At 42.6% G+C, this 288,358-nt stretch overlaps 5 protein-coding genes across 25 annotated transcripts; 2 read left to right on the top strand and 3 right to left on the bottom strand.

The window, feature by feature from the left end:
* Positions 1-167,954: 167,954 nt before the first annotated feature.
* LOC138603469 (lysine-specific demethylase 6A-like) lies at positions 167,955-204,575 on the bottom strand. 4 transcript variants are annotated; one of them, XM_069675263.1, is made up of 30 exons: positions 204,087-204,575; positions 203,886-203,949; positions 194,717-194,825; positions 193,146-193,195; positions 192,639-192,697; positions 189,892-190,012; positions 188,600-188,654; positions 187,818-187,852; positions 187,065-187,158; positions 186,729-186,855; positions 185,010-185,108; positions 184,551-184,770; positions 182,617-182,754; positions 178,802-178,933; positions 178,640-178,711; positions 178,448-178,555; positions 177,262-177,636; positions 175,851-176,770; positions 175,196-175,325; positions 175,003-175,108; positions 174,711-174,916; positions 174,543-174,604; positions 174,171-174,245; positions 173,904-174,052; positions 173,667-173,781; positions 173,393-173,580; positions 171,747-171,888; positions 171,516-171,642; positions 170,765-170,935; positions 167,955-169,195 (listed from the first exon to the last, which is right to left on the bottom strand). In XM_069675263.1, the coding sequence occupies exons 1-30, from the start codon at positions 204,263-204,265 to the stop codon at positions 169,166-169,168; spliced, it is 4,458 nt and encodes a 1,485-aa protein (XP_069531364.1). In that variant the 5' UTR covers positions 204,266-204,575; the 3' UTR covers positions 167,955-169,165. The 4 variants fall into 4 exon arrangements, with proteins under 4 accessions (XP_069531364.1, XP_069531363.1, XP_069531365.1 ...); XM_069675262.1 differs by having other exon boundaries at positions 178,640-178,933; XM_069675264.1 differs by lacking the exon at positions 182,617-182,754 and having other exon boundaries at positions 178,640-178,933.
* Positions 204,576-205,267: 692 nt separating this feature from the next.
* On the top strand, positions 205,268-212,205 carry LOC138603460 (FUN14 domain-containing protein 1). 3 transcript variants are annotated; one of them, XM_069675249.1, is made up of 5 exons: positions 205,268-205,442; positions 206,037-206,202; positions 206,332-206,407; positions 208,953-209,087; positions 210,890-212,205. In XM_069675249.1, exons 1-5 carry the CDS (start codon positions 205,418-205,420, stop codon positions 210,965-210,967), a joined length of 480 nt encoding a protein of 159 aa, XP_069531350.1. In that variant the 5' UTR covers positions 205,268-205,417; the 3' UTR covers positions 210,968-212,205. The 3 variants fall into 3 exon arrangements, with proteins under 3 accessions (XP_069531350.1, XP_069531349.1, XP_069531351.1); XM_069675248.1 differs by having other exon boundaries at positions 205,272-205,442; positions 206,034-206,202; XM_069675250.1 differs by having other exon boundaries at positions 205,287-205,442; positions 206,034-206,202; positions 208,953-209,081.
* A 4,735-nt stretch (positions 212,206-216,940) lies between these two features.
* Positions 216,941-220,988, bottom strand: cenpl (centromere protein L). Its single transcript, XM_069675635.1, has 5 exons — positions 220,969-220,988; positions 219,940-220,114; positions 219,588-219,842; positions 217,361-217,933; positions 216,941-217,278 (listed from the first exon to the last, which is right to left on the bottom strand). The coding sequence occupies exons 1-5, from the start codon at positions 220,986-220,988 to the stop codon at positions 217,204-217,206; spliced, it is 1,098 nt and encodes a 365-aa protein (XP_069531736.1). The 3' UTR covers positions 216,941-217,203.
* Positions 220,989-224,245: 3,257 nt separating this feature from the next.
* Positions 224,246-283,822, top strand: LOC138603295 (peripheral plasma membrane protein CASK-like). Of its 16 annotated transcripts, none has more exons than XM_069674981.1 (28): positions 224,246-225,029; positions 239,000-239,112; positions 246,258-246,363; positions 248,160-248,237; positions 248,355-248,427; positions 256,961-257,063; positions 258,791-258,966; positions 259,492-259,614; positions 259,850-259,933; positions 260,472-260,571; positions 262,479-262,496; positions 265,396-265,517; positions 265,681-265,758; positions 267,082-267,162; positions 273,060-273,248; positions 273,848-273,926; positions 274,195-274,280; positions 274,371-274,439; positions 274,916-274,984; positions 275,092-275,127; positions 275,672-275,710; positions 276,168-276,364; positions 276,573-276,688; positions 277,729-277,809; positions 279,907-279,987; positions 280,094-280,296; positions 281,204-281,287; positions 281,958-283,822. In XM_069674981.1, the coding sequence occupies exons 1-28, from the start codon at positions 224,965-224,967 to the stop codon at positions 282,132-282,134; spliced, it is 2,826 nt and encodes a 941-aa protein (XP_069531082.1). In that variant the 5' UTR covers positions 224,246-224,964; the 3' UTR covers positions 282,135-283,822. The 16 variants fall into 16 exon arrangements, with proteins under 16 accessions (XP_069531082.1, XP_069531079.1, XP_069531078.1 ...); XM_069674978.1 differs by having other exon boundaries at positions 280,094-280,308; XM_069674977.1 differs by having other exon boundaries at positions 265,393-265,517; positions 280,094-280,308.
* On the bottom strand, positions 250,991-254,131 carry LOC138603297 (probable G-protein coupled receptor 34). The gene is made up of 2 exons (XM_069674992.1): positions 253,771-254,131; positions 250,991-253,206 (listed from the first exon to the last, which is right to left on the bottom strand). Exon 2 carries the CDS (start codon positions 253,197-253,199, stop codon positions 251,931-251,933), a length of 1,269 nt encoding a protein of 422 aa, XP_069531093.1. The 5' UTR covers positions 253,200-253,206; positions 253,771-254,131; the 3' UTR covers positions 250,991-251,930.
* Positions 283,823-288,358: the final 4,536 nt, after the last annotated feature.

Here is a 288,358-nt window from a genome sequence, read left to right as displayed (position 1 = left end):
CGTCTCCGCACACACGTACACACACTGGCGTTACGTAAGCGGTTGGGTCATTGATAGTTGGAGAGGGGCTAAGGCAGCGTTAGCCTTATGTAACATGTAAGTGCAGAGAAGAACCACTTCTTAACAGTGTCTCTAACACCTCATATTTCTCACTTTGAAGTCTCACTGCGCTGTAAACACAAGTCGAATATGAGGAGAGTTACACAGAAGTACACATGGGAGACGAATATTAGCTTTTGAACATTTTATTGTGAAAATCCAGGATTTCTCACCGTTAATAAAGTGTGATTTAACCTGAGACTAATAAATCTTAAATACGTATCCATTCAAAATATTTTTAATATTATTTTTAAGAGCATATAATTTCCTTTGGAGCTTTCACAAAACAAAATGCCAACTTTTTTAACACATTCAAGTGGTTATAAGGGAGCGTCAGAGCATTTTGCTGAAGCAGCTGGAACATCGGACGGAACTGTCAAAGCTTTTGGGGGGTTTAGTTTGAGAGTTTTTGGCCAGGAGCATTGTTCATGGAGGTCAGCACTCTGATTTGGGGATGGACTTATTAAACTGTCCACATAATCGTCATGTACAGAGCTGAACTCTTAGCTGCCAGCTTAGAAAGCCAGTGAAAAAAAGACTAACTGTGGCTTAAACCAATGTTGCCGTATTAAAATATTTCCAATAACCCAAAGAGAAGTCTCCCTTAGTTATTCAGCATCCTTTTGTTAAAAAACCCGCCCATAAGGCATCCTCAAATGGAATAACATAAGAACTCTAAGGCCAAAATGGATGTGAAGTCTTTAAAGGATAACTTTGTTTCAGCTAGTTCTCTAGTTTTTAAAACACTCTCACAGTTACATTTTTGGTTGCAGCATGCAGCTGTTTTCCGTTAAAAAGCCCACGTTAGCTCCTGCCCGGCACCAAACAGCTAACAGGCGCAGCTAGCAGCTAGCTAGTGAACATAGGGAGCAATTAGCAGCTCCAAATTAATGCTAATGCTCCATATACAGTTATGAATGCAGCCCCTAAAAGGCAAAAGTGTTTTAGTAAGTTAGCTAGCTAGATGGGCTTGAGTGGTAAGCAGATGGCACCTTTCGCAAGTCTTGTTGCTTGCATAAGCCCCTTTCCCACTGGTCAAAAACCCCACTAAAACCCGCTAACACCCAGCTTAGTGGGAAAGTTTACAATTAGCGGGTCAAATGACTCTGCAGTTGGTAATTAACGCCTTAGCTCCAATCGGCATTGATGGGAACACAGAACCCACAAAACATGCTAATCTCTGCCCCCTTTCCGGTTCGATGCTATGCTCCGTCTGTAACTTCTGCGACTCCTTGTCATCTCAGCTTCAAATTCCGCCCGTCTCCATCCGAGCAGCGCTCGAACATAGTTTCAAATTTGTCTGCGCCGAGTTTGATATATAGACCGTAACATCTTCACTGTTTACTAACCCTGTCTCCAGCGCATTTGCGACGTCAGGCGGTGGCGCAGCAGAAAAGAAACTGAAAGCAGTATACTCCACTGGCAATGGGAAAAGAGACAATCGACATTTATTAGTGGGTCTTCCGGGGTCTGAAAAACATACGTCAATGGGGTCATTTTGGTGGGAAAAGGGGTAATAGTGTCAAGCTGCTAGCAGCTCCAAATGACACACCGTATAGAGCTATGAATGCTAATGAGCTGTTTCTGCTGCCCACAAAAGGCTTAAGAGAGATTCAGGGACAATTCAGGGTTGTCAGTCTTTTCTCACGTGACTTTATTTTCTCTCTCCCATCTCTGTTTTCACATGCGTTTCCCAATGCTTGAGTTGCTTTCGACAATACCTTTGCTCCACCTGCAGGAAATTGAATAAATTTGATGAGAATAACCAGGAAATACCAGGATTTTGAATCGTGGTATCCACCTCTAATGAACATAGTGTAGATGTTGAACTCGGGGTACAAACCCACTCACACACGGATGCTTTGCACAGCTGGATAAGTATTCTTAAAGCCTGGCTTTCGTTTTTCCCTGCAAACGTCTCTCTCTGGACTTTTTCCTCTTACACTCGGCCTCAAACCCACACACACACACATCGGATTTCACCATCACCACCTTTGGCAGACCCGCGTGGTCAGCAGTGGACATACGACTCCACTGGGTGTCCCAGTGCACCTGTAATATCAAACACTCCTGAATGCTCCCAGTCAGACGCTGAGTGAGATATCAATCCCATTCCTCCTTCCTCCACGGCCAGTTTCAGGACTTTAAATCATTTCCTGGATGAAATGAGTGCTCCAGGATCAGCTGCACCTGTAGACTAATGTATGTGTGACATAGACTGACCACACAAAACTGCAGCACCCATAGACGATCTGCTGTAGCTGCAGTTATGCATGAGAATCAGTGCTGTTGCAAAGATTAACGGAAGAGGTTTTATTTCATATATATGGCCCGTTAAGATCCCAATAAAAATACAGTAAATGCAGATGGCATGGTTTTTGGAGTTTGTGTGTATGTGCACATGTGTTTGCACATGTATATAACATGTATTATTGTGCTCCAGGTTTGCATTCTCACCACAGAGGGGCCCTCAAACAGGCGCAGACGCGTTACATAACAACTCATAATTCAAACAATCACTTCTGCTAATGAATATCACTTTATGGCGCGGATAAAAGTGTGCGCCTACATGTGTATGTGTGTGTGTGACTGGAGCTGGTAATGTCCGCTGGCGCCACTGTCAACATGTGCTTTGTAAGCAAGTGTTGAATTTGGATACAGGCATTGTTACTTTCAGCAGGGATTTGATTATGATGTGGCATACATATGAATGAGGAGAGAAAGTGCGTAAAAGGCCAGTTAAAGCTTTATATAATTCTTCCATATGCTTCTTATTAAAGCCTTGTTTGAATATTTGGTGGTGTTGAGTCACAGCTGACTTCGCGGCGTGTTTTTAATGACGTGTTCCTGGCTCATGTATCAATTAATACAGATCTGAGGCTGTCACAGTCTAGCTTCAATTATAACAAACTGTATTGATTGATTGGATTGGATATTGGTACATATGTGAGTAAGAGTAGCACCATGTTATTAAAGATAATTTACTCGATAAGAAATGCATTCGAGTCTATATTTTAGTCCTGCTTATGTTTTAGCTAATTAGCTAGCTAGCTAGGGCTGATTGCGTCACAGCTGCGCATCGAAGGCTGCCCCATTTCAAAGGCTCCTTCAGATGCGGCCGCAAATGTGTCCTACTTTTTCCAGGCCACGAAGGATCCCATGAGTGCATCCTTTGCAGCCCAACGTATCACAATAGTTACTGCGCGCCAATTCAGACGAGACGGCGGACCCCTAAATGGCGGAGGAATACACTTTAAATGTAAAAGTTTTCAAATAGCTAGTGATACAAATGTGAAAAAACAAAGTATCTTTAAAGTATGATATGATAATATAAGTTATGTGACATTAGCTATGTTAGCTAGTTAGCCTGCTAGCTACCTGTTGCTTGGTGACAGGAGTCGCTTTTGGTAACACAAGGTTAACGGTGGGATCAGCTGGTGACGAAAACAGGAAATCCTCCATAGACCAGACCGTCTCATTTCAGTTTGGCCTTAGCGTCTACGCAGGCTAAGAATGACTCATCCTCCGTTGACCTCGTCCTTCGAAGGATGCAGCCCCCGAATGAGACAAAACTATAGTGTCAAGCTTCTAATAGCAGAAATAACACACTGTGTTCTGCCAGCTCAGCACCACACATTTAGCAACTAGCTTGTGAAGATAGTTGAGAAATTAGAAGTTAGGCAGCCACATGCTTCCCTATTAGAATTGGTGGAGGCCAAAAACAGAGCCACAAGAAGCTGCCGACAAACAGGACTTGAACATATTGGTGATCATTTCTGCTTTGTGTTTCACGGTATTGTCATGCAATAGTTTGTACGATATCTTATGAAAAGTTGTGCACAATTTTTTGTGGGAAAAAAACAAAATTGGATACCAATGGATGCCTGTGAAGGAGCCTTCTCCAGCTGGGGTCGGCTCCTCTGCAGCGCCATGCTGAGTTCAAATACTTTAGCATCTTTTCCAGCATGAAAACACTACACTCTGTAAAAACTACTTACACTTAGCATTAGAATATCACTCAGTGAGCCTTCTCTTGGAAAATAGTCATGTGTGGTTATTGTCTGAGTGTTTTTACTGGCTGCTAATCGAGGAAATAAATAGCCTTCTTGATTTAATTAAATGGTGTCTTCTGTGTCAGGACAAATTAGTTTGATGTTGGTTCAACAGAACGAGCAAAGTAATGTGTTTACTGGTTAGTTAATTATGTGACATAAAAATGCTTAGTTTGTATTTTATGTATTGATTACAAGACTGAAGTTTCTGCGTTTCAAATGATTTACTGCGAAAAGGGATGAGGCGGAAAATCAACTGTCCGAAAGCATACAGAGATCATGAAACACCAGGAACACGAACAATAGAAGAAGATTGCTGGAAAGCTTGAAGCAGGCGACAAATAAAAACAAGGAGGAAGAAACACACAGACTAAACACATTGGGCAGGTGGAGCTAGTTAGGCACAGGTGAAACCAATCAGGACGGCGGGAAAACACAAGGGCAGGAAGTAACGTGTAAGAAGAGTTGAGTACAAAAATAAAAGAGGAAACAATGGTTACATAATGAAACACGTGGCCAACGAGGCAGGACGAGACATGACACCAGATGTAATCACTCAATTTATTACGGAGTCAATAAAGGCTTCTAAGAAATCATTGTTGTTTGCCTCAGAGTGCCTTCAGGCCTCTGGCTTGAAATGCTTTGCAAAAAGGTTTAGCCGTTAGCATACACATGTGGCGTTAGCTAGGAAGCCTTTAGCTTTGATGCCGTTTTTTTTTCTCACAGCCATGAAGGCAATGCTCAGTGATGGCTATGAGTGTTAGTGAGTGCTATAGCCTATTAAAGAGCAGTTGTGTTACGGTTCTTTTGATTTGTTCGACAAATTAATTACACATTTTTACCGAGAAATATCCTAGCATTAGCATGTCCAATTCCAACCCTATATCGGCAAAAACTTAGATGAAAAATTTTGATTTGTTGCTACTTTTAAAATGCGTACATTAGACCCTGTATTACACAGTTAGAAGACTCCAGTGGATTTGTGTTTTTCCAGTCCTCCTTGCTGTGCCTGAACAATGTTTTCTTTACTCTTCTAATTGACACAGACAACCCCACAAAAGTGCTGACAGCAAAGAGACATTGTGTTGTATTAAACTACAAAGCCTTTATTACTCCTATATTGAAAAGCCAAAGAGCTGAAAGAGCCAAAGAGCTCAAAATGAAGCGCTCCCTGAGCAGTTTTTCGACACAGCTCATCCACTGAAATATCATTTCAGCATCCCATATGGCGGACCACTTCAAAGCCCTTCTTTTGAAGTCTGCCCTGACATGACTGGAGGCTCAAGAGGCCTAAGGAGGCCGTGACTGTTGCATAAAGGAGAAGAACACACAGCATGTACGGTATAGACTTGGTGCATAAATCTTATAAATAAGGGCAGTGCATGACCCGAGAAACACTCCCGTCCTAATGTAATAACAGCGTTGCAAAAACAGCCTGATGGGTGAGCAGAGGGAGGGAAAAGGAAAGGTAACGGTCGTATTTTGGTGCAACTTTTATGCAAGTTAAATGTTTTACTTTGCATGCTTTTCCTCCAACAAGGAGATGAAAACCTTCTCCTTATGCCTGAGTATCTGGACCTGTCAGAATCAGTGAATATCTTCCGTTGTTTGACAATTTGACCTTGAATGCAGCGCCAAAACAGAGCCACACACCGTGATATAGAGTTGCAGAGGTGCTGCTGTTTTCTCTTCCTCGAGGTAACAAAGGATCCCAAGACGCTCCTGGAATGACAGTACCACCATTGTTCTATAAGTCTATTATTAACACTTCCAGCTCTGTCTATTTTACTCCTCATAATACGACTGGACAATGGGATATTGTCATACAACCTACTGCCAGAGGAAATACATGTACTGAAGGTTTCTTGCCATAGCTGCGCAACAAAAACACAGCTATTTGGTAGTGTAACAAGACAGTAGTCATACAGATTTGTGGTGTTTACTCGCCGCAGGGTTTTTGATGGTAGCATTTTTTCTCAACGATCAGAGAGAGACTCTGCAGAAATGTTGGAGGCAGGTTGGGCTGGTAAGGATCCTCTTTCACATGGGGTTGACGTAAAATAGTGTCTTCATAACTGTAAGACACGTACTTACATAAATACATACATAGGCTACAAAACACACAATTAACACAATCAAAGCAAGCACAAACAGGAAAAACTACACAACTCACAAAACAATTGAATTGATATATATCTTTCAACCTTGCCCAGTGTTCTTTTAACACATTTTTTATATAATGTTGCCTGCTACACCCGCTGATGACGTGCTGGACATGGGGTCTGATGGGAAGCTGTACCCTGACATGACAAATACCAGGTTTCCTTCTCTGGATGACGGCACTGATACAAAGCATCCAGACATTATCCCAGAAGATGCATTTCCTTCCAGCGTCAAGGAAAGTGATAAAGAGGACACGAACCAGTTGCCCAAGGAGGTTCCATCACCTTCAAGCCATCCACCAGTTGACGCCGTGTTGGACACTGGGCACACTGAGGAGAAGAACGTAGATTTAAGCAATGTTGGAATTCCGTCTTTGGACGAGGACAGAGGTAAAGAGGACACAAACCAGTTGCCCCAGGAGGTTCCATCGTCTTCACGTGTACCTCCTGCTGAGGCTCTGTCTGATTGGAAAGACACAAGAGAAGAAGTACCCAGATAAGAAGAACAGTCAGTCACCTATGGATGATGACATTATGCACATTGATTCTCCGTCTATGGATGATGAGGACATTTCAGATCCTGCGTTTTTGCTGCCTCAGCCTGCGAGTTATTGTTCTGCTGTGGCTGTGTTTCATCGAAAAGACACCCAGGACAAGAACTATCCTGATAAGATGGACATTGATTCTCCTTCCATGGATGGTGACACTATGAACATACATTTCCCTTCTATGATTAATTGAGAGATTTCAGATCCTCTGCCTTTGTTCCCCCCGAAGTACCCTAGTTTTTCTTTGGTTTTGACTCGGACGGTGATTCAACAGGTGTTTGCATTGCCTCAGCCTTACCCTTCAACTGCAGGGCCTCAGCGTAATTCAAGAAACACCAGGAAAAAGAAGCGCCCTTATATGAGAGAGAGTGGGTTTCCTTCCTGGAATGTTAACAACAACCATTCCAGGTCGGTTCCATCACCTCGGCCTCATCCCCCTGCTGCAGGAGCTTTTGGAGACACCAACAACAAGAGGAAGTTCCAATGTATGAGTGACGTTGGATCTCCTTCCTCAGATGGCCGCAAAAATTCCAACAAGCGGTCCAGGATGGTTGGCTTTCCCCGATGTCATCCTCCTGCTCCAGGGGCTCGACATCATTTAAGAGATGCCCGCGAGATGTCCAAATATATGAAGAACTTTGGGTCTCCTTCCCAGGATAACAAGGGCCGCAAAAATTGCAATAAGCGGCCCCGGGTGGTTCGCTTTGCACAGCGCCATCCTCCTACTCCGGGGGCTGTACCTAATTTTGGAGACACTGACAGGAAAAGGAAGTCCCTCCATATGAGTAAAAACGGGTCCCCTTCCTTCGATTATGACAATGGCCCGAAAAATTCATCCAAGCGGCCACGGATGGTCTGTTTGCGACAGCATCACCCACCTGCTTCAGGGGCTCCTCATCACTTTGGAAACAACCACCAGCAGAGGAAGAACACAGGGCGTCCTTACATCCCTAATGGATATCGCCGAAAAAGAACAGACCAGCGGCCGCGCGTGGTCAGACTGCCAGGGCATTATCCTCCTGCTCCACCTCTTCGTAACTTTGGAAACACCCACAAGCAGTCCCGAAATCTAAGAAATGTTGGGTCTCGTTCTGTGGTACGCTTTGCACAGCGCCATCCTCCTACTCAGGGGGCTGTATCTAATTCTGGAGACATGGACAGGAAAAGGAAGTCCCTATATATGAGGAACAACGGGTCCCCTTCCTTCGATTATAACAATGGCCCGAAAAATTCATCCAAGCGGCCACGGGTGGGCTCTTTGCCACAGCATCACCCACCTGCTTCAGGGGCTCCTCATCATTTTGGAAACAACCACCAGCAGAGGAAGAATACAGGGCGTCCTTACATCCGTAATGGATATCGCCGAAAAAGAACAGACCAGTGGCCGCGCATGGTCAGACTGCCAGGGCCTTATCCTCCTGCTTCAGGGGCTCCTCATCACTTTGGAAACAACCACCAGCAGAGGAAGAACACAGGGCGTCCTTACATCCCTAATGGATATCGCCGAAAAAGAACAGACCAGTGGTCGCGCGTGGTCAGACTGCCAGGGCATTATCCTCCTGCTCCACCTCTTCGTAACTTTGGAAACGCCCACCAGCAGAGGAAGAACACAGAGCGTCCTTACATCCCTAATGGATATGGCCGAAAAAGAACAGACCAGCGGCAGCGTGTGGTCAGACTGCCAGGGCATTATCCTTCTGCTCCACCTCTTCGTAACTTTGGAAACACCCACCAGCAGTCCCAAAATCTAAGAAATGTTGGGTCTCGCTACGTGGGGAATGACCGATGCGTGAAGCCCAAAAGAAGACGTGCCAGAAAGCAGAAGAAAACTGCTTTATCTGTTCCTGCTTTACCAAGTGTTTAACAAACCTGGTCTAATTAGACCCCCTCCCCTATAATAATAATAATAATAACAACTATTGTTATTATTATTCATGTATTTCTTTCTTTATTGATTTCTTTCTTTCTTTCTTTCTTTATTGATTTCTTTCATTCACATTCTGGACTTAATCTGCTGCTCTGGTGTCACCCCCCTTGACCTTACAGCTGATGAACTCCCCGTAACAGACCACTTTCTCCTCTCATTTACAGCGAAACTCACTCTCTCCATCTCCAAGATACCACGTCTCATTTCATTCCGGAATATAAAGAACATTTACCCCGTCACTCTCACTGCAAGTATCCACTCCTCCTGCCTCCCTGACATTCCCAATCTATCCACCCCTGACAATCTGGTTTCTCATTACAACGCTGGACTTCATAATATTCTCAACTCTCTTGCTCAGCTTAAAACCAGATCTGTTTCCTTTTCCTTCTCCACCCCTTGGTTCACCCCCGATCTTCGTCTCATGAAAGCCGAAGGTCGGCGACTCGAACGACTACACAGAAAAACTGGTCTCACTATTCACAAAGAAATGTACAATAACCACATATTACGTTACAAGGACTCCATTGCCAGCACTAAAACCCACTACTACTCCAGTATAATCACCGCAAATGATGGAAACTCCAAGTCACTGTTCTCCCTGCTTAACAATATCACCCAACCCCAGGACTCTCTCCCCCCTCACTTGTACACAACCACCTTCTGCAACTCCCTTATGTCCTTTTTCAATTCAAAAATCAAGAATATCCACCAGCACCCTCGTTCAAACCCTCACCTCAGCATCTCAGCCGACTTTCACCCATCCACACACCCATTCACCTTCTTCCAGGTCCCCACTCTCTCAGAAATCTCAGAACTCGTCCAGAAATCCAAGCCATCCACCTGTCAACTGGACCCCCTCCCTACACAACTTGTTAAAACCTGCCTCCCCTCTCTGGTCCCCCTCATTTCTGCCATCATCCACTCCTCTCTCACCACTGGAACTGTCCCTACATCCTTCAAAACTGCTGCCATTACCCCAATTCTGAAAAAACATGGCGCCGACCCCTCCAACTTCAACAACTTCCGTCCTATCTCCATTCTACCCTTCATCTCCAAAATCCTCGAAAAAACAGTTGCCTCCCAACTCCATTCTCACCTATCCCACAATAACCTGTATGAACAGTTCCAGTCCGGTTTCCGCCCACTCCCCCACACTCCATTAGACTGGTTCACATCTTACCTCTCTGGCCGCACTCAGTTCATTCAACTCAAGTCCTTTAAATCCACTCTTTCTCCTTCCTTCCTTTCTTAATAAAAAAAAAAAAAAATTATTTGATTTGATTGTATCTGATTTAAAAACACTTATGCTTGTTTTATGTGTATTTATGTGTCAAACTAAAACTAAAAGATGTCAAACAGATAAGTTGAGGTATAGGTCAGTACAGATTAAAACTGCAGCCTTCACTTTTGGTTGATTAAACATAGGTATCAACAGGTCGAGGTAAAAAACTTTTCATTCATCCATCCATTATCTCCCGCTTATCCGGGGCCGGGTCGCGGTGGCAGCCTACTCAACAAGGTGACCCAAGTAGTATATTGTATTTCCTGGTGCTGTCTTGTGTTACCCTTTACTTTATACCTGTATTTATAGTTTTGATCGGTTCTGAATTTGTGTCTCTGAATGATGCGCGTGTACTTCATATATGATCCATATGTGTGTTTATTTGTAACTGAGCATTAATGGATTTTACTTGGTCGTTACCTCAAGGACAACTGCAAAAAACTACACAATGAACGGTAAACTGGATGTTGAACCGTCAGGTAACTGCTGCTTTTTTTGTCGATTCATTTGCAATGCTGAGAATTAAGTAAAAATATTTTTGTGATTTGATGAAGCACAGAAGTTAAAACCTCTTGAAACAGCCTTTAGAGATGATTTAAATGTGGATTTATTCAACCGTTTTCTTTTTGGGCCTTAATGTTTGCACTCATGTAGGCATTGTGTTATATTGCTGGTATTAATGATATTGTATGTATTCCTTGCACTTTATGCTACTTGATTTTGCATTGTCGTGTATTTATGAACAACATACAGTGTACAGATGTGTTGTGTAAAATCACTCGGGCTATTACAAAACATTTAGTCACATTTTTAAGTGAAACATCAGCTCATATTCCTCAGAAATGGTTTTGTTATTGTTTGAATTTGAATTTTAAACAAAGTTCTGTGCATTCTGGAACTTTGGGCTTTGATCTGTTTGGGCTTTGATCTGTTTTGGCTTTGATCTGTTTGGGCTTTGAAATGTCATAGGATCAACTTAAAAGCTTATAAACTAGAGCTGTGTCAGTTCACCTGAGTCTATTCTCGAGCGCACACGTCACTTCACTCAGAGCAGTCAATTGTTTCAAGAAACTGCAAGAATAGTTCTAAAAACTGAAATTTAATAGCAATTGTCAAACTGAATCCAGCAAGGATCTTTGGTCTGACAAAAGCCAGAAAATTTAGCAGTTTTAAAAAAAAAAAGAAGCAGCCATGACAACTCCTGCATCAAGCATGTATCGCCACTTGCCTGCTGAGTATGACCTGCCAGATGAGGTCTGGCCTCCAAATTCGCCACCTCCGCCGTTTGAATTACAGCGCCCACATTTATCCAATGTAGGGTTTCCGTCAGTGGACGATGAACTGGCCTTTCTTATGTCCCAGTTAAACATCAGGGATTCTGAGGTTCGACGACATGAACCTGCAGATTTGCCTTGCCCGTTTCCTGCTGTGAACGTTTTTTTTTATGAAACGGCAGACACGACTGCACCAAGGATGTATCGCTACTTCCCTGCTGAGGAGGTTCCACTGCCAGAAGACAGCGACCTTGATGACCTGCCAGATGACCTGCCAGATGAGGTCTGGCCTCCAAATCCGCCACCTCCGCCGATTGAAGAACTGCGCCTGCATACATGTTATGTATGGTTTCCATCAGTGGATGATGAAGAGGCCTTTTTCATGTCCCGGCATGTAAACATCAGGGCTTCTGAGGTTCGACGTCTTGAACCTGCAGATTTGCCTTGCCTGTTTCCTGCTGTGAAAGAAGAAGTGCCTGGTCTGATGCCCCTCAGTCTGCTAGCAGAGATTCCTCTGCCTCCAAGTCCTACACCCGCTGATGACGTGCTGGACATGGGGTCTGATGAGAAGCTGTACCCTGACATGACAAATACCAGGTTTCCTTCTCTGGATGACAGCACTGATACAAAGCATCCAGACATTATCCCAGAAGATGCATTTCCTTCCAACCTCCAAGAGGACACAAACAAGCTGCCCAAGGAGGTTCCATCACCCTCAAGCCATCCACCAGTTGACGCCGTGTTGGACACTGGGCACACTGATGAGAAGAATGCAGATTTAAGCAATGTTGGAATTCTGTCTTTGGATGACGACAGCGGTAAAGAGGACACAAACCAGCTGCCCAAGGAGGTTCCATCACCCTCAAGCCATCCACCAGTTGACGCCGTGTTGGACACTGGGCACACTGATGAGAAGAATGCAGATTCAAGCAATGTTGGAATTCTGTCTTTGGATGACGACAGCGGTAAAGAGGACACAAACCAGTTGCCCAAGGAGGTTCCATCACCCTCAAGCCATCCACCAGTTGATGCCGTGTTGGACACTGGGCACACTGATGAGAAGAATGCAGATTTAAGCAATGTTGGAATTCTGTCTTTGGATGACGACAGCGGTAAAGAGGACACAAACCAGCTGCCCAAGGAGGTTCCATCACCCTCAAGCCATCCACCAGTTGACGCCGTGTTGGACACTGGGCACACTGATGAGAAGAATGCAGATTCAAGCAATGTTGGAATTCTGTCTTTGGATGACGACAGCGGTAAAGAGGACACAAACCAGTTGCCCAAGGAGGTTCCATCACCCTCAAGCCATCCACCAGTTGATGCCGTGTTGGACACTGGGCACACTGATGAGAAGAATGCAGATTTAAGCAATGTTGGAATTCTGTCTTTGGATGACGACAGCGGTAAAGAGGACACAAACCAGTTGCCCAAGGAGGTTCCATCGTCTTCACGTGAACCTCCTGCTGAGGCTCTGTCCGATAGGAAAGACACTCAGCACAGGAAGTGCACTTGTAAGAAAAAGAACATTCAGTCTCCTATGGATGATGACATTATGGACATTAATTCTCCGACTATGGCTGATTACATTAGGTACACTGATTCTCTGTCTATGAATGATGAGGACATTTCAGATCCTCCGTTGTTGCTGCCTCAGCCTGCGAGTAATTGTTCTGCTGTGGCTCTGTTTCATCGGATGGATGATGACACTATGGACATACAATCCCCTTATATGAATAATGGGGACATTTCACATCCTCCTCCTTTGTTCCCCCCGCAGTACCCTAGTTTTTCTTTGGTTTTGACTCGGACGGTGATTCAACAGGTGTTTGCATTGCCTCAGCCTTACCCTTCAACTGCAGGGCCTCAGCGTAATTCAAGAAACACCAGGAAAAAGAAGCGCCCTTCCTGGAATGTTAACAACAACCATTCCAGGTCGGTTCCATCACCTTGGCCTCATCCCCCTGCTGTAGGAGCTTTAGGAGGCACCAACAACAAGAGGAAGTTCCAATGTATGAGTGACGTTGGATCTCCTTTCTCAGATGGCCGCAAAAATTGCAACAAGCGGTCCCGGGTGGCTTGCCTTGCACAGCGCCATCCTCCTACTCCGGGGGCTGTACCTAATTCTGGAAACACGGACAGGAAAAGGAAGTCCCTACATAGGAGTAAAAACGGGTCCCCTTCCTTCGATTATGACAATGGCCCGAAAAATTCATACAAGCGGCGACGGGTGACCACGGGTCACCCACCTGCTTCAGGGGCTCCTCATCACTTTGGAAACACCCACCAGCAGAGGAAGAACACAGGGCGTCCTTACATCTCTAATGGATATCGCCGAAAAAGAATAGACCAGCGGCCGCACGTGGTCAGACTGCCAGGGCATTATCCTCCTGCTCCACCTCTTCGTAACTTTGGAAACACCCACCAGCAGAGGAAGAACACAGGGCGTCCTTACATCCCTAATGGATATCGCCGAAAAAGAACAGACCAGCGGCCGCGCGTGGTCAGACTGCCAGGGCATTATCCTCCTGCTCCACCTCTTCGTAACTTTGGAAACACCCACCAGCAGAGGAAGAACACAGGGCGTCCTTACATCCCTAATGGATATCGCCAAAAAAGAACAGACCAGCAGCCGCGCGTGGTCAGACTGCCAGGGCATTATCCTCCTGCTCCACCTCTTCGTAACTTTGGAAACACCCACCAGCAGAGGAAGAACACAGGGCGTCCTTACATCCCTAATGGATATCACCAAAAAAGAACAGACCAGCAGCCGCGCGTGGTCAGACTGCCAGGGCATTATCCTCCTGCTCCACCTCTTCGTAACTTTGGAAACCCCCACCAGCAGTCCCAAAATATAAGAAATGTTGGGTCTCGTTCCGTGGGGAATGACCGGCGGCACCATGTCATTCAACCCTCTCAAAGTCGTCGTCCTGCTTTTCCTAGACGCCAACGCGTGAAGCCTAAAAGAAGACGTGCCAGAAAGCAGAAAAAAACTGCTTTATCTGTTCCTGCTTTACCAAGTGTTTAACAAACCTGGTCTAATTAGACCCCCTCCCCTAATAATAATAATAATAATAACAACTATTGTTATTATTATTATTCATGTTTTATTTCTTTATTGATTTCTTTCTTTCTTTCTTTCTTTCTTTATTGATTTCTTTCATTCACATTCTGGACTTAATCTGCTGCTCTGGTGTCACCCCCCTTGACCTTACAGCTGATGAACTCCCCGTAGCAGAACACTTTCTCCTCTCATTTACAGCGAAACTCACTCTCTCCATCTCCAAGATGCCACGTCTCATTTAATTCCGGAATATAAAGAACATTAACCCCGTCACTCTCACTTCAAGTACCCACTCCTCCTGCCTCCCTGACATTCCCAATCTATCCACCCCTGACAATCTGGTTTCTCATACGCTGGACTTCATAATATTCTCAACTCTCTTGCTCCGCTTAAAACCAGATCTGTTTCCTTTTCCGTCTCCACCCCTTGGTTCACCCCCGATCTTCGCCTCATGAAAGCCGAAGGTCGGCGACTCGAACGACTACACAGAAAAACTGGTCTCACTATTCACAAAGAAATGTACAATAACCACATATTACGTTACAAGGACTCCATTGCCAGCACTAAAACCCACTACTACTACTACTACAGTATAATCACCGCAAAGTCACTGTTCTCCCTGCTTAACAATATCACCCAACCCCAGGACTCTCTCCCCCCTCACTTGTACACAACCACCTTCTGCAACTCCCTTATGTCCTTTTTCAATTCAAAAATCAAGAATATCCACCAGCACCCTCGTTCAAACCCTCACCTCAGCATCTCAGCCGACTTTCACCCATCCACACACCCATTCACCTTCTTCCAGGTCCCCACTCTCTCAGAAATCTCAGAACTCGTCCAGAAATCCAAGCCATCCACCTGTCAACTGGACCCCCTCCCTACACAACTTGTTAAAACCTGCCTCCCCTCTCTGGTCCCCCTCATTTCTGCCATCATCCACTCCTCTCTCACCACTGGAACTGTCCCTACATCCTTCAAAACTGCTGCCATTACCCCAATTCTGAAAAAACATGGCGCTGACCCCTCCAACTTCAACAACTTCCGTCCTATCTCCATTCTACCCTTCATCTCCAAAATCCTCGAAAAAACAGTTGCCTCCCAACTCCATTCTCACCTATCCCACAATAACCTGTATGAACAGTTCCAGTCCGGTTTCCGCCCACTCCATAGCACTGAAACAGCACTTATCAAAATCACCAATGACCTCCTTATGGCAGCTGATTCTGGACTCCTCACCATCCTCATCCTCCTCGACCTTAGTGCAGCCTTCGATACCATCTGTCACACCACCCTCCTCAACAGGCTATCTTCCGTTGGCATCACCCACACTCCATTAGACTGGTTCACATCTTATCTCTCTGGCCGCACTCAGTTCATTCAACTCAAGTCCTTTAAATCCACTCCTTCTCCTTCCTTTCTTTCTTAATAAAAAAAAAAAAATTATTTGATTTGATTGTATCTGATTTAAAAACACTTATGCTTGTTTTATGTGTATTTATGTGTCAAACTAAAACTTAAAGATGTCAAACAGATAAATTGAGGTATAGGTCAGTACAGATTAAAACTGCAGCCTTCACTTTTGGTCGATTAAACATAGGTATCAACAGCTCAGGGTAAAAAACTTTTCATTCATCCATCAATTATCTCCCGCTTATCCGGGGCTGGGTCGCGGTGGCAGCCTACTCAACAAGGTGACCCAAGTAGTATATTGTATTGTATTGTAAAAATGGTGTCAAACTTTAAGAATTGGTGCCAAGTGTAAGAGAAAAAAGAACAATAAGAAAATAAGTTTCTTATACATATAAAGTTATGTAAAAAACAAACAAACAAAACACCTGTTGAAATGTAAAAAATAAACTTGAAATGCTGACAAGGATGTTGAAAAATCCAGATTAAAGTCTGAAGGGGGGTCTCACTCCGTGGTTATACTTTTTCTACAGTTAAACTACAGATTATGATTTTTAATCTAATTTTAGGCCTATTTTTGTGATTTGATGAAGCACAGAAGTTAAAACCTCTTGAAACAGCCTTTAGAGATGATTTAAATGTGGATTTATTCAACCGTTTTTTGTTTGGGCCTTAATGTTTGCACTCATGTAGGCATTGTGTTATATTGCTGGTATTAATGATATTGTATGTATTCCTTGCACTTTATGCTACTTGATTTTGCATTGTTGTGTATTTATGAACAACATACAGTGTACAGATGTGTTGTGTAAAATCACTCGGGCTATTACAAAACATTTAGTCACATTTTTAAGTGAAACATCAGCTCATATTCCTCAGAAATGGTTTTGTTATTGTTTGAATAATGTCATAGGATCAACTGAAAAACGTATAAACTAGAGCTGTGTCAGTTCACCTGAGTCTATTCTCGAGCGCACACGTCACTTCACTCAGAGCAGTCAATTGTTTCAAGAAACTGCAAGAATAGTTCTAAAAACTGAAATTTAATAGCAATTGTCAAACCGAATCCAGCAAGGATCTTTGGTCTGACAAAAGCCAGAAAATTTAGCAGTTTTAAAAAAAAAAAGAAGCAGCCATGACAACTCCTGCATCAAGCATGTATCGCCACTTGCCTGCTGAGTATGACCTGCCAGATGAGGTCTGGCCTCCAAATTCGCCACCTCCGCCGTTTGAATTACAGCGCCCACATTTATCCAATGTAGGGTTTCCGTCAGTGGACGATGAACTGGCCTTTCTTATGTCCCAGTTAAACAACAGGGATTCTGAGGTTCCACGACATGAACCTGCAGATTTGCCTTGCCAGTTTCCTGCTGTGAACGTTTTTTTTTATGAAACGGCAGACACGACTGCACCAAGGATGTATCGCTACTTCCCTGCTGAGGAGGTTCCACTGCCAGAAGACAGCGACCTTGATGACCTGCCAGATGACCTGCCAGATGAGGTCTGGCCTCCAAATCCGCCACCTCCGCCGATTGAAGAACTGCGCCTGCATACATGTTATGTATGGTTTCCATCAGTGGATGATGAAGAGGCCTTTTTCATGTCCCGGCATGTAAACATCAGGGCTTCTGAGGTTCGACGTCATGAACCTGCAGATTTGCCTTGCCTGTTTCCTGCTGTGAAAGAAGAAGTGCCTGGTCTGATGCCCCTCAGTCTGCTAGCAGAGATTCCTCTGCCTCCAAGTCCTACACCCGCTGATGACGTGCTGGACATGGGGTCTGATGAGAAGCTGTACCCTGACATGACAAATACCAGGTTTCCTTCTCTGGATGACAGCACTGATACAAAGCATCCAGACATTATCCCAGAAGATGCATTTCCTTCCAACCTCCAAGAGGACACAAACCAGTTGCCCAAGGAGGTTCCATCACCTTCAAGCCATCCACCAGTTGATGCCGTGTTGGACACTGGGCACACTGAGGAGAAGAATGCAGATTTAAGCAATGTTGGAATTCTGTCTCTGGATGAGGAAAGCGGTAAAGAGGACACAAACCAGTTGCCCCAGGAGGTTCCATCTTCTTCACGTGAACCTCCTGCTGAGGCTCTGTCTGATAGGAAAGACACTCAGCACAGGAAGTGCACTTGTAAGAAGAAGAACATTCAGTCTCCTATGGATGATGACATTATGGACATTAATTCTCCGACTATGGCTGATTACACTATGTACGTTGATTCTCTGTCTATGAATGATGAGGACATTTCAGATCCTCCGTTGTTGCTGCCTCAGCCTGCGAGTAATTGTTCTGCTGTGGCTCTGTTTCATCGGATGGATGGTGAAGCTATGGACATACATTCCCCTTATATGAATAATGGGGACATTTCACATCCTCCGCCTTTGTTCCCCCCGCAGTACCCTAGTTTTTCTTTGGTTTTGACTCGGACGGTGATTCAACAGGTGTTTGCATTGCCTCAGCCTTACCCTTCAACTGCAGGGCCTCAGCGTAATTCAAGAAACACCAGGAAAAAGAAGCGCCCTTATATGAGAGAGAGTGGGTTTCCTTCCTGGAATGTTAACAACAACCATTCCAGGTCGGTTCCATCACCTCGGCCTCATCCCCCTGCTGCAGGAGCTTTTGGAGACACCAACAACAAGAGGAAGTTCCAATGTATGAGTGACGTTGGATCTCCTTCCTCAGATGGCCGCAAAAATTCCAACAAGCGGTCCAGGATGGTTGGCTTTCCCCGATGTCATCCTCCTGCTCCAGGGGCTCGACATCATTTAAGAGATGCCCGCGAGATGTCCAAATATATGAAGAACTTTGGGTCTCCTTCCCAGGATAACAAGGGCCGCAAAAATTGCAATAAGCGGCCCCGGGTGGTTCGCTTTGCACAGCGCCATCCTCCTACTCCGGGGGCTGTACCTAATTTTGGAGACACGGACAGGAAAAGGAAGTCCCTACATATGAGTAAAAACGGGTCCCCTTCCTTCGATTATGACAATGGCCCGAAAAATTCATCCAAGCGGCCACGGATGGTCTGTTTGCGACAGCATCACCCACCTGCTTCAGGGGCTCCTCATCACTTTGGAAACAACCACCAGCAGAGGAAGAACACAGGGCGTCCTTACATCCCTAATGGATATCGCCGAAAAAGAACAGACCAGTGGTCGTGCGTGGTCAGACTGCCAGGGCCTTATCCTCCTGCTTCAGGGGCTCCTCATCACTTTGGAAACAACCACCAGCAGAGGAAGAACACAGGGCGTCCTTACATCCCTAATGGATATCGCCGAAAAAGAACAGACCAGTGGTCGTGCGTGGTCAGACTGCCAGGGCATTATCCTCCTGCTCCACCTCTTCGTAACTTTGGAAACACCCACCAGCAGAGGAAGAACACAGAGCGTCCTTACATCCCTAATGGATATGGCCGAAAAAGAACAGACCAGCGGCAGCGCGTGGTCAGACTGCCAGGGCATTATCCTTCTGCTCCACCTCTTCGTAACTTTGGAAACACCCACCAGCAGTCCCAAAATCTAAGAAATGTTGGGTCTCGCTACGTGGGGAATGACCGATGCGTGAAGCCCAAAAGAAGACGTGCCAGAAAGCAGAAGAAAACTGCTTTATCTGTTCCTGCTTTACCAAGTGTTTAACAAACCTGGTCTAATTAGACCCCCTCCCCTAATAATTGCTTGTTATGCTTGTTAAAACCTGCCTCCCCTCTCTGGTCCCCCTCATTTCTGCCATCATCCACTCCTCTCTCACCACTGGAACTGTCCCTACATCCTTCAAAACTGCTGCCATTACCCCAATTCTGAAAAAACCTGGCGCCGACCCCTCCAACTTCAACAACTTCCGTACTATCTCCATCCTACCCTTCATCTCCAAAATCCTCCCAACTCCATTCTCACCTATTTATGTCTTATATATTGTTGTTGTTGTTGCCCATCCAGCCGAGGCAGACGGCTGTTCACCATGACTGGTTCTGTTCGAGGTTTCTGCCTTTTGAAAGGAAGTTTTTCCTCGCCGCTGCTCATGGTGGATTCATGTTGGGTTTCTTTCTTAATAAAAAAAAATATATATATTTGATTTGATTGTATCTGATTTCAAAACACTTATGCTTGTTTTAAATGTATTTATGTGTTTATAAATAAAAAGAAAAATGTCATTCTGAAAAAACTTCTTAAAAGCAAAAGGTGCAACACTGTCACATACAGGAACCCAAACTTGAACTTCCTGCTTAACAAAACAAATCAAGGTGACACTCGCCTGCATAATAAGTTGTATTCATAAATAAACCCCCAGTTTAGTACTACCAATGCTGAAACAACTTCTTAATTTTACCTCCAATTATTTGACCTTCAAATGTGATCACCTCTGGATCATTCAAGAAAACGATGGTGTGAGGAAACACGTCTTCTTCAAACCTTATGAGCTAACAGAGATGGAGGAGGAGCCTTTCAAAGCTTTTGCCAGGTGCTATAATCGCACAGGAGCAATTGATTGAACAGTAGGTGCTTAAAATAAGGAGCAAGAGCAGAATGCATCACATTGTTTAAGTGCTTAAAATGCATAAAAGCATGGTAAAGGTACAAAATATACAAACAAATATGTGCAAAAGAGAATACAGTAGACAAAAAGAAAAAGTTAAATAATGCACATTTACCTGCAAGAAAAGAGTATTCACAAAATGTGCATTGCCTTGACATGAGATCGACTGTAATTAAGATATTAAAGTAGTGTTGCTGTGTTTTTTTCAGCTTACTCAGCATGTCTCCAGGCTTTCCATACCTGAGTCTCCAACACACATCAGACACAGTTACACACAGCTGCAAGCCTCTTCACCTCATCATGTCATAAAGTCAGACCACTCTTGCATGCATGTGTGTTTATACATTATATTTGTGGGTGTGCGTGTGAGTGTGGTTAGCGGCAGGTTCAGGCTCAGGCAGTGCACATATTCGTGTGTGCAGACATTTGACAGGCAGCTAACATGATGAGACGCACGATGTGCAGACAGTTGTTGCTCCAGGCAGCTGAAAACAGAAGTAAGCACTGTATACTATAGGAGCTAATAATGTGTCTATGGAGGATTTCTGGTGAGTCTATAGTGTTCAGGGTCATGGGGGCTGGAGTCTATCCCAGCTGTCATTGGGCGAGAGGCTGGCTAAAACAGTTTGGGCTGGCCGCTAGTCAGTAGCTGTGTCTCAATTCAGGGGCAGCATCCTTCAAAGGATGCGGTCTCATTCGAAGCCTGTGTAGACGCTAAGGCCAAACTGAAACACGACGGTCTGGTCTACAGAGGATTTCTCGTTTGCATCATAAGCTGTTCCTGCTCTTAATCTTGTGCCACCAAACACTGCTCCTGTCGCCTAGCAACAGGCTGCTAGCGGGCTATCATTACTAACATCACGTAACTTAACCTATTATTTTGAAGATAATTTGTTTCAAGGCCCCTTTCGGGTTTTTAACATTTGTATCACAGCTATTCGGCCACATCAGAAGGAGACTTCAAAATGGGACAGCCTTCAATGCACCGCTGTGTCGCAACCGGCCTTCATGTGCTACAAGACATATCAGGGACAACATCAGCAGTCATCTCCATGGTCTGTTTTTAAATTGCAGTGTACCAAGGACAGGCTGAACAACACGTTTTCAGATTTGCAGGTTTGTGATGTCACAAAACTAAGGAGCCAATCCTGTTGATGCATATCATTATGTGTAACCTATGGCAACCACTTCCGCGATGCACGAGCCAGCTCACTACTGACTACTAACGTTAACGTTACTACTACTGATAACTACATTTCAAGCTAGCTAAGTTTCAACAAGTTGCCACTAAACGATGGCAGAGACGTGTTTTGTTTTCAGCTGTAATTTTACCAAAGGAGAAATGTAGTACATATGGGCGTGGCCTATGCAGATTGGGGAATTTTTAATGAGGGAGAAGGAGGAGACACCTCAGGAGGATCTTAACAAGGTAATTAAACATATTTAGCAGAAAAAAACACATCAGACACAATTTATTATTTCAAGCAGAGCATGCCTTAAAAGGTGAGTGGAGCTGCTCTTTAAATGCGTCTTCAAGAGGATGCAGCCCTTGAACTGGGGCAAAAATTAATGAACCTAACGAGCATGTCTGTGGACTTTGGGAGGAAGCTGGTGTACCCAAACCAAAGCATGCAGGAGGAGAACGCTCGACACAGAACCTGTGTTCTAACCAGGAACCTTTTAGAACTGTAAAGATTTTAACCTCCATTGTTTTTCTCTTATTCAATATGGAGCCAGTAATAAAGAGATTTCCTTATATGGCACACTCCTACACATACTCTTACTCATATTACCTGCTTTTATGATGTGTGTTTGCATCTTTGTGTGCAGGCATGCATCCATTCATATGTACATGTAATCTGTTCATCTGCAGAGCGGCCTCTTCACCTGCTCTCAGGCTCCTCTGTTAGTTTAAGATCCGTTATCTTTATGAGAACCTGCTCGCACACACGCACCGACGGCTTGCCCTTCCATGAACGCACACGCAGCTTTCACTTAAGGTAGAATACATTGGACAAAAGCAGGAAGATGATAGGCTCAAGGAGGAATCAGGGATAAAGAGGGGACGTAAGGACAAAAAAAGGAGGGCGGGGCTTCCATCAGGGCTCCAGAGCTGAGCAGGTTGAATGAGCAGCAGAGCAATAGATGGGCCTGATGGATCGGCTCAAATGTTCCCCGATGGGGATACAGATATGGATATACGTCTAGACTCACACACCCAAAGGTTGATGGGAAAGTTTTCACTGTGCTTAAGGAGGCATGATGTAAGAGGGCCTCAAGTTATACCTGCACAAATACTCTATACACGGGCTCCTCTTACACCACATGGTCTTTCTTTAAGGGTTCTTGTCCCTGATCGGAGGTCAGCTCCAAAACAGCCAAGCAGACTGAAACTCACATGGTCACTAGACCTGTTTTTTGAAATCTTTTGCTGAATGAGTTAACATAATTGTGCCGAGGTTGGAGAGGAAGGTTCATTTACAAGACGACCGCAAAGATGTCTGCAGACTGGAGAGATGAAGAGATTCTGGAGATTCTGGCTGTGACTGCCGACGCCGAATATGTCCACCGGTTGCGGGGAGCACAGTGCACTCATGTCCTGCCTCATGAGAGCGCCCCGTCCGACAGGGAGAATCTCCTGCTGTGAGGGACATGCGTGTGTAAGGGCAACTTAGGAAATTCAGGTGCAGACTGTCTTGAACTTTTCTGGAAATTGTCAGAAGTACATATGTGAAAAAGGGCTCAAGGCGCAGTTTTCTTTGGTCTTTCTAGGAGACCAGTTGATATTTCGGGGAAGAATTCTAGGCGGCCTAGCCGTGGTTCTTCGGCCTTTAGATGAATGGTAAATGGGGTGCACTTATAAAGCGCTGTTGTAGCCCTCAGATCACTCCAAGTGCTTTTACTCTGCATGTCACATTCACCCTTTCACACACACATTCACACACTGAAGCTAGAGGCTGCTATGCAAAGTGCCAATCAGCCAATCAGGATCTAACCAACACATTCACACACTAATGACTATTCCTTTCGGGTTCAGTGTCTTGCCCAATAAGTCTTAAGACATGTAGACTGCAGGAGCCGGGCACTGACGACCCACTGAGCCACAGCAGCCCCAGATGGAGGCCCAAAACAATACTGCTAATGCTGCTAATGGTGACAGCTGCTACCAAAGACAACACGCTGAGATCTCCATGATTGCTTCTTCAAATGAGGGAAAAGGCAAAACATAACTTGCGTTATGCCAACACAACATTTAACTTGGGATATAGAGCATGAAGAGGTCACACTGGGTCAACCATCTGCTGCCGTAGCTTGTAGCTCAATGCAACCTCTTATTTGGCTTTTCTTTTTTCAGTCATTTGCAAACAAATATGCTAAAGGCTGCAAGCAAAAAACATACAAGTTTTCCATCGACATCTCTTCATGGAGACAATTTTCAAATCATCGCGCCCGATGCAAGTTGTTGCTCCCAGTCCCCGCAGTCCATTTGATCTAGCTGTTATCAGGCTAATAACATGCTAACACTTGATACACAAATGTGTATGGGATGCTATCACACTTTCCTTTTGACAAAGCTGTCGAGACATTCACAAGACTTCCTCCTCAGCAGCAGAGCGAGGTCGACCACAGCGGCTTCTCTGCGGCCGACAGGAAGACGATAAGACGAGCGGTCGCTGTGGTGTAGATACGAGAGTTCAGGAAGCAGAGGAATATGAAGATAAAAATGGGCGAGTCATCTGTTTTTTTTATGTGATTTACACAAAGGTCACAGTTAATCTACTGTCAACATCTATGTCATGGTTTTGTTAGCATAGTGTGGATATGTTCTAATCTCTGTGCAGTCAACGGGCTAAAATAGGAAGGGATTACACACTTCAAATTTGGAATGAGAGAGTGATAGCATCATGCTGCAGCTTGGTGGGTGGGCTGTGTATCTGTTATCTGTCAGCTAAATAAGGAGTTCAAAAGTGTTGGAGTTTGTGTACAAGCTCGGGGTTTAATGTGGCAGAATTGCAGGACATATTTGTCAGTTTATTGAGCTAAATTAGGAGTTTCAATGGCGGCCGAATAAGACAGGATTCACTCAAAAGTGAGAACAAAAACAAACGTGGAGGAACTTAGAAGTCCAAGTCTAACCAAAACACACATGTACCTTGTGGCCTTGCCGTGTTGGAGCCCTCAGGTGGGCTCAGTCTGCAGCAGAACAGCTTCTTGTGTCGGTCTGAAGCAGATATTCATGGAAAGTTCAATGACTGAAGTGTTATTGTTAATTACGTCTCCTCTCGCCGTTCCTCCTCTGCTCTGCTACTCGGGATCAGAACGCTGAAGGAGCCCCATTTGTCAGCAGAGCTGTCAATCATGACACCCCCTTTTTACAGCATCAAATACTTAGTTAAAAGTAAACTTCTCACTTGGACATAAATCAGCACGATAAGAACTAACTATAATGACAGAAACCTTGTTTGAGAAAAATGTATTTTGATTTTATAGTTTGACTCATGTCCCATCTGTTAACATGGAGGAGGCGGGCTTTATGACCTATACTGCAGCCAGTCAGCAGGGGGCGATAGAGAGGGTTTGGCTTCACTTTCAGGGAGCTGTCATGTCGGCCATCTTTTTTATACAAGCTGTATCCCAATCAGGGGCTGCAGCCTTCGAAGGAGGCAGTCTACGGAGGCACCGTCATTTGGAGCCTGTGCAGACTGAATGTAGTGTATTCCTCAGCTGAGTAAGAGTCCGCCATCTGGTTTGAATGTGTGTGTGCAATGCATCTTGGGATACGTTGGGCCGTGAAAGATCCTTAGCAGCATCCAAAGGAGCCTTCGAAATACGACAGCCTTCGACACGACAACGGGGACACAAATTATGTTTGTGCAATGATATGGAAGAGGAGACTCAAATCAAGACGATAAATCTGTGGTTGAAACGCAGCAAAAAAGCACTGAAAACAAGTTAAAGGAAGTGAAAAACTACAAAATAGAGCCAGAAAATTCTGTCAGTATCAGGAAAAATAGTGTTAGATCCACAGTTTCATGTGAACATAATGTACAAGAGTGATGAAAACAGTACCCTTAAGGCAGTGAGACATCCTGCAAGTGAAAGCAGGAACGACAATATATCATTATTGAATTATTTTTAATGTTCTATTTGCAGTTTCAGCCTTCTGCCTCTGTCAAAACAGCTTCTGGCTAATAAAACAATAATAAAAACCAGTTACATAACCTTTATTTTGGTGATACTAAAGACTTCCTCTGCAGCACCCTAAACCCTCTTCTGAGCAGAAGGAGGAAAAACAGTCGTTACTCGGAAGTAGGATCTTCCGAGGAGCTCTTAAATGCAGCGTAAACCCGACATTTACTACAAATACGCACTGATTTACACGCTGCAGGTGGGGGGAACGTCGTCTGTAAGCCAGTAACAGTTGCATGTAGCCACCATGTCTATATAAGGCGAAGCTGTGCAGAGCTTCTGCCGTGCTGGCAGGTTAATTGCATGTTATGTTGAAGTTTAAAGTGCTTTACGCGGTTGCTTTCTCAGAAATGGAATTCAGACATCTTTTAAGATGTATTTTTACAAGTTTGAACAATAATACTGGTTTTATGCTTTAGAGTGGAGGTACGGTTCTAATTAGGCCCTAATCCAGACTCAGGAAGCAGGTCCTGGTGAAAGCTTTTTACATTGAAGCCTCTTTTTAAAGCCCTGCTGCCCTGCGTTTGAGTATAGGTACACGATGAACCATTGTTGTTTCAGCTTTAACACATTGCAAAGCATCGCATGATTTATGGTCGCACGGCCTTCAAGCGCTGACGCACACACTCTATAAATATATATTCAACCTCTCAATGCCTTGCGTTGAAATTTAACAATGTCAAATGCATGGTGAAATTCCCCCTATATATTACTATAGGGCGATTCTGCTGTGTTTCGTGCGCTGAAGGACCAAATGTGATCCAGGTTTTGGTCATGTGTAGCTGTTAGATTTGGCGAGAGTTTGCTGGTTCAAACTGGGCCAATTTGGGCCGAGAACTGGGCCAGGTTCGGTCCATTTTAGGCTCGTCGATGGGATGCAAGTCATCCATCACTAGTCTGGCATGAGACTGACAACCAAGGGAGCCAGATTTAGTCAACTGTTGGACAGAGCTGTTTAAAATACCTGCAGAGGCCTATTTCTGGGCCCTGCGTATGACGACTGACTATCTGACACTTTTGTAACCGCATCGGTTGCGTAAAGTTTGATACAAATGAGCACATTGCGATCATTAAAATGTCAGACAACATTACAGAGAGGGAGGAATGTATTTCATCACCTTTAAAGCTTCACAAAGAGGAGAAACAACAACGACATGGCAGCTGTGTTTTCGCCAAAACCATTAAATTACCTTGAAAGTGCTCATCTGACAACTCAAGGTTCTCTTAGGGGCTTTCATCAGTGGATGGAGTTTGTTCAAGAGTTATGAAATTGTAGAAACAACCAATTAAGTAGATGCTGCATCCATATTGTCATCTCCATGGTAACTGAGCATCCAGAGATGAAGACCATGTATTACTCTTTAAAAAGATAGTAAGGAGACCTTGAGTTGGGATTGTTTGGTCAAGAAAGTTGACTTCTTTTAGAGAGTTAAACGGTGTCTTTTGTTGTTCTAAACTGAAATGCAGAATTCACAAATGACAGAGGCTGCAAAATCAGTTTGTGAACTGAGTTCTGCAATTGGTAGGGTACGAAGGGAACCCAGTGGGTAAAACTTAAAAAAGTTGTTAAAATATATTCCTATATTGTCAAGTAAATTTATTTATAAAGCACATTTAAAAACAGCAGCAGCTGACCAAAGTGCTGTACAATGCATACAAGAAACAATACATTTTCCAAAAGCAGGAACTTTCCCCAGGAACTAGGATCTTTTGAGGAACTCTGCATTTCGACAGCATGAACCAGGGTCTACACTTAGCCTGTTCAGGACGTGGGGACTCTAATGCTAGCATATACACGTATGTTTTGAGGTGAGCTTTAAAGGACTCAGCACAGGGGGCAGACCTGGCCGAGGAAGGAAGGCTATTCCACAGTATTCCACATTAGCGGGGGACCACCAGGAGACCTGTGTCAGAGGATCTGAGGGGCCTGGAGGTTTTGGGGCTCAGGAGGTCAGTTGTATGGGAGGGGGCCAGTTCGTTCAGTCAATCCTGAAGCGGATTGGAAGCCAGTGAAGAGAGGCTAGAATGGGACTAATGTGCTCCCTCTTCCTGGAACCAGCCAGCAGTCTGGCTGCAGCATTTTGGACCAGTTGCAGGCGGGACAGGGACGACTGGCTGATGCCAGTATACAGGCAGTTACAATCAGTCACAACAATCGGGTCAGGAAGAGATGAAAGTGTGGATTACTTGTTCTAAGTCACTGGGTGTTCACTTTACAAATGTAAAAGCTTAGCTGAAAATAATTCCAAGGTTTTTAGCTTGGGGTAATATTCATATGTACTCTGCACAGGTTTAAAATGAAGTTAATGTGGCCAGTATATACTAATAATCCTGTCTTGCATTGAACTAATACAACTGTGCATTATGTTATGTTGGCCATACCAATTTGCATTTTGCGGTACACAATTTAAGGCTATATCGGTTGCTTTAATTTTTGTATTATCAAGCCTTATTAGCAAATAGGAAATTAGATTTTGCAGAAAAACCCTGTGACCTAACCTTTGACCCCTACATTCTCAATTCCAATAGTAAGAGTCACTGATCGGAAAGCAACATAGAGACTTCTCTTCAGGTGGATTTGTGCTTCAGGAATGGAGAACCCATCTTAAACCTGGACTGTGGGCGATACTCTTTCTGCACTCCGACCTCAGGCTCAAGGGCGATTCTGTAAGCGTTAGCATAGTGAGTAACTTCAGCTACATTGTTGGGGATTAATAATTCTGCCACCTCCGGTTAGTTATGATTTGAATTTGTGTTTATACATGTCTCAATTGTGCCAGTGAAAATGAAGCTTCTTTGTAACCTGTGTCTTAAATCCCAGGCCGGGTTGCAGGACATATATCAATCTGAGGGATCTGACAGGGAAATAATTACACGTAACGTGTTGGTGCCAGTTCTGAGCTTTGCAGGTGCGGTTTTGCAAAACTGGACGTGTGCAGGACTCTGGCATGGCTCACGTTGGTTTATATAAACCTCTGTCATACTTTGCCTCAGCTTGTTCCTCTGCACCCCACCTCGCAGTAGGCACAGCGAAAACCGCTCATCATCTGATCGTTAATTTGTTCCCTTCTGTTCGCCTCAACCACAACAAACGCTCTTTGACGTGCATTAACCCTTAACTGACCTTTTCATGTGAAAAACGCTGATAAATGCTGCTTCCTATTCATGCTGTCGTCCATTAGCTGTTAGTTTTGGATTTCAGGCTCATTTCACACACAAGTTGTGAAATGAGCCACCACATGTGCGGCTATGCTCGCTGCCAAAAAGGCTCCATCCATCACCAATACACCCATCCATCCGTCCATGCATGAATGTGTGTGAAAACAATGCACAATGGAGCCTGTGTGTGAGTGTCAGGCCACGCCCCCTCTCTGCTCAAGTGGCACAAGGAGACAGGTACCTAATGCCCCTATTGTTTCCCCCCTCAGACAGCCACACACATATATAGACATGCATGCACACCTTAAAGGATGTGTGCGTCCTGAGGTATTTCCTCTATCTAAGCTGCGAGGTGACGAGCTGTCAGAGCCCGGTGATTTAAGCGATGATTATACAGGCAGGTAGAGAGGAAAGGAGGGATGTGCACGTTTTCTTCTTCTGCACCGGAGTCTTGTGTGGTCCAACACACACCCATGAAACGGTGTCACAATGAGGCTATTGTCTCTCATGGACAAGCCTGAGACTGAAGGAATGAATGAGTAAAAGATGGTGAGAAATATATTAAGAAAGAAAATAGAGGTGGGTTTAAGAGCGGACAGTATATTTACCGGCCTTGCAAGAGTTCTGACTGAGTTTACATTTGGCTTTTAGACGTAGCTAATATACATGATGACATTCTGTAATTAAGGATTATACTGTACAACATGTTGTTTAAGCCATTAAGTCTGTTTGGTTTACAGACGTGTTCCAACTGCGAGTAGAAAAATGTATTTTACGCGCCAACGTTTGATGCAAACAGCGAGCATGGGTTTTCATTTCTTGCTTTCATTCCTTTCAAACACCCACGAGTAACGATTACATAAAAGCCAAACTATCTGAGCAGACGCTCCTAACAAAGACGCTGCAGTGTGCGCTTTGGTTCCACCAATTTATAGCTCTGCGGCATCAGAACTGCACCTATAATCACGCTTCAGAGCACCCGCTTTCAGGGGAATCTTTGATATAAAAAAGGCTTTGGAATCAATGTAATTTGGCGCCAGTGCAAAACCACCAACAAAGAACAAACATGGGTGTATAGCTCGCTTATACATTCAGATGTAAGCATTCAGAGGTGTGTAATTAAGCTACCCCAAACATTCATGTCATTCAATGAAGGTGTAATACTTCTTAATGACTGTCTTGATGCATCGCTCAAGGGTCTACAAGCCAAAACAGTGCAACCAGAGCAGAGGCCCGTTGTATAGGAGGAGATTATATCTTGGTATATGATTTAATTACAGAAGGTAAAGGCAGGAAATCCCCCCAAACCATGACTGTAAGTGTTCATCTTTCAGTAAGAAGTCATAGAAATTAGATTGGGTTCTGTTGGCGTATTCTCACACATATCATCGCTCGTGAATGGCTACCAGACACCATCAACTCTTCGGCCTTTGTGTTTTAGAAGCTTTCAGGCTGTAGTAATTGTTTATGAAAACAGACAGTACAAATAGATTATTGGAATAATGAGTATGCATTTGCCACTGGGTGTGAGGTTACTTTCCAAATACACAGAATTCGAAAGGTCTTACTTTCCTCTAAACATATCGTGCAAACAGTTAAAAGTGAAAAGATTTACTTTCAGGTGTTCAGATATTGAGATTTAGGCCTCCAGCCCAGTTCATCTGAGGTTAACAGAATCACTGATGCTCAAAACAATATTTAAAAACATCCACAGAGCAGTTTCAATTTACAAAAGTAGAGATCTATTCTGACCCTGAGGATTGAAGCACCATAACTGAAATCCCCCATCATACCGGTGTAGAAACGTAAGATGCAGAGAGATTCAGAAGCTTTCCAGAAGATCCAAATTAAAGGTTAAAACAGTAGTGAGCTTTAGAGTGGAAGTGGTGGCATGTGGACCGAGCTAAGCAAGCTTTTTCCAGTCTTTATTCCAGTGAATGTGAGCGTGAAAGGTTGTGTGACTGTGGGTCTGTGATTGACTGGTGATCAGTCCTGGTGTAACCCCGCCTCTCGCTCAATGACAGCTGGGAAAAGCTCTAGCCCCCCACGACGAACAGGATAAGCGGTATAGGTAATAGATGGATGGAACTACTGCTGTAAGCAACTTTAAAGGAGCAGTCAACCCCTGGAAAAAGCAACTGTCAGTCAAAGCTGGTGTTCTCTGTAATCGATAGAAGCAATAATATTTGAAATTGCCGCCATAGCTGTGGAGAAAGTCGTCAAACAGCTTGTGGCTTTGCCCATTCTACCTACAACACCCAGCATGCATTGTGCTCCTCCCTCTTACAGGAATGGCTAAGCAAGAGCAAATATTGTGAAATACTACCGGCTCAGAGCAGTACAGAATCTGAAATACGACGAGAATGACGAGAGTATACCGGTGGATCGTCTTAAAAATCTTCAGGTCTGCCATCCACATTTGAAACCTGACGATTTTAAACGAGACATGACATCAGAGGCGGGCGTCCAAGATTAAGGAAGTGTAGTTTAGCGAGCTCCCTAGCGTTTTACTTAGTCTGATGTAGGTTTTCCAGGGCCCATTGGAGAAGCGGATAGCGTCCTCCAAAGGCACAAAATTGAATTTTTCCCACCATAATGGCATTAGCTCCCCATAATAGCATGATAGGACTGAGGTTGAAAATTGAAATGCTTTTTCAACGTGCTATTTCAATACATTCTGTTATACTAGCCCTAAGCTTTTATTTTGAAAAGTCACTGTGTTTGGACATAAGAGAAGAGAAGCCAAACACGGAGGTTCTTCTTGAACATTTGTTCACTATCATATCTTAATATTTATATATATATATAAGTTTTCCATAATTCTAACATTTTAAGCACATATTTTTTCAAACAGCAGAAATGTTTTTGAATGCAAATGTGTATTTAAAATGGTTTATAGCAGACAGTCTGCTCTCACAGCTCTGATCAGAGCAGTCGAGTGCTGCACAAACTGCAAAACAGCTCTGTCACACCTGAGAGTGAAAGCACACACACACACACACACACACACACACTTACGCAAAAAAACAGACACAAATACAGACAGAGACATAAATACACAGAGTCTCACACGCTCATGGGGGGGCGCACAAAAGCAATAAAAAGAGTCAGACCGAAATATATTCATAAACATAGACAGAGATTGACAGAGACGTGCTGAGGCCTCAAGGTATGTTAGTTTTTCTGCCATATTGCTGCTCCAAATGTGTTACCTGAAAATAAAGACAAAAACATCACACCTGAAAGAGCGCTTTTAATGTGGCTGTAACCGTCTCGTCGAGTTATTTCATTGTGTCAACCTGAAGCTGGGTACGAGACCAGCGAGGAAATGTTGAGAAGGTTAGCTAAGAAGCCTGTGCAGCCGACAGACAGGCCAGTTTCAACACGCACCACTCACAGCCATACATCAGGCTTAAGTTAACCTGAAGTGAAGGAGAGAGTGAGTTTTGTGCGTTATACGTCTGTGTGCATGCAAGTAGGACACACACACACCCGCAGTCAGACCTGACCTACTTCACTATGTTTTCAGTCGGTTTGGAAGAAGAATTTAAATGTCAGTCAACATGTTACTTGAACCGCTTGATGATTATTTTAGTGGACTTGCTGTTAGTGACTCCAGTCAGCTGTCAGCGACTCATTACAGGCCTGATTTGTGATGCAATTTGTTCACTGTAATTTAGCAATTTATAACAAGCTAAAAGCAAAGTGTTTAACGCTCGATGCAGGCAATTTACAACGTTCTGGGAAATATAGGAGAATACAGTCAACACTGTTTGATTCAATGCAAACTTTCCTGGCTGCTTTCTGGGGCCTGACTGCGTTCACACTTCACGTTCGGCATGCCAGGGTTCACTTGGAAGGAAAGCACCGGCTCCCAGACAAGTTGGACTGATGTGAAGTGAGAAGAAGAAAAATGCATGACCAAATATGTAGATTTAAACCTCCAGGATAGGGCAGCCGGCAAATTTTAACATGTTAAAGAGTGATGGGGAGTACAACTAACAAACAATGTAGATTCCCAAGAAAAGAGGGTCTTAAAAAAACTCCCGTTGCATTTTGGGAAGTGTTGGATCCAGTATTTTTGACTCATACGAGGCAAATAAGGCACTAAGGCCCTGCTGCATCAAATGTGAATATTTTGGGCAATGCCTCCACCAGCCTCAGCTGTACTTTGTCTTTAATCCTAAATAGCAACTGTTAGCATGCTAACATGCTAAACTGTACCTGCTGAGAATGCTCAGAGCACTCCTGAGGACCTGCTGCAGCAGCATCTCCAATTCTGACTTCGATATAGTGGAGGTGTGGGGAGGAAGGGCTGCTTCTGTCGAGTTGTGTTAAGAAGAACACCACAGGTCCTTCCTCTCTGATGCTGTCAGACTATACAATCAACACTGCTCCCACTACAAGACCACAGACACCACTCATGTGTAATATCACTACTGCGCAGCATGAACCAGCTGCTGTGACTGTTCGTTTGACGCGTCGTCTTTTTCCCCCCGCCGCTGCGCGTCAGTGAATCGTAGAAAGCCACTGACTGCTCTGTATATACATGCAGACAACCAAGGAACCCATGCTAAACCATGTGAGCTCATTCTCTTGGCCTCACTGCCACCCCTATTTATGGCCGGGAATCGCAACTACCATTGGCTAACTTTGAGACTCATCTTTGCTGTAGTCGCTGCCGGTGTAGATTGCAAAACAGGCGCTGCGGTGACGTGCACGTTCGTCCAACGCTAGTGCCAATGTAGATTCCCACTATTGTAAGACATACATGGCCTTATGGCTGCGGAGGTAGATAACCCGAAACAATTTTAGTTGCAGGATAATTAAAGCCGGGATTATATATCCGTCTGACCTGGGAATGCCCCAGAATCCTCCAGGAGGAACTGGAAAATGTTGCTGGGGAAAGGGACGCTTGGGTCACCTTGCTGAGCCTGCTGCCACCGCGACCCGGCCCAGATAAGCTGAAGATAATGGAAGAATGGATGGAGAAATCAAGCCTATCCTTTATTAGAGGGAAAAGCACATCCATCCAAAACTATCACGGCACACATTAGATTTAATCTCGTAGGAAACGACAAACTGAAACAGGAAAATTTGCAAGGTTTAAAAAGAATACATTGCAACTACTTGAAATATATCTTGAAATGCACAGAATATCACAAACTGATGCTACATTTTACAAAAGTATCATGTCAGGTTTTGCCTTTTACTCACTGAACACCTCAGGTTGTGATGTCACCACTGTGAGAGTGTGAATCTTCAAAAGGACCAACAAAGATGTACAGAGAAGAAGAGCGAGTCTGACGTTCTTCTGCTGACCTGAAGTCACAAACCCAGCAAAGCGTTGACCTCTGACACCGGCCACGCTCACACACACACGAGCATCTATACACACACTGAAGACCCTGGTAACTGTTGCTGTTTGGCCCTCACACAGAGCCCACTCCCACCTTTGCTCCAGCTAAGTTGCACAGTGAATGTACCAAGACATAAGTGGAAATATATTGATTGAAAAAAATATCTTTTGTGTCATCATTTTTACACTAAACTGATGCCTGACAAGCAATTCTCTCTTTGAGCAAGGGTGCATACCATGCATGCATGTGTATGTGTGTGTTTTTGTGTGTGTGTGTGTGTTGCTGCAGGTTGATGAAATCGCACTAATCCTCGTGGCCGATAAAGCCCTGTTGGTGGCAGTCCGGGAGGCCTCCAGGCGCTCGCCACCCGGCCCAGCCAGGACCAGGACCAGGCAGGGAGCAGGAGCTGTAAGCTGCTTTCTCTGTGTCAGCCGCCACATGCCGCACCAAGACACAGCATGTGCTGGTGCTCGCGGGCAGCAGAGGACATATACGCACACAGGGGGAAAACAAACAGTCATGCATGGAGTGAATGCAAGGAAATAAAAAGATTATCCGACTTTGTATTCTTTGCAAATACACTGCATGATTCTTCCACACTGTCACTGTAGTTTTCCTACTCAGAATAAGTTTCTGAACCCTCATGAACCACCTTAAATACAGGACCCTCCTCTTGGCGCCGGTGCCTGTATGGAGAGGATTTTCCCATGGTGCAACGCTGACACCAGCAGGCAAAAATGAAGAACTGCATGCAGAAATCTCTTAAGGTGGACCGGTCATGATAGTTGACTCAGGCGAAGAAAAGGCTGGAGAAAAAGTAATGTTGCAACTGTAGCTGAAGTTCGTCCTCTCTTAGCATGAAATGAATAAAAACTGGTTTTATTTGCTCTTAAAGAGTTTAATCTTAAACAGTGGACTATTAAAGGAAGTAAATGTGCTGTTCACTTTTTGACCAAGAGAGGGAAAATGTCCTGGAGGTGGTCAGGACAGGTCAAACACTCAGTTACAGTCGCCTCGAGTCTTCTCTTACATACACATTCACACACATCGCCCTGTTTTGATAACTTAAGAGGACTTTACATCAACTTGCATTAATTTCCTGGAGACTTACTCCAACTTGAACCACTACTTTCCTAACCCTCACCTGAACCTAAATATGACCTAAACCCCAAAATGTAATGATTTGCATTCGTCCCCATAAGGGCAGGGAGTCCCCGCAATGTGACTGCATGACACAATCGATGTCCCCACAATGAGTCATAAACACACACAAATGTATGCCGCATGAGATGGATGCTGTTTGACATATCTTCCTTTGCAAACGCAGAGCACGAGTGAATCAGCACTCCAGAGTGTCCCAAGCACACAGCACCCACACAGGATGACTCGTGGGGAGCTGTTGGGTCAGCCGCTCTGTGATTGGCTGGTCAGATGACACATTATGGGTGTTTTGTTTGCATGAAAAGGTCAAGTTTGGGAACGAAATTGAAGCTTTTTTAAAGTGGATATGCAAAGTAAGAATAACAGGTGAGGGTTAATTCACGGATTCTTATGTTTGACTGTAAGACTTTGCAAAAAGAAGTGAAACAAATAAATACAGGATAGGGTAACGATACAAAGACAAGAAAAATAGGAACTGCAAAGAGGAAGAGCTACGAGTAATTCTTCCTACAAAGTTGTCCAATCTTACAGTTAACAGCCTGTTGCTGCAGAGACAGAACCATATAAGGCAAAGTGTACAAGGCGATCATGACATGAACAAAACAGAAAACACATATTTGGCTTTAGTGTTGCAAACTAAAAATACACCCACACTGAGCATACCGTCAACTCGTTTTTCCAGCTTACAGTAAACCATGATGTCTCTTCTACAGGGATGAAAGACTTTAAAGATCAAGCACATCTAAATAATAACGCGAGGGACCTGTGGAGGTAAAGAGAGGAGATTAGATAAAGTGGAAAAGATTAAAGACACAATAGCCAGATGAGAGAGACGTGAGATAACGGGAGCAGGGAGACAAACCGCAGGACCACCGCTTTGACAGGAGAGGGGACCTGCAGGGGAGTTTGGGGCTCATATACACACACAGATAATCTGATTTCAAGGCAATGAAACACACACATACACACACACACGCACACGCACACACACAGTGCATATATCACTAGAAAAGAATAAACTGATTTTATACAAACAGTTTTGGTTCATAATATCCTGTCTGAAATGTCCCTTTTCCAATTTCCATTGAACAATAATAACTAGTGCAATGGAATTTATGACAAACTGCATTACAGAAGACAGAGGGACACATACATTCATTGTTCAGGATTAAAATCAAGGTTAGCCTAAGTTTAGAATTAGCCTTAAAATAAGTGTACCTATGTACCTTTTGTAATAAGAAATACCACAATTTTCCTTTTACAAATTAAAAGTTGAATTCACAAGCTTTGTTACTTATACACTCTCCCTAATATCAATACACAGAAGTTTGGTGCTACAGACTTACTCTGGTGAGAATATTAGCTAAATACGGCTAATGTTAGCTCATTTTTAGCTAAAATCAATACACAGACATTTGGTGCTACAGACTTACTCAGGTGAGAAAATAAGCTAAATATGGCTAATGTTAGCTCGTTTTTAGCTGATATCAATACACAGATATTTGGTGCTACAGACTTACCCTGATGAGAAAAGTAGCTAAATAAGGCTAAAGTTAGCTCATATATATCTATTATCAATACACAAACATTTGGCACTACAGACTTACTCCAGTGGAAAAAAAAAGCTAAATAAGGCTAATGTTAGCTCATTTTTAGCTAATATCAATACACAGACATTTGGCATGACAGACTTCCTCTGGGGAGAAAATTAGCTAAATAAAGCTAATGTTAACTGATCTTTATCTATTAGCAATACACAGACATTTGGGACGACAGACTTACTCAGGTGAAAAAATAAGTTATATAAGGCTAATTTTAGCTTATTTCTAGCTAATATTAATACACAGACATTTGCTGCCTATCCAGATGTAAGAAATTAACTTGATAAGTACAATGGTATCATTACTGACAGAAGAGTTTAAACTTAAGTTCTAAAAAACTAGGTTTATCCTTAAGGGTTAGAATGGGGCTTAAGTTATGTCAAGGTCTGTACAAGTACATTAACAGAGATCTGTGTCTGTGAGAAAGGCAGTATGTGTTGCTTTTTACTGCTCTATTCTCTGTCTTTATCCACATTTAAAGGATAATTGCACGGCAGGGAATTGTTGTCTTTTGTTTCTCTTTTCTTCGGTTTAAGTGGGATAAAACCAAAACAACATAATTCAGCTACTCCTTCATCTGAGTCCACCACAATGCATTGCCATTGTCCTCTTTCATATTTGACACAGATTAGTGTACTCTGGCTATGAAAAAAAGCAGCCTTTTTTTCCTTCAGGGAGACATGGCTTTAATGAAAACAGATTGCAAGAGTGGAAATATGAAGCGTGTGCCAAGATTTAAGATCTCAGGCAAAAACTTGAACGAAAACTGATTGCACTGTAATTGTGATTACAGCGACTAACTGGGAAAGGCTTGGAAATATCATTGTGTTCTTTATCTCAAATATGAGTCATTATGAGGATTAAAACAACAAGCAGGATGAATTTGATTTAAAACTGATCTTGGGAAAATTTTGTTCCTATTATTTCAAGCTGTTATCACTTGGAGAGCACAGCCGATTCCTGTTTCTGCAGCTTTATGACGGTGCTTCGTCTCAGCACAACGTCACGCCTCCCCCTTTTATCGGAAAACACGATTTATTCTCCAATCATCCGCTGGACGGGGCTTGGGAAATCCAAAAACCAACGTCAAATCAGCAGCTTGCTAACGTCACAACAAATGTCAGCTGTCGAATGTCTGTTGGACTGAAAGGCCGAAGCAGCCGCCAAGTTAAAGCTAAAACAAACAAGGATGAGAACGACCATGTTTTGAGAAGAAGGAATAGACCACAAGTAGAAGCCCCTGACCTCTTTTTGTTTGGGTTTGGATGCAGTCCAGACTTTGTCCAGGCCTAGTAGTAGCTGACTATTATTATTATTCGTCATAGTGTCCTTTGGGAGATTGGACTGGGTCAAAACAAGGGTGAAGATTTAACAGTAACTCGGATTGCTCATACTTTCTCAATGTGAGACAGCTGCGTGGCACAATTTTGCATTTCCATTCAAACTTTTCATGGGAATTGAGTGAGTTTTCATATAATTATTACTTGTGACAAAGCAAAAGACCACAGCACATCTTTTAAAATAAAAGTCCCAGTCACTGGAGTTGAGAAGGTAATCACCATAACAACAGTCAGACCAGCCCAGTAACCAACAGTTGTTGTTATATACTTGATGCATACAGTCCCAATGATCAGTGCCAATACTGACCAAAAAAAGGATTTTTATCTAGCAGGATTTCTGGACCATTTTTCTAAATTATTGATTAGTTGTGCTAATGTATGAACAGCAAATGTTGTATTAAGAGAGAGTCTTTAAGAAGTCTCCTTGGGAAGGCAGTTAGGGGAAATAGACTGGGTCCAAACAAGGGTGAAGATTTAACAGGAACTCTGATTGCTCATACTTTCTCGATTTGAGACAGCTGCATGGCTTAGGCATTCATATTAAAACTTTTCATGGCAATTGAGTGAGTTTTCATGTAAGTATTACTTGTGACAAAGCAAAAGACAGTCCCAATGTTTAGTGCCAATTCTGACAAAAGACCAAAGAATGGTTGTGGAGGTCTAGCCAATTTTAACTCCCCAAGTCTTCAAATTCGGCAACTTGGTCGAAAATATGACTCTAGCTTCAATTTTGCTTCTTTTGTTGTTGTTTTTTCAATCTAGTTGCATTTCTTGACCATTTCTCTAGTGATTTGTTGTGCTCTTGAAAATAGTAGCTGTACTTTGAAGACATAACTAATTGTATCGTACATTAGCACTTATGTGAATCCAAACCAGGACCTTTTTCTTAACCTTACTAAACTTTTTTGGCACCCAAACATAACCAAGCCCTATTGATGCTTAAACCTAACCACAATGTGTCCACTTCACAATGGTTAAACCTGTATCTCCATATTTTGAAGCACAGGCTGTAGATCAAGCTGGCGTATTAGTTTGGAGTGAGAACGCGTTGCAATGTCCCGCTGGTCAATGGGTTTGTCATTAATCTCAGTTTCCACCGTAAACTTGGAAAATTGTTCATTCTTCGTGTAACATTTCCTGCAAAGCAATCAGTTTGGCCTTCAAACACATGGACACCATGTCGGCGCTCACCCTTCTGTGTCTCCCTCGCCTACTCCATCCTCACTGATCACCAGCCTCCAGATGAGGGGGATTTGTTTGCCACGGGGGTAAACAACCAGAGCCTGGGTGGCTCCTGGACTCCGTTTCCCCTTCCCTCCACGTCTTGATGGATCTTTTGAGGATGAAGCCACATGAAGCCACATACTTCTTAACCCTTGTTTCAAGACGCAGGCTAAACTGACCATTGTTGTTTGCAACATCAGCCTGGAGCCATTTAGAAAGAAGAATTCAGATGTTCCCAGCTGTTGTACGCTTCCAAAAAAAACCTCAGAGGTCAGAGGACTGGCTTGAATCCCCAAGGGAACTATTTCTCCTTGTTTGATTTATACCACAACATAAAACAGCATGTTACTGAATATATCATTTCCATTGTTTTCCTGTTTTTAGTTGCTTACAAAGGCTTGAACTTGATGTACACTCTTCTTGTACACTTCTAGGCAATCATGGACACATGAGGGTGTTTAAATGAGATCGCAGCAGAGCTGTTTTTGTTGGATGGACTCTTCTTTATCTACTAACTTGCTCTTTGTGTCGCCTTTTTCAATGGCCCCATCCATCTACTTACGTGTCCATCTTCCGCGGTTCTTTGCCCTCATGTTTGTTCCCCTACTCAACTTTAGATTTATCTTTGACCCAGATTTTTCCCTTCTTTCTCAACCATCAAACTATACTTTTTGTGCAACCTTTTCTTGATTTCTTAGCATTGTTTGTCTTAACCCATTTCTAAATGGTTCATCAACTTTCCCCGCATAGCCAGAACGTCTCTTGGTGACCACCCAGGTCACTGTCCCATCAACAAAAGCAGCTGAGGGGAAGTCCTGCCCAAAGTGACTCTTGTCTTGGTTGTGTTAATATAGTCTGAGGTTTAATTCATATATTTTTAAAAGACGGATGTAGAAACAGAAAGCCGTTAAAGGAAGTAAATGACGTTGGGTGAAATCTTCCCCCTCTTCAGTTGTTGGTTAGCATCAAACATCAAAATAAGGAAGTGAAACATGAAGATGGCTTGCAGAAGGAACTACTAAGAAGCAACAAGAAAGTAAAAAAGAGAGCATTCAGTGTGTATGTATCCGTCATCTTCTCCAAATTCATTCGTGTGCACGTAGCCGCTCATTGTGTGCCTGACTGTGTGCTGAGTGTGTTCTCTCATCGTGTCCTCTCCCCTGTGTCCATTATGGTGATAAGGCCTCCACTGAAGTGCTGCCAGCCCACAGATAAAGAGCCACAGAGAAACGTTCTGTGAACATGCCGCTCCTGTAGACCCCCACCACCCCGCTAGTGCCAGGCTTCCATCATCATCCCCCTCCCCCCCAGAGAACCTCCGTGTCCCTCCGGTCTACATTTCTGGTATCCTCACTTCTCATCTACTCCCTCTGTTTTCTTTTAGTCTGCTTGTGCTGCTCATGCCAGGCTCTTTCTTTGAAGCTGAAAAAGACACACTTACACCTCTGCGAGATTATTTCACAGCAGTCAAAGATCGCAGAAACATGTCAGTATTTGTTAGCATCATTCCAGTCCCAAAAGACTGAAATGTAACTATTGTGTTTGTGATGGATTGGGTATGAAATGTGACTGCTCAAAGATCCAACTGTTAATCACAAGACATGGTATTTTCCAGCAACAGAAAAATGTCTTGAGGTTTGTGCTTCGTTATAAGAAACCAAGCTGCAAACTTCAGGGCTAACAGATAAAGCTAATGCGGACTGCACTTCCATGATTGACCACTTGAGGCTCGCTCCAATAGTGAGTCAATCACCACAGACCCTATTATTAAAATGCTCACTCGACCGCAGAAATAAACATGGTTACAACCAAAAACAAAAAACAGTCAGCAACTACCACAAATAGAATCTCACTCTGTTGGAAACAGTGTTGCTAACTATCTAGCTAATGAGTAAGCCTTGGGCGTAGAGTGTTTGCCAACCCCTCACACCTCTACAGCTGCACCCTCTTGTCCAAATATGGTCACTTCCGGCTCCCAAAAATCCAAGATGGCAGCAGCGAAGAAGCCAAACTTCAGCCTTTTATGAACAAATAGGTCAAAACAAAGTGGCTACGTTTACTTCATATAAACAGTCTATGTCAGGTTCCCAAAAAAAGCTCGGTATGTGGGAACCATTGGCAGCAGCCATTAGTTAGCTTGCAGGGAAGTTGAATATGTTCCTGTTATTCTCTCCTACACTCAGTTTGGAAGACAGTATTCATACTTTCTACTGTCAAAGCAGACTCTAAGCACCATGAACACAGTGGTTACTTTTAGATAAGATAAGGTTCTGCTTCAATAAGTTTAAGGTTGTGAACAGTAGAAGAGAGATATGGAAACAATAACCATGCCCTATTTGTAGAAAATGGGATAGGCATTTCTTCTGATTGCAGGATTGTGAAATTCTTCTCTCCTCCCTATTCTTCTTCTCTCCAAACAAAGTTAAACTCTGTGTTACACCCTTGTCAGAGCACCAATTAGTCCTCTTTCGGCTTCTTACTTTCTACAGAGATGTGACCATGCATGGGTAAACCCTCACAGACACTTCACACATCACGAGTTCTGCTGACTCGTCTGCACACTCACTCAGAGCTCCGGTCCATGTTCATACAGACTGAATCTACACTACATAACGCACACTGTGATACACACATGGTGATTAAAGCAGTCAATCAAGCAATGAACATTAGTGCCCCTACACATACTTTTATAATCCATCTGAATCAGATGTGTGTGGGAGAGACGGTAGGTGCTTTGAAGTCCTGCCGGGTGGGTTGGAGCCGCACTTTGAGGGCGCAGCAGGGAGTCTGGCTCACCATGCCGGTTTCCTCAAAGGACCCCCGAGAACCAGCATGCCCTGCGGTGCCGTTTGTGATGCCTGCCAACTATGGCATATTAAACCATTTAAAGTTATAAGAACTGGAGTGAATGTCACATACACAGCAGGGGAATCTAGTTTTTTCTGCCCCTCTGTGACATGCAAAGTTTGTTTGAAAGCTTTCACCTTCAGGGAACCTCTGTACGAGTTCTTATGCTCCTCTGCATAAGAAGTCATGCATTACTGTTACAGAAGTGGCTTCCGCACCTGATAGTTCATTTTATGTCCCACCTCTTTAAATTTCTGTTTATTTTACCAAAAAAAGTTAGTAGTAACCAACAGTGTTGGGGTAACACGTTACAAAGTAATCCTTAGAGTACCCTGATTACGAGTTGCTTTTACTTTTAGTTATTAAGTTAATTTTTCATAAAAATGAATCGATAACTGGAAAATAAATCGCCATATTTCTCTTTGAAGCTTTGTTTCTGTTTCTCTCCTCCTTCTTGGCAGGTAGCTGCGTACCAGCAGGAGGTAGACACAGCTGTGTCATTGCGCAAGCGTAGCTAGCTAACTCAGCTAGCGAGATGTCAGAGAGGACAACGTTTACTTTGTGGCAATATTCACATTATTCTGAATGTTTGAGTGAAAGGAACGAGAACAACATGACGATGAAAAGTAAGCTGTGTCTGGAGGATAAGTGCTCGTCAGCTGTGAAGAGCTCGACTTCAAATGTGAAGTAGCATCTGCAGCTAAACACAGCTCTGCTACACTGGCGGGACTAAGAGCCCATGTTGTATTGTTGTCATTGAAACAGCTGTGCCTAATACTGTATGCCTCTGCCCAGTTCACTGTCAGATTGTTAGCATCAGAAAGAGCTGTAAAGGTTATATTGCATCAGTCTTTCCTGTTATCAGGCTGCAGAGTTACAGATTATGGGCCTTAAACGAGGCAATGCAATGACGGTAGAGTCGATACATTCAAAGAAAGACGTACAGCAGGCTACCCGCTGCCGTGACAATATAACACACGTGTAACGAGTCGCAAAGAGGGTTTAATTTCTGGTAACGCAAAAGTAATCCTAACATGTTTCATTTCTCAGTAGGCAACGCAGTAACGTAACAAGTTCCGTTTAAAAGTAACGTTAACCAACACTGCTAAGTAACTTTGATCATTTATCTAATCTGATTCACATCAATCGTCGTCCAGCTGTTTGTGAAATACTCAAAACTAAAAATTGTATTCAGTCGTGCATTTTTCAGTTGAAAGTATACAGTATTTTGTACATGCAACACCAAAGCCATTTCTTGTCAGTCATCTGCATAATGTGACGGTGGCATGAATTGTGTGCCCTGTAGCCTTCATGGCTTTCTGCCAGAAAGCACTCTCAATTTCCAGCTAACCCAATAGTTTCCAATCATTACCTAACCAAAGATGGTAGCAGTTTGGTTATGTAAAGGCACCAATATGACCTGCCCAAGGAAATTTCTAATATACTTTCAATTGGATAACCTTTTCAGAATTTGTGCTGACTGATACCAAAAAAACGGGAAATTCAAGTCATGCACAACATACGAATTAATGTTCCTGACCATTTCTTTAATTGCCCTGAGACTGCTTTGGAAATAAACACAGAAAACTCCCTCGGTGTTTTATGGTCAAAAGCTGCACTCGTAGTGTGCTATTCCTTTTTCCCAACAAAAACAAGCTTATTTATGACTGAATGGCAGCCATTATGCCTCAAGAGAGGATTTAATTTTAATATGTCTCATGATTACAGTAAAGCCAGAGACACAGTGCATTACAGGACAATATGTCTGCAGGCAATATTTCTCTTACTGTACTTTTATGGCTACTTAGAACTGTGAAAACAAGCAGAAGTTGTCAAAGTATAAACAAAAAACTTTTTGTTGCAGAAGCACATGAGGAGTTTCATTCCAATGACCTTTGACCCTGTTTATATACATTACAACAGCTGGCAGGAATCAGCAGGGAATATTTTGGCTATCTTTAGAGCTTTATAGCATAGTGAAATTTTATGTTATCATCCGCACCTTGGGATTGTGAGAAAAGAGCATTGGGGGCGATCCTTTTCATTCTGAGTGGATGCAGATTTTCACGTGTCAAGCATATGTTCTTTGTTGACATGGGAAAAATATAAGAAAGGCAAACCCGAGGACGAGTTGTGACCCAGTTAGCGCTCTGCCAGCACAAAGGCTTTATGGTTCGCTCTGCTTTTATTTGTGTGGGATCCTCCAGACCAACGGAGACAGGAGCAGACAGAGAGAAGATTCATAAGGCCGGCTGGAGGAAGAAATGTGGATCACCATGTTCTGTTTGTCAACACAGTTTTCCCTCCAGCTGCGGTGGTACCACGGTTGTACTTTTCCACAGTTTTGCCCCATAGCAGGGCAAATATCTGGTTTGTGAATTGACGCAATCTGATATTTTATTGTGCATCAATTTCTCCATAAAGAAAGGGTACTACTAATTTGCTTTGTCATATTTATTTGTTTTGGAGTAAATGTTCTGGTTTCCAACATGGGATTCAATTAATGTGGAGCAGAGGGATCACAAACCAGAAACATTACATGAGAATGCTACTGAAGTTTAAGGCCTGTGAGTGAGAAGCTCCGAACAGAAGGCAACCGGCTTATGTTGGGCGGCCTATAGAGGTCTGTGGCCCGAGTTTTTGTAGCGTGTCCTTGACCATTGGTAGTTTGGCCCTTGTCTTGGAATTTTTGGTGCTTTTACACTACATGTCACATTCACCCATTCACACACTGATCACAAAGGCCTAAGTTCCAATCTTTAATCTGTATCTATGCCCATTCATACCTGATGGCTTTGCCTTTGGGAGCAATTTGGGGTTCAGTGTCCTTGCCCAAGGATACTTTGACATGTGACTGTAGCAGTCAGGGATTGAACCACCAACCTCCCGATTGAAAGAAGACCATCTCTACCACTGAGCCACAGCCGCTAAACATGTTGGACATTCTGCAGAGTATCAGTATGAGAAATCACTTCTGCTAAGCACCTAAGTGCTTAAGAGATACTGAAAGCAGAGTAGGAGAGCCAGCAGATAACTAGTCATTTCTTCTTCAACAAGTAAAACACCAAGGGTTGATAACACCAGGGCAATTTGCAACCTGTTATCAATCATATTCCCCAAAGAAGTAGCTTTGTTACAAATGGTTTACAATGATAGTGGTGCAAATGTCCAAACTAGACGTGGATGAACATAAGTTTGCCAGAAGGTCTTTTTACTTTAACATTTACTTGAATTATCAATTTTAATTTTAATAAATAGGTTATGGAGAGTAATTTGGAAGCTGGGAATGGGACCATACCTCAAACCACATGTATTTAGAAGGGAACCATTTGCACTGGCAATGCAGTGTCTTCATAACTAACCTACTTGTCTTTGGCAGAAACCAAGGGAGACACAGGGAGAGCATGCAAGCTCCTGACTGAAAGGCCTAAGCAGAACCGGACCCAGGACCTCCACCATCACGTCAAGTTCTGTAATCAGTGGACCCAAATGCAGACCAAGAGGCAGACAGCAGCTAGATTTGGAAGGGTCGGCATTACAAAGATAGTTAAGAGAGGCAAACAAATCCAATGAGGAGGAGGCAGAAATCTAATCTACGTCTGAACAAGAGGTCTAAACCGGCCAGTATTAAAAGTCTGAGCTGTCGAAACAGTAACCAATCGCCAACAAGGAGCCCTCAAAGGCGACAAAGTAATCTGGCTGAGAACGAATGAGTAGTAAACTGGTAGATAAAGTGAAAGCTAATTAGGGAACGACGTGCAGTTGGGGAGATGGTCGGGGAAGCTCAGCTAAAAGGTCTGAAGTCATCTGGTGGATAAGATTGATTTGTTTTTGTACAGACTGTCAGTCATTTTTGACTTCAACATAAAGTATGTTCTGGAATTTGCCGAGTGTAACGAATTGATGGAGTTAAGAGTCTGTTGGTGGTTTTTTTCCTTGTTAAACTCACGTCGGTTAAGAAAAGTGGAGGGTAACATGGAGACTTTGACTTTCAAAAAGCGGTTTGTCATTTTTGTGGTCTGCTGCTCTCACACCCGTTTATTTGTTTCTTGTTTGAGCTCTTTCTGGAAACCACAAAGTCCTGCTGCGTCCAAGACTACTAAATGCAGTGCCTATACTCTCAGCCTTCAGGGTGAAGCTGAAAGACAACTACTGGGGAAGATATTGGCAGACTTAAATCAATATCCTTTAAAAATAGCATGAGTTGATGCCTTGTTTGACACAGTTTAAAAGCAAAGTTTTTCCATGTACCCTGGGTGGAAAGACTTGAATGGAAATATCCTCAGATTTCTTCCAGTTAATCAAATTAGACAAATACAAATAACCTCCTTTTATTTAGAGTAACTAAGTACAGTAAAGCCACCGTGATTGCAGGAAATTGCCTTTTTTGAAGGGAGGCATGTTTTTCCATGACCACTGAGCGTCTTCTCTCCAAACGCTGGATTGCATGGAGCCCTGCGCTCAGAGCAGATCCAAAAGCAGAAATATCCATGTAAATTACATCTGATACTCATGTGCTCTGTGGCCGTGAAAGGAGCAGAGCTTGGATGCCCGTCGTAATAAGTCCTTGAAAAGGCCTGGGTCAAGTCACTTTAGTGCTGGTTCTGAGTGGAGCTCAGGAGTGGGGGAATTTGCTATAATTGGATCATTCAAATAGAGTCAAGTAGTTACTTCTAATCTCTGCTGTCTTGCCTGCCTTGTCTTTAACATCCTTTATCATTCCACATTTAGAAGAAGAAGAAGAAGACATACTTTATTAATCCCAGAGAGGAACATCAATGTCTTCACTCTGTTATTACAAACATGCTACACAAACAAAGTCCTGAAATACGCATATGCACAAACAGGACTCTATGGACATGCATTAATGGAAAGATGTCAGAGAGAGGGGGCTGCACGTGGACATGCGCCCCGAGCAGTTGGGGGGATTCCATGCCTTGCTCAAGGGCACCTTGACAATACCCAGGAAAGGAACTTGCACCTCTCCAGCTTCCAGCCCCAATTCCATGGTTGGTCCTTACAGAGACTTCAACCAACCACCCTCGGGTTCCAAAGCCAAGTCCCTACACACTGAGCTACCGTCTACCCCATTTACATAAAAAACAATAAACTACAGGTTTACGTTTTTTGGAAATACCAGCATGTGGAGTTGAGGTGTGGCCTGTAAAGGAGGGTTTGCAGCCTACTGCCAGGCAGTAAAGGGTGTGGTTGAAATGAACTTATGCTTCATGGATTTGGTCAGTCATATCTAAAGTGTGCATACAAATAAGACCAGCGTACTCGTTCAGTTTCTCCTCAAAGGCAAACAGCTGATCTTTAATCATCATCTTTATGAACATATTTGCACACGGATGCAACAATCAGATTGAAGACCTCAACTCCAACTCTTTCCTCACGTCTAAAGTCGCTACTCGGGAGTCAAACAAAATCACTAATCCAGATGTCCACTGGCCACACCAGAAGCACCATTGCATATATTGGCCGCTTCCCCAAGAGGCTTAATCATCATTTGACTGTAGCTGAAGGGTTCTAGCATTGGCCCAAATTGGACTTTAGGAATGTGTGGGGAAGAAGGGTTCTGACGCTGTAAGACAATCCAATAATGGTTAATCTGAAGCATGCTGACACCTTGATTCTACCATCATGCAATGCATTCACTGGGAAGTGGATATGAACTGCATGAGGGAGCCAGCGAGTAGACAAGTGGTGTGATGTGAGAACACTGTTGAACACCAAACAGACCGCAGCATCATGGATTATCTGCAGAGGTCTGCACCTTTTACTAATTATAACATTTTCTGTCAGTTTCAGACAAAGTTTCCCTCAGTCATCCGCTCAAGGCGTTTGTCTTGAAGAAGGTGAGAATGTGTCCATGCATAAATGGAATCCATCAGATCTTTTCCAAGTGTGTTTGTGGTGATGAAAGAGGACGAATCTCCAAGCTGAAGACTAAAAAGAAGGGAGTCTGAAGCAGTTTAACCTAGTTTGGTGCATATGGCAACTATCTGCCGTAATTACCAGGGATTTCCATTGCTTCTTCGCAGTTTAATCATCTCTCGCCAATTTATTGTGGGCCATCTGGAAATGATACGCTCTCAATTAACTCTCCTCTTCCCCGTTCAAGGTTTTAAGACTTTGTTCCACTTTGAAGTTGCTTCCAGGCCTACAGCAGACCGAGGCTTTACTTCAGCTTCACCTGGGTGGAGATGCTAGAACTGTCGCAGAGGTAGGAGCTGCTGCTACGCCCAAACATCACTTATCTGATTGATAAATTGTTCCTTCTCTTATTCTCAGTTATATTTTCTTGATTGACCTGGAAGTCGAAAATAGGGAATGATTGAGTCATTCTTTGATTCAATTTGAAGAGGGGCATCTTTCACTCATTGGGCCTTGGACTGGCTTGGCTTGGGGTCGTTGTCCACCCTGGACCCTGGAGTGATCTCTTCAACTACATTTCCACACCAACACCTTTCGAGGCCCTTTACAGGGTATAAATCTTTACATCACAACCCTGCCAGCATGTGTATACTGCCAGGTGTGAAAGCCTTTGTTAGATGCCAAAGTGTCTCAGTTTTACACTCTGGAAATAAGGGCACATGGCCACAGCCAATATGCCTTTAGTGTAAACAAAGGTGAGAAATGAGCGCTCTCCAATCTGCCACTCTTGAACACAAAATTTGGCGCAAACAGCAAAATGCTCATAAAAATTAATTAACTTCATGAGGATGGAAAAAGTGATGGATGTTTCGCTTCGTTGCATTTAAGTCCGCTGATCCTCGCCAAGGCTATAATTTGCATCCTCGCAGTCGTGTTTATTTAGGAGCAGATGTTTTCTTGAAATTCCGGGCGATGCAAAGCAACGCTTCAAATCAATCGAAACTGTTTTTCCTTCTAAATAAAGCAGAGAATGCATATGATGACTTTGTTATTGTCTGTGCGCCCACATGTACACGTTTGAAACACATGTGTGGGATGCTTTGGAGCAGGGAAAATCAGACTTTTGGGTATGAAGTCACATGGCAAGTAGCTAGCTAGGTGATGGCAGAGGGCCAGTTTTCCACCTTATGATGAGAACCATGTATCTGGTGCAACACGTGCAGAGGAGGAAGGTATGGTGTCAGTGAATACCAGCGCTGCTGCATCATCCCACCTCAGCTGTCCCTGATCCTCCTGCCTTTCTTCTTTTTTCCTCTATTATCTCTTCTCATCTCGATCACCTTCTTTTTTCCTCCCCGCGCGCACACACACCGTGCATCATCCTCTGCATGTGTGTGTCCATATGTGGAGCTGAAAGCAGGTCAGGGGGAATCTGGGTAGGCTTTGTTTTCGCATGGAGGTGAGCATGTCACAACAGGATTGAATACTTCCGTGGTCCTTGACACTCCATAAAGCCCCGTTTCCCTCAGCTCGCTGTTTAGATAAGGGGCCTCCCGCCCTCCTTTCCAAGGGCCCCCAAGCACTTACAGCTGAGATACAGGCTGGAGTGATTATTTGGACGGGGAGACTGTGCACGTGCTGAGCCCTCCCCTCCCCATTCCCATCTCCCCCCCAAGTTTTATGCATGCAAACTCACCAGCTCAGCAGTGTGAATCCCCAGTCCTCCCATTGCAACCCCAGGGCCCTTTTATCTTTCTGTTTTGATGCAAAAAAAAATAACTTACTGTTTATTTACTGCAGGTTTTACTGCAGCCTAAAGCACTAATGAAGCTGTTTGGTATCCTGCTGTAATCCGGGGGGATTAACCGTATAAGTTATATGTGCAAAAAGTGCTTACTTCTCACCTTTTCCATGTTCTTTATATGACTCATAACTGTTTAAATCACTCAAGTGAGAAAGTATCAGCTTCAACATGTGGCTCGCAGTAACCGAGACGAAACGAAATAACCCTAAAAAAAAAAATCAGCAGCGTTACTCCAAGACCAAACAAAAGACTGCTGTAAAAAAAAGCAGCCTTTTATTTCACACTTTATTAAATCGAAAAAGAACATTTGGTTTCAAAACATTCGTCGTATTGAAAACATACACATCTGTCTCATTCTGGCACCGACTCCTGAGACCGCATGTGCAACACATTTAGACTGATACACAGCTTTTGTTGTTTCTGCTTCTCATTGAAGAGTTCAACATGACAACAGATGGCTTCAGAATTTACTGGATCTGTGAATAAAACTTTTTGAACAATGTGTTTGAGCTTGTCAACCCGAACAGCCACAGTTTGTTATCAGTTTGTATCAACTGGAGTCGCTGGGAAAGGGGATGTCATCAAGTAATCAATTTGTGTTTAATGGTTTTTAATACACTTAGTAGGCTTGTATAAGCTCACAAAATCCCTTAGAGATGTTTTTAAAGCATAATCCAAAAGATTTTACCCATTGCTTTTGAGTTTTAGCTCATGATCAAGAAGTGGACATGGAATTCCTTGGATTTCCCATACTAGTGAAATTCTTGTAAAAGCAGCAGACATGTATTTTATAGACCCTATTTTAACATAATTTGGGGTCTAAGTTACTTAAATGTACACACATTTTTGGAATTGTCCCAGTAGATTGCTTCTGCGAGCGGCCATAAATAAGGCTGTAGGGGCTACATTGTTACCCTTTGGGGCAATTGCGCCCATTGGAGTGTCACCGCAACCCTCTTTTTTCTTTCAAGCGACAGGCTCAAACACTAATGCAAAGTGTCTAACACACTTTTACAAAAAGGACCATCTATGTAGGGATCCTGTCCGTAAAGGTAAGATCCCTTCATTAAAGCAGAAACAGCTTGTTCCCTTTGAAGCTACCAGACTCCATTAACAAAACCAGTATTTTTAAGAACAGCTGGTCTATGGGTTAGTATTGTGTTAATGCATGACTTTGGTGTTTAAATGGTTAGATTGGATAAAACACAATATTCCTTGAACACACAATAACAAAAAAACTGACCAATCTTGGCAGGGTTAAGCTGGAGATAAACTTTTTAACCTTGTGTTCGTGTACACAACTTGTTGCGTCATGAACGTAATTGTTCACAGACTTGTTTCTGCACTAGAGGGCACACCAGAGAGCTCAGGCCGTATGCGACAACTGTTTGTGCAAGATGTAAACAACAGACTTGGGGCAATAGGAGGTTACTGTTATGTTAATTCCAAAAGAAAAAGCGACAGAGTTTGCATTCAGTTGACAGAAAACACCATCGGCACCGTCCACCGTCTCTCCAACATGTTCCTCCGTGCACGGACGTAACGGTCCATTGTTTCCATTTAGTTTTGCAGGTTTCCACATCAACTTCTGAAACAGAACTTATCCGTTTCCAGCTGTTTGACAGGCATGTTTGTCTCTGTGATGTGGTAATGACATATTGTACAGATAATTGCGGACTTGGTCTATCAGCTCGTCTTCAGAACTTTCTGTTGTCCCTGCTGCTGTGTCGACCCTGTCACATCCCCTCCGCCTCTACACTGCCCCTACTGTTCACATGCATACTGCATCTCATGCACAGCAGACGCTACAGATGCAGGGAACGCAGGGCTTCATGTGCAAGCAAATGCGTAGTTAAAAGTATTTTACGTAACACGGGATATATGACTTATTGTCAATGGAGTCTGGTGGCTGTGAGCCCAGTGATGTTGCGGCTGTTTCTTCTTATAAATAAGCTTCTTACTTATTAACAAAAAGGTATTTGAATTAGTTGTTTGTTTCTTTGAAGATTATATTGCAGTCCTTACAGCCCATTTCAGAGCTGTCCTCTGAAGTGATCCACTGGAGCAATTTTAAAACTCTTGGTCCCATTTGGCACCGAAAACGTGGAAAAATAGAGCCAACGTGTAGAAATGCCAGAATAACCCTTTAAGCTGTAGCTTATTTCCACTGCAAACGCCGTTCTTCCTCTGTGTCCGTTTAGCATTTGCATTAAGTAGATAAAAGAAGTCTGAGATTTATGCGTGTTGGCACATTACCACTCAAACTGACGATCTATTGTGGGGGGGGTAGAAGAAAAGATCGAGTGCCACACCACAAATAGTAAACAGTTGCTGAGAAACTCCTCTTCCAGCACATCTTGATTGTGCCATACTTTCACTCGCAGACGGAGAATCCTGATACCCACTCTGATGAAAACCATGGTAAAATGAGGAATGGCTCCTGCAGCCATGACTCAATGTGTTTGTCCTACTTTTGAGGTGCTGACCTCCAGGCACCTCCATAATTTATCTAACACAGTCAGAAAGAATTCAGTTTTTGTGATACTCTATTGATCACCAAGGGGGTAATTTATCTTTATAACTGGCCCCATTCCTCTAATGGAGAGGTCAGGGTCAGCCGCACTTAATTATTGGAAGCTGAAATTGATTTAGCATCTTGCTCTGGGACTCTTTGGACTATGGAGGCTGAAACTGGGACATCAAACCAACTTTTACTGCTATAAACATACAGTAAATTAAATAAACATGCGCTTGAAACCCCCTCATAAACTTGTGTTTTGATTCTTTGTCAGATTTTTTATGAATATCTAAATAAGGCGACTTTTTCAAGAGTGACCCTGAAAGCAACTGGGTGTCATTAAGCAGACATGGAGAACAGAGTATGTCCACCTGAGCTGCCGTGGAAAGCCAACACGTTCCACAGATTCCAGAAAGAGAAAGAAAAAAAAGATCATTTGTGGATAATTGCAACCACATTTCCAAAGACACACTCCAGCTCTTGGATGACCAATGCGATCAGACAAAGAAAGAGTGATGGGTCAGACAAAGTTAAAGCAACTCCGCTCTCTCATTAATTTTAAGTAGCTTGTGCTTTAATCTTACCGAGTTTTATTTTATGACTCCCTGTGGAGCAATGGCCCATTTTCCTCTGACTCCCTCTGATCCAACAGTCCCTTTGTCTTCCACTCTTATCTTTCTGTCATATGTTAGGTGGTTGAAGAAATGCTGCAGAACAGGCTGGAGAGGCTTATTCTTCTCGTCATCTGGCTTCAATGAAAGGAATTGCTTTGCAAGCTGGACTACTAGTTTGACATATCAGGAGTCCAACTGGTCTGAAACATGTTTATTGATGAGATAAAAAAGCAAGTCAATGAAATTATCCGGCTCTTAAATCACAATGTCAAGACTGCTTTCACACTGAAGTCCTTAAGGGATAATCACGATTTAGCAGCAGTAAACACTGTTCCTGAATAACAATGAAGTTGCAAAATTGATGAATGAATTGCCAAGAAGTTGTCTGATGGATCAGAGCTAACATTTTAAAACACCAAATTCACACATCAACACAAAATAACTGCGCAGTCAAGGCCGGGGTGCACCAGCAACTCCCTTGTTCTGCTGTGTTAAATCACTGTTTTTGTCAATGGATTCTGGTGACTTCGAAGAAAGCAATGTAACGGCGGTTTCTGGATAAAATATAAAGGTTTCACACCAATGATAAGGTCTTTCTCTGTTGGAATCTATTCTGTAATGTTGTCAGACACATTGAATAACAATCAAACCCTGTCAGTTGCAAAAACAACAGTTTTAGTGGACATAGTATGATTGGGCGCATTTGCCCCAAAGGATTACATTGCAACTACAATGGCCGCCAGCCAAGGCAATCTACTGGAGGAATTCCAAACTTTACCTATTAATTTGTCAGACCCTTTGTCTGTGAAGGCTTCAGTTACAAATGATAAGGTCTTTCTCTGTTGAAATCCTTTCTGTAATGTCAGACACTTCTAATAACAATTGGACCCTGTTGAAAACAGTTTTAGAGGAGATACTTTGATTGGGCGCATTTGGCCCAAAGGATTACATTGCAGCCATTACAATGGCTGCCAGCTAAGACAATTTACTGGAGCAATCCCAAACTTTTAATTAGTCAGACCCTAAGTCTGGTTCTCATCCAGGTCATGGTATTTGGAAGCTTAATCCAAAAAGCAACTGAACTAGGTTGAAGTTCTCAAAGACATTTCACCATCCGAAAGTCTTCTCTACTTCAGAACTGAAGAAGCCTTTCGAATGAGAGGTGAAATGTGTTCAAGAACTTAAACCGTGTCCAGTTGCTTTTTGGATTAAGCTTCGTATTTAGACCCTAAATTGTGTAAAAAAAAACGGGCCCAGGTTTAAAAAAACACTTTAAAGTTGTAATTACCTATTCTGCATTAAAACCACCACTATCTGACTGAACATGAAATGACAGGCAATTTACCCGAAATTTGACCCGATTCTAAAAATAGATGGGAACATCCAATTTAGGGTCAATTAGGCTGACTGACACACCATATTTACTGGTGTGTAAGCTAATATGTGAACAAAGAGACAGACAAATTCAGGCCAGTTCAACATTTTCCATGTGCATGCATGCCTAAGTGGTCCGCATGCATGCAAACATATACAGTCTGAATACATAGGAGATGATGTATACATGTGCAAATATACACAAAGTCATCCATTACAAACACATACACGTGAGCGCACAAACAGGATCCATGTGCTTCTGCAACTGTTGTCAGGTTTTCAGTGGCTTCAGTCGTCACACACTCAAACACAGAGCCTCCGAGGTCCTTGAGTAAATACCTCACAAAACCCGACTAGTCCCACACAGTCCATGTGGATGCAATTGTTGGGTATTTAGAGCGGAAAGTCTCCACAGGGCTACTGGAGAGAAGTTGAAATTAAAACAGAGTGCAAATTAGCAGTCCCAAGTCCCACGTGCCTACTGTTTGACAGCGGATAGTAAACAGAGACGCTCTTTGTTGTGTGCCCAGATTGATCGGTGCTTATTGTGTGTCAGCTCGAATGTGGAGTGACATGCGGGAAGACAAATTTGTCCTCTTGCGGGGCTTCAAAGTGCACATCTATTCATGCCATCTCAGTGCAGTGAAGCATAAATGTGGTTATATTCGGAAGATCAAACCCATCGCCGGGACAAAGGGAGGGAAAAAAGAAAAAGGCTGTGGCACGTTGTTGTGTCTAGGACGCCTTGCCTTGATGATGAGCTGCGCTCCCATGCCCCTGAACTCTGGAGGACCCCGCTTTGACCCTCCTTTGATCCCTCTTTGATCCTGCTTTGCGCAGGCAGTTACCTGTCTGGGCCCTTTGACCTTTTTCACACAAACAGCTGTTTAGCTGTCAAAGCCCAGTCAATTTCTGCCAATTCACCTAATCTACACCAGGCCTCACCCTTGATCCAAAAGCATACAGGACCGTCTGAGAAAATATGGAGGCAGCTTTCCTGCTTTGTCCCACTTAAAAGAACCCAAGAAAGGCATCCATCCGTTGGCCCCATACCTCAACCCTCATCCAGGGGGTCTGGTTAACCCCCACCCCAACTTTGGTCACGTGCTGCCTTGTCCTTCATTCACGCTTGTCTCCCCACTCTAATCTGTCCTCATGGTGGCGTCGAAGATTTTGTTTGCTCCCAAATCAGGCCCGAATCTGGGTCCCTGGATGGAGCTTGCCACCTCTCTCTCTCTCTTCTCTTTTCTCTTTCCATCCAACCTTCCCAAAAGAATTCTTTTTGTTATTTTCCAAACAAACAGATTCCGGTAGAGTCGTTAAAGCCCGAGTAAATATTTTCCACTCTATAAAAAGGAATTGGGTTTGGATTTACTGTTCGAAAAGAAGTGTTTGAGGCAGGGGAAATACAGAGAGTAAATTGGGTCAAATTGCAAGACACACAGAGGGCAATTATTTTTTCCTTTGGCCTCCCGCAACCCCGCTACCTCAAAAAAGGCATTTCAGCTTTGCCGACCTTAAACTATATTCTGCTTAACGAAAACCCGTAAATCCGTAGACCCTTTTTGTGCTGTCTTCTTTTACAGCAGAACAACAAGTGGGACTGAAAAATGATGCCAACACAGAGAGGCCAAAAACTGTAGTTCCTCAAATGGCCACTTGAGGCTGGCTCCAAAAGCGAGTCAATCCCCATAGAGCCTCATGTTAAAAAGCCCAACTTTTTTAAGGTAATATTTAGACATCAAGTTGCAATAGTTGTTTTGTTTTTGCACAGTCATTGATATATGCTTTTGCTCTTGTATATTGGTCTTATATGTTATACAGTAAAATAATTCCATGGCCCTTATATGAGGACATCATTTATTTCTGTTTAAAGATAATACCTAGTTTTTATACTTCAGTTGCTCCAGGAAGCTGCGATCACGCTCATTGAAAATTAGAATCAGAAATACTTTATTTATCCCCGGGGGGGAATTCGGGCGTTACAGTTGCTCTGATGCAGAGACAAGCATAAAGAAATATAAGAAACAAGTAGGAAATATGAGAAGAAAGAAAGATAAAATATAAAAATGCTGAGAAATGGGCTCTATGGTGATGTGAATATGAATGTTAGAATTACATATAATTGCCAGAATAAGAGTAAATACCGTGAAATCGTTAAGTACAGCAACAAAACATTGTTAAATAACAGTATAAATGCAGTATGTCAGATTATTGCACAGATGAGTCCTTGCACAGAATATTGCATTATGGATTATGGCACGTTCCCTGCTCCCAGACCATCGGCTAACATTACCTTCAAGTTCTAATTATGTTTGAAAGAAAACGTTTTAATCTAATATTAAAGAACGTTTTAAGGACTATTATCATTTCAAATAAAGTTCTTGTAACGTTAAAACTCAAACTAAGACAAAAAGTTTTAACGTCTACATTCTGAAGATATTTTCAGGATGTTATTAAGGCCTGGGACATCAGAGCGCCTTTTATAAAACATTTGCTCAAAGTTACATAAACACAAAGGCAGAAAATGCTGAGGATCTTTTCAGGATGTTAGTACGGCCTGAACTATCAGAACGTGATTTATAAAACGTTCCTGAAATGTGATTTGAACATTCTCACTGCAACTTTCTAAAGATGTTTTCAGAGAACATTCTCCTGCTATTAAAAGGAACATTCTGGGAACCAAATAAAAACTTCCCGCTCAAAACATTACCAGAACATCGCCTGTAACATTATCAGAACGTTCTTAGAACAAAAAAATTCTAGCTGTTAGCTCCAGTTTATGTACAGAGTTGAATGCACTGTTGAGAATACGTGGGATTATGTATCCATGTTTACGCTAGCACTGTTAGCATCCACTTAGCTACTTCCTGGTGCCTTGTGTTGAGCCTATTGACCAATCAGATGCTGTGTTTCTGACTTTCCACCAACCAGAGGCTCCGTTACTGATCAGTGCCAAGTGTTTGCACAATGATTTTATACCAGCATGTTCCATTTGTAGACATTTTATTTGAAGTCCTGACACGGAATCAATCTGAAGTGATGTCAGAAGACAAACGATTCCCTCCGTCAGTGTTTGTCCCAGTCACTCGTAGTGGGGATAAAAAGGCTCAAAACACGGGGACTGTGGCTGCCGCAAAATCAGGCATTTTAGGCCACAGAAAAAGCCTGCTAAATCCTGGAGGGACTGATACTTATCAGGTCCCAAATTGCTAAGTGAAAGTAAGAATATGAAACAAATGTCAGGAGGTTTTGAGAGGATGCTCTCTCACTAACGAGCGCCTCCTTCTCATTTGATGTTTGGCTGGAGACAGAGCTACCTGCCATGAATGACCTGGCTGCACAGAGCAGTCCTTGTTCCTGTAAGTCTGTGCATCAGCTTTTTTTCCCCCCTCCTCCTTTAAACTCATATTCCTGTCAGGGGCCTCCCATATGTGCTGTGCAATGTGTGCTTTGTCAAGGAGGAAAGAGGGACTGAAAGAAAAAGAAGAGATAGACCTTTACTGTCCCGGCCTTCCTTCGAGCTGAGTCTGCACATTTTTCCTGCCTTTGGATTGTAATGGAAAGTTCTTAAGGGGCTGAATTGGTGGAAAAAACTCCACAAATTCGACACAGCTAATAATTGAAGGAATGCAGCCGCTGCATTGTTTTTGACACTGATTTTTAAGCAAAGAGTGGCTACTGTTTCTTTAGCGATTAGTGACCCTTTTGCTGTCAGGTTTTGTGTTGTCTTAAAGTGATTAATCCAAACTACTTGATAATCTTATTCTCATGTTTTCAGGGATCAGAGCGTATCGCTTTCTTCCCTATCTTCCACTGTGTATTATACCTGCTGCCTTTGTGTTTAAATCGTGACTTTAGAGGATTGTCTGTTGGAGCAGTGGAGGGATTTCTCTGCCAACCTCCACATTCAGTCCAAAAGCTCTGCATTCCTCGGGCTCCAATCGTCCGGCTTCCAAAAAACGTGAGCAGAAGAAGCTCTTACAATTGATTATTCTTTGGTTTGGAGAGCGATTTCCTTTCCCGGCATCCTTCTCGTGTCAAGATGTTGGCTCTCAGGATTACACTGCTGAGGTGCCCGGCAGCCAAAGGCCCGAGTCGATTTGTCTGTCAGTCAGGATAATAATAACTGCAGAGCTAATATTGCTCCATATATGGAGCGATTCAAGGCTGTGCTGTACATCCTCACAGATCTCTGGAGATGTTGGGACATTGAGGATGATTTCAGGAAGCTCTCGGCTTTCTAACTATCTGACACTTACTCGTTGAGGTTTCAAATGAGGCCTCACTTAGTGCTAATTCAAAAACAGCAAAAAATATCTGATCCAAACTGGATTCATAAAGCTCTGTGTCAACACAGGGAGCAGTCTAAGAACTGGACAGTTTCCAGTTCCAACAACACCGCTGATTATTGATCTTTGTCTAACCTCTGACCTCGGCGTTAGAGAAAATTAAAGGCTCCAGGCAGCACTCAGGACAAGTGGACGAGTCTCCAAAGGATTAGGTAATAATAATAATATCAGCATTAAGGTGCACAGATTCCAGTCATCAGAAAGGAGACACTCGAAACTGAACAATCACACTTTATTTGAGCAGTCCAACAGGATAAAAGAGGATTTACTCCATGGCCACAGAAAATATTTCTGTCTGATTTGCTGGAACCTATCCTGAGCAGTCAACAGCTTAAATCCATGAACAGGCAACTATATTAACTGCACTGAACTACAGTACAGCTACAATGCTTAAAACAGGACCAAGGTACACAAATACCAGAATTCCCCTTTGACATGTTTTGGAGTGGCTGTAGTGGCTGCAATGTAACCTTATGGGGCAATGTTCACTATTATTCTTACTATATGCTATATATACTTACTATATAATTAGATTTCTTTGTATTTTTTTCCTTTTGTCGCAGTAACTGTATCTTCCACCAGACTCCATTGACAAAAACAGCAATTTCACCATACAGAACCTGGGAGTCGTTGGTCTACCGCTGCCTTGATTGGTTAGTTTGTTTGTGTTATTGTTTGACTTCTGTCTCCTAAAGTGGTTAGTTATAATCCAACACAGTATTTTTGTAGCTAAAAACAACTCAAGAAAATAGCCAAGGCAAGGCAGAGGTAGACAAGCAACTCTGTCAGTGTTGACGTAAAATTGCTGCTTTTGTGAATGGAGTCTGGTGGCTTTGAGGAGAGCGATGTAAAGGCTGTTACTGGTTTAAAAAAAACTATTGTGTCACATCAAACAATGTTTACTATTATTTTTACTACATACAATGTAGTTTATGCTTACTACATAAGTAGATTTTATTATTATTATTTCGTCGCAGTAACAGTAGTTTCCTTGCACTCTTCAAAGCCACCAGACTACATTGACAAAAACAACAATTTTACCATGCAGAACCTGGGAGTTGTTGGTCTCCGCTGCCTTGATTGGTTGGTTTGTTTGTGTTATTGTGTGATTATTGTCTTCTAAAGAGGGTAGTTGTGATGCAACACAGTATTTGTGTGGCTAACAACAACACAAGAAAACAACCAACTGAGGCAGAGATAGACAAGCAAATGTTGATGTAAAATTGCTGCTTTTGTGAATGGAGTCTGGTGTCTTTGAAGTGAGCAATGTAATTGTGTAACTTTTGTCTTTTAAAGTTATGATCCAACTGAATTTTTGTAGCTAACAACACAAGAAAAATAACCAATTGACTTTTGAGGTGAAATTGCTGCTTTTGTGAATGGAGAGAATTGGGGAGAGCGATGTAAAGGCTGTTACTGGTCGGAAAAAAAACGTGTTCACAAATTGGATCCCATTAATAACATTGTTAAATACAACAACAAGCACTTTTAGGTGACGTACTTTGTTTTAGCACATTTACCCTAAACATTAAGGTTGCAGCCATCACAGCCTGTTTCATGGCTGCGGGCTGAAACCATCCACTGGAGCTATTCCAAACATTTAAGGAACTTACTAGTCATTAGAATCCAAAAATATGTGAAAACAAGGCCCAGGTTTTAAAATGCCAGAATTCACGTTGCAACGCACTGGAGTTATGTAAACCTGACATAACTCTGCTTTAACCACCAGCCAGCTTGAAAAACTGGTTGACAAGTGAAGCGCAGCCTCCCTGCTTATATTTGGCCAGCGGCTGTGGTTTACGTCCAATAATGCACTCTATTACAAAAAATAATAAGCAGGTTGGAGGAAAGTGATGTTTAGACATCCAGAATATTGAACCAGTGTGGTATGGTAAATCTCATGGCTGGTTTTAGGATGAAAAACGTGGTAGGGGTTCAACAGGGGTCGGTGTCAGGGTTACATAAGTTGTCATGAGAAGACAGGCGACACTTTGTTGGAAACAAAGCATGTGCCTGCTGATGAACACAAATAATCTTTGGATTTTGGGCCATAAGTGTCCTGATCATAATTTCATCTGTAAATTTAAACATGGCTTTTATTTTGAAAACTAATGCTGTTATTTTAAATCTGTAGCGGACACTAAACTGGTCTCCAAAACTCCTGCTCGTTGGCCCATATGACTCCAGTTATCTCCCATTCTTGGTTCTTGAAAGGAGAACTTTTGTTGCACATTCTTGAACATGACGGGTTTATTTCAACCGGCGCTCTAAGAAAAATACACAGAAGGAAGTGTGTTTGGGACTAAATGCTCTCTCGCTAAGAAAACGCTGGTCAGGTTCTCGGTTTGTGGTTTGAACACACACACCTTCGCACAGGCCTGGGTGTGCGTCTGCACGTGATGGCACGGTAGTTTTTGCAAGGCTGAATCTTGAAATAACTCACCAACCTGAGACAAGAATGCTTTTAGACTCACAATTTAAGCTCCACTCAGCAGCAAACACTGCTTAGATTATTGTTGCAACATTAGTATTTATTTTCTACCAACAGTAAAATTACGGTGCCAAATCTAATTTAATAATTCCCGTAATGACTCTGACCTCTTCAGAGGTGGATTTCTCCCATAAATATGTCTTTTTTTACGAAACTTAAAGGCCAAAGATTCTCAGTGGGACTATATGCGAAGTCAAAAATACAGAAATAAGGTTTAAATCACCATAAAAACACAGTAGAAAGCTAAAATGCTGGAAAGCTAACCATGAAGAGATAACACACTCTGCCAACAGAGGAGAGCATACAGACAAAATCCACAGGGGATGATTGGTGATCAGAGAATAAAATATTCGCCGGGTCTATTTTTCACGGAGGCCACTTCAAGCGCGCGTCAAGCTGAACAGAGCAGATCGTTCCAAACAGGAAGTCACACACGAAAACAGCATACAGCATCCGGTCATTTCAAAATAAAACACCATGTACAGACCGGTACAGACTCCCATTTTTTCCATTTTCATAACAACACACTGAAATCTTGACATAAGAACACTTTTAATTGAGTAGTGTACTCAGCCATGGTAGAAGCACCAAAATCACTGAGTGATCTCCAAATGAGCAGATAATCAACCTCAGAGGTGCAAACTGAACTGCTGTTTGTGTGTTGCTCTGTTTAACGCTGATGTTATCGCGTGATTTCACAATTCTCGCGCGATCTTGTGATCCAGCTGCTTTGGCCAGCGCTCCGCTGCGCTGCAGATCAGACACCCTTCCTGTGGGCGAGGGCTCGCTCCGGACACGGATCCTGGCGGATCCAGGTGGAATGCTCTGTATTGCTGTCTCAGAACAGGCGTAGACCTTTTGTTTCCTGTAACCCTAGATGTATTCTGAGATTATACATAAAGTAGTGCCATGATGTTGGATGCCAGCTTGGATAAATAGAACTACAGATCCCACTGATCACACAAAAACAGTTTTCATGAAATTAGATTTGAAAACAAAATCATGATATTTGTCTTGCGCACAGTATCGCAATATATTGTATCATACATCGAGTATCATGATGCATATCGTACTGCAAGATTCTCACCAACACACCTCTGATAATGACACAAAACTGAAGGCTGATCTGTAACACTGACTAAACTTACTTTCACCATTTTTCAAAGCTGGACATGTTGCAAGCCTCCTGACTCATCGGGGCTTTGACACCATTATGACGGCATTAATCATTCAATTCAAACAAACTTGTTCTGGCAGATCAAGTTGCTCAACTGAAAATGATTTGCGGTGCATGTGGTCACCAGCACGCTGAGGCAGTTTCTCAGCACGTCCACCTCCGGAAAGTGTGAAACAATGACTGGAAGAGTGGTACTGCCCCGACTTATTGCCCGGGGAGTTGAATCAGAGCTTGCGGCTAGACATTAGTCAGCCCTCATTGCTTCCTCTTTTGTTTCCTGATGAGCCGTTGCGTCGTTAACAAGCACCATCAGAAAAAGCCGCTTTCCTGTTCCTCCCTGCGGCCTCCGTCCTCTGCCAAGCCTTTTCCATGGAAACGGAAGTGGGCGGCGCGCAGGTGTGATGGCGTCACCGGTGATGTCAGAGGGGAAGTTGTGGTCAGGTTGCATGGCACTCCAGGGAGGTATTCCCCTTTCCCTGGTGATCCAGATTCTGGTTAAAGCCAAGTTGAGAGATGATTCTGACATCTTGAGACAGAAGTGTGTCATTGGGAAAGTTGGACAACTAAAGAGGGATTTCCACCTTCTGTTGAAAGGATGCCAGATTTGGGCATTTATTGTTTGTCTCATGATTTGAAAGGGGGAATTCATTTTGAAACCAAAAAGGGGAACATTGAATAACATTGTTTTTTTCCCAGTTACAGTCAGTTGAAAGCTTCCTGTATGTTGGAGCTTAAACCAAGGAGGGAAATGCCCCCTAATCCAAACCAATGCCTTGTTTATAGCCCACTTAGAGGACAGTACTTTTTGTGGTTTTACATTGTAGATTGACATTTTAATTATAATTAATTGCATTTAATTCTTTAAAAATCAGGTTGTTTTCCTGCAGTTTTGGGAACTTTCATGTCATTTCCTCTTTGACAGTTTGGCCGTTTTGGGGAAAAAAAGCATTTTATACACGTCCATAAAGGGTTTAACTGCATTGTATCTGCAAGTTCTGTGGTTGACAATTATTTATTTTTCACATCCACAAGAACAAACTTTTTGCATCCTGATGTTTGAGTTTTGAGCATTACCTTTCCTTTTATGACAGATGCATTTTTCTTAGATATCAAAGTTTTATGCAAATAATGTATGAAAGTCCAAAAAAAATGCTTTAAAGCTGGCCCACACTAAAAGGTTTAACAACCACCAACAAGACCCGGCTCTCACAACTGGAAATCTCACTAAATCTCAAACGAGACTTTAGAGTAAACAAACATGGCTGACGACGGCCAGGAAGAAGTGGCGATGATTTGACTTTTTACTAAAAATTCAGGAAGAAAAAAACAGGGCGTGAACACGGAAGCGGTTGGATATCAGATCAGAAATATTGGACATGTTTAATATTTGAAATCAGTGCAGCCACGACGTTCTTCCGAGCAGCTTGGGGGAAGTAAAATCACTTAACATACCTCACACCACAGGAACATCTGGCAAGATCATCTTAAAGGGCCAGTTCCCTGATTTTCAACCTCAGTCCTATCATGCTATCACGGGGAGCTAATGCCATTATGGTACGCTCTGTGCCTTTGGAGGACGCTATCTGCTTCTTCAATGGGCACTGGAAAACATCATCATCTGGCAGAGGCCAGGGAGCTTGCTAAGCTACACTTCCTCTATGACGCCCGCTTCTGATGTCATGTCTCGTTCAAAATCGTCAGGTTTGAAATATAGACTGCAGACCTGAAGATTTTTTTAGACGATCCACCGGTATATTCTCGTCGTATTTTGGATTCTGTCCCGCTCTGAGCCGTTGCCTGCAGCGAAAACGGTAGTATTTCACTCCAGCGTTCCTTTCAGAGAGAGGGGCGCAATGCATGCTGGGTGATGTAGGAATGTAGAATGGGCGAAACCACAAGCTGTTTGTACAACTTTCTCCACAGCTATGGCGCCAATTTCAAATATTATTGCTTCTATCGATTACAGAGAACACCAGCTTTGACTGACAGCGGCTTTTTCCAGGGGCGCACTGCTTCTTTACGAACCATCAAAAAATCAGGACTTTGTTTACTTTTGTCCAAGATGGAATCAGGCCCAAAAATGTCTTAATTATCACGTAGTGTGTACCCCGCTTTAGCTATTCTTGAGCTTAGAGCATTACAGTCGTTTAAGTTCTAATTACATGAAGAAATCTTGAAGTGCTCTCTATAAATCTCTCTGTCTCTCGCTATATGCTCCTCTAAAGGTTAGGATGGTTAGGTGACTCCATTAGCGTTCTGACTGTCTGTGGGAAACAGTCTCATAAACAGCTGGGAGTCATAGCAGGGAGCAGGCACACAATGCAAAGTGTGTGTGTGTGAGGCTGTGATTTCATCTGCCATGACAAACCAAAGGTTTACTGCTCTGTTACACACCAACCAACATACATGCAAACTTAATAGTCCACTACTAATTCACTTTTATTCATTCGGGAAGCGGTCATGCGTGAGTGCTCCTGTAAATGTTGTCGGTGTTTTCGCTGTCAGACGCCCAGCGGCGCACAGCAGGGCCGTTTGCATCACTAAGAACAACTCGTGACGTAGATAGGGCAGCATACATGCGAAGCCGAGCCTGAGTCACAAACAAAAGAACTCTTAAAAAACAATGTGACATTTCCGAGGCGTAATAAGCACGTCATTAAAGTCATTATCTACTAGAAAAGCTGCCGGGTGCCTGGTTAACAGCTTTCATTGTTCCGTGCCACGGGGCAGGATGGGTGTGGATATTTGTGACAAACCAAGAAAGGATGGGATAGAGTTGGGACTTTCTATTCTTGTTGTCACAGAGTGGAAATTTCTGTCAAAAGTCTCAACAGTGTCCACTCACATCTCAAGATTTGTGTCAATGCCACTGTTTGGTGCTGATGCTGGAAGCAGGAAGTTGAAAAAACAGGGAGCTCAGGTTGGATAGATGTGTAGCACGACTGAAACTAGTTTGCATTCCCTCGCAGACCTGCAATAAATCCTTTTTATGAACCACACAAAACGTTTTCTTCTACATTTGAATAGATTTCTTTTTTTTACCAGAATTTTCCTTTTAATGGCTGAAGACGTGAATCTATTTTATCTGCTCTAACTACTAACCTTTGTTAAGTCTAGCCATATTTGTACATGGCTACAAGGCCGACTTAAGGCATGGGCGATATACGAAGTCGCCTAGGGCGCCATGGCAACATTTTGAATGTAGCCCTGGGTACAATGTTAAATATAAGCCCACTGCCAGAGTGACACTTTCATTCACAACCGCTTGCATTTACTGTCACTCTGCCGCTGTCTCTCTCTTGCTTGCTCGCTCACTCCAGACTTCCTGAACCCAAGTTACACTGACAGGGGAGGAGAGATGTCAGAGCAGAGCGTCCAGTTGGGAAGACACAAAAAAATGACACAAAAAAAACATTTGCAGTGTGGGCTGCCAAATCCTATATTTGCCTTGGCTCCCAAAATGTGTTTTAGGATGGTAGACAGACTTGTAAAAGAGGTTATACCAAAAGTAAGAACATAATCTGTGTAATGATTTATTACAATCCCTATATTATTGTTTCATAGTTCGGAGGTAACCTCTAGTGGTCAAAGATATTAAGCCGGGAGAAAAGGTGAAAGTCAGGGACATTAAAAAGGGATAAAGTTAGGCGTGGCAGTTGTGAGCAATTTAAAGGCAAAACAACCACACAGACTGAACTGAAGAAACCGGGTTTGAGTTCCCTGTGAAAGTGATATTTGCTAACAGTTCTAAAATACCAACTTTAACCCACAGCAAATCATTTTTCTACACTTATAGGATAACTATTTTTAAACCTGGGCCCTATTTTTGGCTGACTGCCGGGGTCAGCCCTGCACATGGGTCTGTATGTGACTGACTGACTGACTGAGTGAATGAGTGAGTGACGGTACTTTTAGAGCCAAATTTAGAGCCCTGGAAACACTTAAAAATAAAAGCATTGTGTACAAACGAGGGGAATCAGAATTCCAGATCGGGCTTTTACTTTGAAAAAGCATACAGGAAGTGTTGACCTACTTTACTCTCCGTGCCTGTGACTTTAACAACAGGAAGAGATGTTTATATTGCTGTCAGAGATCAATAGGACTCATCACAATTCATTTTCACCGTTGATTTTGACCGAGACCCGCTCGCGGTAAAGATAGTCGAGCCACCTATTCTCTACATTTTTGGCGCGTGTCCCTCCAGCAGCGTGAGGACTCTCATCTGTTTTCATGCATTTCAAATGAACATGAACAAGTCCCACAGCCGCCGCACACACGCCACGCTTCCAGTGTTGATGCGGTCAGTCACATACTAGGTTTTGACCAAGTCTTGTTTACAAATTTGGGGGTCGAAGGGACTCATAGGAACAAAAGCTTTTGGAGTCGGTCGAGTGGGTGGCCTCCACCAGCAGCAGGTTGCCCCTCTCTCTCATTTCAATTTCTCTAAGCTCTTCATCTGTATTCTTTGGCTCACATAAATAGGGACGGCCATCGAATTCAAATGCCTCATCTTCATTGTCAAAATCAGGTAAATATTCAGCTATGGCCTTTGAAATACATTCCTGCTGACAGTCCTCTATGTGAACAAATCCTCTCTCCAACTCTAACTCACGATCTCACCATCCGCGGGATTTCAGAGCGAGACTTCTCCTTGAGCAAGACTTCTGCTTTTGGTTACACAAAAAGGAACTTCCTCTTTAAAAAAAAAGGACGATCTTTGTAGGGATCATTTCCGTGATGTTGTCGGACACCTGGAGTATCAATCAGAGCCTGTCAGCGGCAAAAACAAGCACGTTTAGTGGACGTACTTTGATCAGGCGCTACTGCCCCAGGTGATTATGTTGCAGCCATTGTGCCGTATCACGGCTGCCGGCGGAGGCCGTCTACGGGAGCGATTCCAAAAGTGTTTGTTCCTATAAGTCATTTTGACACACGTTTGTAAAAATAGGGCCCAGGTTTAAAAATACCGAAGTCATCATTATCTCAATGATACAAAGAAGCCGTTTGAATCTCTGAACATTTGACGGACACCGTTGCGTGATAGAAACTTTGACTCACCTGAATGTAGTCCATGAAATATACACCTGTTTTATAAAAGGGTGTTTTCTTTCTGAAACATTTCAAAATAAAGTGCTGCTGTGACTAACACAATTTAGCACTCTGACGGTCGATGCACATTTAGTTTCCTGGAGAACAGGTGAGCTGAGGATAGAAATATTTGGGGTTAAATGTAAGTTACAGATTTATGGAGCCAAACGTTCATCAGACGGTCAAAGTGGGCAAGAGTGGTGACAGGCTGCCTTTTGGCTTGGCATCCTTGGTGATGGATTTTTTTGCCAGGGTCAACAGTAAACGCTCTCGTAGGCCATTTGAGACATGGCTGCTTCTTATGTAACGGCCTGTTTTCGAGGAAGCGGCTCCTGTTTGGCCGTGTGGCTCGAGGACAGCAGATTCCCTCGCTGATAAAGAGAAGTGCTTGGAAACAGCGTGCAGGAAAATATATTATATAATGGATTATCAATGCGGTGTGCTGTGTAGCGTTGGTGTGACAGCGGTAGCTTCAAAGGCTTGGACCATTAAATACGGACAGTGACAGGTGGCAAGAGCTTTAAATCACCGAGACTGAAACGGACATGAGGTAGTTCATCTTCTGACACGTGAAGCTGCAGCGTCCTTTTCCTGAGTGTTCGATGGCCTCGCTGCAAGCTTCACATTCCTCTCCTCCTCTCCGCTCCCAAAGTGGCCAGTGCCTCAGGCTTCACCCGCAACTCTGCTTACATAACCGGCGCTAAAGCTGTATATCTCAGCAACATATTTACCTGAAATGGCTTGACCTCTACTTGAGCCAGCAGCGGCGAAAACTGAGGTCTGCTTTTTCTTGCGAGCAGTCAGAGCCTCTCAAAGAAAAATGCACTACCTGTGCAGGCGTAGCTGTTTTCCTGATGCAGCTTTTTTTGTTTTATTAATAAAATAAATATGAATGTACCCCCGCGCTGTGCAAAGGGATGTTTATTCAGCTTTTCAGCGCAGACTCGAGCCTGCTGAGGCCTAAAAGTAACACTGGTTCAGTTAATCAGGGGCCAGCAGCTCCCACTGACAGTTACACTCAGTTTGGGTTTATTACCTTCACACATACCAGGAGGAGGGAAGGGAGCTCTGACAGTCTGCTGGGAACCATTAGAGTGAACGCAGAATGAATGTCTGCCTCATTGTTCCAGCACATTGTCACTTGGCAGCGCACGATTCATGCTTAGGCTCTTATTTTGAAAATTGAGCTTGGGGAGTCCGCTCTTTAATTCTTAAACTGTTTATAAGAAGTGGATGTAGTCAGCGTGATTTACCCACTGGGTTGTTGATGGACATTTTGAAGCCGTGTTTTGGCCGTCACCATCTTGGTTTTTGGAGCAAGACGTGACCACGTTTGGAGAGGAACGAGGTAGTGGTATCTGACTGGTGCTGTTTATTCTTTAAACTAAAAAAAGCTGAGAGAGCGTGTGCAAGATCTCATCGTCTCTTTCTGCAGGGCGAGCAGCAGGTCAGTTAAACCAATCATTTTATCTTCTCATCACCACAGCACGCCGTCTTTTCGGCACGGTAAACTCCAAAGCAAGGGCCGTCAAGACTAAATATATATATATATGAAAAACACTGCGCGAGCTGCCGGAGGACTTGCTTCTCAAAGGGTTTGGTTTCGTTAACGGTAATTATGACGATAAATGTTCATCAAGGAGCATTTTTCCATGAGGGAAGACGAGACGTTGACGAGCTAAAATTTGATCTTTGGTAATAAAAACTCTGACGACACGTATGTTTGGTTTTCATTAACGAGGCCGCACTATAATGTAAAAGCCTCAAGCACTAGTGTTGGGAATTAAGGCTCGGTTCCTTTCCGAGAGGAAAGATCATCGTTCTTTATGATACATCTCTGTATGACTACAGAGAGACAACAAACTTGGCGGAGGGTTAATGTTGCTCTTCGTCTGTGCTATGTTGCGTTGACATGATTCCGCTGCACGTGGAAAAAGCTGCCCGTGGTAATTCGGCATGAAGGGGAGTGGATTTGGGTTCCCATCGTTCGCACCAAGAGCCGTTCAAAAGAATCGGATTGTTCACTAACGTCACAACAATCAAGCACCAGCTAGGAAACAGGTATCAGGAAGGTGGATATGAACTTGCCAAATTAACACAGGCTTCCTGCTTCAGGATCTGTGCACGCTCACAGAGTTTTAGGTGCACAAAATAGCGTGATTATCGGCTGTCTGCTTCAGGCTGTTTAAATGAGAAGCGATGATGAAAAGCATAAAAACATAATCCTGTGTCATTAGACGCTGCATCCTCGTCGTTCTTATACTGTTTGGAGGATCTTCTGAAATTAAAGTGTTTACCTGAAGCAAACCAGGAGAGGGAGGCTTGAGGAGGGGGTCATACTTTCTCAAGAGAGAAAATGTTTTGACAAAAGGAAAAGAAGAGACTTTTTAATGAATAAAACTGGACGAAAATGTTCGGAGTTGTTGTCGATTAAAACTATGACGGGTAAAAATGACTAAAATGTCATTGCAAGTCACATAATTTGTCCGAGACTTGAATCAATAAATCTTCGAAAATGCATCAACGCCACAAACACGGCCTCGACGTCAAGTTTGTGACTGAATTAGCCGAGTTGGTGCCACCTAAAGTAAAGTAGCCATGTTTCTATTTTTGCACAATTTTACAGCTTAATATCATTTCAAATAGATGTGTTATATAAAACTCATGAATGGGATAATTAGCTAAAATGAGCAAAGCCTTTTGTATCAGGCTGTAAACATGTTTATGTCTGCTGTAAAGTTGGGCGTTTTAACGTTGGGTTCTACAGGGACTGACTCGCATTTGGAGCCAGCTTCAAATGGACATTTAAGCATTTCAGACTTGGTGTTTTTTGGGCCTTTTATTCCTTTATTTATAGAGAGAGGACAGTGGATATAGTGGGAAACAGGAAGAGACAAAAGGGGATGAAACACGGCAAAGGTTCGAGGGTGGGAGTCCAGCCCGGGTTCACCGCACCGAGGGCTATCGCCTCCGTATACGGGACATCGATTTATCCGCTGAGCACCCCGGAGTTCCATTTGTCGACCCCTAAGATCGCCGCTTTGTTTAATTACACTGTTTTTAAGGAATAAAACTGCTTTAGTTGCCTGAAAGACAGACCAAATTTACTAACTTGTTTTGAACTAATTTTGCAGAGCAAACATACAGCGCTGGGCAGAACTCATTCTGTCTAATGCTTCAAATTATGTGAGGCATTTGGAAAAAGGAACGTAAATGTGTCCCCAGTGGACCCAGAGTGTGCAGAGGGTATAAACCCTCACTTTGGAAAAACACTGAGGGTGCGTCATTAAAAAGGGAGAGGAAGCACAACAGAGAGGGGGGGGCTTACAAGTTATTACCGAGACAGAGACAGAGTTAACCGACTCCGTAACTCACTCGGCTCTAGTCTCTCTTCCCGTAATGGATGTCTGCTCGGGCGTGCAGTCGCTGATCCTCCTCCACACGTTAGCCGTCAAAACACAGCGAGAGCGCATGCTTCCATAATTACTGTGTAAATCATGCCAATCAATTACCCAAGTGAGGGAGGTAAAGAAAACAGTCTGAGAGTCTGATGAGGCCCTCGCTGGAAAACAAGTCTGGTGGCACACACACACACACACACACACACACACACACGTCCATGAATTTCACACTGCCGCACAAAAATACTCAAATATGGGCTCACGGCGGAGCCCACGGGCAGACTCGGGACACCATCACTCATCCTCCGGGTGTCGAAAAGGTGCACAAACGAGTAAAAGTGTCGGAGTTTTATGGCTGTATGAGCGAGGGTCGGCCCTTGAAGACGTCTCGGCCGGTTCACGCACCGTGCGAGAGCCGTAATTCCGCGTGTTTGTCAGTGTCTTCAAGAGCAAGTGTGATGTTTATGTGTGTGTGCAGTGGCTCGTGTGCACACACGTAAGCGATGACAACAGAGCTCGCATATTTCCGGATACCGGGCATTTTTTTTGTTTTGCTACCATCGCCTGCTGGAACCAGACGCTCTGCTCCGGAACGTTCCTCTTTTAGTGTGTGTAAACAGAGTTATGTAATTGTACAACTTCACATGATAAATGGGCAGAGGGAGCGATGGGAATCTCGCGGCGGTCTACGGCACAGAGCGAGGAACCCCAGTGCCAGGCAGCGTCTTCTAAATCATTTTGTGTGTGACGGAGACAAAGAGGGGATGAGAGAGCAGATCATGTCGGCCAATGAGGTCAACAAGACGTGTAAGCCACAGGTCGAGGTAGAACACGAAAGTACGGGACTGAGGACCGACGTCTCCTCGAGACGAAGCCATCAGCTCAGAGGATTTTCCACCTTTCACTCCTCCCAGACAAATCGCGCTCCAGAGGGCTTTGCGGTGTACCTTCCTTGTCTGTACATTCTGCAGACATCACACAATCTGAGGGATGCTCACTGTAGCTAACAGATAGTTGGCCTGCAGTCAGGCTGTTACACACACGTCTCCTCCCTGCTGTCCAAGACACATTAATCCTGCAACAGGAGATTATTCCAAGGAAGAGGATGAGGAGTTATGTCATGACGATGACCTCGACCTTTTAAACTGTGAAACTTTCAACAATCCATTAATTAGATGTGATACGGACGTTTGAATCTGCAGAAGAGAGGTGATGCATTAAGAAGATTTTCTGCTGCTTCCTAATAAAAGGTTTACACATGCATGCACGTTTAAGACAAAACTCCACACCTGTTGCACTTATTGTGCACGAAATTGATGGATTTGCAGGCATAAAGCACAAAACGTTTTGGTCTGCTTTACTCTCTTTTATATTACTGTAGAATAAATATATTTCAGGTCTGGACTGGTGGACAGATTAGGTGTTGAAGAAGAAGAAGGGAGAAGGAAAAGCTTTGCAACAAGCATCAATATGTATTTGCAAAACTTACTGCATGCTGCAGACAGCAAGCAGCTTACACACACATTACTTAGAAGCAAGTAGAAACAACAGGTTGCAACTCAGCTGCAATAACGTAGTGAACAGTGCCCCGTTTTCCTCCCACTCTGAAAGTGTGGAGGCCAAAAAGCTGCAGCTCAGAATCTCACTCACGCCCAGCTTTGAGCTGCTCTGAGCAGCCTCTTTTTTACTCTCTGGGATGAACTGAAGATGCTTGAACTTGATCTAACATTCAGGCCGCAGTGGGTCCGCTCATCGGACTCCAGCTTGAACCGTGTGTCCAACCGCTGTGGAACCGTGTTCATGAAAGCATGCTCCAGAGTGCTGACCCCATGTGCAACTTTACACCCATTATTCCGGTAGCCTTGAGCGAAGGCTGCAGCACTGGAATCAGCTGTTTCACCAGCGATGCTCTCATGGCGAGGGACTGCATGTTTGGTTTGGTGACTGTTTCATCCACAAGCACAGATTGCGCCTCACTCCTCTAGCCTCCGGAGCAGGAAAACTGATAAGAGTCGAGTCGACAGATTGAAGCCCTATTTGCACCAGACTGGTGTGACCCGGGGAAGTTGTCTGTGATATTAAACCTGTGTGTAGCTGCCGCATAAAGAAAAATTCCACCGCAACTTACCAACCATGTCATGTCATAGCCAAACACTCAGGTTATAGTTTAAGGAGTGCTAATCAATAAATGGTAATGGACTGTGGTTTACACTACATGTCAGCATTCACCCTTTCATAGGCACATATATACACTAATTTAGTGCTATACAAGGTTACTAATCAGCTGATCAATCGCTCAAATTCTCACACCAGAAGCAATTCAGGGTTCAGTGTCTTGCCCAAGGATACTTCAGCATGTAGACAGGAGGAGCGGGGGATCTAACCATCTACCGATCGGAGGACGATCGACTCTACCTCTAAGCAAGTTATTAAGGTTAACAGATTAATCACTTCCTGCATGCCTGCATTTGGGCTCTTTTCTGGTTGAAAATGAAGGAGACTGCACTGGAAACATTTAATAAAAGTCCGAGCCCTTGGGATGTTTATGTTGCCTTTTTTCACTGTTATGTTCCGCCTGATAATGGGGCCATCACAAGATGATAACCACTGCCAACTCGGGGTCATTTGGTCCCAGGGGCCCAAAAACCCCAATTTTGACAGATCCTTTTGGCTACATGACGTCAATGCACATATGAAGGTATTACACTAAATAGTCTACTGAGTGTGAAATTTGGCAAAGAGTAACCTGAAACTCATGGGTAAGTAACTTAAATAGATTTAGGGGCTTGCTGCCGTTGTATTTTGAAATATTACCCAAAGCATCTTCAAAAAAGACACAAAAAAAAGACTTTCAGCACATTTTGTTGAAAATAACTTTCTCACGTGTATGTAAAAAAAAACTGCCCAAGTTCATAAGCTCCAATTTGAGCCCCAGATGACCTTTGTGTCTTCTAAATGACCCCTGCTGTGACCAAAATGCTTAACTGTAACAGTTATTATGTGGCAGTCTATTAACATTACCCAGAATCTTTTCCTTGCAGTTGTCGTCTCACATTTCAGGCACTAAAAAGTGAAGTGCTGAACAGGTTGAACGTTGCCCAATACCTGCAGTGATTGTAACAGCATCCAGCTATCATTCTTGTCTCACATTTCTGGCCTTGGCTGAACTAAAGCAGAGTACAGTGGGCTGCCTTCATCAATCAGAGCAGATCTCGACTTCGCACACGATCTCCTCTCAGACTCTCTCCAAGTGAAATTTCCCCACCACACGCGACCGGGTCCGGCAGTAGTTATTTCTGAGGGCGGTCTTGTGATCCTGGAAGTGCGCGGCTGCAGCGAGCCCCCCCCGACACCCAGCCCAAGAATGCAAGGTGCAAGAGCAGCAATTTCCCCCCTTCGCCGGCTGTCTTAACACGCCACACACAGAGGCCATCATTACGGCGCGAGCACACTCCCACCGAGAGCCGGCCTGGGTCCAAGTATTGGTGGAAGGAGAGTGTGGAATGAAATGAAGAATATGCTGCAAGATATCTAGATGTAATATCTGCTGGTAAGGACCGACTGTGCACACGGTGTGGTCTTGGGTACACTACAGTATGTATCTAATCATAATTCCATATTGTTGTGTTTGTCCAGGTGCGTAGCAGCAGTCTGCAGGTCTTTAGGGGGGCCGTTGGAGGGGTTTATGGGGGGTCTCGTTTCTAAGATAACACCAAAACACAATTAACCCCCCGTGACACACGAGAAGCACTTCCTGAGCCTCAGCTATAGCAGCAGTTTCCCCTGCCAGCCATCACTAGTAAGGGCTTCTATTGTAAAAAGGTGTGTTTACTTTGGCCTGGGCTCACCTTTACACCATTAACCCCCCTGCTGCACACATGCACACAAAGTGGAGACTTAGCACTTGAAACTCAACCCTCATTGCAAATTACCTTTGTCACAGAAAAAAAAAAAAACCTCCTTTGGTAAAAGAGCCAAACGTTATTTTGCTGAGTTTCACTGGCAATTGTTGGGGCGTGCATGCCCCCCCCCCCCCCCCCACGCCCCCCGCACATTCCTGGCAAAGTGGCTCAAAAATAAACGGCGGGCCACGAAGTTTCAACGAGCTGAGATGGAGCGGGCGCGAGAGAAAACAAGCACACGCCAGCGAGAAAATGGGCGACTGGTGGAACGCAGGGCTCAGCCGTTTGTTGTTACAGATGGCCACGCTCTCTGCAGGCACGAGCTGATTTCATTGTGGGGGGTAGCAGAAGGTAAAGAGGATAAAAGAATCAGTTGTGAAGGTGAGAGGTAGAGTGAGGACTTATTGTGGTTGTATTGACCGTAGAAACTCTCGCCTGAAAGGGGCTGTGTATTCACGTGTAGTGAAATTGTAGCGTTGATGCTAACCGCTGATTCTGTGATTGTTACAGATGGAAAATGTCATCTCCTCCCAATGTGATGAATGGCTTTAAACAATCATAACACAAAGGACACAAACAAATGGGGTGCCAGGTTAGCCTAGCGGTTAGCTAGAGTCCTCGGTGTGGAGCAGTCGACGGCTAAAGAGCTAAGGAGTTGGTGGTAGGCTTGGGCGGTATCCATTTCTTTTTGGAGGGGGAAGTCGCTTTCACATGTGTAGCAAGACATGTCATAGTAATTGCATAACCATTTCATACATAACACAGGATTATATTTAATTATTATACGACATGCAGATCTACTTGCTAGCTTAATTGATCGCTGATCTTTTCTCTCTCTTACAGCTTTTATTTCTTTTATTGCTTTATTTCCTTTCTTTTATCTCTCTTAGTTATTTTATTTCTATTTACTGTTTCTACTTCTCTGCTTTGTCCCCTTGGTCTTGTGTCTGGCCATGTTGTGTGGGTTCTCCTGTTGCCTATTGGGTTTTGTGCTTCTTTTTGTGATTTACTGGTTTTATGATTTGCTTGTTTTGCTTGTTTCGCTTGGTCGTCAAACTTTTGTTTTTAAATGTGTTATATAAATTATTTTAAAAAAAGCCTAATTGGTGGGGACCAAAAATGGAGCTAAAAGGAGAAGATTGGAATTAGGAGGCAAAAAGCTTCCTTTTGCTTCTTCTCATATCTGCTCTATCAGTAAGAAGCTTATGTTTGCTAGCTAGTTTGCTATTTTGGCTTCATTAGATGATGAAAGTGTAATAGAAAGAGGTCAGCAGTTAGCAACAATAAGCTTCATAGAAGCATTAAGATTGGGGAGAGAACAGGAAACACTCTCCCGCGCAGTGAGGTTTCGTGACCAACATTTCTGTTGGCTCCACGTCCAAACAAAGTGGTTTGGATAATCTGGATAAACTGTTTGAATGAATGTCTGACCAATCGTTTTTTGGCCATGTCAGAGTTTGTTTAACGGATGTGGTTCTTCCAAAATCGCAGCATTTACTTTGGTAAATAGAGTGGAACAAAACCAATTGTAACGATGCGAGTCCTTAAATCTTTTGTTTCATCTCCAGATGGAAACATGCGATCAGTAAAGCTCCCAAAATGTTGCAAAGACGGCGTCAAACACCAACAAACTGGGTCGTTACAGCTCCTTGTTCCTCTTTGTGCTGTTTTATGACGGCGGCATCACTGTTGAAAGAAAGAAAGTGATGACCCGTACCGTCTTTGGACCATTATTAGAAGTGGTTGACTCAAGACTTTAAACACCATATTCTGCAGACCTACTAACACACAAAGCCCTCTATTTGTGGTTGAGTCTGCTGTACAATCTGTAATCAAAGATTTGTGCTGCGGAAGTCACACAAACACATGTGCACATACATGTGTATTAATGTGGAAAGTGCATCTGTATTTATGCTTGTGTTTTGCAAGAGGGGAGGTAACAGGCAAACAGCTGGCCTCGGCTTCACACCCTCCGCCGACCCAAGCTCCGAGGACGCATCCGAGCAGAAACAGCTGGAGTCGTCACCGCTCGGATACGCCGCTTTCAGCCTACAGCCACCTGGAGGGAGGCGAGAAGCGAGTGGGAGAGGAGAGCGCACGAGCCAAGCGTAGGGAGTCCAATTGAGTTAATGTCAAAAGCATTTTTAGGCAGAGAAACGTTTGGTGCCGAGCTTTCCAGGAAAACACAAAAAAACACAGAAATTCAGTTAAAAACAAGAGGAATACAAGGATGATGGCCGAGAGAAGAGAGAAAAACAAAAAGAAGAAGGCTGATAAATCCATGACCCGGCACAACATCTGCAGAGCACGAGGAAGAAACATGAGTTAAACCTAAACTGTGCGAAAACGAGAGCAGAGAATGAAGGCTTAAAAAGGATCATTCTCTGTGTCGCTAAAGCAACGAGGTCTAATCCACTGGAGGAGAAAATCAGAGAAGCTTCCAGGCTGAAGTTCATCCTCCTCTCCTCTCAGCCCTGTGGTTGCAATTTCCCCTTCTTTACTGTAACTCGAACCCCGGCAGCTCGTATGAAAACACTCTCTGTGGGCTCGGAGCGCACTTTGACGTCAAGAGGGTTTTCCCGTGAGGCCTCGGGGACCCTTCTCGACAGCGCCTGCACACGTCAGCGGAGGAACGAGCGCACGATCTCCCTCATCTGCTGGGCTAATTACTCTAATGCTCAGGATGTCTCTGTGTGCGTATCAGGATGGCAGCAGTTCAGTGATGTAGGCCTGTGTGTGGACTTCTTGAGCGTGACCTGAGAGAAAAACCTAGGCCTGAAAAGTGAAGCCAACGAGACTGTAGCACATGGATATTTTTTTAATGTATCAATGAGATGACCTCATGTTGACACCTGCCACATCATCACCTGTATGGCTGGGGCAGATTCAGGGGGATCTGCACACGCCCCTCAACCAATTCAACCAGTAACATTCTCTCTACATTTTCGAAATGTGCTATTGTGAAGACTCTCATCTGTTTTCATGCTATCCAATGGAAATGAACACGTCCCGCAGCCGTCACACACACGCCACACTTCCAGTGTTGCCCACAAAAGCGCACATTGACCTGATGCGGTCAGCCTCATACTAGGTTTTGACCTAATCCAACCATAGCTCAAAGGTTATGTAAGTAAAATCATCAAATCTTCCTGAATCAACACGCAAAACACATCGATCCAAAATGTTCTAAATGTAGAAACATTATGCTTCTCGAGCCCTGACATCACTTCCTGTCAATTTAATGACAAGATGCCAAATAAAATGTGTAAAAACTGAATGACACTGAAGCCAATAACCATTAACTGCTCGTGTTGCACTGCACACATGCAGTCAATGCTGTCCTTAAGTGCAAAGGAGAATTAGCACGTACGCTGCGGCAGCATGAAACAATTGATAAGAGACAGAGGGGTTACTGTCTCACTGTACAGCCTTTGAGAGCAGCGCTGACCCAACATCGGTCACAAGTAAGTAATACAGTACAGATGTGAGCAATTGGCCAAAATTGCAGGGTCGAGAAAAAGTTGTGGCAAGTGGTTGAATTTGTGCCAATTCGCCAAAACGCAACTTTGCAACTGATTTCAGACCAAGTACTTACATTTGGGTTATTGCCGATACCGAGTACTGTTATGAGAACAAAGTAAATCGACGGAATGATGCAACTGCAGCTGTTGCTGACAAGTAACACTCAACTTTGCTTCTCCACCAACCTGCTTAACTAACGGGAGGCTAACGTCAAGCTGTAAAGTGGTATTCGGGTGCGATACTTCTCGTAGTTTTACGAGTACTTAAGCTCCGATATCGCCTCATGTCATTACAAACGCTGCATGTCTCTTAAATTTGTACGAACTTCAGGTTCTAAAGTTTTGGATGTTGTACTACAGCTCTTCTGGTTTTAGTTTTAGATGCATTTAAACAGGGTTATGCAAGCTGTTATTAGCCGCTGGCTGGTCTGCAGCCCTCTGATGGTGTCATCACTGAACATACAACACTCATGTGTAAGACAGAAGCCTAAGCTTTATGCAAAAAGAATAAAGTTGCTATTCAAATGTTCTATATTAAATCAGGATTCTGAAACAATCTCCAGCTATCTTTTCTTACAGTTAAGATTCCTCTTCGCTTTTTAGGCCTCAGTTTCCTGCTGGTCTGTTGCCTGGACCACACAAAAGGCAATGCATGACTAGTGTCACAATTCTGCTACATTTATCCACAAAGGATAAGCAGAAAACTGCAACTGAGAGGCTGCACTCAGGACAACAGATTCTGATACATCCTGATGTAGTTTCAGAGGCTTCGCACGCATGTCGGGTGTTTTCCTCCTCCCAAACGCTCATTTTTCTCATTTAACTTTGAACTCATTGGACCCCGACCACTGAGGAGTTGCTGTTGGCGAATTCACTCCGAGTGAACCCGGTGTCAGGCTGCTGGAGATTCACTGCAGACATCCAGACGAGAAACAGGCCGGGACAAACATCTGAGGACGGAGATGAAACACTTCAGGTTCAAGTCCAGCGCCGCTCTCACCTCCTGATCCCTAATCTTGTGTTCTGGAACAGCCGAGCGGCAAAAGCCCGTAAAGGTCGCACAAGCCTTAAAGGTAACACCTGTTGGAGAGTCGGCAGAAACAACAACATCAGCAAAACAACAACAACTGCAACCCGGCCGACCCGGCCTTCTCATCTCGGCCTGCGTGAAGGAGCGCGTCGGTGGAGGGCCGGCTCCGCTCTGTAATCATGCCTCCTCCGTCCGAGCAGACAGCTGTGTAACCAGGTGAGTCGCGGAGCTTTCATCCTAATGACAACCCCTGGCTGACTGCTGTCAGCGAGGCTAAAGGAGCTTAAGGCCAACTGCGGGGAGGATTAGGAGCAGAACTGGGAACAGCAGTAGGTTTTCCATGCTGCTGCTGGCTTCGTTACGTAACAGAATCTGGGATAATTTCGCTGCTGCTCTCGGAGGCGGCTGGTGGCGATACAATCAGGTGTTTTTCGCCGACAGATGTACGACGAACCAGGTGCACGTTATGAAAACACAACATTTAGGTGACTGACGTTGAGAAACACATACTTGAATGTCAATATACGGCAGCAACATGTCCCCTGATGTGCGCGCGACACGTCCACACTCTGACATATGGATCCCTGGAGAAAGGCTAATAAACGTGTGTGTGTGTAAAAATATTCACCTCACACTGACGGAGCGCACAGGTGGAGAGCAACACGGTAAGTTTATTGCAGCCAGTGAAGTTATTATTCCTCTCAGGATGGCTAAATGTTAGCCGCTAGCTTTGGGCAGCGTACCACACAGACGAACACGGTCATGATTCTTGCTAGAAGAGACCTTTGCAACTTCTAAAGGAGCAGAGTGTTGGATTTAGTGGCATCAAGTAGTGAGGTTGCAGCATGTGATCATCCTCCCTTTCCAAGCTAGTAGGAGGAGCTAAGGTGGATGCAAAATATAATTGAGAGGGAGTTTACAGAGGGAGAAATTAAACTACAACAAAGCTAGTTTTTATAACAAAAGCTGCTTAGAAAAAACAGATTTTGGAGAGGTTTGGAAGGTTGGCAGTTTGACCCCCAGCTCGAAATATCCTTGCACACTGAACCCCTAATTGCTCCTGGAGGTGTGTGAGTGAATGTGTTTCTGAAAGGGTGAATGTGACGTGGAGTGTAAAGCCCCTTGAGTGGTCAGAAGTCTACAAAGGTGCTGTATAAGTGCAGTCCATTTTACCCTTTAAAAGACGACAAAATGTGCTGACTTTAAGGCCATTCATTAAAAAAAATACCTCACTGTTCATGGGAAGGTGCAAAGAATGCCCGCTTTAGTTTTTCTATGCGACGTCCATCACTCACCTGCCTAAAAGAGACTCTGTCCAGGAGGGGAATCACACCAAGCAGGATTACTCAGTTAGCCAGAGATAGCATGCAACTACCCACCTGAAAGTCTATTAAATTAATGATACAAATGATGCATGTCTTCACCCTGGTTAGCGTTCAGTTAGAGAAGGAATCATTCCTCACGTTTAATGGCCCAACATTTGTTGTGCTTCATCACAATCACTTGGCGATTACGAATTTAGCTCAACTACTAACAAGCAAGTTCACTTCTCCTCCACACTAACTAAACCATACATAAAGAATTTCATATTCTATTTCTGCCAATAGATTCCCTAATTTTACACACTGGTCCTTTAAGTGGTCAAGCCAGAATCCAAACTAACGATGGACTCACTGAAGGTATTTTCCTCATTCCCCCAGTCATCATGTCAGTATTAATAACATAATATGGGCACATTGCAGCCTACATACATATGGAATCACCATTCAAAAACAGCTGTATCTTCACACACTAAGAGCACTCACAGGATATCGTTACACTGCACAAACGTTATCAGATCTAAAGAAAGATCAGCTTTGCCTGCTGGGTTATTTTCTTACATTGATGCTGTGTTGCACTGTTAGCGGTTACAGCCTGCATATCTTGACATTGACATTGTCCGTGTGTCAGCTTAGTCCCCCTCCTCCACACACACACACACACACACACACAGACACTCACGCACACACAATCCTCCCTCTCCTCTATTTCTGGGAAAGAGTATAGGCCTCTTTCTTACTCAAGCCCCTCAACAACACCACCCCCATCCCTCTCTCTCTCTCTCTGAGCACTTACAGCTCTTTCATGTGACTCACTCACCGTCTGAAATGGTAATTGATGAAAGAATTTCAAGCCATTTTTGTCAGAAATTGCGATTTCCTACATTACCCAGAATGCCTTTCCCCAGCCTCGGGAGAACACGCCTGGACGTGCTTTGATCCCATAGATTTATTATAAACGCATCTACACTACGCCAAAAACATGTGACTTATTACTATGACTGCTGTTTCCCAAAATGCACTATGTCAGTCTCATGGCTGCACTGCATTCTGGGCAACAGAGGCTTCTATACGTGCTAGAGATGCTTTTTATCTCACTGATAACAACAGTATAGAACTTTGCGAGGCTAAAGGGTTTCAACAATAAAACTATAAAAGGTAAAAAAAACAAACATTAAAAAGACATGTACAAAATAAAATAAGACTTAAAAACACTAGGGATAAATATAATGTGAGTCAGACTACAATTATAAAGTGTTTATCTTGAGCTAGCCAATTTAATACCCAGAGGTTGGACAACATCTTTACTGAGAAAAATGCCTCTTATTCCCCATAACTGCAGAATATTTCTCCTGTTGGAGGTTTTATTTTGGAGCCTGAACCCGTCTGGACAGGTGCCACACAACAGCAGCAGCCTTGTCCACCTGCATGGATCCAGTAGACAAACATAAACAGCCAAAGCAAGAAAATACGCCATTTTTAAAATCTGCTCCGAGTTGCAGAAACAAAATCAAAACAGTGATTTTAGTTTTCCAGGAATCAAAAAAAGAAGTGTCACATTAATGGTGTCCGTGTCAGCCAAAACCACTCTCTGAAGTCTGCGTTTAGTTCAGTTGAGGATTTTCTACCGTCATGGATATTTTCAAATATGTGCTCAGTAATCTCGATGTTAGTTGCTAAACTCTGGCACTTTGGCATAAACAGCAGGGCCCTGCTCTCGGAGGAGACGTCTGCTGCAGGCTCAGAGTCTGTAATGTGAGAGCAGCAGCAGGCCTCCGTGCAGCTCAGGCAGGAAGGATGAAGCCACACTGCCCCCTAGAGGCAGACAGGAGTTTTGGACACTTGGGTGAAGTTTTATTATTTATATGAAGGATTTTTGTCAGGAGTCAGGAGTTGTGACTTTGCATTTTTAACCCATGCAAGGATAAATGTTTCCTCCATCTGAGCAATTATTTCCCCATGTTTCAAGTAGCTGCACTTTAATTAAGCAAAGACACGATTTCGTCAGACCTGCTGACTTTCATTAAAAGTCTTACAGTCTTGGTCATTCACAACTTCCCTGTCAAGCAGAGAAAGCCCATCAAAGCATCAAGCGGCACATTTTGATGACTGCAGTCATGTTTTACGAGCTCTGCTGCGTCAGGAGGCTCAGCTGTTTTTCACTGTGGATTTTAATGCAGTTTGTCATTACAGAGCGTGTAGATCCAGTTTTATAATTAACCCTCACAAAACAGCACAGCTTAAATAGTTTGATATCCCCGACCCCGGCTGTGAAATGTCATTAAAACCCGTCTAAATAATTCTGTCCTTGCATAATTATGTCGCAGTAAAGGATGTGGTGGTTTCCAGCATGAAGGCCGCGACAAAGCAACCGCCAGACTGAGGTTTATGATGCTTAGACTTGCTAATTAACTGACTTGCAGTTGCCTGTTCAACATCACATCACATGTGGATACAAGCTCAGTAGGGAGTCCGAGCAGTCTGGGTTCTTGTGCTGAAACAGCTCCTGCTGCAAGTTGAAGGCATTAATTCATTACCTTTGGACGTAATATAAAACATCATTATCTTTATTGAACCTGAAGCTTTATCTTTAATACTTATGGAGCAAATGTGATGCATTTAATATAAGTGTGCAGGGCATGAACATTGCATGTCTCAATGTTTAGAAGCAACTATAGGCTTAAATGATCAGTGGTTCCACCAGACCAGGGGTTTTGAATTTAAAGGTCAAGTTAAATAGTCTATGGCAGTTGATTGGAATGAGCTCCATCAATCAAAAAGAACAATAGTTGGCACACTAATTCCCAGTTTGGCCAAGAGTGGGATGAGAAGATAATATGACGTGAACCTACAACAAAAAAAACAAGGTATGAAGTGGTCATTTGTGCGCTTAAAGGGCCAGTTTGCCCATTTTCAACCTCAGTCCTATCATGCTATCATGGGGATCTAATGCCATTTGATTAGGAAAAAAATGCAAAACCTCCAGCAGACTACGTAACACGTGTCATCTGGCGGAGACCAGGGAGCTTGCTAAACTACTGGGTGTTGTAGAATGGGCGAAACCACGAGCTGTTTGTACAACCTTCTCCACAGCTATGGCGCCAATTTCAAATATTATTGCTTCTATTGATTACAGAGAACACCAGCTTTGACTGACAGTGGCTTTTTACAGGGGAAAACTGCTCCTTTAAGAGCGCATAGGGGTTAAGTTTTAACTTTGACACAGCTAGGGCAGTTATATCCCTAGGTTTTCAGTCTTTATGCTAAGCTAAGCTTACCTACTGCTACTTGTAGCTGTATATTTATAGTACAGACACGGATCTTCTCAAGTATTTGAGTCTCTAGGGGAACACAGGGAGTAACACAAGTTTGCTGGAAAAAAAAAAGAAAATGCTGTAGAAACACTTCAAAGGAGAAAGGAGGAAATAAAGCAACTAAAATAGCAAAATAGGAAGTAAAAAGACGTCAGGGTCTGAAAGGCCAAGATGATAAACAAATATCCACACCCTACTACAAACTAGGGACTTTTTTCAACTAAGAAAATTAAACACAATGAAAGCCCTAGGAGGAGTGAAAGTATGAGTCCTGGAAATGTTGCAAAATACATATAATACTGTTTTTTGACAACAAAATGTTAAATGGAGGACTTCCTGTTGGTTTTACAATATGGGTTTAAGCGGCTTTTTTTTTTAGCAAAGGTCAAAGGTTATCAAAGGTGATTTCAAAGAGACAGAATTGCTACAATAGCAACAAGCTCAACAGCAGCAGATCCGAACCTCCAAACAACAAATAGGTGGGTGGCAAAAAACAGTTCTAAGGGTTGAAAAACAGCTCCACTGATGATCCAAATCCAACACAATTAACTTCAGATGCTGTAAAGTTGCCTCCATAAAATATTAAATAACAGCAGCCTTATATTTTAACTTCAGCGTGACATTGTTCACCAGTTATCGCCACCACAATAACCACTGTTAACTACCATGAAAACTCAAAAGGCTGTTTTACACTCCTAATAAACGGTTAAACAGGACTGCTGCAGCACGCCTGCTTCCGTGCAAACGTCTAAATTGGTTCATTTAACATTTGACGCCGACAAACAATATAAAACATGCATGCATAAAATATTTTATAGGTGCTATTAGCTGCAAACGTGGAGGCTGTTACAATGATGCAATAAAGATGTTTCACTTTACTGCAAAATGATGTGCTTCGTTGTTGAAGCAGCTTTAGGCCCATTTTACACTGCAAAAAAGTAAGCCATAACTTTATATCTGATGCTAAGCTACATTGACAAAAGCTCTTTATGTTTCAAATTTGTTACTTTCATCAACTCTTTAGGGAGTTAGAATTGGATCGTTTTGCTTCACATGTATGCCAGACTCATTTTTAATCACCATCTCACGTTTGTATCGTTACCCTTTCTCGGTAGTCGATCCGTCCCTCCAAATCTCTCATTCCGTTTTTCTCACTTTCTGCTTTTCTACACCTCTTCCCATGGGGTGAGTGGGTAGGATGTGACTGTTAGAGTCATAACAAACCGGTGGAAGCGAGTCAGACTTGGGAGCCAACAGAGGAGCCCCGCTGCTTCGCCCACCTTCTGATGACTTTACAATGTGACAAAAAACACTCGTCCTTGTTCTACTGAAGAGGACGAGAGTGCCAGCATGCCGAGGAGCCCGAGCACGCGACAGAAAGACAGCAAGAAAATAAAGTGACAACAGCAATTTGGCAGGAGTTTGGAAGAGGTTGAACGCAGTGCATTTTAATGTTTCCTTGTGCATCTATAGAACTGTTGCTCCCACACACAGAGCCGCACCAAAAGGTCCAGGAAGCCTAATAGCACTTCAAACTTCCTTCCTCTGGGAAAACCCACCAGCCCCCTGATGAGCTCAGCAGGCAGTGGAAGCCTCCAGATCCACAATCTACCTATATTTCAATCTATATAATGTTTTTAGCTAATGGTTAGCTTGTTGAGCTATCTGGCAATCTGTCAGTATAACTCTGAAGACTATTTAATATCAACAAGACTTGGTGTCTTTAGTCAGCTGGATGGCTGGATGGCTTAACCACTATATGTGAAGTTGATGTAGCCACCATGACATTACCTATTGGTTTGTGGACTAATGTTTGGCATTTTGTCAGTCGCCATCTTGTCTTTTGGGGGCTGGATGGACGAGACCATATTGGATTGCAACCATTAATAATTTATAAACATTTTTATGGGGTATTGAAGTATGGTAGGAGTTGGGTTATTATTTGTTAGAGTTAAGAACAATTGTCTTTTAGCAACCCTTTAAGGCTCGCCCTGCTGGCCAATAGAGAGAATGCGGGTTTAATGCTCTACTATATTGGTTTTCACTTTTGAATCCAAGAGGCTATGTCCCCTTTTTGTATGCTGTCCATGTACTAAACACTTAGTACAGTTTAGGCTCATCGGGTTGCCATGAGTTTTGGCAGGTTTAATAATCAAAATTTAACCAACAGCTAAAACAGCTCATACTCATGGTAGAGTAAAGGGCAGCAGATAACCACAGTCATCAGGGCATGTTACCTGGAAACCACAAATCTCTGCTAGTGGCTCGAGGTTGAAAAGTCGCGGGGGATCAAGGTCAGTGGGATTCATCTTCTTGGGAACGTCAGTGTCCGTACCAGACTTTCTGGCAATCCATCCAATGTTCGTGGAGATATTTTGGGGTAGATTGTAGATCAGTCTGTAGGGACTGTTCAAGTGCCGGTACGGACCAAGCATGGAATTGGGGCTGGTAGCTGGAGAGGTGCCAGTTCCTTTCCTGGGCACTGTCGAGGTGTCCTTGAGCAAGGCACTGAATCCTCCGACTCCTCGGGGGCGCATGTCCATGTGCAGCCCCCTCCGCTGACATCTCTCCATTAATGCATGTCCATAGGGTCCTGTGTGTGTTTTGGGTTGTGTTTGTGTAGCATGTTTGTTCTTACAGAGTGAAAAAATTGATTTTCTCCTCTGGGATTAATAAAGTATGTCCTCTTCTTTTACTAACTTTATTTTATCAAAGTCACTGACAGACTAACAACTCTTTTGGAGGGCACTGTAAGAGTGCCTTTTTTCAACACAAGAAAATAAGATGTGAATGTTTTCACTGTCTGAGGCTGATCTTAGATTTATATATTGTTCTTTTTATGAACACATTTCTCTGCCCACTCACACCATATGTGGCTAGACAAAAGTTGTGGTAGAGAAAAATGAATGTTTTTCTTTTTCAACTTTTATTCTTTTGTTTGCTTTCTGCTTGTGTGTAGGCATGTGGCGGTGTGTGGCAAAAAATGCAGATGCTGCGTCTACACAGGCGGAAATTAAAGAAGCAGAAGAAGAAATATATCCGACAGCAACTCTCCGCCTCAGCCAAATATAATACCGAAAGTTTGTGATAGATTTTTGAATTTATGGCTTTCAATGAAGATATTAAAATGGGCAAAAGCACAGCTGGCGGGGAAATACACTTGAGTACTTTTAATGCTGTTAAACTCTTGAATAAATACAGTGGAATGCATAGGCGGTGCAACAGGAGCCTCTCCAATGAGAGTCTACTCACACTCGGCCCACTGCAGGGGTCCTGCTGTGGTCAAGCCAACAGAAGGAATGCAGACTGGTATCCCAAGGGCAGTGGGTTAAGAATCTCTCTGTCTGCTTCTCTTTTTTTCCCTCCACCCAAAACAGTCCAGGGTCTTGGAATGGTGTTAAAACAACAGGGCTCTCTTAAATTAGCCGAGTGCGAAAGTCGAATTCAGCGTTTCCTTCACGGTTCAACAAGAGCTTTCCTTCACTCCCTCCCCCGCTCTCTACATCAGCCCGGGGTCTTCTGCAGGCCACAGCAATGTAAACCCAATCCAAGCAGCCAGGTGATGCAGATGGAGGCCTGGCTTAGTGTGACTTGGATGACAGCTGGCCAGCTAACCCACTTTCCTTCTGACCAATTGTTTAGCTCTTGTGCTCCGTCTTTACTTAAACATTGTGACTGCTAATAAGACAAGGAATAACTTCTAAGTGTGTTTATACATTTATTACTAGTTAATACTGATTCCACTGAAACATTGGAGCTGTATCCAGTTTGGAGGTTTTCCTCATCAACATCAAACTAAACAGATGGTAGGATGTCGGACTTTATGAACTCAATGCCCGATTCCTGGAAAGACGCAAAGCATCTTGTCAACTCATCAGAGATAGAGGAAACTGCTGGACCAAGTGATCATTTCCAAATAGGTGATTCTCTGCTTGAGAGCCTCCGGCCATCTGTGCAATACCGATGAAGATTGATGTATCTGCCTAATGTGACTAGGCTAAAACCAGACTCTGATTTGACTGATTTGCTCGACATCAAGGCTCGGTCCAAAAGTGTGTCTTCGCATGGTTTCCTGCTGTGTCTGTCTTTCAGTGTTTCTCACACAGTTGGATACAGACTTGGACAGCTCCAACTTTTTTCCCAAGCCAAACTGTCTTCATGGCTTCTGCATTAGAGTCAGTCACCCACAGGCTTCTGACCTGCTGACCAAGAGCCCCGTCAGGCTCTCCATCTTCAGGATAGACTGGGGTTGTGCCCTTGACATCCATGCCAAAGAGGGCATATGTAGGGATCTGACTCCCCTCTCCCAGAGTGTCTGTAAGAGTCTCAATTCCCTTTGGGAACTTCTGCAAAATCACAATTCCCCCTATTGGCCTTACACCTACTGTGGGAATTCCCTCAACTGGGTAGTGGCCCTTTAGAATGGCACCACAAAAGGTATGGTTTGAAATCTTAACCTAGGATATTGGCACCAATTGTTAGATTATGGAAATAACAGTACAGAAAACTCTTGTTACAATGATCCAATTACTTAAAGTTAAGCATCAAAGTCAAACTTGGATATTCAAATGGAATTTACAATCTTTGCATGATTATTTGTGACATTACAGTAATATAGGCCCATGTTACTCTGCCTCTGATTGCAAAGCATACTTGGAATCACCAAGTTTGCCATCTGCATCTGAAAACGCTCCATTTGGAGGGCCCTTCAGAGGGTTAGATGACCACCACCCCTTGATCTCCACAGAGAAGGAACTCCATACCTGACGTGGCAGCTTGCAAGATGAAGGAGTAGGTCTAAATGGTTGGACCAAGTATCGGAATTGAGATTGGGCCTCTCTTTTTCCTGTTCCATCACGCTCCCTATCACGCCATCTCCACTCTGGAAGCCTCGAGAGAGACCATATGTTAACAGATACATCCAAATACCCTGAGTAATCTAAGTTTGACTCAGGTTCCTAGACGTGCACTGGATGTTAAATGCAAGCGGAATGGTGAATCAATCTCCACTACCTGACGCTGTCTCCCACTCTGACACAGAACTCTCGTATTGCCAAGGCTCATTACAGGCTAAAGGGGAAGCAGCAGATCAAGGGAGCTCCCCAGCAGGTTAATTTCCTCGACTAACCAAATCTCCTACATCAAATGTATCATCTTTCACTGCACCTAAGCTCCGGAGCTCTGAAGTCTGCGCCTGAAACTCGGAGGACCTCCAACTTTTACTTTGAAGTCTTGGAAATCAAAGTAAATGTCATTTGAGCAACACTACCTTAAAAAAGGCATTTATGGGGCAGATAAGCTTATCAAATGAGCTGCAGTTTCCTTATGAAAGATAAACTACCATAATCTTGAAAGGGCTAAAATTCTGAATGACCCCCTGTGTCATTTGTAATTCAAGCCTTTCTCAATCACTGTAGCACGTTTTGCTTGGTCATAGCACATTTCCTGCAAGCAATTTCACCCATTGTGATCGACTTCCTGACTTCCCTCCCGTAGATCTTATGTCTACTCTATAAAATTTCACTTCTCGGCTGCTGACACACGGCCATGCCCACCACGACTGGTCACGGTAATGCTGGGAATAATCAAGGTCAACTCGGCCTCCACCTGACGCCCAACATCTGCTGTGATTTTTTCACGGCCATCACCCTCCCATCTGGGTGTCCCAGAACAACAACTGCATCACAAGCTGAGGCAGGGGCTAGTCATTCCCATGTGAGAAACGGGAGGAAGTCAGGGTGTGTGTAAGGAAGGCATAACGTACAACTTCCTAGAACAGCAAGGTAACGTGTTGTTCCCACACCTCATATTCAGGGTAACGTAACCAATTTTCCTTCCTGATTATCCAGAACTGAATAATGTTACAATAGGACAAATATAGAGAACAATATAATAGGAAAAGAACTGAAATAAATAAAGCTGAAGAAGTCGGGAAACTAGAGTGAAAGTGAGCCAAATTGAACCGTAAGGGGCATCCAGCAATTCCCACTGTGGGTGTTGAAAGGCTCTCTGATCTGCAGTTTAGCTCTCAGTCCACAGAAGCAGCAGAAACCCAAAAAGAGGTCAACCCTCTGTTTGGATAAAAGCTGGCTCCAGCTGATCAATGCTCTCGGAGTGGATGGCAGCCGTCTGGAGATCAAAAGGCTTCCGCTCCAGAAAGTCTGAAATGTGTAACATCTGAGATGTTCCCTCTTCTTTTGAAACCATAAAACTTTCAGACTTTATCAGAAGTGAAAAGTTTGGCAGGTCTTTTTAGGAGCTTGGAAGCACTGAGGAAACTCTTTCAAAGGCGTGTGAAGAAGTGTTTATAAGATATACCAAATTGGAATGATTAAAGCAAAGGGCGCTCCAAATTAAAAAAGCTTATTTGAAGTGCTATGATTTGTACACACATGGCCCTGAGGAACGCTGATATTCAGAGGACAGGTAATTCAATCAGTAATCTTCAAAGTTGTACAAAATAAAGCACTTAAAGAACTAAATTCAACCCCTGAGGCATACTGTTAGTGCCTTGAACCACAACTTCTCGAGCACATAAATGTTCTGAAATCAAAAGAAGCTATTTTGTCTCCTTATTTAATTCATAAATTCGTCATGGCTTATGCATGAGGAAGATTTAATGGTTTTGTTCCCTCGAGTTGAATCAAGAATGAAATGTAATAATATCAAATTGTTGTTGACAACGAGGCAGTGGAAGAAACTGTAAAATAACCCATAACTTTTGTATGAAATGACCGCTTGAGGCTTCTCATGTTCTCAACTGCAGAGGTTTCACGGGACTAGCTGTTCTCCACACCCTCCTGTGTGGCACTGAAAACACTCCCTAACAGAATCTCTGCACAGGAACAAGGCTTATACAGCGAGATAGGCAGAAATAGCTTCCATGTGGGACTTATCTACACTATAACCCAACAAAGGAGCCATGAAACTCCCCTAGATTAAGATCTTTGTTGACAATAACAAGAACTTAGTAGGTAACAGGGCTAATGGCCCTGCCCTCAGTTTAACCCGCAGGGATTTGGCACATAACCAATAACTGAATGCTTCAAGAGTTTATTTAACAATCACTTAGTCACTCCTCGAGGAGCAACTAAAGACAACCTTGCTAGTAAACATTTGCTTTCTCTAACTGCACCTTTGCTGTGCCACTGGCTCCGAGGCAAACTCAAAGCAGCCTAGGTGTTGACAGTCCTCTACCTCATTGGTGTGTACTTCTTGGCAGCGGCCGTAAAGTAGTCCCTATGCCAGCCCCAAGCTCTCACCATCGGCCTACTGGAACTGTGCGCCCAGTCCCGTAAATGATGTCAGAGAAAGTGGCACCACCGGAAAGCAGCGACTCTGTAAGAACCGGGAAGCTGACATAGAATCGCCTGTTACTCAACGTCCCTCACCTGACTAATGCACTGATTGCTGACTGTACCAAGTGCCCAATTATATTAAGAGTAAGATAACAAGTGACGGTAAATAAGAGCTGAATCTGCGACCTCAGCATTTCACTTGGTGTAACTCCCACAGAGTGTCTCTCCAGGCAGAGCTCTCTATATTCATGATGGACTGCCAGGGAGTGAAGGGAAAGGACTCGTCCACGCACGGATCAAGTTTAGATTTGCTGGAGGAGTCTTCTCAAGTGGCACAAAATGCAAAACAGGGGAATTACTGCGCTCTTAAGTTTGGAGGGGTTCAGTTTGAGGGGTCTCCTTTGTGGCGAAACTCAATACCTAAATCTGTGACAGGAAATACAGTTATAGCTCCACCATGACAATCAATGGTGCTGTAATTATCCCAGATGCAGCCCAGGAGTCTAGCAGCCAAGGGAAATGATGATATAGGATACAGGCGCGCACACACGCTTCCTGAATACAGGCTGCACTACACACACCGCCCCCTATTCATCAAGAACATCCTTTACTTGTCTGGTCAAGGATCATAGGTTTGAGCCACGCTGATGACATGGCGGAGGAAGACGGGGGAAGAAAGATGAAGAAGAGAGAGATGGAGTAACAAACAGAGAAAAGGGGTAGAGGAAAGTTGTTCCCCACGTCAGTTAAAGGCGATGAGAGGAACAGCTGTTCAGAGCTTCCTTTTTGGCTCCGTAAATCCACACACCCCACACACACACATCTTTATTCAATTGCTCAGTCAAAAAGCCTTTCTCCCGGGTGGGGTGATGATGGAGGGTAATTACGGTGACACCCCAACGACACCCCGCAGCTTACTTAACAATCATGATCTCCTCTTGGCTTCCTGTGTTATCCACCGGTCAAACTACCACCCTGGACTCCAGCACGGTTGCCAAAGGGGTGCCCTACAATCAGATGGCTTCCTGACCCAATCGTCCGTAGCTGAGGGTGGGGGCCCTGCGCAAGGAGGATGCACTGGGTGTGTGGACAGTGGAGGCATGGGGAGAGAGGGAGGGTGGTTGTATTTTGGCATCGGATAGAGAGGCCCTTTCCCTTTTTTCCCCTGCTTCCTGTGGTTTTATGGCCTACTTACCGGTAGCAGACTTTCATCTGGCTATGACAGGGGATCTCTGGCAGATCTGTTGCAGGGGTTTGGACGGGGGGCTTCAGGGGGAAAGGGATCTCCAGCAGGGCTCCTGTGCTGGAGCGGAGGACCCGAGGGGGCTTGCAAGTACTGGGGCCATTTTCAACACCCCTGGGTGGCCCATTAAGGTGTGAGTGCAGTGTGTGCAGTACTGTAGGTCGGGTTAGCGACCTTAAAGACTGACAGCAGGAAGAGGCCGCACCTTGCTCTATAATGTCAAAATCTACCTACCTGTGCCAGTAAAACTCACTACTTAGCAGTTAATATCCACCCTATTTGATTCGAGCCAGACTTGCAGTTTCCCCCTGCTTTCACTCTTTAAGCTAAGTTAACTATGTCTCTAAGCAGGAATGCAAAAGTTAAGTTGGCATCTTGCAGCTGAGATCTTTGGTTGAACAAGCAACAACTTAGCTGTACTTATACCACACAACAGTTTTGCCAAAGTCTCCATCACTTTGTATTTGGCGTCATGAAGCTTGGTTCAGCTGACTTTTTCTTGTCCTCGTGTTCCGATAAAATCGAACCATTTTAACAGCAGAGGTTTTCAGTCATGCATATAGTGAGGTTCAACAACGACAACAGTGTCAATAACGTTACCCTGGAAGATACCCAGCCTTTACAAAAACTGGTAATCTGTGACTCAAGTGTCCTGGTCTTTTTAAAGTCTCCTAATGTATGGTGGTCATATATTAAAGTGCTTATCTCAAAGATTTCGTTCTCTCTGGCGGCACCTATGGCGATAAACGGTAATTGCGGGAGTACGCCAGATATCCCAACAGTGCTACATGTGTGACGTCCACGGTTGGCTCCGGTTATAACTCTTGATTTTCCTGGCTGACGGTCGCTTTCCTTTTCAGACTGTTTGCTTCATCTGAGCGTCGAGTTTGTTTCTTTTTCTTTGGATTTTCATTTATTGTTGAAGTTGTATCTGTAGTCATCCATCTTTTCTTTGTTTGTTCAGCCATAGTAGATTACTGTTTACTCGCAACACTTGCAGAGACCGGAAAAGCAGCCGCTTAGCTCCGCCTACCCTCTCTGGCAGACCAACCACTGCTGGCTGATGGAAAACCATCACTAAGTGGGCGCCGCTTGTGATTTTTTTCCATGAAAGACACCCAGTCTGTAATACTGCAAATGCAAAGGCTTTCATCAGTGGGCCATAGGCTCAATCACCAATGTGTTACCTCATTCGGCGATAGATAGTAACTAGATAAGAATAAAGAACATAACTGCACATTGAGCTGCTAAAGATACAGATTCCATTTGGGTTTGGTTGAGACCAAAAACTGTATCAGACACTCGACGAATGACGACTACAATCCACATCCCACCTTCTGTAAACTGTTATTGAGACCTTATAAAGTGCGAGTACGTTATACAGCACACATGGAACAACTTAAGCAATTAGCTATGTAGGTAGGAGACTATTATTAACTTACTGTACTAACTGGAGGCGTGCACAAGGTTAGAAGCACCACACACGTAGAGCAGCAACACAGAGAAGCAAACAGACTGTATTAATTAGAAATTAGCTTCATTAGATGGACTGGATTTGTTTTATCCTTATGGAGCAGCACATTAACCATTCTGTGAAGATAATGCATCGGTTACAACTACAACTTAAGTAGTAATTGGATGCAACACGGAGACTATTTTTGCACACATAGAACATGTGAAAAACCATGTTGAACCTTCAGTCATCAGGGGACGATGGGTTTCATTACTGTGCAGGGCCACCCAGGCTCCAAATTGCCAGCTTATGGTGTGTTGGATAAAATCCCATGTAGGATGTACAGTACAATGTACGGAACTGTATGTTGATGTAGTGGGTCAGCAGCTGTGTTGTGTTGTTCAAAGGGAACAGGCGGTCTTAGAGCCATTTATTCTCCAATTTTGCATCGCTACTTGGTTTAGTTCTTGGAGGTGACAGATAATTATATTCCTCCGCCTTGTGTTTTTCATTCTGCAGAGTGAATATGTAAAAGTTCAAACCTGGGAGGCTTTGTGGGAAAACCTCCCGCTCTCTGTGCAGTCCCAGAGCCTGAGGCCGAAGTCAAGCGTGACGCATTAAGCACTGTGATCTGTATCACCTGAGAGAAAGTGAGCGTGTGTGTGTGTGTGTAAGCGAGCGAGATCGAGAGAGACGTGAACTGACACAGAGAGTGGGAATGGAAGTCGGAGAAAGAGGGCAAAAGTCTGTTCCGTGCTCTGTAAATCACGCTGGGATTGTTGTCAAAACATCACTGGGTCTCCATGTGTGTCAAAGCCTTCATGTGTGTGTGTGTGTGTGGGGGGGGGGGGGGGGAGAGAGAGTGAGTACTGTAGGTGGTATCTGTGCTTGTGGGTCAGTGTGTGGGTGGGCAGAACTCTCCCAGGCAACCCCATTTTTTGTTTTCCCTTTGTCATCTTTGTATTTGGAAAGTGTGCCATTCTGCAGATGCTGGGTTACTTCAAGAGCTGTTCTGGTTTTTGACTTTGATTGGTTGCAGCGTCTGGACTGGATAAAGCCACAGTGTGTTTTTGCACTGATCCAACACAACTGTACCTTTTTATACTGTATCACAGAAGATATAAATCATAATATATTGTTGCAGGGAAAGAGGTCCAAGAAAAGCTATGTAGAGGAGTGCACATGCACTGCATGTCGTCAAAACAGATGTGTTTTTACAGTGCAGAAAGAAAAACAATCCCTCGACCGGACAATAAATATCTCTCTTCCTTGTAGAAATGCACATATGCAAGAACCTTTTCTTAACAAGCATATAAGTATATAAATTTAGAACAGTAACGGACCTAAAATTGAGCCTTGAGGAATGCCTTGGCTGTAATGGGACACAGATGATGTGGAGTTTCCAACAACAACAGAAAATGTTTTGTTTGATAAGAGCGTTGTAAGTTAAGAGCAGACCATTTGAGGCCAAGCCATGATTCGAGACGCTGAAGAAGGATGGTGTGATCGACAGTGTCAAAGGCTGCACTCAAGATGGAGCTCCTTTGTCGGCTGCAAGGAGTAAGTCATTTGTCACTTTAACTAATGCTGTCTCAGTCCTGTGCAGAGCTCTAAACCCAGACTGACAGGTAGATGGATGTATTTGCTAAATTATCAAATGGGAAAAGAAAATATTCTTTCAAAGGAATTCACATTTTGTTGCCTGAAAGTGTCAAGTGCCCATGAGCCTTTCTCAACCAGTGCATGATATCTGACCTCCAGCAATGGAGGGGTCACCTTGTATTGATGGCATGGGACTGGAATGGAGCAGCCAAAATCCAGTTGTTTTCTCACAGGTGGGATATACTTAGACATTGTCCAAGGATAGTGACATTTTGGCTAACATTTTGAACTGTAACGGACCTAAAATTGAGCCTTGAGGAACGCCTTGCCTGAAATGGGACACAGATGATGTGGAATTTGCTTAATTTACCTTAATAATGCAAAACTTTAACCCTTAATATAATTCAAAAAGGTGAGGTTATATAAAAATACATCCCCCATACAGTTGTCATGAATGAAGGAATTAGCTATAGACCAGAATTGGGCTTTGTAGTAGTCAGTAAACATGTCTATATCTAATGTAAAGTTGCGCATGTTGTCGCTTTTGGAGCCAGTCTCAAGTGGCCATTAGAGGAACTGCAGTTTTGGTACAATATATTGGGCATCATTTTGCAGCCTCTATGTCAGTCTTCAAAAACTTTGGATCATATATTTCCAATACTGTAACCAGAAGCATCTTTTTGCTAAATCCTCCCTGCTTGGTAAATGTCCATGTCTTCCATTACCTACTTTTAATCATACTCTGTTTTAATTTTTCAGCCCCCAAAACACTCGCCAAGATAACCCAGATGACATCATCTTTTTTCCGAAGCTTGTAGCCACATCTCACGGCCTTTGCCAGATGGTTCATTTTTTGGTCAAACTACATTTTCCAACATCAACAATGAATGCGTCTCAATATCTCATTAGCGCTGAGCCTTGTCCTGGTTAAATAAAGGTCTCAATAAAAGGCACTGTGAGCTACAAGTTACCTGCATAGTGTAATTTATCATTGAAAATAACATTTTATTGTGTACTTTCCCATTTGACAGGTGTTTGCCTGCAGCCATTTTGGTTTTTGGTGAGCCTCTCTCCCTCTCTACCAAGCCTTCCCCTGCCGGTACACAGTATATAAACATCCAGCCTTCATTGGGTAATTTTCCTGTCAAAGGGAGATTATGTGTCTGCTCCACAACTCCCTCTGCTCTCCGAAGAGAAGTGTGTCACCAAAAATGGATTCAAACAGAGATCCGATCACGTTTGTTTTTCTCAGCCGGGGCAAATATTTTGGGAGTGGAGAGATTAGGTTTCACTTTTTTGTTTCCATCGCTTCAAATTGTCGTATTGGAAAAAATCCACCACGTGGAAGTCTGAGCCAGGAAAGTTTTCCCCTGAGCTGCAGGCTCTGTCTGTTTTTATGGTGCGCTGAGAGGCTAATTGGCTTTGCAGACGGCCTTTCCCCACAGTGACCCACGGTGCTAACGGCCTCTGTGCTCATCCAGACAGTGACAGCTTCTCTTTAGCTAGCTGACATGGCGTAGGAAAATAAGCGGGCTCATAATTACTTAAACCCTCGGATGTGTGCGCAGCCTGATTGTATGCCTGTGGGTGACGAGGCAGGCAGGTGATGAGTCTCTACAATGAGTCACCAGGAGACTCTTATATCCTCAGCAGCTTCTGGAAAACGTCGGCTCACGTTTTGACCTGATGTGCTGGCCTATAAAGAAAGACTAGGAAAAGAGTGATGTTATGTTAAACCCATATGTCTTCCACTTGTCATTTTAGCCTGTCTTTGGCTTTCTGCACTGATAGAAATGGATTAGCGTGTTCAGGTTTCTGACAGATTTTGAGGCACATCATTTCCAAAACCTCCTACGTGCAACTGAATCACTCCTCAAGAGAGACCTTCACTGTTTTTTTTTTTATGTTCATTTGTTTTAACTGTCAGACTCCCACAGAAATGGCAGTGTACTGACACGCTACTCAACAATAATCTTATGTGGGAGGCAGAGCTTGGCCAAATTATATTCATCAGCATTTCTCAGCATTGATGCATCAAAAGGTAACTCACCACTTATGGATAAAAAACTAGAGCCCGACCGATATATCTGTTGGCCGATACTATCAGTCCGATATCGGCCTCTCTTAGATATCGGTATCGACGTAAATGTTCCTCAATGTGCACCTACAAGTATCAGAAATGGCTCCAATATATCCTAAAATAGTATCAGTATCAGCAGATCTGGAGGCAATACACTGATCCAATACCAGAACTTATCAACCCCTCCAAAATATAAAGCCCGAGCAACGTATCTGTCGGCTGACACAATCGGTCCGTTATCGGCATTTCTCAGATATTGGTCTCGACATAAATGATCTTATATTGTGGCTGCCACTTGCAACTACTGTTTTAGATTGACAGAGAAACACAATGTGCTTCTAAAGTGTAACTTGAGTCAAAGCTAGTAGATGATAGCAATTAGTATTTTTGTATTCCATTATTAAGATTATTACTTTGGCCCTTTATGCCTTTATTTATAGAGGGGACAGTGGATAGTGTTGGAAACAAGGGAAAGAGAGAGTGGGGGATGACAGGCGGTAAAGGGCCGAGGGCAGGAGCCAAACCTGGGGCTGCCGCATCAAGGACTGCAGCCTCTGACATGGGCCAACAATCTACCCGCTAAGCTGAACCTACACATAGCAACTGATATTTTCCATACATTTTTGGGCAGTATTTTTTAAATTAAACCTAAGATGAATCAAACGGGTAAAAACATCAATTACAGCAGATGCAACTGATACAGTGTATCAGCTGGGGCCATGAGCCCAGGGTTAGCTTAGCTAGGTTCTAGTTAATTGTACTAAGCCAGGTAATACAACAATGATAGTAACATCCATATAGGGTAAGCAGTATGGCCTATAGCTGTTGAATAATCACTATGTATATTTTTTTTAAATTACCGATCAAAATCTATTTTATCGGCTAACATATCGGTAATCGGTAAATCTATATCTGTATTAGTTAAAATATCAGATATCGGTCACGCTCTGAAAATAACTAACTTACCTACAATTACACTCTGGGGGGGGGGGGACACGTGAGCAGGCCCAACAAAACACTGCAGTGAGAGTGGGAAACACAGATGGCCTCTGCAAATGAGCTGTGACCTGAGGCCGCCGAGAGGTGGGAGTCCCGTGAGGCGAAAGTGGGATGTGGGCCGATGAGGGCATGGGGGAGGGAATCTGAGTCGCTTGATGACTGTGTGTGTGTGTGGATGCATCAGACTACCAGGTTTACATGGAGAACCAGCGCAGGAGAACCAGCGCAGGAGAGGGGAGAGAGAGAACTGTATATGTGTGTGCATATGTGTTAATCCTCAAAGACACCCTGTCTGCTCAGGCCCTCTTGTCTCCGGCAGCGATCGCGTAAAAGTAGGTCACGTTTTTATTGCGTTTAATTATGTTTTGCCAAAAAGGGTTTAGATTACCGAGGGGGGCTTTCGGGATGGATGGCGAGGAGTCCCCTGAGCGCTGGGCTGCGAAGTGTACATAAACAAAACACATGCAAGTGTGTATTAGCACGGACAGTAGCTTCCAGCACAAACAGAAACACTGTGATGCTCAGCTTGTACAGGACATGAACTTTAACACATCTTGTATCCCTGGGAAAACTCATGCTGAAGACTGCTTCTGAGCTATAAAGCAATAATGTGTGATATTTTTTTAACATATATTCTGATTACATGTGATATCTAATGAATCGAATCAATGAGTCCCAACAAAGTGGTTCACCAGAGTTAGGAAACTGTCCTTTGTTTGTTTCTCTGTTACGGTTGTCAGGGAAAAAGTGACAGCGAAGTCAGCAAAGGTTTCGCACACAGAAGAAAGAAACAGCCTGGATTATAAATATTTCTATTTGATACACTGCAGGGCTGTACTGACAGTAAAAGAGTGCAAAAGTGCAACAGTTTCAGTGCATGTGGGTAACTCTACAGGTGCACCTAAACAATGATCCAGGCCAGGGCTCGATTGAACACTCCTGATCAAGTTGCAAGCAGGTCGCATCATTACAAACACATTAGAATGTTATAATTCCATAGCCGTGGCCCACTTTCATACGCATACTGCAAGCAAATGTTCGCTTGTACAATCAGAATTTGACCCACTGATTCAAAAATGTTAATATAACCCAGATAGCAGATATATCTGCATTCACATTGGAGCAAAATGTCATCCATGTTACCAACACGAGGATTCATAGAAGCCATAGAATTCCAACTTAAGATCCACTACAACATTTGAAGATAGTCAACGATGCACCATTTGGAAAACAGACAAAGTAATATCAATAGAGACTCTTTCCTTGGAGGAACTCTGGGCTTACTCAACTATATTACAGTTGAGATAAGACATTGTGTTCAAGATGTCTTATAAGGAATGACAGAGTTTATAGCTGCAGCAGCCAACATCCTACCCCCAACCCTGCTGCCCTCTCTGCTTCCAAAACACAGGAAATATGGTCTTCTATAAGAAGTTGTAGACATAATATGTCACACTGGAAGCAACCAGGAAGAAACGTTCAGCTTCGATTACTCAGCAGTGACTGGCTCAGTCCAGGAGGTTCCTCATCCCCAAATCTGATATGGCAATGTGAAACAGTTCTATTCTTCAAGGATGATTTTTTTTTCCTCCAAAGGTTGAAACATGTATTTTGCATTTAACAAGGCAAAAGTTCCTTTTACAAAGCTTGTTCAAGGTGGGATTGATATGCCTAAGTAGAAGACAAAGAAGAAGAAGATGAAGAAGTGAGCAGCTAACCTACAGCAACTGGAAAGTGCCGCAAATTGGGAAGACATTTTTGGTTTGGAGCTTCTGGGATGCATACTGATGGGTCTACTTTACAGCGTTACTGTGTGATCTTTGTATGAAAAGGTTCTAAAACTCAGTCTCACTAGAGGCTCCATGTAGCTGCACTGGCACTGGATAAAAGCTAATGTCAGTAACATGCTAAAAGTGACAACGCTAACATCTTGAGGGAAGATATTCAATGGCAATCCATCTCATATTTAACACACACTATAAATCTAAAATGTCAGCCCAAATGGTGACACCAGTGGAAAAATGGGTATGATTCATCCTCTTGGGACCAATAATTTCTTTTGCAAAAACATAATGGCAAACCATCTGAACCGACCTGGTGACATACCTCCTGTGTGGCCAAAGAACGAATGATCAATGTTGGACGTGTATCCACCTGCACATACACACTTGTAGTGCAACCTTGGTGAGGCACCGTCCCTTGATATCGTTCACCCCCAAACCCCAAACCACCGCTCCAACCCGAACTCTAAAACCACACCACTAACTGTAAAATAACCCCTTTCAGAAGTCAGAACCAACCACAGTGACTTCAGCATCCATAAAATATCCAAGTACGAGTTTGTCCAGTTTCTCAAATGTACCGCAGTATGACATATTCAGAGCTTGACTCCAGCCGTTTACTATTCTAATAGACTTAATCGGACTGTACACATCAATGAAGAAGCTTTCGAACTCTAGCTTTACCAGCATTTCAGACCAAAGCCTCTATTCCCCAAACATCTCGGTTGTATATTCAGTCAACAGATGTTTCAAATAACCTTTCCTCCTTGCTCTTATTGATATGTCAGGTTTCCTGTTATCATAGTAGCAGTGTTTTTCTGATTGTGAGGGGAGGAATTGAATCATTTTGTGGCTCCATAAAACGGTGCATCAGCATCACGTTTCATCAGCAAACGTCAAACAGAGAGGACCGGAGCTCCAACAACACCTCGAACCATCTTGATCCAGAGAATTAGCTGTCCACAGTTGACGTCTGGGCCGGACAGGACGCAAATCAGCCTCAGATGTGCGTCCGTGTGTGTGAGATCAAGAGAAAAAAAGGCTGGTGGGGGTTGATTTGTCTTGTGTGTTTGCCTCGAGCATGTTTATGAGCTGCTGTTTTGTGCTGAGCTCAACTTCTCCGAGCAAAGGGATCCTCATTAACATGCTTTCAGACAAATACATCAAGATGAGTCTGTATGTGAATCCCCTGTACTCGTATGATTAATGTTGCTGTATCAACAGCAGAGTCATACAGTATCAGATAACCAGAAGCAGACAGCAGAGCAGTGCTGACGCTGCAGATCTGTTCATCATGGCAACAGTATCTGAACTGCTTTTTAAGTAGCTGGAGTTGATAGCTCTGCTGAGAATTATGATATGACATAATTGATTTAAATCAGTGGTTTTGTTCCTTTATAAATATGAGAATTTGTCTTGTTGCAGAAATCAAAACAGCTTTGCATCAGTGGTTCTGGCTCTCAACGTGATCCAAGAGTCGAAGGGAAAAAGTAAAAAGTAGGACAAAAACAAGAATAACAGAGAGTAGTTACACGGGTGTCATATTAAAGGAAAAACTTGAGTAAATGAGTGGAGAAACAAATGCAGAGGCGTCCACACGCATGGCACAGCAAGCAATTAACATCTAATTACACTCAGTCCCCATTGAGTCATAGTTTTGTGTCCAAATTCCTGGATCCTTTGCCGTGTCTGGGCCGACGGTGGTGCAGTGGTTTGTCGCCTTCCATCTATAAAGTTCCTGGTTCCAATCCTGGTTCGGACGTCGGTGGCCTTTCTTTCCAAAGACATGCTCGCTAGGTCTCAGTTGGTGTCAGCCAATCAGTTCAGGTTTAACCCCGCCTCTCGCCCAATGACACCTGGGATAGGCTCCAGCCCCCCGTGACCCTGAACAGAATAAGCGGTGTATATAATGGGTGGTTGGATGGTTGGATGTCAGTTTCTATAACCTGATGGGAGTGGTCTCTTCCAGTCCCAAACCATAGGACTTGATGGTCACTGAATTCAGCATCCAGTATTATAACCTTTCCTTTGCAAATCACCAGATCTTCAACGAACTGGGAAAAGCTTTTCACAGATGGACTGTACTTACATAGCACTTTTCTAGTCTGCGACCACTCAAAGATGCTTTTACACTACATGTCACATTCCCATTCACACACTGGTGCTAATCTCCAATCAGATGTATGCTAATTCATACCTGATGGCTATGCTACCGGGAGCAAGTTGGGGTTCAGTGTCTTGCCCAAAAACCACTTCGACACGTGACTGTAGCAGTCAGGGATTGAACCCCCAACTTTCCGATTGAGAGACGACCAACTCTACCACTGAGCCACAGCCCCCCGCCCCGATGGCTCAGTGGTGATGACAGATGGGAGACGCGTTTGGAGCAGCCTCCACCACCATCATCAAAACACCAAATGAGGGCAGTTCAGAGACGACTGGAGTCAGTCCCAGCTGTAAACCTCTGATGCATCTGTACTTACAACAAATGTCTTGTACAGGAGAGCTACTATAATGAGTCTGGGTATGGTCAATGGCATGCCGACCAATTACTACCATTTGGTTTTTCCCATTGCAGACTTGAACACATTAAAACAGGCAGCCTAAAATGCATCCGCACGTATTTGAAAGTATCAAGTTCTGGAAGCTTTGTGACGTAGCTACAGCTATAAGCTACCAATCTGGGACCTGCAACCAACAGGCAGTCACAACAGCTCTGAGCGTGCTTTGTTTTCTCTATACTGAGCCTCAACTACCATCATTTTGAGCATTCTGTTCTTAGGGTTATTGACTATGCTAAGTTAGCTAGGATTTGTTAGCTCTAGCCGGGGTGCTAACGCGGCAATTAGTTCGTAAAGTAATTGAAAAGACATACGTCCCTTGCGCCTAAACTGTCAAGTTGAAACCAATCAGAGCAGTTTAATTCAAGTGGATGTAGCAACAGAGCTAATTAGCTACAGCTTCCTAAATTTTGGACTCTCGAGCTCTCCACACTAGCAACAAAAATGCTACATTAATGTTCCCTTTCCTAATGAAAATATCTATGGTGGCATAAATAAAGTTGTTGCAAACTCAAGGGTTCCTGTTTGAAAACTGTTAGCAAGCTAGTTGCTAACAGAGAGGCTAAAAGAATGGATGGATATGTGAGCTTATTTTTGCTAGCTTAAATGCTGCTGTCTTCTTCCCTCTACAGGCTTTTAAAAACCAGCCCACTTAAAGAAAATGACTGCTTGATTGAACTGCTGCGGGGGTTGTAAGTCGACATGCTTTGTATTACGGGATTTCCAAGGCTGTGTGTACAAACAATGCAACAGTTTTCCTATATACAGTACCTGATTGCAGCCTGTGGAAGGAGCGTGCGTGTTAATCCAGCTCTAACCACACGGCTGAGCCTCTGCCAAGTGGGTCAGACTCGCTGCAGCAGACAAACACTGATGGAGCTGTATAGGTAGAAGCAGAATGTAGGGAAGGAGGTGAAGGGGAAAAAAAGAAGAAAGGGAAGGAAAGACTGGAGTGTGTGTGTTTATTCACCCCCATTCCGGTGGGAAAGTTCCCCCCGCTTTTCCTCGAAATCTGTTCATATTTTACAGAATTGGAAAAAAAAGGAGGTCACGGGCCACAACAAGGCCGCGGAACGAAAACAAATGTACACCGCTGAGGTAGGCATATTCAGGGGAGAAAGTGGAAATGTCTTCTGTATGTATGGATGTGTAGGGGGATTTACTGTGTGTCTGTGGGAGCCTGTGTGTGCACGTGCTCCCATCCTAACCGCCGCCAGACTCGTCCCAGATGTGAGTCAGTGTGAAGCAGCTGGACAGTTTCGGAGGTGGTCGGGGGGCCACGTCTGCACAAACACAGCTACGGTGCTTCGGATTCTCAGGCGCTCGTACGCACGTGAGCGGACATAAGCTGCACACATACAATACAGCGCACATGTACGAGGCCACACACCGAGCGCTTTCATTGTTTTGGGGTTTAAAGCGTTGAGTATGACTGACTTATGAGCTAAGTAGCCTCTTAAACGGATCAAATTACACAATAATCTGGCAGCCGGCTTGGAGTTCAAACAGATTTAGGTTAAAAAGAAAAGAAAAATGCAGATTAATCTTTCCAAAATGTCCTAATTTTTAAGCTCCAGTTGCGAGGGAAAATTAAAGAGGCTTGATTGAATAAAAATAAGCAATGTTTGAGTTTGACTTCACAAGCGTACAGATAAACATCAGAGATGCTTATTAGCATCTGTTAGCAATACAAGATCTAATTCTGCGCAGTTACAGCGTCTCACAGCCAACTGTGTCAGACTTGTCATTGATAACATCAGCACGAACAAACCAAACTTCAAACTAACCCTCCGTTTCACTTACCGATAATCTAATAAGACTTGTGCTGTTGCAGTGGAACCTGTTTCTCCTTATGAATCACTTGTGGTTTGTTTGATTCATCAATGATATTTGACTTGTCTGTTTATGTGGGACTTTATTCTTTTTTAACATGATACTATTCCAGGCATAATATGAAAAAAAGCGACATTAGGAGGTCGTCCAAATGCTGACAAATGGGTCTGAAGTCACTTTTGCCACACACGTCTTCTTAGAGGAATTCTCTGAAAGCCTGTGATTTCCAGTATCTTGTGCTGGCAAGAAAAGAAGTACAAATACTTTGTCACCATACGGACAGTTTTCAGGTACCTGTACTCCATTATTCTTTATTTTTTTGGAATCTTTTTCTTACTTCTATCTGTACTTTCTACCCTTTACTCGGCTTGTTACTGTCGCTTTAATGTTAAACGTGCACAAGACAATTCCTTAAAGAAAGTGAACCAGCCAATATGGCCCAAAACAGGTTCAGAGCCGGAATACATTCTCCAACCAACTGGTTTGCATATTGGAGCAAAGTTAATGCTCTTTTTCACTAAAAAATAATGTATTTTTTCTTGTAACATATAGCTGCTGTGAAGACCTTTCAGTTTGCGTTGATTTTGGCGCCCACTGCGGACAAAGTGGTATCTCTTTGCTGATTTTGTCCTGTACATGTGTAAGATGTGTTTTTCAACAAAAAATCTCCTGCTTTCTTTTCACAAACCTATCACTTGCTGGCAGAATCGCTGTATCGTGATATCATAATTGTGGATCGAGTATCACATATCGTATTGTGTATTGTATCACGTGCATATCACGTTCGTATCAGTATAGTATCGCGTCGTGTGGTGTCGTGTCGTATCGTAATGCGTATCGCATATCGCATCGCATATCGCATCGCATATCGCATCGCATATCGCATCCAGTATCATATCATTATCGTATCTTATTGCTATCATATCGCGTATCGTATCGCGTATCGTATCACATATCGTATCACGTATTGCATTGCATCGTATATTGAGTTACTCTTCATTTCCATCACTATTTAAAGGTTTGTGTTTGTGTCAAATTAACTTTTGTTTTATTGTTAACATTTCTCCTACTTCCAAATCAAATCTTCTCACTGAGGTCTTTTATGTGCAGAAAATGACGACTGTTTAAGTAAACCAAAAAAGATGTTTTTCAGACGTCGAATAATGCAAAGAAAACAAGTTCATGTTGAAACAACAGAAGGTTTTAACTCAGGACGAGTTCACAGATCAATATCTGGTGGAATAACCTGGTTTATAATCACAGCTCTCATGCGTCTCTGCACGCTCTCCTCTAGTCTGTCACAGTGCTGCTGGCTGACGTTAGGCCGCTCTTTGCTCAATGGCTTGTGAGCGTCCATCTTCCTCTTGACCACATTCAGGAGGCTGTCAGTGGGGTTCACATCTGGATTGTTGTAGCCATGACATGAAGAGAGAGATGCTGATTTAAGGAACATAAGGAGCGGTCTCTTATGTTTTTCCCGGAGCTGTGAGGTGAGAGGTTCAGTTAACTTTGTGCAGAAACAGCCTCTAAGAGGGTTACTTTTTAGAGCTCGTAATTCTTCACTCGAACTATCTGTACATCTACTTGAGCATCTCGCCACCTGTAAGGCCTGAAATAAGAGCCTGAAAAGTTTGTCACAAGTGTGTCACATCAAAAATGTAGCCTGATGTCCTAAAAAACGTAAATAATTTCAACAGGTTAATTCTGCCTTTCATCACCTGGATCAATACGAAATATACTTCCAATTGATATACATTAGTTTGACCTTTGGGCTGACCCCCTGAAATGTATGATATTAGTGTCCATGTGCACAATTCTTTGAGTTTTGAAAAATGGTTTCTCAGGCTTCAAAGTTTTATATGAGTGGGTGATGCTGTGAAAAACCACAGTGCAGACAGGCAGACACAAACACACTCACTAACACACTCTCACACACACTGTCAAACTTTTTCCTCGTCTAGACACACACACACACACACACGTGTAGAAAAGCTTTGTTGCATAGACAGACACTGACTGGATACACAACTGCACGTGCATTCACTCACACATGCACACACTCACTTAACGCTCAACCACCGTCCAGCCGCACTCGCTCACCCTCTCATCTGAGCACAGGGGAGCCTGTCAGTGTGTGAAATGAGGTGGAAAAGAGCGAAAACAAGAAGCGAAGAAGCGGTCGGGAGGAATTCATCGACATCTACTGAAAAGCTGCTCGTGCCGCAGAGCGAGCGCGTCTTGCAGGAACACGCAACAAACAGAAAGCGATCAATTTGGACTCTTTTGGTTGAACTCGTCTTCTTGCAGGCTCGGCGACTGACTCTAGCTTTCCCCTCTGGCGGTGTGTGTTGGCCTAATTGCAGCGGCTTACCATATGCTTGGAGAAAGGAGAACGATACATCATCATTGGACATATGCATACAAACACTCACATGCACGTGCAAGCATGCATACCGCGTTAGCCGAGGCCTGCGCCGCGCCAAGCTAACATAAATCTATTTCTCCTCTACGAGGTGTGCAGCAGGAGAAACTTCTCTTGCCTGTCACATCAAATCTGAACTGCTCGGTGTGTATCAGGCCTTATAGGAAACACTGGAGTACCTATGTGTGTGTGTGTGTGGCCTAGGTTTGTTTTAGCTGGTTTGCTGCCATCAGGGTGAACTTTCCCTCGCAGAATAACACAACGAGAGCCAGAGAAGTTTCAACAATCAGAAAAGTATTTGCAGGAAACTTTTTGGTCTAAATTTCTCCGATGCGGGAAACACCATGAATCTGGCGCTCGAATCAGGTCAAAACAAAGTGAAAGCATGTGGAAGTGTGTGTTTGAATGAATCAATGAAGCCATTATGCGTATGATGCTCTATTCTGGGTATTGTGTGGTCGCACAGGAGTCGCAGCCGTCCACCGCCCCGGCCCCCGGTTCCTCCTTTAGTTACACTCACACAGCGGGGATTGTTGGTTTTGGTTGGACTGACGTTGTCGCACAGCGGGGGCTCAACGCCTCGCTAGCGCTCATTTCGGGGTGGAAAGTCACCGCCGTCTTCCTCTCCAGAGGGAAGCCAAACAGAAATAGGTGAACTCTGCTGCCAGAGACCAAGACCTAGGTTTCCTCAAAAACCAACCCTACACTGAGGACACCACTGTTCTTCTGTAAGTCAAAGAGTGCATTTGAACTATGGTCATTTTGTCCCATTAACAGGAACTAACAGAACCTTCATTTGCTGGGACTTAGTGATGAAGTTGGCAGTGGAATAAATGCACAAATACACAGTACTATGAAAGGCACATGACACGTTTGAATGCAAAAAGATACGGACAATGTTCACAAGATAACAAAGTCTTTGATGGATTATATTTGGAGATATCTACTTAAACAGAAAAGATGGACCTTTAAAAACCCAAATCTGGATACACACCTGTGCATCGTACATATGTTATACTAATGTAATTCTCTAGAGAGCTTTTTTTTGCATCTTTTCTTATTTAAGTGCATCTTTGATTTGGATCTTTGACGATGTTTGGGGGAAGGTTTACAGGTCTGTAATATCCACAGGAGGCTGTACCTAAACTTGCATTTGCAACAGGCTACAACCAAAACTACGTTGTGTTAGCATCTCTTACAAATCAGTATACATGCTGTCCCTTTGCTTATTTAACTGTCATACACTAGATCTTTCTGGATAAGGTCCTGTTTTGCAGTAAAGGATATAATAACTATGGGTGGGACAAAATATCGATTCGGCTATATATCATAGTCCTGGCTCGTGCAATACAATTATCGATAGGCTGGTGCCAAATATCGATATTTTAACATACAAATAGACTATGTGGCACTCTAAACAGATTTCCCTGCGATTTTGACTTGAACAGAATCAATTGGCCAAAGAAGTTAATTGTCATGTATCATCATATGATTGTCTTGCAATATATCAGTTATGGCAGAATCGCTGTATTGTGATATTATTATAATCATGGACCGAGTATCGCTTATCGTAACACGTAATGTAACACGTATCGTAACACGTAATGTAACACGTATCGCGTACTGTAACACGTGTCGTATCACGTATCGTAACACGTAATGTAACACGTATCGCGTACTGTAACACATATCGAATCGCGTATCGTAACACGTATCGCGTACTGTAACACGTACCGTAACACGTAACGTAACACATATCGTAACACGTAACGTAACTCGTATCGTATCCACGTATCGCATTGCATATTGTATCATATATTGAGTTACCTTTCGTTTACCACCCCTAATTATCACATTTCTTTGTTCTGTCACTGCAGATGATGCCATTTTCCAGATCTGCCCCCTTAGTGATAAATGAGTCTGGTGTTCTAAGGGAAATGTTACAAAAAACTATGCAGAAAATATAAGAATCTGACAAATCAGATCTTCCTGTATCCTCTCTGTACACATTATGGATGAATGACAGATCCAATAAACTTTTATACCATTGGATCTTTCCGGATACAAGTCCCCTTTGTCCAGTGCTGGACTGCTTGAACAAAGAAAAACTAGAATTAAAGACCAATAATGGTTAACATGTGGTCAGGAAACGTTCCTCAATGGTAGTATTTACTGACCAAACCTAAACCAAAGGCTACACAGGCAACTTGTCATTGATGATTAAGTTACACCCACTAGAATAGTATATCCTTTATAATGTCTCAAAGTGTGGCAAGGCCCACCTTTCCATCTCTAACAGTAAGTCACATTCACAGCATTTGTAAATTTCACACACATTTGTAGGTCAGTTATGTGGGCAACACTGCAAAAAGAGCACAAAACCACACGAGGCGGCCGCGCGCCAAGCTTGTAGTCGAGCCACTCGGCCCTGACTGGAAATTCCCAATGTGAACTTTCCATGGAGGGTGTACAGAGAGGCATTAGTGCTACTACTACTGTGATTCATTCCATACCTCAAATGGGTCACGGTTGCTAACAATATTGGACCAAACCTCCGTTAAAAGTGCAATAAGTAGCGTTTTTTAAACAGCAGTATATCATTGTCAAATTAACTCTAATACTCTGGTTACGTTTCCATAAACAGAGAAAATTTGGAGCCTTTTTCATGCCAATGCATCAGTTGTGCAAAGTAAATCCAAATTTCCCTTAAACCCTCAGTTCTGGTGACTCTGCAGGTTTTTTCTCGGCCTAACGAGGATTTTTACCTGCTTTGGTTTCCTGCCAAAAAGTCATGTATCTTTGGAACTGCCACTAAAACAATATTATCTCATGTTGCTAACTTTCCATGTCTCCCACTCGCTCTGTACTTTTTATCATTTCTCAATAAAGTTTTCCCCCTGTCAAACAGAAACTAACATCGTGCAGAAAAAGCTAGACTCATCGTGACAAACCTCACTGACTCAAACTTTGGCCTTAATGAGGTGGTTGAATGAGACGCGAGGTTATGGCGGTACAGTGGGTGGCCAGTTTTAACGCAGCGGAGCCTGTTAAGATTAAAGATGCAAAGCATTATTAATAAAAATGTTAAATGGCCACACGGCCTTTGCTTTTCACGCCTGTAGACATTAATTACACACGAGGAGATTTAATTGGTTTTTCTTAGTGGTTTTCCAAGTTAGAAAACAGTCCATTGCATGCAGCTGCAGCTCCATTGGTCCATCTCTGAATTTGCAAATACAGTACAGAGACAGAAAGCAAGACCAATGATGTACTCTAGGAAACTGTAATTTGGCCATTGATGTACGAGGTCCCATTAATGGCGTCATTCAGTCCCAGGTTTCCAGCTTCAGGGTACCCGGGTATGCAGCCACCAAATATGCACTGTAGGGTTTCTCCTGCTTAAACTTTAAATGGTGATGGCTTCAGATTTTAAAACAGCTTTTCTTGGCTACAGTGAAGAGAAAAAAATAACTCCATGGATCAAAATTCATAATAGAGTCAAAATCAACCTTCTTGGTCTGTCAACAGTTGATCAAGCATCTCTTTTATTACGGTGGTCCGTCAGAGTGTTGTGTGCTGCAATACCACGGGTAACCACCAGGTGCAATAGGGATCAAAGGTCGAGCAGAAGCCCCTTCTCCAGGTCTTAGTAACACATTTAGGCACGAGTGGTCAATGTTAACATGCTTACACTGTCAATGTAACATACAGTTATTATTCTATCTCATCTACCCTCTACTCTACCCTTGTTCAGCTACCTCACTTCCTTGTTTCTCCTTTCCTCATCAGCGATTGGTTGTTTGCACTCCTTGCAGCTCCTCATTAGTCAGATTTAGTCACTCCTTATTTAAAGACTGCTCTCCCTTGCTCTTACGCTTTCACCCTAACGGTGTGGAAACACTGGACGCGACTAATTATCCTACAGTCGCTTCCACCCAGCCTCACTGGTCACTTGATGGGCTGAGTCTTTTCAATCAAACCAAAACCCTGTAAGGTTTATTAACTAAATAGTAGCCTATATCACTGTTTCTTTAAATGCATGTTCATGACATAATGAAGTAGAAAAGCCGCAAATTGGCCGCTTGCAAAACACAATGAATGGGGTCAAATTTTCGGCCGTGTGAGTTCGTGTTCGGTGTGTCCAGACCACTAGCTATTCCTTGTCCATATTCATTTACCCTGAGAACTTTATCCATCCATGCTTCCTTAATAAGAAAGTGAATCCACTTTAACTTGTGTTTTATTGTTCTACTTTATATTAATTGTCTTTCAGATAAAAATCCCATGTGTGTTTTGTTGCCCCTTTGTCAAACCCAATTATATTATTTTGGAGAAATAAAGCTTGTTCAAAGTACCTGAAGTCTCCTGCCTGATGCAATCGGATCCGGTGGCCATGGTGATACTCAACCTTCTCCTTAACATTGACATTTTCCTCCAATGAATCACTTTTTATGAATAGAAGAAGACGACCAATTTTTAACAGGTCCCTATGGACATGCATCAACGGAGAGATCTCAGAGTGAGGGGGGCTGCACATGGACATGCGCCCTGAGCAGTTGGGGGATTCAGTACCTTGCTCAATGGCAGCTTGACGGTGGAAGGATCTGGCAACTCTCCAGCTACCAGCCCCATTGCCATGGTTGGTCCATACCAGGACTTGAACCGGCCACCCTCTGGTTCCCAAGACAAGTCCCTAAAGAGCTACCGTCTACCCCTACCTCTCCATATAGAGCCAAATAACAGGATGCAACAATTCAATAATGAGCAAGCACTTTGCAGCAAAGAGAAACTTCCTTTTATTGGCAGAAACCTTGAGCAGACCTGGACTGTAGGTGGACAGCCAACTTCCATGACTGGTTAGGTTGAAAAAAAGTCAGCATGATGTGTTAGCTTGAGACCATGAATTTCAGATGAACCCACCGAGTTTCTAACGAACCTCCATTGCCATCCTCTTGGCAGCATAAAGCGACATACTGTGGGTGGTTGGTTTTGGTCGTTTCATTGTACCATTTGTAATTTGGCAGTCCATTGGAAGAAAACTGGAAAAGCCAGTGAGGATATTTAAAATGTAAAAGAATCTAATGGACAAGGAACAGACAGTAACAGATATAGAATAATGAAGAGCAAAAGAAACTCTTGGAGAAAGGAGAGAACAAGTCTACAACCGCAAGAACAAACGCAGCCCGGGGCTTTGTGTCTTAGATCCTTTGATGTCTCAGTTTTTGTTACTGGATTATACCTGAGTATAGTCTCCATAAAGGGCCTGAAATAAAGAAGGCCATGCATGCGATCATGAACTGCCAGACAGAAAGGAGGAGGGGTGGAGGTGGGGGGGGGGAGTAAGTCGGGTGGATTGTTCACACCAATTAAACTGCCTAAGCAGACGTGTAACTGTAGACTGTTTGCTTCGGCTTTATCTCTCCCTGCATCAAGTTTTCCTTCGAGGGGTGTAGAGAGGGAACAAGGACGAGTCGATCTGACCCAGTTCCCTACTTTAGAACGGAACATCACATCCTGACTGTTTGTGACCTCAGAGCAAACATTAGCGCTGCTCATCTACTCCCTTAAAAAAGCCTCTCAGAAGAAGAGGTGAAATGATCTTTGGCTCTGTCTGAGCTGGTTGAAAGAAATAGATCCTGTAAATGCTGCAGATGCACTCGCACGCCTCTTCTCGTTACCTGACCACAAAAACAGTTACACGCCAACAAGTCTCACTAAAGATACTCTGAGATTTATGTCTTGTTTGGACAACTTCAAAGCGTATCCCCGCCCATGTCTGCTAAAGCTATATCTGCTCCTGTAAAAGATTAAAAAGTCATCGTGTCTCGGCTGCTTAAGAATATTCCAGTAATTAGACACAGCCGAAACACGTCAAAGCGATTCATTGAGGATTCTTTAGGCCTGACAGGAACGCCGCAATGACCCAGGTGATCATGAACCAAAGAGGTAAGTGTGTGTGTGTATGCTAACTACCGCTAGCATATGATCTGGAAGCAGATAGTGTTGTTATTATTGCCAGTCTGCTGAATGTAGGCCAAGTACAGGGTTTAAGAGAGCTCACCAACCCCCCCCCCACACACTCACACACAGTCGGCATCCTAAAGACCCCTCCCCTCCCTTACTCCCTCCTCCCATGGTTCAGCTATAATGCAACCATGAGCCTAACAATCTACAGCTGTTTGAGCCTGTGAGGCCAAAACAATGAGACAGGCTCACATGACACACACACACACACACACACACACACGTGTACAGCTGCACAGACATATGTATAATAACCATTTAAAGCAAGCAGAGTACTAAGTAAGGAACGTCAGGTTATAATGGCAGTACTGTACACTTGCAGGAATGTGATTGGATGTTGTTGGTCAGGTGATAGCCAAGCCGCAGCTGCACGAACCAGGAAGGAAGGGTGAAACATGACAATCAGAGAAGAGTGATTTCAGAGCTTTGCTTAAACATTTGAACACCATTGGAAAGCAACTAGGCGGCGCTAGTGCATCGGGTATGGGGAGGCTTAATAAGGGGTTAGGGGGGCTGAAGCACATTTAAGTGTCAACACAGCAGTTCCCCCAACACATGAGGTGTTATTCCCAATGTGTATGGAAATGCATGCAAAAGTTTTACAGAGGAGGTGCTAATTCTGCAGCATCAGTGTCTAGGATCTATCATTAAACAGCAACCTGCTGATATTAAGCTGCACAACTACAACAAGGCTGTTTCGCAAACCGTGGACAGCACCATGGATTTTCAAAATAAAGCGCTCAAACATCATTCAGACAAAGCATGGAAGAAACCCAGGCTTACAAAACTAGCAGAGCAGGCAACCAATGCTAGAAGGTGAATAAATACACAGTTTGACATACAGCTATATGCACTGGCCTGCACAACCAAGCTACTTAATCATTCATATCCAGACACGGCGGTCTGCAACACAAGCGACCTTTGAAAACAGCCAAAAAATACACACAAATAATGAAAATGAAACTTACTTTTGATGTTTTCATCCAGCAGCTGCTAGCTTGAATCCAAACCTGCAAAAATGGCATAGAATACATTATTAACTTCATATGTCCAGTGCACCCAACTTACTTACTAATACTTTTGCCTCAATTTAGCATAAGCAGACAAGCAGCAAGCTAGCTTACACACCACACATCATGCCAGCAGTGTAAGCCAAAAGGGCAACCAGATATATCTTTGAAGACAACATGCATGCACCTGCACCTCAAGGTCAGAGGTCAACTTCTATGAGAGGATGCAAACATCCACACACACACACACATGCAGAGAGAGATTGACAGAGAGAAGGTGAGAGAGAGAAAAGTGAGACAGAAATGATCTCATCTGTTCTTGTTTTTTACACTTTTACTGTCAAAGAGCTGACAGGCCCCAAGATATAAAACTTCTTGCAGCTGCATCGACTGTATGACCCAAATTGGCAATGTGCACCAATGGAAAGCCGCCAAAAAAATACTCATCTCTCTCTTTGCATTGTCTACTTCAGGTGAGTCGGGGCATCTGCACAGTGAAGTTTTAGCTCTGTGTCTGAAAGGGAAAGGAAGCAGCTTCGGAGGACAAAGGTGGAACAGTAGAGCTCCATTAGGTATTGATTCCAAACCTCGCTTAACTTCCAGGCCAGTACGACTGGACTTTGGAATCAATACTTCTTTAAAATCTTTAGCTTTTATTTTCCCAAGATGCCCACTTTTATTCTGAAATTTAACTCAAATATTGCCAAATATCCTTAGTTTAAAGCATCCTTGCAAATCTCATTCACACGGCTCTGACTGCATGACTCCAGTTTTCTAACTCTTCTTCTTCTCTGCCAATAAACGTCCCAAACTCTCCAGATCCGGAGCCAGCGCTCTTTTGATTAAACATGTTTCATCTTTGCTCTGTTTACATTCAGTCTGTCGCTTTATACAAGAGGCTCGACTTTTATGATTGTGGGTTTTGCAGTCGGTCAGGGCTGAGGTTGGAGGCCTGCTCTCGCCTGTTTTCATGGCTGACTTTTACAGACGGCTCACTGGATTGTCCTGGGACTCTAACAGGCCACAAACTGACACCATGACTGGGCCGCGTGGTCGGCTCGTCACTTGGACTGGGTGATAAAGTAACTGCACAGAATTCCAAGTGTTTGTTTGAATCTGCTCTGAGGAGCAGAGGGTGGAGTTTGCCACTTTATGACAGACTGTTAAATGAGGTTTGCATACTTTTCTGGAAGTATTTTAACTTGCAAAAATACACTGAAAATGTATCAGTCGGCCTTGGATGCATGCAGACAATTTCAACATCTATGATGCAACATGCAAGCAAATCCAGGTGCTTGAAATATAACAATGATTAGAGGAAAATTATGTCCAGAAATATGCACTTATTTGCACTTACAGTTCAGGTGCTCTGGACTTGCTTAATCCATCTTGTGGAAAAGTGATCTTGCTCAAAAATGTAAAAATAATCCAGGGAACAATGCAGGACTTGTGCAATAATAAAATGCCTGCATTTCACTGTGCAATATGTGCTTAAAACACCAGTTGTGTTGCAACCAACCTAGGTCTTCATCAGAGTTGCTGTCACACCTGTGCTTTGTTACACAAACGAGCTGAGTGGGAGGATGCTTCTTCTCAAAAGTGCAACACTATTGGTCGAAAACAAGGAAGTTATACATCACAGTTAGAGGAGGGAAGGGTACAGACCTTTTTTTTATAAAGCTTTATTTATGTAATTTTGCATTTACTGAACATATACACATGGACACAAGTGTACAGACATATTGAACTTGTACAAACCATACACCCCACAGTGTGCCCGCCCATTATCCCTCCCCACCTCCCCTGGGACAGAGAGTACACTCTAAAGGAATAATATGGTTGACAAGGAAATAGATACTAATAATAAAACAAATAAACAAGAAATAAAATAATAAATGAACAATAAACAAGACAAAATCAAGATAATGTTTTTGGCCTTTAATCGATAAGACAGCTGAAGAGAGACAGGAAGTATGGGGAGGAAAGAGTGGGTATAGACGTGCACCAACAAGCTGAGGGTCAGAGTGAAACCCGGAGTGACCCCACGCCAAGGACTTTCTCTCTGTACATGGGGCGCCTGCTCTACCGACTGAGCTAAACCAGCGGCCTCTATACGGATTGTTTTTAAAAGAATCACAAGAAGCAAAATAAAGTACAGAGCGTTTTTCTACCATAATAGCATTAGCTCCCCATGATAGCATGATAGGACTGAGGTTGAAACAGATGGCTGTGGAGCAGTAAAGATAAATTGACAAGCCGAATGAAGGAGGAGAGGATGGGACTGCTGTTCTTTATAATAGCAGACGACTTGCTCTCCCTCTGAAGCATAGCCGCCTCCAGCAGCATTGGCAACAAAACATTTGGTCTGCTCTGTAAATTGGTCGCTCTTATATTAAGTATGCAATTTATACTCTCCTCGTTAATGGGCTAAAAACTGCACAACCACCGGTGTCGTCCTGAATCCCACTTAGAGACAAACAACAACAACCGGCAGCAGAATGCCTCCTCTCTCTAGAGGAATCCTTAATGTGCCTGTTTAGAGGAAGCAGCAGCCTCGTGGTCAGAAAGGTGGATTTGTTGGGTCAAAAGTGTAAATAAAGGAGTCTCCAGTGCAGACGCCCGGGACTATAACAAACCCCGGCTGCTCCAGTGGCCAACACTATGATATTATGGTTGTGGGCAGCTCCCAGGTGTAACCCTCCCCGAAGCTTCTCCCCCAGTCTGTGTGCCCTCTGGTAACCCTAAATAAATATCACATCTTCAATCCTTTCATCAGCGGTTTTGCAAACGTCTGCAAAGTTTGACGCATGAAACCACGAAACAATTAGACAAAATCCTCCGGAGCAGAACATCCCGTCTGGTCCTGAGACGCGGCAAATCGCAGTGAAATTAAATGAACTGTACCAAAACAAGGATTAGCTGCGGCTCTGTAGCGATAAAAATCAGATGATGCCCTGCCAGATTCTTTATTCCTGAGCATCAGCACTCATAAAGATGCAACTCTGACATCTGAGAAAGGCAATTAGAGGGGAGACAAGGAGCTGAGCATCCCAGTGACATCAGCGTCTATTAGCGTCAGCGCTGGAGAAAGAGTGCAGAGGAGCTTCTGAAAATCTCTCTGGCTCTCGACTACGTGGGCCTGGTGCAGATCTAAACTACTGAGGTGCATCTTGTGGCTTTAATAATTGACATTTACAGGAAAAAAGCACAAAGTATGACCTATAAAAACACATCAAAACAATCCTCAGTGCTGACTGAAGTGGCCCTGTAAGTGTTAATCGTTGTGTGAGAAAAGCAGGAGCTTAATATGATCACAAAAAGTGATACTCATAAAAGGGAAGGAAACATAGGGGAAGGGAAAGGGTTGTAAAGATGTACACTGCCCTCCAGTGGAAGAGGATAGAAGCTTCAACACACATTACATCAACACACATGCTGTTACTGTTTCTGTATGTAGCCTTTTTCTTTTATTCGCCTAGATTTCATGATCTCTGCCCCCCTCCTAATACAAAAGAAGTGACAGGAAGTTAGACTCTAGTGCTCTCAGCAACGAGAAATAAAAATGGCATTTAAAAAGTACGCAGCTCAAACTGGGAATCATGATTGGACGACTGAAAAAGCTCCCCAGTATGTGATTGTCATGATTGGGGGACTGGCTGTCAGTCAAACTCCTCGCTATGGTAACACACAACGTCAAAGCCCCCAAAGAGAAGCCTCATCAGTCAGGCTACTAACACCTCATCTTTTCTCTTTATAAAGACCGGATGCTACAGGTAAGAGTGCTGGATCTTGGGTGGGAATAAAGTGACTTGACTCGAGACTTGCTTGAGACTTGGACCAAATGATTTGAGACTTACTTGGGACTTGAACAAAGATGACTTGGTCACAACACTGCTGTTATTTGACAGAACTCACCGAAGGTTTATATTACATTCTGTTGAGCAGTTTACTGTCTATGTTTAGAGCTCTTATTTTGAAAGGCAGAAAAACAGAAGTGGTTTTTGGTTCGGCAGAATAGACGGTATAGACTGGTGTTGGCGTTGCTGAATAAAAGTCAAGTTCTCCCAACAGAGTCTCCTTGGTTTATTGTTTTGTAGTTCTAACAAGTCTAGGTGCCTCGAACACCCCCGGTTCTATTTGCATAATTAAATGGAAACGCAGACAACAATGAAGAGAAGTTCCTGGAACTAAAAGTTCCTGGTACTTGGTCGAAAAGCACCTTATGTAACCTGTGCGCCAATCCAGGAGCATCCTTCGAAAGACATATTTCAAGGCAGATTGCGTCACAGCCGCGCGTCGAAGGCTGTCCTATTTCTGAAGGCTCCTTCAGCTGCAGCCAATAAATGCGTCCTTTTTCCGGGCCACAAAGGTTCCATCGGGTGCATCCTTTGCAGCCCAACGTATCCCCTGATTCATTGCGCGTAAATTCATCTGAGATGGCAAACAAGCAGCCAAGGAACAAACTTTACATGTAAAAGTATTGTTTCAACTCAATCGAATAGCTAATAGATTGAGTTAGTAATGCTAGCTAGTTAGCCCGCTAGCTACTCTTTGCTAGGCAAAAGGAGCTGAGTTCGGTGACGCAAAGTTAAGGGCGGGAACAGCAGGTGGCGTAAACAGGAAATCTTCTGTAGACCAGACTGTCTCATCTCAGTAGTGTCTACACAGGCTACAAATGACTCATTCATTCATTACTTTTATTAAGTGGCTACAACTAAATTGAGATACATCATTTAACTTTAAACAAAGAATTTTGTATTAAATAAAATGAACCAAATTAGGCCACATTGAAGTATTAACTAAATATTATATGGCTTGATTAGATTAAGGATGTGCATGGGTGATGGATGGATGTGTGCGAGTGTTGTAGGTAACTTCTAAAGAAAGTTAAACAACATAAAAGTTGAGCGCCATCCAGAGAGTGAGACAGAGACAGCTGCAGCATGGACTGTAACATGCTATTGACAGTCTGGGCCCCCAGGTGTGGCCACTTGTCCTAACGAGCACCTGCAGAGACAGAGATCACAGATAACACCACAGGAGTCATCACACTGCTCACACTGCAGTGATGTGTCTATTACACAGGGAGAAGAGAGGGAGTGATTTCTGACAGCCATAGTGTGCATGTTAGCTAAACACTACAGCATCAATCCATCAATCAATTGATCAATTTGTATTTATATAGCACCAAATTATAACCAGAGTTCTCTCAGGACACTTTACAGATAAAGCAGACTGTACTCTTTGGTATATTATTTATAGAGACCCAACATGAATCCAGCATGAGAAAGTGCTTGGCAACAGTGGCAAGAAAAAATTACTTATAACAGGCAAAAACTTCACTGATGAACATGCCTGAGCGAAAGAGAGATGGATAAAGACAGACAAATATACTGACAGGGGGACAGACTTACAACAACAAAAACAACAACAGATAATACAGACTATAGAAATGTGTTTAATATTAGCAATAACAACTATGATAATGATAATATAAGAATGACTGATAATAATAGACTATGGTGTTAGCTAACTGCAGTAAACTATTAGCTACAGTGTTAGCTACTACTGTTGTTAGCTAGTGCAGTGTTAGCTGCAGTATTAGCTAGGTGTAGTGTTGGCAACAGTATTAGCTGCTACTGGTGTTAGCTACAGTATTAGCTAAGTGTAGTGTTGGCAACAGTATTAGCTACTACTGGTGTTAGCCAAGTGCAGTGTTCGCTGCAGTATTAGCTAAGTGTAGTGTTGGCAACAGTGTTAGCTGCTACTGGTGTTAGCTAAGTGCAGTTTTAGCTACAGTATTAGCTAAGTGTAGTGTTTGCAACAGTATTAGCTGCTACTGGTGTTAGCTAAGTGCAGTGTTCGCTGCAGTTTTAGCAAAGTGTAGTGTTGGCGAAAGTATTAGCTGCTACTGGTGTTAGCTACAGTATTAGCTAAGTGTAGTGTTGGCAACAGTATTAGCTGCTACTGGTGTTAGCTAAGTGCAGTGTTAGCTGCAGTATTAGCTAAGTGTAGTGTTGGCAACAGTATTAGCTGCTACTGGTGTTAGCTACAGTATTAGCTAAGTGTAGTGTTGGCAACAGTATTAGCTGCTACTGGTGTTAGCTAAGTACAGTGTTAGCTGCAGTATTAGCTAAGTGTAGTGTTGGCAACAGTGTTAGCTGCTACTGGTGTTAGCTAAGTGCAGTGTTAGCTACAGTATAAGCTAAGTGTAGTGCTTGCAACAGTGTTAGCTGCTACTGGTGTTAGCTAAATGCAGCCTGAAATCACTAGCATGGCTGTAAAGATTTGTTATGAATAACACTTTTTAACAATAGCAGATATATCCTGCCTCTAGAAACAGCTCTAGAAAAAGGTCGCTTTCCACTTTCAGAGGAGAAAAGAAACGTTCCCTCAGTGATCTGGGAGAAGTCGAAAATTAAATGCACTTTTTGTTTGTCCGTTGTATCATAATTTCAGATGTCACCTTTTCAGCAAATTGTCTGCAGATTGTCTTGATTTGTTTGTCTGTTTGTCTGATGAATGCAGATGGCCTCTTCGCCCAAAAAGAATTTCAGTAGCGTAGCAGGATGCCTTATGTTTGATTTAATAAAAGGTACAGTCTGTGCATAAGTAGTGTTGAAGTTGTTAAGTTCCAGGAAAAGTATTGTTTTTCATACTTTATTTGACATATTTGGAGGTGTAACTGTTCTTTTGTTCTCATTCTGTCGTTGCTCTTGTTTGTTTTGTTTGTAGTGTCTTGTAAGCTCAGTGGGCCGGGCACCTTTTTGTGCATGACAAGATGAAATAAACTAAATAACTATAGCACCAAATCACAACAAAACAAGACACTTTTTTTTCTTAATTAATCAAATTTCTGTAGTGTGATTGTTTTATATTTCTACAGTGCTTTGAAGGGTTGGTACAAGTCTAATTCAACCAATGCTCCATCCTATATGCATTCAGTCAAAGCCGGGACAACACGAGCTTGCAGGTAGGAAAAGTCATTTTATTTTCAAAAAGACAAGGTAACTCAACGTGTAGTGTTATCAGTATGCATGTCAATGTATACATAACAGAACTCCAGAAGACCAAAACCAGTCGTCATCCTGCAGACCCCATCACAGAGAGCCAAGTGCAAGTAAGAGGTGTCGGAGGTCTTTATAAAGCAGAGTGCACCGGGCCGAGGTGCAGCTCACACATTTGATGAACCTTCCAACCAGGACACACCTCCCCTGCAACACAACACACAGCACACAGACAGAGACACCAAGTGGAGTGCTTGATAAATGTACACATTTGTCTTTAATCTTCTCTGTTAATGAGGGATGAGACATTTAATTGGAATGATCTGTGATTCTGTTCCTCTTACCTTTAAGTGATTTTATTAAAGAGCAGCTTCCTGCAATTTCCCTCTCATATTTGCACTTTTGACACTAGAGGGAGGCAGAACTTGAGAGTGCGTGTGAGTGTTACATTTTATTCACAGCTCTGGTTTCAAATAATGCTTGTCAGTCTGCAGTAAGCCCAAACTAAATCATGTTTTTTGCTATTAAACTTTCTGTGGAACATTATGACAGCTGCCAAATAAGATGAGGCAGCATCTTATTATAGAATATCTGAGATTGCATGAATGCTTAAGCACACACTCGACTTTCAAACTCCTCATGAGTGTTTCCAAAAGCAGAGGAAAGCAAACACTTAATTATTTGCACATAGTGTTTGCTCGGAGTCTGAGTGCTGCAGGCTTTAAACTGCACAGTAACAACCTTGGCAGGGGAAAAACAAGCTCCTGTAATGCGCCACACTCTCCACTAGGGGGCAGAAGAGAACAGGGAACTCTTTTTAAAGCGGTCCAAAAAAGAATATATATTGCATCCTGGGGTTTTTGTGGTTAAACTTTCTGGTAACTTTCCATCACAAACTTTTAGATACAAACAGAATTATCATACTGCAGAAGACGGCAGACTGGGCGACAGATGTAAAAGTTACACTGTGCTTTCAGATTAATGTGTTGAGCAGTTTTGTGCTGCAGATTTTATAATTGGTGTGCAATGTGTGGTATGCACACACACACATACGCACACACTGGATCTCTGCATGCACAATGCAGTGCAAGTCATTCTGTGTGCCGTCACATGCAACATGTGACAGCTGGAGGAAAAAAGCTCCATTGCTCCGACTGAAGACATGATGCATTTGATTTTGCGTTCTGTTCTTCCATCTTTTAACAGAATCCAAGTATGCAAGTTTCAAATCCACACCTCGACTCTAAAGAAATCTAGGATGAAAAATAAGCTTTTGTCTCGAGCAGCTGAACTTATCGATCGTCCGGGTTAAAAGTCTTGTTGGTGTAACCCTCCTTTAAAGCAGTGATCCCCCCGGTCCTTATTTTTGTTTGTTTGCCGTGTTTGTTCTGTCTGGCACTCGGAGCTCAGCCATTTCTCGGTGTTTGCATTGCACTTCCAATGTGATCACATGTCAATCAAACAGAGTGGGCGGGACTATGATGTGTTTTACCTTGAATTTTGGGTTGAAGTTTTAACGTACGAACACTTAAATTTACCTTTAATCAAACGTGTCACTTTGGTAATAATCCGCTATTACATGTTCGAAAATGTTTCCAAACAAAGCCACTTTAAATTCAACACTGAAACACCCCACGTTCTCATTGTGACTCAGCTGATGAGTCCTCGCTTTGTGGGCAGCACAATCGCCTCTGATTGCAGCTACTGTACGGAGTCATCCACAGCTCCGCCGTTTCCAACACTCTAACTTCAGCACGTACTTACTGCTGATTCGCTTTTCATACATTACAATGTTTTAATGAGTTCGTACAGCTTGTGGACACTGTTTGCATAATTTGAAAGTAGTTAGCACACAAGCAGAGCATCTTAAACATCTCCAGACAGTATCATCCAATAGCAGAGCTCCGTTTGCGGCAGCAGCTTAGACGAGCAGAGTTGTGCTGCCATCTAGAGGTAAGACAATCTAATGTCTGTGAGTTATACAATTGTGCCACCTGCAGGTAAAGTTACAAGTGGGTCATAGATGTTTTTAAATGTGTAAAAGCTTGCAGTTACAGTTTCTCCCACCGATACCGAATGGGGGGACCTTCATACGCTCAAATACGACGAACACACGTGGAGCACATAAGGTTGTTACATGGCTGGGGTTGCAATCAAAGGGTCACAGTAGGAATGCTAGTTAATTCCTTTAAATTACTTAACTGAGTTCAGTACGTAAGTGAAGTGACCTCCCTGACACTGTTAGGTGCATTACTTAAAAGAAGTCTACGTCAACAAGCAGGAGCAAGTTGGTGTTCTCTGTAATCGATAGAAGCAATATTTGAAATTGGCGCCATAGCTGTGGAGAAAGTTGCTCGTGGTTTCGCCCATTCTACATTCCTACAACACCCAGCGTGCATTGCGCCCCTCCCTCTGAAAGGAACGGCCCAGCGAGAGACGCTGGAGTGAAATACTACTGTTTTTGCTGCAGGCAACGGCTCAGAGCGGTAGAGAATCTGAAATATGACGAGAATATTCCGGTGGTTCGTGTAAAAAATCTTCAGGTCTGCAGTCTACATTTCAAACCTGACGATTTTGAATGAGACATGACATCGCAGGCGGCATCCTAGATTGAGGAAGTGTAGTTTCGCGAGCTCCCTGGCCTCCGCCAGATGGCACGTTTTACGAAGGTTTTCAAGGGTCCACTGGAGAAGCATTTTTTTCCTACCATAATAGCATTAGCTCCCCATGATAGCATGACAGGACTGAGGTTGAAAATTGGTGAACTGGCCCTTTCACCTGGACCAATACCCATAAACAACTTTCATCCTCTTTTTACTACGTCATGTGACTGCTGCCTTTGTTCCGACAGCCTGTAGAGGTCACTGCCTAATTATAAACCTAAGTATTGGTCCTATAAAGGTGTTGCAAGCGGCAACCTGCGGTGTTGAAAAATGCTGCAAAAACTTGTGTGTCCACTTGAGGCTGGCCCCCCTTTCATCCAAATATGGTCACTTCTGGCTCCAGAAAACCAACATGGCGGTGGCCATATCCAAAAATCTAGGCTTCATTTACGCAGTTGAGAAACCAATGGGTGTCATCACGCTAGCTACGTCCATTATTTATGCAGTCTATGGCACTGACCCTACTGTTGTATTATTAGCAAGCCACAAGCTGCATCTATTTTCCTTAGGCCTACAAGCATTTTATTCCTACTGAAATTTAAGGTGACAACTATTTTCTGCAGATATAACTGTCTTTCACTTTTACAGGTAAAATCGATATCTTTTCAAACAGGGTCTGCAGGTCTCTAAACACCTGTCAGTCCTGCTTTCCTTTCCTATCATGCATTTCAGCAACAAGGAAGTGATCTGACTTATTTTGTCTTTTAACTTCCTGTCTGCACTCAAAGTGAGAATGTGTAGACTCTGCTGCTTGTGATCACTTTGCGCCTAATTTTAAGAAAACATCTGACCAGTTTTCTAAAATATCTTTGATCAGCTGGGCATCTTATTCCTTTACATCTAAAACATATTGGATGAAGCATTCTCCATACATGCATACATAAACTTTAATCCTAAATTGCACAGGGGAAAACAGAGCTTTTGCACTACACACATCAGAAGAAAAGAAGTGACAGTGACAGTTTCAGCAGTTGACAACTTCTCAAACTATCTGCCCACCCACACATCAGCTGAGTCTCCCTGGTCACTCAGCTCTGCAGGACAGGAATGGACTTTTATTGTGGAGCCTGCGGTGTGTTTTTAAGGTCACAGATAGAACTGATTGGATTTTTTTATGCCTGCAGGTGGCTTAAAGTTTGACGGTGCTCATCCTGGAGATCTTCTCTGTCCAAACTTAAACGTGAGACTCAACTTTCCCAACATGCCTCGCGAATTCGAGTTCACTCAGTTCAAGCTCACGTGATAATAGAAACTGTATTGTTTAGAAGTGTGAACATTCTTAAAGCCTCCTCTTGAACTACTGTAAGTGATTTAAAGGGAACTGACCCCGGCCCCTCATGGTACTGCTGTTATCTTGTGATAAGCCCTGATACCAACACTGTGTTTCCCCTCCTCGGCCTGTTTGGCTCTGCAAGAGGGGGGGTTAAACCCCTCTCTATTTGCTTTCGCCTCAAAGGGACTATGCGAGGAATGCCGGGAATTTAACTGATCCCCGAGTGTCCCGGTATGGCTCCCGGCGCTCCTGCCCGCTCACGTTTTGGGAACAGCCGAGCTACCTGAAACTGGACACCGGGCGACCACCCCGCCGTGGGAAACCGGGCAGAACAAAAATACATTCAGGAAAAATGTCTCGGACACATTTTAGGCCTTACTGGTGGAGATCACCGAGCATTTGCAGAGACTCAGCAGCACAAATATCACTCGGCTCACCTTGGAATTCACTTGAGACGATATATTGAATAAAGTATAACTTGGAATTTGTTTCCTGGCGTCTTCAGCTGAGAAACACAATATGCAGGCTCTAAAAGCACAGCACAATAAGCTAAAGCATGTGTGTCTCAGTCTTCTTCAGACCGACAACAAGCCATGAACAAAATTAGTTTGGGGAATGTGGACAGCCTTGCACTACTGAATGAAATAAAAGCACAGAAAAGGGCTCAGCTCAAGAGAAAAACTCAGCGGTTAGAAGTGATGGATTTTTCTTGATTAGTCTGCATAATAGCCTGAAACAAACAGTTAAAGATGTGGCAGCAATCACTGTAAATTACTGAGGTAATAGCCAAGCTAAAGCTGCTTCTAATGAGATGTTTTGTTCTCACATAGTTTTACTTTATAATGTTTAGCTTGTTAGTACAGATACAGCCTTTGAATGTATTGAATCCCACACTTTAAGCTGTCACACGCAATTCAGTGGAACTCCAAAAATGGCTCTGCTGTTAGAACGTCGAGTCTATTTGAAGTGTCTACAGGCATGCTAGTGGTTGTAAGGCTCTATCACCTTCACACAAACTGTGAGAGAAACTCCCTTTAGAAACAAGTAAAAAAAAAACGGTTGGAAGTACATTTTTTGTTTAACTACATAGTAAAAAGCAGGGGACCTAATATTGAGCCTTGTGGGACACCTTTATCAGCAATTGGTGGACTTACTTTTAAACCATAGGCCAAAAACAGCAAGATTAGATGTTTCAACCACAGATTGTATCACAAGATGGACGACATGACAGCTCCCCAAAAGAGAAGCCAAGACCTCTCTATCACCCCCTTCTGACTGGCTGCAGTATAGGCATTAAGCCCGCCTCCTCCATGTTAACAGATGGGACATGAGTCAAACTATAAAATCAAAATTTAGTCAAATACATTTTTCTCAAACATGGTTTCTGTCATTATAGTTATTTCTTATCATGCTGATTTATGTCCAAGTGAGAAGTTTAGTTTTGATACGTTTTTTGATGATATGAAAAGGGGCCGTGACCTCATGACTGACAGCTCTGGTGACAAATCCGGCTCGTGCAGCATTCTGTTCCCGAGTAGCAGAGTAGAGGAGGACTTGAACTTTCCATAGCTGTGAATATCTGCTTCAGACCAACACAAGAAGCTGTTCTGCTGTTAAATACGCCGACGTGCCGGATCTTTGCCATTTTTTTGGTAAGTGAAGTGTGTGTGTTTTGGTTAGAGGAAGGGGCGGGACATCAATATGCAGACTCTGGATGCAAGATGGCAGCACCCGCTTCCGGGGGTATTTTAGCTTCAAGAGGAGGTGGAGACATGTCGTCCATCTTTATATACAGTCAATAGCCGGTACTAAATGTGAATGCAAGCACTGGAACAAGTTTGTTTTATCAATGCTAACATGCTTAAGCTAAGCAGGCAAAATGTTTACTGTGGTCATCATCTTAGTTTATTGCACAATGTACAGATAAGTGTGATGGGAATGTAAGTAGTTTAACATGTGTGTGTTCTTAAATGTTAAATTAAGAATCTGACCTGCTTGCACTGCTACGTGAAAGTTCAGAGGAGGACTGCTGTCTAGTAAGCCCGAAGAGCAGCGAGGAGTTGGCATGCACTCATAACAAAGTCTTACAGTTATACAGTCTATGCCAAGGCTAATTCATTAGATGGCTAATTAGCATTTCTTCATAATTAAAGAGCGAAACAAACAAGCCAGGAGCACAGACTCTCAAACCTGCTAATTAGCGCTAACAAATAAAGAAAATATTGCTAGTATTTCACTCAGTGATAGAGCTGTTGTAAAGACTTTCTGGATGATCTATTAGTGTAATTAACTGCAGGCAAAACATATTATTCTGATATTTACATGACAAATTCCACGAAAGTCACCAACACAACACACATAGCCGCGTTGGTAAGATCAACTGAGCTGCTAGCTGAGGTGACATATAGCAGACAGCAAGGCAGCAGCACCAATCTGTCGCTCCTAATTATGCATAAATTTAAGCCTTAACATTTTTTAATCACGTTGGTTCTATAAAAAAGTATCCACCTTAAAGTATTCATGAATGAGGAAGTCAGCTATAGAGGCCAAACCTGTCATTTGTACCAGGCTGTGGACATGTTTATTTCTACTGTAAAGTACGGCTTCTTAAAATGGGTCTGTATGGGGATTGACTAAATTTTGGAGCCAGCCTCAAGTGGCCACTCGAGGAACTGCAGTTTGACACTCACGGTTTGGCTTAATTTTTGCATATCTATTCAGATTATATAGAGTATACATACCTTATACCCCTTTCCCATCTAAATTTAGCGCGTTGACGTGGGTTTTTTATACCCTGGAAGACCCGCTAATAAATGCCGGAGACAGGGTTAGTAAACAGTGAAGATGTTACGGTGGTTAGGTCTTTATTGTATTTATTACTCATTCAGTCTGTTTATCAAACTCGGCGCCATCAAATTTGGAACGATGTTTGAGCGCTGCTCAGATAGAGACGGCGGAATTTGTGGCTGAGATCACAAGGAGTCGCAGAAGTTACAGACGGAGCATAGCATCACGCCGGAAAGGGGGCGGAGGTTTTGTGTTCCCATCAATGCCAATCGGAGCCGAGACAATAATTACCCGGGTCTACAACAGAGTCATTTGACCCGGGTCTGAATGACGATTGTAACCTTTCCCTCTAAGCAAGAAAGTTGGGTGTTAGCAGGTGTTTTGATGAGTGGGAAAACGGTTTAAGACTGTATCAAAAGATGGACGACATGACAGCTCCCTAAAAGTGAAGCCAAACCCTCTCTATCACCCCCTGTTGACTGGCTGCAGTATAGGTCCTAAAGCCCGCCTTCTCCATGTTAACAGATGGGACATGAGTCAAACTATAAAATCAAAATACACGTCAAACATGTCATAATAGTTAGTCCTTACCATGCTGATTTACATCCAAGTGAGTTATTTAATGCTATAAAAAGGGGGTTTGACTTCATGATTGACAGCTCTGGTGACAAATCCGGCTCGTGCAGCGTTCTGTTCCCGGGTAGCAGAGTAGAGGAGGACTTGAACTTTCCATAACACAAGAAGCTGTCAACAAGAGAGATCTTTTTTCGGTGAGTTAAATGTGTGTGTCGGGTAGAGGAAGGGGCGGCACCGGCCGATCTCTACTTCACAGACTCAGCAAGATGGCCTGCGCCCGCTCTGGGGGTATTTTCGCTTCACTTTTGTACAATGAGAGGAGGTTGAGTCTGTCGTCCATCTTATATACAGTCATTTATACGTACATATAGCTATACACCGTGAGGTTTGAAATATGTACACTCACTGTACAAATACTACGACAAAAGTGGAGCTCGTATCTCTCAGTACGAGATTTGACAGATCTTTTCAATTCTGGTAATTCCAGATTTTGTTCTCAGCCTGTTCACCTCAGCTCACATCCTGCAAGCCGACATTTTTCCTGCCTCTCTGTCACAGTTTTCTCCATAATTATCACTTCCTGCTACATTCTGCGTCCTCTTTCAATACTCACTCTACATCTGTCTCATCCATCCTGTCACACGCATCAATCACGACTTTATGTGAAATCAGGTTATTACATTACCTCAGCCAAAATATAAAATATTATATTCTCCACACACGCACACACACACACACGCCTCCTCTTTGACCTCCTCGTCAGGTCACGCTCAGGGAAGGGGGGCAGTGGGGGGAATCGGTGGAAAAGAGGGGAGTTTGTAGCAGTGATGTAGCAAAGGATTGTGGGAAACCGTTGAGAGGCCAATGAGAGCCCTCCAGACGGATTGCTGCCGGGCATCGCCACCCACCTATGACTGCTCTCCAGCCGTTGCCGTGGCAACAGCAGCGCTTGATGGGAGAAGATCCTACTTTTTTTCTAAAAGAGAAAAATGTGTGTGCGCGCAAATGTGTGTGTGTTTATTTAAATCTTGAAAGCCCAGCTCCTTGCTGTTTGACCTTGATGCTGAACAAAGAGGACGCGGCGCATGTCGTGACCCCGGAGTTGGATAAAGTTAGGAGGAAAAAAAAACTCAATACGGGCCCGAGCGCTCTATTGATTCTTTTTTTTTGGCTCAGATTTTGAAAATAATCTCGGAAACGGGATGAAATTGATGGAATCGTGATTTAGAGCTCGCAGCCGTTATGTTCACGTGTGTTTGTGCACGTAGGAAAAAAGAGTGACAGAAATATCGGCAAAGTTTGAGCTAAAGAGAGGAAGGAAGGAGCGTATGTACTGACATGTTTATGTGTATTAAACAGAGGTAAAGAGCAGAGATATGCGTGGGCTCACATGTTTATTCATAGCAGTGTTGATCTCTTCACAGGTTTGGCTATCATTTGCTCTTTTCTCCCATCCTCTCTCCCTCTCTCTCTTTTTTATTATCATCATATCCTTTTATTTCTCTCTCTGGCACACCGAAATCAAAGCGACAGCAAATTATCTTCAGCTTCTCGTCTTTCGAGCTCGTTCTGACTCTGCTGTTTTCATACGCGCACGCATACAGGTGTGGGTAGCTCAGAAGGAGGCAGAGTTTTAAAGTGTGTTAGCCTACACACACACAGACACACACACAGAGACACACATGTAGATGTGAGTCGTGACTAGTGCAGGATTGACTTTGCAAAACAGCCTAATGCACTCTTAAAAAAATGGCTGCAGCCAACATTTGATAAATTTTTCATTTAGTGCTAATTAGAGATGAGAGGATGGAAGAACTGTAAACAATTAAGACGTTCAAGAAGCCGACTGACGGCCTGCTCGAGACGCCGCTCTAATTTTGATGCAATGTTATTATCGTCTTTATTAGAGAGGAAGATGAGTGAATGTCTGGGAGAAGAAAGAGCACAGAAAGCATGGTTAATAATGGGAAATTAATCTCCATGTACAGATTCTGCAGGCGCATGACCAGATTTAAGTACAGGAAGTGTTCTGGTTTATAGTACCTGTAGTCCGGGTCGTATTGACCAATCACGTCTCAGCAGGCTTTTCTGTATGCAGGAAAAACAGTCCTATAAACAGACAGCTAACAGCTAACAATCCCTTGTAGATCAAAAATTCAACTTGAGACGAATTCCCTTGACGCTGTGTCGCAAAAGCTGTGCAGCGTTTAGCTTTCCCGACTTCCTCGAACGCATCAGAAACGATCGATCCGACCTCCGTTCAACAAACGTTCTTCTCCTCTTGAGGACAGACCTGACAAAGCTTCATGTTGTTCCTAATCTGCATCATGATGTTGTTATTTCAGCAAATTTAAGAGCCGTTAATTAAAGTCGATCACAAGAAAATCTATTTCGTTTTTGGCCAGAGTGCAGCCTCTGTGTAACTTACCGTTTACCTTGAAACTGAGACTCAGCACAGACAGATGAACGGGCGCTCCTCCGGGGGATGGGATGAACCGAGAGATGACAGCGTTTATTTAGCAGACACATCTGGAGGGAGAATTTACCTTCACTTTTGATCTGAACACACGGTCGCTTCTCGAGCTGCTGACTGGACTGTAAACAATGCAGCGCACGGAGAAGGACGTCTGGACGACTATAGCCGATGGGTTCCAAGATTGATGGGAAATAAGTCAAAAGGAAAGTCAAATTAGCACTATTAGCAACATTGGTAATAGTCTCTCATTTGTTCTTACCAAAGAAAAAACAAAGACGAACAACAGAAGAAATCATCAATCAATGACTTTGGCATACAAATAAAACATTTTCCATTGCAACTACTCAACCATCTCTTTTAGCAAATTCAAGCACCCACTGAATATTTAGCAAAATGAACCATTTACCCATTAGCCTACTTTAGGAAAGTATTTCAACCATTACTTACTTACTAGCTATTTCATCCATCCAATCCCAGCTGGCATTTGGCGGGAGGTGGGGTTATACCTGGACAGGTCACCCGTCAATCAAAGGGTTTATTTCAGCCATTTATCAATTGATTTCAGCATCCAAACAGTCATCTAGTGTTGTGACGTTCGCGAACGATCTTCTTTTGAACGGCTCTTTGGTGCGAACGACGGGAACCGAGTCGTAGGTGAGAGTCGCTCTTTTCATAGTCGTGCCCAAATTTCACTGCCCATCCGAGATCCACACCCCTTTAAGCCGAATTACCACAGGCAGCTTTTTTCAACTGCAGCTCCGCTATACTCGGTCACATGCAGCGGAAACAGGTCACAGCAACATAGTGCTGACGGTGAGCAACATTATAACCCTCCGCCAAGTTTCTGTTGACATCTCTGTAGTGATACAGACCTGTATCATAAACTGTTGGCAAATCAATGACGTTAATAATTATTCTTCTGTTTCCTTTGAAACTTTAAAAGCACATAATTTTAAATATCATCATTATCCTTGTGATTATTTCGCAGATAAACCTAGTAAGCTCCGCCTCCTCCATCATTTCATCATTTATTCTTTACGTTAAGCTTAAAAAAACATTTGTAACAAATGACTGTAGCTACTCTACAATCATATAATGTCCCCTTTTGCAACTGCAGAAGTTCTTCCCTCCATGCATTTTTCCTCTTATCCTGGTCTGAGTCATGGCTGCAGCAGACTAAGCAAGGTGACCCAGGCCTCCCTCCCTCTCCCCAGCGTTTCCTGGCTCCTCCTGGGGGATTCTGAGGCATTCCCAGGCCAGGTGGGGTACACAATCCCTGCAGGGAGCTCTGGGTCTGCCCCGGGGTCTCCTCCCAGTTGGACGTGCCCGGAAAACTCCCATCAGATGCTCGAACCACTTCAACTGGCTCTTTCTGAGGTAATTTTTTTGACTAAACTAATGCAGACTTTAACGTTCACTTTGCATTAAACAACTGAAGCAAGGGTCAAGAGCGTTATGTTCGACTTTGAAATGAATGGACGCCTATGGATGGCTGAAAGATGCAACAATAGTTGCTGAAATATTTTGTCAGTGTATCTCCTGTAGATTCACTCATCTCTCCGACAGTACATCAACTTTCTGACTTCTCTGGTCGTTTACACAATAAAGCCCAACATTCAATCATTTGAACCCGCAGACTCTCTCTGTTTGCTCGCTGGTGAGCCACAGCCTCGACGCTCCCGGCATCAAACCTGATCTGAAAACAGTCGAGCAGCCTTTCTTCATCATCACCTGCCTCCCCCATCCTCCATCCTCCCCCTCCTCCTCCTGCTTTTTTCCTCCTCTTCACCACTTCCACCCACGCTCCGCTTTTGTTGACTCTTGTCCTGAGTGAGTGTGTACTTGCGCGTGTGTTTGTGTGCCACTTTATTATATTTCCGCCTATTTTACATGGACTTTGATATTTGGATAGAAAATGCTCGGCTGTGTTTTTCTGAGGTGATTTTCTGGTGTTCGGTTGCGCTTGCAGAAGGAAAACAGACAAATATGTTAATTATGATCCTTAAAGAATCCAGAAATAGCTGTAAAATTAGCATTCTAAATATATACATGTGATTTAGATGCAAATACACAAGAAGTGCATCAAAAGACAACAAAGGTGGTGGAAAGTTTTGTCCATTTCAGGTTGCTGATCGGACAAATTCGAACGTAATAAACAAGATGTTGCATTTTTGGTTGGTTTTACTTTCAAAGACGTCTAAAATCAGCCGAACATGTTGGGAAATTTGACTTGCAATCACCATAAAAAACCAGAATGAACAGATTTTTCCCACATTGTGAATTCTCTGTGCGCGCCAACAACGGCTTGCTTCTTTATTAGAATTTAATTTCTCTTTCTGCATTGCGTTGGCAGCTTTTTCTCAGCAATTGCAGCACACTCTGTGCAGGAATTAACCAACCAATTTTCTGTAAAGCACAAACACACTCTTCTCATCAGCGGGATTCACACTTGACTGTTGCCATGGCTCTACGAATCTGCCGATGTCTATCCGTCAAGGCCGGCGTGTTTGACAAAGATATTGTCTGGAACGATGATTCACTTCGCACTCAATAGCCAGGATGTGTGTGTGTGTGTGTGTGTGTGGCGCTGCTTGTATGTGTGCCAGAATGCAGACTGTTCGAATTTGTGTTTGTCCAACCTCTCGAGGGAAACAAGCATATGAAAGTTCAACACAATGTCTTTCTCGACAAGCAGGAGGTCCAATAAAAGAGGATTAATGGAGGATTTGGCCTTGAAAGTTCTGCGGTTCTTCCTGTTTGACAAGGTGGAGTGGCACTCACCACATGATTCGATATATACATTTGAACTACGTCGAATGTGCTGAAAAGTTTTCACAAGCAAACAATTTGGTTCCTCCAAAATAAGCAGATGCCGCTCGTCGTTTTTTTTCCCATCAGGAATCCGACCGACTTTGTGACGGCTTCATGACATCCCCGGTTTCATGTCGAGAATCTCATCGGCAGATATGAAATGTAGCGTTTTCTTGTCTTTGTTGTAAAGGAGGCAATGTGGCTGTTCTTTGCCAGCAGACACCCACGCGGCCCATGTGTTCTTGTGCCTTAGAAGCTCGCGCACACACACACACACACACACACACACACACACAGAGAGAAATGCTTCAATATACATGAAATTCATACTCTGCATAGTGATTAATCTGTCTCCTCAGCGGGAGGGGAGGATGTTGTAGAATACAGTAAATACTCACTGTATTAGAGCATCTATCTGTCTGTCCTTCGAAATGAGCTATTTCCCGATAAAGTGCGACACTTAAACCGACATAATTGTGTATATAAAATGGACTGGAGCGTCACAAATGAATAAAAATATTAAGTGCAATCTGATGCATGGCCGGACACAGTTCTTATGGGGTTCTGAGGGGCAAAAATTAAGAACAGGCCCCCTTGGCCACCCTCCTCCCCCTCCATTGAAAAAGTACATTTTATCGACATAGGTCTGTTTCATTATTGTAATGTAATGTTAACGACGGAATTGGCCAGAATGTAAGACGACCCTGATCATAAGACGACCACCCTTATAAGACTATTTGAAGACCAAATTTGTTTTATAAAGAACTTTATTCTAACTTTTAAATTAAATGTTTTCAATATCTTTTACTTCAAATTGTCACATTTAAATGAAATAAAATGCCTTTCAAAATTTTACGAAATCATGAACAATCGAAGCGAAGTGAGGCCTATTAGTAGAGCAGTCTTAAAACAGCTGGATGATAGCTCTGGTAACGTGCATACTTTCGTTCTGTTGTTCAGTAACACACTCACACGCTCAACCTGTCAGTCTCTTGGAAGCAGCTGCTTTGAGGACCATGGTACGCTTTTCTCTGTTAGCATCTGTTAGCTAATACCCCTTTCCTACCTAAATGTAGCATGTTGACGCATGTTTTCAAACCCGGGAAGACTTGCTTATAAATGCTGATTGTCTCTATTCCCATTGCCAGTGAAGTATACTCCTTTCGGTCTTTTTTCTGCTGCATCACCGTTACAAGCGCGCCCGCAACAGGGTGAGTAAACAGTGAAGATGTTACAGTGGTTAGGTCTTTATTGTATCTATTACTCATTCAGTCTGTGTATGAAACTCAAAACAAATTTGGAATGATGTTCGAGTGCTGCTTGGGCAGAATTTGGAGCTGAGATGACAAGGAGTCGCAGAAGTTACCGACGGGACATAGCATCGCGCTGGAAAGGGGGTGGAGATTAGCCTGTCGACACGCTTTACAGATATGTGGCACCAAAAACTCTCTTATATTCGGACACAGTATCTACATGTGAAACCGTTAAATAGTTAAAAATAGAGCAAATGCTGTAACCACCTGCTGAGAATTGGGACAATCTGGCCCATCTGCCAGCCACGACCACTTGATCCATGGAATAAAACATTTCTTATTTCTACAAGATATTACACGATAAAATAATATACTCTATTTAACAAGGAGCTTGCCAATGGAATGCATCAGGCGTTAAAATACAGCCCAGTATCCCTAGATTTGGCAGTACTTTTAAATGCCAAATCTCACCAATAACAGCCAAAGCCGTGTTCATTCCCAAAACAGGAAGTAGTTCTGACCTTTAAATTTTCACTACTTTCCACCGCCGGATCTTTCCTCTCCAGCTCACTTTTTTCATTCTTCCCAAAACTACACAACTGTCACTTTTCGTGCCCACAACCAGCTGCTATCCCATCACTAAGTATGCCTTCAAGGGCCGTCTGAAAAGTAGGCGCTGTCATGTCCTTTTGTTGAGATTTTAACATCTGCTAGCTATTACTCTGACTTCCATGAGACTATTGTGAACAGCTAGTAACGGTTTTACCTTCAAATGTGTTTGGGTAATATTTCATTTCAAGCATACCCTTAGAGGTACATTAATGTACCTGAGTTTCCATTCCGTTACAGACTTATATATATATATACTTATATATAATATATTTAAGTGACCCTTCCCTAAGCCCCTCCCTTGAACGGCCACTGTCCAATCTTACGTTAGCAACCGTAACTAGGCGCGGGAGGCCTGTCAAGCTTTCAGTAGGAGAAATGTCGAAACAGTGTGCATGTGGAATCTGCAAGCCCGACAGAAGATATATTTATATAACCTGTTCAAAAAGTATGACAGTGAATTGTATCTGTATTATTATCTTATTATCTTATTATTATTATCTTGGCACAGACGCAGCCACGATGATGGTCTGCTCTGAGACCGTATTGAGGAGTAATGAGTACGACTGATGAGGCTTCTCTCTGGGGGCTTTGATGTTGCGTGTTGCCATAGCGAGGAGTTTGACTGACAGCCAGTCATCCAATCATGACAATCACATACCAGGGAGCTTTTTGAGTCGTCCAATCGTTATTCACAGTTTGTGCTGAGTACATACTTGATAGTTAGAAACCTGACAGCATTGAATTTCATCATTTTATATTTAACAGCTAACATTCAAACTTATGAACACACGCAAGTTATCTGAGTCATCATGTCTCAAGTCAAGTCTCAAGTCATTAACTTGCAAGTCCAAGTCGAGTCTCAAGTAATATATTTTTTGTCAAGTCAAGTCTCAAGTCCACGTCTCTGGCAAATACCCTCAAAGTTTGATGAAAGCTTGACAGCCATAGCAGTAGTAACCAAGGGGGGCGGGACTTAGCGAAGGGTCAATATGTGAAAATTACATGTCGGCACCATGGAACCAATGCTAATGGAAAGTCAATGAGGACCCTTTTTCATGGTGGACACATGATTCCCAAAGTTTGTGCCGCGACCCCCTGGTGGGCCATGAAGGGACTGCAGGAGGGAACCAAGACGTCTTTATTTAACGTGTTATTTTTCAGTTTAAAAAGTAGGTATTTGCATTACAATTAATTATTTGCACTGTATTGCATCAGGCCCGCTTTCATAAAGATTGCTTTCTGGTTTGTGAAATATATTAGGAAATGTTTTATTTTAGTCTCAATTACTGATCAGAGTTCGATTAGAGGATTGGATGGACCAAGAATATTATCAGATTTCAAAGCGGGCTACGGTATTCTTGAGTTTGCTGTGGAAGGAGTAGAAGATGTAGTAAAAGGAGTGACTGGGTATGAACGGGGTGGAGGTCAAAGGCGATGGATGCCAGGACTTTGACTCATGAGACCAGTAGTCACGTATGTAACCTAAAGTTACTGACGTCATACCTTTACTGATGTGTGCACTAATTTATACCCAAACTACGATCTTTTTCAACACAAATGTAACTATGACTTCATGTTAAAAAGCCTTTGTTCCTCTCCTACCTGTACCTTTCATAACTTTGATTCTGCGGTGCCATCCGTGGATGATTCATTTCTGTGAATTCAGGCCTCTTTCTTTGTATTTGTCAGAGTAACCAGGGTCTCTCCCAGCCTACATCCTATGTGCAAACACCGTGAAAGATTTTCTTTTAAATACTGGCATTGAACGTAAAACACTTAATGCACCAAGGTTTTTATGAAGTGTACAATAAAAAATATTCTCCTCTGTTAACAGGGTTGTGGAATAAAAAAAAGCAGTGCACTGAATATATTTGCTGGACACATTTCTATAGATGAGATTCTTCCTACTTTAACATCAGGTCAAGACCTTTTGTGCTGAAGCCACACAGTATAGTTGTGATATAAACTTTGCACTCACTCTGCATCTTTATCAGCAGTTATTCCTGTGCATGTTTGCTGAGCAGTTCAGACGAAGTGCATCAGGCACAGGCTATCATCACTGCAAATCTAAATTGTTTGCTGTTTTTCAATTAAGGCACTTAAATCCAATTAAAAGCTGCATTTTCCTTCCTGTATCTCACACTCGCTCACTCGCTCACTCACTGAGGCTCACTCACCCGAGGTTGAAGGCAAACTCCAATATCCTTCAGAGCAGTCGGAACGTGTTTGTTTAATTCTGCTTTATGAAATATTTTGATTCTTTTATTTCACCTCTCGCTCGGCACACTTTTCTCTCACATCCAGGTTTGGTTTTCACACAGATGCTCGTTCTAGTTTAATGCACAATGGGACTGTAACATTTTAAAGTCCACTCCCTGTGCTGAGGAAGATTTACTGTCCTCAGATAAAGAACAATAGACAGTAAACACCGTTTGGTTTCAAAGGAAGATAATCCTGCTGCGTAAGCTTGCAACAGATTTTGATGAAACTTCAACCTAACAGAAGTCAGATAAAACACTAAAAAGAGGCGTTATTGCTTTCTGAATTACAATTTGTAAAATCATGAAAGACATTACTTTGTCGTCTTTTCTGGCTTTGCGGTCTTTCCTGTGATGCACTGTAAATTAAAAATTCGACCATGAAACATTATGAATATTTTCATTAAATAAATGTCTGTTAAGTCTCTATCTATCGCAGAATGAGGTAACACAATGGTGACTAAGCCTATGACCCACTGATGAAAGCCTTTGCATTTGCAGTATTACAGACTGGGTGTCTGTGGCGACCAGTTAGTGACGCGTTGTCCATCAGCCAGCAGTGGTTGGTCTGCCAGAGAGGGTAGGCGGAGCTAAGCGGCTGCTTTTCCGCTCTCTGCAAGTGTTGCGAGTAAACAGTAATCTACTATGGCTGAACAAACAAAGAAAAGATGGATGACTACAGATACAACTTCAAAAATAAGTGAAAATCCAAAGAAAAAGACACAAACTCGACGCTCAGATGAAGCAAACAGTCTAAAAAGGAAAGCGACCGTCAGCCAGGAAAATCAAGAGTTACAACCGGAGCCAACCGTGGACGTCTGTGAGAAAATACATCTTCGAGTTGTGAGAAGTTACATCTTTGAAGGTCAAGGCTGAGAGCAAATATTCACTGTATCTGCAAATATACACTTCATCTAGAAAGAGTGCTCTGTTGATAAATGAGAAAGGACGAAAGCATCAGTCCCACGGTGTGAAGGATTAATAAAAAGAATATGATAAGCCAGAGCACAGAAAGATATATACTCATTGCCTCGGGTTAGTTTGGGTTGCTTAGTGCTGCAGCATTAACAGGAAGAGAACCATACCCAGAAAACAACTCCTTATTATGAGTTTGAGACAACTGAGTGTAGAAGTAGGGAGGTTCTTCCCACAGCTCGTGGACCCTTCTGATTGGATGGTTCGTGTGCCAAGAGGCTAGGACTAGCCTGTGCACCAACAGGAGAGAACAAAGTTTAAACCGCCGTATCTCTCCTCCTGTTTTGGCCAATGGAATAAAGCTTAGTTCCTACTGTTAAATTTGCATATCACATAGACTATTATTGTATTAGGAATAGAGCATACTTTTTTGGGCGGTTGAGTGCAGAATAACAGCGTGCTGACTGCAGTGAGCCAAACAGAAAAGGTCCTTGTACAAGCATCATATTTTCTCAACTATTTCAACAGATGGATGTGTTTATCTTACGTGAGTGTAATGGTCCTTTCCTGAAATCTGAACGACGCAACACGTCACACATGCAACATGTGTGGGAAGTGTGCTCCCACAATTGTACTGTATCCATTTATGATGATTTATAGTTTTATACAATGATGAAGGAATAAGAGGCGTCGCCATGAAAAAAGGTGACAAAAATACCAAATTGAAGCGGAAGATTAAAAAAAATCTAGTTTGTGCTGTATGCCAAAAAATACTGGTTCATTGCAACCGCCAAAGGATCCCTAGACATCTGATCGTAAATGTTCTAAAACTGGGTCGTTCACATCAAAGCAACGCAACGCAGCTGACCGTCTCTATAGCAACGACACACTGACATACCCCACTACTTCTGCAATGATAATATAATGTTAGTATTAGGCCCAGGTTACATGAATTAGCTGGCTGGATTTCTGTTATCCTTATAAAAAGAAGTGGATGACAGTGACATGCTCACAGTGTTAGCTGTGACATTGATTAATAAACGGCGCAGACGGAGAGTTTGGAAAGAGAGGATCTGGAGCAGTCTTTGGCTACTGCAGCGCCAGAGACAGGGTGCCTACGCCGTTTCCTGATTGGCTGGCTGAAGTGAAACAGCTACATCATTCCATTCTAAGGGCCCGATTAGACAGAGCGCAATTTTTGTTGAAGCCTACGGTTAAAAAAAAGAGCAGCTCACTGTGCCTTTTTTTTCTACTGTTGTAAAAGAGAAAAATACGCCTGTGACATCGGGCGCTTTTCTGCTTTGAGTTGAAGTTTTTTAAACTGGAGGCGCTCACAATAACAAAGAAAGCCACCCCCAGCTGCTAAAACGCGCTCTGTCTCATCGGGCCCTAAAACTGCATTTGGAGATTTGACAAGTCAAATCTTTTACAACTCCAGACGCTCTGCAACCAACCAGTTCACACCGCTGCAATTTTCTCTGCAACATTCTAAAACCGTTTTGTTGCGTTGAGAATCTTTGATCTGAATGGGCTTTAGATCGCTCTTTTGCACCAGTATCCAAGAATGCTTCTCTTCCTTTTTGTGCATGTTAGCATTAGGGATTATATGTTTCTGATTTCTGCCATGCTACAATATACACAGAAAAAATCTTTCACATATAAGAAAGATTTAAGAGATATAAGAGAATCCTGTTGTTGTTTCCTGTTTCTAAGCTCCGCCCCTTCCTTCCACTGAATGTGATTTTATACAGTCTGGTGTTTACATACGCTTGAGCATTTAATGTATTCGTAACAGCTGTGTAACGTGCACAAAAGTTAGGAACACATTATGCATGTGTCCTTTTGGCACCGGCTCATTCTGCAGCATCTCTTACTTAACAAGACCTTCAAACTAACTCTGACGTGTTTTGTCACCAAAGCATCTCCAAGGAGTCGGGGAGCTTCGTTGTCAGGCACCAAACCTGACGAGGGTTGGTGCAGAAACACGTTGGTTTGTTGTAAGGTCTACGTGACCAAACTGTGAAAACACACGTTTTTGATTTGCTCTTAAAGAGAGCCTTGTGATTTGATGTCCATGTGTGTTCCTCTCCAAAGAACTCCTCAAAGTTCTATGTTTACATCACATCAGAGGCTTTATGCAAAAAGACCACAGCTATAATGAAATGGTACATCATTTCTTTTTTGATTGGCTAATGAAAATATTCAAATTATGCCTCCACAGCCGATGGAAATTCCCATTAGTTTGGGTCACTCTGGTCACCAGAATTACATGGAGGCTATTTTCCACTGACACCATGCTGTTGGACATGTGACTTATTTTTATCATTTCATTGCATAACGACTGATAAGAAACTTGAATGACAACAGAATGTGAAAATCTGGAGGGACATTGGGTCATATTACAGCTGAAAACAACATGTATGATAAGCATTTAGGTACCCTAACTGTGCGTTCACACCGAACGTGAAGCAAATATTCGCCTCGCGTTACTCACACGAGTTTGACCGCCAGATCCAAATTTGCGTTTTAATGATGCGGGAAATATTTGCCCTTTGCTTCCAGAATGGAATCTCGATGTTGATAGGCTTTCGATACACCATGTGACGTGAATTCACTGAGGAAGTTTTCAACTCACGCTCATTAGCGCCGTGTCATTCGCGCCGCCCGGCGCAAATTCACGTCTACTTGCGTCATTGCATTGACTTTGTAAGGAATCTCGCCGCAGATGCTCGCCGCAGATGCTCGCCGCAGATGCACGTCTATTCGCGTTTGGTGTCAACGCACAGTAAGGCAACAGCTAATATTAGCATCAAACACTTCCTTGCTAACACTGCTTTACATTACGTTCGCAAGGAAGTGAATTCCTAGCTAACATTACAAACTCAGGTTTTACACCTTTCCGAGTGTGTCATGTAACTATACCAAAGTATTAGTTTTCAGCCACCTCTGAGCTAACAGCAATATTAGCTAGCTAGTGGCTGAGTGCTAACGTAAGCTAACAGGTTATCAAATATGTTTTAATTTGATATGTGGGCAGATTTCCCTCCAGATTTTCCCTATCCATTGTCCTGGCAGTGATTCATGTTCATGTTAAAACAACTTACAACCTGCAACACAGCAGAACAACATAATAATTAAGCAATATCACATGAGAGGGAGCGATGCTGTACAGCACATCGTCACAGCTGTCGGGCGTAGGCACGAGGCCACATCCAGACCTCGAGTGTGATATTGCTTTTATACACCAGCGGCAGATAGGAGTCAACAGTAACAATCAACAACAGATTATTATTTCCTGCTCCACTAACTCAACTAGTTTCCACAACTTAACTGAAACTGGACTTTTGTTGCCAAGCAACCCAAACATTCTGCTGCACTCTGTAGATAGCGATGCTGCGATTTCAGATGCTGCGATCTCAGTTCGAGGGCTGCAGCCTTCGAAGGACGCGGCCTACGGAGGATGAGTCATTCGTAGCCTGCGTAGACGCTAAAGCCAAACTGAAGCGAGGCTGTCTGGTCTACGGAGGATTTCCTGTTCCTGTTTGCGTCACCAAACGAGGCTCCTGTCGCCTAGCAACAGGTAGCTATCTGGCTAACTAGCCAACATAACTAACGCCACGTAACTTAACCTATTATTTTAAAGATCAGACCGGGAGTCGAACCTGCGATCAGTAGCCACTGTTTATGGGGCGCCTGCTCTACCAACTGAGCTAAACCAGCACCAATTTAGTTATTTTTAACATTTGTATCACTAGCTATTCGATTAAGTTGAAACCACAAACTTTTACTTTAAAGTCGAGCTGAAACGGCATGTCGAAAGTATCTAGCTTCCGTATCGTGACGTATTTCCGAGTGAAACAGGACGTGAAGGCGGGACATATCATTAGAGGGATTTGATTTGATCGTTGAGAAGTGGGCGTAGACAGACGTTCTCCACAGCGCAGTAGCTAGCTAACTGACCGAGCATTCTTGGTGCTCTGCGGCTAAATGTTGCAGATTGATTGGTTGAAATAGTTTAGTGCTAGCCTACATAAGCACGCGTGAAATTTAGTTTTACCAGAAGAAAAAATTATCAGATTTTGATATAAGAATACGAAGAAATTGATTTTCTGTATTTTTAGATGCACAATATTACCGGGGATGTGATCTAAAAGGATTAAAATGACATTTTTCATTTCACCTCGACTTTAGAAGTGGATTCCCCGCCATCTCGTTTGACTTGGCGCGCAATGAATCTCGGGATACGTTGAGCCATGAAGGATGCACCCAGTGGACCCATCATGGTTCGGCAAAAGAAGGACGCATTTGTCGGCTGCATCTGAAGGAGCCTTTGCAGCTTTGACGCAATCGGCCTTCAAACACGTCTTTCGCAGGATGCAGCCCCTGGATTGGGAATTGGACTTTTAAACCCATTTATAATCAAAATATTCGGCGTCATGCTAACATTGCTAGCTTTAGCTTAACACCCAGAATTTACAATCCCACCAAATTCATACGGCCAGTGTGAAAAAGAACAGATTCTACATGAAGCAGATGAAGCTGTGATCTGTCATAGATTTCAACAGTTCAATCTAAAAAAAAAAACGCAGGTGATGGAGCAACGCTGGAGTCAGATGAAAAGATTCGAAAGCTTCTGGGAGTAATTAAAGACACATTTCTCTGCAGAGAACAAAAAAAAAATTGGACTGATCTTATTTGTTTACCTGAATGTTGGAAACCGCTTCCTCCAAGGTCACTGATCATTTATTCAGCATGACTCATTTGCCTAAAGCGCAAATTCCTTGAAAGTATGAACTCATGTTAGAATGAATGTTGCGGCCCCCGCAATCCTGCTGCTGGTTTTGAGCCCACACGCGCACACACGCAGACACACGCAGGCGTGCTCGCACACCTACACAAACACACACATGCGGCCTGTGTGTGGAAGCGAATGTTGTTCATGCATGTCTAGTAGAGTGGAGCTATGTGGAGAGGATCTTTGATCTCAGCCAGGCAGCCAACCAGCTTCTCCACTATTTGCATTTAGTCTCCTGGGTCTGCTGGCTTCTTGGCCCCTCACCAGCTTCAGATGCAGGTTACAGAGGTAGCCAGAGGGAGATTCCCACACATTCCTCGTTGTGAGAGTGTGTGTTTTGTGTGGCGGTGTGCATGCACGAGCATGTGTTGTTGCAGGCTAAGAATATAGCCGTGCTTTGTGTGTGTGTGTGTGTAAGAGAGGGAGAGAGGAGGAAGAAAGAGGCCAAGCGAGAGTACCTGGGCCAGCACCACATCAAAGTGCTGCAGAAAAAGAGAGAGAGAAAGAGGATGGAATAAGCGAGAGAATAAGATGGCAAACAGAAGAAGTGGGGAGCGAGGGAGAGGAAGAGTGTGAGGCCTCTCCAGGAGGTCACTGAGTTTCTGGATCTCCGCTCCTTTTGTCCCACAGCACATTCCATAGCAACAATCTGACCAGTGAGCCAGGGAGGCGCAAAAATGAAAAGAAATATACTCGCGGCCCACCTCAGAGGGGTATAGGAGCCATGCAGAGGAGTTATTCTGCAGCAGACACTCAATATGTTTAGCCTCTGCTTCCTGAAGGTCACGAAACAAGGCGTTGATGTTTTTTAACTCCACTACCTTTGACGTAATTTTCCCTTCATATAAACTGCTCAGGGCTCGTGGAAAAGTCTTACACATGCATACGCACGGAAACATATGTTCAGAATATAAAGGGTTAAAAATCGCCCGCTGCAGCCGTTGTGATTGACATTGATTGGATGGATTAAGTGTGTTTAAGTGTTTGGTGGTTTCTTCCTCAGGTGTTTGGGTGGAGAGCTTCTTTCAACACTTTGATTTCAGTTGCTAACAAGCAACTGTCAACCACAATTTCAATAACAGCTCGGCTTAATTAAAAGCACAATCTGCATAGCAAAGTCACCAACATGAAGGAATCTGGTCACTGAAGCTAACGCAGCACATTCTCTGTGCCTGATGATGTCATCTCTGTTAACTAGTAAAGAGAGTTAATTACCAGCATTGTTGCAGCCAAAAATGGCAGATTTTTGGGCAGCTTTTTTTAAAACATTGCCATGCAAATTACAATGTTTTGAGGCTCTTTGTCCCCCACTGTGACAACTGGTACAAACGCTCCAATAAAGCTGAAGCCGTTTGCCTTCTGACACCACTTCCCGTCGATTTCAGTGTCAGGATTCCAAATAAAGTGTGCAAAAATGGAATAACACTAAAGTCATGAAAAAAAGTAGTGAGCTTGGTGAGGTACATGACAGTTTGAAATGTTTATGGCATCTAGGCTACGACCTCATCACTCCTCACAGATTTATTTTACATGCAGAAATTGAGGAGTGATGAGATAACATCTTAAACCCTCTATTCGGAGCCTGCAGGTGGATGCTGGGGTGGTGGTGGGGCTGAAAGTAAGAGCGCAGTGCTGGTGCAGGGCAGCGACGGCAACGACAGAGCAGAGGGAGAGACAGGAAATCTTGCAGCTTAAATAAACCGCCAATTGGGAGGAAGTGTTGTCAGGTGATGTGGAAGTGGTGCATATCAATTATTGAATCAGTGCAGCTCGAGTCGTCTGCCTGAACTAGCTCGCAGGCGTCGCCCCATTATTGGCACCTTTGATTGACAGCTGTGCTGGTGGCGGTAACATGCCAAGAAGTGTAGCTTTGTACCAGGTAAGGCTTTTTTCACTTCGTACTTTTTTAATATAAGAAAAGTAATGCATTATAATTTGTACACTGTAAAAAAATAGTTGTTTGAACTAAAAAAAAGTTAATGTCCGGTCTGCCTTAAAAGTTTAAGATGACTGAATTTGAGAAGATAAGTTGGGATACATTAGTATTGTATCGAGTTATTACATAACACATTGTTTTTACAGTGTGTTTTACCCACATAATCCTGCACCAATTCAGACCCATCCACGGCAAAATGAGGCGCTCAGGCCGTGCAGCGTGCACTGCACAAGTTGCCCTGGTGGGCTGCTTGTGTGAATGCAAACAGTCTGCATAAAGTCAGCTTTTTCCTGCAACAAGTCAGGGTGAGCCGATGTGTGAACGCAGCAGGTAACATACAGGAACATTGTGATGACGTTTATATCATGCGACCGGTTTGAAACCAGAAGAGCGACACACAACAGGATGATTAAAAACATCCAAGGTTGAAGAAGAAGGGTCGTTTACAAGATGACAGCAAACTGGAGAAATGAAGAGATTCGGGAGCTTCTGGCTGTGAAGGCCGACGCCGAAATTGCCTTTTTACATCGTGTCCTGCCTCATGAGACCGCCCCGTGTGAAAGCGCAACTCTGGTAAATTTCAGGGAAAGACTATCTTGAAATTTTCTAGGAAATTGTCAGGAGTGCATGTGTGAAAACGGCTTATGTGTCAGCCCTGTGATTGACTGGCGGCCTGTCCTGGTGTAACCCCGCCCTCTCGCACAATGACAGCTGGGATAGGCTCCCTAAACAGGATAAGCAGGATAATGGATGTATGGGTTGATGGAAACATACAAAATAACATAAGAATATAACTTGACAGTGCACCCTTAATTCAAAGCTTCCTTACAGCGATCATGCACAGCCCCAGGTGACCTGGGATGCATGAGGACAGGTGTGTTCTTTTGCATGTCAAATGATTTCCTGTTGCAGCTTTAAACTTCAGACGCTTTGGAAATATTCAGCATCCTGTTGTTTTATTCTGAAAATAACTCAATGTCCAAATTAAATTGCATAACAAGGCAGCTAGTTTTGTAAATGAGATGCAGAATAAATCTGATTTGTGCTTCGGTGCAGCGGCCCTTTAAGCTGGTATTTTCAGCTATGCAAATCAGCGCTGCCTAAACACGGGATTTCTAGAAATTGCCCATTGCTCGCTGATTTCAGCGCTCTTAATGCATCTCCCTGCGCACCAAAGTCAGGGAGTTCGCTCTTGTTCCCATCGGTAATTTGAAATGTAATTACCCGTCATTTTAGAGTGCTTCAGGAGCCTGACACCTACATCTCCCTCTCTGCCTCTCTCTCTTTCTTCCCTCTCTCTCCCGGCCTGTTTTTGTATGCTGGTGGAGGATTGTATATTTTCCACCCCCACACATTTTTGAGCACTACCCCTACCATTACCTATGTAAATGACTCGGGCTGAGACAGGCGGTTTACAGAGCCACCTCTCCTACACTATGACTAAATGAGAGCTTTTACATGCACACAGGATGGCTGATCAAATCTCTGCTCAGGTTACGTTCAGGAAAATATGTTAATGTGCATTTTGTTATCTGCAAATAACCAGTTAGGCAAGAATAAGCATGTAACATACGTCATGCTCAAACAGAGGTGCATCAGTGTGTTAAAACATGTTTGAATAAAGTTACTGTTATTTATGGGTTATTAACAATGTGCATATGAGCTTATGAACAATATTATTTAGTGTTTTCTTACACACATTTGCATTAAAATACATTCGTCACATGCTAATAGAATTTATCTTCCATCATTTTTATGCAATTTGTACTTTTATTTTGAAAAACTGCAACAAAAATGTATCATTTTTAGCCTCCTGACAAAAGAATCCTTATTAAGTGTTAATAATGTGTAACAAATGAGCTATTAATGGTTAATAAAATCATTTATCTTTGCTGGGTAGACCAGTTATATGCTATTAAAGGGGCACTCCACTATTTTTAACATGAAGTTACATTAACCTGTTGCAAGGAGGGCTCAAAAAACAGGGGTATTAGTCTTCTGTTGCTCTCTGGTGACATTCTGGGGTTTAAAAAATGTATGTATGATGATGTCATAGTCAAAAAACATGTCTCTTTTAAATCCTTTAGAGCCCCCCTCCAGTGAACATCAAGTGTTTAACCTTGTAAACATCTCCATGTGGTGTTTTTCATGTGCTACAAGACATATCAGGGACAACATGAGCACACATTTTCAGATTTGAGGTTTGTGATGTCACAAAACTAAGGAGCCAATCCAGTTAATGCATATCATTATGTGTAACCTATGGCAACCACTTAGGTGATGCGCGAGCTAGCTCACTCCTGACTACTGACTACTGGCGGTAACGTTACTACTACTAATTACTGCATTTGAAGCGAGCCATATTTCAACAAGTTGCTACTAAACGCTGGCAGAGACGTGTTTTGTTTTCGCGACGAGGCGGTTGGAAATTTGCATAGTGGGCGGGGCCTATTTTGCAAAAAAAAACATTCAAGCAGAGCGTTTTATACTTCTTAAAACATGACTGGAGCTGCTCTTTAAAGGAAACAGTGCAACACTAAATCCTAAAGGGGCTTTTAAACTGGAGCTCCAAAGTTGTAAAAACGTCTCCTGGCTTGTGTTCGTCCTTTCTGATTGATATTAAAGACTTTTTAATGAAGTGTCTCACAGTTTGCTGGTTTCATTTGGTAACACTGCAAAATAAAGCATGCTGAATAATAGAATTATAATCGGTAACTATATTGATAATAATTTGTGTCATGGTTGTCATGGTTTCAGCTTCACCAATGGGAAGATTTGCTGCATTTCCATTAGATTATTATTATAAATCAATCTTCTGAAACACCTTGTGAAACTATTTCTTACTATGTTTTTAAGAAATTTTACAAACCGAACCATCTTTTGATTAATGGTGAAAATAATAATCAGATTAATCAATAACAAAAACAATCATCTGTTGCTGACCGTAGACAATAGTTCCACCTCAGCCGTTTACAGCAGAATATCCTGCTTTTACATGAATGCATGAGCAACAATTACATTATATAATATTATAATAATGAACTGCATTATGTTCTTTACTTAAAATACATTTTGCTGATTATACCTGCATTCTTTTACTTACGTAACATGCAATTAATCTATTCTGAAGAATCATGCGTTTGCATAGATAAAGGTGGTGTGTTGGTGGAAACAACTGCTCCTTTCATTGCTCACCCAGCCTGCCCACTTTTAACCGAGCCACATTTTATTATACATTATTCTCAGCCTGCCTTCTACAACCTCACAAGCTCAGCGTTCAAGATGACATTTATTAGTTTGGAGTATTTCGGAGTTTATTAATGAAGCGGGTCCATGCAGGGTGCAGCCCTGAACACGGAGCAGGTAGAGCTCAGGTCAATATCATTACACGTGTCACACAGTGTCTGCACTGTAAGAACACCTTCCAGTATTAAAGTTAGCAGAGCGAGAGCCTGACTGTGATCCTCATCGTGGAGGAAGCACAGACTGGATGTAGCTCTTGGTTCCAAAGATCCTTAAACCTGCATTATGTCTAATGGCCAGCAGGGATTGTATATAAGTCAATGACAAAATGAACCGACTTCTCAGTGGATTTATTCCCTCAGTAAACATTCTTCCACTGAGTTTTTGGTCTCCACCCCAAGTCTTCTTGAACACAGCATTATGTTCATTTTGTAAATTATGCTCCCATATAGAGTAAAACAGATATATCGGTATGTTTCGGAGCATGGCTGCCTGTGATTGATAAGTTGCAACCACAATGGTCTGTCAACCAGGAGACATAGCAAAGTGTATCCACCATAAGTGCATCAAATATGGTCACTTCTGGCTCCCAAAAAACAAGATGGCGACGTCCAACATGCCAAAAATCAGGTTACAAAACAGCACTCCTCAAACGTCATTGTGGCTACGCCCACGATATCAAGCTTTATCAGCAGCCCATCGCTTTCAAATATGACCTCTATAGCGTCAGTCCTGCAGATGCCGGGCAACACATTCAAAATAGCACTAAACGATTAAGTTAAACATTTATGGCATTGAAATTTCACAATTTATGGAGTTACGGATGTGCAAAAATAATACAAACGTGGTTAATGTTGTAGGACTGCTGCAGTCTGGAGAATTTCAGTACAAAGGTCATAGTTTGGGTTTAAACAAAATCAATCGTACCCACGTCTCTGCGTAACCGATGCACAGTATTTGCTATGTGGGAAGAACTGACTGACTAACATACGTATTTAACATAACTGCAGTGTACCAAGGACAGGCTGAACAACATGTTTTCAGATTGGCAGGTTTGAGACGTCACAAAGCTAAGGAGCCAATCCTGTTAATGGGCAGGGCGACGCTATGCATATCATTATGTGTAACCTATGGCAACCACGATGTGTGAGGCAGTTGTAACCGTCATTGTAATTTCTGCAAACTCACTACTGACTACTAACGTTTCGTCAAGCTAACTAACGGCAAGCTAACTAACGGCAAGCTAGCTAAGTTCCAACAAGTTGCCGCTAAACGCTGGCAGAGACGTGTTTTGTTTTCCCGACGGAGGGGGCGGTTGGAAATTTGCATAGTGGGTGGGGACTATGCAGATTCTGGATTTTTTGAGAGAGAAGGAGGAGATGCTTTGGGAGTTTTTTTTACAAGCTAATTAAAGGTATTTTGCAGAAAAAACATATCGGACACAATTTATTATTTCAAGCAGAGCATTTTTTGTCTTAAAACATGACTGGAGCTGCTCTTTAATCGAGAACAATCGTACCCATGTCTCAAATAACGTACCATATGTGGCATAACCAATGTACAGTATGTTCTATATGGGACGAACTGACTAACAAACGTTTTTAACGAAACTGACGTCTCAACTAAAAAGAAATCAATTTTAAAGAAGCCAAACATTGACAGAGGTAAACATTGACATGGGAATCGAACCCTTGTTTCCTGGATGGAAGTCCCATGTTCGGTTGAGCCAACGACCCAAAAGCCATCAAAAGCTCTTGCCCTTTTCTTTCTACGTCACCTGACTTCATTGGCACATTAAAACAAGCTGTGTGCACTGGTTTAGCTCAGCTGGTTGAGCACTCGCTTCAACTATGACTCACGACCCCTTGATGCTTGTCTAACCTCACTCTCTCCTCCCCATCTTCACTGTCCTTTCTAATGAAGAAAAAAAGGCAAAAAATAGCCCTTAAAAAAAAGCTAAAGAACAGCATCCAGAAATGGCACCATAGGGTTGCCTGAAGCGTCATATTATGAAGCATTGGGTCGATAACCAAGCGGCCATATTTGTGAGACATGTTGCATATGTCGACTTTAACTAACAATTAAAATCCTCTTTTTAAAACATTATGCTTAAAACGCTCCTCCAGTGAAAAAAAGGGGCAGCTGTGGCTTATAAGCAGAGTGGGTTGTCTCTCAAACGGAAGGTTGGCGGTTCGATCCCCAGCTGTCAAAGTATCCATGAGCAAGACACTGAACCCCAAATTGATCCCGAAAGTGTGTCAGTGTTTGACTGTACATGAATATTAGATCCTGATTGGTTGTTGCACTGATATGAGAACGCTGTAATTTGCTGGCGACAAACCAGCACAGAAGCCACAGGAGTGTTTTTTTCCATCCGTTGGTCTCCAGCAGTTTGAAATTGTTTCAGCTTGAAAAAAGCCGCCCACGCAGCACCGACTACCTGCGGACTGCAGCTTTTCACAACGACCTTGGTTTTTATTCACATTTGTTTACATTCAGCTGCTTTGTGTGCAGAGACAACACAAACTGTCAGTCACTTCTCTCTTCGCCTCACGGTCAGATGTTCTTATCAGCATTTCAGGTCAGATGTATCCTTATTAAACTAAATTAACACCAGTGTGATCTTTAATATTGAGCCTGTTCCATTAAATTAGAATTAATCAGCTGCTTCTGATTCTGTTAAACAAAGTGAACCACTGATAACCTGCGCAGCCTGCCATGGGTTTTAATCTGGGAAGTATCTGTTGCCGTGTAGAAATCCGGACGCAGCTGTCCTGATTATCCCGTGTGGTGAAGTTTAACTCAAACAAATGGCTCCAGAACGCCTGAAAGATAAACTGGAATAATCTAACAATCAAATATTATCATCTGTTCCCTTTTTAGCACTTTTTTTCCCCAGCGTTACATCTTTTCGTTTTCAGATTTGTGTTTGTACAAATGAAGCAGCCAGTTGCTCGTCTGTAGTGGGGACTCGAGTCACATGACTTGGACGCGATTGAAACTCATAAATCGGATGACTTTATACTTAATATGATGAGGAGAGGGACTTTGCAGCTCCTGCAGAAGCAAATCACACATTTGATTATGTGATGTTGCTTTTATTTTGAAAGGATTCAAAGACTAAAATGAAATGATATGCAGTTAAACACATTAAGAGGTAAAAACTGCATCTGTGGAACTTCTGTATTACTCATTCTACTGCATCTACTGTAAAGGACTGTGGGTCATCTGTTGTTTTTAAATGTGCAATATGAAGAAAATGACTTAACATTTGTGTCCCTAGATCACCCACACGCTAATGAAAAATAAACCACAGTATTAACATAATATTTTAGAGGCTTTACACATAAAATAATACATGTTGTTAGCTGTGTAATTACCTCCTTTGCCAGGTTGTTGCTGCCCACTTCAGGTACCTCTGATACTCCTTGTCAGGAACAGAAGCCCCTTTTACACTGCGCCGTAACGGAACTCCGCTCTTATGCTGCCTTTTCTATTTTACATTGGACCAAGCAACGCCGGTGTAAGGCTGATGTCGGCTCAGAGGCGCAACGACTTCACCCCCCCATTCTGCCTCCGTAGCAGAGGCGTAATAACCCCGCCTTGAACTGGCAGTGTAAACGGGGCTTGAGAATACTCCACAGAAGTTAGCAAGTCCACTATAAACAGTTAGCTGCTAGCTAACTTAGCTCAAACTGCTAAACACAGCTCTAGCTCAAATAACAGCTAATAATGTAGCAGGTTGGTAAGAGTATGTGATACATAGTTACGTTTCCTTGTACGGCTGCTGAGACTGTTGTCCTTGTTGCGCACATTATTCATAGTTCTGTTATGACACTTAAAAGCGCCCAGTTAAGTTAAAATGTGTGAGGTTTTATTTTCTTGTTTATGTGGTGACATGTGGCTCCTCATGGTTACCCAAAGAACAACTTCAGAAACCTTCAATTTACAATTTAAATTATATTTTATCCCAAGGAATTAGCTGGAAGGAGCTAATCTGAGATAGCAACTAAGCAACAAAGAGTACCAGGGTCTGTGTCCACTAATTAAGTTTTTTGCGCTGGCAGCCCCCACGATCTCAATTTCAGAGCGCTTCTCACCGGCGCTTACTGTTGCTAGGTTACGAAAGTTGTCTGGTGGCACTTCCACTTCCATTGGTGGTGACCGTCAAGTCTGTTTTAAATTGCTCTGTATGCTTCATATCTGCTTTTATTTTAGGACATTTTACAAAGACCATTACCACTGACAAAGTTGATATCGGAAGTCCCGCTCTTCTTGATTTTGATTGGTTGGTGATGGAAAAGTGACATTGATGAGTGAGGCGGTGCATCTGGGAGCTCAGTGACAAAAAACAGCTGACACAGAGGGTGTTTTTGTGCTGAGGACGCTGAGCGCTGAAAACACTGAACTGCATTGGTTTTGTATAGAAAACAGGCGCTGCCAGCTCAAAAAGCAGTTAGTGGACAGAGGCCCTTATGCTGCTGCAAACATTTATTTAGGAGAAAGAGTAATAAAGACAAGGTCTACAGATGTGGCTTTTAGTCCTTAACAATGTGTTTTAAAGTCAAATTAAGTGTAAAGTCATTCAATTCATGGCTTTTTCATGTTTTTAAATTGCTATAGCAACACTTGTACCAGTGCAAATGTGTTTTCTTGTGCGTGTGTATGCCTTTAAATTTTGCACATGGATGGCGGACTCGGCCGCTGATGAAGCAAACTGCTTTTAAGAGAGAGCAACTAATAAGTGCAAATTCATTTAATGGCTAAAGCAGAATAAATGGTTTTAAAACATGGGTTTAACATTGAGAAGAATTGCACCCAAACAGCTTCACAGTGCAACTGTTGAGTGATTTAATTGCCAGGACTGAACAAAACGAACACCCACGAGGACCTTCAGAGACGGATGTCACACTTCCTGTTTGAAAGAAATGTTCCCATTGAGCATAATCAGACAGAATTATACGTATATACAGGTAGAGTCAGACACTTTAACGGGACTTGATTCCCTTTGTCTTGTAGTGACACTGCAAATAAACTACAGTGGCTTTGGGATGTGACACTCAGCCTCCGCAGATCGTAATGTGGCCCAATCTGTGTGGTGGGACTATTTTCTGTGTAATTATATTAAAAAGAAGCTCGTTGTCTCTCTTAGCTTCTCCTCCATCTTTATCTGCAGAGCTCCCATCATTACCGTGTCTCCACCCGGCATCTGACACCTGTCAATCAACCTTCCCCTCCTGCTCAGTCGTGGTGTCAATCACAGCTCGTAGCCTATTTCTTCTTATATTTGCCGCTGCTGTCTGTGGAATTACACGGTTTATTTCCAACTCTGAAACCAAATAGTTCTTTTTAAAGAAAAATAAAACTAATATACGCTTAAAGATGCTGTTTCTGTTTGCGCGCTGACGCGCGGTGGAAGCGTGGCACTCAGGGGCCTCAAACCCGGTAATTTCTCTGCCGTTATTAGATTGAACCCCGTGTGATGCCTCCGTCGGATCGCCTGCATTTATTCTCATCTGATGGCTTCTCCTCCTCACACAGCAGGCAGCGTGTGATGAATTTAGATCACTATTTTTAACCGTGTTGCAGAGCAGGTTGCACGGATTGTCTTCAAATTAAAATGAGTTAATGTATCGAGCTTTATTTTGTTGTTTTACGCAACAAAAATTTGAATTTTTTATGTTCCGTGATACTGAAGGTGCAAATACAGGAGCGGTTCACTAAAGTTGCCGCATGGCCTGTAGCTGCTCATTCAGCCGCTAAGCCACCTGCTTATGCATATAATGGATATAACTACAGCTATTACGTGCCCCTCTGTGAGAGTCAAGATGAGTCACAGGTGTTCAGAGATGTTTGCTAAGGATGCTTCGCCTCTTCTTAAGAAATGCCCCCCGAAAAATTAACTTGAGGTGACACAGAAATGTGGGCTTCTGCTTCTAATGGCCCCTACTGTGTTTGTACGTGTAGGCGTGCGCACACATGCACACAATTGATGCGTAGGGGTGTGGAGTGGTCAACTGATGAGGCACTGTGGAGGCTGAGAGCTCTGGAGAGTGCTGTGTGGGTTGGGAGCCTCTTCTTCTCCTCGCAGTAAAACACACACACGCACACACACACGTACACGCGCGCGCGCACACACACATAGAAAGCTGGGGGAGGTGGAGGCAGCAGCGCTTGCTTTCACCGGCTGCCCATTGATCAGAGGAGAGGTTGGTAGACTTAAAAGATCAGTGTAGGGACTGGTGGAGAGCAGAGAGAGGGATGGAGAGGAGGATACCTGTAGGATAGAGAGGAAGAGAAAGTGAGAGAAAGATGAGGGAGAAATAAAGAGGCAGATCACGGCGTCTGGGGTTGCCCTGGGTTTTAACAGTCTGGAGGAAGCCTGCTGGTAAGCGCTTCATGTTTCTGTGTTTCTACTACGTGCTGTGTATGTGCACATACCGCTTCAGTGCCCATTTGTATGCCTGTCCTGGTCTCGTGCTGCCCATGCTTCGGTGTTTTCTGAGCCACTGCAGAGAGCGAGAGATGCCGGGCGTTTGTCTCCACAGTGCAGCAGCGGCAGCAGCAGCAGCAGCAGCACAAATCTTCCAGGGTTTTCCGTCCACTGCAGACAAAACCATTCAGTCTGTTATCTGTTCAATTAAAAACAGCAGCGCGCTCCGGGCTGCTGCTGCTGCTGCAGAATTCATTCAGACTGTGTGTGTGTGAAGCGGTTAGGGTGGGAAAATCACACACAGAATCGCACGCAGACTTTGCTTTTCAAGTTGTCGCCTGGGAGGAAAAGAGGAGTGATGCACCGTACGTGATGCTTCTGTGTGTGTTTGAGCGTGATTTGGCGTTTTCTATGAATGTCAGGCTGGTGTGGTGTTGTAGGAGGGATTGAGAGTGTTGCTTTGCATTGTTCCATCACATCCATATGTGCGAAATAAATCCCCTTATGGGACATTATAGTTTACATATTGGTTGTGCTGCAGGCAATCTTGAATGTACAAAAAACCCCACTTTTTTTTTGTATCTTCTGTGTCATGACTACATCTACAGGAATCCTCTCTTTCATTCAGGTATAAATATTGATGATAAAACAGCTACAGCTGCATGATGACCCTCACCATTCAGAACCTCATCTGAAATTTGCTCATTTTTAAATTCCTTAACGTTTAATAGAAAAAATGTCCTCAAAAACAACTTTTATTGTCTGTCTGCGTGTTTTGAAACGACGGCAGAGAAAACCTCTAATTTACAATGCTTATTTCTGATGCGTAAACACACAAACGCAACTGGAAAAAGTAACGCACACCTACAAGAACTGCAGCAATCATGCAGCTGTGAATGTGTGAAACTTGAAGATGGTGTTCTTTAATATTTAATAATGATCAGAAGAAGGGTAACATTTAAAAGTACAAAACAAACAGACAAAAATCCTGCACAAAAACACACTTTTAACTAATAGTTATATGAAAGAAAATGAGGGAAAACATTTGAAAATTAGAGTCCTGATTAATCACATTCATCCCGATTAATTCTCCCATTCCTAGCTGGGAATTTCATCACAACTCCGGACCTAAATAAGAGCCTATTACACGCAGGGATTGGATCTCTAATGAACTGACATTGATTTCACGCAACATTGCCTCTGATCTCCTCTTCATCACTTCTAACCACGCTCACTTGTGGCTTCCCACACCGCTCATCCTGCCCCCCCGGAGGTCCCCGGACCCCAGCTTGTGCACCCCTGAGCCAGCCAGCAGCTGAAGCATCCCCCTTATGATATGGAAGCAACACGCGTTGACGTGTCGCGCTGCGCTTCCGACCTCTAGTATCGGTATTCGTCTTGTGCACACACACACACTCACACGCACAGACTCTCATGGGGACATGCGGCCAGCAGACGCAGCCACGGTAAGTGGAGACACTTTTCATACGGCGCTTTATCTCCCTGGAGAGGGGATAACAACTTTCTCCAGCCTCGGTGTGTCGTTGTTATTGTTGCCCGTGTTGGAAAAGGGAAGTTTAACAGACTTTTGCTCGCTCGTCGGCACCGTTCCGCCGATCGCAGCCTCTCCGTGCAGATTGCGCAACGCGGCGTGTGATCGCGCTGAAAAACGTCAAAACAATCCGGTATTTTTGTTTTTATTCAACACTTCTATGGTTACTAATCGCTTACTTTGGCCAAAGTCCACCTCATCATCTCAGTTATGCTTAGCTTTGGCCATGCGGGGCTGATCCAGGGAGCACATTTCAGTCCTGCACTTGGTTAAAAACCGGATTTTAACGCACCGATCTGCCGTTTCTTTCTATCTAAATCCAAATTTACAGTGTCGTAGTTGTGTTTTTCTTTTTCTCAACTTAAATGTATCTCTACTTTAAGGGCAAAGTGTGCTGCTCGGTCCCGTGTGTGTGTGAGGGGGGGCAATGCGCAAAGTGTGTGGTCTCCAAGCTCTCCACCCCCGCAGAGACGCACGACTTGCGCGCACACACACACACACACTCACATAAAAACGCGCACATGTAGGCTCCGCACGCGCACACACACACAGCCCCGTCTGTCACGCTCGGGCATGGGTGTCTCTGGGTCTCAGGAATGCGCCCGGCGTTTTCTCTGTATTTTTCACATTAAGAGCAGTTTGGGAACCGCTCTCGAAGCCGCTCTCTGAACCGCTGCCACCAGCGGCAAGTCAGCGGCAATAAAACTTGCACTTCCGGTTCCGTATTTCATAATAAAAGGGGTTAGATTGGCAAAAGTGACGCAAACAAGGGAAATACTTTTCCCGTATGTCCTATACGAAAAAATACGTTTGTAATTGTGGTCTTTTTTATGCAATCAGCACGTCATTTCCTCTATATGACGTAATCATTAAATATTCTGACATTTTTGGACAAGGTGGTATGCTGGGTAATTTTTAACGTTACTCAATTATTTAAAAAGTCATATACTTTTTATTAAAGCACAAGCTAAAGTAAATCAAATCCTTATATTTTTCACTTTGACAACATAAGACAACGTAAAACAACGAATCCCCTTAATTTAAGAGCTGCAACAAGGAAGTAATCTGTATTAATTCCCAAAAAAATGCAAATAAACTGATACAACAACAGGCAATAAATATGGGTTTTGACACCAGTTACTGTTTTTATCACATTTTACAATACAATCTGTTAATAAAGCTAATAAAAGTTACGTCGCTGAGCAAAAAAAGTCTGAAATCCTGTTTTTTTTCTTTACTTATTTAACTACATATCGCTGTATTTTCAGTTGTTTGAAAAGTTACCTTAAAGTTAATTTAATTCTTTACTTTTTCAAAATAAAAATGTGCTTTTATTTTGAAAGAAATACTTTTCCGGTTTGCTCCTGCTGAACTGCGGCTAGCTTGATGCTGTAGAAGAAGGGGGGTAGCCCCAGCCTGGAGAGGAGAGAGGGGGAAATTCTTGTGTTTTTGGTATGCGATTACCCAGCGGAGAACCCATGACTGAAGGGGAGAAGGGGGAGGAGGGAGAAGGAGGAGGAGGAGGAGGACTGGGGTTGAGTTTAGGATACATTCCTCGCCTTCCTCTTTAAGTTAACCACATTATTGGAGCTGCTGACATGTTGCCTCCTCACATGACACCCATAAGCTGCCAGCTGATGCATTACGACTGGACAAAGTGGTCAGTTGACCTCAGCGCTTACGAATTTGACACACAGACACAGCGAGAAAACTACAAATCCCATAAAAAAGAACGTAGTGATACCATAGAAGAAGACACATTTCAAAGTATTACGTTATCATTTTGCTATCTTCGAATGCTGCTGACTTTACCTGTTCGTGTAAATCACTGATCAAATCAGCTAGGGACTGTATACAAATGATTTGGGTGGATGGGGAGGGGGGGTAACTCTTATGATTGGATTTTCTTTCTTAAAGCAAGACTCTCCATGTTTTACCAATCTGGGGGTCTACATCACTAATACAAACAGTTTTGGAATTTCTCCAGTAAATTGTTTCAGACCGTAGCTGTAAACGTGCTGTAATGGTTGCAACCCAACCCAACACCCGATCAAAGTGCGTCCCCTTAAAGGCTCCGATTCTTATTCTGACAACATTACAGAAAAAATTCCAACAGAGACAGACCTTTTTGTTAAGTTTAGATACTTTATATTTCACCGAGAATCAGCCGTTTCATAGCTCTCTTCGAATCAACCAGACTCCATTCAAAAAACAACTCATTTAAGCTTGCAGAACACATGATCGCTGCTCTACAGCTGCCTCGAAAAACCGTGTTTACACATCTAAAGTCATAAAGAAATGAAATTACCAATTGCCAAATTTACTGACTAACTCTAAAGATGTATGTTACTGGTTTTCACACACATTGACTTTAAAGCCTTTTTACAGAGGCACACAGCAAGATAACAAGGAAATTAAATATATATCTCTGGCACCAGGAGAAATTAAACACTTTTCCGGACTCAAAAATAGAAATACATTACTTCCCCCCGCCTCCTCCCCTTCCTAGTAATTTGTGTACCATCCCTTAAATCCTGAATCTAGTTTGTCATCTCTATCAAATTCTTTTTACTCCTCGCAGCACCTGCCTGTTAAGCCTCAGGTGATCCCACACACACCTACACACAAACACACATGCTCCCTACTTTGCCGTTAACTTCAGAAACACAGCGACATTACATCTGACACATTAAATGGTGCTTGCCACATTTGCATAAAACCAGCCGAGCTCTGCCTGTTCTTCGGCGTCTCTGTCGAAACGGTAATCGCCCACTCGCTAATGACAATTACTGTAATGGACTGATTGTTGGATTATACCACCAAAGTGGTTTTAGCGCACATCTGCATAATTGTTCTTAGCATATACGCGCCCGTGGGCTCCTGGCTGCCATTAGCTGTTGTGGAGGAGCGAGTGATTGAGGGGCCGCTCGGCGCTTGAAGAATGGCGGAAAATTGTGTGCCAACTGTGTGGGAGTTTGGAGTGTGTGTCGAGTGTGTGCGGTGTGAAAATGCACTAAGCATTGTCAGGATTGTTGTTGGATTTGATTTTTTTGTGTGGAGTGATGCAGGGGGACAGAGCAGCTGTATGAGGGGGCGGAACATGGAGGACTTACAGGGGTCATCTTAGGGGCCCTTGAGCAGGGGACTGAATCGATAACATCAGCCGAGTGGGAGCCAACAGTGGCTTGTTGCTACTGATGTGCAAAAGTGCAAATTTATGCGTGTAAAGTTGGATATTTGTGGTAAAAAGCAGCTCTGAAATGGAGGTTATACAAGTCATGGATGTCGCCTTGCAAATACGCCACAAATGTGTCAAGCTTCCGGGTTTACTCCTGTGATCCGTACACTTTAAAGTGTGATGACATCATGGAAGAATAAAACCTCCACTGATCAAAAATACATTAAAGAAAGAGTATTACTGTCCCTTGTTTGCGGTTTACAAATGGCATGGCCTTTTAGGAAAATGCTCTTTGGGCCAAAGGGTTATTTTTGGCTGCAATACCACTAGTGGCCACTTGGCAAAATTGGGAGTGAGCTCCGGTACAAGAACACATCTCATTCTTCCTGAATGACAAAAGCAAACAAAGGACCAATCAGTGATTAGACCCCAGTTCTACCAACAGTTTAATGACATGACGCAAATTCGCATCAGTTGATAAAATTAAACTTCCTCGGTGAATTCGTGTCATGTGGTGTAACAAAAGGCTATCAACATCGAGATTCCTCTGACGCCGTTGGTAACCATGGAGATAAGCCCTGCTTCCTCTCCTCCATTCCGGAAGCGAAGGGCGAAGGGCCTAACCCTATTTATGGCCAGGAATCGCAACTACCATTGGCTAACTTTGCGACTCATCTTTGCTGTAGTCGCAGCTGGAGTACATTGCAAAACAGATGCTGCTGTGATGCTTACGTGTTGCGCACATTCGCCTTTCGCTACAGCGTCAGTGTAGACTCCCAGTGAGTCTTTAAAAACAGTTAATTGGTAATAAAATGTCTTGAAAAACCATTTCCTTTTGGTTTTATCTGCCTGTAAATAATGTTTGTGATACCAAATAAAAGTGACTATTTCCCATTAAGAGCTCGCGCATGAACATTCAGTGAAACATCAACGACCAATGCTTTTCTAACTGATGCATGCGGTTGTGTCCCGTCCAAAATCGCTGCCCTAACGCCGCAAATTATAAAAACAAATTGACCTTAAAAAACTCTTTAATAAGTTTTAATAAATGCTGGAACACAATGTGAAGATTTGTCCCGCATCCAGCTTCCCTCAAAAATCAAATCAGCGCAACGAGCGTCACATGACCAACAGATGGACAGACATCCGTGGGACATGGGGGACTGTAGCAGCGTGAGCCAGATCAACAGCTGAACCCAGCTTTCCAGTTTCAGTCGCTGTTTAAACATGCAGCGAGGCTTCAGGGGGGCCGAGGAGAGCGAAGCTGTCCTCAGAAAAACGTCTTAATCATATTCAAAAGTGCAAATCGAGTCAGCACAGAGGAAGTTATTGTCTCTGCCGCTGTGTAATGACACCTGAAACCTGCGCCGAGTCCGCTGTTACTTCATCTCCTCCTCGTCCTCCTCTCATTCTGCTCATCTCCTGAAAGCAGGCCAACATCCCACACACACAAAATCACGCTGCCTCTCACTCTCTCCTTTTCTCTGAACAGCACTCTGTGCTAATTACCCCCCGTTTCCATAGCGATGGGTAGCACCTCTCTCTCTTTTTTTTTTTGTTATCTTGGATATTCTATTCGCAAACATGCCTCACATCTCATCATTGGGCTGAGGATGGATTTTAGCTTTCAGCAGTCGACATTCATCAAACAATCAAATACGTGGTTCTTAAAGGAACAGGACATCTTTAAACAATCAGTCCTATTTAACGTGAATACTATAGTTATTATGTCAACTGTTTTTGACCTAAATGTGTTTTTATTATGTCCAACAATTCCCAGAATGCCTTTGAAGAACTGGTTAGAGAATTCATGTGATAAGAGCGTTAGCAACAGCATCGACACAAACCACAAAATCCAGCTGTAAAGCTTTCTTATGTTCTTAAAGACATATTTGCTCTGCCTGCTCGTTAATATGAGTGAAAGGTTCCTTCATGAATACATTTTCTCACAAAGTGGAATAAATCATCGTTCTTTCACATGAGACATTTCTACATCAGTGTTTATGCCTTGGTTTTTCTCAGTCCTTTGAAGTGGGCGGGGCTCAGTCTGACAATTTGGATCTCACAAACACTGTTAAAGATTTTAATTTAAATAAATGTCTGTTAAGTCTCTATCTATCGCCGAATGAGGTAACACAATGGTGATTGAGCCTGTGGCCCACTGATGAAAGCCTTTGCAGTATTACAGACTGGGTGTCTGTGGCGCCCAGTTAGCGACGCGTTTTCCTTCAGCCAGCAGTGGTTGGTCTGCCAGAGAGGGTTGGCGGAGCTAAGCGGCTGCTTTTCCGCTCTCTGCAAGTGTTGCGAGTAAACAGTAATCTACTATTGCTGAACAAACAAAGAAAAGATGGATGACTACAGATACAACTTCAACAAGAAGTGAAAATCCAAAGAAAAAGAAACAAATTGGACGCTCAAATGAAGCAAACAGTCTGAAAAGGAAAGCGACCGTCAGCCAGGAAAATCGAAAAAAAGAGTTACAACCGGAGCCAACCGTGGACGTCACACATGCAGCACTGTCGGGATATCACCATAGGTGCCGCCAAGGAGAATGAAACTTCGAGATTACGACTCAGGATTTTGCAACGTCTGACTCAGAGTTTTTAACTCTTTTAAGTAGATACCAATGAAAGTTTTGCCAACTTTTATGTCAAGCTGAAATAAAGAAATATATGTTCAAACCTTTAAGATTACATCTCAGGTTAATATATGCAAAAGAAAAGAACTTTTATACCAAAATCCAACCATGTGTTTGTCCTATGAAAAAAAATATGACGTGCATATGCAAGCTTGGAGCAACCTGTTTCAACTGGTGACGTTACACAAACCCATCAATCAATCTTCAACTTGTAGAGCTAAGATTAACTCGTTAGCTAGCTAGCAACAGAGTGCCCACTTTTTAACATTTAAATCAACTTCCTCGCGATCTTATATCCGTCTTGCTCACATCGTGTCACTTATAATTTAAGCAACAGAAGCTGGATACTCTCGAAAAGCGGTTTCAGCTCGACTTTACCTTTAAATCTTTGCTTATTTAGCCATAAACGTATTATATTAAGTACGTTTTTAAGGGCTGATACTGTATTCAACTAGAACGGATGTACGAGAGACCATAAATAACTATATAACAATTAAAAGATCTGTAGGATGAATTCAGTGGGGACATTTCACCCACTTACTACACAAGGATCCATTCAGCCTGTATGAATGAGAGCTGCAGGTCTGTGCTCTGGATGTCACACATCAGGCTCCGTGTGAGTGAACCACTTTGACACAGTCACACGTTTCTAAATATAAACGTGTAACTCGACACAGAAACAGGTCAGAAAGTTAGCCGTGGCGCTAATTACAGGGGGAAGAAACAACACTGCAGCGGATTCAAGGAGAGAGTGTGTTAGCGTGTTTGAGTCCGGGACCTGAGAGAGGGATGGAGGGGCAGGAAGGAGAGCGAGAGCATGACCATCACAGCCTGCAGTTCATTACTGATTAAACACACAGGAATGTGTCTGTGTCAGGAGAAAGGGGACATTAAAGGAATACATTTGAATTTAGTGGATTGAACTTCACGTTCAATTCAGCTAATTTAGGATAGGAGACGAAACAGGAAGTAGTATAAAAAACAGCATTTCAAAAAGTCAGCTTCAAAAGAAGAAAAAAGCTATCAAATGGGGAACGTGACTTAAAAAAAGAAAGCTTTTGAAAAACATGCAAACATATCTAGTAATAGAGAACCAACAGATGTCTTTCAACCAGCGCTTGGTCACGGTCTTCGATGCAACGACTCCCACCGCCGGCCCTTTGCCGCGTGTCCTCCTCACTTTCTCCTCCCCGGTTCCCGACATCATCCACTGACCTCGCTCTCTCTGAAAAAAGGCCAAAATATTACGTAAATAAACTAGCGTGGCCATGCTGAGATATTTATATGTCTCTCATGCGAAGAAATGGTTTTAAAATATTTTTCAGTGGGAGAAAAGTTGCTCAAATTCAGCATCCAAGGCTACTAAAATTGTCTTAAAGGGCCAGTTCGCCGATTTTCAACCCCAGACCTATCATGCTATTATAGGGAGCTAATGCCATTATGGTTGGAAAAAAATGCAATTTCGCCTTTGGAGGACGCTATCCGCTTCTCTAATGGGCCCTCGTTCAAAATCATCAGGTTTGAAATGTTAAAAATTTTTTTAGACGACCCACCGGTATATTCTCCACGTATTTCAGATTCTGTAACGGTAGTATTTCACTCCAGCGTCTCTTGCTGGGCCGTTTCTTTCAGAGGGAGGGGCGCAAAGCATGCTGGGTGTTGTAGGAATGTAGAATGGGCGAAACCACAAGCTGGTTGTACAACTTTCTCCACAGCTATGGCGCCAATTTCAAATATATTTGCTTCTATCGTTTACAGAGAAAACCAGCTTTGACTGACAGCAGCTTTTTCCAGGGGAGAACTGCTCCTTTAAAATGTACTTGTATTAGAAATTTGTAGTTTATTAGTATTATTCTGATTTCCTTTAAGTCCCTTCTTCAAACATACTTTCATCTTTGAGCCTTTCCCCATTTTACTTTAGTTTTAATCTTTAAAAAAAATATTTTAAATACATTTTATGTCTTAAATTATTTGTTATTTCTAATATTTGCTTTGTGAAGCAGTTTGTAACTTGGATATTGAAAAGTGCTCTCGTTAGTGTGTTCCCCAGGTACTGTCTTTGATCAGTATGTCTATAGAAATGTGGAAGATGGAACTTCATTATTATGCTGCTAATTCCTTGTTTTAAGCATTAAGTTACTCACAGCCAGTTTAAATATAAGTAATAAGTTATCAATTATAATATGTTAAGATAATTATGAACTAAAGAAACCTACAACCATTGAAATGCCCTAATTTAAAAGGTGTCTGATGACAATATATAATCATGACAACCATCAGTTTATTTTTCTTTCATCCATAATTAATATTAATGTGTAAATTAAAAATGTAGGAACATAAAATGAAAGGGGGTTTCGCCCTCCTATATTCTTCTCAATGACCCTGGTTTTATGAATGGGCAGCAGGAAGCTCTCCCATTGGCTGAGAGTGACAGCAAATCAGGGAGGATCATTTGCAACAGAGGCGGGATTGGATGAATGGACGAGTCAGACATTTTTAGAGGTCAGGGCCTGATGTGTGTGTGTGTGTGTGCGTCTGCAGTTGTGTGTTTGCGTCTCACACACTGACCTACTTGGTTTATTGCAGGCGTCTATACATAGCTGTGGGAAACGCAGGCAGACAGTCGGGACGAGTAAAATTAGCAGTCAGGGCCACCTGTCTGCTTCTCACAAAGGCGGAAACGCCAGCGCAGGCGGGGGAAGAGATGGAGGGAACAGGAAGGAAGGAGGGGGGGGGGAAGAGGGGGGGAGGGCATCGATCACACTGCTGGTTTAACTCCTTCTCCCTTGCTCTCGCTTGGAGTTTTTCCCCCCTCTGCGACACAGGGAGACATTGTTAGGCGCTCTGGATTTGATGAGGGGGGTTGGTTTGTGGTGCGGGCCAAGCAGAGTTCACATACCTCTCTGCTGGATCGTTGCCAGATTTCACAGAGGATATAGGAAGAGGAGGAGGGTTAGAGAAGTATTCCAACTTTTACTTTAGCATGCATGATGCTTAAGTGAGACATAGCCCTTTATTTTGACTACTGCAACCTGCCTCCCCTACCCCCTCTACCTTAACTTATCACACTTTTGTCACTATCAGGTTTCCTGCCTTTGTCGTTTCAACAGGAAGTCTTCATCTTCTTAACTGATTAAGACTTCCTGTGCTAAAACAGGCATCTTGTTTCCTAGAATCACGATTTTCAGCCCACTCTGAGGCTCAAACAAAGTAAAAGTGTTTGTGGGTGGAGAGTCAAAAAGTTTAGACAGACAATGCACCGCAGCAGCTAAAGAAATGCATTTTGAGCACAAGAGAATTCAGCTCTTATTACTGCGTTCAAATATTAAAAAATAAACGTTGGGTTTTTAATTTCCCATGGTAGTAAACTCATCTTGTTTGCAATTTCACAGTCAAACTCCTACAGTATACATATTCAGTGTTTCTTACCGCAACGTCTTCCTTGTTTCAGAACTCCTCAGGAGCAGCAGATGGACCCTCCAGGAAAGGCGCTGAAAAGTCCTCCTGCGTCCATCTGTGGCAGCCCAAATGGACGCCGCGTCAGTCAAGCATGGACGCCATGTTGGTTTCAGCGCGGGAGCAGACTAGAGGGACTGTTTGACGCTGAAGATAACAGGGGAAATGGCAGTTTAGCTTCTTTTCCAAATGCACCTCAAACTTGTAAATGCTCATTTTTAATCTTAACTGTGATTATATTCTGACATATTTTCAGCTCATGACCTCTAAGACTTCTGTTAACCTTCCCTCGTTGCTCTGGTGATACAAGAAGCAACCTTTTGCGGGAAATTAAAAGAACAAAATAAGCTAGCAGCTCTGAGGCTTCAATTAGCCACAGTGTTGCTTTGAGCCAATGCTAACATCTGCATCACTGTAGCAAAGCTAACATGCTACTGTTTAGTAGCTATTTACCAGTCATTTTAGTTCCGTGAGTTAGCACTCTAAAAGCTAAAATGGAGCTAACACAAAGCATAGCTGAGACAGACAACAACTTGACCTGACAGTAGCACTAGCATTGCTAACGTACTGTTTTATGTGGTATTTAAAATGTTCAGCAGTCCAGCTAAAGCTATCTGGGAGTCATTCAACTGCAACATAGGATGCTAACACACTAAAGTGGCTAACAGCTTAGGCTCATGAGTATGTAGCTAAATAGTTAGCACATTTTTGGCTAAAAACCTCAGTATTAAACATTAAAACAGAAAATATGAATTCAAAGAACTTTGGGGAGCATAAAGAGAATAAATCTGTCTATAGTCACTGTCATATTTTTCATATGAGAGATCTTCTCCACCTAGATCACTGAACCCACAATGTTAGAGTAAAATAAAAAAATGGTTTTAGTGGGTGAGCTAGCAAACCACATTTTCACACTTGTTGCCAACAAGATGGCAGATTGGCAGAGCATTTATAGGTGAGGGTACAGGAGGGAAAATGGCCTCTGTCTGCTGTGATGTTAGCAACTTTTCCTCTTCTTCTGTCCGTTTAAATTTAAGATGGTTTCAATTTTTGTCTTTGTATTCTGTTTATTACTATATTGGTATTCTCACCTGCATCATTACACCAGGGAATCTACTGGTTTGTCATTTCCCTCTCTGCATGAAGTCATTTCCTCCACCTCCTTATTTCCTGTCTTGGTTGAAATACGACAGCTGGGGCGGCCATTTTGGCTCAAACCGGATCTGCCGAGCCGCAGGGCTCCCAGCAGTTGCTCAGTAGTCAGTGTAGATCCTGTGGGGCTGGCAGCAGCTACATCTGGCTACTGGGTCTCTGCTGGCGGCCATGATATAAGGACTGTATGATTAATTAACAGCTAATTTAAATCCCCTAATAAGCATATTCTTCTTCTGTGGTTTTTATTGTTTATTGTGCTTTTCTCGTGATCTTTCTTCCTTTAAATTGAAGGGAAATGTCTCAATAAACTGCACTAATCCAAGGCTGCATGGGTGGTTCAGGTGCGGCAGGAATTTTGAGACACTGGGCGAGTTCTGGACCTGGCATACAGTGTAGGATTCTGTGTGTGTCAGTCTACAGCTACATTGTCTGCTGGGTTTCAGGCCTGTACTCATACACTTCAACTATATTTTAAAGCGTTTCTACTGTCTTTATTATAATTTCTTTTACTTATTTCTTTTATTTTCTTCTTTTACTGTAACTGAAGATAGTAAATGAATATATGAAAGCATTGTGGTGAGTTTGAGGAACCGGAAATGCATGGATAATTTGACAACTTTGTGTTTATTGACTCATCATAAAACATTCTTCAAACAATAAAACAATTTTAAATGTCCGTTTCTGTACAATGCTTGCTAAGCAATTTTATTTATATATAGAAAATGTAAGAGGAGTCGTGTTAAAATGACAAAACTCCTTCAAATTTAATGGCAGGTACTCTGGAAAAAATAACAGCATTCCATCAACAAATATTTTCAAGCAATAAATATGTATTTATAAATAGTGTAAATTTACATCAAGATTAGAAACAACGAAACAAAAACAAAAAAAAAAATCACAAATTAAACTTTTATTCCATAAGTCTATGTGCAACCCATTCTCTTTGTGACTTGGCTAGTAAGTTTTTTTTTCCTAAATTTTTCCTTTTTTTACCTAAGAAACGAAAACGTTTTGAAAAGAACAAGACAAAGATAAAACGTAAAAGCTGTAAAAAAAAAAAAAAAAAAAGAAAGAAAGAAAGAAAGAAAGAAAGAAAATCACCTAAACTCTTCACATTACAAATTTTTTTGGAGATTTTGCTGTCGAAAGAGTCTTAAAATTACTATCTACCATAGAAAAAGACCAGTTAGGCTAGTGCTCCTTGGAAGGAAAAACAGAAGAAGAAAATTTGGGGTGGGAAATTTCTAGAAATCAAAGCCAACATTTCATCCTGTTACCAGAATAGAAAAAGAAGAAAAGGGGAAGAAGAGAGAGAGAGAAAGGTTGTCAAGTCAGTAGTCTTTTACGGGTGGTGTTGCCAGTTGTGACAGTTAACAAGTATCTACAAAACATTTTTATCACGCATTAAGAATCCCACTCCTCCCCCTCGTCCCCCCTGTTCCCAACCGTTTCTGATTAAGTCCTCCATTAAAACAGGGCGGAACCATTGTCACTAGAGGGGGCTGGGAGGGGAGGGAGAAGAGAGAAAAGAAGTCCTGTTAGCGAGGCTCGCCAGCGCCCCCCTCTGGAAGGGGCCAGGCTCCAGCACTTCTAAACAGGTTGCATAGACAGACACACTCGGCCGCCTCAGCCTCCGGCCGTCGCTATGGAGACCAGCCATGTGGTGAGAGGATGTGGGGGGGGGAGACGGCCTTGGCTTTCCTGAATATCAGAAATGGTCCGCGTATGTAGATGTTTGTTTGTTCTTTGTTTGAAAATCTTAATACAAGCTTCATGGCTCCACAGCAGAAGAAGAAGAGAGAGGTGACGCCTAATGTCAAGATGAAGATGAGTGAAGAGGAGGGGCCTAGGGAGGAAGATACATGAGAGTTATCAGATTGACACCTATGACATATAACAGTTTATATGATCACGGGTATTATGTGGCATGAAAAACAACATCCATAAAGTGTTTCTGCATGAGAATCAGTCACAATAAACACCTAGCTTTAAGCTTATATTATATTATATCAAAAGGAACCACATCCATCACCGGTAAATGCATGGACTTTATCATGCATCACCCCTGTCTCCTGTGTAAAGCATCAGCGTTTTAAAAGCAGTGTCAGGACACCTGGTGACGTCAATAAGGCTGTGCATCGCCTAGAATCAGGTGATACAATATGTATCAAAGTACAGAGGATACGATTCAGTATATTGTAGAAAAGAAAGTACGATTCTTCTAATGTAATTTGAGGAAAACACACAGATGTTTTCATAAAAAAGGGGTAAAAGAAACAGTCCTTTTTGTTCCATCTGAGCAGCGGGATCCTTATTTTTAATCACGGAACTACTTTTTTTGCAGTCTGAGAAAAGCTTTTCATTCGCCTGGATCTGTTCTCTGTAATTGCGTTTTTTTTACCCTTAAAATTTGTTGAAGTCCGACGTATTAAAATCCCCCGGTAATAATGTCCGTTGAAAAAAAAAATATCACTGATTCATTATAACTCTGTCCCCTCAGCGCGTCAGGAATGTGCTAAACCAGCCATCCGAACCTTTACTGGTCATTTTGGAATTACCGGCGAGGACGAGTCAGCAGCACCAGCTACAGCTCCTCTCATCGATGCCACAAGCGCACGAGATGCCAGCGCTCCGCGGCTATGGAGGCTTGAATTTCAACACGGCCTGCGAAGTCCTCATCAGGGATTTCAGTGAAATAGATCCCGATTAATAGCCTATATATTAGCTAATATTAGTATGTATAACAAACTGCACTCCCTCAGAGAGAGAGAGCGCATGCATATGAACTGTAGACAGGAGTCCTTGTTTACAGTGACAGACATAGTGATCGCTATCTCATGCACAACTCCTCCACACGTTGAAAGTGCAACATTACCTCCATCATATATTAATTTTTGGGGACAATTCAGTAATTCCCCTACCCAATTCTATGCCTCTGATACAGCCTGCCTAACAACTGTTTTCAAGCTAAATAAATGCAGATAATATTTGACCTTAATTTCACCCATTTGTCTGTAACATTGAAAGCATCCAGGACACGAGGATTGGCAGAGTTTTTTTAACGGAAACCCTGCTTAGCATGTAAACTTTTATTTATAAAACCAGTAGTGATTTTGAGAATAAAAACAGTATCGAAAAACATGATACAGAGATATTCAAGGGTGTCGATATCTTCTTAAAGCCCCAGTCATTAATTGCAAAGGACTAATGGTAACTTAAGGTTGCTAGGGTAACCTCGGTTCTCTGAGGTTTGGCGTGAAACTTATAACAGAGCACTGCAACATGCGACTGAACAAACATTTTAATGAAAATTTCAGATCAGACAATATCTTTTGTAAAACTGTATCTTACATAAATCTACTGGAACTTTCAAAGATTAAACGCGCCCTGACTCCACGTCCCCGTGCAGACTTACTAATGTGAACTGGTCGTAGACCTGCATCAGGTCGTCCATCCTGTGCTGCTCCAGCACCACAAAGTCGTTGAGTGTCGCGCTGCCCTTCCTGGCACAGTCCTGGCAGTGCACCACGTACTGCTTCTTGGACAGGAGCTCCCGGCGCACAAACAGCAGGTTGAACACCTCCACCTGCACGGTACATATACACGCAGACGCACACAAGCGTCAGCTCACATGGCATTTCTATTATATGGTTACTCTGAGCTTTGATTTGTGGCTCTGAGTGAGGCTGCAGAGATGATGTCAGTTAAAGACAAATCCTGCAGCCGCTCCACAGACAGTGAATAATGGAACAATTACTGAGACACAATGAGAGCAGACATTTAATTGGATATGGACACATTTCTGCTAAACAGCCCAAATAAAAGCCCCGCATTCAAATAAACCCATTAGCATCAGCACTAATTAGCTCGAACAAAAACCAAGTGAGCCTTTAATAAAATGTAAATTGCCTGACTGATCACAGGAGTTGATGCCGTCCAATTCTGCAGCATGAAACTGAAAGTTAAAGCAGATTTTTGCGGACGGATTCATCTGACTCGACTCCAGCATGCAGAGTTTAAGTATCATTCAGGATGTAATTAGTTAAGCAAATGGTGAGGACATTTTTTATCCTAGAAAAAAAAAGTGTGAGCTCTTACCCAGAAATGTGAAATTGTGTTAAATTTCACACCCCTGACGCTGAAATGTTCCCGGTGTGTTCACTGACCTCACAGATGGTGCAGTAGTGGGCCGGCTCGTCCCTGGTCCTCGGCCTCAGCACCGTCTCCTTGCCGGCTGACGCCAGAGCTTCCTTCACCCACTGGCACTGTTTCAACGTCCGCAGCAAGCAGTACCTGCGACGGGAACGCGGCGTGTCAGATAAAAATAAAATAACACAGCTGGTGCAACAGACTCCAGAGTCAGAGGAGCGCTGACAGTGAAGGATTCTGTGACTCACTTGATCATCTCGAACAGCTTGTGGTCGGACACTTTGATGTTGCGAGCCATGTTCCAGGAGAGGTGCACCATGGGAACCATGGACTTGACGCTCTGGAGCTTGTTCCACTCGTAACGCTCCACAGCCAGCTTGTACTGGTGGGCTAAAAAACAGCAAAAAAACATACTGTGTTTTAAAGGATGGATAGAAAATACACTTAGAGGAGGAAGCATGTAAACCATACGTGGCGTGCAGCCTTTATGTGTAAACAGGTGCTAATATGGAAGATATTTATTCAATCAGCATACAGACGAAGACAGGAAATTAAACCTGCAGTAATCAGCTCAGTTATCAGCTAAAAAGGTCACCAATCAGCTACAAAAGCCTGCAGACAAGACAGGAAAAGGTCAACCTATCAGCTACAACTCCTGTGAATTTTAACGTTTTCCGGTTTTGTTTTGGACAATCTGCATATTTAAGCAACATGGAGCCTCTTGTCTCCCATTAGCATTAAAAACTAAATCCTTAAAGGAGCAATTCACCCCTGATAAAAGCCTCTGTCAGTCAAAGCTGGTGTTCTCTGTAATTGATAGAAGCAACTAGGGATGCACGACATATGGCAATATTTTCCAACCCTTTCTGCTAATTTCGATACCAATATTAGGCACGTTTTTTCCACTTAATCGCAGAGAACATCAAGTCTTCCCTGTAGTGGAACTGATATCATGCCATACTGCAGACATCTTGCACTGTTCTTCTTGTTGAGGCGTTGTACAAAAGGTCACGTGTCTGATCACTCTCATTTCTGAGCGCACCTGAATGCAGCATCCCCTCCCAAAACATGGCAATGAGGGAGACATGCCCGGACTTGTTTACGGCATCTCCTACGAACACGTCAGTGATCGCAGACAGACTCTTTTTATTGTGTGTGCGTCCACGAATATGTAAGCTAGTTTTGCACTGATGTTTATGTTATACTCTGTTAGCGCCGGCTTTGGCCGCGCATGTATTGTCGGCGTGTTTGATGTTGTTAAGTCGGTAAAATGACGAGAATGTGAGCTGACTGTTAGCTAGTTAAGAGTTATGAAAGTTGTTTAACTTCTGTTCATTGGCTCGACTTTCTGTTGATGCCGATATGTCCTTTTCAAGCCATTATCTGCCGATAACATGCCGATAATATCATGCATCCCTAGAAGCAATATTTTAAATTGGCGCCACAGCTGTGGAAAAAGTTGACCAACAGCTGTGGAGAAAGTTGACCAAACAACTTGTGGTTTGCCCATTCTAGATTCCTACAACACCCAGCGTGCATTGCTCCCCTCCCTCTGAAAGGAACGGCCCAGCGAGAGACGCTGGAGTAAAATACTACTGTTTTCACTGCAGGCAACGGCTCAGAGCGGTACAGAATTTGAAATAAGACGAGAATATACCGGTGGATCTTCAGGTCTGCAGTCTACATTTCAAACCTGACGATTTTGAACGAGTCCCTGGTAGACTATGTGAAACGCATCATCTGGTGGAGGATTTCCAGGGCCCATTCCGCAGATAATGTCCTCCAAAGGCACAGAGCCAGATTGCAGTTTCTTTCTACCATAATGGCATTAGCTCCCCATGATAGCATGAGAGGACTGAGGTTGAGAATCTGGCCCTTTAAATCTTATGCATACCGGTGAGAGGTCCCACGTTCCAGGCGATGTTGTTGCACCAGCCGATGGCCTGCACCCAGTGCACGGTGCCGGTGTTGAGCCACACCAGGTCGCCTGGTCGCTGGATGAACCGATAGACGGGCACGTCGGCCTCGTACAAGTCCTCCAGGTTGGGCCACCACGAGCCCATCAGGAAGTTAATGTTGTTCCTAAAGGTAAGAAAGGGAAAGAGAGTCAGTCTTTACAATCTGTACAGCTGCAGCAGCGTCTATCCTCCTGGTCCAATCCTTCTTACTTTTCACAGAAGTTGCTCATCACTCCCCAGTATGGCTCTGGTACTGCAAACCACTCGCAGTCTCCTGGTCCAATGTTGATGTTGACCGCACAGAAGTTATTGTGCTCCTGGTGACCTGGAAGGACACACAAACCTCGTAGTTTCACAAGCCCACACACCAAACCTCATAGAACAAACTACACTTTTTGGGTGAAGTGATTACTACAGTTCGGGAGCGTGTTCGACATGTGTATTAACCTGCTATCCTGCTCCCGGGGACCTTCATGTAAAGCTGAACCGTGTTCATGCCCAGGATGGTGTGACCGACATGGCTGAGCAGGTTTCCGGCTGACACGACTCGAGCGAACGCCGGCAGTTTGCTGAGCTCCTGCAGCTGCTGCTTCCACCTGGTGGGCGAGACAAGTGGTCATTATGAGGTCTGAGTGGCGCTTTGAAGCCGAAACACTCCAAGCTGAGAGTTTCAAAACAACAAATAACGGAAGGTGAGATGAGATCTGTGCTTACTTCCTTTCGTCTGACACATCGATGTTGGTTCCGAACTTGATGTGCTTTAAGGGTCCCCTTCTTTTGCGAGCGACACTGACAACACAAACACATGAAGACAGTTTAAAATCAGTGAATTTCAGTCCACAAAAAGGGAGGATGGAGCAGAAATGATGACTTGGAGTGTCTGAGAGTTAATTATGTGGGTAGGTGGCTCACAAATGCCAAAACTGAGACTGGATATTGTCTGGCTTTTGATGTAGTTTCAAAACCATTACTCAAAACTTAAAACAATTCAGCTCAGGCAAGCTGGGCTAAATACAATCTTAGCATCTAGAGCTTTCTAACGCGGCCAAATAATCAAACTAAGGTATAACAACAATGCTAGGTTACCTCTCTGCAGACGCTGGCTCTGTGTCCGACGGCTCCTTTAGTGCCTTCTTCTCATTTTCCTCCTGAAAACAAACAGGAAAGTATTTACCAATTCATCCCTCCTTGCGTTAAATGTCAAAACTCTTTCTGAAGTTGGAAATAAGACGATGCAGTTAAAGCCTGACTGACCCGTAGCGACTCCTGGAAGGAAGCAGCCTGATACTGGGCGTATTTGGCGATGGTGGTGTGGGCGCGGGCGCTCTCGCAGCGCCACATTTTCTTGACGCCGCTCGGGTCCCAGTTCTCGTCTGCGGGCTGAGAGAGCTGCGTCCACACCTCCACAAGGTGCTCCGGGTTGGCTTCAACCAACGTCTTTGTGGAGAACAGACCCAAGTCTGCAGAGAGACACACACCAGACATGTGAATACACTCATGTCTGTTAAGTCTTTGATATAATGACGTCGTTCAACAAAGCACTCACCCAGTTTGAGAGCTCCAGCCAGTCCTCTGATGACAGTGACGGGGTTGGAGGGGTTTGTGCAGAACTGGTGCAGTGGGGGGAAGAAAGCATCCCTCTTGTTCTCGAGCTGCAGGAAACAGGAAGTTAGAAGGATATCATGAAGTAGTCATAGCAGCACCCTTCCTGCTCCTGGGTATGTCTGGGTGATACTCACATAGATGCTGGGTGTTGGGGGGTTGAGCTTGTCTTTGGGCAGGGCTGGTGAGGGTGGAGGGGGCAGCCGGGGAGGGGGGCACTTGTCGAGGAGGATGCTGCTGTTGGAGAGACCGTTCCTCCCAAGGTTCCTGCACATGCACGGTGCGGATGTTTTTAGTAGGAGCACAACAACAAGAACACACTTGCTTGACTCGCTCTGCTCCATCAGAGCTTATAAGATGTCTAAAATAATTTCAGTGTTGATTAACAACCAAATGGAGGAATCTATCCAGCTGTATAGTCGACGCTGAATGATATCTGCATGGCAACAAGACTGCCCAGTAGCCTTTGGTGTTGTTTACGGTTACATAATTATTTTCCTCTGCTGCTGCAGTTACCCTGCAAATCCACCGGGGGGAGACATCTTCAAAACAAACTGCACAGCTCGACTGATCAGTCCTATCTGCACCATTTAAAATTCTTCTAAATATGAAACATTTCTAAAACTTACACAGAATTAACCACCATAAGGAGCAAAATTTAGCTTCAGAAATCCACATTTTTAAAAAACATGCAAGGAACAATCAACCTGTACATGCATCCTTTGTGTGTTATAGAAAAGAATCCTGTGCAGCTGCAGATAAACAACAAACGCATCAGGGTTCGAGTCTGACCTGCAGGCCTTCAGCACGTCTGTCGAGCTGGGGTAGATGGATATCGAAGATGACGACGATGAAGACGAGGAGCTGTGTCCCTGCGGAGGCGTAGCTTTGAGACTGGTGACGGTGGGCGGCTCGGCCTTCAGCGGGCTTTGTGAGTCCTCAGAGATTCCTCCTTTGCCGTTACCGTTCACGGCGGGTGCAGTAGATGTGGTGGTGGTAGCCGCGGTGGTGGTGGTGGTGGTTGCAGGGCTGTGGGCGCCTGTTTGGGTGTGCTCGGAGGATTTGGGCGAGGGCGTGGCGGTGGACATGGCGGAGATGGGCGAGGATGCAGCCGAGCTGCCCTGCGCGTGGGGGGTGGAGGGCAGGACGGCCGGGTGGATGTTGTTGACTTTCTTGTGGGACTCGGGCGTGGTTGATGCTGTCGTAGATGCAGCCCCTTCTGACGGCCCCTCGCCCTCCTCTGGGTTCTTCCCCCCCGCCAGCAGGGCAGATAGTCTAGGATTGTCTGAGCTAAGGCTCGGCTTCTCGCCGCTGTCCTCCGCCTTGCCGCCGTCCTCCGAGTGCACGTGATTGGCCAGGCCGTCCGCCTGCGCCGTTTTGCCGTCAGCCGCAGGCAGCGGCGATGGCGTCTTGCCCTCGGAGCCCCCGTTGCCGAGGGAAGCCGTCGCAGTGGCGAGGGCGGCCAGGGTGTTGCTATCTTTGGTAGCGGACGCACCGGGTGCTGCTCCACCTGAGGTAGAGGAGGGGGGCAGGGAGGGAGGAGAGGGGAGGTGGTTGTGGGCCTGCTGCTGCCGTGGCGATGGGGCGTTAGTGGAATGTCCAACCTGATTGTTGGGGAGCACGGGGGCGGTGGAGTTGGGGGTCTGGGGGTGAGAGGGGGTCCCCTCAGTACTGGAGCTCGCCGCATGTGGAACAGACCCCTTCTGAAGCCCCTGAGGGAGAGAGAAGAACTGTTAGAGTTACCATGGTTACCACATTTAGTCTGCTATACACCTGATGAGGAGCCGATCGTGTAACTTTCAGTTTTCTCTCTCGCTGTGACTTTAACAATGTTTGGAGAAATGAGCCAAAGCATTTGAAAAAAGCGAACAAACATGAACCCGTTTATATTCTTACACGTGTTGCATCCATCGTTTGGCTCAGCACCACACTTTGGGGATGTGCGGGAGAAATCCTGCATACTATAATTTACTCAGTCTCATGGGAGGGATTTCACAGCCTGTTTCATGAAACCACTTGACGGCTTTTCTCAATGCTTTCTGACAGTTTTTACAACAGAGCCAAGTAGGTCAGTGGGATAAAACAGAATTATACCCATTTCTTAGCTGAGTAACCCGACGCTGCCAGAGGGAGTTTTTACAATCTTTTTAATTTCCTGTGACACAGCTCATCCCCCAACAACAAGCAGCGTGTGATGTCTGACCTGAGTGGAGTTTAGGTGCAGGGCCTGGCGCGGCGTGGCGTCCTGTGTTTGCGTGCTTGTGCAGGTGTGAGGTAGCAGTGCTGCGTCGCCGCTGCCGGCAGCTTGCAGGTAAGGCACGTCTCCGTTGGGTCCTGTGGCCGTGGGCCCCGACTGATTATTACTACTGTTACTACCCACGGGGAGGGAGTCTGAGTGTCCGTGTGGCCCGGGGCCCACGGGGCCGTTGGTCAGCGGCTGAGGCGGGCACAGGGGCCGGTGGGGTCCAAGGTGGGGTCGGGTGGGGTGGAGGCTGGGGTTGGGGGAGGGGAGGGAGTTGGTGGTGGGGCCGTTGGGAAGAGAGGGGCGCACCGGACCTCCTGAGGCGTTCTGTCTCATCTGTGAACGTAAAGATGATGCCAATTAAAAAATCATTTTTTCCTAACTTATATAATCTTTAAGCTCAGGTTGTGATTTTAGGGATAACACTATATTCAAAAATACTAATGTGTGCACTGGCAGAGCTCAAAGGGTTAAACCTGGTTAAAGAACAGGACGGGTGAGCGCCACAAAGACAGTTAGACCAAGATAAACATTCTTCCTTCTTTCCTGCACTCACATGTATTGTATTCTGTGCCAAACCACACCAGTGCAACGCCTACACACGCCACAGCACAGCATGAAAGGACACGCGTAAGTCAGGTTTTAATACAACTGAAAGATCATAAATTCGCTGTAACGAAGCGCCGCCATCATGCAGCCTTTGTCATTCTTCACTGGACCAAGCAACAGCGGCGTAAAGCCGCCCCAGTGTGTGTTTTTAAATAGCGTTCCGGCGTTGCAGAAGAAAAGGTGTGCGAGGTGTAAACAAACAGCACGTGCTTCACATACACACACACTGCGCTGTTCCGCCCTTCTGGCTCTGTAGTTTACACAGACGATGTTACGCCTCTGACGCTTCTTCCACACAAAAAGGAGCGATCATCATTGCTGATTGGGTCTACTGCAGAGTTATTTAACCCGGGTCTGAATGCTGATTGTAACCTTCCCCACTAAGTATTAGCGGGTTTTTAACCAGTGAGAAAGGGGCTTAAAATAGCCCCGAAAATTAATACTGATCTGCATTTAAAGTGATATTATTCTGAACCGTTTCATTTGTTTACCCGTGCAAGCACCTACTGATATATATGTGCAGGATAAAGGTTTTTACCTGGTGCTGGTGCTGCTGCATCATGGCGAGCTGAGCCTCCAGCTGCCCCAGCATCTGAAGCTGTGGGGGCTTCAGGCTGGCCCGGTTACTCCGCAACTGCTCCAGCACCTTAGGACGGAAAAGCAGCAAAAATCAGGGCTGAGTTCACGCAGAAACTTAACGTAAAAATATGACATTAGGCGCATTTAGTACCTGTAATTTCTGTGGGGAGAGGTACCAGCTGGGAACTGGCTGCTGTGCTGAGTTACTGGCCCATGAGTCAGCCTGCAAAACGCATATGTAAAGAGTAAAGATCTTATGCATTTTAATCTGATCGGTGTCTTTTATGACTGTAACACTGGCGTATGTATGTACCTTTCCGGGGCTGGAGGCTCTCCTCCTCTTGGCTGGGCAGGACTGGTCCTCTGGTGAGCCCAGCGGGCCCACGTGAGGGGGCAGAGACTGCCCCGAGCCCCCGCCCTCTGCGCTGTGATTGGGCTTGCAGGCCTGGAGGGGGAGGGGGGTGGCGGCAGCGCAGGCAAAAGGGAAGCAAAAGAAACGTAAGGAGGAAAAACAACAGTGAATGGGAGGACAATGAGGAAAGAAAGAGCAATAAAAAAAAGTGTAAAACGGAGGATAAAAAAGAAAAATGGAGGCATCAAGCATGATTATTAAAAAAAAAAAAAAAATGGAGAAAATAAAGGTACGGCAAGAAGAAGAGGTCAAAGGGCAAAGCAAAGCAAGGGATGGAGAATAAGGAAAAGAGAGAAAAGGAGAGCAAATACTGTGATTGTGTGCAGAAACAAACAAGCAGGACATGTAGGGCAAAACATCTCAGTGTATCTGAACGTGTCACTTCTCAGGGCAACGCCGTATTTAGAGGAACGCTGCTTCTTATCGACACCTGCAGAATCGTCTTCAGAGGTTTTCTCACAGCACAAGGCGGCGATAACTTGACCTTTAAAGCACAAAAAGGTCACGAGACGTTCCACACGCTGACAGCCTTACCGTTCCCTCTGTGGGAGCCTTTGAGCGAGACATTAGCATTAGCTTATGGGGGTGTCACAATCCTCCAATCCCTGATGCGATTTGACTTGAAAAGGTCATGATTTGATTTGATTTGGACAAAACACAACACAAAGGATACAACAGTAACGATGATGTAAAGCGGGTCGATCACAGTAAGCAGAACACAGACACGGGGCGCAACAAAGCAGCATGTAAACAGAGCTTTAAATTAAAGCTTATAAATGCAGCATTTTCCATTAAAAACGTGTTGAATATGCTGATATTATTCATAATTTTGGGGCAACTCAATTTGTGTTTTGTTTTTACAGCAGTTTGTGTCACATAGGCCTGTTTTATCACGATCATCTTTGTGCGTTCTTCTTTAAACCAACCAACGAGCCAACAGTTTGAAAGGCTGTGGTTAATCCCAGGATAAACATCTGCATGAACAGCTCCGGAAACAATTACTAGACCACTGCAAAAATACGTTTTTCTCTGGTTCGACTATTAATAAGTTTGTGTAAAATGAACATTTCTCACTTCTTCCAAATCAAATATTTTCATTTAGGTCTTTGATTTGCAGAAAATGTAACATGTAGAGAGAGAGAGAGAGAGAGAGAGAGAGAGATGCTAATTTAAAGGGCCAGTTCACCGATTTTCAACCTCAGTCCTATCATGCTATCATGGGGAGCGAATGTCACTATGGTTGGCTCTGTGAGCTCTCAGGGAGCTCGCTAAACTACACTTCCTCAATCTAGACGCCCGCCTCCGATGTCATATCTCATTCAAAACCGTCAGGTTTGAAATGTAGACTGCAGACCTGAAGAGTTTTTAGACGATCCACCCGTATACTCTTGTCGTATTTCAGATTCTGTCCCGCTCTGAGCCGTTGCCTGCAGCCAAAACGGTAGTATTTCCTTCCACCGTCTCTCGCTGGGCCGCTCCTTTCAGAGGGAGGGGCGCAATGCACGCTGGGTGTTGTAGAAATGTAGAATGTGCGAAACCACAAACTGTTTGTACGACTTTCTCTACAGCTATGGCGCCAATTTCAAATCGATTACAGAGAACAACAGCTTTGACTGACAGTGGTTTTTCCAGGGGAGAATCGCTGCTTTCAGGAACATTTGGAGAGGTCTCTTTTTTCCAGAGCTGTATATATATTCATTTTCAGACAGTTGAGTCTCGGAAGTGAAGGCAAAATGTTGCCACACTTTATGGAAAGAGGAGGACTTTTACGTTCTGTTGAACTTGTTTCTGTGGCGCCGTTATCTCCGACATGAACAGTGACCACGGTGTCTCTGCTTGCACCGGTAAGCTTTGCTGTGTTTACCTATGGAGAGATAGAAACTGAAAGCTTGTTCAATCAATGTTTGGTTTAGGATCAAAATCGTGACACCCCTATAAGCTTGCTCTTTATGTTTCTAGTAGCTGCCTTAAAAACCAATACACTGTGAGGTCTTGAATAATCATCTATAAGACTTAAAGTGTTTCAAACTTTAAAAAACAAACTATCCTAATAAAAGTGTTTGGTTATGCATCAAGTATTATTTCTCAATTGTGTATCTAGTTAGTCACATCTGGCCTCTTGAGATATATCCATCCAAAATGTCCCAGAAGGTGATGCAGTGAATCCCAAGTGATACCCAATAAAAGAACAGAATCCAGGTCTGTGAGTCAACAACACGACAATGATCACACACACAAACATGGGCACGACAGAGCTACTCGCATCTACCGTCTGATGGGCATGAATGAGTGAGGTGGTAATGAAACACTAGGGGGCGTTGCTGGGGCTTCTGTGAGCAGCTGCAGGACATCTAAGGTCAACTACTGAAAGGTGGGGAAGGGGAGGGGGGAAGATGGACAGAGCCAATGGGAAGCCTGGGTGTATACTCTACAGCAGCACGGACCTCACCGATCACACTGAGGGGGTCAAAAGCCCATAAAAAAGACTGAATGAGTGTGCGGATTATAAACAGCCAGTTGATTTTTAAGAATTAAAGCACTTTAATCTCTTCAGAAAGGGCGAGCTCGCCCAGTCAAAGCAGATTAGGAGCAAACAGGAGAGGGTGCAGGTTCAACAAGTTTGCCACCTGAAACTTGGTTTTGTAAATTAACCGTCAAAATGCTGTTTTTTTTTCCTTTTAACAGGCTCAAATGTGTCTTTAAACATTATAAAACGGACCCTAAAGAGACAGACCTTTTGTAAGATGTTAATTTTCAAAACAAAAACATGTTTTTATGAAGCCACCAGACTCCATTGAAAAAATCAGTAATTTAACCTTGCAGAAGATGCAAGTCACTTGTCTACTGTTGCCTTATTCGGCAAGTGTTTTGTGATATTTTGCATGATTTTAATATCGTGTTGGCTCAGAACCAAGCATTAAAACCCCCTTAAGTCACACAATAAATCAAAATAACTTACCAGTAACCCCTGTGATCTGAGGTTAAAATTACTGTTTTTCTCAATGGGGTTTGGTGGCTTTGAAAAGAGCGACGTTAAAGGCTGTTTCTGCTTAAAAAAAAGGCTCTTACTTTAACAAAAAAGGTCAATCTCTGTCGGGATCATTTACATAATGTTGTCAGGACAGTTTTAATAACAATCCAAGCCTGTCAGTGTGTGTGTGTGTGTGGGAGGAGGGTGTAATCCTGAATACCACATCAGATTAAAATCAGGATTAAAAGTAAGAGAAATTGAATGGAGAAGAATTAACAAAAAGCCTGCAGAAGTGCTTTGTTGATTTAGTTTGTTTTGGAGCATGATGGGTGAAGCCGAGTGACGACTGTGCTGTTGAGAAAAGAAAGGGGAGTGCAGGCGTGGGTAACACTTGGCTGGACCCCTCCTCGGTCAGACAGATGCTGTAAGGAAAGCAGCCAGGACCTGGAAGTGTAGGATCTTAAATAAATGAGGTGTTTTTCAATTTCTGTTGTTGTGAAGCAAGTAAAGGTCTCTAAGTATTTTGTGCATTGGCTTCTATAGACATCTGCACACTCGGTGGAAGGTGGAGTTGGGCTCAAGTGTTACCCATCAGTCAGCATGTACAACAGTGCATGCGTATGTGTCGGCCTGCAGGTATGTCTGTGTGTACATTACGATTAAGTGTTTGTGTGTCTGAGTGTGCACTCAGTCAAAAAGGGGAGGAGGGGAGGGAGGCGGGAGGTGTATCTATCTGGTCTCTCACCTGCTGTGGTGCACTGCTCAGGCCTCCCTGCCTGGAGGTTAGCTCAGCTGGGATTGGTAGACTCCATGCCTCCTCAATAAGAGGGAGCATTTTACTTTTACCCTGAAGGCTACTGAGCTGGGGGTTACTCAACTGAGCCTAGGGGAATGGAAAACGACGTGAAAAAAAGAAAAAAATTAAAATAAAACACAAGGTTTTCTTTTGGAAAAACGATGACCTCAAACAAGGAAATGATCAGCAATGTTTAAACACAAGCGAGGCTTCATTGGAAACTGATATGCACACTTGTGTCTCGGCTGGCTAAGATACCTGCGCCATGTACAGTTCCAACCACACAAGGAGGTTATTGCTACTTGAATGACATACAGCAAACAGTAATCCACAGTCGCATTAAAACAAGCCAGTTCGGTTGTCTTAATGCCATGAGTTTATGCTAACATCACTGGTGGAAATGTAACATTCCTTCATGCATATGTAAAGGAAAAATGACTGATGAATAAAATAATATAAGATAAAGTTTTATAGGGCCCAGGTTTTTTAAATTTTCCTTTAAAAAGGGGCTGGAAAATTGGGAAAGTCGGGCAAAATAAAATGCAATCGGAGATATTGAAATGTTATTTTGGTCTAGACGCCGGATTCAGTTTGTCACGTCCTTTCCCTCTTTGCCTGTAGGTTGGAAAGTTTAGCATTTGACTACTAGGAAACTCGCATCACATCCCTGTGTGTTAATACAGAGACTTATTCTGTAGTAGGGCTGCACGATTATGGCCATAATGATAATCCCGATTATTTCAATGTTGAAATCCCAATTTTAGGGACAACAATTTTTATGTACTTTCACATGTAATTAAACAAAGCGACACTCAATTTTGTGCATCACTTGCCCGAAACCTGAAATACCTCCAAACAACCGATGACGACTGATTGGGACCGGTGTTCCGGTTTAACGAGTGACTTCCTCTCTTCCTGTTTTAGCACAACAAGCAGCTCAAAACGCAACTTCACACGTTTGCAAAAACAACACTTCAAAGATGTAACAGATAACCATATATTGAGAACGTAATGAAAAACAACCAAGAGGCGTTCACGAGAACAGCTATGTAGTCCCTTCCTGTTTCAACAGCTGCTGTAACTACAAAAACCACACAGACGCATTTGGCTGAAAGTCACTGAATGGTCAATTAAGCCCACTGGTCAAAAATCTACTAATAGCCGCTAACACCCGGCTTTTTTCCTGAGTGGGAAAGGCTCCAATCGGCATTCAGACCCAGGGCAAATGACTCTGCAGTAGACCCGGGTAATTACCGCCAGTGCACTTGTGACGTCAGACGTTGAAGTAGCAGAACGGAGACCGACAGCAGTATACTTCACTGGCAATGGGAAAAGAGACAATCGGCATCTATAAGCGGGTGTTCCCGGGTCTGAAAAACCTGTTTCAACTCCACCAGTGTCCACCTCTCCATTGCCCCCTCGGGGAGTGGCTGTTAGTTTAGGGAGTGCTTGATTTCATGTGCAGCAGAGTTTCCCACGGGCGGAGCATTTTAAACTTCTATATCGCTGACAATAAATTTTTTAATCGTGGGAAGACAAAATCTTAATCGGGATTAATATTTGATTAATTGTGCAGCCCTATTCTTTTGTAAATGAGTAATCTGCGGAGCGCAAACATCTGCCAGGAGTTCCAATTTATATGTCTCAATACTTTTATACTAAATACGACAGGAAGCTACTAAAAATATTTACCATTTAAACTGCTTTACCAACTTCACGGGGACGTCCCTACTTCTAATTAATAACCGAGTTTAACTTTGCTGCCTCATTCTGCAGTTGCACCACACCTGTTAAATGCTGTTGCTGCACAACTGCATTTGACCTTGTGTATTTGTTCTGTAAAGATAATAAGATTATTATCACGCCTTCCTCTCTCCACCCACCTGCAGGCATTTGATGCGGTGGGTCAGCGCGGGCGTGTTGGTGCAGCCCTTGCTGCGTGTGGCGTTGATGTAGCACTTGATGGCGTCGTGCGGCTGGTTGCAGGACTCGTACAGCGTGCCCAGGTCCATCCAGGCGGCGGCGTGGCTGTGGTCCAGCTGCACGGCGCAGATGTAGGCCTGCAGCGCGTCCATGGGCTGGTTCTGCTGCTGGTACAGCACCCTGAGGAGGAGGAGGAGGAGAGAGGAAGGGGGGCATGGGAGACAGATAGGCAGGAAGAGGGTGGTGTTTTCATGCAAAGGACAATCAAAGAAATGATTGGATCGAGGGTTAAATTGGGAAATTGAAGGATGGATAGAAAGAGAGAGAAAAAATAAGTCACTCAAAAATATCATGTTTCCTTTCTTACACTACTAAAAGAGAATATAACTGCAGCATTCAATGATCAAATGCACCCTTACCCTATAGAGCACCAGGTATCTGCACTGGCCTCTGATTTGTCTATGGATTGCCGATAAGAGATGAAGGCGTCCTGGACCTTCCCAATACTAGAGTAGCACCTGCAGGAGACACAGTCTGTTAGGGTTGTGCTACAGACATGAAAAACCTTTACATATTTTCTTCATTTCCAGGCTGCACGCACATAAATATATGGTACGGCATTTCAAAAAGGGATGCCGATCAAGTGCTTTCTTTCTGCATACTGAACCCCTGGCACAGTCAGAGGATCAAGAATGGATTAAAGACTGTGTGGCTTCTCCAGATCAATGAAAAGAGGAATCAGTGTTTTAAAAGGGAACAGATAATATACTGCTCTGGAAAAAAATCAAGAGACCGCTTCTAATGTTCCTTAAATCAGCATCTCTCTTCAAGTCTGTGAAGCCCACTGAAAACCTCCTGAATGTGATCAAGAGGATGGATGGTCACAAGCCATCGAACAAAGAGCGGCCTAACGTCACCCAGCAGCACTGTGACAGACTGGTGGGGAGCATGCAGAGACGCATGAGAGCTTTAATTAAAACAAGGTTATTCCACCAGATATTGTTCTGTGAACTCGTCCTGAGTTAAAACATTCTGTTGTTCAAACATGAACTTGTTTTCTTTGCATTATTCAAGGTGTCGTCATTTTCTGCAAATAAAAGACCTCAACGAGAATATTTGATTTGGAAGTAGAAGAAATTTTTACAATAAAACAAAAGTTAATTTTACACAAACATAAAAAGAAAAACCAGAGAAAATCAGATTTTGCAGTGCTCTCTTACTTTTTTCTGGAGCTGTATTTATATGTGCAATTTAAAAAGGTATAATCTCATATATTTTCATTAAATAAATGTCTGTTAAGTCTCTATCTATCACTGAATGAGGTAACACAATGGTGATTGAGCCTATGGCCCACTGATGAAAGCCTTCGCATCTGCAGTATTACTGACTGGCTGTCTGTGGCGACTTTCACAGAAAAAAATCACAAGCGGCGCCCAGTTAGTGACGCGTTTTCCATCAGCCAGCAGTGGTTGGTCTGCCAGAGAGGGTAGGCGGAGCTAAGCGGCTGCTTTTCCGCTCTCTGCAAGTGTTGCGAGTAAACAGTAATCTACTATGGCTGAACAAACAAAGAAAAGATGGATGACTACAGATACAACTTCAACAAGAAGTGAAAATCCAAAGAAAAAGAAACAAACTCGACGCTCAGATGAAGCAAACAGTCTGAAAAGGAAAGCGACCGTCAGCCAGGAAAATCAAGAGTTACAACCGGAGCCAACCGTGGACGTCACACATGCAACACTGTCTGGATATCTGGGAAGTGTGCTCTCGCAAGTACCGTTTATCACCATAGGTGCTGCCAAAGAGAACGAAACTAAGATCTTCGAGATTACAACTTTAATAAAGACTAAACACGGAAGTTTGTTGAAAGACAATTACTCAATGACTACAGTGGGAAACTCCAGGACCATCTGATGTGAGGTCATTCTCTTTAGAAATTATGGACTTAACCAGGTTCTCATGACTATAACTTCCTGTTTATACGTTTTACAAGCACTGAAAATGTACCAAGAGAGAAGGTGTGGCAGTAAAACACTTCCTTCAAACATCACCTTTGCTGTTTTAACATTAGATTTAATATAACAGAAAGTTTCTTCATATTCTTTCTTGATCTGATGTTGTGTCATTTGCGTGCGACAGACCTGCCAAGGAAGTACCAGGACTGTCCGGAGTTTGGGTCGGCCTCCAGAGATTTCTGCAGACACTGGATGGCATAGCTGTCCCTGCTGGCTCTGTCCCCGAGCTGTTCCACCGTGTGATGCATCCAGCCTGGAAAACAAAGCACTGATTTACCATAAAGTTTATCTCCCAGACAAATACAATCATCTCAGATTAAAAAGTTAAAGACAACTTAAAGACATGTAGCAAGAATACTATCTTTGCATTGTAAATACTGCACGAAATCTGATGAATAAACCTGTACTTGTTCCTTAAATTAACCAAACTTGCCAAAAGCTCAGGTTGTGCACACTCCTTACCTAGCTGCTGCAGGGTAGTGGCCTTCACCTGTGCAGGAAGATCCTCCGTCTGCAGGAGGCTCTCGTAGGCCTCCTTGGCAGCGCGGTATCTCTTCTGGATATGATGAGAGGAAGAAGCAGTGAAGGGGGGAGAAAGAGGAGGGAAGGAGGTGTAGCAGGGAGAGGACAATAAGAGAAATTACAACGGGTTAGGTCTTTTAAGTATCATGTCTGTCTTCTACAATGAGCCGCAGAGTCCTTCCTCTCCCTCCTCCACATTTAGTCACACTTCTGCATCCAAAGATTTGCCGCCTAATAGCGTTGTAAACGCGACTGCCGCTGCGGCGCCGTGCTCTGACAAAGCACAAAAACACATCAGTCATGAAGCGCCGCTTCTCCCGGAGCTACTGTACTTCTCCACTGAAACCGACATAAAGGAGAGAGAAACCACCAGCATACAAAAGAGGGGGAAGACAGACTTTTCTTGTTTCCGTGGCAACCCCGCCGATCGACTCAGAGTAATCTCCTATCCCCCTCCCGCATGCCACCCACTCAGGCACCCTGCTCCCTCCTCAATTTGTCAGCACCTGGTTCGAAACACAAATAAAAATCGGGCTATCCCCGGCGTTCAAACGCGCTTTGATTTCACCGCTTTAACCCGAAATATTAGACATTAAATCAACATGCAGCACTTTTATTCTTCTCACAGTTAAAATGACTGAAAGCAAACAAATGTGTCCTTTAAACAGGGGGAATAAAAGAGCAAACACTTACCTGAATCTCATACAAATGAGCGATGTGGAACTGAACTGTGAAAGGAAACAAGAGGAAACATTTTAAGTCAATGTTATTAAGCATTAAAGAAATGTTTCCCACCCTTCCTGAGAGTTCTTCCTCCTCATAAGTCTTTGAAAAGTAGTGCTGCGTGGTCAATAAATAGGCGTCAGAAAGCCCAAGGTTGCCTGTCCACACTGAGGCTAACAGAGCAGATAGGTAGCTGTGCTCCTGGCGGCACCTTCCTTTGTCTGGAGCGCTGCAGTGTCTGATCTAAGCTGCCTGAGTGACTCTCAGCAGATGGAGGGAGAGAGAGAGGAGGGAGGGAGAGAGAGAGAGAGAGAGGGGAAGAAAGACGGGGGCTGCCCTTGCTGTGTGTGTGTGTGAGAGAGAGTGAGAGCAGGAATGAGGGGGACACAATGAGGCAAAGGCAAACAGCGAGGCGCTGGGCTTAAAAAATGGATATTGCTGTCGTCAAGGTAACAGGTGCCGGGGCGGGAGAGATGAGATGGCAGCGGCATATCAAATAATGCCGGTGCTCTATCCAGACTGAACCCCGGCAGCCTAACATAATCCAACACTCTGAACAGCACTGATGCTGTTTTTTAAGAAGATGCAGGAGACTTTTCCATCGCAGGATCAAATGTTGCCAGCAGTGGAGTCTGCCAATTCTTCCTCTTATTATATTAATTATTGTAACCCATATGATAATGAAAAAAGCATGCCTTTATAGCCTATAAAAAAGACTTTATTAAATTGAAATGAAAGAAAGAGGTGCTTACTTTCAGCTTTGGACAAAGTGCAGGGGTTGGAGTCAATCAAAGCCAGCTGAAAATGCTGCAAGAGAACATGGAGATCAGTAAAAGCACACACGATGCACACATAGAAATATATAGCGCCTTTCAAGTAACCAGAGTGCAAACAAAAAGTGAGCTGTGTAACTGTTGTTCCGGATTGTAGATCTGGTTGAAAAGGAGCAGTTTTTTTAAAGGGTTGTTGTGTTGCGGATCTCAATAGGGAGAGAGTTTCAGAGGGTGGGGGCAGCCACCATGAAGGCTCTCTCCCCCAAAAGTCCGTAGGGAATAGTGAGCAGGCCTGTGTCTGAGGACCGAGGATTCCGGGATGGGGTATAGGGGTACTGTGGGGGCCAGGGCATGGAGGGATTTGTAGATGAGAAGGAGGATTTTACAGGAGATGCATTGAATATTGTTGATATTAAACCTTCTTAAAAACAGCCTCAACTTTCAGCAGCAGAGCACAAAACTGCTTCCATCATCACGAGCTGGGTCAGATCAAAGTTCAGCTTGCTTTGACTTTCCCGACACGTGCTTTTATTTTCCTTAATTTGTTAATGCTGTACTTCTCTTAAAATATTCTTTTACCCGTTTTTCAACAATTAGTATCACCATCTGACCAGCTCTTATAAATTATAACGCCTGGTCACTACGAAGAAAAACAAAGAAACCACTTTGAGCCCCACTTTTACCTTAGTAAAATTATTTTTTGCTGATATAAGATGCATTTTTTTATTTATATTTACTGTGCTATATTCCCTTTGTATTTACCTCATTTAATGAAGAGTGAAATCCGAAAAGTGGATGCATTAATAAACCTAATTCAGAAGCTTTTTTTACATTCATAGTCTCTATTTTCAAGTGAAGCACTCTGCGTGTATTGTCCTTATTGTAAGGCACTTTCAGCTGCATTCATTGTGTTGAAGGTTCTCTACAAATAAAGTTTGTTCATAGTACTACCGGGAGCTGTTCAGCCACTCAATCGCCCAGTTTGGGTCCATCGCTTGCGTGAACTTTCACCTTACCCTGATGCATAAAGCTCTTGTTGAAATAACTCAGCACATCCCTTTATTGTGAAGCCACCAAGATAAAGTTGAACCCGCTCGCACAGCTACAATATTTTTAAACCAGGGCCCTTTTTTATAAGCTGAGCCAGGTTTAAAAATAACAGAATTACCCTTTAAGTAATGTTAAGGATTCAACAACCAAACATCATTAAGCTGAAATGCATCCATGACTATAAACCCGGATTGGATATCAAGGCTTTGGATCGGACCTACCTTTAGGCTTGACTCATAGTCTGTGTTGACCTTGAACATGAGACCCAGGCGCAGATGGATCTCCTTGGCCCGGGAGAACCCTGGGTCAATGTACAGCACCTCCTGGAATGCTTTAATCGCCCTGAAGGGACGAAGGGAGAGTGTGATGAAGCGCGGAGGCATGAGGAAGGGCGGCATCCAAAATAGACAAGAGGGGAAAAAAACATTGATGCGAGTCCTTAACTTCAACTGCAAAGGGAGCTACTTTTTCATTTGCTTTGGACTCGAGGCTTCAAACAACAGGTGTGAAAAAAGATTGAGCACATTCTGCTGGTGTCTCTCATTCGAGTCACGCTGCTTGGTGCTATCTTGAATACTGAAGATGTTCTTCGACAGTACCTGAAAAAGCACCGCAGTTGTTATCAACCTTCTGTTGTCAAACTGCAGCCGAATAAACACTGCAGCAGAAAGTTAATGCAACCTCTATTTGCTTCTTCCCCTGCGGTCTAAAGGATTCAACATAAAGGATTAGCCTCTTGCAGACAATATGATAGCAACACATGTTCCTGCAGCATTCGAGAACAAAAGCAGAATGTGCTGATGCTTGCATGTTGATGCTTTCCTCCATTCTAATAGGTAATTCAGTCACAACGGAGTTCTCTCTGGTTACCATAGAAACAACGTAAGACAGCTTCACTCACAAGCACTTTTTACAGCTGGTATCAACAAACAGATAAACATACACAGAGCTGTGTAATCCTGGTCTCGCATTCTCTGATGCTCCTCTGTGGAGAAGCTAGAGCTGTCCTTCAGCGGTGCATGATATGCCGTGTTTACAGGGTGCTCAGATGCATTACAAGCAGAATTGCATTACATTTTACAATAAGACAGAACAAGTGATCTGATCTGCAATTCCTGGAGCATGCAGCTTCTATACGGCAACAATCAAAGCTGAAGTTGCACCACACTCCAGGGGAGAGTTTCATTCGTTTATTCCATTATTGAATTATCCTATCCGTGCGTGCGTATCGTCTTTTTTCTTCTCTGCTTTATAAATATTTTAATCTGTTTGCAGTTAAACTTAAGTGTAAAAACTACATGTTGAGGTTTTCCAGACTATTTCTTGGCCGCAAATAGTGATTTCCCGTAGTCGCTGGCTGGACGCCTGACAGCTGCTGCCAGGAAATATTCCCACATACATTCCCCTTGATGAGGACATTATTTGCTTAAACAATGCAAAAAATAAAGTGACAAAAAGCCTGTTAATTAGAAAGATTGGGGGCTCCTGGGAGTCAGGAAGGCTGTATACTGTCATTATGGTAAGCTAAGCTATAACGTTATAATGGTACAGACTTTCTAATGCCATTAAGATATGGGATTTTTAGGACTGATACTAATGCAGATTTTAGAGGGTAACTGTAATGCACTGTTCTGCACTTATTTTGCATCATTACGACTCTGCAAAGCTACTCACTCAGGAGCTTTCTTAAACAAATTACTGTAACATTCTGTGTATAAGATGCACTTTTTACGTATTTTTTCATCTAAATAGAGGGCTGTATTTGATTGTGTTACAGTATTTTACCCAGATGAGGGCGCTATAATCTAACTAAAGCTTCATCACGGACATGCACAGTTATGATCGCCAGTGCAGCCGCCATCCTCACAACAATGGACGTTACCGCAGACCGGTAGCTAGCAGGACTGCAAACTCGACATGGCGAAAACAGATGGTAAGCTATGATTTGTGTGTATTTTAAATGAAAATAAATTTAAATAGTGTAGAAATAACTTGTATTTATTAATAAATAGCCATAGAAAACATTTTTCCCTCTGGCATACCCCCAAAAACATCTTATATTCCGGTGCGACTTATATTCTGGATTTTACGGTAACATCATTACAGAATATTAAGCATAATTGTAAATTGTCAAGAATTCTAGCCTAGACTAGCTACATGTCCTGCAGAGAGTGCTGGGAGTATTGTTAACTATAGAGCCAGATCTCACTCTACATGATGTCATCATTCCTAAATCAAGACCCATTATACTGGCTAACACATATATAAGTTGGACTGTTGAGTTAATTCTCTTACAATCAAGGACTCATCAGTGCATTCATGTGGAGTTTAGGGGTGCAACGATTAGTCGGCAAAAATCAATGTTTGCCAGTAAATTTAATAGTTGGTTACGTCATTGCGTGTTTTTCATGCTGTTCCCGGACATAACATTTTCAGGAGTTGCTGAGGAGTGAGCCATCTCGCATCCTTACCATCTCTGCTGAGAGTTCAGTGAATGCAAAACAGCGACTGGGAAGTGACAGGTAAACAAAACATAGCAATATGGCGGCGGCCGATGCGACACCAAGCGGATATTGGTTATCACCGGAGCACGTTGGTGACTTGTGACTTGATTGATGTTTTTCTATCAGCGCTTTGTCTGTCTTTGGGTTTAAACGGACAAAAACTTACTGTATCAGTAGGAGCCAAATCAGCAGCAAACTTTATTAAAGACATATTTTTGAACGAAGAACTCTTGTCGTTTTTGTTAATTAGCAGATGCTTAAAAGAGCCGCCAACTACATTTAAAAGCTGAAATAAGAACCATAAGTCTGATTAGTCGATTATTTGTTAGTTGCAACCCTAGTAGAGTTCTTCAAGAGTATCAAAATGCTATTTAAACCTTGAAGCTTTTTCCATCTTCATTCACACCTGACACATTAACGTGTACTGTTGTTATGCAAGTGAAATAAAGAGAGCTGTTACTCACCACTGAAAGGCATTATAGTGGAAGTAGACCATTCCCAGGCCATACAGAAAGGCAGCATTCTGTAGAGGATGGAGAGACGTGCCAAGGTCATTATGACAAATGGTTTCAATAAAAGCACTCGCCTCCCTTTACAAGTGCAACCACACAAAGAAGAAAACGTATTTGATGCATAAATATGCTAGAATTCTACCAAACTAATAACCCAACAAAGAAACAGAACGGAGAGTTGTAATCGAAAGTCTTGTAAACAAAGGCTCTATTAACTTGTCCTTGTAGCTACATGGTGTAATTTAAATAACCGCAAATTATCAATACGAGAGCAGCTCACTATGAGACACGAAACTAGAAACCGCATCTCAAACCAACATCTAACCCAACCGAGGCCATACGAGCTTCCTGTGTGTGCACGAGTAAATGTGTGGGAAAGAAAGACAGATCATGTGTGTCTGTGTTTGACAGGCCACGTGAGAGCGTGAGCACGTGTGTGTGTGTTTGTGTGTGTCTTACCTTCCAGTAGTCTGACTGTAAACTGTAGTACCTCTGGTATGCCGATAATGCTGTAAATAAAAGAGAGAGGGAGGCTTAGTTTATCTGTGTCATTAAAACACCATTGAGCATTCTTGGCTAAGCAGGAATGAAGCCAGCTGCACGTCTGTAGGTGCTGATAATTACAGTTGCAACTGAAACATGACTGCTGCAACATCTGCAATGTAATCTTTGAGGGCAAGTGCACTCAATCAGAGTACATTGAGAAAATGTGCTAGTTTTTGCAACTGACAGGCTCAGATTGTTATTCAAAATGTTGATAAAGACATTGAACTTTTTAGTCAAGGAGTAAATTTGTTTTTAATTGTAACCAGAAACAGCGTTGGCATCGCTCTCTTCAAAGCAACCAGACTCCATTGAGAAAAACAGTGATTTACTCTCCAGAGCAGGGGGGTTGCTCGTTCAAGGCCCCGTGTCCACATAGCGCCTTTTTCTGAGCGTCTTTTTGAATTGTTCACAGTGAGGACAGAGCGTAAGCGGACGCCCTTTTTTGTATGGCTGCTCCCAACTTTTCAGAAAGGCGCTGGGGTCGTCACTGCTGCTACCAATGAGATGGGGCGCCACTCATCACCCTAGTTACCACCAAACATGGAGGAGCAACTTGTTTTGGCCGTTTTTGTCTACCTGGAGCTGTGCGATACAACAAACAGTCACAATAGAGACAGAAAAGCACATCTGTGGGAGCAGATTGGCCGGACACTAAAGCTCTTTTTACACTGTGGTTCCGCCTCAGCTCTGTAATGAAGCTCTGCCATCATGCAGCCTTTGCCATTCTACATTGGACCAAGCAACACCGGCGTTAAGCCGTCCCAGTTTCCCAAAACGAGCGTGCATGAGGTTTGGAATTGAACTACTTCGCCCCACCATTCCGCCTCTGTGCATTTCACATTGAAGACGGAACGTGACGGAGGTGTAATAATCCCGCCTTGGCCTGGCAGTGTATATGGGACTTAAATGTTGCTGGTAAGTGTTGTGCTTTTATCGCCCTACGCGTTGTAAGCTTGTTGTCAGCTCTGTAGTAAGTTAAACTTATTGTTGTCATAGAAACAAAACCCAAGTGCAGTGTTTTTTTTCTCTCCGCGCACAAGCGTTTCATCCCTGCGCTTTTCTGCCAGAAAAAGACACAATGTGGACACGGGGCCTAACACTGCCGTGAAGACTTAGCTTGTTTTAATTGTTGTGTGATTTTGGTGTTCGAACAGGCTGGGCTCAGATCCAACACAACACAATTAAACTAAAATGATGCAGCAGAATCCCGTCTTCTTCAGGGAAAAAATACTGTTTTTCTGAATGGAGTCTCATGGCCTTGAAGAGAGCGATAAACAGATGCTTCTGCCTAAAAAAGATCTCATCTTAACAGATGAGCAACAAATGAGCAGCCTACAGGAGAAATACACTTAACTTGTTATACATATTAGTCATTTAGACCACAAAGAAATACTGGAATTCCCCTTGACCAAGCATCTCAGGACAAAAACAATGGATGACTCTACAAACCACTTGAGTGCAGGTGAAGAGGAAAGGTGACTCACCTTTTGGGTAATCCTCCAAGAGGAGGTTGAAGTGGCCGAGCTGGCAGAATAACTCCGGCTCCACTTTGCCCTCGGCCTTAAGGATGAGCGAATCGTAGCAGCGGACAGCCTGGGGAGGACACAAAAACCATTTGACTCAACTGACAAATCTGCATTCATTTGGTGCTTGAAGAAAAAACACATGTCCCTATTTGTATAATGCAATGAACAAAACAAGAGTGAGGGAGGGAAACTAGGGAGGGAAAGTCATACAGAAAACTTCTCAAAGTCACAGCACGGCTGACGTCAGCTCCAGAATTTGGGCCAAGTTGATTCACGTTCTTTTGGCAGATAAAAATCAGCACTCGACTAACTTACTGGAATTAAGTGTGCTGCAGATAAGGACTCGTGCTCAAGGCTTTTTGATTTCCAATACAGATCTTCCTGCCTGGTTAAAAGAGTTACACAAGCAGCTGCTGGAATCACACTACAAGATCTACGGAGTTAAAGGGCCATGCCACTATGAGTTGTAAGAATCAGATTTATTGGAGGTCTGTTTGACCCTGATAAGGAACCATGTCCTTTAATATTGGATGTCTGCAAGTGCCAAATCCAATGTTATACTTCAATTAAATTAATGCAGATTAAATTGATATCTGGAACATTGCGATCCCATCAGCTGTAGTCTTACGAGCTTCTGGGCACAGCGGTGAACGTGCCGGGCGTGTAGCCAGCAGTTAGCGATAAACGACTTCCTTTTCCGCGTGCTGCATTGTTTACAGAAAAAGAAACTGTCCTTCTTGTGATTGACTTTAATTAACGGGTCTTAAGTTCACTGAAATAAAACGTCATGATGCAGATTAGTAACGAGTCAAAAGGAAGAGGAGAAGAAGACTTTTAATACGTTTGTTTGCTGAACGGAGGTCAGATTGATCTGATGCATTCGAGGAAGTCGGAAAATCTGAACGCTTTTGCGACACAGCGTCAAGAGAATTTAGTTGAATTTTAGACCTAGAACAGATTGTTAGCTGTTAGCATGCAGATGTCTGCTTTTAGAGATTAATACGACAGTAAATCGTTGTCACATGACTGCTGCCTCCTGATACGTGATTGGTCAATATTACTCGGACTACAAGCGTAGTACACACAGAAACCAGGACACTTGCCATCCCTAAAATCCACGTCCCTGCCTACAGAGTCTACATTTCTATGTAGGGTCTGTAGATTAGAAACATTAAAATGAGATGTAGAATACTAAACTCATCCCAGATTGTTTTTCATTAGGCACCAAGATTTTGATCCTATAAATTATCAACTATAAAAAGGTGGATAACCAGCACTGATAGGACATTTGACAAACTATTGTTATCGAATGAACTGCAGCCTGCAGTCACAGGTGGGGCATACACACAGTTCTCTGCACAAGCGGTCAAGAAAATGTCACTGTGTACCTAAGGCTGCTCTACTTACAGCATGCTGTCTCTGTTTTGTTAGCTATCATAGCCAAGAGTTTGGCTAGCTGTAACTGCAAGCCTGGCACAACTACGGGCTAATGGCCGTACTGATCACTTCAGAGCCAACTGGAGAAAACAAACAGTTAAATTACAAGCTGCTGGCTAAATGTTTTGTAAACTATTTGCTTATAAGAGAGAAGAGATGACAGAAGCATTAGAGCAGCGGATGGTAGTTTGTCACAGACGCAATTTTCACTGCAGCCATCGAGCCTGGATGTTCTGCTGCGTATGTGAATGATCCGATTATCAAGTCTCGTCAACAATTAAGAAGAATTTTACCGGGGGAAAATGAAACACACACTGACTACAAGAAGCAGAGAATCAATACAAGACAACACAAACCAGCAGCCCCAATGTAGGTCCAGAAGGGAGCTACATGCTGGTCTTCTTCTCCAGCTAACACATGGAGCCACCGAGCCCACTAAAGTCATCCAAGTTGTAAAAAGAAACCAAGCACATATCGTCCATGCCACTTTCCAACAGCGGGGCAGATAAACCTGAGAGTGACCTATGCTGGCCACGCTGACGTCACATCAAAGAGCTCAGCTGGTCTGCAGTGCTAACTGCTGTGGTGCCATTCAGAACAAGAGAGGCAGCTGCACCAGTTTTACAGAAGTGCACAATATACCATCTCTTATTTCTAATGTGAAACTAAAGCGCAATTTTTTTCACCTTTAACCTCCCAAATGCACACAGAAAACCTGCTATTTTCCCTTGCAGGGGAGGGATGTCATCGCCTAATGTCAAGACAGAAAGAGAGACAAACTGGAGGGATGGAGCAGCTGAGGACACAAGTGTTGCAATGTTTCTGCAGCTATCTCAGATCTCATAGTAGAAAAAAGTTCCTCAGATTAACCACATCAAAATAAGCTCGTCCTTTTTGCCGATTCAAAGAATCTACTCATAAGCAGCTCCACTGCTCACACGTCTGTAAGACCTTATCATCGCATTATCACAGCGGTTTTAAGGTCATCAGTTCAAGAGGTTTATTATGTAATTTAGAGCAAGAATACAGAGAGGTGGATTCTTCAGAATATGGAGATGTGCATCTGTCCAGAAAATTGGTACCGTTATTGACTGCTACTACAAGCAGTAGCTAAATGGTAAATAGACTGTAAATAGCGCTTTTCTAGTCTTTGCAACCACTCAAAGCTGCTTTTCACCCATTCACACACACATTCATACACTGATGGCAGAGGTTGCTACATACAGTGCCCAGTTATCACATATCACAATTTAGGGTTCAGTGTCTTGCCCAAGGACACTTTGACATGTACCCTGAGGGAGCTGGGGATCGCACCTCCGACCTTCCGATTGAAAGGCGACCGACTCTACCACTGAGCCCCAGCTGCATTATGTCCTAACAAATGGTTAACTCTAGATGTGTGCTAATGAAAACAAGAAACTCACTACGACTTTCTATTTCCATATTTTCTTCACTTTCAAAACCCGAAACTTGTAATAGAAAACACAAGCAGCCCAGGCTGATCATTTCAGTACTTGCGTTGGTACAGTGGTTACGCACAAGTCTCTGAAACTATGCCATGATGAACATTGGTATTATGTATCAATTCATTTTTATATATATTTTTACATGTTATAATGTAGCCCAATAGGGCTATTTGAATGACCCAATTTTTCTTAATAAAACCGAGCTCGATCTTTTAAAATATGCCTTTCCCGGTAACTCTTAGTCTCGCGTGGTTTTGTTCTTCGCGCTATGAGATCTCCTGGCCAAGTCTCGGGCAAGCTGAACCCCAGTTGGTTTAATCAAAACAAACATGGCAGGCGCTGCTCCACCGAGGGCACCGCCAAATTTAAAAGCAGATGTATGGCTGCATTTCGGATTTAAAAACACACAAAGACACAGGAGCTGGATAAAAGCAAAGCGGTAATCTCAGCAAAGTGTGCATTTTCCTAAGGTTTTAGATGTTTACATGCTTGTAGCCACCTTATTTGGTATTTGCACTTGCTGCTTGGTGATTTGAGTTGTTGTTTACACTGATAATAATCAGGTGTTGTTAAAACCAGTTAGGTAATGTGCAAACCTCAATGCACCATGAGCCAGGTGTACAGACTAAAATCTGAAACTGGGAAAAAGTTCATAAGCTGTCTTTTCTTCTAATTCACAAAATTGTTAATATGCATTGATACTGTAACTTTCATCAACTCACAACACAAACTACCTTTAAAGTGTACAGGTGAAAAAGTAACCTACATATCACTTCATCAATGAAATACCCAACTGTTTATGTCCACTTGAATTTGAGTCTACAGCAGTGTAACATTTCCTAAACTCATTGAAACAAGTCGCCGAGCACATGACTGAAAGCAGGGCCTTGGAGGCTAACAGTGAGAGTCCAGCAGCTAGGACCATATTCTCAGTAGTGTTATAACTGCTTCTAAGTCACAATGTTAGTCAGTGACTAGTTAGATTGTCAAATTAATGCGGTGCAAATTTCATACCTCCAGGCAACATTCAGAAATGAATTCTACGATCCATCGATTTATAACATTTCATTGGATTTAAAAGCTACCTAAGAAACCTACTGCACTAATTCAGATTGGTAAAGAGGAACAATAAATGTCTAGGCCCATTTGGCAACCATATCCACCCTTCTAATGATATGCTAGTAGAATAACATCCAGTAAAAGCAAACTTTTTTTCTATCAGTGTAATTTAACATTATATTTTAAAACATGCACTTAAGACTACAACTAATACAGATAGGACTATCTGCTGTTTTCTGTTGCTTGACTGTACCATCAATTTGTAGACTAGCCTAAAAGGAATGCCAGCGAGAGTTTCACACAGTTCTCCAAGGAAATTATGCAAATCCTTTTACAGACTAAAAGAAATGATGTAAACACTGTTATCAGCAAATACTCTCCCTAATATGAGTAGGCCAAAGAAAGAGGCTACGATCATTACATAAGAAGCTGAAAATATTGGAGAGTATGGAGGAACATTCAATGCACAAGTCGGGTTTGGCGATATGACAGTAGAGCCCATCTGTGGAATCCCATTCACATCTCTGTTTGTATGAAGCCATTGTAGTGAATGTTGCCATCCAGTGAGCAAGATCTACATGTGTTCTTTACAACTCCATCAATATTAGATGGTTATATCATTTTCACATCCGTGTGATCATTCACCCCTATTCCTCACATATTCTATACTGCCCAGCATTAAACACAGGCTGCATGCCCCCTTTTTATAAATCATCTGTGCCGTGTCCTCGCTGTAGTTCAACTTCTGACCTGGACATCATCAGATAACAGGAAGACCGTTAAAAAGCCACATGATCTACAGTTAAAACATAGAGGTGCTATACATAGATGGACTTCCTTGTAGATACGAAAACATTGTAAACTCACATTATGTAATGTGTGCTGCTGGGAGTCTCTCAGTTAAAACCGTAACAAAAGATAGTAGTTTAATGATGTTGTGAAGTAGTGTTGGATCATGGGAGTTGTTGTCTTAATTGTTTAACAACCACCAATGAAAAATGTATCAGTCGTGACTCAGGCAGAAATCATGTTCTTGGAAACGTTTATGTATTCATGTAATTTTTTCTCAATGTTATTTAGCCGCAAGTAACGTTAGCTAATGTTAACAGTTTGCAGACTTCCTTACTCACTCTCTCTCTCTCTCTCTCTCTCTCTCTCTCTCTCAGGAATCATCTGGTGACCAAATGAAACATAACTTGTCTCAGTTTGAACATTGTTGAAAACTACACATATAAAACATAGGGCGATTCCTAGGGGTGGGCGGTATTTTTTCCGCTTTTTGCGGTGTATTACGAAATAAAAAGGGGTACCGTACTGAAACATGACTCTAGCTCCACATTGCTTCAAAAAGGAAATGCTGACATATTCTTCCACTGATAGGGCATCAGTGAAATCTTGGAGGGGCTTTAGCGCTTCAGTTATCGCTTCTATTCATGAAAGGGGGGGTGATTTATTGCAAATATAATAAAGGGTAAAACATTACCCTATTTAAAAAGGTTATACCATATATCACCCTTCACAAGCGACTCCATTTTCAGACGCAGGTGAGCCGCGCTTGAAGGAGGCTTGTTGTAAAGACGAAACGAACAAAACCGACGTGGTTATAAATGACACCTTGACTAACCTTACACTGACACCTAAACAGCCATTTAGTGGCAATATAAGGTCCATATTTAACACGGACGTACAAGTAGTCCTCTCTCTCTGTATGCACTTGTTTCTCTAACGAGCGTGTGTGTGAACCGGGTAGTCGCAACAGGTAGCCTACGGCAGTTGCACAACGCGAGGGGAGTATTTTCAGTAATCATTCAATAGTGGATGAAGATCTTGGAGAGATAAAATAGGAAACATGATAGAATTAGTCACCAAATATACTTGGGGGGGAGTAAATCTCCCTCATGTGTGCACTAAAACCAAAACAGCCCACCTCGATCTAGTCCTTTTTAGAAATGTTAGTGTAGAAATGCTACATAGTGTCTTTAATTGTCTTGGAACAAATGCAACAGCCTTTAATACAACTTATCACTCATTACATAACCATGCCATGCAATGGTGCTGTAGGTCCCGACAGCTTTCATGGACCAGGTATGTCTCTGCATTATTTTCTTCCTGATTGAAATCAACATTGAAAAAGAAGCAGAGCCTAACACAGAGCCTAGACAGCTTTTCGTTTCTACGCTTCATCATCCAAAGTAACTTTGTGTCTATGGTGGTGTGTTAAATTGCTGTATGTGAGAATTATTATCCAAAATATTCCCTAAAATAATCCCTGTGGGAGAAACTGTCCTCTGCGAATGACCTCGCTTAAGTATTTAAGAGCAGAGTTCAACCAGATCTCAGCGTCCAGCCCGTGGCTTAATCAAGGGCAGTGCAAGAGCAGTCTTAATACCTAATATTTATGTCTTTCTCTGGGCCTCGCTGACCTGCAGGAAAATCCATGCACACAAACGAAGAATATGCAAACTTCACCCAAAATGGCCCCAGGATTAAACCCGGAGACCCCTTCTTGCAGCAAAAAAAGCCAGCGTCTAATGCAAAAGGCACGAAATGAAAATAATCACCATGAGTAATGAGAGGAAACTCAACTTCAAAGCTCATCTTCTTTTAAGTTATTCCAAGTTTACGTCATTGCCACCAAGTTACTGGTGGTGATACAGTGACCTAGATCTGTCAGAATTGTTGAACCAACAGTTATCAGCATGTAGATAGAGCGACAGAACGGTGCAGCGACGGGGAACGTTGCATGGTGCCAGACAGGGATGTTCAAGCTAGGAGCAAAATCTTGACATTTAAGAGTTAGAAATAAGGCTTAAAATAAAGAATGAGACACTTTGTGTGACCTGAGGGTTTTTTAATGATTCTCAGCAGACTTAAATACGGACTCACATTGGAGTCAGACGTAGTTAAGGTAAATTGTTTGTGAGGCCCCATTCTGCTTTATTTGCTGTTTTTATAAGGCAAGATTGATGTGTCACAAATACAATGCGTCTATAATCCTTAAACAAGCAGAAAGCCCTTACTGAAACCAATTACAGACTACAGGCGCACTGTTTTAAAGACACAAACAAGTACTGGTCGTATTGCCTCTGGGTAAAAACGGAAAGCACAAATTGCATAATACAGCTCAACTAAGCTACAGATCTAACTAACATCAGTTTTTAGCGTATTTAATAGCAGCTCTCTCTTTTCCCGTTGCAATTTAAATCAGTCTAATATCTGGAATCCAACCTGGAGCTGTAACAACAAATTACCTTGTCTTTTCACACACCTGACATGACATCACTCCTGTTAGCTGCCTAACATAACTGACTTATGTCGGCGTCCGACTGCAGAACGCTACACATGACGCTATCTGAGGCCATGAATTAGCCTCACTGGACAACCATCTGTAAGTGTTTTTATACCAGGGTGTACAAGAGGAGTGTAACAGGAAAGTCTAGCAACAGACACGTACTATGATGCAAGAAAAAGACCATTGTCATCATCAACAGTCATCGCATAAGGCAAAAAATACTGTGTGTCTACATTAATACTGTTATGCAGTATGCATATAAATGCTTTTAACATGCTTTTTAATCAATCATCAATCAATCAAATTTTATTTGTATAGCGCCAAATCATAACCAGGGTTATCTCGAGACACTTTACAGAAAGAGCAGGTCTAGACCGACTCTTTGTTTGTTTTAGGATGCATTGTTGACACCAAACCAATTCCACAGGGTACATAACAAAACAGACAATTTTATATGACAAAGATGGCTGTTTCAAGAGTGCAAAGGAGCATTTTTAAGCCAGTGTAACAAAGCAAACCCTACAAAACACTAAAAGTTAAATACATCAACAAATTGTGTGTTGTAATGATTGCTTAAGTCCTGTTGAAATGTAACGCATGATGATGAGCTTGTGCTGCTTAGAACATAGGAACTGAACAACTTCATCCAAGACCAGTACTTTGATGCATTGCACGCTGTCGATATTTTCCAGCAAAAACAGTACAACAGTGCTATCTGCAGCTAATGCTAGATGAGCGGTCACACTTCCTAGGTATCCCACACCACCTAGCGAGCAGATTCGCGGATGGCCCTTCAAACCACGAGCTGTCAACAGCCCCATCTTTCCTCTATCATCAAAGGTCCGAGATAAATTCACAGGAGAAAAGCTTTGCTCTTTTGTTTAACACGTTGCTTTTAAATCCGTGAGCACATGCAGAGACAAACAGGGGTGATGAAAACTGTAAACAAAGGACCCTGACAACACCTTGGTCGACACGAGGAGCACATCTTTACAAAGAGAGGAAACTTCAGGCATACCTCAGCAACACACAAATTATATGGGGCAATATGTTCCTATCAAATTGGTTATATAGCCAACGGTGTCACTCCGCCATGTCCCGCCATCTTGGACGAGCAGCCAGCCATTAACGTTACTTGTAACGTTTGTCAACTCGTTCACTCCAAACGAAACACGAGCGTCCTGAAGTGGGTTTCCTCTTGCAATAAAATGTAATGAACACATAACAGATTGCGGTTAAGGCTCCACGTGAATGCAAATGCTACTGGCACGAGCCACCCTCACCAAATAATCGGTTGAGCTGTGTTTGGTGCACCTCGAAGGCTGCGTTACTTCCACCAACGGTTTTAACGGTCGTAGCCAGATGAGGATACATATGTGGTTGTAAGGTTAAATATCTGACATGAAAACAATCTCCCAACGACATAAAACTTTTCTAATTAAGTTTCCAGTAATAAACGTCTGACACAAAACGGTGACGACGTTATGTTGTTGGTGGTACAACTGCAGGGATACGTTAAGGTTAGCATCATGCTAACAGGGAAGGGCGGCTGCCTAACAAACATTAACGTATTAGAACGTTAACAAGCTTGTTAAATCTGGCTTGTCCGCAAACCCAGCTCGCGACACAGCGTAGCCGCAGGTGCAGGGTCGCTGTTCATCGGATGAGAGTGGCTAACTAGGAAGCTAGCTGGCTAAAAGAGGGGCTGCGGCTAGCTGGCCTTGGTCTACTGTGCGAGTGGGCCACTTGCGTTCAGGTTGGCTTCAACTGTGAGAGCAAATTCACTGCCGTGCATGCTAGTTAAGAGTGTGAAGCGAGCCCTGTGTGTCATGGTGCTGCTTAGGTGTGAAACACATCCAGTTAGAATTGCTACCTTCATTAACAGGGCCTTCGTTCTGGCGCCATCTTCATGAAGCTTCTGAAATCCAAACAGTGAGCTGCAAGCAAGAAGACAACACAGGCGGCTCAGAATCACTCGCAGGGAGGCTTTGAAACATTTTCGATATAATAGGAAAGAAAACAAATAATTTTTAATCTGTGCGTTAGTGTAAGTGCACGGGGTTGCTGTTCCGACCTGTCGATCCCGACCAAACTGTCCCTCTCCTGGGCTGTCAGTGTCGGAAAGTCCTCCTCTGTTTCACTCGCTTTTCCCGCCGCCATTTTCTTTCCCTCATCACCACCAGAAGAAGCCGAGCCGAGACTCCGAGCGGCAGCGCAGGCAGCAACGGCGACCGACACACCGCACGATTGCATGGAAAATCGCGACGCGGGGACGAACGGTTTGCTCCGCCGAATGAAAAAAGAAAAACTGAAGAAAACAAATGGATCAAAAACTTTTTTTCCAGGATGAAAAGATGCGATTCGATGTAGTAAATCCTTTCGGGGGGGACAGAAGCGCTCTCCGGGTTGCTCCTAAAACGTCACATTTTTCATCACAAAGTGAAACTGTGCCGCTATTTGAATGCGAATAACTGAATAAAATATCCAAGATGTGAGTATTTGACAATAAAAACGCGTTTCGGCCGCGAAGATAAAGTTGTTATAATTGTGTCACCCAAGCGAACCCACGCGCCGCTCTAGCCACGCCCTCTCCCCCCTCTTCAGCCAATAAGAGTGCCCAGAATCGACCATATGACTTCCCTGCTATATCAGAATCAGAATCGGGGTTTATTGCCAAGTAGGTTTACACATACATGGAATTTATGTTGGTGTTTTGGTGCAGAACAGTTATAACAGAACTAAAATAAAAATTAAGCAAACACTTAAATAGAACGAGATAAAAAATAGGCAATAAGAATAAAATTATAAAAAGCAGTGCGTATAATATAAAATATGTACAGCAGGTGTAATTAAAACCTGTACAGATGTGCAGGATATTGGTGAGTGCAAAAAGCTTACAGTATAAAATAAAAAATAGTGAAGTGTACAGAGAAAAAAATTCATTCTTTTATCTTGAATATTCATATTCTCCCTGCAAACCACTCACATTATTCCATAATTATTCTGGAAGCATTTTCAGACATATTTGTGTCTGTCACCATTATGTATTAAAGTTTAAGAGCTTGGTTTCCCTGGAAAATGCAATAATTCTCACATAACACATAATCTTGTATTCGGTAATATGCATTAACACATGGGTATCAGCTTATCTTAAAAGAATGGTTTAATAGTTACTGCAATGCATCATTCGTTCCGTCACTTTCTTTGCACTTTCCAAACTCACTTCATAAATCTATTTTATCTTCCACATATGGAGAAGAAGTTGCAATATTTTAGCAAAAACGTTGCTAAATTGCTGAACCCAATCAAGCGACTTCAAAGCATTCAAACTGACGTGGCAAGCATCACGATGTGGGCGTGACTTAGTATTGTCAACATCCTGGTGACATAACCAGTCTCTCCAAAATGGCGACGGCGGATAACAGAGAAGGTTAGTGTTTTTTTTTGTTAGAAATACGCCGTTATTACCTTAAATAATATCGCAATTAAGACCTTTTTACACCGATAATGAATTTAGGATGCGGTCTTGACGTCTATGCTTTTAAAAATCTAAAAGGGAAGTCTATTTTGTACACAAGTCATTTACATGGGATAAACAAGCAGCCCTCGGAGCTTCTAGAAGCCGAACCGGCCTGACAATAGGCTTAATAGATTTAAGGAGTCACCTTTTGGGTTGTGTTTGAAGGCCTCTGTCAATAACATTTATTCTAAACACAGATATAAATCAAGTACTAGTACACGCTCATCATTATTTGGGATGCAGAGAAGAAATACATCCTTATTCTGAAGGGCTTGTAGTACTATTAAGTTCGTTTATTTACATATTTTCGGTGAGAACTTATAAACCAAATAAAAATCAAAACCCACAACCCAACCTAAAGATACACACACCTGCACTTGTAAACAGAGAGGAGGGGTACAAATAAACAAAAGAAACTTATATTTTTACTTACTTATAAACCATATATTTTATTTAAAGTATTTTATTTTTAAACTTTTCCTTTTTATCATTATGTCACAGCAGGTCCGGATGACCCAGAGAGTGAAGATGAGGTTTATGAGGTTGTGGACCTGACAGAATACGCCCGAAGGCACCAGTGGTGGAGTCGGGTGTTTGGGAACAACTCCGGCCCGATTGCTGAGAAGTATTCCGTGGCCACGCAGATCATGATGGGAGGGGTGACTGGATGGTGAGCATTAGAGACATTCATACTGTCCATCATTTCCTTTGCTCCTTTGAAAAAAGTACATTCTGACTTCATTCAGTAATGTTTGAGGAACTAAAATCAAGTGAAATAACTAACATTCCTCACATACAGGTGTGCTGGTTACCTCTTCCAGAGAGTTGGGAAGATAGCCGCTACTGCTGTTGGAGGAGGCTTCCTTCTTTTACAGGCAAGAGCACCGTGACACTATTTATGTACCCCCTGTGATTACATATTTACTCCATCTTTATTGTCTCTGAAACTCTAAAATCTATCTAGAGGTGGTCTGCTTTCTCAATCCTGTAAGCAAATTCCATCAAATTTTGCAAACACAGATGTCATGTAATGATATTAGTGTCATACAAATCAGCATCTTTGTGATTTGGGGTCAAGTTTTTTGTTTTCTCTGCACATTTGTACTGTCCTTCTCCCGGTCGAGGAACTAGGAAGACTGTGTGCCTTTCTCAAACCGCTCCCTACACGCTCTCCCTAAACATTTCCACTCCGTTGCACGCTCGCATCGAGGCTCCGCCACATTGAGAGCTGTCCAAAAGCTGTGGTGTGGGCGTGGGTTGTTAAACCCTCCACCAGCGAGTCTGCACCGACGCTGACCCTTTCCCACCAAAATGAGTGCGTTGATGCAGGTTTTTCAGACCTGGAAAGATCCACTTATAAATGCAGATTGTCTCTTTTCCAATTGCCAGTGAAGTATACTCCTTTCGGTCTCTTTTCTGCTGCATCACAGCAGAAAACGTTACAGAGTTAGTAAATTATAGTCATTTTGTTGCCTTATTTCTTCTTGTGTGAAAAGTGAAAAGTGTTTATATTACCAGGGACGGCTGTAAAAACTCAATAACATCAGATTGAAAAATATAATTACAGATAATAAAAGCCATAAAGGAAGCTTGAAGTTTATTTTCCTTATAATGTGGAGTGATTTTAATGTTTACACAAATTTCCTGTCTCCGTCGGAGTGTGCTCCGTTCAGCTGTGAGCGTGCTGTCAAAAGGAGTTCACTCTGCGACGGAGTGTGAGTGGGGAGGGTCTGCTTTGAGAAAGGCCTTGTGTTGGTTATAATAAAAGAAAGTTGTGTATATTCGAGCGGCCCCTCTTGCTACACAGCATAGACAGATTGGCAGAAAGAGTGAGCTCAAACTCACAAGAAAAGTGATGCGGTAGAGAATCTTATGTAGACCAGTCAAGTTCAAAATATATTATGTGTTAGTTATACTCAGGAGGACATCATATACAGGGCATAATGCTAGTGAATTTAAGTGCAGAAGAAACACAAATGTGGCAGGTTCATGTCTGAACCACATAAAGTCCCCAGGTAAAACCAGTTCTGTGGAATTAGGATGATGAGAAGTGCATCATTTGTAAAGCTGCTTTCCCACTGAACCCGCTAACACTCGGCTTTTTGCTTAGTGGGAAAGGTTACAATAGGCATTCAGACCCGGGTCAAATGACTCTGCAGTAGTCTCGGGTAATTATCACCTCGGCTTGGATCCGCATTGATGGGAACACAAAACCTGTGTCGACACATTAATCTCTGCCCCCTTTCCGGCATGATGCTATGCCCCGTCAGTTACTTCTGTGACTCCTTGTCATCTCAGCTACTAATTACGCCCGTCACCGTCCGAGCGGCGCTCGAACATCATTCCAAATTTGTCGCCGCTGAGTTTGATACACAGACTGAATGAGTAACAGATACAATAAAGACCTAACCACCGTAGCATCTTCACTTTTTACTAACCCTGTCTCTGGCGCGTTTGTGACGTCAGACGATGACGCAGCAGAAAAGAGACAGACAGGAGGATACTTCACTGGCAATTGGAAAAGAGACAATCGGCACTTGTTAGCGGGTCTTCCTGGGTCTGAAAAACCTGCGCCAACGTGCTAATTTCGGTGGGAAAGGGGTATTAGATTCACATTTTGCAAACTTCATCAACATCCAAAGATGCCAGCCGTACAGCATGATGCTCAGCTGGTGTCCTCTCTGCAGCAGAAAGACTAGCATTGTGGCTCTAGCAGGCCATCTGTGTACTAATTGGCAATTTCAATAATATCAGTGTGTTATTTCTCCTCTTAAAAACATACTTGTAAGTATTTTACATGTAGATCACACCAGAAACTGACATGAGATATAAGTTTAACAGATAGTTACAAAGTAGTGGAAACTGTAGCACCAAATCCAAGTGGTTTTAAACACAGCCATGAATCTGTCTTTATTATTTTACCAAGGTTTCATGTGTTGAACAAAGAGAGATTTCTGAAAAGATTCAGCTATTACCTTTTTTCATTCACTCCGTGCCTGAGAGGAGAATTCATATTGGTTCATTCAATTTTCTTATCAAGGTCAAGGCAAACCTCTTCTTTCACCAGATGTCCTCTGAATACCGACTTATATTTATGAAAGGTTTAAAGGTGCGTCATACCTCAACCGTCTAAATCCAAAGACCGTAAATGTTAGATTTAAGGGGCTGAATCACACCTGTGTTTTTGTTTTGAAGACAGGTCTATATGATCTCAATAAAAGACAGATTATGTGTCACTAGGACACGTCATAAACCGCCAGACAGCACAGAGGAACTCAGCTGATAAGAGCAGACAAGAGGTCAGTAGCCCAGGAGAGTGCAATGAGGTTGTGTAGTAGTGCAAACATATTATATCAGAGAGATTTTGAGAACGATAGTCCCAAATTTTCCCAAAAAATCTGAGTTTTTTCTCCTCCACAGATTGCCAACCATAGCGGCTACGTGCAGGTGGACTGGAAGAAGGTGGAGAAAGACGTGAACAAAGCAAAGAAGCACCTGAAGAAGAAAGCAAACAAAGCAGCCCCTGAAATAAACACATTCATTGAGGAGGTAAAGGTACCTGTAACAAAGCTTGCTCTTTGCTTTTGCTTCTCTTTAGCTGGCTGTTGCTAACACTTAACCAAACTCTGTGCTAATTTCTATTGTGTATAGTTAAAAAGCGCCACACCCTACTACTAACATACTTCTGACATATAATTAGGTAGTCTTTCTTTGATGTCCTTGTTTTGGTGGCGAGCTTTATTCTTTAATCTGCAAACCTGCAGTGCCCTCTAGTGTACTGTTAGCAAAACTGCACCCATTAGCGGTGACGCAGCAGGTTTAAAGGGGAGTTCTGGTATTTATAAACCTGGATGTAGCAGCCCCAGCTAGAGCAACGATCAAACTTTTAATTTCCGTTTCACCTTGCCGTAATTCCACAAAACACCAGGCAAAACAGAGCCTGATTATTGCTCCAGCTGGGGCTGCTACAGTAAGAGCTTGTACACCTTCCAGATGGTTGCTAACAAAGTTTGCTAGAGGATGAAGAAGAAACACCGAGCAACTGTCCTTCAAGCAGCGTTATATTTCCGGTTTGGCGGCAGGTAAGCAAAAACCCGCCTTCAAAATAAAAGCCCCAAAAACCGTTTAACAAATAACAGAAAAACTTTGGAATACCAAGTGAAAATCTACAATTATACATAACAATTAAATTATGACAGTCAACTATTTTTTCCCTTTTAAGGGTCCTTTACTTTTTACATATTTAAAGTCTAAGTGACTAATGGGTAAAACATTTTTCTTTAGCCTGCAGCCACAAGGCGTACTCTAATGGCTGCATAATAATATTCTTTAATGGGAAATGTACCCAATCAAAGAATGTCTGCTAAGGTGCTCGCTTTTGCTACACAAAGATTTAGGCTGCATTCATACTGCAGCTAAAAGAGTCCCAATTCCGCCCTATGTGACACAGATCAGATTTTTAGCATTTTTAAATTCAGAACCGGGCTGTTTGAACATGTGGTACTAAATCGGAATCCTAAACATGCGACCGGCATGCAACTCAAATCGGAATCAGTCACGTCGCCTTGGCAATATGCACATTACCAGGAGTGATTTTAAAGAAGAAGAAGAATATTTCCTTTTTCTGCTTGATCATGGAGGACAACGACACGCAGCAGTGGAAAGACAGCGAAACCGTAATTGCTATTTGGGGAGATGTCACTTACTTGCACAAAAGTTTACGCACATCCAAAGTCCCAGGGCCCGAGAGCCATCCATGTGTTACGGAAAATGTATGTTCATTTCAATCATTTTCTGTTCACATTGATATCTCATCTGGGTCACATTCTAAAATAGAAATGAACAGTGACCCCAAAAAATCTGATATGAGCCCCAAATTGGAATTGAGCACGAAAGCCTGCTGTATGAATGCAGCCTTAGATTGTTATTCTGCGTGTTTGGTAACAGAAAGGATTAAGTTTCGATCCCTTTGTAACCAGAAAAGCCTGTTCACATCGCTCTCTGAAACGGCACCAAACTCCATTGACAAAAACATGTATTTGACCTAAAATAACGCAGGAGTTGCTGCTCTACTGCTGCATCAAATGGTAAGTTTGGTAGTTTTATTGTTACACCAGAAGTCTTGTGTTCGGCAGGGCAAAATTACTGATTTTGTCCATGGAGTCTGGTGGAAGAGACCTAAACAAGTTGTTCCCTTTAGTCATTTAGATTTCAAAATGGAACCAGGTTTAAAAATACAAGAATCTCCCTTTAACAGAGCTTCTTCACAGTTTTCCAGCAACACCTTTTCATTGACGAACACAACACTCTGCTTTTAAGCTCTCATCGACTCATTCTCTGTCTCCTCTCCTCCGCAGGCCACAGACTTTATAAAAAGAAACATCGTCTTGTCCAGCGGGTTCGTCGGCGGCTTCTTCCTGGGTCTGGCCTCCTAAAGCCTGGTGCACACGCTATCATCTCCATATACTGTGAATCACAACACATAGGTCACTCTCCTCTCCATTGTTTACCTCTCACCTTTAACTGCATCGAACAGGGGGGAGGTTTATGTTGAGCATGATCTGTCGTGACAGTGGTATTAACTGTGTTACATCTCCCCCTGGTTAAACCAATCATAGCTTATTGTTTTCCTTTGGGAGTGCAGATTTTAAAGTCTGCGGTGGCTCAGAAAGACGTACTGTGAAAGCTTTCCCTTGTAGGATCCCTGCTGAATATGTCACGCTGCCTCAAACTAGCGCTGATCTGAGGCTAGATTGTCCATCATCCCCTCGTGTATTCGCCTGGTGGGTGCGGATGTCACATTGTTATAAGTTGGCATGTGTGGGCGCCATTGTAAATACGAAGCCAACCTCCTTTTCAGAGCTGTAAATACCCACACATGAGAAAATCTTATATAAACGAGATGGAGGGCACCGGTGTGGGACGTTAACACCATCCCCCAGTCTGGTGCTTGGAGGTATTTTTTATGTAGCTGAGACGTGCCATAGAGCGGTAATTAAAATGTATCACACTGGCTAGGAGGGTTTAACAAAATGACTCGAAGAAAAGAGGGAGTTGTTGATAATATACAACACATATCACGAGCATAAATCCCAAATAAATGTTTTACACTGACAAAGTATTAAATGCAGATCCTTTATACCCACAATCCTCGGCTCCACAATGCGCTTTAATGGCAGGATGCGCATTTGCTGTACCGTAATTACCACCATCAAGAGCTAGACACCAAAAGAGACGCCGGTCCTGTCATTAAAGAGCGCAACGGAGCGGCGATCGTGACTCCTACGCCCTCGCTATTGTCATCGTACATTCAGTATGTCTGTGTAGCAATAACACAAAAGCGATGCTGCCGAGTCGTGTCCTCACAATCATTACGTAGAGTCCACTTAAGTTGATCACAAGTTCTTTTGTTTTGCCTTTTGCTACCAGTGCAATATGTTTCAGGTGTTTTATTCAGGTTTTGCTTAAGTCTACAAGTGGCACTTTGTGTTGACATACTCCCTGATTGTTTCAGTTTGATGTTATTTTGTTATCAGAGCTGTATGAATCTTAAAATAAAGTTGCCTGATTTTGTTTTGAAAATGTTATTAATGTGTTTTTTGGGTGGGATTGGGTATGAGTGTCCTTGAGTGCTGAGAAAGGCGCCTTCAAATAAAATGTATTATTATTATTATTATGAACAGGATGCTTCTTGTTTATTACGTCTCTATCAGGTTATGTGTTAGTATCCATAAACTACTGGAGTTGAGCATCTGGCCCTTTTACAGTAACTGACTTTGATAACAAGCTTGTCAAATATGAGGATGTACAAAGCGGGACGTTAAAGGAGCTGTCAGTCAAAGCTGGTGTTCTCTAATCGATAGAAGCAATAATATTTCAAATTGGCGCCATAGCTGTAGAAAAAGTTGTACAAACAGCTCGTGGTTTCACCAATTCTACATTCCTAAAACACCCAGCGTGCATTGCGCCCCTCCCTCTAAAAGGAACGGCCAAGCGAGAGGCGGTGGAAGGAAATACTACAGTTTTCCAGTCAAGGACATTGATCGCTGCAGACAATGGCTCAGAGCGGAGAGAATATTCGGTGGATCGTCTAAAAAATCTTCAGGTCTGCAGTCTACATTTCAAACCTGACAATTTTGAACGAGACATGACATCAGAGGAGGCTGTCCTAGATTGAGGAAGTGTACCGAGCTCCCTGTTTTCCAGGGCCCATTGGAGAAGTGGATAGCGTCCTTCAAAGGCACAGAGCAAAATAGGAATTTTTTTCTATATCAATCAATGGCATTAGCTCCCTGTAATAGCATGATAGGACTGAGGCTGAAAATCACAGACTGGCCCTTTAATATAGAAAAATAACTTCTATTTAATTAAATGATGTCGATCCCTCCGGTGCAAGTCAAGTGTTTAACCTTTAAAATCTCCATGTGCTGTTTTTCATTAGGGACAACATAAGCATCATCTCCATGGCTGGGCCTGTCTGCTTTTAAACTGCAGTGTACCAAGGACAGGCTGAACAACACGTTTTCTGGCAGGTTTGAGACGTCACAAACCTAAGGAGCCAATCCCGTTAATGGACGGGGTGACGCTATGAATAACGCTTTGTGTAACCTATGGCAACCACTTTGGCAATGCTCGAGCCAGCTGTAACCGCCATCGTAATGTTTGCAAACTCAATACTGACGTTACTACTGCTAATTACAACATTTCAAGCTAGCTACGTTTCAACAAGTTGCCACTAAACGATGGCAGAGACGTGTTTTGTTTTCACGACGGAGGGGGCGGTTAATTTTTAATGAGGGAGATTGGAGATGGAGATGGAATTAGTCTTAACTTTTTTTTTTCTGACCATCAAGTCTCTCCTATATTAGCATTAACACATTAGCATGCTCACTCTTATTAGTGTGGCCCACCAGCAGATGCAGACACAGCATAAAATACGTTTCAAAATATACTTTCACTGGGCAAAACAAGCCACATTTATTTTGTATGTTAGTCCAGCTGATGTGTAAAAATAATGTCCACATTTCCATAAAAGCTTAAAACATTTTCCTGATCATTTTCAGAAACGGAGCCATTGCAAAAATGCTTCATGGCACAAGTGGGCGGCCATCTTTCTTTTCACCATCACCGAAGTAAGCATTTTGCATCATACAGTGGCTTGCATAAGTATTCATACCCCTTGAACATAAATATATTTTATTGGAATCATATGTGAAAGACCAACACAAAGTGGCACACAATTGTGAAGTGGAAAGAAAATTATACATGATTTTAATTTTTTTTTTACAAATAAAAAACTGAAAAGTGCAGTGTGCAAAAGTATTCAGCCCCCATTTGTCTGAGTGCAACCAATTGCCTTCAGAAGTTGCCTGATGATTGCTGAATGATCGAATGTTGACCTAATGACTAAAGAGAGTCCACCTGTGTGTAATCTAATCTCAGTACAAATACAGCTGTTCTGTGACGGCCTCAGAGGTTTGTTAAGAGAATATTGGGGAGCAAACAGCATCATGAAGTCCAAGGAACACACCAGACAGGTCAGGGATAAGGTTGTGGAGAAGTTTAAAGCAGGGCTAGGATATAAAAAGATTTCCCAAGCTTTGAACATCTCACGGGGCACTGTTCAATCCATCATCCGAAAATGTAAAGAGTATGGCACAACTGCAAACCTACCAAGACACGGCCGTCCACCTAAACTTACAGGCCAAACAAGCAGAGCACTGATCAGAGATGCAGCCAAGATGCCCATGGTGACTCTGGACGAACTGCAGAGATCCACAGCTCAGGTGGGGGAATCTGTCCCCCGGACAACTATTAGTCGTACACCGCACAAATCTGGCCTTTATGGAAGAGTGGCAAGAAGAAAGCCATTGTTAAAAAAAACCCATAAGAAGTCCCGTTTGCAGTTTGCCAGAAGCCATGTGGGGGACACAGCAAACATGTGGAAGAAGGTGCTCTGGTCAGATGAGACCAAAATTGAACTTTTTGGCCTAAATGCAAAAAGCTATGTGTGGTGGAAAAGTAACACTGCACAACACTCTGAACACACCATCCCCACTGTCAAACATGGTGGTGGCAGCATCATGCTCTGGGGGTGTTGGAGTCTGCAAGAGACTTGGGAGTGGGGCGGAGGTTCACCTTCCAGCAAGACAACGACTTTAAACATAAAGCCAGGGCTACAATAGAATGGTTTCAAATAAAACATATTCATGTGTTAGAATGGCCCAGTCAAAGTCCAGACCTAAATCCAATCGAGAATCTGTGGCAAGATCTGAAAACTGCCGTTCACAAACGCTCTCCATCTGATCTGACTGAGCTTGCGCTGTTTTGCAAAGAAGAATGGGTAAAAATTTCAGTCTCTAGATGTGCAAAGCTGGTAGAGACATACCCCAAAAGACTTGCAGCTGTAATTGCAGCAAAAGGCGGTTCCACAAAGTATTGTCAGGGGGGCTGAATACTTTTACACTCACTTTTCAGTTTTTTATTTGTAAAAGAAATTTAAAAACATGTATAATTTTCTTTCCACTTCACAATTGTGTGCCACTTTGTGTTGGTCTTTCACATAAAATTCCAATAAAATATATTGATGTTTGTGGTCGTAACGTGACAAAATGTGGAAAAGTTCAAGGGGTATGAATACTTATGCAAGCCACTGTATATTCCCAAATAATGGAAAAGTCGATGTCTACTCCCATGTCTTGACTAATGATCAATAAAATAAAGCTTTTAAACTGAACACAACATACATGATAGAAGAAAGTAGCCAAGTCTGGTTTCTGAGATGCTTTTAACAGAGAGATCCCTGCAGGTTTTAGTGAATGTAGTTATGTCTAATGTCCTCGTGTCAAACACAGGCTTCCCCCAGGGTTGTGTGCCCCCCCCCCCCGCTTTGATTCCGTGCATGGACAGCTGCATGTCTTGTAAAGAAGGTAGCTACCTGGTGAAATTCTCCAACTATACCGCACCAGAGTCAGACCATGGTTGTGCCCTACCTGCTTTTGTTACCTGGAGCAATGACCTTTGTATTTTTCTTTTTACCAGTCATTTATTTAAAGTCTTTTAATTGTGTTGGTTTAATGGTCTGTCTGTGAAGGACAGGTATAGCCTAAACAGTATTGTTAGGGTCTGCTTATACCCACTTCTATCTAGTTCAGGGTTATGATGCATAATGAACGAAAGAATCAAAGCAATCGTCCACTTCTGCAGATTATCAGGGCCCAAAACTAAACGAGTACCTATCTTCTTGCTTTCATGAAAAAGTGAACATCTCAAATTTGGCCTGCATCTCAAATATAACATTTTTTAAAGGTGCATACTGCCACGTAATGAATTGGAATTAGATCACCTGAATAGCCAAACTGCATCGCTTCATTAGACTGTCATCCTGATTATAAAAACCCATTATTTATAAAATCATATGTGCTAAAATTCATGGAACTGGTCGACCTTAAAACTCTACAAATAACGTTACACTTCCAGACTGTATCCAAGGGTTGTTTTCAGTGAGGGCGAGCAGGTATCCATCCAGGGGAACTTTTGTTTGGAAAAAAGAGGGCCAGGACAGGTGTGACAATTAAAGGGGTCAATGAATGGAACAGCTGCAACAATGACTTAAAAGAATGTAGCAATATATGTACATTTAAGAAAATGTACAAAGACATGGTATTTGAAAGTTGAACTATGAGATCATGTTGTTTCGTTATTACAGCCATCTGCCTCGACTGGATGGGCCGAAAATGGGATAGAAGGAGATGCAGGATAGAGACAGGCAAAGAGAGCAACAACAACATATGTTCTTGTTACCACAACAACATATGTCCTTGTTACATGAACAACAACAGACACATACTTATGGTTACAATGCCAATAATAGTGGTAGATTAGGGTGAAGATTGGCTAAATAAATAAATAAATAAATAAATTAGCGAGAGAAGCAGAGTAATAAAGGGTAGGCACAATAAGCTCAGGCTTCAGCCTACACCCTTTTTTTTCAGTCAAAAATTAGTTTGTTTTATTTATTTATGTTTTCCTTGTTTGATATGAGACTAATTATTGTAATATTCACAATTGTCATGTTACTGTATGTTTATATATGACCCAAAAAAATAACGGCATCTCATATCAGCAGAAATGTTAACTTGAGTCAATGCCAATATTTAACTTTAAAGCCTTTATCAGCCGATACCAATGACCTGCTGATATAATTATACCATATAAGTTACAATACCTTGTAACTATGTCTTTGTGCTATTTAAACATCTATTATTAACTGAGCATCAAGGAAAGAAATTGTTTTTATTATAAACCAATCATAACGCTGCATCCTTTTTTGCTTTTATTTACATCTATAAATGACAACAACAGAACAGCTGGACAAGAATATATACAGTAAAGTATTTACAAGAGGGGGTTGGAACCTAAGCATGTCTGCCAGAACAGCCGTCGAAGTAGACAACATGGCAAACTGGGAATACTGGAATGTTTTCCTTAATACTCATAATTATGTCACAAGATTTTCTGGGTTTAAATGCAAGAAAATGACAAAAAAAAAAAGTCAGAATGGGACTGTGCTGGGAAAGTAACTTCCATGTCCTGTTATGAAGAGTAAAAAAAAAAAGAAAGTCTTTGCGATATTTAATTTCCTGGAGGCATTAAAAATTCATTCTGCTCCTCAGATGGGCATTTTGAGGAGGGCGCACTCCGTCAGTAGAGTCAGGGTGGTGATCATGTATTTGCTGTTTGAAATCTGAAACAAAGAAGGCAAAAATTAGTCCAACATTTTAAGTTTCCCTCACTTCTCATGAAAGCAGTTTTCTGTTTAACTGTACCTTGATCCTGCCGCTGCACTTGGCTGATCCCAGAGCTGTGGACACCTGATCCAGGCTTCCTGCTGACAGGTCCAGCCTGAAGTGTCTGTAGAAGTGGCTCTTCAGTCCCTGCATGAAACTCATCACCTCCTCGATATCTATACTGTTCTCGTCCTCCTCCCCGTTCCTCTCCTCCTGTGGGTCCTTCCTCACGCTGCTCCACAGCTCCCAGGCGTCGGGGCCGTTCACTGCGTACGTGACCTTCAGCGGAGGCGCGACCGGAAGAGTCCAAATCATATTGAGGCGCTGGATGGCTGACTCGGTGTTGCAGTTAGTCCATAACGCCACCAGCCACTGGAGGCTCGTGTGGCTGATCTCCAGCGGGCCGAAGCAGCAGTCGAAGTTCTGCTGGAACCAGGATTTAACCAGAGCGGTGAGAGCTTCTGCACCACTGCTGCAGAAGAGTGGCATGCAGGTGAAGTCCTTTGGGAGTGAGTGCAGGTACTCGGGGCTGCCGTTGATGCAGGTCAGCCAGCCGCTCCAAACTGGCTTCTGTGGCTCGTCCTGCCTGGCAAACAAAGGCTTTGAGTTGATCTGTTGAGGGAAAGGGAACAGTCAGTAAGTACACACTCAAAGTTTAGACATAGGCAGATGTGTTTTTATTATTATGAGTAAGAAATTTTGGATTACATTTTTCAGTGCTTATACTGTTGCATTATATTTAATCTGTATTGTTATATGTACGATACAGTAAGATTCACAGCGCAGACAAAGAGCCCTAGAAATTAGGAAACAGACATCAAGGCATATCCAACATAAAACATATTTAAGTCCAGGTTATTATCTTCAAGTCAATGATTGTTTGACATTAGGCCTCTCTCAAAGCAGACCCTCCCCACTCACACAATACAGCGCTGAGCTGAACTCTCCTCACGCCGGCGGAGGCAGGAAATTTGCGTAACCATGGTTTCATGTCACACATAATAAAAGCGATGTAAATACCAGTGAGGCAGAGTCAATAATATCACTCCACTGTATGAGGAAAAAAACGTCATCCCGAGCTTCCTTGGTGGGATTTCTTATTTGTAAATATATTGTATTTTTCTACATGATGTTACTATTGCTTCTACTTACAACCTGTAAAATATAAAACACTTTTCACTACCCTAACTAACCCTAATTTCGTTATCATTAATGACACCAATATAGATCTTACCCTGATGCACTAGTTCAACAATTAAAGTATTTTAAAAAATCAGAGCAGCTTATAATGCCGATACAGTGAGTATAGGTCGAAATGATGTTAGCCGAGTCAAAATGTCAATCATTGGTTTTTACATTATTTTTATCCCGGGTGTTTTAAAATATCACATTAAACTTTGTATTGATTTTTATTTATAAATATTTCTCATATATTTTTTTTTTTTTAAATATTTAGTCTGTAAGTAAATTTTATGTCTATAGCACTTTTCACAGACATAAGTCAAGTGCTTCACAAAAACCAAGACCTATATACAGAAATAAAAGCATAAACTATAACGTGTCTCAATGAACCATATTTAAAAAATCATGCCAGACAGACAGTGGAATAACAAGGCTCAACAAGCAGCACAATAAAATGCACAGAAAATTCACCGTAAGTAGACTGGGTTATTACCCGAATGGCCGTACGAACAAATACGTTTTTAACTGTTTTTTAAAGACTACAGAGTCAGTAGAACGTATCAATGTAGGCAAGGCATTCCAGAGGCTTGGTGCTATAGCCTCAAAAGCACGGTCACCACGAGTCTATAGGTGTGTCTGTGGAACGGACAGCAGGTGAAGAGTGTTGGACCTTAGGGAATGAGTTGATGAGTATGGGTGGATGACTTCTGGGGCCTCCGTGCAGGGCTCTGCAAGTGAGGGTGTGACTTTCGAACTTGATCCTATAAGCAACGGCGAGCCAGTGAAGAGATTTCAGAACAGGAATGATGCAACACCGTTTGTTTGATATAGTGAGAAGTCTTGCCGCAGCATTCTGTATTTTTTGTGTTGTTTTGACTTTTCTATGCAGGGAACTTTGGGCTGGACGTTAATTGACCTCAAGTTATTGACTGAAGTGTTTCATTTTAATAAAATAAATGATGATGTAGAATACCGTGGATTAGTTTGGCTTTGGATTTACTAAAACAAAGTCATTTTCACACAAAATCGCTAAGGGAAAAATTGACAAACGCCTCTTTCTGCCTCTACAGATGCCTTTGTTTACCTGTATAAGGACGGTCTCAGCATCGCCATCGGCCTCAGCCATCCCCTGCACCACAGAGAAGGAGACTCTGAAGCTTCCATGTGACCCCTCCACTTCCACTGCCAGACCTTGCTGCTTCTCTGCTGCAATAAACGCAGAGAGCTGCCGCGAGTAGCTCTTCAGCTGGGTGTGCCTGAACTGATAGAGAGGAGTGACGTACGACAGCTGCCACTCTGTTTTCACCAGTAAGGCCAGGTGCTCTGGATTCACCTTTTCCTGCGACACAGGAAAGAGAAAATAAAGAAGATGATTTTCTATTATTCAATAGAATTAATGCTGACACAAGAAGAACAATGGCAAGAGGTTGACTCACGGTGATATTGTGTGACTTTGGAGCCCTCCTGCTGGTGTTCAGCCTCCGTGCTGTCAAAGCTGGAGTTAAACCGAGACGTGAAGCAGCACCTAAGCAGCTCCGGATGGACTGCCTGTAGCTCTTACTTTTGCTCCTCCTCTGAATTCTGACACTGTTGAGGGGAGTCCTTGTGACACTGGAAAACATACACAGATCATCACATAAGCTTGTGATACAGGTAGTCATTGCATTGATCTTTATAAAACAAAATTGGTGCAAAAAGGCAAGACCGTGTTGAAAAAACACTACCTATTTTTGAAGTTGCAGTTACTACATTATCTAAACTTACATGAGGGTATTAAACACTTATAGGCAACTGTCAATCTAATATTGTGAAAGTTAACAGTAGGCTTTTCTTGGAGATTAGCTTGTCCCATTTGAATGAATGCTATACTAAAAAAAGAAAAGCAGCAGCAACAAGCATAACTTACACAAAACCATAAGCTCTTTTGAGGCTAACATCAATCTGTTCGTAATAACATAACGCTATGGAATCATAACACTGTACGTTTACTTATTTTATGTTTAGGGACAACATTAACCGAATAAAGTCGCATTTTGTCCGAAGAACTCGTAAAACAAGAGACAATCCCCTTCCCTTCGTCTTGACATATAGTATTTCTAAGGAACGGCATTGTGAGAATATCAAAAGAAATTAGCCAAAAATGTGACATTTTTAATTTTTAACAGTGGGCCCTTGGATACAGGATATATGCCGAATTAAACAGTGAAAGCAAGTGGTCCGTAAAATGTCTTTGGTATTATTTTTCAGGGTTTGTACATTTCATTGAATGCAAGGCAACTTTAAAGTGCTTAATTATAAAATGTAATTTGGCGTGATAGTCTGTTCAAAAGGAGGAGAAAAAAAGGATAAGGGCTGGGGAAGTCTTCGCGAGCTGTCGGCAAAATTGTGCGGTTTTGTTGCCACAAAGGGAAACATGAGGTAGAAAATAGAATTTTTGCAGCAAATAGGTAACATTTTAGCGTTACCTGTTTCGATGTCGCTCCATGTCTCACGTATCGGTCGAAGCACAACAAAACCGGAAACAAATTTGAACGTCGCGCTTTCCCAGCAGTCTGCGCGGTTAGAATCAGCCAATCACAACAATCCAAACAGGAAGTAGTCTTTTTATTTTTTCACTAACGTAGTTTTCACGTATATCAAATATAATACGCGTAAATAATACACAAACTTAATAAAGGGAGATAAAATGGATAAAATACGCAAGCAAATCATAACATAAAAAACGGAATATTTTACTACTGACCATATAAAGAGGATTATCTGATTTTACGCGAAATTATTTGAATGTTTTTATAATAAGCCTCCTTAAAACAAGCCAAAGAGGTTCAATAAATCAAACAACTATTTTAATTGCATTTATCATCATACAATTTTCAATATTGCGAAACTGATTTTACCTTTTCCACACACTGATTTCCCTTTTAAATAAAAAAAGAGAATGTGGAGTGGTTGTATTATTAAACACACTGGTTTCAGCTAAGTTTAACATTCTGTAAAGCACTTTGTGTGAATGTTTCCCTTTTTCTGGTTGTTGGGTGCTGCTGCAGAAGATAGAACGGCATCCTTGAAACGCATTGCAACCTAAGCAGCTGCCAGTGCAAGCTTTGCTTTTGTTTAAGCCTATTTACTGCAACAATTATGCAAAAATTGAGTAGATTAAATGTCTATTTTTTATGTATTGAACTGCTAACATAGTTTTTTCTTTGTGTCTTCTTGGGACATTGCCATTTACCCTACTTTAGATTATACCTCAATATCGGAGAGCAGGGAATGAGTGGAAGTACATGAGTCTTAGGAAAATAGTGTCATACATAATCAAAAACATAGACAAAAGTTTGACCGTTAGAATTGATTCCAACTAGCTTCAACAGGGGAATAAGGAGGGTGATTTAAATGTATATTCATAAATTGTGCACACATTTACATGTAATTGTGTGTTCTTGTATTGTCACATTATGTGAACTCACCATTAAGGACAAATAAATGATCTCATTGAGATGAACATCATATTTTAGGGTTAATACATTTAGTTATGTAAATGTTAGGTGCAGGTTGATGTTCTTTGAAAACAGTGTTTTAGATGTGTAATGCTTATGGTTAAGGGAATTCATGTTTATCAATGCAAAGTCCTCCTAAGTGAAAAAGCAAGTGTGTGTAATTGTATTGGTGTGTGCGCATGTTTCATGAGCAGCTAGATTCACAAGCGAACCGCCAAAACCGTTCCCCTCCCTGTTACCATGGAAACTGTGATCTTTTTTTTCTCCCCATGTATGGTGCTTCCCCATTTTTTCTCTATTTCTTTCTCTCCTCTTTGAATATACATCCCTCCATATTTATCGTTTACTAATCTCCATTTGCCATGTTCCTTTATTTGTCTAAGCCTTTGTGTATGTATTAGTGCCTCTGCATGTTTTGTAAGCACCTGTGTATTGAATGGAAGACTGTTCAATAGCTCATACACTGCCATACATACAGTATGATGACCACATCAACAGCCAATCAGCTTATCGGTAGCTGCTGGTGGACTCCAACCAATAGGGGAAGCTCGCAGACGATGTGCGAGCAGAAGGGATGCAGCACCATGGAAACTGCAGAGGGAGCCACACGAGCACAGCGCACCCTAGTGGCACCAGATGTCTTTGTTTATCCCCGTCTGCATGGATGAGTTCACCTCTCTGCTTGAGGGGACTTCTATTGCCTTGAGGCAGTTTACATCGACTTTGCTTGGAGCTCAAACTTTTTGTTTTTGTTAATAACTTTGAAAAAAAAAATTCTGGCCACTCAAGAAAGGCAGATTTGTCCTCAATATACAATATATATATATATTTACATTAAATTTGTATTTTTTAAATATAATCTGGGATATTTATTGGTAAGGCTTTTATTTTAAGGACATAAAGCACTGCTAAGTCAGACAAAATAGCGTTGAAATGGTTACCACACATTAATATTATTTTCTTTCTAAAAATAACCTCAAAAATTCAGGTTTAACAACTACAGCAACACAACTTTTGAAGTTAGTCATTTTGTTTTGTTAAACATTTTTATAATGTATGTTTATAGGTGATGGAAAGCTGACTTTCTCTCATAAACAGGCAAATACTTTTTATTAATTTTATTAAATAGTATTGAATGGTAATTGTAAATGAGGTGAACTGCTAAATTACACGAAGGCCACTGTACATATAGTATTACACATATAGTGCATAATAGAGTAAAATCGATCAGGTTAAACCATTACACTATTAGGAAAAATAGGTTGTAATTCTGATTTATATAAAAAAAAATTGTCTTTCTTTTTTTCTCATGTTGAAATGTAATGCAATTGTTTAGAGGTTGTTCCAAATGGAGCATTGGGTTGTATCTGATTCCTTTCGTCACCTCTAGGAGGCACCACACTACATCTCTGGGCCTGTGCTCTGGGCTTGTCTTCCCACACCTGAGAAAAAATTGCACCTGCGTCCCTCCCTGCACTTGCCACCTGCTCCAGAGGAACTCCCGCACCTGCACAAAGATTACAAGAAAGCAAATCGACTTAATCCTCGCATTATTACACACTAATCGCCTCTAACACTGCTCTCTGGGGCCTTTGGCCAAAAAAGTTGCCTTTTAGATAACAGAAAAGGAATGAGATTTGCTAGATAATCTTAGCTATTCCGGGGGGAGAGGTGAAGATTATAAAAATCATAGTCAATTTAATGAAATAACACAGACACTAAACCATCCCTCATCATTCTGTGGATTGAGGAACCTCCCTTTTGACCCATGGGAATCTGGGAATCACTGGGATTTTTAATGTTTCCCTTTTTATGCTCTATGTGGGGAAATACACCGGATTATATGGCTGACAGCTAATACGTGGGAAATACGGCATTCCTGTCAGATGACATAATTTACAAAGGAATAAACTGCATGTTAAAAGGATGGAGATAAGAAGGGAAAAGGCTGACGTAAGGTGATGGGGTTTGGATGGTCGACGCCTGCGCGAGATACTCTGGATGCAACCGTTGGGGGAGATTAGGAAACTGCGCCTAAATCGGACCCTCACCGTCCGCCATCTTGGCTCAAGCGAGGCTGAAACACGAACTTGGTCCCACTCTACCGGGCCATTTCGGCTCTGGCCGGCCCAGTTTCCTGGACGATAGAGGGAGGAGCCTGGCATTTCTGGAAGTCGGAGGAACAGCCAGTCAAAGCCAGCCAGGCAGCATCTGAGCCAGCGGAGGAACCGGAGCAACGGTGGACGGAGGGTCGGTTGTGTTGGATTTAATTTCAATATTCGCGAGCACAGACGGTGTATGCAACACAGTTAGTCGTCGACATGCACGTGAAGGTCTTCCATTTGGGCTCGGGAAGCTGAAGCATATTGCAGCCCGGTCTCATTACGTTTTCCGTGGGATAAGCCATCTGTGATACACTGGGTGTGCACAGCGCAATAACGGCGCGAGCCAAACGGTTATTCCATCGACAGCTCGCTCATATTAACCCAGCTAGCCAACCGTTTTCGACAATCCCCGTTAGCTTGCAGTGAAGCGAGCATCCTGGTCTGTGCGGGGAGTGTTTGTGGATGCTGCTGAGGCAGACTTGTATCTGGCAGTACCCTACAGTAAGATTCAAATCCGAGGCATGCAAAGAGGGGTGTTTTTCTGCAAACGAGCGAGGAAATCTCCACGCCCTGGGGTCTGCTCTGTGGTTACTATTTAGCTAGCTTGCTGGCTAGCCTGGAGTAGCTGAAGTGAAGGTGGGGCCGCGGAGTGACAGCCTTGGACGCCAGCTAATGTGGCTAGCCGGCTAACTTGGACTATTGCTGGTTTTCCCGTCACTGACATTGGGGGGTTTATATTACCAGGAGTGTGCACACTTGCACTGTAGTAACCTAATTCAGCAAGACTTTATCATTGATTTCTCCAAAACCCGTGTGGGTGGGATATCTCGAGGAGAGCATCCTCGACTCGTTTACCTGAATGACCATGGCGGACGACGACGTGCTGTTCGAGGATGTGTACGAGCTATGTGAGGTGATTGGCAAGTAAGTAATTAACCACTCTCCTTGTCTGGCAGCCTTTGACTGTTTTGGATGAATCACAACCCCCCCTCCCCACCACCACCACACACACACACACACACACACACACACACACACGCACAGCTGCAAGGGACAAGCTTAATTTGGTGGCTGGGTGCTGTTCTTATGTTTAGGCCTGCAGGTTTTTCAAGGGGAAAGTTCACTGTCTGGATGAGGTGAGATGTTAAAAGTGCAGTTCTTTATAATACATTTCCAAATATAAAACATCATTTCCTAATATGAGTTGCAAAATGAGCCTGACATCATGACCTCCATGCAGTGTATTTACACGAATGAGTAGGATTGTGTATAAGATATGTACTTCTTAGGCATGCACGATATTATCTGCACATTATTGGTATCTTCTGATAATGACACATCTGCTGATGCCGATATGTCATTTTTTGCCGATAAAATAACGCTTTAATTATTCCTTAGTGCTCGATGATTCCCTAAAAAAAATTGGAGTTGGAAAATATCAGCAAAAAATCCATTATCGTGCATCCCTACTGCTACATGTTATTAACATAATCAAAAGCTTCAAGTGTTAGTGTCCCTCAGCCTTGATTAAATAGACTGTATTATCCAAGATTTGACTCTGTCTACACTAATACCATTTATTGCAGTGGGTGAATAAATTAGTCCTGTTTTGATAGCTGACAGACTGGCAGTCTGTTTGCAACGCAGGACATGTGCAAGAATCATCTGGCTGCACATCTAGAGTGTCTGCAGACAGGATTTTCCTTCTCCTAATCCCCCTGTTTGACAGGAGCCCTACCTGCATACAGTTACAGACAAGCCGGCAAGCCGGTCAAGCACTCCTTTCAGGTGTCAGAAGAGGCGAGCATTGTTTTTTTCCTACTACAATGAGCAGATTTTGTCTTCATATAAACTAGAGACGGACAAAGAGAAAGCTGGAGATTCAACGATTTAAAGTGAGATGAAAGAATGTTGCTTCTGTGTGGTCAGAGATGTCTGCTCAACTCCTGCTGGAAGACTGACAGGCCCATCATAGTCCAGGGCTTCCAGTCAGTCCCCTCCCCCCTGCAAGCCTCACTCACTGGAGGTCTGAGGGTCCATTAAGTTTGAGCTAGGGGAAAGAGGCACACTCTTTGCAGACCCTCAGGCCCTTTTCTTTATTCAGAGACTTCCGGTTGCCTTGGTTACTAATTGATGGTTCGGCCAGGACTGCCTACCTTGGATTTCCAGTAACGGATACCATGAAGCTACCGGGAGTTGGCTAGGAAGTGTAAACTAGTGATTGACAATAAAATTGATGCTGATAAATTTAGGAAACTGTTACTTAATGGATCCACAAACAGCCTGTCACACAGCATAAATCGCAACAATAGACGGTCTTGAGTTTTTTGGGTTTGCATTTTAAGTACGCGCCTACTTCCCACTGCAAAGCATTGTTTCAGCTGCTGGGGAAGAAAGTGGCTTTCTTCTCTAAAAGCGAAAAATTGACTGAAAAGTGAACTCCTTTTGTCCTCTGAAGATGAAGGAATTGTTGACAGAAAATGGTAACGTGATGCAGTCCCCTCATCTGACCTCCTGTGTCTGTGGAAGAGTGTTGGAGAGACACTGACTTGTAAACTAAAGCTGCTTTATTTAGTGTTTCATACTGGGTTTAATTAACAGTACTGTTTGTTTTGAAAAGGAGGAGACCTCAGGGGTTAAGTTACCTGGTTAAAACCTTATGAACAATGAACTTTAATGAATCCTAATCTTAAAACACGCTAAGCACTGCCCTACTGATACACAGTATTTACTCAATTCTGCAGGATCTGTTCATGAAGTCCAGTTGGGTCAGTCGAAGAGTAACACATGAGCAAACAATAGTCCAGAGCATATCTTAAGCTTCAGCAAAGAAGCGAGATGTCACATTTATGTCACGGAAAAGACCAGAAAATCCCTCTCATCCTGTCAGTTCCTTTGTGAAACTGCAGTTGATGGATCAAGTGTGTTGAGTCCTGGTGTCTTGGGATGTGTTGCAGGAAGAAGGGGGGGGGGGGGGGCTGTGGGGGTAGAGGGGATCATTTTTCCTCAGGCCTGAGGTGGGAGGGAAAGGGAGGCTGAGGCAGATCAATGGAGACAAGTGGAGTTGGGAATGGGATGGCCCTGAGGCTGAGGATATAAATAATGCCAGCAGACATTGACTGCAGCACTCTGCCATCTCCTACTTTGTTTTTAACCTCGTGTGTTACTGTAGGTAGTGGACAGCATGGCCATCAGCTGAAACTTGAGGACATTAATTAATTATAATTTGAAATATAGCTACAGGAAACCATCATGAAGACCTTATTACATGTCTTCCTCCCGCTCCTACATTTCAGCCTTATATGTAACAGAAGCAAGGCCATTTTGTCACCTAAGGGGAAAGGCAGATTTCTCTCCACAGAGAATGGATTGAAGGCAGTGTTATAATTTAGCAATTTACTGGGTTGACTGGAATGACAACACTCCTACGTCCGTGAAGACCTCCTCCAGGTTTTCATTACTTTTTTTAATGTTTAATTTTTGTCAGACTTTATGAATCTGTCTGTTAGGTTGTGTGACATGGCAGATATATAGTTTATTTACATGGGCTAATATTGTATAAGACGGATAATTAAAACTGGTAAAAATACTTTTTTTCTGAAGCTCTTTCAGAAACAGGACCTCAGGAGGGGCTGCGAATTGAGCTGCCGCTTAAAGGGCCAGTTCGCCAAATTTTAACCTCCAGTCCTATCATGCTATTATGGGGAGCTAATGCCATAATGGTAAGAAAAAAAAGCAATTTTGCTTTCTGCATTTCGAGGACGATATCCGCTTCACCAATGGGCCCTGGAAAACCTCCAGCAGGTCAGGGAGCTCGCTAAACTACACTTCCGCAATCTAGGACGCCCGCCTCCGATGTCATGTCTCGTTCAAAAATGTCAGGTTTGAAATGTAGACTGCAGACCTGAAGATTTTTTAGACAATCCACCGGTATATCCTCGTCATATTTCAGATTCTGTACCACTCTGAGCCGTTGCCTGCAGCGAACACGGTAGTATTTCACTTAAGCGTGTCTCGCTGAGCCTTTCAGAGGGAGGGGCGCAATGCACACTGGTTGTTGTAGGAATGTAGAATGGGCGAAACCACGAGCTGTCTGTACAACTTTCTCCACAGCTATGGCGCCAATTTCAAATATTATTGCTTCTATCGATTACAGAGAACACCAGCTTTGACTGACAGTGGCTTTTTCCAGGGGTGAACTGCTCCTTTAAGACTTAAGCTCAGTTTTAAGTTTTGGATTCCTTAAGAGGAAGCAGAAATAAACAAAGCAGTTTACAGCAGTTTCACATTAAAAATAAGTGTTTTTTAAATGCTCTTTGGCGCTGTTTGAGGACTCCAAGCTGAGCTGCTGCTAACATCAGCTTAAATAGTTACTCTCTTAACCTTCAGATGTCCAGTGACTTAAACCCATCATCTGGTTTAAAGATGTGCTTAAAAACAATGTGATGTATCTTGCAAGAAAGTTAATCAGTTGAATATGTTTAAATGTCCAGCTAATACCTGCAGAAAGACAACAAATCTATCCATATCAAGTAGAAAATGTATACTATAATGTACCTTTATAGCCAAACTACTGTTAGTTTAGAAATCTCTTAGCAACATGTAATATGTGTTTGTTTGCTTTAAACCTGGCACTGAGACAAAAAGTGTCATCAGCATGATCTAATCAGGTCACACTAATTGAAAACCGCAGTAATGGAGAGTGGCCGAGATGGCGTAATCCCTAATAAGTTTGATGTAATTAGTTTGTCCGTACTCCTGCCGCAGAGCGTAAGAGCTGTCACAGCGTTTGTCGATATTGCCATTGTGTGCTCGCGTGTCTCCTAATGACCTTTGACTTCAGCTCCTTTCAAACTTGTACATAAACCCTATTATCCAGCCCATCCCTCCTTCAGGCTCCCATTGTTGCTCAGTGAAGTCTTCTATTATTGTCCCTGATCGGCTTGTGTCGGAGAGGAGCAGCCTGGCTGGGTGGGATTGGGAGCGTTGGAGACCCAATCGCTATTCAGTAATCATCTCCTCTGAGGATTGTAAAAGGAGCCATGTTTGCGGTGATTTCTACTGAAAGACGGTCAGTAAGTTCCTTCCTGTAAGAATCTTTGTGTGTAATTTGTGGACATTTCCCTTTAATCATGCCGTCCTAGTGGATTAATAACAGCACTATGAGTCGAGATTGTGTTTAAAGCACAGTGTGAAAGCACACCAAAGTACTAAGACAGGCTCATTGTCCACCGGGATCCTCCTCTCAGCACTGGCTTCTCCTTCTCATTATTTTCTTCAGAAAGATGTGCTTTTCGCTTTGCTGGCAGCGCTGAGATTTTAGCAAGGTTTCAGAACTGAGAGCCAGAGAACAAAAAGTCAAAAATATTTGAACTTTTTCCAAGACAGACCCCTGATTCATCAGGGCTTTCTCGTTGCATGGCAACAGAACTGCAGCTTTACAATAAGGAAGCACATGGACATGCATGTAAATGTTCATTTAACTCCCCCGAGTGTTGTTTCAGAAGAGGAAGATCAGCCGGGTCAGGTGTCAATTCAACTTCTCACTGGATTAACCCGGTGAAAGATTACACAAGCAATAAAAAGGCATAGGCAGCACAGGCCCTGCTCATTATCTGCCCATTGTTTGTAGTTTACTCAGTAAATATGTGACGCTGATGTGATGTGAACATAGCGCCCCGACCACAGGCCTGTTTTTGAGATTTCGGCTCTAGTTGAAGTGTTGGCAAAGCGCTGAAGCAATTTAATCCATTTGTGTCTGTAATGATTCTGTTTGAATAGGACTTAGGTTGTTGAGAAGCACTATCCGAGTCACAGTGCTCTTTATTTCAGCCCTGCGGTGCTCATTAGAGCCAAGAATATTGGGATGTGCGACTCACTCTAAACCAATGAAGTGATCAGTCCTCTGGCTTGTTCTGAGTTGGATAATTAAATTGCTTGGACGACATTTAAATTTTCATTCATTGCTTTATAGTTTTTAATGGACTGATGCCGGTTTCTCCCTGAGCAGATGCAATCTGTAGCATACAAATGTGACCCAAAATGCTTTGCTGCGGGAAGGCCAAATCCTTTTGCTTCATTTGGTCTTCACTTCAAGCATATAAAGTTACATTTTAGTCGTTTCTCAGATGTTTTCAATGATCTCATGTTGGTTCAATTAGACAAATATAAAACTATGTTTCCCTGCGAGTATTTAATGATACCCTTTAAGCTTCATGTAGCCTTTTTATCTTGACTGATCTGTCAGAGTTGTGTCAACATGTGCTGAGAGGAGAATGTCGAGCTGTCACTCTTTAACTTAATGAGTTAATTTTAAGATAGCAATGTGAAGAGTACTTTTAAACATTTTTAGAACATTTTATTGCTGAAACGACGATTTTTATTATTCTGATTTTTAGGGATGCACGATATTATCGGCATGTTATCGGTATCTGCAGATTATGGTTTGACATATCAGCATCTGCAGACATACAGAAACTTGAGCCAATGATTAGAAGTTAAACAACTTTCACAACAACACTTAGCTCACATTCTCGTCATTTTACTGACTTAACAACATCAAACACGCCGACAATACACTCATGGCCAAAGCCGGCACTAACAGAGAGTAACATAAACATCAGTGCATGCAAAACTAACTTACATACTCATGAACGCACACAAAGATAAACAGAGACCATCGGCGATCACTGATGTACATATATGTACATATATGTCCTTATATATCGGTATCAAAATCGGCAAAAAGGGTTGGAAAATATCTGCATATTGGATATCGGCAAAAAATCCTATATTGTGCATCCCTACTGATTTTCTTTAAGTAATCAAAGAGTGTTTTAGTCTGTGAAATATCAAATAATATTGCAAATGATCTTAAGATAAGCTAATAAGTCCACAGCTAAGAAAAACTGCAACAAGCTGCATATCAAGAGCCGTACACATCCCAGAAAGTTAAAGTGGGTTTGGCTCTTTTAATATAAAGCTTTGCTTATAGTCCCTATTTTGCAGTTCAGCAATCACAAGTATCATGTTTTACCTGTAAGACAGATGCCGACTCTTGACACTGATTTTTAACATGTGTTTTACGGGTTTTACAACTGGTTCTGTTGGTTTTTGGAGAGGTTAAAACCTCTGCAGATAATTTGGCTTCTAGTTCAAACGTTGGCAACACTGAAGGATCGTAAAGGAGCAATTCGCCCCTGGAAAAAGCCGCTGTCAGTCAAAGCTGGTGTCCTCTGTAATCGATAGAAGCAATAATATTTCAAATTGGCGCCATAGCTGTGGAGAAAGTTGTACAAACAGCTCATGGTTTCGCCCATTCTACATTCCTACAGCGTGCATTGCGCCCCTCCCTCTGAAAGGAACGACTCAGCAAGAGACGCTGGAGTGAGATACTCCCGTTTTCGCTGCAGGCAACGGCTCAGAGCGGGACAGAATCTGAAATACAACGAGAATATACCAGTGGATCGTCTAAAAAATCTTCAGGTCTGCAGTCTACATTTCAAATCTGACGATTTTGAACGAGACATCGGAGGAGGCCATCCTAGATTGAGGAAGTGTAGTTTAGCGAGCTCCCTGGCCTCCGCCAGATGACTCGTTTTACGGAGTCTGGAGGTTTTCCAGGGCCCATTGGAGAAGCGGAAAGTGTCCTCCAAAGGCACAGAGCCAAACTGCATTTTTTGTCTGCCATAATGGCATTAGCTCCCCATGATAGTATGAAAGGACCAAGGTTAAAAATCGCAATCGCCAACATTACAGCCTGCCTTTAAGAGTTGTCACTGTAGTGATTTAGGAGGCCATAGTTGTACTTTGGATTGCGTATAATGAATATATCTTTCCAGTATTTAATTCTCTAATTTCTATAACTGGAAATGGAGAGACTGTTGTGCTGAGGAACCGAGGGTTCAAGCCCCCAGCTTGGCAAGCATCCACTCAGCTGAAGTGTCCTGAAGCAAGACACTGAATTCCTGCTGGGATCAATACAGTGTCACATTATTGACTGTGTCATCGTTCCATCTGTTTTACAGAGGAAGACATCAAAGGAGAGAAATGTTTGTGTCAATAGAAGGTAACGTTGTCAGGTCGTTTCAGGTTGTCTTTGGCTCGAACAGTGAAATATATTTATGTGATATCTGTGCCAGGTTGTAGCGCTCTGTAGACTGTTTCCTTTGAACTTGGAGAAATGTATTCAGAGTAGTAATCTTAATTGTTTCTTTCACTGGCACGCTTCTCGTCTTTGTTTTGAACTTTAAATCCACATACAGTATATTCCTCTTTGAGTTGCCCACACACGCCAGATCAATAGCTATGAACGGGTGGTGTAAAGTTGAAGCTTTCTTTCAGACTACAAGCCAGACTCCACGGGGTGGTTTAAACAAACCTGGATCCTCGTCTTCCTCTCATGTAGAGGAAAGGATTTTCTTCCAAAGCTTAAGAACCTCCTGAGGGTATCTCTGCTCTAAATTTCAGTCTGCAACCGGAATGCTAATTTCCCTGCTAATAATCAAAGGGTTGTGTGTCCCTATTTTGCATAAGGAAACACTTTGGATTATTGTTGCTTAGACGCTCACAGACTGCAGTTTAACAGCCCTGAACTTTGTTGAACTTGTTCAATTAACAGTTTTGCACTTGAGCTCGGTATGGGCAGTAGGGAAAACAACACTTAGCCAAAATGCCTTCTGTTGGAATCATTTTTTAGGTTGTTTTTCCTCTTTCAGAGCAAATGCCTCGTTCAAATGAAGAAAGAGACAGATCAGCTCTGTGCATCCCTGAGCATCCCCAATAACTCAGCATTTTTAAAGCTGTAGGGCCTCATAGAAATGGTATATGTCCCAATACTTTGCTTTTTTTGCACATTAAAGAATCACAGAATAGGTTAACTTTGTTCAACCATTTGTTGATGCTAGATCTTTCATGGCTGTATGTCCACTAGCATGAGATGCAGGACTGCATTCACGTGCATTGGTTTACCTTAAAAACAGAACATTTTTTGTTTTCAATAAAAAAAAGCATGCAACATTATTTTGTACTATTGGTATTACCCAATAGGGCTGGGTTTAAAAAAAAAATTATATTTTTCCAATTTGATTCCATTCTCATTTGAATGACCCAATATCTATTAACAAATCGATTTTTAAAAAATGTGTAAAAACGTGGCTGAACGCAGCATGACTCAGCGCATCCCCCCCGAAATACGGCAGTCAGGGAGACATGCCCGGACTTGTTTACTGCACCAACTACGGAGACGTCAGTGATCGGCGACGGACTCTTTTTATCGTGTGTGCGTCCATGAATATGTAAGTTAGTTTTGCACTGATGTTTATGTTACTCTCTGCTCTAGGCTTTGGTTGCGAGTGTATTTTCAGCATGATGTTACAATATACCTTTCCCCATATCTTCTTCTTCTGGTGTTTTATGGCGGTTGGATCGAGATTCCAGCTACTGTATTCCAAACTAAATATTTAGGGGGGAAAACAGGTAGAATTTCCCCATATCTCTTAGTCTCGTGGGGTTTTGTTCTTCGCGTTCAATAGCGCAAGTTGAAGCCCAGTTTGTTTAATCAAAACCATGAGCCAGAAGTTCAGACTAAAATCTGGAACTGGAAAAAAAGTTCATAAGCTGTCTAATTCATGAAATTGTTCATGTTGTGTTGACTGCTGTGTTTGTCATGTTAAATATAAAGTACATGATGTAACTTGGGGTCAATTCTTATAGTAAACATTAAAAATGCTGATAATGCACCAGGTTAGAGGTGCACTGATATTGTAACTGAAATCATTGGTAAAAAAATCGGTATTGAATCGAATCGGATCGAAAATTGAATCAAATCGGTATCTTGTGAATCAGAATCGAATCGAATTGAGAAATTTTATCAATACCCAACCTATTACCCAATGACTATATTGATGGACAACACATCTCCATCTGCTCTCATTGTATGAAATTGATGCCAAAACAGCCACCATCATGGCAGCCAGAGCTGCGCAGTAGAGATCGTCGGGTGGAGCCGCTGTAGCCACTTCTGCTAACCAAAACACACACTTAACTTACTGAAAAGTAGTTTGACTCATGTCCCATCTGTTAACATGGTGGAGGCCGGCTTTATGACCTATGCTGTAGCCAGTCAGCAGGGGGCGATAGATATGATTTGGCCTCACTTTAAGGCTTTTTTCGCAGTCTATAGTATTACCGCCTTGTTATGTACACAAATATGGAAAACCTACAGCAGATGATAAACACTCAAAAGCATAAAGACAGTATAATGGCAGAGACATGACCTCAGTATCATTACAGGTGATTATTATTGTTAGCCTCTTGCGTCTTAATTTACCTCATTTACAGCTCTTGACATTTATCTGTAGGAACGTATCAAACAATGAAATGGCACCAGTTTAGATTAAGCTTGTATCTGACCTTAACACTGCACAAGTAGGCATTAATACCACACAGCTAAGTAAAGCAGCTGGCAGAACCCTCTTGAGCGTACTTGATGCTAGCGCTTTTTCCATAAGAGAGTTAGCCATGGCTGTAGTTACATCTCTGCTTTAAGTCCCTAATATCTACATAGTTTAATAAATCAGTGTAGTAGTAGTAGTTTGGCTGTGTTTTCCCACCTGTCAGGATGTAAGAGAGGCCACTTTGGAAGCTTATCAAGACATATTCAGAATAAACACAGGTTAATCATTGCTGGCGTAACAAAAGAACAGCTTTTGTGGTGTAATGTTGTCACTGAGGGAACTCCAAACACCTTTCACTCTAACAAGGCTCGCATGAGCCAAGACATTGCTACAGGTACGGCTAGTTAACATTACCACATAGTCTTAAATTTGTCTTGTGGTGATGACTCACCATATCTACGTTCTTCAGGGAATCTTACTGTCTGGACTTATCGCTCAGCGCGCAAGCGAATATCATGCAAACCTATTAATGAGTGTGTCCAATTTTAGCAGCATTTGTGTGCAGCTGCAGGATGAATACAGCTAGGTTTGCTGAAAGTTGTTCAGAAGGTACTTTAAATGATTTAATGGGAAAGATTCCCGGTGCACGACTCAGCATTAGAACTTGGGAACAGCACAAATGAGGATCTCCTACAAATTATGTTTCTGCAACTCAAAACTGAACAAACATCCCCCACCCTAAATTTTATCGACAGACTAACCGGGTGAAATATGCTAGCTGCTGGCCACAGCTTAAGAGCAAAATGCTGCTTGTAGCAAAGAGGGTTTCTCTCAGGAGAACTGGCGATGTTGAGTCTGCAGCCACAGATGTGTCCCGTCCCTGTTTGGAGGAGAATAAAACTTGAGAGGAAATTTGGCTCCTGGCCAGCATGGATCTTAAAAAATGCTGCTAACATCCAGTCTTTGATTTACATAGAGCGGAGAGCCGAAATGAGCCAAGGAGCAGTCTGTAAAGATTGCCACTTTGGGCTAATGTTTGATGACTGCCGCTGTCGGATGTGAGCCATGTGTGGGCGTTTTGTATGAGCCCACTCAGCACAGCTGCGGTGATGTCAGACCGGCATGCGGCCTCTCCGCTTCCTCGCACACATGCTCGCACTCTCTTTCTCTGTACTTGCTCTCTTATAATGCCTCTATAATAGCTACTGTACATGGCTGAATGGTCATTTAATTTTTTATTCCAGATGATGAGATGAATTGCGTTCTAATTTATTAAATTAAATAGCCTGCCCGGCCCCTCCTTTCACTTCCAACTGTTCTAGAAAGAGGCCCGTTTGGGAATTGATTCTCCATGCGGCTCCCTTGAACTGACAGCCAAGATTACAAATGGGGTTGATGCATAAAATCTGGCAGGTTCATCCAACCCCACCTTATTGCTTAATGGCGGTAATGAGTTTTATTGACACACATTAGATCAGTGCCAAGATGGCCGAACCTTCACTGCATCATTTGTATCCCTGTGGTTGCTGCCTCTGTCTAAACTCCCCCGGATCTTTCCCAGTCAGGCTCAGATCTTAAACTACGGTTTACTCGATATTGACGGATCTCCCAGTCTATCACACTAAAGAGAGCAAAAACAGTCTGCAGCTTTTTGCTTGCACTTGAGGAGTTCATGCACACTTCCCACTGCAAAGCATTGTTTGAGCTGCAAGGGAAGAAAGTGGATGTCTTCTGTGAAAGAGGAAGAAAAAGATAGTGTAACAGAGGGGCACAAAAACACGGAAAGTAAAACTCCTGGTATCCTCAAAAGACGGGGAATTGTTGACAACAAATGGAACCATTGCAACATTATTTGGACAAGCTTTCCCACCGAAATTACTGCAGTCATTTGACCTGGGTCTGAATGCAGATTGTAACCTTTCCCACTAAGCGAAAAAGCCGGGTGTTCAGCAGGTGTTCGCAGGTTTTTTGACCACTAAAGCGGCTTTAGTGGCAGCTTGGCTAGCAGCACTTTCATCCTTCAACATATACCCAACAATGAGCGTTGGGCATGCTCTGATCTTTAAGCTGAGACTGCTCTCAGTGGTTTTATTTGCTTTGTTTGGTTTTTTGAAGAGGAAAAGATGCTTGCAGACAATGTGGCTCCCAGCCCCTCCTGACATCCTGTGTCTGAGAGACGGCCATTTTTAATTTGAGTCTCCTTAATTTAGTGTTTTTACTGGTTTCAATTACTGGATCCTCTGAAGATAGTTTGACTCATATTTTTCCCCATGTCCCACACCCCTCACTTAAACTATTGTAAGGTTAGACAGAAGCTCCCTCAGCACCTCTGAGGCCCTCTTTTTTCTAATAAGAAACACAGCTGCCACAGCAAATCAACCCACGAGTGCAAAGGTCAGGGGGGGGTTTTGTCAGATCATCAGCAGGATTCTCGTGGACTCTGAAGGAAAGAGTGTCGTATTTTACGCCTCTCTCGGCCCGGAGCCGGCACACATGCTGCCTGCGTTTGTTTGTATGGGTTAATCATTACAGCAGATGTGAGAGACAAATGTGAGAGCGAATCAGCTGCTGCTTCTGGACTCACAACACACACAAACCCTTTTACTGTCAAGCAAGTTAATTTGCTAAAACCAACGCCAGCTAATGGCCACCACTTTTTTTCTGCAGTGAAATGGGTGTTAGTGTGTGTGTGTGTGTGTGTGTCTCCAGGAGCATTGGTTCCGCTTCTGAGGATTGCAGACCTGGGAGATGTAGAGACAGCTGTAACACGGCAGGGGTGTTTCTCTTTGTGGGCCAGAGGACAGAAAATGTGCAAATGTCTCGGCTTTCAGTGTCTGTTCCCACCACTCTGTTAGTGATCGAATCTCTTGGTGCTTTGGCATCATGACAAATATCAATTACATGGATGATAGGGCTGCTCGATATTGGAACTATTGGATATGTCATTTCTAACAGTGTTCAAATGTATGTTTAATCAGCGCGATCAACTAGGTGACTCTAACTTTTGGAAACGAAAGGTCACCGTCTCCTACTTCCTGTAGGCACACACAACCTTGCGCCTTGCGGTGTAGCCGCTAACAGTAAACACTCCGCGGCACTTCCACTCCGTAAACGGTCCATTTATGTAGCCACGGGAATACACTCACTTGCATGATGTGGGCGACTGCCTCCATCATCCCGTCGATCTGCGTCGGCAACAGCGTGCTTGTTTACAGTTTACAGGCAAGTGACACAGACTCTGCTGCACAGCGGTCAGTTCACTCTGTGCTCTCATACAGAGCTGCACTTATGTGATACAAAGCCAACTTTTCCAATACATAAGTGAAAGTTACATAAGAGAAACTAGCAAGTTTTCGTTTTGCACCGAGCAACAATAAAGTCGCAGCTTGACCTCTTTCACTTTATTTGCTTCCCTATCGGCCGTCCTGTGATGTGACTATTGCACATGCACACATCACACTTGCAATTGTTAAAAGATATGCCGTGCAGCCCTAGTGTTCATGTGAGGAGGGCCACTAAAAATTAGATAGATAAATTATAAATGTATTTTAAAAAAAGAGTCAAATTAAGAACAAGAAATGTATTTAAAGTTGAGTAGCTGTAAAAGAAGCTTCTTCTAACAGCCTGTTTAACAAACCCTCATAATAAACAGCATTTCAGCATCATCTATAAATGATGAAATCTTTTAAACACAGAAAAGAGAAGTGCCAAACAAACTCCTTGGGAGGTGGTAAATCTGTTTGGGTGGCCGGACTGAACTTTTCCACAACTAGGAATTTGAAGCAGACTTCTGGCTTTGCCTAAAATGCCAAATGCTTAAAGTCATAATCATCGTTAAAGAGAGTAGTGAGCTCAAGTCAGCTTATTATTGTGCAGCAGTTTTGTAACATTTCTTTAACATTACTCAGGCTTAATTTTAGAAAATGCTGGGAATAAGATCAAATAATGTGGCATGTTCTTTACATAAGCCATGAGTGGGTTTACATTTAGTTTTGTAGGATTAAACCTGTGAATATCTCCCTCCCTCTCTCTCTCTGTTTATTTCAAATGTCTTGAGCCTGTGTTCGGTTAGCAGGTCATGTCTGGACTACACTTTCACCTTTGCTACAAAGTGCATAGTAGGACAGGAAACGTGCTCTTACAGCTTCCATATGTCAGCCCTCCTGCAGTTATATCACAAGCTTACGCTGTCTGCCACCTCCTTTCCCCTGAAATAAACCTCGAGCAGATTATTTCGCTCAGGTCTCTATAATAAAGCTTTTTATTTTAGCTTTTACAGCTGTGCTGCACACCACTGCTCTATAATTTCCACTGGCACGAGCACAGAGGCTACGACGCGTAGCTAACCAACTGCTGTAAATCTAGAATATTCTCAGGAATTGCACCATGTCGGCCTATTGCTCTAGTGGTTGTACTGAATTTAGAGCTATTCCTCTGTTTTGAAATCATGTTTCAGATTTGTTTCTGTGACTAACTCAGTGTGTGTGTTTTCTGCAGGGGTCCCTTCAGCGTGGTGAGGCGCTGCATCAACAGGGACACGGGCCAGCAGTTTGCCGTAAAGATCGTGGACGTGGCCAGCTTCACCTCCAGTCCTGGACTCAGCACAGAAGGTGAGAAACACAGCAGACCTGGTTTGATCCCTTCACTGTGATTACCCCGTATAGAGTTTGTTGTTGCTCACTTGCAGCGCCAGATGGGCGGAGTCAGGACAAGTCGCAGAGGATGCTGTCAATCACAGAGAATTACTCTTTCAGACAGACTTAATTACATCTTGGGGAAGTTTAACTAACTCGTGAATTGTCTCCACCACCTAAGGATTAAAATAAATGTGAATATTCTGCAGGCACACAAATACATGAGGCAGAACGTCACACGCTCTACAGAGATGAAGGTTATGTTGAAACATTCCTTCGCTTGTATTTGTCAGGTTGTGGTGGTGAGGTAGCCTGTATTGAAGCATGTCTCACCATGTGGTTTAGTGCTTTGTCACGCTGCGGTCTATGTGTGTGCGTAATGGAGAAATGGAGGCCGAGATCATAGGTGTGTGTGTGTGTGTTGGTGCTAATGTTGGCGTTCATTACGTGCCATCTGTGATGCCCCGGTCAGAGATTAGCCTGGTAGCCAATAACAGCAAGACGAAGCGGAAATGACCAAAGAGAGGAGAAACAGTCGAAGTAGAGATTTACAGCAGTGTTCCTCGAAACATGACCCACATATTTTTAGATGTTGGCATGAAATTATGATCTCCTTAGAGGCTCAATAAACCTGAATAGTTTTTCTTACAATGGATATTTAGAATACTCACAGTGTTGTGGGTTTCCTGAGTCACCTTCTCGAGTGCTTCACCCTGCGGTCAGTCTTAAAATGTAGCTTTTCCGCAGAAGATGTGGTGACCAGATGGACGTGGAAGTCTTTAAATAAATAATGGAAGCATTCCTAACATTGAAATAGGCCCAGGGACTGACAGAAATACTGCACCGCATGCTCTGACAAATGTGAAAAAGCCCAGGTCGCTCCTGTAATGGAAGGATTTGCTGTCCAGGCCTGTTTTTTATTGAAATAAACACTTTAACAGACATTTTAAATGAGAATTGTTATGACTTTTAGCTATTAAAGAGATTGTTTCAATGGTGGAAAGGTTTGTTATTAACGATGTGTGCATGTGCAGTAGTCACATCGCAGCGCGTGCCATAGTGAAGCAAATTAAGTGAAACACGTCAAGCTGCTACTCGCCAGTTTCTTGTTTCCCATGACTGATCTACAGGTCCGTTTGATATCACATTAGTGCAGCTCTTCATCAGAGCACAGACTGATCTGCCCGCTGAGCTGGAGTCTGTGTCACCTGCCTGCAAACTGTAAACAAGCGCGCAACACTGCTGCCGTCACAGATCATGTCAGCGGTACGACCGAGGCAGACGCTCCGTTACGCGAGGTGGCTTACAAGCGAGAGTATTCCTGTTATCAGCCGCATCTCGCCCCGGTGCAGGTTAATGCTGCGGCCACATAAACGGAACGTTAACGGAGTGGACGTGCAGCTAAGTGTTTACTTTTTCGGCTACACCTGCAGCCAACAGGAAGCAGGAGACGTGAGCTTTCATTTCAGGGCTGGTCAAAGTAACGCAACTGCAGCCCACAAGTATGTTTGTATTTCTCTTATAAAGAAACGTGTCGCTCCACCTGAACTCTCTCTACTTTTTCATGTGGATGGTAGAGTCTCTGAACCAAGTGTGTTAAAAGTAGAAAGAAATATAGATGAAAAGTCTCTACGTGTATCGCCATCTTTATATTAAAAAAAGGTCAACCTCCTCTGACCTGGAAATGTCAGATCAGCAGCGACCTCTTGTGGTCATCATACAGAATTACACCACAAATGCTCCAATCACAGCCTAGATTTTGGGTCATGTGATCTCTCTGGCCTGAAAATTTGTCTGAACAATGGCGGCCATCCAAGCGCAGTGGACCGAGGAGAAGGAACTTATACTGATAACACATTACTCTGGTGAGTGAGTGAGTAAAAACACTTTTGATTTACTGCCATGAAGTTTGTCAGTGAGCAGATTTGTATTAGATTGTTTGAGCTAGCTTAAATTGCAGTCATAGTAGGAGTTGCTATGGTAACGCTGTAGATGTGACTGGAACAGATGAGAGAGCCTTGTTGCCTATAGACCTGTTGCCCTGTGTCTCATCGATCTCATTCATGTTGATGTTAAAGTTGATACGTGTGTCACTACCTTCAGAGTAGTTATGTTATATTTTGGTTTGTTGATGCACAAGTCAAGTGGATATGTTCTCTTTTTATAGCATCTAGTATATGAGATATAGTGAAATCAAAAATGGCACAAACCTGCATCATCCCTAAAGCAGAGTTTGACAGCTCTCTGTGCATGTTGAGGAAACCTTTTTACAGTAAAACACAGTGAAAGTTTCACCTTATGATTCACCTAACCTGAAGTTCCACCTAAAGAAGAAATTCAAATTCTGACACCCACATTTCTGACATTTTCATAAGTCATAAGAGCAGAAATGAGCGTGGGGCAAGTTAGAGAACTGGAGAGCTGCCAGATTTAGAAAGTGGTTTCCTGAGACCGCGCACTTTATTAAGAAAGAATATACATCAGCACAAATGTCAGTGGAAAGGAGACTGAACCGCTACACTCTGAGTAACAAACATCTGCAGTTATGTATGAATATATTTGTGTGTGTGAGCATGTGAGGGAGTTGCTGGACATGCAAATGATTAATGGTGTAATTAAGAGTCTGGGAATATTGAACAAAAGCAGAGTGAGTGAGTGTCTGGACTTGTAGACAGATGAATATAGAGAATGAACTGGTGAGCACTTTCACGTTGTGGCTGTTGAATAATACAGGAAAATACAATAGTGCAATTTTCAGTATTATTGGTTAGATGTGTATGTAAGTTTAGATAATGACTGTAATTAATCAGTCCCTCAGAATAACACCAGGACACAACCAAGCATTTTTTAGGCCTGTACGGGAAACTGAGTTTTGTTGGTTGAATCAGATCAGGCAGTTTTAATACGAAGACTGACTATTAGTTCCTCTTTTTCTACTTCAGTGTCAAAACAAACTCTTATATAAGAATAAGAATATCATGTTACTGGTGATGTTTTTAGGAGCCAGAGTCTGTGCAGTAGAGATCGTCGGGTGGAGCTGCTGTAGCCACAGATCAGCTTCAGGAGCCGTATTTGTCAACAGAGCTGTCAATCATCCTTTTTATAGCATCAAATAACTAATTAAAACTGAACTTCTCACTTGGACATAATCAGCATGATAAGAACTAACTATAATGACAGAAACCATGTATTCTGATTTTATAGGTTGTCTCATGTCCCGTCTGTTAACATGGAGGAGGCGGGCTTAATGCCTATACTGCAGCCAGTCAGCAGGGGGGGGCTCTGAATGTTTTGGCTTCACTTTTCGGGAGCTGTCATGTCGTCCATCTTTTCATGCAGTCTCTGTTTGCAAATGTCTTGAAACACTATCATTTCACCAGATGAAGATCTTCTTCAGCTCCAGCTGAGCTGTAAAGTTAGTGACAGCTCGGCTCACAGCCATAAAAGCCCCCAGGAGTGCTCCGGAGAAACACAGCTTTTTGACATGAAACTGCTCTATTCAGTGTTTTCACTGGTTTGAAACATCAGGTCTGTTTGTTTTGGAGAGGAGGAGAAATTCACCTGTGACTTACAATAGCAGTCGATATAGTGAATTTTAAAGAATGTTGGTGAGACTGAGGATCTCATTTCTCGTTTATTACATTACATACATACATATTAGGGCTGTCACTTTTCAATATATCCTTCTAACCTGGTGGAATATTAATAGTTCAAACTGTAATGAATGTATTCAAACAGATGGCGATAACACGCTGCCTGCAACAAACCAATGGAGGTAACTAACGAGCCGAGCTGTTGTTAACCTTTCCTGCTTCAGCGTCCCTACCGTAGCCAGAAAGCACAGGGGAGACTTATTGTTCTGCTGCAGGGCCGAAGCTGTAGCTAGCTTCGGGGCTAACTCCTGTCACTTTAATACGCCAGCAGCAAGCAACACGGGAGCGCGGCTTGAGTCTTGAGGAGGCTTTATAATGCAGAAACAGCCTAAACTGTACATTAGCTCTGTTGTTTGTACAGCTACAAGCTACCAGTCTTCTCCAACACTTCATGTAACTCATGCAAACACTTTCGTTGTCTCTCGCTCGCTGTACCACCACTCAACTCTGACGCACCTCAGAAGCGCTGTAATCACCTGAATATTCGAATTATTGACTTATAATTCTACAGTTTTAGACTTCCTTATCTCTACCTTACTCTTTCTATAAGCTGCTGTTGTCCCATAACCGTGAGGAGCACATCAAATGCAAATGATAAAACCCTCACCCAAAACTATCACACAACAAACTGAGTATAATTATTCAACATTGCATCACACAGCAAAGTCTAGCCTCGACCTCACATGTACAAATTGATCTTGAATTGGCCGAGCAAGTGGCGCTGTTTTCATTTAGACTGTTCCGGTCCCTCTCTCTCTCTCTCTCCCTCGCTCCCTCCCTCTGTCTGAGTGGTGTCCTCGCTGCCGTGCGGACACAGGGCAGCATTGTTAAGTTTGAGAATAGATACTCGATGAGACGGGCCGGGGACGAGCGTCGAGAGGAGAGAAATAATGAAAGCAAAAGGAACAGTAGAATGGGGGCTCTGTAGTAGGGACACAGCGTCGTTTCTCTGTGTTGCATAATGATACTGGTCTGTCACGACACGATGAACACACACACACACACACACACACATGCAAAGATCAGTAGACTTGCAGATGGGGAGTGGAGTGTGTAAATGAGGTTTTTATGGAGTGAGGAGCTCAACAACTGCACATTATGTCTGTCTGCCTCCCTCAGCCGTCTCTCTCTTATCACTTGTCTCACCAGTTGTTGGTCATTTTATTCAATATTGTTCATTTCCGTTTTATTCAAGAGGGAGAACACGGTCCACTCCTCTTCTGTGTTTTCCCTTCTGTGTTGTTTTCTTTAATGAGGCAATCAAAGAGGAGGAATGCCACAGTGTTGTATTGTAATTGTGTTTGCCGTGTCATCACCATGTGGTGATAATTAGAGGGGATTATGTTGACGAGTGTGAGCCAGATGTGCATTTATGTGTGCAATTAAAATGGTATTCTACTGGTGCAAAAGTCACCTCCGTATTTATATAGACTGGAGTCCCCCCCCTGTGTGAATGCTGTGCAACTCCCTCTGGTGGTTAGGTTGAGAAGTGGCGTGTCTGCTTAGAGAGGAGGAAGGCGGCGTGCTGCACGTCCTCTGTGCTTTTTACCTCCTGAAATGATTCAACAAAGCACCAAGCAGCCACAAGCGAGCGCCTCTGTAGAGAAGCTGTTTGCTTTTCCTGAAATGAACACGAGGAAGCTTTAGCACCAAATGTCTATCAGATGTTTTCAGAAGAAGGAGCATTCCTGTTGGGGTATTTTGCAACTTTTAATAAAGGTGAACCAACACATTTAAAGGTTTCATAGAGATAAAGACCCTTTTTATAACTAGAAACAGCCATTAAATCACTCTCTTCAAACCCACCAGACTCCACTGACAAAAACAGCTCTTTTAGGCTGCAGAACACGTGCTCGTCTTGCAGCTACCTCAGTCAGTACCTTTTTTTTGTGGGTATCTTAATGGTCATTCAGCACCCAACCAAACATATTTGTGTCCAACTCAATAACACAAACAACCTAACCACTGCAGCAAAAGACCAGCAGCTCGTGTTTGATGTGAGGTAAAGGCACTTTTTCAAAGGAGTCGAGTGGCTTTAAAGGGAGTAATGTAACAGCTGCTTATGGTTTCCAAAAAGAGGAGATGCAAAAATCCAAAAAGGTCTCTTCCTGTTGAGAACTTTCAGTAAAGGAAAAAAATGATACACAGTTTGATTAAAGCTCTTCAGCTCCCAAAACACCCCGAATTCTGCTACAGCAATTTTTGTGAAGGATGTGGTTGTTCAGTTGGTGTGTCTCTACACTATTCTGTGTCACTGGAAGCAATTTTTGAACTGTTTTATTGGAACTTCCACCTAATCTGTTCTTGGCTCTTTGGGGGGAAGCCATGTTTTCCCTCTGGGCTGCCATTTAGCACCACATATGTTGAAAAGATTTGGTGCAAATCGCTGGAACGACTGATGCAAATGAGCACATAAATTCTTTGAATGTGTCAGTAAAGGAAGTTCACAATAAAATTTGCTCACCTGAGAGCATGAACTCTGAGAAATTACAAGCATATTTCAGTTAGTTGCAAACTTACTGAATTAGTTTCTTGCACACAATTACTATCGCAACAACACATCATCAGTATGGTAAAACTAACCTGTCTCACGACGGTCTGAGATGATAAAAAATCTTGGGATTCGTTCTGAAGATGTTCCGTTTGGGATGTGATTCATGATGAGTTGATTTGTTTTCGCTGAAAAAATGATTAAAATCATGATGATGGGACATTTGTTGAGGTCTGTACCAAACACCTGCAGAAAAACAGTGTTTCATTATCGTGCTTTTCACCTTTTGTTAAACAATTGCAGCTTTTGCAATTTGGTTATTGCACTTGGCCTTTTCGAGACACTGTGTTCTTGCATTGTGCAGCTCAGGTGTGTAGTGGATATTTCATGATGTTTGTTGTATAGTTTGAAGGTTTCTAAATATTAGGGGTGGGACAAAATATCAGTACAGCAATATATCCTCATCCTATACATACATATATACAATTATTGATATGTTAATTTCCAAATATACGGCGCCCTGAACAGATTTCCCCGCCATTCTGACTCAATGTGTCACTACTTTATGACTCCTCGCTGTGGCACTTATGACATGAATTTATGAAGTTATCGAGGACCATGTGTCGCATATAGTATCGTGAGATACACTGTGATTCCCACCTGTAGTCAATATATTATACATTTGTAGACTGCATAAATATCCCAGACTTTTTGTGGGCCTGTTTTTTTATGTTAATATATAAATGCTACATTTATATGCTTTATGCTAATTTGGGATATCCAGTTAGGCTAAGGCTATTGTAGCAATAGCAATTGGCACTTACAGTAAACTAAGCTTCACATACGCCATAAAAAGAGGCAAAATAACCTGACTTATTATAAAGAATCTTCCCTTAAACTATAATTACACTGAGGTGAAATCCTAATTGTTGATGTGAACAACGTCTCATCGTACCCTGTCTGATTTCTTCTTTCAGATCTGAAGCGAGAGGCCAGCATCTGCCACATGCTCAAACACCCTCACATCGTGGAGCTGCTGGAGACCTACAGCTCTGATGGCATGCTCTACATGGTCTTTGAATTGTAAGTCCCTATCAGCCATAATGCATTTCACAGTAACCCCCATTTTAGGTTTCGATTTTACATCTCATGTTTGGTCTTAACCCTGGAAGGACACCTTCCTTACCCAGCACCACAGCTGCCGATCAGTACTACCAGGTACTCTTCTGTTTTCAAGGGTAGAGAACGATATACAGATGGTTTGTGGTTACCTGCTGAAGTGGCATAGATGTAGACAAACCTAACAACCACAGACAAAATGTAACAGTTGACACAAAGTTGTTACTGCTAATCTCACACATGCTTCCCAACACTGCCTGCCCCCTCATTTTAGTGGTTAAAGACTTCTAAGAGCAAAAGTCAAACAAAATATGTATGCCATTTAAGCTATGAAAGCTCAGATGGTTTGTCATTTCAATAGTAGTATGTGTGCTTGGGCAAAGTCATATTTTAATGTTTAATATTATTGTTTTATTGCAGAGACATAGATTATTTATTAAACTTAATCAGGGTTTCTTCAGGTCCTTGTACAAGGTCTTAAAAATTAATGAAAAGAATTTATATTTGATAACGCTTTAACAAGACCGGAAAAGGAAACCAAGATTTATCGGAGCGCAACACGCTTCTGTGTCTCGATGTGCTGTGTGGGCTGACCTGGCGTCTTCGGTCATGAAAAAATAGCTACATATAGAAGTTAAAAATGTTTCTGCTAATGTATCTAATATAGATGTATGACTCTATATGAGCTACAAAAGCAAACCAGACCATCAGCGACAAGATTGATTATTTCTATATACCATAAAATCCGGAATGTAAGACGCAGTCTGTTTAAGGGGGTATCCCAGAGGCAAAAAGGTTTTCTATATCTATTTCAACACTATTTCAGCCTACCATCTGTTTTCGCCACGTCGAGTTTGCAATCCTGCTAGCTACCAGTGCGGTAGCTGGCAGCCTACGCTTAAAACGGCGAGGAAAACAAAAGTAAATAGGAGACGTTGTAGCGGCTTGGAAACAGTTTAAGGCCGAGATGTGATGTCACCACTTCACAACCGGATAGCGCCATCGTCCGGGTAAAATCCCGCAACACAATAACATACCTCTCTCTGCATTTTATACTGGTATATTGGTCGCACCTGTTTATAGGACGCAGCCCACCTTTTTAGATGAAAAAAAAAAAGTGCATCTTTTTAAATTTAACCTATTCTTACATATTTGTTTAGACAGAGGTTGATTAAAATGTTGTCTTTTTATATAGATTTTGGCATAAGGAGTAAATGGGAAATGCAGAATTAACACGCATTTATTTGTTAACTAAAAAGAGAATCATTCTGAATGTGAGACATTTAGTTTTATTGCAGCGCTGCCTAATTGCACAGTAATGGTGATAGCATGCGATCTAAAGCATCACTATTCAATATAAAATCCACAGGAGATGGTTGAGAACGAGGGAACCGCTCCCTGCTTCTCCCCCCCAGCCAATGTTGTAAATATAAATTTTTTAATCAACTCGCCTGGTTAATTAGTTTCTCTGTGTGGATTTTATGGTGTAAATCTGTATCCCATATCCTCCTGAAAGCCCCCCCGGGGACTCGGCTCAGAGCGCTATAATGAAAATATATAGTGCCTCTGTGTTTATGCCGGTGACAGCAGGTTGTAAAACTGCTTCCTGACGGACGTGGATTGATACACTGTGTGTGGAACACTGTTCTGAAAGTTGCTGTTCATCTGCTCTTGTGTAAACTGTTTTCTATAAATCACTAGAAACCTAATATTGACTTCCTCTTGCCGCGATCTCTTCCTCTTTCTCTCGCTCTTCTCAGTATGGATGGAGCTGACCTGTGTTTTGAAATCGTGAAGAGAGCCGATGCTGGGTTTGTGTACAGCGAAGCAGTAGCAAGGTGAGCGCTACAGTCTGTGAACATTTCAAATATTAATAAAGCTTCGAATATAAACAACAAACTGTTGATGCCCTTAACAATCTCCCCCTCGTCTGCTTCTGCTTTCTGCCCATGCAGCCACTACATGAGGCAGATTTTGGAGGCGCTTCGGTACTGCCATGACAACAATGTGATTCATCGTGATGTAAAGGTGAGCTCTTTCCCACTGTTATCACCAAATGTATCACTTACAGGGTTCCTCATTCAGCCATTTCAAAAGTATTTGTGTTTCTGACTAATGCTCCTCTTCAGTTTTCTACATACACACAAAGCATCTGAAATGAATCATGTCTTAACATCAAAGAGTCGTGCAGTCATGTAGTTATCAGAAAACTTTCACTCACACCTGAAGTCCGTTTGTTTGATCTGAGTCAAAGACCAAATTGTTACAATGTTTGCCTAAAGTTTGGTTTGGGTTCACACAGCAGCTTTTACCAGCAGACCAAAATTTTGTTGCTGCTTTCTGATTGGTCAGAATCTCTATGTGGGCAAACTCCCTGAAGTAAACAAAGAGAGAGAATCCTTTAGTTTTCCACTGGACAGTCTGAATATCTCCTTGTCGCTCCCAATCGTCTGTCCTCTACTCATCTTGCTGCCTGACTGCGTGTCTGTCTCTGCATGTGTTAGCACCCGTTAGCAACCCACAATGCACAGTGGTTTGCTTCCTATATTAGGTCCTACTTTAAGTCAGTGTATGTCCTCACCTGAATCGAACCCGGGCCGTGGTTCGTTTGGAAACAGAGCGAGTCCCGTCTTTTCAGGCGGTCTGCACCAGAGCTTGAATGCGTGTTCTCACCTGTCCAAACAAACCGGACGTTTGGCGTAAAGTCGGAAAGTCCGGACCAAAGCTGGCAGATGTGAAAACACCCTAAATGCTCATTTTGGATTCTTATTTATAAAGTGACCAAAATAGTAAAATAAAATAGTTTTATTCCATATGTAAAATAGCCCTGCAAAATAATAGCACACATTAACCGTTTGATTTTAAATGTGTTTTAAATTCATAAAAATCAAGCTGTTTGTACTCTCATGTCAAGTATGTCGTGAACATAGTGTGGTAAAGTGGGGAGTTATGAAATTAATGATGCGTAGGAACACAGCATGTAACTGTTAATTAGGATGTAAAACCTTCTCATTGCAGTGGCACTGAACATGTTTTGTCACAGACAGTAGTTTAATATCTGTGTGCAGATAAAGGTTGGAAACATTACACTGTTCACCAAATCCACTTGCATCAGTTGTTATCGGACTTTTACAAGGATCATGTTTTCAGTTGAGCTACCTGCAATTTCTCTCTAGTTTGCAGGCCGGTGTGTCATGCAGGCTGTTTTTAGTTAGGTTTTTAAGAGTTCACTTTCCTGCCCGTGCACATGTATGCACTTTTGCAGGCATTATACGTGTCCTTTTTAAGACAGCTACCATTAGTGTGTGCAGTTCTGTCAAAAGGGCAACAAGCATCACAGGCTATGACGCTAAACTATGAATCATAGGCTACCAACAGCCTTAACAATGACTCATTGATTGAGATACATATTCAGATTATGGTTGTGTTTAACAAGTATTATCTTAAAATAGGAAAACATTTTCAAGAGCCCAAATTGGCCTCTAAAAATGGCTATTTTGTCCAACAAAGGTCCAAAACCAAAGACTCCTCAGCTACTTGCAGAGATGACAAACATGAGCAGTAAATGCTTCTAATTAGGAAGCAGAAAGCAGAACATGCTTAAGCATATTTCCTTGAAAAATGATTAAGCAGTGGAGATTTCCTTTCTCTCTACTAATGGATTTATAGGCTAATAGTTGCAGCTCTAATAGAGTCAAATCAGAGATGATTTCAGAGGCCTGGTGCATTGTCCCTGTGTTTATATTAGATTACAGAATTTATAGGCACCGAAAAATAAAATGTTTTTTTAAAATTGAGGTCAAATCGTGTACAGTTTGGTAGTAAATGCCAAAAACAGAGACATTTAAGTGTTTAAGTGCGATATTTGCAGGCGCCCGGGACACCCAGCTTGAAACCAGGACAATCCTGGACAAACAGTGACGTCTGGTCACCGTAGATTAGCGTCAACCAGTGATTCAGCGGGATTAGCAATCTAACACAGGCGGCAAACACTACCACACCAGATGGAGCAGTCTTGAACCAGGCTCTTTATCCACACACAAGGCATTTAACAACACACTGCCCAAAGGGATAAACACAGCCTTGTTTTCAGTGTAAACTAATAGCTGTGTGTGCGGCCGGGTCACAGTTGGGTACAATGAGTTGCTGGTGTTTGTTTTAAATCACTTGGAGTGCCAGATGGGTGGTATCTAACACAATGAAGATAATCCTTATGGAGTCAGTCAGGGTTAGCAAACTTGCTACCTCTTCAACATACATAAATATGTTCAATTTCTTAGTGTGAGAAAGGGAATTTTAAATATCTTTATTTTTGGTCTGACTTTTCTTTTATCCTGGGCTCTATTTTTTTTTGTTTTGCTGTTAAATTACTATATTTTGGTATTGCTACAGCAGATCACCTCAGCCCTTAGCAACATCACGGTGTAGTAACTGCAACATAATGCTTGGGGGCAATTGTTCCTCATCAGGTTATTCCCCAGTAAATTGCTTGTTAATTCCACTGTCAGGCTCGGCTTGTTAGTCCAAGTGTCGCACAAAATTATAAAAAATGATCACCTGAGAGAAAGGCTTAATTTTTAATGTCCTTTGAAACACATCCAACCTTTACATCGCTGTCTTTTAAGCTACCAGACTCTGATGGCAGGCTCGACTCCCAGTCTGCCGGTCATTTGGTGCATGTCGTCTCCCACTCTCATCTCCCTTATTCCCTGTCTATCGTCAGCTGTCCTATCTAATAAAGCCAAAAGCCAAAAAAGGTCATCTTTAAAGCAACCAGACTCCATTGACAAAAACAGCAATTTTCCCTTGCAGAACACAGGAGTTTCTTTCTATGAATTAATCAATAAATCAGTTTATATGGCGCCAAATACCAATAAAAGTTATCTCAGGACACTTTACAACAAGACCACACTGTTTGTCTTCCCATTTTGTTCCATTTGTTCACACAATAAAAAAAACAAATGAAGGCAGTGATCGACCAGCAACTGCCCCTAAAATTACACTTTTTGTCAATGCAGTCTGGTTGCTTTGAAGAACAAAAGTAACTGCGTTTTCTGGTTATAAAAAGGGTGTTTTAGTCTTTAACACAAAAGATTTAAAAACAATTGTGAGAGTGAGTGAAAGCAAGCACTTTCAGTAGACGCGCTTTTTTCGGGGGGCATGAACCTACAAGTCATTTACACATCACACCTAGTTTAAAAACACCCCTCTTAAATTGTTCATCAGATACTCACAACCCATTATTACTCAAGTACACATTTACTCAAAATCACTCTCTCTGACAGGAAATTCATTCTCAGACAAGCTGCCGCCAAAGGGTTCACTGAAGTGCATCTCCTCAGACTCGTCTGCATTGTCAGGCCTTAAACTCCCAGCGTAACAGTGATTCCCCGAGGACGCAGACACAAAAGAACCGCTGAGTAGTAAAACAAGATATATTTTTATTTTTAACACAGATTTGGTGAACCAGTTCGGTCAAAGGTGATCATGTCCGATATTTATACATTACTCACAGTCAGAAATACTTGTGATCACTGTTGGCCGGTAGGTGGAAGTGTAGTCAGTCTTGTGTGGCGCAGAGTGGAGTTGATTACACAGATACTTGTTCTCGGGGTGGCTGAGGGGGTGTTGCCTTCATTGTTGGGTAAAGCCATGGGCACAGACGGTCGTCTGAAGTCCATCGTCGAGCTGTTTGATGTTGCGTCATTCAGGAAAAGCAGCCGGTTGCCAAGTCTGTGTCCAAGTGCTTGCATGGCGGTTTTGCGCACTGAGCCGGACAAAAGGAAGTACATGACAGGATCCAGACAGCTATTGAAAGCAGACAGTAACAGCATCACCTCATTGGTATGGTCCACCAGCTGCAAGTAATCACAAGATGGTTCTTTGCTGAGCTGTGAGAGGATGTAGACGGGACGGAAGGCGTGATACGGCCCGAAGCAGACGGTGAACATGAAGAGGACAAAGAAGGACTTCTTGGCGGTGCGGCCGTATCTCAGAGCGTTGGGAAGGTCCGGCTTGTCCCGCGACACTTTCAGCAACTGGGAAGCGATCTTTGCATAAGAGACGACGAGCATGATGAAGACGAGCCAGAACAGCACCACCAGCACGCCGTTGAAGTAGGCCTTTCCTTTGGCTGTGTTGCTGCGCTGCTTGTACTGGAAGCATTGGTCACTGTTCTCTTTGTCCTCTGCTGTGGCAATCATCGGCACAAGGCCAACTAACGACAGACCCCACAGAGCGCCGCACGCCACCCAGCTCCACGGCAGGCTGTAACCCCCCAGCGTCAACCTCCTGCATCTCCGTGCTCTGCCTTTCCCCTTCAACCTCAAGTATCTGTCCAAGCTGATGAACCCCAGCAACGTGATACTGATGTACATGTTCATGTAAAACAGGTTCCCCACCACCTTGCAGGCCACAGGTCCCAGCACCCACTTGTTCCCGTTGATGTGGTAGAAAACCCTGAAGGGCAGGCACGCCAGCAGGACCAGATCAGCCACAGCACAGTTTATGAGGAACACTCGCACAGAGTTGCGGCTTGAGTGTAGGAAGAGGAAGACCCACAAGGCGAAGAGGTTTCCAATGAGCCCTAAGAGGAAGATCAAGGAGTATAGGACGGCCAGCGGGAGACGGAGGGCCGTGTCATCCAACGAACACCCAGTCTGGTTTGGGGTGGTGATGGAGGGTAGGGGAGACGAGGTGGCAGAGAAGGAGGATGACATTGAAACAGGAAAAGAGGAGTTGTGCGATGCAGAGGCTGAGAGAGTGAAGAGGGCTGAAGAGGTAGGGGAGTAGGCGGTCATTGTGGCTCTGGGAAGAAGAAAAGAAGAAACACAGTTGTTGGTTTATCGTCTGTCACAGAACGAATACAAACAGATTTTAAACAGCAAGATAAAACTTTAAAAGAAGAGTCTAGGCACGGGGAAAAAACCTCGAGAAATGACACCACGATAAGCAAAAACTCTGCTCTAACCACTGGCCGACCTTTGCTATCGCAGAGTTGTAAGGGTTATGGGCAAGAAACAAAACCAGTACCCACACTGGGAAACTGTATTTACGTAGTTTATGAGTAATGCGCTGACAGGTGAGAAATATGTGGGTTGTAGTTTTAAAGGTCAAATGTGTGAAATGAAAATTAGAGTAATTTATGTAGAGCGCCGTACAAAAGAGGCAAGACGTCCCCCCTGAACAACTTTCCCTGCAGTTCTTAGATTTAGTTCTCTTAAAGTGTGGGAGCTGGAGTCATGACTGATTTAACATTTCATGCCTGTTTAACGCACACATTCCACTCCCATGGTTTTACACTAAAGCTCGCACACACTAAACGAAGCGAGTGCTACACACAGATGTTTGGATTACGGCAGTAACACTCACCATCAATGTTGCGTCTTCCTTCAGCACATCTGCAGTTTAAACGGCACTTCGGAGTGACAGCACAGCAGTCCAGTGTTTTTTTTTTCCTTCAACAAACTGCAATTTGTTTAAAAAAATACATGATAAAGACGGAGAACTTCTTCTTCTCTTGCTGTCTTAACCTTTCTATTCTGTCTCTGAATGACTCATAAATCTTGTGAACTCCTCTTGACACCGTCTGCTTCTCCTCCTCTTCTCGGCTCAGTTGTTCTTTATCGAAAAAGCTCTCCCTTACCCTCTCCACTCACTCATAAGTCTGCTCAGTCTGCCGGTCTTCTCCTCTCTGCCTCTTGTTTTTCTCTCTCACTCTGCGGCGCTGAGACATTACTCGCTCCGCACCCCTCGACTCCCCCCCCCACCCACACACACCACTGTTACGAGAAAACGAAAATTTAAAGAGAGGAAGTGAGCCGACCGCTGCTCCTCACACCCCCCTTGTCGTCACGTACTGCCCTGTGCCGCACCAGCCCTATCAGAACTAAAATACCACATGCAAGCAGGAATTTATTACTCTAAGCGAGCTCTGATGTTTGTTGTGTCGCATGCAGCTAAAGTATTGATTAGCTTGTTTTCAGCACGGCCAGACATCGGAGAGATGGTTTATATTCTTAACTGCATCTTTGAGGTTTTAAATGTAAAAAAAGCTGAGTTTGAGTTGCGTGTGGCCGCAGAGATATGACAGATAGTTAATTAACACCGGTTAAAGACCTGAAGAGAGGCCATTAGGGGTGAAATAACGTCAGTGCTCTCTGTCTTGGTGAGTCATTCGAGCCTAATGCACGGAGCATTAAACAAAGTGTAATAATAAGAATATCAAGTGATTTTACAAGCCTGCTGGAGAATGAAGCTCGCATAGATTTCCCTCTGAATATATTGTGCTTTATGAACCACCTGTTGTAACTTAGCAGCGGCTAATGCTATCCTGTGGGTTTACTTACTGCAGGGCACAGCAGATATTTTATTACCCGCCCTTCCCTGCAATATTAATCCTGTACAAATAGGGCTCAAGTGTAAAATCAGTGTTGGAAATATAGTGTCATCTAAGGTTAGATATATATCGGAACAGAAAAGAGATGACATGGACATACACTCACTGGCCACTTTATTAGGTACACCTTACTAGTACTGGGTTGGACCTCATTTTGCCTTCAGAACTGCCTTAATACTTCATGGCATAGATTCAACAAGGTGCTGGAAACATTCCTCAGAGATGTTGGTACATATTGACGTGATAGCATTGCCCAGTTGCTGCAGATTTGTCGACTGCACATGATGCGAATTTCCTGTTCCACCACATCCCAAAGGTGCTCTATTGGATTGAGATCTGGTGACTGTGGAGGCCATTTGAGGGCATTGTCATGTTCAAGAAACCAGTGTGAGATGATTTGAGCTTTGTGACATGGCTTTAAAGGGAAGGAGATGGTCAGCAACAATCCTACACAAATCACGTTTCTTCCTCATTCTGATGCTCGGTTTGAACTTCAGCAGATCGTCTCGACCGTGCCTACATGCCTAAATGCATTGAGTTGCTGCCATGTGATTGGCTGATTTGATATTTGCGTTCACGAGCAGTTTAACAGGTGTGCCGGTGAGTGTACATTACTATAGTTGGGGACATACAATGGGCCCTATTTGCGCGGAACTAGTATTACCTGGGGACCTCACCCCCTCACGTCTGTGTTTCCTGCAGTGCATCCACACAGGTTAAGCAAAGTCTGTATTTTACTACACTATAGAGACATTATCCCCTCTGATATGATTTAAAATGTCAAGGCTTCGCGTAACATCTGCTTAAAGCCTGTTAAAAGACAGTGAAACGTTCCTTACCGCATGTTGCCATGCATGTCATCCATCTCATCGTCTGTCGAGATTTCGCTCGTGTGATGGATTTGCTCTTTCTGCAAATGGGTCTCCATGCTGTGCAGCGAGATGAGCCTCCTCTATTTGCACCCAAAATGCAAAAACTTTCGTTTATAATTCCCACCACAGCCTTCATAATTCTCGACCGGGAAAGAGGCGGGGAAAAAGGCGCGGAGATAACAAAAACATTGCAGAAAGAAATATTCAACCCCAAATTACGGAGATGCTGTTTTGCGCAGGGCTATGACCTCTGTGTTTGCCAAAATATGGTAGGTCATTTGCACTGGAATTTTTACAAATTAAAGGCCATGACCGATTCGCACGGGATTAAGATCACAGTTATTACAAATTACTAGAGGATCCCGTGCAAATAGGGCTTTTAATCTCCATATCTGCTACTTGTTGTCCAGCTTTTCTCCCCTCTCTTCTTTAGCTTTGGTAGAATTACTTTCAATCCAATCTGCATAAAACAGTTCTCTAAAAGTGGCATAAATTCGTTGGCAGATTACTCAGGAGTTAACTTGAAATAGGAAGTCAAATCAACCCCCTTTTACGAGCAGGAGTCACATGACTCTACCCACTTTATATTCTCCTTCCTCGAATGTATATAGTGACGTTTTTAATAAGTGTATGTGATGAGCGTATGTAGAGACGTTAATAGTGAAAATTGCTGACAGATTGAAGGCATAACTGAAAAGTTACCTCTCTTCATGCATACATATTTGTGCATGTTTAACCGCTGGAATAAGTTGTAAAAATATTACTTTTCTTTTAGACTTTATTATTTGGCCTTCCAAAAAAAGCTCTTGCACTGTATGTTGAAAATAGCTACACCAGCCGACATTAGATATCAATTCTCTTGACCTAATTTCTCAGAAGTAGGATGCAACTTGACACTTTGCTCTACATCTATCATCTCAATAAATCATGCATCTCACTGCATGCTCACTTCCTCCTGTGCCGACTAAATCCCGATGCAGTACTTTCTGTTTCCTGTCTCTATTTATGGTAAAAACTGTGGTTACAGATGCGCAAGCTTTCATGTCAGAGCGAAACTGAACATCATAAACCAGCAGTTCAAAACATTGGATGTTGCACCATTGCACAGAAAGCAAAGCAAGCCTCTGCATAGACATGTCTCTCTTTCTGTTGGTTGAAAGAACAACTCATGGTTGGTTGATCTTGCGCAGAGCCTCTTACAGTTAATGAATGAATACAAATGTAGTCCTACTTGGATGGTCCCTCATATATTTCCTGTTTAATTCACTCTTTCCCTCCTCTTCCTCTGCAGCCTCACTGTGTGCTGTTGGCCTCCAAGGAGAACTCTGCTCCAGTCAAGCTGGGGGGGTTTGGCGTGGCGATACAGCTGGGAGAGTCTGGATTAGTAGCTGGAGGTACTCATGCACACACACACACAAAAGAATTAGACACTTAGTCAAAGGTTGCTGATTTAAATGTCTTAGGCTGTGGGCAGAGTTAGTAAGCGATGTTAAGAGAAAACATGTGACTGTGGTAACAAGATGAGCAAATTTTTAGATGTGAGTAAGTAGCTGCGGGTTTCCTGTAGCAGCTCCAGTTTGTTCCCACAGTCCAAAGACACATATATAAGGTAAGACGTACAGGGTTGTGTATTGCCTATGCAAGTTCAGCATACCCAGTCAGTTGGATATGTGGAAGTGTGGAAGCTTTGCCCTTACTGTCCTTTTACTGTTTGGACGATCTGCTGAAATTTAAAGTGTTAATTGTACCTGAAGCAAGCAGGTAAAAACGAGAAGAGGGAGAGTGTAGGGGAGGTTGTATTGTATTCATCACTAACTGAATGCGATGCATACAGTGTGTGCTACTGTACCTGCACAGCTTCATTCTGAGTCTTTACATGCGTAACGTTACGGTTCCTAAAGTTACATATTACGCCAACTGAGGATCTGTGTGACATCATGAGGACATGATTAATGAAAGGGCGCCGCTTTACCTGGTCCCGACCAGGTTAGCTTTGCAGAGCAGGTTACCATGGTGATCTAGCCAGGTTAAAAGAGAGCCAGCTTCGTGACACTGAAAACCCCGTGTTAAGGCTCAACAGACCCAGCTAAGCCTCTAATCTCGCTTTGTAGTACACCCCTCTGAGAGGTGCTGCATTGCTACAAATGGATGATGGTTAAGGCTCCAAGCTTTTGCAGGCCTGAGTAAGACGGTCTATACAGATTTATTCACAACTTATTGACTTGATTTTGAAAAAGTCCCTTTTTAAAAGTCATTTTACCAACAAAATCAGCTGATGGTTTAAGCATCCTCACCCTTTTTTTCTTAAATTTGACTTGATTTTTTCAAAGACTAAGAGTGTTAAATCACTTTATTTAAAGCCACCAGACTACAAAGACAAAACACACATTTTTTTTATTTGTGCAACACTGTAGTTGTTGGTCTAACACTGTTTTTGTGTAATTGTGTTTTAAAATATATATATATATAAAATTTATTTAACCTTTATTTTACCAGGAAATCCGCCCAACTCTAAATCTCCTTTCCAAGGGAGTCCTGGCCAAGACAGCCACATAACAAGTTTCACATACAGACCAGACTACAGACTAAAACAAGCAGAAAATTAATCCGACAATAATCTAACAGCATTCGGCAATAGGACAGGTGCATTCACTTATCAAATAATTAATTAGGTAATTCTGTTTTTATAATCTTTCAAGCTAATAAGTCTCTCCAGTTAAAAGTGACCCTGCGGCTCAGACCACGATGAGGGAGCAAAGTCATTTAAAGCCAAAGACGGATCGAATTGAGGAACATGATTTGTCCATGTGACCGAAGGCCACAGCCACTGAAGGTTTAAGGAGTCAATAGACAACATAAATAAGAAGGCAGTTCATGTAGTGTCGCCTTGTAAAGAAAGATGTACCAATGTTCCGTGCTACGATTATATAGTGGTGTGATGTAAAATGACTGTTTCTGTCAATGGAGTCTGGTGGCTTTAAAGAAGGAAATCATTTGAATGTCAGTTTTCCACTTTAATGGATAAACATAAATCTGTAAGTATGTGTCCTTGCTTATACCCTTGTAACGCCACCTCGCAGCCAATCTCTTTTAAAATCCTCCCTCTGCTTCCTCTCGTCAGGTCGGGTGGGCACTCCCCACTTTATGGCCCCAGAGGTGGTCAAGAGGGAGCCGTACGGCAAACCAGTGGACGTGTGGGGCTGTGGAGTCATCCTCTTCATCCTCCTGTCTGGCTGCCTCCCTTTCTACGGCACCAAGGAGCGCTTGTTTGAGGCCATCATCAAAGGGAAATACAAGGTAGTGGCTGTATCAAAAGTGCGGTAGCGAATTTTCTTTCACTCCATAAAACATGTATTTTATCTGTGCTTTCCTTTTGTATGTTCTCTTTGCATCATGTCTAGTTGGCTAGATGGACACTTATAAATTAATGGCTGCTCTGAAAAAGGGAAATGGTTACGCACTTCTCACCTTTACAAAGCGGATGAGAATAAACTGACACTGTCAGCAGAACGCACGGAGATGCAGCGCTGTTAAATTGACAACTGAGAGTATGAGCTTCCTGCCTGGTGCACTAATATGCAGCAGATGCAGTCACCACAGGCAGCTTGATGGACGACGCTGTGGTATCATGCATCAAGCTGCTGCTATATTTGCAGATTTTATTTTGAAAAATAAACGTTCTACCAACACTGCATTGTGCTTTCACAGAAAAATTATGGGATTTTTTTAGTATTCATAATAAAAAATGTTTAAAGATGTATAAAGATGCGGTTTCATAGGTTTGACGTGCGTGTTGTCTGTTTGTCCTCTGTGTCCTGTTAGATGAACCCTCGCCAGTGGGCGCACATCTCTGAGAGCGCCAAGGACCTGGTGAGACGCATGCTGATGCTGGACCCCGCTGAGAGAATCACCGTCTACGAGGCCCTCAACCACCCCTGGCTGAAGGTAAGATTACAAGAATTTAAACAGTTACTAGTCAAAGATTAAGTACATCTACAACTGACGAGATTAATGTGATTCAGCTTTAAACCACCGGCCCTCCTAATGCTTAAAGAACACTGTCTTATTAAAACCACAGCTCTGCTTTCACATCCGTTGCGTGCCTGTGCTTCTGTCCCCACTGTTTTTTTTATTGCTTCTACTGGCATTTATGTGGAATTCTGTGTTTCCGTACGTGCAGGAGAGGGACAGGTATGCCTACAAGATCCACCTGCCCGAAACGGTGGAGCAGCTGAGGAAGTTCAACGCCAGGAGGAAGCTGAAGGTCAGAGCCGTGTTGGTGGCACTGATCCTACAGATGAGAGGAAGTGTCACCTCCTCCTCCATACTGTGCAGCTGCTTATCATGATTGACCTAGATTAATGTAATGCAAAAAAGACCCTTAAAGGGCGTGTTCATTTAAAGGGGAACTCCTTATACAAGTTTAAAGGTCTGAAAGCAAAAAAGGCCAGACTACATTAACAAGACTTTGCTCGTCTACCTAGTCTGCCTGGACTGGTTAGTTAGTTTGTGTTATTTTGTTGTATGCGAGCTGAGCCAACCCTTTAAAACACCAAAGATACAGCACAATAAAAACAAGCTAACAGACTGATTGTTGCATGGTAAAAGAAATGCATCCGATCCTTTCCATAATGTTGTTGGCAGATTTTTGTACACATTCATACCCCCCCAAAAACATAACAATAGTAATAACTATAAGGTCTCATAATCGAAGATATCCAAACATGATATACTTATCCTGCAACACGGGCCCCTCTTGAGGCTTTCTGTAACAAATATATTATCCCTTCTCTGTATCCCAGGGTGCAGTGCTGGCTGCTGTCTCAAGCCACAAGTTCAATTCTTACTACGGCGACCCCCCAGAGGAGCTACACGACTTCTCAGAAGACCCCACCTCCTCAGGTAAGTCGCATAACGGAGCACTTCACTGGTTTAGGAAGGTTCGGTTCTTCCTGAATGTATTTATAGTTCAGCAGTCGGTGGTGTTGTGGTAACTGAGTTGTTACAAATCTTTATATACTGACAGATTTAGTTCTTCCTACATGATGTACTGATACCATACTGATGTGATGTAAAGCAGGGTTATCTAAAGCCTTAAATGTTTGAATAATGCTTGTTATATTTTTAAGGTAAGGAATATGCTTGGATTTGAAAAATGGTGTTTCACCTACACACTTGACCCTTCGCTAAGCCCCTCCTTTGAACGGCCACTGTCCAATCCTCCGATAGCAACCGTAACTAGGCGCGGGAGGCCTGTCAAGCTTTCAGAACAAAGAGAAATGCTGTGCGCATGTGGAATCTGAAGTCCGACAGCAGATATCCTCAAAGTTTAGAGTTTTTTCCAAAGCCAAAAACTCAAGAGGAGAGATGTCGGACATGGGGAAGACAGTCAACCGGTCTCCGCTTGCGATCCTGTCTGACCTTCGCTACCACCACCGATGATGTCGGCACAGCCTTTATTTTACCACCGCTTGGTTTGTGCCGTTGTTGTGGCAAACTTGTTCAGGATGTTGTTGGGCTTTCGTGTTGTGCCTTTAAGGAGATCCAGTGTTTGGATCAAGCCCACGATACGCGTGCAACATCCTGACGTGCTTTAAACAAAATGAAAAAGTGGGATCAATCTCTCTTCAAGAAATTGTGCTAATATTTCCCTCGGAACATCTCCCACTGTTATATTTGAAAACCGCCATAATATTTACATGCCGGTGCGAAAGGTTGACAGGCGTAGCAACAGTAACCAAGGGGGGCGGGACTTAGCGAAGGGTCAATTACTCATGAAACCTAAAATACTTACTAAGACCACAGCTTAGTGGATGAAATGGATGCTGAAAGTACACAGGTTGTTACGCTCTGGTCTTTTAGAGTGCAAGGGCATACTCTGACCTTTGACGGTGTGTGTGCATGCATATTGAAGCTAGCTAAATATTGCAGCTGGTGACAATTTCCTAGCTTACAAAACATTTAAAAGCTAGTTTTTGAAAGGAGCCAAAGACAGGAAGGCGTACAGCTGCTAACGGACTATCAAAGTATACATTGATTGCTGTGGGTAACAATTTAAACGTGATGATGAGGGCTTCTAGAGCCTGAAATGTCCGCATAAGTAATCTTTAATGAGCTTCACTTTTTCGCCCAGTTTCTATCGTCGTGGTTTCTATTCTAAAGTTAACTGCAGCGTTCTGTGTGAAACTTCCCATTTGGAAGAAGACAGATGTTGCCAAAGAGCCTCACTTCCCTGTCTCAGCCACAGACTTTCACTTCCTTTGATAAGAAAACTGCAGGCTGCCAATAGTTATATCAGCACACTGATATCACTGGAGCTGCCATCATAAAAAGCAGAAAATGAGCAGTGTGTTACATCATCGCCTCATGAATCAGTGCAACGAGCTAAGCTCTGCATATTTTCTGCTCGGGTTCAGAGGGAGCTGCTGCAGCCAGACTTACTTATACCAACACGTATGTTGTTTCTGCTGAGGCTGGCAGTCTGGCGCAGTCATGCTTCCTGATGACTGGTTTATTTTTGTAGACCCCCAGACATGAGTCCGCTTGTAGACGTGTGTAGTTTAGTCGACGCTTGCAGCAGCTTGGCAGATTATTCACTTGGACTTGGCTGCTTTTGTTGGTGTTCTCTCTGCCGCTGCTCTTTCCTCTGTTTCTCCTTTACCCCCTTTTAATCCCTCCTTGCCCTCCTGCTTTCTCTTTTCTTTCACTGTGAGCTGTTAAACTCTGCACCCGTAGCTGCTGTAACCCTCCTCTAATCTCAGCCTCTCTTTCTTTGGTGTTGTTTTTTTCTTCCGCCGTGCTGTCTCTAGGACTGCTAGCTGCCGAAAGTACGTATCCCCCTCCCCGCCCGTAGAATCTCGATGTGTGATATCATCATGACATCATCATCATCATCATCATCATGTGCATTAACTCCTAGTACTGGATGATGTTAGGTCCTAATCCTGCAAAATGGCTTCCTCTGTGTCTCCCTCTGTCTTCTCTCCTGTGTTCCTCGAGTGTGCTTTTAATCCAGAAGATGATATTCTGTTTACATGCTTCTCTATTACTCCACAGGAAGCTCTTTAACACAGATTTACACAATATTCAGACGCTCAACTTATCAGACAAAACATTTAATTTAAGAGCTCAAAATTGTGTCTCTTAAAGAGGGATTGGGCTGTTAGCTTAGTTTGTTAGCCAGATCTTCCAGATGGAGAATTATTGTTAAATCCTAAATTATGGTTTGGCCATTTGTTGCAGTTATGTTTCTTATATATATCTTTATATACCAGTGTTTCCCACACATAAGCCCCTTTCCAACTGGTCGAAAAACCTGCTAACACATGGTTAGTGGGAAAGGCTATTCAGACCCGGGTCAAATTGACTCTGGTAATTATCACCTCGGCTCCAACCGGCAAAAATGGGAACACAAAACCCGGGTCAACGCGCTTATCACTGCCCCCTTTCCGCCCGCTGTCGCGTAAATACATAAGAACAACACACAACGGCGAATTTGTTCTTTGTTTCGTGCAAGATGCAGCAACACTTGCAAGACAGTGAGGTGAGAGAGCTTCTTCTGATCCGAGGGGATGAAGAAATAAGGCGACAGGTTTCTGGCACAGTTAGAGACACTGCGACCCTGTGTCCGGCATGGCGTCAGACGGTGACGCAGCAGAAAAGGCAATGGGAAAGGAGACGATCTGCATTTACTAGCAGGTCTTCCGTGGTCTGAAAAACCAGTGTCAACGCGCTCATTTTTGGAGGGGGTAATAGACTGGACCGGGGCGGGCTGCCCAGGTATATTAACTGCCTCCCAAGTACATTTTGTGAGCAATTCTATTTAGTTTATTTTATCTGTTCAAGATCGTTGTCCACAATCGATTAACTGCTGGAAATTCTCCTCTCACGTACCTGTTGCAAGCAGGGTATCCACATATGCGCGCCAGAGAAATACACACGCACACACAGAGAAACGAGGCCACATCCGTCCTTTAAATGCATCTACTGAGGTGCGACGTTGAATGTTAAACATGGACCTTCTTACGGCTTTGTTTTAAACGCTTTTAGGTTGAGTTGGGTAGTGCCCATGTATTTCAGATTGGCTTTGATCTTGAAAACACGACTCGTGTTATTTTGGCGACTGTGTAAAACTTACAGCGCATGATGAATGTCAACAGGGTCGACATAAAGAGAGGGGGGAGACGAGCGAATTACGTTATTACCGTTCTTACATCCACAAGCAACAGAAATGTATATACAGGCATTGAAAAGAACACAGTGGATTCTCAGGCTCCTGAATAAAAGAGAAAGTGCATTGTACCAAAATAAAAGGCTCTCAGACGTATTTTCTGTAAGATTGATACTCGACAATTTTTCATTTTCAAGGGAGAGCGATGAAAAAAGCCATAAGCCATAAAAAAGCCAACACACCTACACACAACTGTAAAGAAAGGTAAAAGGAAAAAGACAGTAAAGTGAAGGGAACCTCTGTGGCAGACCAACCACTGCTGGCTGATGGAAAACGCGTCACTAACTGGGCGCCGCTTGGGATTTTTTCAACGCTAGTCGCCACAGACAGTCTGTTATACTGCTTTCATCAGTGGGCCATAGGCTCAATCACCATTGTGTTACCTCATTCGGCGATAGATACAGACTTAACAGACATTTATTTATATGAAAATCTTCAAAATCATTACTTTAAAGTTATTAAGAGCTTAAATAGCATGTTTCCTCCTCTGCTGTCTCTTTCATGCCTCACAGTAATAATCGAATCTCATTTGTTTTTTCCCAAAGCCCATAATTAGCTCTGTTTGTAATTATGATTATTTCCTCCATATCAGCCTTTCATCTGTATTAACTCTTGTTTACTGAACTCTTTTAATGAAGTGTTTCTTCTTCTACTAAAGACCACCTCAATAGGTGCAGGATTAGTTTTGAAAATGGGATAATCCATGAAGTCTAACTTTAACAAATGAAATATTTAATACAGCAAATCATTTGTCAAAGTGATGTCGTAACTTGTTGCCTCACACGTATCATTCTGAGGTAAACTGACAATGTGCTTGTGGGTTCAAATATCAAAGGATTTCTCAGAAAATCTCCTGTCAGAGAGGAAATGATTTCTGACCACACTGCTGTTTCTGAACATGCCGTCACATCATCACTTTATCATCCAACTTGTTTTTTTCTTTGTAGGTTGCACATATTTGTCCAATTTTTAGTTTTGACATACAAGGCTTCACTTTCCCCCTCACTTTTTTGCCGATTATATATGAGACTTTAATTCCTTTTTTACACACTTTTTCTCTGTATTTTCCACATTTTTTAAATATGTATTTTTGCACTTTTCTTGGGTGTAACTGCTCCTAACCCATCATCCTCACTGTAACTTTCTGAACTGCCTTTCTCCTGATGTTCTATTGATGCCATATACCGCTGTTTCTCTGGTTTTGCTGCATGTGTGGGCGATGCAGCAGGTACTTAGGGTTAAATAGTTCTGACTGTTTGTGTGTGTTTTTGTGCGTCTTTCTGTCATGACTTGTATTGTTTGTGTTTCTTTTCGGTGTTTCTTGTTTTTTTGCCTGTTTGTGGAAGTGTGTCAGGTGGTGTGTTTGTGCAGAAGTCCGTCTGTCGTGTTCAGTGTTTGCATTCTGTGTAGTGTTGTTGGATGTTTGGAGTGCTTGCAAGTGTCTCTGTGTGCAGCCAATATTTGAGTGCATCATCTATATGTGTGTGTGTGTGCAGGGGCAGTATCACAGGTTTTGGACAGTCTAGAGGAGATCCATGCCTTGACAGACTGCAGTGAGAAAGACATGGACTTCCTCCACAGTGTCTTCCAGGATCAGCACCTCCACACCCTGTTAGATGTGAGTAAACCACATTAGCTGTAATACCAAAAGTGCCCAGTAGGTGTCATGAGAGCTTAAGAGACAGTGTTTGTCCAGGTTCCTTCTACTGTACACTAAGTGCTGTTCCAGCTGACTCTTATTGTCAAGAAGCTTAATTATATGTTCTAATTTTTTGTTCCAGCTTTATGACAAAATCAACACCAGGTCGTCCCCTCAGATCCGAAATCCTCCGAGTGATGGAGTGCAGAGAGCCAAAGAGGTGAGGAACTCTGACCTAGTGCACATTCACAAACTTGGCTTTCTTTATTTTTTATCTTTAAACCACTAATTAGATGTTTAATAATATAAAAAGTAAAATTGAAATAGGTAACTTAAAGGGCTAGTTTTAACCTCATTGCAGGCTCAAAATAATATTCAAAGTGTCTGACAACTTTAAGAAAGGATCCCTTAAAAGAAACAGAAACATCACTCTCTTCCAAGCAACCAGACTCCATTGACAAAAACATGAATTTTAAATTGCACAAGAATTGCTGGTCAACTGCTTGATTGTGTTATTAAGATCATTGTGTTTGAAATAGGGCTGCAACTAATGACTATTTCGATAGTCATCGATTATTGCAACGATTAGTTGGATAATTTATTGCACAATTAATTAATGTCTCTTATTTAGCGATCGGCTTTTAAATGTAGTTAGAGGTTCTTTGAAGCATGTGCTAACTACAAAACAGACAACAAAATATGAGTTTTAATAAACTTTGGACTGTTAAGTTGAATGAAAAGAGAGATGCGCAAGGTATTTTCCAGAGCTCTACAGTGTAATGTTAAAAACTGAGCTAGCTGAGAAGCTAATTATCTTATCTGTGCAATCTGCATCATCCACCCAAGCCCAACGTATCGTCTCTTCAAATGCACGCGCATTACAGATCCTGTGATAAGCAAGGTTCGCTTTACATATCTTGCAGGCGATCATTTTCTTTGTAGCATGTTTTGTTTATCAGTCGCTGTTTTGCATGCACAGCTCTCAGCAGAGATAGTAAGGATGCGAGATGGCTCACCTCTCAGCAGACTGAGCTCCAGAAAACAATGTCATGTCCGCAAACAGCATGAAAAACACGATTATGTAACAGACTATTATCGACAATTAAATTCGTTAGCAGCTAATTTTGTCATCGATTTGTCGACTAATCATTGCACCCCGAGTTTGAAATGGTTTGTTTGGATCAACACAATATTTGTGAAACGCACTAATACAAAAAAACTCAAAGCTGTGGAGCATCTCCGGGATCCTGCAAGGTAAAATTGCTGTTTTTGCGAATGGAGTCTGGTGGCTTTAAAAAAAGTGATGCAACTGGTTTAAACAAAGGATTACAATAAGGATTATAGCCTGTAGCCAGCTTGCTTTGCTGCTGATGGGTAGGTGATCTACTGGACTAATTCCAAAATGTTTAGTAATTGCTAAACTGAAATTCCTGTTAACCAATTGCTAGAAAAATTGCAAATATAGAAAGCCAATAATTATTATTATAAGTATTACAGAATTATTGTGAGCATTCGTAAGACTTTTTTTTGTTTTCTCTATCAGGTATTGGAAACCATCTCATGTTACCCAGAGAACATGGAGGCCAAGGAGCTCAGGAGGATCCTTACACAGCCACACTTTATGGTAGGATATCAGAACAGAAACACACACACACAGGCACATACATTTTATTCCTCTCAGAGGCTCATTTTTTGGTGTGTGTATGCAGAGCAGGCTTACTGGCATGAGTGCTTACAACCTAATGTGTCAGAAGCGGAGTTCTTTTGACAATCCACATAACTCCCTTGGCCACAAAGCTGCTTAGCACCTGAGCTTGGTGAGCCCTCGGGCGGGGATAGACGCATGCTGAGGAACGAGAGGCAGAAGCATTAGAGCAGGAGGGAGAGAAGAGCTGAAGGGCTTCAGCCTGGCTTCAGTGTGGATATACACTTCTGCAGCTGTCAGTACCGCCATGTTTGTCAGATGTTTTCTGACTGAAACAAACCTGAGACAAGGAGAAGAATTTGGGAGGATTATATTGAGGTGCATGGAAACTGAAATCTGAAGCGCAAAATCACAGGTGTGTTTCATGTTAAGGTAAAACATTGTCTAATAATAATACAGTAATTCCCATTCCTAAAGGCGTGCAACTTCTTTTGTGCTGCAAGTGTGGTAACAACAGTATAATAGATAATGTTTTATTTCAGCCTTTTATCCAATGTAAGTTGTTTTGTTGATGTATTTTTAAATGTATTTTGTGACCTAGTGTACGGCAGCTTAATGTAGGACAATACTATTGTAGTACTCAGTCAGAAGCACAGCAGGTGGAGGTGTTCCCCTGTGCTGATTCAGTCTGTGTCACTTACTGGAGCTGTCAAGCCTCAGGTTTGGTTCAATCCAATTAGCCTGTCCTGCTCTCTGACCTGCTGGGATTTTCACGCCGCATCAGACATTGAACAGTGCTGCGAGTACAATGAGCGTTAAGTGCTTATTTTCTTTTCCAAATTGTATCACTTTTTGAATTTACACAAATATTCTTTAAAATACAGTTATGTAACTTAAATATATATTTAAATTAATTGAAATCTAACCGCCCCCTTACAAATTTACAATATAGAGTATAGCAACATGGAACATTTTTTAAAACACAAAAAGTAGACAAAGGTTAAAAAAAGGTGTGTGTTGGGGGGAATTATTTTATCAATGCAAAAACAGATAGATACATATAGTATAGTATATAAATAAATAATTGCACACACATACAAACATACATAGATGCATACGTACGTGCATGATTGCGCACATACAGTACATGCAGACAAACATACACATACACACATATAGTATGTATGTGTGTACAAATATGTATGTATGTGTATACACAAATGTATGTATATGCAAATACAGTATGTATGTATGCAATTACAAATATGTATGTATATATATCTATGTGTGTATGTGTGTGTCTGTGTCTCAGTATGTACAAAGGTGTATGTATGATGTATATATGGAGTAGTCAGCAAGTGGGAAAAAGTAGCCAGCCTGCCATTTTTTGGACATGCTATATTATAGTGTATTTTTCGATATGCTGATAGGACGTTTTTTTGGACATGCTATACTGACTTATTTTATGACATGCTATACTATGACTTATTTTATGACATGCTATACTATGACTTATTTTATAACATGCTATACTATGGGGTTTTTTCGACATGCTATACTATGACCTTTTTTTGGACATGCTATACTATGGGTTTTTTTCGACATACTATACTATGACTTTTTTTATGACATGCTATACTATGACTTTTTTTTCGACATGCTATACTATGACTTATTTTATGACATGCTATACTATGACTTATTTTATGACTTATTTTATAACATGCTATACTATGACTTATTTTTTGACATGCTATACTATACTATGACATGCTATACTATACTATGACTTATTTTATGACTTATTTTATAACATGCTATACTATGACTTATTTTATGACATGGTATACTATAACATACTATACTATACTATGACTTATTTTATGACATGCTATGCTATACTATGACATACTATACTATGACATGCTATACTATACTATGACTTATTTTTCGACATGCTATACTATGGGATTTTTTCGACATGCTATACTATGACTTATTTTATGACATGCTATACTATACTATGACATGCTATACTATATTACTATACTATGACTTATTTTATGACATGCTATACTATACTATGACTTATTTTATGACATGCTTACTATGACTTTTTTTATGACATGCTATACTATGACTTATTATATGACATGCTATACTATGACTTATTTTATGACATGCTATACTATACTATGACTTATTTTATGACATGCTATAATATGACTTATTATATGACATGCTATACTATATTACTATACTATGACTGATTTTATGACATGCTATACTATAATGTTTTTTTTGGACATGCTATACTATGACTTATTATATGACATGCTATACTATATTACTATACTATGACTGATTTTATGACATGCTATACTATAATGTTTTTTTTGGACATGCTATACTATGACTTATTTTATGACATGCTATACTATACTATGACATACTATACTATGACATGCTATACTATGACTTATTTTTCGACATGCTATACTATAACGTTTTTTTCGACATGCTATACTAGGGCGTTTTTTTGACATGGTATACTATGACTTATTATATGACATGCTATACTATACTATGACATGCCATACTATATTACTATACTATGACTTATTTTATGACATGCTATACTATGACTTATTTTATGACATGCTATACTATACTATGACTTATTTTATGACATGCTATACTATGACTTATTATATGACATGCTATACTATATTACTATACTATGACTGATTTTATGACATGCTATACTATAATGTTTTTTTTGGACATGCTATACTATGACTTATTATATGACATGCTATACTATATTACTATACTATTACTTATTTTATGACATGCTATACTATACTATGACTTATTTTTCGACATGCTATACTATGACTTATTTTTCGACATGCTATACTATGGGATTTTTTCGACATGCTATACTATGACTTATTTTATGACATGGTATACTATGACTTATTTTATGACATGCTATACTATGACTTATTTTATGACATGCTATACTATACTATGACATACTATACTATACTATACTATGACTTATTTTTCAACATGCTATACTATAACGTTTTTTTTCGACATGCTATACTAGGGCGTTTTTTTGACATGGTATACTATGACTTTTTTTATGACATGCTATACTATGACGTTTTTTTCGACATGCTATACTCTGACTTATTTAATGACATGCTATACTATGACGTTTTTTTCGACATGCTATACTATGGCGTTTTTTTTTCGACATGCTATACTATGACTTATTTTATGACATACTATACTATGGGGTTTTTTCAACATGCTATACTATGACCTTTTTTTCGACATGCTATACTATGGGGTTTATTCGACATGCTATACTATGACCTTTTTTTCGACATGCTATACTATGACTTATTTTATGACATGCTTACTATGACTTTTTTTATGACATGCTATACTATGACTTATTATATGACATGCTATACTATACTATGACATGCTATACTATATTACTATACTATGACTTATTTTATGACATGCTATACTATACTATGACTTATTTTTCGACATGCTATACTATGACTTATTTTATGACATGCTATACTATACTATGACGTTTTTTTCGACATGTTATACTATGACTTATTTTATGACATGCTATACTATACTATGACATACTATACTATACTATGACATGCTATACTATGACTTATTTTTCGACATGCTATACTATGACTTATTTTTCGACATGCTATACTATGGGATTTTTTCGACATGCTATACTATGACTTATTTTATGACATGGTATACTATGACTTATTTAATGACATGCTATACTATATTACTATACTATGACTGATTTTATGACATGCTATACTATAACGTTTTTTTCGACATGCTATACTAGGGCGTTTTTTTGACATGGTATACTATGACTTATTATATGACATGCTATACTATACTATGACATGCCATACTATATTACTATACTATGACTTATTTTATGACATGCTATACTATGACTTATTTTATGACATGCTATACTATACTATGACTTATTTTATGACATGCTATACTATGACTTATTATATGACATGCTATACTATATTACTATACTATGACTGATTTTATGACATGCTATACTATAATGTTTTTTTTGGACATGCTATACTATGACTTATTATATGACATGCTATACTATATTACTATACTATGACTGATTTTATGACATGCTATACTATAATGTTTTTTTTGGACATGCTATACTATGACTTATTTTATGACATGCTATACTATACTATGACATACTATACTATACTATGACATGCTATACTATGACTTATTTTTCGACATGCTATACTATGACTTATTTTTCGACATGCTATACTATGGGATTTTTTCGACATGCTATACTATGACTTATTTTATGACATACTATACTATGGGGTTTTTTCAACATGCTATACTATGACCTTTTTTTCGACATGCTATACTATGACTTATTTTATGACATGCTTACTATGACTTTTTTTATGATATGCTATACTATGACTTATTATATGACATGCTATACTATACTATGACATGCTATACTATATTACTATACTATGACTTATTTTATGACATGCTATACTATGACTTATTTTATGACATGCTATACTATACTATGACTTATTTTATGACATGCTATAATATGACTTATTATATGACATGCTATACTATGACTTATTATATGACATGCTATACTATACTATGACTTATTTTATGACATGCTATACTATGACTTTTTTTATGATATGCTATACTATGACTTATTTTATGACATGCTATACTATAATGTTTTTTTTGGACATGCTATACTATGACTTATTTTATGACATGCTATACTATACTATGACATACTATACTATGACATGCTATACTATGACTTATTTTTCGACATGCTATACTATGACTTATTTTTCGACATGCTATACTATGGGATTTTTTCGACATGCTATACTATGACTTATTTTATGACATGGTATACTATGACTTATTTAATGACATGCTATACTATATTACTATACTATGACTGATTTTATGACATGCTATACTATGACTTATTATATAACATGCTATACTATACTATGACATGCTATACTATACTATGACTTATTTTTCGACATGCTATACTATGACGTTTTTTTCGACATGCTATACTATGACTTATTATATGACATGCTATACTATATTACTATACTATGACTGATTTTATGACATGCTATACTCTGACTTTTTTTATGACAGTAACATTCCCCAGAATGGGCTAAGGGATGAGGGGAGTAACAATATATTCAAACCCAGGAAAAAGAAGGGAGGAACAAAGTATAAGCAAATTTAAAGGAATTTATTTACAAGTAAAGCAACATTTGAACAGTTGAGCATTTATCAAAAAACAAAACAGCTGATCTTTCAGTCAAAAGACTGCTAAACCCAAAATCACAACCCACAACAAAGAAACATGAAGGGCTCGAAGGAGCCCACAGAAGGGGTAAGCACAGGCACAATGACGTCTGACACACACGGCCGGATGGCCCACTGCCACTGGCTTTCTCCCCTCTGCTGCTCTTTATACTCCTGCCTTAATTGCTGAAGTTAACACAGGTGAGCTTAATCACCTGCTTTAGTGAGTGGAAGAGCTGCACCTGGAGAGCACACAGAAAAAGGGATACAAAGTACAAACAACACTACGGAATGTCACAATGGCATGCTATACTATGAGATGCTTAACAATAACTATTGTATGACATGCTATTGGGTTTACTGGTTTACTACAGAAGCAGGCATACTTAGACTGTCTTAACAGTCATGACTTTTTGTGTTCATTCCAGGCTCTGCTTCAGACCCACGATGTTGTGGCTCACGAGGTTTACAGCGACGAGGCACTGAGGGTGACACCCCCGCCCACCTCACCTTACCTGAACGGAGACTCCCCAGACAGCACCAACGGAGACATGGACCTGGAGAACGTCACCAGGGTTCGCCTTGTCCAGTTTCAGAAGAACACTGATGAGCCCATGGTGTGTAGAAACAACCACTGTGTATTCTAGAGATTTTTGAGCAGCAGAAAGTATTGGCATTTATTTGACACAGCATGACAGCTTGGTTCTCAAAAGAGGAAAAATACACATACAGACTTCAGTAGTCCTATACACAGGAGGAAATGACATTTTTCTAGACATTGGTATAACCAACGAAAGAACAAAAAGCATTATGTGTTTGGAGACAGATGGACAACAGTCTCCAGCTGAAACAGTACACCTGTAGTTGGTGTCCATCCAAGAAATCCTGGTACACAGCCAAGCTGAGACCAGCCTGACCCAGCTTGCGGGTCACCAATCTTCCACTTGTCAAACTCAAGTAGCTGGAAGCGGCAGGAAAGTTAATCCTGACAGTCCCTGGAAAAGGAGTAGAAATTTACCATCTGTTTGTGCCTTCAGGTCAATCTACAAACCCAGACGTGACAGGGTTAATACAATCTTAAGCAAATATTTGCAAAATATCTCTGGTACAAACTAGCACATGTAACCTGAAGCAACATTAGCTGTGGTTGTGGTCTGAACACAGCCTACCTGCTGTTATGATCTGTTATCCCTCTGACTCTCTCTCTCTGTTTCAGGGCATTACTCTGAAAATGAATGAACTCAACCACTGTATCGTGGCTCGCATCATGCACGGTGGAATGATTCATCGACAAGGTATTCATCTTTTTGCCATACATGCATATTTATTATCTGCTCAGATTATAAAGTAGCTTGGTATAAGAGTAATCATTTGCAAGAAGTTCCCCTCGCTTATTGGACTTCTGGTAATTGAGTCAACAATGAAATGTAACTCTTCCTTACATTAGTTGGACTCCCCCCAGAGCCATCTCAAATAACCCCTGGGGTTTTTCCTGGCTCCGATGTTTCAACACCCAGGAGCCACGTTTGTAGCGTTTATTCATTCATTAATTCTCCGCTTCAGGGACTCTGCATGTAGGAGACGAGATCCGAGAGATTAATGGCATCAGCGTTGCCAATCAGACGGTGGAACAGCTCCAGAAGATGCTGGTAAGACGTTTGCACTGTGCAGGCTGCAGCTGTGTTACTGAGCTGACAGAGTCGTTGACACATGCGTCTTTTGTCCTCTTGTCCAAACAGAGGGAGATGAGGGGCAGCATCACCTTCAAGATTGTTCCCAGTTATCGTTCCCAGTCCATGTCCTGTGAGGTAAGGAAACAAAAACAAATACACTGTTAGGCAGCTACAGTAAACCAGGCTCGTTGGTGATTCCTATAGTTAGCTGAGGTTAGCAAGCCCGTAAACTAGTTCCTCTCCCTACTTGGACATGTGACCTACACTTCCCTGGGTGACTGAAAGCTTTCCTCACCGCCAGGCTCCCCCAGTTCACCCATTGGGTGCAGTTCCGTCGGTTCAGTTTGCCAGCCCGCTCTCCTTTGTAGTTCAGGTTTTAAAAGGTGTATAAGGAGTGTGTGTGTGTGTGTGTGTGTGTGTGTGTGTGGGGCAAAGTCCGCTTTCTCAGTCTTTGTTTTTTAAGAGATGTCTTGCCTTTGGGCTCCTTTTTTGTTCTCCGTCGACGTCAGTTCTGACCCTACCTAAACCTCACCTATGCATAGAATACCTTAATCAATAACCCTCTACAGCTTATCATAACACACACTTACATTTTCTCTTTCCTGTTGCAGAAAGAGTCACCAGATTTGTCCAGACAGTCGCCTGCAAACGGTCATGCTAGCGTCACCAGCTCCATCCTGGTATGTATCTGCTTCCTTTCTCACCCTGGTTAAATACGCTGTATTTTTTTATCATTATTACTATTCATAACTCTTATTTGTACAAATACGTCTGTCATGCCAAACAGGACCTGCCATCGACGATCCAGCCAAAAGGCCGCCTGGTAAGATTTCCCTATTCTCTACTTCACGTCTGCACTCTTCCAGTTAGATTATCTGCTCCTTTCTTTTGCCTTACTTTCCACTACTACTACCACTATGATAAACTAACACTCGTCACAACAAGTCCATTTCTGCATGTACGTACTGATGTGTATGTTCTGTCACAAGTTCTTCCATTTGCATCATGTCTTTTTCTGTTATATCAAGTATACTGACCAATGTCAGGCCTCAACTCTAGTCTGGCCTCTGCAGAACATTGGAAAGGATTCCTACACATCGTAGCATTGAGAAGAAATGAGAAGTCTAGAAAATTAGAGATGTCATGTTAGGAACCCTGATTTGTCTCAACTTTTTGTCTGTGTCATGAAGTCTTACATGCCCTGAGATCACACATACACACACATAAGTGCAGTACAAACCTGGTAATATAATAAGTCAACATCCCATAGTGGGTCCCTCATCACACCTTCTTTGTTTAAACCCCCCCAACGTTTTCTACTGCATGATATATGTGTAAGTGTGTGTGTGATGCTCTCAACCCCATAGATCTCCAGACCTGCTATCAAGGACAAATTGTCCATCAAGGTAAGAAGTCTCTAAGTGGACCCTTGGTAGAAGTAGATCCCAGCTGCTCCCACCCCCCATTGCAAAGTGTGGTTCCTCCTCATAGTGGTGTCTAGATCCCATGCTAGCTCCAGGCTTAGTCTTCATACCTGATTTGCCAGAGGACATAAAAAGGCAACACAAAAAAAATGTGGATTAAACAGAAACGGCCGCAGGCAGAGAAGTGGTGAAGCGCTTTGTTCGATCGTTGTCGTCTTGCTGTGTCTGTGCCCTTTCCTGCTTTGGCTTATACGCTCCCTCTGCTGTCTATTATCTCTAAGTGGCGTGCATTAGCGCGAATTAAGCAGCCAGTCTCCTGTCATACGGGCAAGCGCTGCCCAGCATATTCTTTCCCACATATTCTCCTCTATTTGTAACACTATTTCCACACTGTGAGCACCTAACATGTTGCTTTTGTGTCACTGTCCTGCTCTTACAGATATACGTACGTGCTCAGTTTGAGTATGACCCGTCCAAAGACGACCTCATCCCGTGCAAGGAGGCCGGTATTCGCTTCAGGGTGGGCGACATCATTCAGATCATCTCCAAGGACGACCACAACTGGTGGCAGGGAAAGCTGGAGAACACAAAGAACGGCACAGCGGGTCTGATCCCCTCACCTGAGCTGCAGGAGTGGTGAGAAACAAACAACAAAACTTTTCATCTGTGATATATATATGCATTCACTCACCTAAAGATTAGTCCGTAGTATTTAATGGGAGTAATATTTTAAGTTAAAGGTGTATTTAAGCTTTTGCATAGATGAGCTTGTGTTACCAATGCACCATGGGAGTTCAGGAGTAGCTTCAAAGGCCTCACTGACAAGCCTGTGTGTTTGTTTCAGGCGCGTGGCGTGTATAGCGATGGAGAAGACCAAACAGGAACAACAGGCCAGCTGCACCTGGTTTGGCAAGAAGAAGAAACAGTATAAAGACAAGTACCTGGCCAAGCACAACGCAGGTAAGCCAACAACATTTAAGCATACAAATGGTGCGACAGAGCTAAGCTAATTTCAATGCCTGTCATTTGATAACACTATTGCTAAACAGTTTCACTACTAGATAATCCATGTACATTGTTGCACCTTTGTACTGTCAGGTTTGTGTACTGCTGCACGCCTGTTTCCCTCTGACAGACCTTTCCTACTACTGTGTCAATTTTGCCTTTATTTTTCAGTAACTAACACTGTTGCAATTAACAGCTTTTGATGTTTACAATTTTTGTTATGGTGTTTTTTTACTTTAATTTGTCTTCTTTTCTGGTGTCTGTTATTAACCCTTCCGCTCCAACCCTTTGTCCATATTTCATGCTGTCTCTTACCCAATGACATGGCTGCATGTAAGTAACTCCAGACAGCTGGCGTCCAGCTTCTGTGTTATCCTTCCTCCTCTTACTGCTTTGATTCCCTGTTCCTAATGTGTCCTTGAATTTTGAGTGATAGCTGCTTTGTTTAGTTTCCTATTAACGATGTAATTCTAATTGATTAGATGCTAGTCAGCTTAGCTTGTTGTGTTTATCTTCTTTACCAAGGTTGGTGCAAATGAGAGCATTTTAATGCTCTTCTCAAGGTATTTGACCTTCATCAGGTCGGCTCTGTGCTCGTTTGAAAAAGCATTGGTGTATATTATTGCATCATTTCAATAACTCATTGTTAAATGGCCTTGTGATTGAGAATTCTAAGCCTTATCTAAGCCACAGGTACAAAACATTGGAGTTGGTATTAAAGATAATCTCATTTGCACTGACATTGCTTTTGAATTAATTTATTGAGATGTGTTTTCTGCAATATGTACACTTAGGTAAAGCTTACTTAAAGTAATAGTGTAATACACCTGCATTCACATTATGCATATATACACATATTTAAAACTCAAAGTAACTCAGATTGTCTCATTATTTTTATAACACATTTGTTTTAAATATTTGCATCCAATCCCTGAACTCAACATGTCATCCCTTTACAGATTATACTAACCTAATGCCTCTCGTGTGCTCTGCAGTGTTTGATCAACTAGATCTGGTGACATATGAAGAAGTGGTCAAACTGCCATCGTTCAAGAGGAAAACTCTGGTTCTGCTTGGTGAGTGAGATAGAAAATGTTCATTTGTTTTTGCAGTGAATACCCACCTTGTTCTCATTGGCTCGAACCATCTGCGTCGCTTCCGTCCTCCTCCGCAGAAGCAGTTTGCAGGAACTCTGTTAAATATGCAAGTTACCTACAATGAAGAAAGAAAGGAAATCAAAGCTTAGTTTTACTTGTAAAAATAAAGTTTCACAGGCCAGGAGTTTGATCAAGTTGTTATAGGGTTTTTATTTAAATGATTTCAGTGGAAGCCACTGACAAGAGCTTGTTTTTAACACTGATGCTTAGATTGTTATCAGAAGTATCATTGGAGAAATGATCCCTGCAGTCACACATTTATTGATGAGGTAAGACGTCATATCACTCTCAAAGCCTCCCGACTCCATTGACAATAGTTTTTTTTTACCTCTCATAACACGGGCGTTACTGGTCTTTCACTGCCTTGACCAGTGAGCAACTCATGTTTTCTTCGAGGTCAAATTATTGTTATTGTCAATGAGTCTTTAAAGAGAGGATTTTAGCCAACGACTGGTCCTGCTTACCAACACCCAGCTCTGGATTATGTTATTTTAACCAATGGGCCATCTCTGTAGGGATCCTTTCTGCAATGATAATAGATACCTCTAATAACCATCTGAGCCTGTCAGTGGCAGTAACAAGCCCTTTTCAGTGGCCATACTTTCCCTTAAAGTTTACATTGCAATAACAACCAAGCTCATTGCTGCTGACTGAAACAAGCAACTGGAGCATCTCAAAATTGGAGTTGAATACTCACCTTGTACTCATTGGCTCTAACAATCTGCTTCCCTTCCATCCTCCTACAGTGAGGCAGTTTCCAGCAACTCTGTTCAATATGTAGGGGGAGAAAGGAAATCCAAACTTAGTTTTACTTGTAAAAAATAAAGTTTTTGCACCACAAAATTTCTATCCTATTTCTGGTTCTCTGTTGATACCAGTTTGTGCAAGTACTTAAAGCAAGCACTTCAGCATTGCTTGTGCTGTTGGTTGTGTTTCAGAGGTTGTACATGATCATTCCACTTAAGAAGCAATTAGGCTTTCATGCTGGTAGGATGGTGATAAAATTATCTCATTACATTTTTGATTGAGAATGATGAAGTCACTTAAATTATCATAACAGCTACTAAGCTTGCATGTAGGTGTAGCCAGGACTTTAAGTAACAAAAAACAATTCCTACAACCTCTGTGAGAAGGTGAATCCGTCCAACCACAACTTGGACCTGATTTTCTAACTCCTACAACTTTTACTTCACCTCTAATTTTTTACAAGCAAAATACTGACAGAGGCCAGGGCTAACAGCTAGCATGAACACGGAAGATAACCTCTACTCCACATCTGAAGCCACAAATGACACGCTTCATTATCGAATGATTCATTCAGCACTAACCCCTCACACCAAGTTCACCTGTGAACAGGGATAGTAGGCAGTCATTCCTAGAGACCTGTGTTCATGTGGAGTCTGACTGAAGCACAAACACTATAATACACAACTTAAAAAAACCCAAGGAGTTCACCTTATTACTGAGTAGGACAAAGAGCATACCATTCACCATATTTACAAGGCAGCCATCATTTCACTGACCCGTTATAAGAAGCTAAACATCAAACAGTAACAGAATATAGAAACCAACAGCTAACAAGCTTGCATGTAAACAGACAACAATTCCTACAACCTCTGTGACCAACCACAACTTGGACCTGATTTTCCAGCTCAAGCATCTACTGGCGCAATTCCAAATCACGTGGCAACTATGAGTCATTCAGACCTCAAAATATGTACAAAACATAAATAAATACTGGCATTTCTGCTGGTACTACACAACCAGCTGTGGTTAAAAATCACTGCTGACTCATGAACCAGTAAGAGTGAATACACAATGGAGACAGACAACGTCAGGGAGCACCAGAACAAAAGCCTCCACAGCATGATTAGTCAGGGTGAGGCAGGAGAAAGATCAAAGACCATTCTTAAACAGAGACAGGCTTCTTTTAATATTAACTGGCAGTACAGAACATTATCAGAAAGTCATGGTTTGTCTACCCAGTAACACGTCTCTGCTGTCTCTTTGTTTCAGGTGCACATGGAGTTGGCAGGAGGCACATCAAGAACACACTCATTACCAAACATCCTGACCGCTTCGCCTACCCCATCCCTCGTAAGGAGACGCACACTAACAAAACAATTACACAAACCCTGTCGTCCCTGATTGTATATCTATATTCTTCTTCCTAACTGTTCATCCATCCATCTTTGCCACTCAGACACGACTCGGCCTCCAAAGAAGGACGAGGAGAACGGGAAGAACTACTACTTTGTGTCACATGACCAGATGATGCAGGACATCAGCAACAACGACTACCTGGAGTACGGCAGCCACGAGGACGCCATGTACGGAACCAGGCTGGAGACTATCAGGCAGATCCATGGGCAGGGCATGATCTCCATCCTGGATGTTGAACCACAGGTAATACAGGATGTATGTGATTTTAAAATAACCTCCTTTGACTCACTAATGCACCTTAATATTGACACAACAAGTTGTTTGGATCTTGTTATGTTTTACAACTCTTAGACCTGAAGATAATGGCAACACAGCATCAGTAACAAATTACACAAGTCACTGAAAACACATTTATAATGTTTGAGAAATACTCTGAACCTGACATTGGTAAAGATTTCACAACTGAGGCCTGAGTAATCACGATAGGGAGCCTTTACCCTGAGCTCCGAGAGAGTTTCCTCAGTTGTCTGGAAGTGGTTCAGTTTTGCAGCATTGAAACTCAAGCACACTACTGTCTGATGTAAAGTTAAAAGTAGGAGAAGTGTGTGGCACTGCGAGTGCCACAAAACAGCAGCAGCTCAAAAAACAGCTGCCTAAAAGCAGATAACATATTGTCTGGTTTTCCCAATTTTAAATGTTCCCATTTTATCCCATTTGGAAAAAAGGGAAGCTGGGGAAAGACAGTACATACGAGGTGGCATGTCACAGCCAAATATATGGTTACAGTAGACAGGATTATATTTTATAATACACACAAGAACCACACGCCTGCTAGCATATTATCTTACATTGTTCTAACCCAATACAACAATATGACACTCTCATAAGCCTATTGCATGGACTTTAACCACTAGAATACATCGTTAATCAAGTGTGCTGTGTAAATTACTGGATTTCATTATTAGGCCATATTGCCATAACCTTTGCCTTCACTGATATTATTTCTGTTCAAGTCACTGCATTCAGCAGGGCTATCATGTACCAGAAGCCAATTGACCCAGCGCTGCAGCATTAATGCCTCATTTTCAATATTTGTTCTTTGAGCAGTAATAACTATCAAATTAAAATACCAATCTGTCTCTCTCATCAGGCACTAAAGATCCTCAGGACAGCCGAGTTTGCTCCTTACGTTGTCTTCATCGCAGCTCCCACCATCACCCCTGGAATGACTGAGGTACAGTACCAAACACTCTTGCTTCCTCTCATCCAACATTGCTTTATTTGCACGCACTAACTCTCACTCTAATGCGGTTACACTGCTATTTTTGTCTGAATTCAGATGAATTCAAACAGTGTGAAAACTACATTAATTTCTGTCATCCTTTCTGCTTTGCACACTGTGTCTCTAACTGCACGCTCCCTGCACGCTTTAAGCATGTTTGTATTTTCTTTGGCATGCTTATTTTCATTTGCACTCAAGGTTCCAAAGTGGTGCAGGAAACTGCCTGTAAGTACTGCTTAAATGTTTTGTTTGAAGTTGTAGACGGGCATGTCTGGCCTCAGTGTTTGTGTAGCTCGAGTAGTCGTCTAGCTTTGTCCACTCTTATTCCCCTTGATTTCCTCTAAATCCTCTTATCCCTCAAATAATCCCCTAAATTGTGTGCACGCTCTGTGGTGCATCTTCATTTTTGGTGCAACTTCATGCCCATCCCTACCCCTCAATTACTTGTTTTCCTCTCCTCCGTGTAGCCTGGGTGAATTAGGGAAAAGATTTTTTGGGGTTTGCTTATAGATTATAGTTTGTTTGACCCACAAACTTGAAGCCTGCATTGGTGGTCTTAAAGTATGACCACAAATGGAGCCTTGGAGACCAATAACTGAACTCCCTCTCTCTCTTTCCCCAGGACGACTCTCTCCAGCGGCTCCAGAAGGAATCAGAGATGCTACAGCGGACCTACGCTCACTACTTTGACCAGACCATCATCAACAATGAGATCGACGACACCATCCGACTCCTGGAGGAGGCCGTGGACCTGGTGTCCACCACTGCCCAGTGGGTCCCCGTCTCCTGGGTCTACTGACACACACTCAACGGCAACGGGCTCATCAACCTGAACGACCATCATCATCTCTGATCCAACACGGATGCTAAACTTTGGTCAAATCCCCTCGAATCACGTCTCTCATCAGAATCATACATTTCTGTAGATAAACTGTTGTGGAAAAAGAGGGAAATGAAGAAACTAAAGACTCTGACGCCTCACTACAGAGACTTCATCCTGCCCCCGCCCCCTTTTTCTCAACAGCCTCAAAGGCATATTGTTGTGTACATATATACATATATATATAAATGATAAAAAACTACGTGAATATGGTTCTGTCTCTACATAGTTGACGGGTGGGGAGCGGAGGGGCAGTGTGGTAGATATTTTGTACTTTTCTTTTGTAATCGATGGATGGGTGGTAATACTGGAAAGGCAATAGCGAGCATGACCATAAAGCAGTCTTAATGTGGGTGCCTGTGTGTGTGTTGACCTTTTAAGGCACTTCTTGTGGTACTGTGTCCTCCTCTCCGACATCCCCCTAATCTCCTCGGCCCCTGTGACAAACAGGCCGGACTTTGAAGCACATTAGAAGCTGCTATAGTGGCAACAAGTAACTCCCTCAGCGACAAATGCAAGTTTGAGAGAAGCAAAAAGCACAGAAACTTGGCAGTTTCTTTCTCCCTCACCCCTCCCAGCCCTCTATTTATTTCACTGGCCCTCTGTGCCTGTCAGTCTGTTGAAGGAGCACACTGCATCCCTCTACGCTGTCTTTCATGTGTTGCTGTAGCCCGTTGTACCATGCTTCCCTTCCCATCTCTGATGTTTACATTGGTTTGCACAAAATGGACAATGAAGAAGACGTACTGCAGCTCGTCATCTCACCGTTTTTACTTTCTCTCACACGCGCTCTCTGGCTGTGCTCACTCCTTACCCTTCGTACATGAAATGCTAATCAGTGGACCTGGACTATCGTTCTTGTGGGCATGATCAGATAGGAAAAAGCAACCTGCATCGACCACTAAACATGGCTCCTGAGCTGAAGACAAAAAAACGGAAAGGAGAAACATAAACTGCCTTAGCAGAGCCTCGGGGATGAAGTCGGTAACACCTATGCACACCCCTGGTTTCTGCCAGGCAGGCCGCCACGACAACCACTTTCTTCTTTCCTCACACTCAGAGAAGTGAGCCATGCTTATTAAAAATCAAGTGTTCATAGGAATGTCTGTGTGGGAGGGGAGGGCCTCATGTAGGTGGGATAAATCCAAACTTAGAGCCACCGTTTTGGAACTGTTAACTGTTGTCTTTAAAAATATAAAAGGAGTATTCTTGTTTTGAGGGAGAGAAAAATAACTCTAAATTTTGTGTGTAAATGTTTCAATGGTGCGTACGTCATACGAGTGAATTACCAAGAGCCAGTGTATATTAATCCTTAAAAGAAGCTCGGTATGTGACATAACCTCTTCATGCTTCACCAGAAGTGGTGTGACGCTGCCCCACCTGCAGGAGCTCAGTATACAGGAGCAGCAGTTTAAAGGGTCTTAAATAAAAAAAGTCCAGCTGTGCGGTGGAGCGGCTGATGTCCCACTTTAGGTGAAGTGTTTTCATTTCAAGTCCTGTGTAAATTACCTCTGCAAATGACAAAAGCAGCTCTTCTGTATGAAATGTTGTTCTTTTTTGTTATTTCATTTTTAAAAAAATATATTTCCTTTTACGTGTTTAAAGTACACTGCCTTCCTGCTTCTTTTCTGATGTGTGTGTGTGAGAGAGGAACTGGGGATCTACACCGACTACAGCAAAGAGTCTCAAAGTTAGCCAATGCTAGTTGCGATTCCTGGCCATAAATAGGGGTGGCAGTGAGGCCAAAAAGTGTGTCATGAGTCATTTGCAACCGACTTGTAGACTTATTTATTAATTGTGCATAAATTCTGTTTTTATGCAGGATGTAGAAGTCAAATGAGAATGAATTAATAGGATTGGTATAAGCAGATGTCAAGGAAATGTACATATTCACTGCTCTTTCAAATTAATCTTGCCTCTAGACTTAGACCAATGCGTAAAACTAGCAGCAGAAAATCACATGGTATTATGCCCACCTCCCGCGCAGCGTACGCGGCTGGTGGAGATAGCAGCGTTGAATAACATCGGAGCAGTTCTGTCCCGGCACACGTGTGTCAAAAATCCGCCTGTGTAGATTCCCCTTTCAGTTAACATGTTAGTATAGTTATTCCTTTGTATTTTACATACAGATTTAGAAACCAAACAGGGATTTAATTCAGTCTAACAAACTATTTCTGAACACTGTCTCAACGCTCTTTTGAAACGAGTAAAGATTTGTCTTTTGGATTTCCCGATGATCCGACTTTAATGAGAGACGCTCCCACAGACACGACTATGCAAATCTACTCTATATTCAATGTCATGCCCACAAGGAAAGCATAATGAAGGTCTATATAAAATCAAATCTACTCATAAATAACACATTGCATTGTTTGCTGTAGTCATAATTCTGCTTTCAACTCATTCAAAAACTCCTTGATATCCTCATGCATAGATAAAGCCTGGTTCAAACTGCTGCCAGGCCCTGCTTAAATAACATGCTCTCATAATGAACAGATTCCTGCCTGTATTGATTTGAAGCACAGTTTTCAAGGCGAGACAAGTGTCTGGTTATTAAAGAGGATTGCAAAGCCTCGGCGGAAACTGTTCAAGGTTTACAAGTTGGGTCCAACAAGGCCTGTTCATCTAAGGCGCCCTTGAGATTGAATATTAAAGAGTGTTTACATGCACATCGTAATGAAAAGGCGACGTAATAATATTCTGCTCTAATATGTGCCATCAAACAGAACATACATGTGTACATTACAATCTGTCAATGGTACTAAGAAACAAGTTCTCTCAGAGAGCTCAACATGTAAAGCAAACTTTCCAACATAAGCTACAAGGTCTTTTAAATAGAATTGTTAGCTATCGCAGCAGGGCTGTTCATCTTTAACTGGAAATTAAACAGACTCAGTTGTACCGATGCTGATGCCTCGAGATCACCTACATAACAAGCATGACCACAAGAAGAGTGACTGCTTTTCCAGTTAGCCATCTTCATACCCGTCATGCCGGTCACAGGGTAGGATTCAGACAAATCATTTTAAAGGGATAGTTATGAGGTACAGTATATAACTGTCAGCACGTCCCCCGTTAGGAGAAGCTGGCTGGAGTTCATACACAGAAGCTAAGCACCGCTGCAGACGGGGTCAGGAGTACCACGTACTTTAGCCACTTTAAAGAGCCCTAGTCACCGCTTCACCCTGGCGTCAGAGAGCCCTGTCCCTCTCACTGCCTTACTCCACATACAGCCCTGTATACCTATGCATGCAGCGCGCAATATCATAACAGCTGTTCAGGTTTGTGGCTTGTAAAAGAGACAACAAATTAAAGAAAATACAATATTATGGAAATTACGAAATCACATTCAAGGAGGATACTTTTATGAACCAGAGAACAAAGAGGAGGTACTTTTACAGATGAGACTGTCTGACAGAGAGACACGGGGAAACTTCTGTGGTTGTTTGGTGAGGTGTTTCATTAGTGCTAGCTTCCCTGACGGTTGGGTACAGTAGTGATATTTAACTTTAAATGATCGGTGCAGACTCGGAGCCGTCTCAGCAGAGCTAGCCATTTCTATCTAACACCATTATCACTCAACAGAACACGGTGTAATCTATGAGGTAACCAGGACACTGTTTGAACAGTCCAGGGGAAAAAAGACAAGCTGTCTGTTTTATTTATGAAATACATTGAAAGATGTGCCTGTGGACATGACTGTAAAACAACTGGCTTATCACGTAACAGTCATAGTGGCCTTGCTCCCATGGGAAGGTTAATAACTATAGCTTCATCAAGGATGCTGTTAGCTGTATGTTTCAAGCATGAACAGTCATGTTACTGAACGAAGTCTACAAAGTCTCCTCATTGTCATATAGCTGTTATTAACCTTACTTTAGCATATCAAAGCTGGCTCTTTCTTTGACACACTTCCCTAACCAGATCAAGATCTTCACACTAGTTGAACCTTTTGTCTACAGGGGGCATTCAAACAACCTAAACTGAAAGTTCCTCACAGCCACTTGAAAAGTTTAAACAGATTATTTCGCCTCCTAATATTTTTTTCATCTGTCAAACTTATATTTGATTCTCCTGGTTTGTTTTTCCTTCACTGCCTGTCTGGCTGTTTGTCAAAACGGAAAGAACAAAGACTACAAATATAAGTTTTTTAAAGAGACACTCTGGCTGCCCCTAAAAGTACGAGATTGTCCGAGTTCACAACAAGTTCGGAATAATGAACATCAAAGCGGCTGACTGAAGTTTGGTCATCAAGGACATGTTGAGTGTCTGCCTTCAGGCTACAGCTTCAATCCAATAAGTGATGTAAGAACCTGCGTGATATGAGCCGTGCAGGGGGGAGAAGTCTCAACAGGCTGGTTTAAACAGGACGCCACAGTCAGAAGGCAAAAACACAAGTCACACGCTCTGAGACCTACATGCTGCTCAATTAACTATCATCCAGTCAGTGCTGTACAGGAAAGATAAAAACCACAATATGAAGAAACAGAATGACAATATTCCCCCAGCAGTCCTGCAGCTAGCTCCAGCTGGTACAAGTAACTACCAGGCTCTGCAGTCAGGAGGCCGCAGGGAAGCAGAGAGGTGAAACCTTCATCTGAAGAGAGCTTACTCAATCTTTCACAAAACAGCAAAACATTTCTGGCTCTGTACTAAAATAAATGTGTCGAGTGATCCAAAATTATGCCAAGAGGATGGTAGCAAAGGCTGGTGGGGGCGTGCTGGCTCCATCATAGTCAGATCGTACTGTTACATTCGTATTTTGGAGTGGCTTGGACTCAAAAGCAAAACTCAGATAGACAACCTACTGTATGTTTATTTGTTCCAATAGTCCAGAAAATCGGGAGGCAGAAAAGATCCAAAAACAGTCAACAAAAATTAGCTTTAATTTCTTTAATCTCAGGTTAACAACAGTGACTTAAAACACGACAAAAACTATCAATCCGTCCATCCATCATCTAAAGCGTTTATGCAGTTCAGGGTCGCGGGGGGCTGGAGCCTATCCCAGCTGTCATTGGGCGAGACTGGTCACTGGTCAATCACAGGGCTGACACATAGAGACAACCTTTCACATTAACATTCACACCTACGGGCAATTTTAAAGTCACCAATGAACCTAATGAGCATGTCTTTGGACTGTGGGAGGAAGCCGGAGAACCCGGAGGGAACCCACACATGCAGGGTCCAAAATTAGCACCTGCCACTCGCCAAATGCAGGTAAAAATCTAATTTGGGGACTACAATAAATGAGGTCAGGGGCCAGGGGCGGGTGCTCCCATCACTACAAAACCAACTTTAAGTTGTTGACTAAGTTTTGTTTAGCAACGACTCTGCACGTCGCTGGCGTGAATAATTGTATCACAATCCTTTAATTGACCCTCCCTGACCACCATCGGCGCACACACGCTTCTGTTATTTAGCTTGCGTAGCAGGGCTCTAGTGCGTCAACAATGTGATAAGTATGAGTTGACACTTTCGCTGGTTGCACCGGCGCACCTGCAATGTAGCAGGTGTAACAGAGCCATCACTGTAACAGAACTACAGTACTGTCACTACGGGAGGAGAAGCTAAAGACCTGAAACACCTAGCAGGAGGCAGCAGAGGCAGTCGCTAACAGCTGAGCTACAGTATGGTCACTGTCTGAACGGAGGAGCTTGTAAATGACTGCCGGATGAGTGAGACAGAGAGAACTATGAGTGCTTGATCAGAGCTACTGCAAGTTTCATTGTGCAGTGATTCATGAGCTGCACTAATGAAGAGTTTATTTTGTTGCAGTGATGAAATAAGCACTCAAGAAACAGAGTAATATCAGAGTGTATTAATACTCCATTGCAATTAAAATTTTAACAAGAGTTAAAATAAAATATTCTTACAGTACCATAACTTAAGGTAGCCTGCTCACTGTGCAGGACGGCCTATTTCAGAATAATAGGTCAGTAAGTAAGTTGAGTACTAAAGTAAATGTATTAGTTTTTTTCTACCACTGTTTTTATGGCCAGTAAAAACATTTTTTGGCTTACCCGCCAACAGCAGGTAGATTGATAACTCCACACAGAAAGGCCACCCTACAGCCGAACCTTCTAGCTGTGATGAAACAGTGCTAACCACTGCACCGCCCTGCAGCCCACGACAAAAACTAGTCC

Source organism: Semicossyphus pulcher, unplaced genomic scaffold, assembly GCF_022749685.1.
Source record: "Semicossyphus pulcher isolate SPU_LCO1_2020_fin unplaced genomic scaffold, fSemPul1.0.p SCAF_24, whole genome shotgun sequence".
NCBI lineage: Eukaryota > Metazoa > Chordata > Actinopteri > Labriformes > Labridae > Semicossyphus > Semicossyphus pulcher.
The sequence above is the reverse complement of the archived record's forward strand: the minus strand, read 5'-3'. Positions and strand labels throughout refer to the sequence as shown.

What these genes read in the sequence shown, in the direction of transcription:
- LOC138603297 (XM_069674992.1), bottom strand. Translation starts at nt 253,199, where the DNA reads ATGACCGCCTACTCCCCTACCTCTTCAGCCCTCTTCACTCTCTCAGCC.
- LOC138603295 (XM_069674975.1), top strand. Translation starts at nt 224,965, where the DNA reads ATGACCATGGCGGACGACGACGTGCTGTTCGAGGATGTGTACGAGCTA. An exon ending in ACCTCCACACCCTGTTAGAT is followed by an intron (nt 265,518 to 265,680) that starts GTGAGTAAACCA and finishes TTTTTGTTCCAG; the next exon opens with CTTTATGACAAAATCAACAC. An exon ending in TGGAATGATTCATCGACAAG is followed by an intron (nt 273,927 to 274,194) that starts GTATTCATCTTT and finishes TCTCCGCTTCAG; the next exon opens with GGACTCTGCATGTAGGAGAC.
- cenpl (XM_069675635.1), bottom strand. Translation starts at nt 220,988, where the DNA reads ATGGAGCGACATCGAAACAG. An exon ending in ATGGAGCGACATCGAAACAG is followed by an intron (nt 220,115 to 220,968) that starts GTAACGCTAAAA and finishes TATGTTTTCCAG; the next exon opens with TGTCACAAGGACTCCCCTCA. An exon ending in CTGAGACCGTCCTTATACAG is followed by an intron (nt 217,934 to 219,587) that starts GTAAACAAAGGC and finishes TTCCCTCAACAG; the next exon opens with ATCAACTCAAAGCCTTTGTT.
- LOC138603469 (XM_069675262.1), bottom strand. Translation starts at nt 204,265, where the DNA reads ATGCAATCGTGCGGTGTGTCGGTCGCCGTTGCTGCCTGCGCTGCCGCT. An exon ending in GATGTGTCAGACGAAAGGAA is followed by an intron (nt 174,053 to 174,170) that starts GTAAGCACAGAT and finishes CTCGCCCACCAG; the next exon opens with GTGGAAGCAGCAGCTGCAGG. An exon ending in AAGCTGTTCGAGATGATCAA is followed by an intron (nt 171,643 to 171,746) that starts GTGAGTCACAGA and finishes TTCCCGTCGCAG; the next exon opens with GTACTGCTTGCTGCGGACGT.
- LOC138603460 (XM_069675248.1), top strand. Translation starts at nt 205,418, where the DNA reads ATGGCGACGGCGGATAACAGAGAAG. An exon ending in GAGGCTTCCTTCTTTTACAG is followed by an intron (nt 206,408 to 208,952) that starts GCAAGAGCACCG and finishes TCTCCTCCACAG; the next exon opens with ATTGCCAACCATAGCGGCTA. An exon ending in CATTCATTGAGGAGGTAAAG is followed by an intron (nt 209,088 to 210,889) that starts GTACCTGTAACA and finishes TCTCCTCCGCAG; the next exon opens with GCCACAGACTTTATAAAAAG.